The sequence below is a fragment of the Macaca nemestrina genome, chromosome 15 (assembly GCF_043159975.1).
Source record: "Macaca nemestrina isolate mMacNem1 chromosome 15, mMacNem.hap1, whole genome shotgun sequence".
Classification (NCBI taxonomy): domain Eukaryota; kingdom Metazoa; phylum Chordata; class Mammalia; order Primates; family Cercopithecidae; genus Macaca; species Macaca nemestrina.
This window is the reverse complement of record NC_092139.1, coordinates 44,510,779-44,799,136: the sequence shown is the minus strand read 5'-3', so window position 1 is coordinate 44,799,136 and position 288,358 is coordinate 44,510,779. Positions and strand designations below refer to the sequence as shown.

Below are 288,358 nucleotides of genomic sequence, written 5' to 3'. Positions count from 1 at the left end.
AAATTTAAAAAGTTCAGCTGGGAGTGGTGGCTCATGCCTGTAATCCCAGCCCTTCGGGAGGCCAAGGCAGGAGAATCACTTGAGGTCAGGAGTTTGAGACCAGCCTGGCCAACATGATGAAACTCCATCTCTACTAAACACACAAAAAATTAGCTGGCATGGTGGCGCACTCCTGTAATCCCAGCTACTCAGGAGGCTGAGGCAGGAGAATCACTTGAACCCGAGAGGCAGATGTTGCAGTGAGCCGAGATCGCATCACTGTACTCTAGCCTGGGTGACAGAGCGACACTCGGTTTCCAAAACAAACAAACAAACAAAAAACAGAAATTTTAAAAACTCAATATGGTAAGAACACAGAGCTCATGAATCTAGGAAAATCCTGTCTTCTTAGCTCACAAGTTCCCATTGCATTCTATCTCTCATCTACTCAACTTATATATGTATCTTATGAGTTCCTGGAGGACAGGACTCTAATCACACAAGCATATCCCCTGGTCTACCAGCATCTCATACATACTTCTGATTGAATGAATTTCTTCCAGATCTAGCCTATTGTATGTGAGAAAACTGAAGTTCAGGGAATTAAGGGGGACAGTCTAAGATCACACACTATTTAGTGGCTGAACCAAATAATAAAACAGGATCTGGGGAGCCATGGTTTGCCTACACAGCAGCCTCCATGCAAGTCCTGAGTTAAAGGAGTCTTTGCAGCTTCCGGTGAATGTATCCATATAATGTTAAGAATGGAAAGCTTGTTTGAATCCTAATTTCCTAAAGTAGGTATTGGCTGCTGGGATTATAAATTAATCATAGAGAATGAGTCTGAACCAATGACTCAGTAATTCAGGATTATTATAATAACAACTAAACTCATTTGTAAAACTGTTCACTTTTTCCTAGTATACAAAAAAGTAATACTTTAAAAAATTGTAACTTTACATTTTATAAGTATAATTAAATACATAATTAAAGCAGATTATAATGGGAAAAAATGGATCTTCACCCATCCTTGAAGTAATGAATTATTACCCATTGAGTTCTAAGAATTTATCAAAGACAGAAAAAGAAAGGGATTCAAAATCTTGGGTAAATATTCTTATAAAACCATGAAGACAGAATCAATAATGTCCTACCAACCCTCAAATCTAACACCCAGATATTAATGATATATTTCTCTCAGATCCATATTGTCATAGAAACAACACTTTTCAAGAAATACCATCTGCCAAAGAGGGAAGCTGGTAGTAATTTTCAATCAGTGCTTAAAATTTTCAGTGTTGAGGCTTAGTACTTTTTCCTCTCTGTTCTGCATCTGGTATGCATAGCTCTATTATTTACAACTGACCTCTTCCCCAGTTTTTTTTTTTAATTGGTTTATAACAAAACCTTTCATCATGATCATTTGCCTGGACTCCATTGCTGGACCAACCCCTGTGGCCTTGCCCTGGTTACTCAAAGTCTAACACAATTCATGTGAACAGGCACTTCGTGAGTGCTGGCTATACCCCCAGCTCTTAGCTTATTCTGGAACTGTGGGGGATGCTCAATGAGCTCTTCAGAGCACCTAGTATCTATGAATGTAAAGGAATGAAAGGGCAGTACAGAGGTGCAAAGTAGGAACCTGTGTGCAGAGGGACGATGAAGGCTGACAAGGAGTAGAGGTCAGTTGCGGAGGAGTTGTTATTAATATTTATCTGGTCCTTGAATATTCAGTAGGATTTCAAGTAGAGTGCCTTGAATGCTCCACACATGTGTTTGGATTGTTTCTATAAGCCATGGGGAACCATTAATAATAACTAAGCAGAATTATTTAAGGGAACAGCTCTGGCAGCAGAGCTGATGGAGGAGTGAGGGTGAAAGGCAGAGAGAAACATTAAGAGGTTCCGTAGGAGATACAGCTGCAGCTGCTGCATCACCTGGGAGTTTGTTAAAAATACAGAATTTCAGGCCCCATCCCAGACCTACTAACCTAGAATCTCCTGTTTCAGTCAAATCCCTGAAAGAGTAAAGTATGAAAGACACTGGTCTAACAGAAAATGTTGCATATTCCCATCTTGGCAAGGTTATGGACCATAACTCTGAGCAACGCTGGATTTCAGAGAGCTAGACCTGTCCCAAAACTTTGAGTGAAGAGCAAAGGAAATGTGAAATTATTAATAATATGCAGGATGGGGGCACACTCTGGAAGTGGGGGATAATGCAAAGGCTGAAGGACCTCAAGTATAGGTGGGAAATAAGAATTTGCTAAGAAATGAAAGGGCCATGAAAGTGAGTAGAAGGGATAAAGTTATGGCTGGAGTTAGGGCATCTGAAGAAACTGCAGAAGGCAGCTGAGAGGGCAAAGGAATCTCATATGGAACAGCTGCCAAGAGGCTTTGAGTAAGAGGTGGATCCATGTGGGAGCAGGAGGTGGGGATAAAGGACACTGGTTTGCACTAGATGCCAAGTAGTTTCAACTTGGTGGACAAAAAGGAGGCAATTTCAGAGTCACAACAGAGGGATGGTCTATAAGTTTGAGTGGCAAATTGTATGCACAGAGGGAGGAAGAAGGAGATTCTGAAAATGACACCTATTTTTCCAACCTGGCTAATTGCAGAGAGGCAATGCCATCTACATATGAAATTAAATGCATGGAACACAGAAAATCTTATATCACTGATAAGCAAAACTCTAGAATATTTTGTTCAGAAAGTACACACAATCTACACCTGGTGACTTTAGTGTCACTGAAGTGTCACACCTTTAAGAACAAGTAAAAATATCTAATTTGTATTGAGTATTGGTAAAGAACGTGATTTAAAATGCTTAAAATGCCCATTATAAACCTCATAACTCCATGAAGCAGGCTCGGTTATTACACTCATTTTACAGGTAAGGAAACTGAGGCATAGAAGGGCTACTTAACTTGCCAAAGGCAAAAATTAGTGTTAACATCAATATTTGGACTTGGTTAGTGGTATCACAGCCAATAATCATCATCACTATGCTAGGCGGCGTCCCCTTCCTCCCTGACATCTTCATCCTATTAGTTAACCTACAGGCCATTTCTAAGGTCAAACAGGTACCAAGTTTTATATACCAAAAAAATCTGGATATAAAGATTGTGGAGTTCCTCGGAAGATGGTGTGTCTCTAAATCCCAGAAATTACTTTTCTGAATGGAAAAACATTAAAGGGAAATATGTCTTAGCAAGAGTAAGATGGCTGTGTAAATTAGGATAGAATCAGTTCCTGATTATCTGCATTTATTGATGATAGTGTTGGCAGAAACCACTGAAATCCCCTAATATCCCTCAAACTTTAACAGCCATGTCAATGACTGATTTCTCCATACTCTCTAATCTAGATCCCAGGTATTTTCAGAGTAGCCTCATGAAAAGGGGAAAAAGTAAAGTATGTTGAGAAACTAAGGCTAGATTAACAAAAATGTTGGGTAACTACCAGGCACGTTACTTGGATGCAACCTTCCTGAAGTTCAGATCCATCTTCATTTTCCCTACATTCCAACCATATATCAATGGCAAACCACTTATAGCTTATCCGTCAGTTCTCCTATCTGCAAATTGGGGTCAGTAACAGCATTTACTTGTAAGTATTGTTGGAGGGAACTAAATGTCATAATTAATGAGGGGCACATAGTAAACACCCAATAATACGATAATCATCAGGTCAGTCATCAAGACCAATACATAAAAATTAAATTGAAAATGACTACTCCTCTTTTACAAACTGTCCGCCAGACTGCAGCATATCTGTCTCAGTCTCAATCTCTCTTAATTGTGGGTTGAAAGATGAAGCCCAGGTTGGCAGGAAAAAACTCCTTTCATTTTTCTTTAAATGAGCTCCAGAGGTCTTTTTTCCTTGGCCACTGTTATTTACTCTGGCACTCAAAGTTAGCAGCAAGAACTATTAGCAAAAACCCCCAAATCACATGGATATCAATAGAATAAAACCTTCCAAGATTCCATATCCTGCTTATGCCTCAAATCCAGAAACATCACTGACCTCCTTTTAGCACTGACTGATGACAATGCAGATATTTCAGGCTGCAGTTCCTTGCACACTACGGCCTGTCTGAGTTTGTTTTGCCCCTGGACTATTTTTGCTCACATGGTTGCTCTCAGCCGCAGACACTCAAATGGAAACCAGAGTGATCCAAATGTTTGGGAGGAACCTATAAACAAATGTAGGAAGAAGCATCTCGTCTGACCACGGCGCCCACAGCAGTTTCTGTAGACAGAATATAAGGAGCTGGAAATCCAGCCCCTTCTAGTTAAGAACTTGCCTTAAATCTTTCTTAGATATTTTGATATTTCACACTAGGATGGAAGGATGGAAACTGAGAGGAGCAGGTTGGGAAGAGCTTATTAACAGGGTGTGTGTGTGTGTGTGTGTGTGTGTACCTAAAGTTTTTTTTTTTTTTTGGCGGGAAAAAGGTGGCCTGGAAGGGCTAGGTGCCTGCCATTCTCTGCTTGGACAGAAAATACAGGACCAGGCATAGTGGCTCACACCTGTAATCCTAGTGCTTAGGGAGGCTGAAGTGGGATGACTGCTTGAGGCCAGGAATTAGAGACCAGCCTGGGCACCAGAGTGAGATCCTATCTCTACAAAAAATGAAAAAATTATGCTAGCATGGCCGCACATGCCTAAAGTCACAGCAACTCAGGAGGCTGAGGTGGGAAGGTTGCTTGAGCCCAAGAGTTCCAGTTTGCAGTGAGCTATGATCATGCCACTGAAAACAGAACAAAACAAAACAAAGGAAGAAAATACAAATAGGGTATTTTTTAAAACTAAAAGGCAACCCCTTCCCCCACAAAAAAGAAAAACATAAACAGGTCTTTAGGTTTAGAAACTTCCAGAAAAACCTCAGACTAAATTCAGGTGTCTTGCTTAAAATAGATTCTAAACATTATGTGAGTGGTATTTATTCAGAGATCATTAAGGACCCCCAAAGCCACCTTGCAAATATCCAGACACCATTAACTTAAACAGAATGCCTTAATTCTGTAGAGCTCAGAAATGTGGGAATAGACATGATGCAAGGCCTTGGAAACTTCTATCGTTTCTCTCAAAGTACCTGGCTCTTTCTTCTCTCCTCCCTGCTCCACTTCTTATTGGACCATAGTCAGTCAAGAAAGTGGTGCAAAATAAGGAAAGGAGGTGGCCCCAACCATGAGGCTGCTCTGGCAAAGTCCTCTAATTGGAGCATAAACCGAACCTACCAGTAGCTTCATTCATCCAGTCTTGGTTCATATCAACTCATTGGCATATTGTCACCGTTGAAGGATTTCCAACCACAAACCTCCAACGCTTGCACCCTAGAGAGAAATAGAACAGACAGTGTTATCTGGGACCCTGCTATCCTTGATCAGAATGTTAGGCCACTGGATCTAAACAGATAAAAATAAAAAGGCAAAAAAAAATCCCACACAAAAACAGTAAAAAAACTAGAAGGAATCCTTGCTTTCACAAATGGCCAAATCTTTAAACGTGTGTCTATTAAATACATCTTTTAAGACTAAAAAATGACGTGCAGCCTGCCAAAATAAAATCAGGTTATAGAACATTTTCACCTTCCAACAAATTGCTTGTTTTCCCATCCGAACAATAACCTTATTGTTTGCACTAAAGTACAGTACATGACTAGTCATGTTAGGAAGTGAATGAATTGTTGTGCTGTCAACACGATTTTTTTTTCCCACATACCTATTATATCTAGGAATTCCTTCCAAAGTTAGAAACTTTGAAGAAAATGCACACTGCTTTCATCTGCTTATATTATTTAGAGTTATATTGACATTTAGATTAGAGCTGCTTAGTAATGTGAATTTTATTACTATTATTATTATTACCATTATTTGCACAGGTTTCTGAATATACACTCTTGAACCCTTGTCAAAGTCTGATGAGAATTTAGGTTTATAGTACCTTGCATGTTTTATTTAAGCCTGGGCTGTAACCTTCTGTAAAACTTCAATTTACTTACTGGTACAGGAGTATATGAAGACATCATAAAGGCTTACACCTGAAATGAGGCACTCCTTTCCATCCCTTTCCTTTCTTATTGAACTTAGTAACTCAGGAGTCTACTGACAAAGAAGAGGAGGTATAAGACATCCAGCTGGGTCTGATCTGGATGATCCTAGCTTTTCAATTAACCTGGAAGAAATGGAAACAAATCAAATATTTTAATTGTAAATCAGGACGAAAAGTTCTGTTGCTAACATGTAGAGCTCAGATATTAATTCAACATTCTGCCAAGCATGGCAAACAAAAACATTCATATCTTCCTACTCTGTTTGTTGATGGCTGTAAATAACAAGTCAGAGAGTCATAGAAACTTGGACATGCAGTTAGGTGAAATAAGTTCCATTCAGCATTCATTTCCAAACTCAGCCAATCTCATGACCACACTAATGAACACCTAAACACCCTCACATGTCCCACTTAAGATGCCCATGAAACTCTTACCATATGGACCAACCAGCTTTCAGCATGCACCCTTCATTTTAATCTGCTTTTTATTCTATATTCCTCCTTGTCTTTCTTTAAGTTTCAAAGGGATAATGCAGTATGAAAAATAAATTTACCCTTAGGTTCTTGGTATGCTCAGAGTTCTAAGGCCAGATCAGATTTGCATTAAGACTGCAACATACATGCATCAATATGCTTTCTTGAACCCCTGCCGAAATCTACACACAACAAATGAGTAATGAGTCTTGGAGAAAAGTGAAATCTGTCAATCTGATTATTTTCTCTCTTGGGTGAGAGACAGGAATGCATAAAACCTAAATATTGCTCCTCACCTCACTCTCCCATCCCTCCAACAGGCCAGTCCTGGCATGTTCTCCTAGCAAAGGCAGAAGCACATAGTTAAAAGCAGAAACATAGAAGTGAAGTTGGTTTTCAAGCCTCTGCATGTGTTCCATCTGCTAATATCTCATTGGCCAAAACTAGTCACATGGCCACAGTCAGAATCAAGGGGTAGGCAAATAGGCTCCACCATCCTTTTTTGTCAGAGTTGTGAACGCAGGAAGGGGAAAATAATTGGAGTCCTTAGTGCAATGAATCCACCACAGTCATTGATGTATTCACAATCACAGGTAATAGAAGGACCCAGGGATAGTTTGAGTCAGAGACAAAACTAGCACTCAGATCTCCAGAATTCTGGTTTGCTCCTCGTTTCCTGACATCCCACTGCCTTTTTTGATTAAAGAACAATGAAATGACTCATAAAAATGTCCCATAATCAATTTCAATATTATCAAATATGACTCATACTCTCTAAAATAGTGCCTAAGAATACTGTGTCTATTAAGTAAATGTAGAGAGCTTTGAACCAAACTTAAAAATCTCTATTCTTAGTAAGATTTTATATCATTAGAGGTCATCATGCAAGCCGGGCAAGTATTAGACAATGAAAAGCCTAAACTCTGATGGCTGGAGACATTTACAATCTATTTAGAGTTGCCAGATTAAGCAAATAAAAATACAAGGTGCCCAGTTAAATCTGAATTTCATACACAAAGAATATTTTTGTCCTGCATATTTCTAGGGATACACTTATACTAAAAAACCCTTATTTATCTGAAATTTAATTGTAACTGGTCATCCTCTATTTTATCTGACAACCCTAAATCTACCACAAACCATCAATAACAAGGAGTTATATTCTTGAAGATTTTTTCAAGGAGAATTACTGTAAGTATTCAGAATAAAGACACTAATTTATAATGAAAAGTATTGTTGAATTTGGCATATAAGTTAATGTTTTCCAAAACAAACTTTTCCATAAAGCTATATTAATAAAGAACAGTAGGATTTCATATTTCATATGCATATATGACAATTAATTTCACCATAGGGAGTGAATGAATAGAAATTGAACCTTATAAGTGTTCATGTAGTCATTAATGTTCTGGGGCTACTCTGTGCCTTTGATGGACTTGACAGTGAAAACAGAGCAGGAACCCTTGATTCCACAAGCCACTGTGGAAAAGTCTATCCCGCAGAGTAGATGTGATAAGAGGATATAGATTTTATAGCCCTAACAATTTATTCTCAATGTCTTTCCAAGTGTTCACTGGCAAGAAAACAGTACTTGTGGATTCAATTCTGTACACCCACCTCCTAAGAACCCCAGCCACAATGCCCATGACCACCATATCGGAGCTCATTGTTTGAAGGTAAGAAGCAAATGGATGTCTGGGAGAATCCAAAATTGTAAAAACAATTAATAAATAAATTAAAATTTAAAATAAAAAATTAAGTAGATGCAAGAGATGTGTGTTGCTATGAGTTGATAGACAAGATGAAGAGTTAATATTTGTCTGCTTTTGTAACAGTTGTCAGTGGGAAGGAATTTAAAAAAAAAATCATCAACAAAAAAACCTCCTCCTCAATCTGGCCAAGCTATCTGTTAAACCTGGTTTCCATTAAATGTTTGTTAATTCAATTTATAAAAGCCAAAGCCCAATGGCCACTGTCTGTGCACACAATAGAGGCTGTATGTGTACAGGCTGGCATTCTGCCAGTATATAGTGTCCTATGGACTGGTATCTTGCATGTAAACATCGTTCAAATCTCTAATAATCAAAAATTAAAAAAAAAATAGTTTTATGGCTCCAATAGTCTTATAATGCAAAACAAATATTGAATTTCCTGTGCTCAGTTCCTGTGTTCGGGCTGTGGACCTTCTTGTTGGCAACTGAATGTAAGTGGGGGTTTGTTTTACCATTTCATTAGGTCAAAGTTTTCACTTCCGCTAGGAAGGCAAAGGAAGTTGCCTTTGCGGGAGAATCAACTCCATGTTATAAGTTTTATTGTCACTGGACTAGAGCATTACATTTAGTAAAATTTCTCATATTACAGGATCTGACTTTGAAGTTAAATGTTGAATATGTATAACTTTTACACATAAGTATCTAATGGATATGTCGTGTATTATTTATAAATGTGCTATAATTGTACATAAAGAAATGTAAAAATAGTGGTAAATAATAACTGGTATAATTTACATAATAAACCATATTCCAATACAAACATTGATTATTATAATTATTAATATATGCTCTAAGAAAAAACATAGAAGGGAGAGGTAAAAGTGAAAATATTCACTTTTTTCCTGACTTCCATTTACTCCATACATATTTGCTACACAACCTTTCTCCCTTCCCACTTCACCAGTATCAGACAATGAAAGTAGTTGACATTGGTTCTCTCACTCTGCCAGTCAGGAAGTCTAATTGAACATCTTCTAGGTGCTAGATATGTTAGATAGTGTTAGATAGTGTGGATGATATAGAGCAAGTGTCAGACATGTCTCTGGTCTCCAGATGATTACTACCCACTTATAATGTCCCCACAATGGCTCTGCCCTGGGATTTTGTCACTTATATAAAGCCTTTTCCTCATCAGCATAGTGACCCATGGTCAATGTGCATCTCACTGGGTGGCTATGGTGAGAATGGCTAAGACAGAGGGCAATCTCACTGATCTTTCTTCTTCAATAATTATTTATCAAGTATTCACCATGCCCCATTGCATATGTCAATATTTGTTCTCGAGTGTGTATGGGGGCGGGGGGTGTGTGTGTACATGTATAAGAAAGACAGAGAGACTGAGACTGACTGTATTTGTCAGTTTAACTTAAATTTCTCCAACCTGAAAGGATCAATGCAGCACTTCAAATGGTCCACAACTGAGTACTTTCTCCATCAAATAAAGGAGGCAATTAAGATATTTAAAATCAGAATAAATGTTTGAGATAACGTGGAACAAACAATACGTTAATTGACTGTTGCTGTTGATTGTTTTGTTTGGTTTTGCTTCCCAGTGTTAACTGTTTCCAGTGTTAACTGTTCTCATGATATTCGGTGGATGTCATTTAATTCCTAGTCCAGGACGTCACTAAGGCATGGGGATAATGCAGTTTGTTGGTGAAAAATTATCTGTATGCAATACTCATGTGGACTTTATTCCTATTAAAATAATATGCTTTGTTTAGCCAATGAATTGAAATTTTTAGAAAATTCCTTTGTGCTAAAGTCATCCCTGTATTTTATTTCAAGACAAACCCAAATACCTTATAACCAAACAGAAGCATTCAGTTAGCACTTTGTCAAACTCTGGCATGTTGATTTCTTAAAACAAACGTGTTTTCTTTTGCTTTCTTACACATACCTTTTACTTAGTTATTATTCATCTAACCACTTTGCCTTTTGAACAAATGGCAAAGTCAAGAGGCTGTAACAAATGAGACAATTCAGGCATACTATACGGAGTTGTGCTCTAGGAGGATAATTGTGGATTTGGGATCTAAAGACCAAGTTTCAATGTCAGTTCTGTGTCTTCCTTGATTGACATTGGGCAGGTCATTCAATGTCTTCTGGGCCTCAATCCTCAGCCTTTAAGGTAAAGATGATGCTTATAGTGCTTTGGGGAAGGTTGAATAAGAGAAGGTATGCAAAAATACTTCACAGGATATGTAAAGGCAGAGGAATACAGTGATACGGTTTCTGGGACTCTGCGTAAAGGAGCAGAGCTACCCAGAAGTCCTCAGAAAAATAATCTTTGTTCTCTTTTGACCTCTACATCACCTTGCCTTATAGCAGCTCCAAGTTTTACATGCTGAACCCTCAAGAAGAACCTCCTGAATCAACCACAGTAATATTGAAGAGTATTCAATATTTTCTTAAATAGTAAGAAGATATCAATGGATGAGATAATTTAAGTCAATAATCAAAAAACATTAATAACTTATCCTCTATCAACTTAAAGCTATAATACTGTAATGTGCCTTATTTTTAAAATCATGATTCCCGGGCAAGATGGCCAAAAAGGAACAGCTCCAGTCTGCAGCTCCCAGAAAGACCAATGCAGAGGGTGATTTCTGCATTTCCAATTGAGGTACAGCTCATCTCATTGGGACTGGTTAGACAATGGGTACCGCCCATGGAGGGCGAGCAGAAGCAGGGCAGAGCATTGACTCACCCCAGAAGTGCAAGAAGTCAGCTAACTCCCTCCCTTAGCCAAAGGAAGCCATGAGGGACTGTGCCTTGAGGAATGGAGCATTCCAGCCCAGATACTACTCTTTTCCCATAGTCTTCACAACCCACAGGCCAGGAGATTCCCTTAGGTGTCTACACCACCAGGGCCCTAGGTTTCAAGCACAAAACTGGGAAGCCATTTGGCCAGACACTGAGCTACCTGCAGAAGTTTATTTTGTACACCAATGGCACTTGGAATGCCAGCAAGACAGAACTGTTCACTCCCCTGGAAAGGTGGCTGAAGCCAGGGAGCCAAGTGGTCTTGCTCAGCAGATCCCACCCCCATGGAGCCTAGCAAGCTAAGATCCACTGGCTTGAAATTCTCACTGCCAGTACAGCAGTCTGAAGTCAACCTGGGATGCTCGAACTTTGTAGGGGAAGGGGCATCCACCATTACTGAGGCTTGAGTAGGCGGTTTTCCCCTCACAGTGTAAACAAAGCTACCTGGAAGCTTGGACTGGGCGGAGCCCACCACAGCACTGCAAAGTCATTGTAGTCAGACCACCTCTCTAGATTCCTCCTCTCTGAGCACAGCATCTCTGAAAGAAAGGTGACAACTCCAGTAAGGGGTTTATAGATAAAACTCCCATCTCTCTGGGACAGAACACTTCGGAGAAGAGGCAGCTCTGGGCACAGCTTCAGCAGACTGAAACTTTCCTGCTCTGAAGAGAGCAACTAATCTCCCGGCACAGCACGCGAGCTCTACTAAGGGACAGATTGCATCCTCAAGTGGGTCCCTGACCCCCATATCTCCTGACTGGGAGACATCTCCCAGCAGGGGTCAACAGATACCTCATACAGGAGAGCTCTGGCTGGCATCTGGTGGGTGCCCCTCTGGGAAGAAGCTTCCAGAGGAAGGAGCAGGCAGCAATCTTTACTGTTCTGCAGCCTCCGCTGGTGATACCCAGGCAAACAGGATCTGGAGTGGACCTCCAGCAAACTCCAACAGACCTGCAGAAGAGGGGCCTGACTGTTAGAAGGAAAACTAACAAACAGAAAGCAATAGCATCAAAATTAACAAAAAGGATGGCCATGCAAAAACTGCATCCAAAGGTCACCAACAGCAAAGACCAAAAGTAGATAAATCCACGAAGATGAGGAAAAAGCAGTGCAAAAAGGCTACAAATTCCAAAAACCAGAATGTGTCTTCTCCAAAGGATCACAACTCTTTGCCAGCAAGGGAACAAAACTGGATGGAGAGTGAGTTTGACAAATTGACAAAAGTAGTCTTCAGAAGGTGAGTAATAACAAACTCCTCCGAGCTAAAGGAGCATATTCTAACCAAATGCAAGGTAGCTAAGAACCTTGATAAAAGGTTAGAGGAATTGCTAACTAGAATAACCAATTTAGAGAAGAACATAAATGATCTGATGGAACTGAAAAACACAGCATGAGAACTTCGTGAAGCATATACAAGTATCAACAGCCAAATTGATCAAGTAGAAGAAAGGATATCAGAGAGTGAAGATCAACTTAATGAAATAAAGCATGAAGACAAGATTAGAGAAAAAAGAATGAAAAAGAAGGAACAAAGCCTCCAAGAAATATGGGAATATGTGAAAAGACCAAACCTACATTTGATTGGTGTACCTGAAAGTGACGGGGAGAATGGAACCAAGCTGGAAAACACACTTCAGGATATTACACAGGAGAACTTCCCCAATCTAGCAAGACAGGCCAACATTCAAATTCAGGAAATACAGAGAACACCACAAAGATATTCCACGAGAAGAGTAACCCCAAGACACATAATTGATAGATTCACCAAGGTTGACATGAAGGAAAAAATGTTAAGGGCAGTCAGAGATAAAAATAGGGTTACCCACAAAGGGAAGCTCATCAGACTAACAGCAGATCTCTCTGCAGAAACCCTACAAGCCAGAAGAGAGTGGGGGTCAATATTCAACACTCTTAAAGAAAAGAATTTTCAACCCAGAATTTCATATCCAGCCAAACTAAGCTTCATAAGTGAAGGAGAAATAAAATCCTTTGCAGACAAGCAAATGCTGAGGGATTTTGCTAACACCAGGCCTGCCTTACAGGAGCTCTTGAAGGAAGCACTAAATATGGAAAGGAAAAACCTATACCAGCCACTGCAAAAACAAACCAAAAAGTAAAGACTATCGACACTATGAAGAAACTGCACCAACTAATGGGCAAAATAAGCAGCAGCATCATAATGATGGGATCAAATTCACATGTAACAATATTAACCTTAAATGTAAATGGGCTAAATGCCCCAATTAAAAGTCAGAGACTGACAAATTGAATAGAGAGTCAAGATCTATCAGTGTGCTGTATTCAGGAGGCCCATCTCACGTGCAAAGACACATATGGGCTCAAAATAAAGAGATGGAGGAAAATTTACCAAGCAAATGGAAAGCAAAAGAAAAAAAAAAAAGGCAGGGATTGCAATCCTAATCTCTGACAAAACAGACTTTAAACCAACAAAGATCAAAAAACACAAAGAAGGGCATTACATAACTGTAAACGGATCAATACAACAAGAAGAGCTAACTATCCTCAACATATATGCATCCAATACAGGAGCACCCAGATTCATACAGCAAGTTCTTACAGACTTACAAAGAGACTTAGACTCCCATGCAATAATAGTGGGAGACTTTAACACCCCACTGTCAATATCAGACAGATCAACAAGACAGAAAATTAACAAGGATATTTAGGACTTGAACTCAGCTCTAGGCCAAGCAGACCTAATAGACATCTACAGAACTCTCCACCCCAAATCAACAGAATACACATTCTTCTCAACACCATATAGCACTTATTCTAAAATCGACCACATAAGTGGAAGTGAAACACTCCTCAGCAAATGCAAAAGAATGGAAATCTTAACAAAGAGTCTCTCAGACCACAGTGCAATCAAATTAGAACTCAGGATTAAGAAACTCACTCAAAACCACACACCTACATGGAAACTGAACAACCTGCTCCTGAATGACCACTAGGTAAATAGGGAAAAGAAGGCAGAAATAAATAAGTTCTTTGAAACCAATTAGAACAAAAACAGCACATACCAGAATCTCTGGGACACAGCTAAAACAGTGTTTAGAGCAAAATTTATAGCACTAAATGCCCACAGGAGAAAGCGGGAAAGAGCTAAAATCAACACCCTAGCATCACAATTAAAAGAACTAGAGAAGCAAGAGTGAACAAATTCAAAAGCTAACAGAAGACAAGAAATAACTAAGATCAGAGAGTAGATAGAGACATGAAAAATCCTTCAAAAAATCAGTATATCCAGGAGCTGTTTTTTTAAAGATGAACAAAATAGATAGACTGTTAGCCAGATTAATAAAGAAGAAAAGAGAGAAGAATCAAATAAACACAATAAAAATGATAAAGTGGAGATCACCACAGATCCCACAGAAATACAATCTATCATCAGAGAATACTATAAACACCTCTATGCAAATAAACTAGAAAATCTAAAAGAAATGGATAAATTCCTGGACATATACACATCTTAAGATAAACTAGGAGGAAGAAGTCAAATCCCAGAATAGACCAATAACAAGATATGAAATTGAGATAGTAATTAATAGCCTACCAACCAGAAAAAGTCCAGTACTAGACAGAATCACAGCCAAATTCTACCGAAGAAGTTGGTGCCATTCCTTCTGAAACCATTCCAAAAAATAGAAAAAGAGGGACTCCTCCCTAACTCATTTTATGAGACCAGCATCATTCTGATATCAAAGCCTGGCAGAGCACAACATAAAAGGAAAATTTCAGGCCAATATCTCTGAGGAACCTCAATGTGAAAATCCCCAATAAAATACTGGCAGACCAAACCCAGCAGCACATTATAAAGCTTATCCACCACGACCAAGTCATTTTCATCCCTGGGATGAAAGTCCGGTTCAACATACTCAAATCAATAAACGTAATCCATCACATAAACAGCACCAATGACAAAAACCACATGATTATCTCAATAGATGCAGAGAAGGTCTTCAATAGAGTTCAGCACACCTTCATGCTAAAAACTCTCAATAAACTGGGTATTGATGGAACATATTTCAAAATATTAAGGCTTATTTATGGCAAACCCACAGCCAATATCATACTGAATGGGCAAAAGCTGGAAGCATTCCCTTTGAAAACCGGCACAAGACAAGGATGTCCTCTCTCACCACTCCTATTCAACATAGTATTGGAAGTTCTGGCCAGGGAAATCAGGCAAGAGAAAGAAATAAGGCGTATTCAAATAGGGAGAGAGAAGGTCAAATTGCCTCTGTTTGCAGATGATACGATTGTATATTTAGAAAACCCCATTGTCTCAGCCCAAAAACTCCTTAAGCTGATAAGCAACTTCAGCAAAGTCTCAGGATACAAAATCAGTGTTGAAAAATCACAAGCATTCCTATATACCAATAATAGACAGACAGACAAATCAAGGGCAAACTCCCATTCACAATTGCTACAAAGAGAATAAAATACTTAGGAATACGATTTACAAAGGATGTGAAGGACATCTTCAAGGAGAACTACAAACCACGGCTCAAGGAAACAAGACAGGACACAAATAAATGGGAAAACATTCCATGTCATGAATAGAAAGAATCAATATCGTGAAAATGGCCATACTGCCCAAGGTAATTTGTAGATTCAATGCTATTCCCATCAAGCTACCATTGACCTTCTTCAAGAATTAGAAAAAATTACTTTAAGTTTCATATGGAATCAAAAAAGATCCTATATAGTCAAGACAGTCCTAAGCAAAAAGAACAAAGCTAGAGGCATCATGCTACCTGACTTCAAACTATACTACAAGGCTACAGTAACCAAAACAGCATGATACTGTTATCAAAACAGATATATAGACCAATGGAACAGAATAGAGGCCTCAGAAATAATGCCACAGATCTACAGCCCTCAGATCTTTGACAAACCTGACAAAAATAAGCAATGGGGAAAGGTTTTCCTATTTAATAAGTGATGTTGGGAAAACTGGCTTGCCATATGCAGAAAACAGAAACTGGACCCCTTCCTTACACCTTATACAAAAATTAACTCAAGACAGATTAAAGACTTAAACATAAGACCTAAAACCATAACAACTCTAGAAGAAAACCTAGGCAATACCATTCAGGACATAGGCATGGATGAAGACTTCATGACTAAAACACCAAACGCAATGGCGACAAAAGCCAACATTGACAAAAGGGATCTAATTAAATGAAAGAGCTTCTGCACAGCAAAAGAAACTGTCATCAGAGTGAACAGGCAACCTACAGAATGGGAGAAAATTTTTGCAATCTATCCACCTGACAAAAGGCTAATATCCAGAATCTACAAGGAACTTAAACAAATTTACAAGAAAAAAACAAACAACACTTCAAAAAGTGGGCAAAAGATATGAACAGACACTTTTCAAAAGAAGACATTTATGCAGCCAACAAACATATGAAAAAAAGTTCATCATCACTGGCCATTAGACAGATTCAAATCAAAACCGTAATGAGATACCACGTCATGCCAGTTGGAATGGCGATCATTAAAAATTCAGGAAACAGCAGATACTGGAGAGGATGTGGAGAACTAGGAACACTTCTACACTGTTGGTGGGAGTGACAATTAGTTCAACTATTGTGGAAGACAGTGTGGTGATTCCTCAAGGATCTAGAACTAGAAATACCATTTGACTCAGAAATCCCATTATTGGGTTTATACCCAAAGGATTATAAATCATTCTACTATAAAGACACATGCACATGTATGTTTATTGCAGCACTATTCACAATAGCAAAGACTTGGAACCAACCCAAATGCTCATCAATATTGGACTGGATAAAGAAAATGTGGCACACATACACCATGGAATACTATGCAGCCATAAAAAGGATGAGTTCATGTCCTTTGCAGGGACATGGATGGAGCTGGAAACCATCATTCTCAGCAAACTAACACAGGAACAGAAAACCAAACACCACATGTTCTCACATATGAACAATGAGAACATGTTGAACAATGAGAACATGTGGGCACAGGGTGGGGAACATCACACACCAAGGCCTGTTGTGTGTTGCAGGGCAAGGGGAGGGATAGCATTAGCAGAATTACCTAATGTAGATGACGGGTTGATGAGTGCAGCAAACCACCATGGTACTTGTATACCTACATAACAAACATGCACATTGTGCACATGTATCCTAGAACTTAAAGTATAATTTTTAAAAATCACATATAGAGTAAGATAACCAGAAAAGTTGAAATTAAATGTATATAGAAAAGTTGGAAATGTTTTACAAATATATTAAACAACTAGACCAATAAACATTACCTTAATTAAGCATTTAATTTTGCTCTGAATTTCTAACCAATCAAGTTGACATTTTTAAAAAGAAAATGATGTAATTCTTATTATAAAGTATCTCAATATAAAAATATTAATATCAGAAAGTCTTTATTTCTAAAGAACCTTGTAAGGCGAATGTACTCATTCTTTATTTCTGGGTCCCTAATCAGGATACAGTCCTATATTTCTCAAGCTGTGGAGAAAATATCGCCAGAGTATGGGGATATGCCAGGGTGTGCCTAAAGCCACAGATGACTTAGAGTTTCAACTTAACAATTTTGGGTAAAATTTACATAAGCTTATGTGTTTGTAGTAATGCCAATGAGTTTCTTAAGAAAAAAGGAGCAAAATGTGCATTTACTTTTACCATAAGACATGTCAAGTGATGATCTGTCGTAGTGATCTCATACTCCAAACCACAGGATCAAGGTTATATTTCACTGCCAAGAGGATCCCTTTACAGAAGTTTCTCAAGCCTGGCATAATGACAGTATCTTTAATAACATTTCCAGAGAAAATGCTAACGCCTTCTCCTTCATTCATATATAGTCTCCATAAAAATCCAGAGTAGAACATTAAAGCATGACTCACAAAGGTGCCTGTTCAGAAAGCCAAAACAAAGAGGCCCAATTGCTTGTTCTATAACTGAGGAAACAGAACTTAATTTCAAAATGTGGTCCTTACAACACCTGCATCAGAAAATCCTGGAAACGCTTAAATAAATGAAGATTCTCAGGATATACCCAAGACTCAAAGAATAATCATTTCTGGGGCAGAAGCCAGGAATCTTCATGGGAAATTATTAGAGAATCAATTCATAGGCACACAGAGGTTCGCAAACAATTTAAGATGCTTGGAGGCATTTAAATTCCCTTGGTCTAGTTTTCCTGTCTGACACTTTCCTAAGCTGGCCTTTTGACAGGGCATGGTGGCACCTAAACCCTGAACAATTTTTAGAGTTGATTAGAAGGCACACCATACATTCTCAATACCAAAACTCTAGGTGGAAAGTTTATTATTCTACTGGGGATATTGAGAGCTGGACTTAGAATCTTGCTTATTTAGAGAAGCAGTAACACTCACCTGAGAAAGGTTACAAGGGTCACCACAAAGAGAGTCAAACATTTTCTAAAATTCCCCTTCAATCTCTTTAAGTGCCCGAACATATATTCCCATGAATAGAGCACATCAGATTATCCTTTCCTTTCACAAAATCAAATTCCATAGGTTGTTGGGAGACAGTATATTAAAATAGTTCTTGGTCTATCAATTTTGACCGCACACTTTATCAGTGCAAATCTTCTCAGAGTCTTTAATATGTTAATTTGCAGAATTCTAGAGAGAAAGATAAAAATGTGATTTTTTTTGAACTTATGAGACTAGAGAATCTTTGTATTGGACAGAATCTTGCATGACCAACATTCTATATCCCTCTGTTACTCGCCACTCGAAGCAGGATTCAGGGATAAACATAGATCAGCATCAGTATCCTCTGGGAGCTTATCAAAAATGCATCTCAAGCCCCACACGAGAACTACTGAAACAAAGTCTGCAGTTTAACAAAATCCCCAGGTGATTTGTACACATGTTAAAATCTGAGAAGCAACGCTGTAAAACACATTTTGAAAACCAGTTCCAAGGACAATGAGAGAGATGATTTTAACCTGGAAAATTTCAAGAACCAGTCTTACATTTCATTCACCTTGGCCCCTTAAAAACTTCAATGTTGTTTCCACGGAACATCTGCTCCAGGACAGGGATTTTTCACCAGAAAAATTATATGTGAAAACTGTATACAAAACAGCTCTTTGTGCAGTTGAGAAAAGCACAGATCTGTGCTATGATTTGTACCTTTCTTGGCCTTTAAACAATTTTGATTTGTGCCAAACCTTCTCCACAAAGACAGGGATGTTGGAAGAGTTAGAATTTTGTCTATCATTTGAATTTACTCCCCTGCAGAGAAATAGCCCATTTCCCAGCTGCAGCTGAGAACACATCATTCTACTTTAACTGACAAATAATCAAATATCTTTCCGAATTACTATTCCCAAGCCACTCTGGGTTCCAAGCACAGATTTTGAATCAGGTGTGTGTGAAATACAAACAGGGCTTTAGCTGGGAAGAAAAAGATGAAGTTCCAGCCTTAACAAGCAAAATGCACATGTTAATAAAAGCCACGCACAGCCTCAAGTCCATGTAAGTTATGGCTCAACCAGCAAAAGCAAGGTTCCCATCGGAATCTTCCCAGCGTACAGTCGTGACTCATGCCCACAGCCATCTTGTCCCTGCAAGAAAAGCATAAATCATCATCCATTTTTTAAAATGATGCCAAAACTGCATTTTATTCAAATGCATTCCTTAAAATAATTGCTGAGAAAATAATACTAGAGTATTCAACTGACAACTGACTCTTCAGTTTTTACATCTGGAGAGAAAAAATGTGTCATTGAGTGGTTAAACAGATTCTAGAGATGCTGGAAATTCCTAAACACACAAAAGTCCAAGAACATCAGGACTTCTTTTATGCTTTTGAAGAGGAAACTTTTGTGCCTCTATCTTATCTAGAAAGAGGTTTCCTAAGTTTTATAATGCAAATTGTATTATTTTTTCTTTTCTTTTTTCTCCTTTTATATTTTAACCAACAGCATCAGAAAAAAAAAAACATATTTGTGCATATGAATTCCTATAAGATCTCTCCCCTATCTCTCTTATATTCCTTCCACCCTCCGTCAAATAAGCTTAGCACACTTTCTTCATTATAATAAGCCATTTTTGACCCTGTTTCTCTTCCTGATACCCCTTTTCAGCTGTTCTCACTAAGTTTATACTTACTGGTCTAACTCTTTTCTTCTATATGATTTTGGTTTCCCAGAAGCAGCCACTGAGGCAAGGATTCAAGAGTGAGTAATTTATTTGGTAGGTGATTCCCAGAAACACTGGTAGGGGAGTAGAGGAGAATATCAGAGAAAGACAGGACAGCAAGTTCTTGAAGATTAGTATCAAACCAGTCGATCCCTCTGGGGAACTCTGAGAGACAGTGTGAAACATTCTTCAGCATTATTCCAACTGAGGGTCAGTGGATTGGAATAGTTTTCAAATCTCTGTTTGTCATTGTTTGAGAGCTGTCTGAGGACATAAACTCTTTGTCATTCTGACTTGCTCTGTGCTTAGGCTAAGGGTACTCTTCAGCCATAAAATAATGAAAATAAATAAAAGCCCTAAGCAAGGAGTTACAGGTGTACATAATAAGCAGTCCTTGGAATATGCAAGTGACTTTCAGAGGGATGTGGACAGAACACCAATATCATCCTCTACACCTTCCATCTGTTCCTCCACTCAAGCCCCTGCAAGAGGTCTTGCTAAGAGCCAAATGGCTACAACAGCCAGAATATTTTTTAAACTTAAACTGCTTCCATGGTTTACAGATTACCAGCCATGATTTCCTTCTTGAAGCTCCTTTTATTCCCTTGGTTTCCATGACAACACATCGTTCTGGGTGTTCTCTTTTTCCCCCTGTCACTCATCATTCTTGCTGGGCCATCTTCCTCCAGTCAAACCTGAAAGGCTAGAATTCCTCAACTGTGCACAGTCTTCTCTTTACTCATTCTACCATCTTTTGACAGGTGATCTCAATTGCTCCTATGGCTTCAGTTACCATCTGTATCCCAATGACAGACAAATTTACATCTCCAGTGGCTCAGACATCCTGACCAATGAGGCTGAGGTCCTGCAGGACATCAGACCTCTCACAATTGCTTCAAAGGCATGATTAGGCACTCAACTTTTTCTTCTCTCCCTCCTTCCCCCAAGAAGAAAAAAAAAAAAAATGACCTCATCTAATCTTTCCTATCTCAGTGAACCTTCTACCTTCCACTCAGTTGGCCAAGCTAGAAAATGAGCAGTCAACTTGAACACATGCCTCCCTTTCTCCAGACTGTATGACATTTATTTAATAGTTGGACCTTATCAACTAGATCCCATCAATGGACTACTTCTTAAATCCATCCACTGCTGGCCCACTGTTACTTCTTACCGTAGCCTCGTAAGTGGTTTCCTCAGCTCTATTCTTCACAGTGCAGCCAGAGGCACATTTTAACTCTGGTCTGCAACTCTGATTATGTCACTGCCCACAGGACTTGACTCTATTTACTTCTATTCCATCTGCACAACTTTTTACGTCGCCTTTTCTGCTCCACTTATACTTTCCTCTTTTGAGTTCTGGAAAGTGGCATAATGCTTTTGGCTTTGGAATCTTCATATTTTCTGTCCCCTTGACCTCAGAGCTACTTCTCCCAACATCTCTTTTTATTAACTAATTTTTACTCATTCTTCAAATATAAGTTAAAACATGACTGCCTCACAGAAACCTTTCTGGCTTTTCCTGATTTTTTCAAGAAGAAGGCTGGCTCCTCTAGCATCCTACTTTTTAGGACATTCTGCTACTACTCTTCACTCTTACTGTAATTAATTATATGTGTAATTAGTTGCCTGCCTCAGTGTAAGCTCCCTGAGAACAGGCACTGTGTCAGTTTACTTCACACCTAAATATGCAGCAGTTCCTGGCATGTAAGATTCCTGCATTGTGTAAATACGATTCCTGGCATGTAAGATTATGACAATTACATAATGAATTTTTACTAAGCCCATTCACAGTTCCAGAAATCTTACTATGCTTAGCTTGAGTCACATTTGCTTTTTAGTTTGATGTTCTACTCCTTGCTTTCCAGGTGTAGGATGTTGCACATCATGCTAAGAATAATGGAAAGGTATCTGTATTGGTTTGCTATTACAAAGCCCAACAAAATGGGCAGCTTGAACAACAGAAATTAATTGTCTCACAGTTCTGGAGGCTAGAAGTGTGAAATCAAGGTGCCTGCAGGGTTGGCTCCTTCTAAGCACTGTGGGGGAAGAATCCGTTCCTGGCTCTCTCCTTGGCTTGTAGATGGCCATGTTTATGTTCACATGGTGTTCTTCATATATGTATGTTTGTGTCCAACTTTTTTTTTTTTTTTTAAAAGGACTCTGGCCATATTGAATTAGGGCCTACTCTAACAGCCTCAACTAATTATATCTGCAAGAACCTGATTTTTAAATAAGATCATATTCTGAAGAGCTGGGGGTTAGGACTTCAACAAATAAATGTTGGGGGATACAGTTCACCTTTTAACAGTACCCACGGATTTTAAGCAGAAAGATAAATGAATAGATTCACAATGCAGGTAGAACATGTTGACTACAGGGTAAAGGAAAGATTAGAAGGCCTGGTGAAAGCTAGGGCCCTTTATAGCAATACTCAGAGCAATGCTTATGAGTGCAGTTTCCTAGTTAGCATTGCCCAGAGTCAAAGTTCTGTTTCACTATATTTAGCCAATAGTATAAATTTCACTATACAGGGATCAGTTTTCTTATCTGTAAAATGGCTATACTTTTAGCATCACATAGTGTATGTGCTGGAGAAAAGAACTGAAACTAGATTTAGCTATGACCTGACTTACAAACAAGTAGTTCCCCCCGATATCTCAGCATAACACTCAAGGTAAAAAAGAAAAGAAAAAAGCTGAAGTTTCTAAGGCAAAATCAACCACTGAGATAACTTGTGACTTATTTTTGTTTACATAAATATATTTTATGCCAAAAAAGAATAATGGTAAAGTTCAAACATTTCTGTTTTCCGCTTGTGTGTAGGCATCTTAAAGGGCTAGTTCATAGACAAAATGCATCCTGGATTTTTGTAAAGATGAGAAGTATGGTTTCGAGTGGAAGCCAGAGTCATCACACTTCAAAACTCTCTTCTCTACCTCTGTTCCACTCCAATCCATTCCTTTCCTTTCTTTTCCTTTCACTTACGTGCCCTAATCCCCACACACATTTTTATCACTACTAACGATGTAACTCTGAGACTTGTCCCAAGAGCAGAGTTGTCCAACTTATTTTTTTTTTTTTTCCTTCCCAGCCCTTGGCAAGTCTGTTGGGTGACCCACTCAGACACCTCAGAGGGTGGTGCCTCCCACCCCCTCAAGCCACAAGCAACAAAGCCTTAGTCACTTCATGCTCTTGGCTTTGTCATCATTTTGCTCTCTTGAACATTACTTTGTCATGAACTCATTTCACTTATGTAAGGAGAAAAAGCCAGGGATAGTGAAAGAGGGCCTCTTGTTGTTCAGGAACAAACAAACAAGAAAATGATAGCACTGCTATTGCCCAATGTCCAGAAAAGTATCTTGCCAAGATAGAATTCTGAATCACAGGAAAATGTAATTAATTTATTATATAAATTATTTTATACAGCAAGCCAAATCAGGCTATTGTTTTGGGCAGCATTTTAACAATTATAAGGGTCAACCATCATTCTAACTTCCAGAAGACAAAGGGAAATGTATTGTTTTACATAGGAAGGAAGTATATCTGAAGTTATTGGGGTGACACACATAGGCTAACATTAAGTGTTAATTACCATAATATCATTTTTATATTCTACAAAGCTAATTAATATCCCATGTCTCCCACAGAGGTGTATAGGTTATAAAATATAAAAAATGAACTATGTTTATGTGGTATAATTTTTGCAAATAAGAGTTAATTTATATTTTCCTCATTTAATAGATTTTGAAGGGCAGAGTGATAAATAGCAAAGCTCTATCACAGGTACCTTCTTCATTAACAGGAAAGTAAATATAATCTTATAATTTGATCAGAAGGTGGAAAAAGATTGATCCAGCAGTCTGAAGAACAGAAGAGACTAGCATTTGAAGGGAATGAGAATGAGGATACCCATGAAAACCCTTCCAAAGCTTTCATATGTTTCAAGTTAAAAAAAAAAAAAACGGGATTTTATGTGTGCAAAGGTAATATTATATAGACAGAAGAGCTGTCAAGAGCAAGCCAAGGGAAGAATGTTGATGGGAAGAATTAGCTCCTAGTCTGCAAAACCGGCAGAGCTAGATTAAACAGTCATAGGTATAATTTCAATTAAGGTTTTTACTGCTGTTGTCATTGTTCTCCTGCTTGTCTTATTACACTTTGACATGGCCAGACTTACAGACTCAAAACAAATCTGGACAATGTCTTCTGTAAATCCCCTACCTTCCACCCAGGCACCATCACTGAGTTGAAATGATGGAAAATATCAATTAGGAGACCCAATAAATGTTAAACAAAATATTCAAATCGCAAACCACTGTAAAGACCCAATGTTTGGAGAAACTAAAATACATTCAAGTCTAGCTAATTGTTCTTCTACAATAGTCATTCTTGCTTGGTTCTCATCAGCATCTTATTTTATACTGTCTTTACTTGCAGATAATGTTGTTGGATTTTTTAAGAGCCCAGGTTTGTATGTGATTGCTTTCTCTTTCCAAGTCATGTTGTACTTATGAGACTTGTACCTGTTCTCCAGTTATGAAAACCTTCAGTACGTTGCAATGAAAGGCTTTTATTCCCATCAGTGAATCATTGAAGGGAATTGACCAAATTCAGTGTGGGTGGATGGAGAAGCCTAGCTATAGAGAATAGTATAGTTATTTTTTTAAAAGCGAACCTGCTTTTCCGATTTTTGAGAAGGCCATAAACTACTACGATAGGTGTACATTGACCCTCCACAGCAAAGGACTTGAACTAGACATACGGCAGCCAAGAATTATACTAAGTTTAGCTACCATTTATTGAGCCCCATAGTGGATGCTTCTGGTATCCCAGCCAACGCCTTTTACCAGACTGGTACCTCTGCCCCAGGTGCTGCAAGCGGAGGCTGCTATGGCTCATAACTGCCCCCTTCTCCAGAGAAGTCCTCTTGGCCATTTGCCCAGGAGGTTACCTTACCACCCCCAGCCCAGGGGCAGCCTCCTACCTGCAAGGGCTGACTGACATGAAGAATACAAAAGACCAGGCAACCACGTCAAGGCAGGAACAACTCCATGTGTGTAATTCACACTCCAGAGCTCTCTGTGGGATTAGGGTAAATCCAGACTCCAGAAGAGACCATATCCTAAGCTCAGCTCCTCCACCTGCTCCATCTGCTTCCTTCACTCCCCTTCCTTCTGAGATGTTTACGGCCCAAAATGACATGCACCTGAATCTGTTTTTCAGGCCCTACTTCTATTATAGAGAATGAGACTTAAGCTGTAGTTCTATGTGTATTATAGAGATACCTTGTGTTCATACATTTATTTTATTTAGCCCACAGAGCTACTGTATTTGAGAATACTATATAGTTGAGAATTATGAACCAGGGTTGAACCCAAGTTTTTTCCTGAATCCTAAAAAGATTCTATTTATTATACCAAACTGCAGCCTTAGACATTTGCATAAAACTTCCATCCCATCTCACCAATAAAAAAAAAATATTAAAGTTACACAATTTAGAAAGTAAAGAAATGTGTCCTCTCCACATTGACAGGCTCAACGATGAGTAGATGTTGCTCAGTGTTTCCTTGACATAAAGTGATATTTTTCTATGAAGAATAAAGGGGAAGGAGAGAGGAGAAAGAAGAAGAGAGCAGGAGAAAAAATATATGATAAAGAAAGAAATGAAATAAAGAAGAAAGTAGGGATGAAGGTAGGAAAAGAAGGAGGGAGGGAAGGAGGGAAAGTCAGAAAGAAAAGGCCACAGCAGATACTTGTTTTAATAGACTTTAGCCTTTTAGGTGACCTCTGGTCTCACACCTTGGCTGGAAAAGCACTGCTGATCATTTCTCTTTTCTTTCTTTTCAGCATGGAACAGTTGGAAATGCTTTAATCATGGGATGAGCTTCAGTGCAGGCCTTGGCTGAAAATCACTTTTCTACTAAGAACGATGAGGAGTTTCCAGGGAGGGCTTGTAAACTAGTTATCTCTGTTGATGACCACATCTGTGTGCACATCTGTGGTACAGAAACACGCCATGCAATAAAGTGTATCTTGTGTTACATGACTTCCCACCATGTGGGCTGCCTTCCCACCACATTCAAGACGCCCTTTTCTTATTAAAAAGAATTAAAATATAGAAGAGCAACACTCCACCCATAGGGTGAGAAGGCAGATTTTCTGTTTTTCATTTTGTGTCCAAGCAAGGCAAACATCATAGAATTCATTTTGAGATTTCTTAAAACTTCTAAAGTAAGCCTGCCCCAAAGGCATCAAGGCTGCCGAAGGCCCACTAGGCACCAGACACTGCATTGAATGTTTTGCATTGCTTCAGTGGACTCTCATGGCCACCACTGAACTAGGCATCCTGGTTCCCAATGCACAGAGGGGCAAAATGAAGAGTCAAAAGGGTCCAACAGTTTGTCCAAAATCAGGCTTAGGAAATGGAGAAACTCAGCTTCAGAGTCATGTCTAAAGGACACCTGAGCTCAAGGTCAGTTTTAGCAGAAACAGTAAGTGACCTCTCAGGGGCAGTGCTAGCTGAATAAGGGGACATAAGGGGACACTCTTCACCTTGAAAAAGTGTTGCTCACAATACTCACTTGCCTTTGAAAGACCCACTGTGCCCAGTTTGCTGAATTCCAGAGAAAGCCATCAGGCTTCCACAGAATATGAAAAGATTCAGTATGTGATAGAGAACACTCCAAATATAAGGCTGAGGAGAGGTGGGATTTTATATTTCAAACAATTTTATATATTTCAAAAAAAGTAAAACTAGCAGAAAAGGCAGCAAGAAAAATGACCTGCTACAACAAGAGTACTAAGGATAACTACAAGCAAAAGTGTAATGCCTCAGAAGAAGGTTTTTGTTTGAGCTCATGGTTCTAAAGCAACAGGACATGAACGTGGTTGCTTCAAAGGAATTTAGACCTCCAAAGCTAAATTCCTAAACTTGGTCTTCCTAGGAATCTGATATCCACAGGCATCTGCCCAGAACAGTGACCCTTGACTTCATTACTGCTTTTAGCAAATATGGGTAGAAGATAATTTAAAGGAGCTTGTAAAGAAACTTTAGTTTTAAAAAAGAGCAGAAAGCATGTCAGTCAACTAAAAAAGTATCTGGTTTGAAATTTCATCATCAAATGGGTGGTAGAACTAAATGATTCCCAAGTTTACATCTAACATTTCAGGATTTTAGGATTTTAGAACATATAAGTTAGAAAATGTACCTGATAGATGGTAATAGATTATGTGGGGTTATAAATATTTGCAAAAAAAAAATCTTGATGGCCTTCTGAACCTAGAGTATTGGCAAGTGCTATTTCAGTTATTTTTGGACAGAAATTATTTTTACATTCCTTAATATAAATCATATTTTAAACAACATGACTTTCTCCCTTCCAGTTCCAAAAATAAGTGATATGATTCATGGGCTAAAGTGTCCTAGTTAATAGGCTAATGGAAAGAAAGAGTAGCGAACAAAGTTTTAAAGTTAGCATGGTCATTGTTGCAAAGATGACAAATGGCCACTTTGACATATGCTTGCTTAAAAGCTTTCAGTGTTTACAATTACTGGTGCAGGTAGACTATACTTAAGAGATGTGCCCCTGGTATATTCTAGAAAAAGATGAATGTTCTGTCATTGGAACGTTAATATTCCATGCTTTTTAAACGAAAAGAATTAGGTGCAATTGCAGCATCTGGTGAATCTTTGCTTCATCACTCTGGATCTAATTTTAAGTAAGTGGTGAAACAGAATCCAGACATTTGAAATTGCTAAAACCTTCTGTCCATCAATAAGGATGGCATATATGACAACAGTGAAACCTTTACCAGCTACTTGTGAGCTGTAGGTCAATTGATGACTGATGTCCATGAACGATCAGCAGTACCACCCGGTTTTAACTAGGAGGCCAGTGTGGGACTAGAAGCATTGGAACAATAAAAGACATGTTCCAGGGAAATGTCTAAGAAAGGTTTCCCCGACTTTGTCCCAGAAGTATCCTAGAAACTCCATGCATATTTCTGGACTTCCACAGCTAAAGGGGTTCATATACATGCAGGGCTGCACAATTAAGCCTCACAACAATTTTTCTGGTTAGATACTAGTATTTTCTTTATATTGTAGATAGGAAATTGAGGCACAGAAAGATTAAAGGACTTATCTATAGTTGCATAACAGTGAAGCAGTAGAAGGATTTGAACCAGTCAATCTGACTTCATGGCCCACACTCTTTACCTCTTTCCCCACCACTGCTTAGAATGTATAGACTTGGAAAGTTCCCAGACACTTCACAAGACTTACATGGAATGTCAAGCATGAATTCTCTCCACATTGAATGACAGCATTTGCCCATAAAGGAAATAGATACATTATCATCTATAACAAATGGGCATCTTTAGGATTATAGGAAAACATCTAAGTCGAATTGAAACAGACAAATAAATCATTATGCAAAGGGAAATATGAAGCTATGTGCTTTTCCAGCAGGTTCAGGAGCATTGTGGGAACCATGTCTCAGAAAGATGATAAATACTGAAGAAATTTTGGATCTCCTTAAAAACTATGCGTTTGTCAGAACCCTGGCATTCCTCAGCAATTCAGAGAAACATGCTCACAATTCCTTTCAAAGATGTCTAACTGTACCTTTGGATTAAATCATAATTACCAAAATGTCCTAAGAATATTTTATCCAGCCCCTTACTTCAGATCTCACTTGCAGCTGTTGAGGGGAGAAAACATAGGTAAATTTCCCACTCTGGGTCCTCATTGGCACTGTTACCAGCTTAGCAAAGACTGTGAAGGTCAACTGCGGTGTGGTTTTCATATTAATAAAAAGACAAAGATAAGGCTGCCAGTTACAGGATGCCACATTGATGGTAGAGGTGAAAACTTTGAGAATATGAGAAATGAAGCCCAGGTATAAAGTTTCTGTAATGAGAGTTTCTATTTTTCTCTGGGAAAACTGAGCATTGTCAAAGAATTCTGGAATGAATCCCATGGATCTTTCCCTTAGAAAGTCAACATACATTCATTTATTTGGTTAGTTAAACAAGGTAGCATAATTTTCAAGGAAGCTTATAGGGGTATTGTCCTAATACTCTTTGCTTCTCACACCTGCTACTATATAGAGAGTTGCAATCCTAAATGAAAAGGAACCAATCAAATCAAAATCAGAGTTCTGAAGGTGATGATACAGACATTAAAAGATAAAATAATTACATCCTGTTGCTTTAATTTTTCTTGCCTCCTCTCTTTCTTTTCCTTTCTCTCTCTCTCTTTTTTTCCTTTTCTTTTTGAGTCAATATGCTTCTCTGACACACAAAGGAATGCCACGTTCTTTCCCTCCCATGCCCAACTGGCTTATGTGTAGGTAAAGAGCATTTTTTTAGAGGACAACTCCATGATTCTCAAGCCATTCCTGGTTTTGTTCCACCTCTTCAAAGGTTCGAGGGGTGTCTCTGTTCCCATAATATTGGTTTCCCAAAAGTTAGCCCATTCTCTAAGTGTCTGAATTAGTGGAACTTTTTTGCCTTGTCTTCCAAACACTTGAGTGTAGACAACACAGAACCAGATAAATCTTCACTCATTAGAAACCTATCACCAAAGGAATAGTGTTCCTTAGGTTATTCCTTATCCTTCATTGCTTGTTGTCCAGACCAGAATTAAATGAGTTAAACCATGATGTTGCTACTACATATTTAAAATAATTAGTAATAATTTCTGTATCATGAAATCTTTTCTTACCACTTGATGTTTAGCTTATGTTTTCATTTGTTCCATTTTGTAAATGGCTCTTAAATTTTGTGCAGCACCAGGAGAAGCAGACAATAATCTACTCCTGATCATTGCCCACTTCACTCTGAGGTGTAGACACCCTGCCTTTTACATCCAGTCCAATCACATTAAAAAATTGTCTCTTTATCATTACAACACATCCACCTCCAGGTCCCCTCAAATCACTATTTTCATCTACCAATAGTTGTCTCAGTTTTCATTCTTGGCAAAATCTTGCAAAAGCTGTGAAATAACATAAGCAAAGGATTTAATTATTTCAGTTATAGTGGGACTGTGCCTCGGGTTTCCTGCAGATACATAAACACTGCCAACAGCATGAGATTCATTTCCATGTGTTCATCTATTGAACCAAGCCCTCGATATTACTTGATAATCTTGTCTCCAATTATGGGACAAACTCATGATGCTTTATGCCTGGGAGAAAACACAGAGAATTTTGCAAAGTTTTGGTGACTCTTTTCCTCTAGCCTGTGAATTTCAAATGACACATGTAAAATATTCCTTCTACATATCCTGACTCACATTTCTCCCTGTATCTTTAGATAGGGAAAGTTGGGAGTAGGGTGGGGAATGAAATAAAACATTTACTTTTTTAAAGTCAGGAAGAAATTACTTGTGCACTGCACAAGAAAAGAAAACAAAGCTCCAATTGCATGTGAAGAAAGCCCTCACAGTGTTACTGAATACCATTTCCTGCAATGAAGACCAATATAGAAAGAAAACAGAAATAAATTCCTTAGTTATCAGCCATAGAATTGCAGGATAAAATGAGCAAACACCGAAAGACAGGCCTGATCCCCCACGTGGAAAGTATATACATAAGCAATTTTTGCTATCTGCTGACTCAATTAGGAATCAGTGTTTTCACTTTAAATAAGCTAGAATGAGTTGGGTAGTTGGCACACAGATGGGAGAACCTTAAATAAAACTAGGAGCTTCCGAAAGCAGGATGAATGGCGTAGCAGGTGAGTGCTGCTCTGTAGGGCGTCTGAGAGTCATCATTTCCACTCAGAATCCAGGTAGAGAATATTAAATACAAACAGTTTGTTTTTGTCTGTTTGTTTGTTTGGGACACAATTTCACTCTTGTCATTCAGGCTGGACTGCAGTGACATGATCTTGGCTCACTAAAACCTCTGCCCCCGGGTTCAAGCAATTCTTGTACCTCAGCCTCCCGAGTAGCAGGGATTACAGGCACCCGCAACCGCGCTCGGTGATTTTTTGTATTTTTAGTAGAGACAAGGTTTCACCATGTTGGCCACACTGGTCTTGAGCTCCTGACCTCAGGTGATCCGCCAACCTTGGCCTCCCCAAACTGCTGGGATTATAGCCGTGAGCTGGTGGGTCAGGACTTTGGGGACTCACATTCTGATACATGGTTAAAAGATAAAAATAAGAATCTTTTTAAACATCTTTTCCCTAGATTCTAACTCACACAAACTTGTCAGTTTTCTTTCTTTAATTCAAGACATCACCCTCTCATTACTCTTCCTCCCGCTTATTGCTAGTGATAGGAAGCATTTGTTACATGTGGAAAGACCATTTTCCAGCTACGTGTCTTTGGTAAAACATGTAACTTCTGAATCTGTTGTCCTGACTATAAAATGAGAATTATCATTTGGGAATTAAAGGAAATAAAGTGTGAAATTAATTGGAAACTGTTATAGAAATTATTATTGCTGCTCTATGTATTGTCATTATTTGTTAAGTAGAAAATGATAACCTTGCTTTTTTGAGGGGGGAAGAAACTACTCACTGACAGAACAGAGTTTACTGTTCTGTGTGGAGAACAGTGTGGAGGTGAGGATGTGAGTCTCTCCAAAGCTTCAGAAGGAATTATTTTTATTTTTCCTTCATTTGAAGGTTGTTACAAACCTCCCTCCTCCTTCCAAACCCCTGACCTTAGTGAAAAGATAGAGCTGAATGTCTTCAAAGCTAACATACCGAGGACAGGTCAGCAAAGAGCCTGCTGCCTTGGCAGACTGCAAAAGGGAGCTTGTTCCAGACACAGAGGCCCGAAGAAAGATGGGAGTGAAGAAATAGAACAAAGGAAGCAGTTAGGGACAAGCCTGGACCCACCAAAGGAAAGAGGAGGAAAAAGGGGAGAGTGTGTTAAGGAAACAGGCCCAGGGGTTCCTCATTCCATCTGAGGACACAGTGAATGAAGCAGCGCCATCATCTTTTATGCAGCTTCTCTTGGTAAAGTGCTGTCTATAGGGAGGGTCCCTTCCTGCAATGAGAGTTTCCCACGATAATGATAGGTTCCATGTCAACACATGTGGTTTCATGCTTCTCCTGGTCCCCTGACAGCCTGGAGAGTATTTAGGGACCATTCTTCCATAGTAGACTTTAATATCTTGACCAAAAATGAATTTATTCATGTCCTACACAGTTGTTTTTCAAAAAGTGAAACATCTTCCAGCTGTCTGTTTTGGGAACAGAGATGGGGAAAAAACAAAACAAAACAAAAAACAACAACAAAAAACACCCCAAGCTCCAGGAGCAAGGAGTCTGGAAGAGAACAAAGGAGTAGAGAAAAGGCTGCCTTTCCAAGTGCAGCTGAAATTCTCAAGACCCACAGATGGGCCTTCCACACTTCAATGCAGAGCTGCATAGCCACTGTAGATCGAACCAGCATGACTTCCAAACATATTTCCACACTCAGACTGGATAATGCCCTTATGGAACCTACCACTGATTTACTTGCAGTCACATTATCCAAATTATCCACTTACACAAAGTCTAGAGGGTGAAAGGAGGCAAAACGCAATCTGTGATTAGCCTCCGTCTCTCCCAAGGTATCTCATTACTAGAAGCTGTGCTCACCACCCCCCAACTTTTTCTTCCCTTATCAGGGGGAAGAAGGATGCAATTTCCTGATGGGCAAAGGCAGGCAAATGGGTCTTACTTCCACATTGTCTCAGGAAACACAATAATAGTCACTTGGCTCTCACCATATCCCCTTGGAAATCCCCAGGTATGACTTTTGCACAACTAAAAATAAATAAAGGAAATAAAAGTGGTTTTATTTCAAAATAGATAATAGGTCATTATTATGCTTGGTCCTCACAGGTGATGCCAAACTATATCTCTGTCCACAGACATGACTCACCTCCACAATAAACCACCTGTGAACAGTCATCTCAGTTTCAAACAATGATTAACTTCTGGTAAGTAGGCCCTGTCAAGGGTTTCTGGGGCTGCCATGGTCTCAAAGCTATCAGGTTTGTGTTCAATGACAACAGTCATATAAACAGACTTTGAGTCTTTCCCCAAAGATATTTTTATTCCTGTTTTTTTTTTTTTTTTTTTCAACCAGGGTTTGTTCATATTTTTTTATTTGGACCTGTGTCTCAGTATAAGACTTTAGTGGACATGAGTTACCTTATTCTGCCAAGTGTATTTTCTCCTTTCTTATGGTGACAGGATCCTATCTCAACCCTATTCCTATTCCAAGAGTCTTGAAGATGGCAGATGACCTGTATCTGACCAATTAGCATCTTCCACACATAACTATTATTATTGGTTCAGGGAAAACATGTGACTCAAGTCAGTTTAATCAAAGTTAGTTTCACTACTCTTGCTGCAAAAACCTCTAAGAAGCACTCTTTCTTCTACTAAGATTACCAAAGAGATGAGATGTATGCATGGAGGTATGCTGGAAGCCATTTTGCCACAGTGGAGGGAGAGTGTGTGTGAGAATGATACCAACACAAAAGAAAGCAGAGGTGAGGCTGGGTGCAGTGACTCATGCCTGCAATTCCAGCAGTTTGGGAAGCCATGGCAGGTGGATCACCTGAGGTCAGGAGTTCAAGACCAGCCTGGCCAACATGGCGAAACCTCATTTCTACTTAATAATAATAATAATAATAATAATAATACAAAATTAGCTGAGCATGGTGGTGGATACCTGTAATCCCAGCCACTCAGGAGGCTGAGGCAGGAGAATCGCTTGAGCCCAGGAGATGGAGGTTGCAGTGAACTGAGATCACACCACTGCACTCCAGCCTGGGTGACAGAGTAAGACTCCATCTCAAAAAAGAAAAAAACAAAAAACAGAAAAGAAAGCGGAGGTGATAGTGGGAGACCTAGTACTAATGGCATCGTGTCAGTCTAGATCCAACCATGCCTGAAGCCAAAATACCTCAGATATTTCAAGTTCTACATCACAGCTTCTTCTTCTACCTCAGATCTTTTAAGTTCTATGTCATAGCTGCTGCTGCTGCTTCTTCTTCTTCTTCTTCTTCTTCTTCTTCTTCTTCTTCTTCTTCTTCTTCTTCTGCTTCTTGATGGAGATTTTTGCTCTTGTCACACAGGCTGGAGTGCAATGCCGTGATCTCGGCTCACTGCAACCTCTGCCTCCTGGGCTCAAGCAATTCTCCTGCCTCAGCCTCCCAAGTAGCTGAGATTACAGGTGCCCACCACCATGCCCGGCCAGTTTTTATATTTTTAGTACAGACAGTGTTTCACTGTGTTGGTCAGGCTGGTCTCAAACTCCTGACCTCAGGTGATCCACCCACCTCAGCCTCCCAAAGTGCTGGGATTACAGGTGTGAGCCACCATGCCCAGCCAGCTTCTTCTTTTTGGTTTAATTCTGAGTTAGGTTTTCAGGCAGTCTATGCTAGATTTTCTGCCACTTGCCACAAAATAGGTGCTGTTTTAAAATCTTCCCTTCTGTGCCAGTGCATCACACCCTCTGAGACTTAATCGTCAATGTTCTCACTTTGTCACTTAAAACTATGCCTGGAAATCAGGTGATAGTAATGAAAATGACCCACAAGCTAAGAGATTTATCACTAACTGAACTTTAGCTTCCAATAAATAGAAAAAGTTGGATCATAATGAAAGCACAATGAAAATCATTTCCAATGTGAATAATCTTTGGGACAACTCCATTTCCCTTCACTCCAGAGACAGACAAGAGTCTCTTCTCATTTACTATGATAGGTTAGCCAAAAACACAACAGAATGAGACTATGAAGTGGAGACTACAATAGAAAATAATTCCAATAAATAAGAACAGAACGAGAAAATGAGTATTAGCAGAATCTTTGTAAATCACCACTTGAGTGTTTATTAAGTGTTGGAGTTAAGTTTGATTACAATGGGTGAAGAATTTCCATGTGGTGAAAGTAAGACTAGGATAGCCAAGAAGTAATTGGAAGTCACACAAATCTGTTCTTGGCTTTCCAATGGGTGTGGAAAGGGTAGACAGAACTGAAAACACAACTTGAACTCTGGCATGGTTCCTGAATATTAGCATGGAGGGCTGTGCTTTCTATGTAGAGGGGTGTCATCAAGTAACCAAAGAAGAAATACTTGGGGAGAAGACAGTGGAGGAAGTAGTCCCTCTCACTGTGGTTCTTCTCCAGTGTCAAGGAGACTGGCTGGGGATCAACAAATATCCTCTAAGAATGCTTCCATTTCTTGGTTTTGGGCCAGTTATCCTCAGCAGATGTGAAACGTTTGCTGCGATTAGGAAATATTTTACATGTGAGAATGTGGATGCTACAATTCTCAACTTGGCCGAGAAGACTTAATAAATGGTGAAATTTTACATCTTTAGGAGGAGCAACATATTTTTTTAAGTGTTGGTTAAAATAAACACCAAATTCCCAAGGAAAGACCAAGTTCTGATGATGTGCAGCACTGATCTTTTTATTACTGTGGAAAAATGTACTCAGACAGTGCAACTCACTTCATCCTTTTGTTAATGTTCTCATTCTCCCATTATCAATGGCATATGAATACTCACTCCCGATTATCAAGTTTCCTTTTGTTATTGGATGAATCAAAAGTGGGCTAACAAAATATGTCCTTGTTAGTAAAAAGTAATTGAAGATGAATTTGCTGTCACAAAAATGACAAGTCTTTTGTTTTACAAATAAAACCAAGTGTAAATAGGTTAGATTGTTTAAATTATAATTATTTAAAAAATTATGACATATTAGGGAATGTACTTGCATTCTGGTTCTCCATTATAGCTAGCTGTCTCACTTTCAATAGTACCTATTTTTCTTGCCTTCAGTTTCCTGTTGTGTCAAAGGAGCGAGTTGGGCTAGATTGGCATTTCTCAGAGTGTTATATTGTAGAAATTAGTTCTGTGAGATATAAATTATCAAAGCAAAAGTAGAGATTCACTGATTAAATAGGACAAAGAAAGGGATTCAAGATGGAGGAAATAATGTATGTGAAAGTATGGAGATATGAAAAAAGCTTTTCACTACTTTGTTCACTAAATATTAATGAACACTTACTATGTGCCAGGTATTGACTGTGCTAAGAGTTGTGGGTTCGGTGGTAAGTAAGAATAACATGAAACTTGCCTTCAAAGAGTTTACATTCTTTTGGCATGGGTATATAACTAAACATGCAATTTAAATAAAATCAAGTATTCTCAATATTATGACAGAAAAAAAAATAGCAGAGGCTTCTGCAGAGTATGTGGATAAGAAGTAAGAGAAGGGCCAGGCACAGTGGCTCATGCGTGTAATCCTAGCACTTTGGGAGGCCGAGGCAGGAGGATTGCCTGAGCTCAGGAGTTTGAGACCAGCCTGGGCAACACGGTGAAATCCCATCTCTACTTAAAAACAAAAAATTAGCCAGACGTGGCAGCATGCATCTGTAGTCCCAGCTACTTAGGAGGCTGAGGGAAGAGAACTGGTTGAACCTGGGAGGTGGAGGTTGCAGTGAGCCAAGATCGCACCACTGCATTCCAGCCTGGGAGACAGAGCAAGATGCCTTCTCCAAAAAATAATAATAATAAGGGAATAATAATAATAATAATAAATACAAAAGAAATAAGAGAAGGCTTTTTGGAAGAAGTTTTATTTAAACCCAGGCCCAAAAGAAATATAGGAGTGATACATACAAAGAGAATATAAGATGAACATTCCAGGCAAAAGGAATATTATATGCAACAGCATGAGCTCTAAAAAGATGTGAGTTAGAAGAACTTGACCTTGAACTCCAGGATGGTAGAATTTAGTGTGAGATGGTGAAAGTGGAAGGAAATGAGCTTTAGGATATAAATGGGGGGAAATAATGAAGTATGTTAGACACAACACACACTGGTTTGGATGTTATCATGTAGAATATAGGGAATGCTCAAGGTTTTAAGCAGCTGAGCAAAATGACCATATTTGTGCCTTAGAATAGTAGCAGTAGCAGCAGTGAGATTTTAATGGAGATGGTCAAGACTAGAACAAAAAATCATACTAGCTGGAGACTCTTGACTCTTGGTGGTGGCAGTGGAAATGAAGAAAAGAGAAAAAATATAAAAATCATTTAAGAGGTACAGTGGAAAGTTTTGTGCCTGATTCAATGTTGGCAGTGAAATAGAAAGAAGAACCTTTGCTGACACCCGTGTTTGGGTTACAAGGTGGATGATGATACCAGGAATCACAACAGGGATTATAGGACAAGACAGGGGAAGAGAAAGAGGAATTTGAGAAATGAAGTTGAGTTTTGTTTGGGGCATGTTCACCTTTTTTATTCCACTGCACTTTTAACTAGAAGCATTTGCCTACACAAGTATAGAACATAAGAGAGTTCACTAAAGTCTGAATATAATTTGGATGTCATTAGTTCGTGGATGGCCATCGAACCTTGGAGTGGCTAAGATCACTCAAAGAGTATGTGAGGAATATAAAGAAAAGAAAAATAAGGCTGAAACCAACATTGAGGGAGAAAGCAGCAAAATTATATCTATAGATCTGAGAGGTAGAGTTGCTCATTTTAATCTATTAGTGAGTGATGTTGAAGAAACATTCAAATAAAGTAGACAAAATTTAATTTTCTTGAAAATTGTTTATGATGTCTATGCAACTGTTCTGGCATTAAGGAAAAAAGTTATCTAAATTTCAACTCTGGAATAAAGCCCCCATATTTATTACCTTTTAGGATTTTTCTAAGATACAGGTTATCTCAAATAATGAATTATTTTGGAAACTATTTTGTTTACAATTCTCAATATAGTGACAGACATACAGTATAATTCTATCTTTATGATCTATACATCATAATTCCATCTTTATGGCCCAAGTAGGTAAAATATGTACATTGTCTCTTAAAATTCCCATGAACCATTGTACAGAGATGCCTTGCAACTGACAAAAACACAATCACGTATAGAAATAGACTCCTCATTTTATACCATATCGCAGCTTCCTCCCACTTATTACTAGTTTTATGAACAACCTGGAAGCTGTCTGAACAACTAAGTATAGGGATCATAGTTAATACAAGGAACAAATAAATACATCCAGAAATGAAAAATAAATACACCCCAGAACCAAAAGCCTAAGCTCCCCCTCCCCACCCGATCAAGTATTGAACATAGTCTTCCTAAGGTCACAACAGTGAGTTTCCAGACTGTGGAACCCATTGTCCCCTTGTGCCCTGAGCTCATCTGATTTTGTGACTGAGCCATAGTCTTCTGGAGTTGATTTCATCAGCGGCTGGTGAAGCATGACTCTGTTTTTTTTTTATAAGCTTTCTTCTTAAAACAACATTTTGATGAGCTAAGCATAAATTAATCAGAAACATATGGATTAAATTGACTTCAAAATACATATGGGTTTAAAAAATAAGAAAAGTACTTGGGGCAAAAACACACTTAGGGTTTTATAAGCCCAATATGTTAGAAAATCATAGCAAGAGGATTCCAAACAGTGACCTCCCCTTATCTCTCTCGTGGTCAGCAAAGTCCTTGCTATCTTCTCACAGAAAAAGGAAGTCAAGAAACAGATGAGCACCGTGAGATTGCTGGGTCCACATTCTAAGGCCAGACATTGTGGTTTCATTCCGTCTGGCTGCTGACTCTGTGAGGGAAAGTGGCATACTCCAAAAGACATCTCTTAGCTTCTGGGACCCTGGTGTCTATCACCACACTTCTAAGTTTATCCTCTTCTTTGAAGATAAAACTTCCTTATTTTCCACTTCTTCCAGGGCCATTCTGCTCTTGTATAATTTGTTATTACCTCAAAATCAACATATAAATACAACAAATTCATTCTCTCTCCTTCTCATTTTTCCACCTCCCAGTCTCCCAGGCACAAAATCTTGGAGCCATCTTCGAAGTATTTTTCCTCTTAATCTCTTATACCCTGTCAGTCATCAAGTTCTGACAATCTGCCCTTTGAAATCCATCCCCTCTCCATCCTGACTGCTTCCCCCCACCCTACCCCTGCCAACCCCCGACTATCGCTTCATCACCTCACACCTGGATTACAGAGCAGCCTCCAGGCTGACCTCACTGATCTCAGCATTCCTCCTGCCCTCTAGGCTACCCTACATACTACTGTCAGCTTAACTTTCTTTAACCTGTGCTTTCCTCATCTCATCCTTCCTCTTTACCCTTTTTACGTTGACTCTACGGCAATTTTAAACTCTTCCACCTGCCTCCCAAGTTTCTTCAAAACATGAATAGATTCTACCTCCCAAGCATGTTTTCCACGGTGCTCAGTGCTGGTCTGTCCCCTCCCAAAGCTTGGCATCAGCCCTGTGCTTGTGCAGTTTTGTCCCAATTCATGTCCCTGAAAAGCATTCCATAACTACTACTTCTTCACTTTTGTCTTTCTTTTACAATTCTAGGGCAGAGTATCGATATCTCACATTGCAGGAGACATCACTATTATGGTATTTAAGTGAATACCTGAAAGATTTAAAGGACTGAACTCACAGTAAAGAATGAAAGGTGGTATAGCTTGTATACAGACCCTGTGATAGCTTATGGGTGGAGAAAGGGGAGGAATAATTTTGTATATTTAAGAAATTGTAAAGAAAAAATTTGTATAAAGAAATTGTGTTTAAGAAAACAGAAAAGGCCACTGTAGCTGACATGTAGCTTAAAAGGAGCAAATGTTTTCCAGATGAGGTTGGACTATAGGTAGGGCCTTGGCTGCCATGCCAAGAGGTGTATTTTATCTGAATTCAGCCCACTGTAAAGTTATTTACATTAAAGAGAAGGAGTTTGTTTACTAGAAGATAGCTCTTGCTGTGAAGAACGAATGGAGGTAACAACATCAGTGTGAAGGTTATTTCTATGAAACAGAAGAGAAAGAAAGGTGGCTCAGAGTTGGTGGTAGCAAAGAGGACAGAAATTCTCAAAAAACATTTTGGAAGTAGAACTCACAGGACGTACATATGAGTTGGATGTGAGATGTGTGAGGAAGTGACAAATCAAGGATGATTCCTATATTTTAGACTTGAGAAATTGAAGACATTTTCTAAAATAGAGAAGACCATGGGTAAAAAAGGTACATTGAACCAAATTTTTAGTTATGGGTTTAGCTCCGGGAAAAAAGGTAGATTAAGTAGTCCTGGCCTTTTCCCACCCCCTTGAAAACAACAAGAAGAGATGCAGAAAATGATTTTAAATCTATTTAAAGGCACTGGAGTGCTATCAAGGCAGTGAGGATTTGTAGAGTAATAAGTTTTTAAAAAGGAAAATTTTAAAAATGATCCTGGCATTTGATTTCCACTTTTCCTCCAGGGCTTTTCCCCGCTTTGAATGTGGAAACCAAGAGTATGAGAAACTGATTAGAGATTTTGCTAGATTCATACTGCTAGAAGTACAAAGATTGGAGTGTGTTGCATGCGAAGGAAGATCTTTGGTAAACACCCTGGTCTTTTGGTTGGTACCTTTAAGACCACACCTAAGAAAGAAAATTGAGCTGGAAGTAGCCCAGACCTCAAAGAGACTGGACCCCGATTCAAATCACTTCAATCCCCAACTGGATTAAGGTGATATGGGATTGTTAGTAACTAGTTTAGCTGCCTACCGAAAACAATAATAAATCCTCTCTGAAGAAAGATAAACATCAACTGAGGCTTCAAAATGTCTCTAGAAATTATCAAACACAATTGTCTAGTATTCCACAAAAAATAAACAGAATACTAAAAATAAGATGACCAAAACAAATGACCAAAAAGCAGGAGGAAATATAATAAAAACAGATACACAGGATATCCTGAATATGAAGATCTCAAGCATAAAAATAATGCTGAGTAATATGTTCAAGAAATTTTAAACAGAGATGAGAAGAAGAATTTTGGAATAAAATAGAAACTTATTTTTAAAAATTAAATGAATATTATCAAGCTAAAAATACAGTAACAGATATTAATATCTCAATGAATGATTTTAATAACATAAAAAACTGAAGAGAAAATTGATGAAATGAAAAAACAGATCAGGAAAAAATGTATGTATTGAAATTTGAAAAATAATATGTAAAGTGCAGAAAATAATATAAAAATCATATGGGAGACACTGAAAGGTTCTAACATACCTTAATTTTAACTCCAAAAGGAAAGGAGAGAGAGAATGTGACAGGAAAAAATATTTGAAAGATAGTTTGATATCTAGAGATTTTCCAAAATGATAAAAGTCGTCAAGCCACAAAACCAAGAGGCAGAAATTACTAGCAAACAAATCCAGAGATACATAAAAACAGACAATTTATCAGGAACAACAATGAAAAGTTTCATTTAACATTTGAGAAATCAACATATAGGACAACATATATTACACCTGCAATCCCAGCACTTTGGGCGGCCAGGGAGGGAGGATGACTTGAACCCAGGAGTTTGAAGCTGCAATGAGCTATGATTGCACCACTGCACTCCAGACTGGGCTACAGGCTTTAAAAAAAATAAACAAATAAAATAAAATAATTAATGTATATACTTCAGCACCTTAATAAAATAAAGAATAAAATAACACAGCATTTCAATAGATGTAGGTAGAATTTGATAGAAATGGCAGCAGTTCATGATGAAAACTTAGTTAGCAAGCAGACCAAAAAATGAGAAAGTAGAGAGCAGACATATACAAAATTATGAGCAAGCCTAACTTCTGTATTAAACCACAGAAATCACATCTTTAAAAAATATTTACAGAACATTTCCAAAATGAACATATGTTGGGTTATGTTGAAAATCTCACCAAATTTCAAAGAATTGAAATAATACAAATGTTATTCTGTAACCACAGTAGAAGTCATAACAACAACAACAAAAAAAAACTAGAAAATCTATTTTTAAATTAAGCAGTACATCTCTAAGCAGCCCATTGTTCAAAGAAGAAACAAAGAAAATTAAATAACATTTTAAACTGAATTACAATGAAAATAGTACTTATCAAACTTACGGGGCTTCACTGAAATCTTGCTCAAAGGGAAATTCATAGTCATAAATCCATACATTAGAAAAGAATGGCTGAAAGTCAGTAATCTAAGGTCTATATCAAGAAATTACAAAAAGAACAGCATAGTGAATCCAAAGAAAATAGAAAAATGAATATAAATATAAAAACAAAATTTAATAAAATAAATGGAACTATAAAGTCGAATTGCAGTTCTTAAAAAAGATTAATAGAGTTCATGACCAGCCTGGCCAACATGGTGAAACCCCATCTCTACTAAAAATACAAAAATTAGTTGGGTGTGGTGGTGGGCGCCTATAATCCCAGCTTTTTGGAAGACTGAGGCAGGAGAATCGCTTGAACCCCGGAGTCAGAGGTTGCAGTGAGCTGAGATTGCACCACTGCACACCAGCCTGGGTGACAGAACAAGACTCTGTATCAGAAAAAAATAATAATAATAGAAAAAAACCCTGGCAAGACTGATGAGAGAGAGAGGGAGAGAGAGGTGGAGAGAGAGAGAGAGAGAGAAAGTGAGAGAGAGAGAGAGAGAACACAGATAATCATGTCATGAAAAAGAGGACACCACTAAAGAGCCTACTGACATTAACAAAAAACAAGAGTATATAATCAACTTTGTGTCAATATATTAAAATTGAGATAAAATGAATATATATCCAGGAGTATATACTTACTAAAACTAGCACAAGATATAACAGAAAATGTGTTTGTAAATGAATTATTTGGTTTATAAGAATTTTTCCCAGTTTTCCATAAAACTCAGCTTCATCTCCTCATCACTCACAAACAGAATAACAAACCCTTCTATGCACTGCAAACTTTGAGTGATTCCACCTGGCTCTTCCCCTTTATGTTCCAGAAACATCTGTATGATCACAAGCAGGAAAATTTGCTTGCTCTGTTTTCTCCAAATTGACTCGTTCTTACTCACAGGTGAAAAGACTTTGAAACCATGACCCTTAAGCCTCATGAAAAGAATTGAATGCTAAATTGAATAGCAAATGTCAATACTGGATTCCTAGATCATTCCAGGGAACCTCACCAAATTCTCAAAGTGTGAGATGGACCTATGTATGCCAAGACCTCAGAGTTCTCTCCATGAATGTAATAGTGAAGTCATTAGAATGTCCCCCACAAAGAACCTCAGAAGTCAAATTACAATTATTATAATAAGTAATGTCTCAACTCTACAGTGCCTAGAATTCCAGTCGATTTTGAGCTATATGTATATCCTCAACCTCTAGCAAAATGCCTAGCACATAGTAGTCCCCCATTAATTCCTTATTGGATCAATATCACATATCAGTGTGAAGGAAATGTAAGATAAGCAGTTTTGAAGACAGCTCATGTGGATTCAAAACTGTAAATTCAAAATCAAGTTATTTTTCAAATTGTAATGTCATTATATAGTTTATTATGCTTTGAACAAAATACAACTAGTCATATTTTCACTGCCAGAGGTAATAAGTCTGTTTCCCCACAAAATGCTAACTTGTCTTCAAGTTCATGTTCTGCTAATGCACGAGATTTATGTTAGCACAGCTTCACTTAAACTACTGACTATACACAGCTGAGCTCAGTATTCATTCAAATCCCTTTTTTTTCAGACTCCAGAATACATTTCAAACTCAAGACTGTCATCATTTCTTTCTCCACCCAGACTCATGAGCCAATTCTTTCCATAGTAACCAAAAAGAGGTATGAAAAGAAGTGAAATAGTCCATGGAAGTTAGCACAATTAGACATGTGGGCATGTAGAAAAATGGCAGGAGAGTGATTAGCATGAATTTTAATACCGCATCTTTTGGAAGACTTGCACTACTTTATCCCAACCTCACCACTTGTGAACAATGTAGTCATGCTGGTCTATGGCAATGAATAAGCTTCATAGCACCCAAATGCCATCAGAGATTCTATATTTACCTTACTTCTGCCAACAACCCATGTTCTCGCATTTTCCTTATGAAAGAGCTCTATGTGGGCCAGATTTAATTTAATGCAGAAATACTCTATGTCGCTTCCAATAAAAGCAAAAAGGAAAGGGAGATTCACACACTAACTTATCAAGGATGGCAGCTCATGCTGGTGTTTGGAATAGTTTGGAGGTATTGTTTTGTTTACAGAGCCTTCAAGTTCAAAGGAAGGTACGTGAGACTGATTAGAATGGCCTCCGCAGATCTGTTTTCCAAATAGAAAACATATGCCCTGATAGGGTGAGCTCTTCATTCCCAGCTACAAGTGAATTTGAAAACAGTTTGACTCTGGGGAAGAAGAATGCAATATCCCTTACATAATACCTTTCTGAGGCAGGTCCAGGGCAAACTCCTGATGGTCAAGGTAAAATTCATACTAAGTGTCACCAAAGGCTTTGACCCAGTGCTCATGCCAAGGGGAGCATTCATACTCAGTTCCCTGCAGATTCTTCCAGGTGAAGATACTGATGCCTATAAAAATTATGTGATTAGACCTAAAACCACACAGCAAATCCATGGCCAAGTTGAAACCCTAACGCTGGTCTCTTGATTTATGACTCAATATTACATCATGCTGGACGTTAGAATACATTTTTTTTCTTTTTTTGAGAGAAGACATTGGGGAAAAATAAACTCTCACACTCGGTAACAAGACTGAAAAGGTATAGAGATAAGTCATTTTTTATTTAATAGAGAGGAAATCCTCATATATGAGTCAAGTTAATATTTTTCCATGATTCACAGAAGATTCCAGATGCAAGTAAGATGAATTGTCTCTTGTTTTCCAGTAGAATATTTTCATTCTTTTCCATGTAAACATGAGTAATATTCAAAATTAACTGAACTGTTTTGTTCTGGCTAAATGCAGGAATGTAATTCTGTAAAAATATGTACTATGAAAAGTAAAGATATTAATGATTAAATAGACCAGTGATGAGCTCTTGTCTGTATACAATAAACTGAAAATACAGTGTGAAAATACAGTGCTTTCTAAGTATGTGATTTTTTGAATGAAAAAATAATGATTTTGAGTCATTTAAAAGCACTAATTTTGAAAGGAATGAACTTTTCATGGCAGTTTTGGGCATCAGAAAAATAAGTTCATGGTTTACATCCCATCCTTTTGTAAGGCACCTTCTGGCCCATCTTTTTAAGAGGTGTTTGAGGGATCTGAATCTCTGTTTGGATCTGTAGTACATTATAGTCTGCTGATAAGCATCCTATAATTTTTTACTGCATCATTACAAAAAAAAATGGGGACAAAGTAGACATTTAAAATAAAATTTTGTTACTAGAAAACAGACAGTCTCCATCCTCATTCTGAGTAATGTCTGCCTCTATTCAGTTCAACAGCCCACAAAGAGAGCAATAGACAAAGACATGCCAGACGAAAAAAATCACACTCTAAAACCATATCTAGTGGAGAAGCCCAGAAACTACTTTACTGAACAATGTACTTCTGAAAATATGTTGAAAGATGGAGTACTATTTTATTTCATTGCTTTTTCCCCCCATTCAAAATTTGTATACCAAGTTCCCTTATTTAATAAAGACCTCATGGCCTTCAAAAATTGATTTGTTTGGTTTTGGCCATGGAGACACTCTGGGCTTTTCCCAGTTCAGATCCTGAAGAGATTCATGTTGACTCAAAAGCCAACTTTCTTTGGCAGATCCCTTACTGGACTCAGCCTTTGTCCTTGCCAGTACCCCCTGGCCCACACTGATGATATCACTCTGAGTCACACACAGGCTTCACATACATGGCTCAGACACAACAATGATGCTGCTGATGACAACACCACTGTTAATAATCTGTTCACATGGTGATATGAAGCATTACCTGGCTCTAAGTGTTAACAATTAAAACTTGTTTGGTTTTTCTTAAGCATAGACCATCTAGGATTAGACTATGCATGCTGTTGCTTTCTCTCTTATCTCTATCTTTGTCGTGCATCCTTGGCCAACATATAGGACAAATCTTTTTGGACATCTTATAGCCTTTGATTGACCTCTTCTGACTAAATTAACATGTCTAGGACAAACACAGGTTATGTTTGACACCATTTCTCCTTGAGGCATGAAGATGTACCCCGATGATGAAAGATAAATATAAACTAACCTTCACACGCCTTCTCTTGAAGATGTACTAAATTGTTGTGGAGTTTCTGTTTAATTGTGCCTGATAATTATATTGCTAAACTGCTTGGTGAGAAGTTTCAAAAGAAGAACTGTGCTCTACAGACTTTGTGTCAACTTTTTTTGTATTTCCATGTATGTTTGAACTAAGAACAGCACTGGTATTTTCCAAAACTCCATACCAGTATTCACTGGCATGGAGTTACACAGTGACTATTATAGTGTTTGCAAGGTTTTAATGCAAATTATTGCACTTAAGAAATGCAAACACCCTGGCCAACATGATGAAACCCTGTCTCTACTAAAAATACAAAAATTGGCTGGGTGTGGTGACGCATGCCTATAATCTCAGCTACTCGGGAGGCTGAGGCAGAAGAGTCGCTTGAACCGAGGAGGTGGAAGTTGCAGTGAGCTGAGATCACTCCACTGCACTCCAGTCTGGGCAACAGAGTGAAACTCCATAAAAAAAGAAGGGAGGAAGGAAGGAAGGAAGGAAGGAAGGAAGGAAGGAAGGAAGGAAGGAAGGAAGGAAGGAAGGAAGGAAGGAAGGAAGGAAGGAAAAGGGGAAGGGGAAGGAAAAGGGGAAGGGGAAGAGAAAGGAGAAGGGAAGGGAAGGGAAGGGAAGGGAGGAAAGGGGATGGGAGGGGAAGGGAGGGGAGGGGAGGGAAATCTTAGGCCAATGTTTTAGTACAGACATCAACTGAAAGCTTGATAGAAAAATGAAGTACTCTGATAGTACTCTGATGGATTCTATAGTAAATCTCAAGTCCTGGGCCACTGGTCATGATGATGAAGCTAAGAGGTTAGTTAGCTGAGTTGTTCAGAGTCAGGGGCTAACACAGGGTGAGTCAGGCTCCATTCCTTTGAGAGTCAACTGGTTCTGTGTAGTCAAATCCCTGTTAGTTGGCTTCATGGTCCTTTCTACTGAGCAGAGCTAAATAGTAATCTACCAGGTGTAATTTCAAACCGATTAATAATGTCTACAGTTGTTAAACGAATAAACTTCAGCATACACATATTATTTAGAACTACAGAATTTCAAAAGCAGAAGAAACTATTCAAAGGCTTGAAAATGGCAATGTGACTAGGGAATGAAAAACTGGTGTTTTTCTTTATTTACCATTTTAAATGTTTTCATCTGTGTACATATATAGCTCTAATAAAAATATGAATTATAAAAAATAAATAATATGTTAAACACACACATATGCTTGGTTGGTATTGCTAATGGAAGGGAATAAATGGGACAATGTAAAGCATTTAGTATAATATAACAATTCCTCAGCATAATTAGAGGAGAGAAAACATTCATTCTTTCATGCATTCAGTAAACAATTAAGAAGTAATTACTATGTACCATGTATAGGCTAGATGCTGTGAGAATATGCAGATGAGTTTGTCATAGTTTCTTTGCTCAAAGAGCTCATAATTGAGTAGGAAGACAAAGAAAGATAAATAGCAAACTACAATATAAGAAATTCAAGTTTTATAATGAAAAATTGCAAATAAGTACAGAGAATAGAGAAATGACCTATTGATATTCACAGGAAAAACTGACACAAACTTCACAGACAAAATAAGCATTTGAATTCAGCCTTTAGTAATTATAGCAATGATATCTAATACATCATCATGTTTCCTATGTGACAGGAACTAGAGAGTTTAGAGGAGAGGAAGGGGAAGCACTTCAAATTGGGAGAATACCATGAGAAAAGTCAAGGATGTATCCAAGCTCCTAATACTGTGTGTCTGGAGGGTTGGGAAAAGATAAGGCAAAAATTTTAGAAAGGGAGCCAATGGGAGAAGGTTTACAATGCCACACAATGACACTTATTTTTTTATTCTTAATGTCTTGGGGAAAGAAAAATTAGACTTGGCAAGGTTAACTCCAGTAACCCTTTGAAGGAAGGATTAGAGAGTTAGAACCTAGAGGTATCAGTGAGAAAGCTGCTTCACTAGCAACAGGGAGCACGAGGACATGAACCAGGACATTGGCAGTGGGAACGGAAGAAAAGGAATACGTTAATTGGCAGTGTGTGGCAGTGGAAACATCAATTAAATGGAGCAGCCAATTAAATGTAGGAGACAAAAATAACCAGGGATCAAATATGGGAGGTTTTCGGTTTGGACAGTTGAATTAATAGTAGTGTCAGTAACTGGGACAGAAAATGTAGGAAGAGAAATAGGATCATGGAGAAACTGTAATTAATTCCATTCTGGACATCTGGGCTTCAAATACTACCAAAACAAGCAGTGTGAAGGCTGCCATTGACAAGTGGCAAATATCCTTGATGACATACAACAAAAACTTGAATCATAGACATTTATTAAACTCCTAGTATGTGCAAAGGATTGGAAAAGGTCCTGCGGCGTGGGCAAAGCACCTTAGGGTATAATTCCTGACCATAGGGGCTTAATAATGTAGGTAAGAGTATAACATGAATGTATGAAAATGTGACTAAGAATGGTTCAGAGAAAATGTCGTGGGAGAGATGGGAAAGAACCTAGGCCTTGAAAGACAGATGGGGTGGAGCAAAGAAGGGAAGGGAAAGAAGTTCTCAGTGAAAGGCTTAGAGGGGTTGCTAAGAAGTGTGCTTTGGTGAGACCAGAAATAGCTGGACTGGGGTTAACATGTGAAAAAAGGAGAGAAAATAAATATGGGCTGAAAAATTGATGTTAACTTTTGAGCCTTTTTAAGTTAATATGCAATAGATGTACATATTTATGTACATATTTGGGGGCACACGTAATATGTTGATGCATTCATTTAATACACAAGTATTAAATCAGGATAATCAGGGTACACTCACGTCAAATATTTTTTCATTGCACTAGAAGCATTCAAAATATTTTCTTCTAGCTATTTTGACATGTACAATAGATTATTCTTAACTGTAGTCATCATAATGATCTATCAAATAGTAGGTCTTATTTCTTCTATCTAACTGTATATACGTACCCATTGATCAACCTCAGCTTTTGAACAATTTTATTTTTATCTTTGTTGTATTTTAGAGACAGGTTTCTCTCTGTTGCCCATGCTGGAGCACAGTGGCATGTTTATAACTCACTACAGCCTCAAACTCTAAAGCTCAAGCAGTCCTCCCACCTCAGCCTTCCACATAGCTGGCATCACAGGAATACATCACCATGCCCAGCCAATTTTTTTTTTTTTTTTTTTTTTTTTGGAAATGGGATCTCAGTATGTTGCCTAGGCTGGTTTCAAGGTCCTGGGCTCAAGTGATCCTCCTGCCTGGGCCTCACAAAGTGCTGGGTTTATAGGTGTGAGCCACTGAGCCTGGCCTCTTTGAGCATTTTTTAATGTCAAGCACAGTTGTCTGAATTGGACTGAGGCAACAGATAAGAACCTTTGGAAAAATCCTAACCAGTGAATAAAATGAACACAGTATGGAGGGCCTGCTCTTCTGAAATATACTCAAATTGCTTAGTCTTCTCTCCATTCATTAAACATTAAACAAATGTTTACTTAGTAACTACTAAGAACCAGGTGCTATAAATGAGTATGAAATTGGATAAGAACTGAACCCCTCTTTCAGCATTTGGACAAGACATAATGTGGTGTCACGGCAACAGAGATGGGTTTGGAATAAGAGAATTTGTCATCACATTCCAGCTTTGTCACTGAACAACTGCATGATGTTGGACAGGTCACCCATTTGTGCTCAGTGTTTTTCCTGTTATTTTATTTATTTGTTTGTTTTTATGTTAGGCAGTCTTCTTAACTGTTTTCTATTCTCTTTGTCTTTTCTCTTCTCTCTCTCCTGCTTACATATCATGAAGTTAAAGTTTTTATTATTGTTTTACCAAAGTTAGATCATACTGACAGATTCTGTATGTCTTGCTATTCTCCATGGGAAAATAATTGTTGAAAATTTTCCTAGTGTATAACTAATTCATAGTGTTTGCTACTGATATTGAATAGATACATTCAACAATTCTGTTTTTCCTTTATCTGTTTTCGCCTTTATAACAAAGCTAGAATAAACACCCTTGTCCATATTTATTTATTTCCTAGTTCTTTCTGTGAAGAAAATCCTTAGAATAAGAAATGCTGGATATACTAATTCTTATTTTTATAACTATTTTTTTTTTTTTTTGAGACAGAGTCTTGCTCTGTCGTCCAGACTGGAGTTATTTATTTATTTCCTAGTTCTTTCTGTGAAGGAAATCCTCAGAATAAGAAATGTGGGATATACTAATTCTTATTTTTATAACTTTTTTTTTTTTTTTGAGACAGTCTCGCTCTGTCATCCAGACTAGAGTGCAGTGGCAGAATCTCGACTCACTGCAACCTCCGCCTCCCAGGTTCAAGTGATTCTCCTGCCTCAGCCTCCCGAGTAGCTGAGATTACTGGCACCCGTCATCATGCCCAGCTAATTTTTATATTTTTGTAAAGACAGGGTTTCACCATGTTAACCAGGCTGGTCTCAAACTCCTGACCTCGTGATCCTCCTGCCTCGGCCTCCCAAAGTGCTGGGATTATGGGCATGAGCCACCGCACCCAGCCTCTTATAACATTTAAAAATGCATTAGGTTTTGTCAATTTGCTTTCCAAAAGGCCTGAAGTAATCTATAGGCCTATACGACAGCAGTGGTTCTCAAAGTTTTGTGTATGTTGGAATCATCTGGACAGTTTGTTAAAACACAGTTTCCTGAATTTCACCTCTGGAGATTTTTTGTGTGAATACCTGTCTTCAGTGATAATGTTACTTTATTATTGACAGTGCACAGGATATAAAGTAATATCTTATTGTACTTGCATTGACTAAGTGTGAAAAATTTCAAGCATTTGTTGGTCATTTGGATTCATTTTTCTGTATGTTGTTTCTCACACCCTTTGTCTATTTGTTTTCTGTTAAATTTCTTTTTCCTGAAATTATCTTTGGCAGAGCATCAGCCATTTCCCTGGTCTCTTCATGTGCTCAAACATTTGAAGGGGCTTAATTGTCTCTCTTTCTTCCTGCTAATGCAAGTGATGATGAAAATGTAGATGCATAATGAACATGCTTCATTTCAAACTGGAAATTTGACCTTCTTAATTAAACATTGTAGCTGAAGTATCTTTCCCCATGTGTCTTGTTTTAGTGTTTCACTAAACAAACAAAGAAACAAAGAAACAAAAACATTAATCCAAGATCTATATGTAGATCTTCCATCTCAGATGTAAAATAAAGTAATGCAATAAGTCATTTTCCTACTGATTACATGCAGTTGAAATATTTAAGACAGGAAAACACCTATTATTGGTTCTCAAGTCATTCTGGGAAAAATTCTTTCATTGGGGCTCGCAATTTGAAGAGTGACTACTGTTGATTATGGTGGCCTGAAAGCACTTTGAAAGGAGGAACATTTTCTCGTGTGTATTTCCAGTCATTAAAGCATCTAGAGCAGAATTCTGGACTTAGTGCATGCTCAACTAAGGGATACATGCAGCATTATAAATCTATGTCTATAGCTTTAAGGGTTACAGAGGTTAGAGAAGTTAGAGGTCTGTAACATAGAGGTTACAACAGAACCTATAGTATGCCAAGTCTATGTTTTATAAAATGGGGTTTATTATATTTGTATTTTATAATTTGACAGCCTTTCCTTCATACCACACTGTTCATGAAAGGTGGTTAGTCAGCTCTCCAGACTAAAAGAAATTTCCCCCAAATGATCATTTCAAACTAAGGGTATTCTGGGAAAAAGTCAATGCAGGGAGTCTGGAAACTGAACTCTAAACCTCAAAAAAAGGGATTCAGATTACGTTCGTCTTCAGGGACATACAGGGACAGAGTTGAAGGCTTACATTGGCTCAGTGAGGATTCCCATCTCCAGTGTTGACCATCACTAAGCAGCGGATCCATATTATGACAAGGGCATAACCCAAGTTCAGAAGCTGCCAATAGTTTGTGGCACAAATGTCTGGTCACTAAGGGCAGAAATCCCCAAACATCTGGGGACTTGTGGTTTAATGGGATATGTACTTGTCAGTACTGTTCTAAAATGATTCTATTTTAAAGCAACTTGCTGAGCACTATGAATATGCTCCTGGTATAGAAAAGAGTGTCCATTTTGCTTGTTTTGCTTGTGATTTTCCTTGTTTTTAGACCGGGAATAAATTGAAGGCCATGTAATCCACAGTTTGCAAGATGAAATGCTTGCAAACAGGTTGCAGCGATTGTAAAAATAGCCAAAATACTTTGCAGCTTTTCTCTTCAAGAGACGGAGTCTTTTCCTCCACTGCTTGAATCTGAGTTTATCCCTGTCACTTGCTTTGAATAATAGAATACAACAGAAATGACGCTGGATCAGTGCCAAGCCTAGGACCCAAAGGCCTTGCAACTTGTGTTCCTGTGCCCTTGCAACCCAGAAGCAGCCATGTGAAGTTCAAGTTAGCTTGCTGAATGATTTGGCTCAGAAATATCTACTGTCCCAGGGGGACAGGCAATCAATACCCACAAGCAGAGCCATCTTACTAAATGGCAGTTGATCCAAGATGAGTAAATGAGACCAGGCAAGACCAACAGAATTGCCTAACTAAACCCATCAAATTACTAACCCTAGAATGTTGAGCTAAGTAAATAGCTGTGCTGTAGCCATTAAGCCTAGCTTAATCCGTATAAATGTAAGACACTATGTTTTGCAGTTATGTGTTACATGGAAAAAGCCAACATACACAAGTGCATGCATACATTCATATAAACAAGGCAATAAGGAGTGGTGAGGGCTGTGGCAAACTGAAAAACACATGCCTATTTAAAATAATTTAAATATAGTTTTTGTTTGTTTTGAGAAGGAGTCTTGCTCTGTTGCTCAGGCTGGGGTGCAGTGGCATGATCTCAGCTCACTGCAACCTCCACCTCTTGGGTTCAAGCGATTTTCCTGCCTCAGCCCCCAGAGTAGCTGTGACTACAGGCACACACCACCATACCTGGCTAATTTTCGTATTTTTAGTAGGGATGGGGTTTCACCATATTGGTCAGGTTGGTCTCAAACTCCTGACCTCAGGTGATCCACCCGCCTCGGCTTCCCAAAGTGTTGGAATTCCAGGCATGAGCCACCATGCCCAGCCTTAAATATAGATTTTAAAGAAACTCAACTTGCATAAGAAACACATCTGGAAGCTGCCTGCCAGCCAAGAGTGCTTGTCTTCTGACCTAGTCAATTCCCTCAACCTTACAAACGAGGAAATTGGTCCAGAAAGTGACTTACATTGCCATGGCTAGCTCATGCCAGAGCAAAAGGAGAATGAAGGTCTGCTGATATCCTGCACAGGCCCTTTTTCCTCAGCAAGGGGCTGGCTGTTCTGTCTGAAACAAGCGTAGCCTGAAGATAAGAAAAGGACACCATGAAACTAAAATCGTTCAACTTTTCATTAGCAGGGGGTCTCAAATTTATTTTAGGAAAATTGTTTCAGAATGAGGGAAAGAATCCTGTGATTTAATTTTGAGGAAAAAGAATTCTTAGAAATGTTTTATAAACTTAAAACATTCTGTCCACTGAACATATTACCTTTGCTCATTAATTATTATTATTATTATTTTTTATGTTCTGGAACCCAGAGAGAGTAACATAGTTCTTGAAGTCTTAAAATGAATGGAAAATGATCCTGTTATGTAACTCTTTGATAAACTAACTCCTGTCCAGTTACGTAAAAGAATAACAAAACCCATATTATATATCCTCTGAACACATAATGCCACCTTTTGTAATTGTACAAATTACTACCTTTAAAATAAGTTTCACCACTGGTGATATAAGTCATATCGTAAAGGATAAACAGATGTTTTGACAGGTATCAGCCATTTGGCTACAAAAGAAAGACAAGTTGTAGAGTCAATTTTCCTTCAATTCTGTTTCTTTGAAGTGGACAGAAACCCAACGATGTCTCACACCACACCACGTGTTTATTTGACATATTTTCCATGGAGGTTGACTCTTTTACCCATGCTACAAGCTACTCTTGCACTGAGCCACTAAATAGGGGTTGGCAAATGGAGGGGTTTAATTTAAACTGTCTCTTTTCTCATCTGGGTTTTGCCCATCCTAACAAGGTGATGTTGATTTGTTCAATATATCCCAAGACTAAAATAAATTTAAATAAATTTAAATAAAAAGAAACAACGTGGTGTTGGCATCCTTCTGTGTGGTTAACATCTGTGTATTGTGAAGATATTTAGAAATGCCTTTTGGAATATGGATGCAAGCAAGCACACCTAAGTATATGCCAGAGACATGGGAAGCACTGTGAAGGAGAATGGGGTGGCAGGCATGAAGCAGAGAACAAGAGCACAACCCAATTCCCATTACTTAATAGAACACATTGTGAGGCCAGAGCCTCGTGGGAGCCAATCACCAGCTGACAAAATTAGATTCTGAATCATGCTTTGTAATTCTTTCTAATGCCAGCCAGGGATGAGAGCCTGCTCTGGGAACTAGTCCCTCCCAGAACCTACCCCCCACCCAGTGTTCCTTATCAGCCCCCAGCCAGCTGTCAGCTTGTAAGGTTGCTGGACAGAGCATTTAATTCTGAAGGTTATGCATTAATATTCAAATTCTTTCTTATCCATAGACTGTGACTTAAGCATGAACTTTTTTTTTCCATCTCCACCCTCTTTCCTGCATGAATTTCCTTCCATAGATTTTACCCCGAAAGCTTTGAATTGAATGGCCATAGAAAGGAGAGCCATTTACAAAATGTGTCCTGAGCCAGTTCTTCTGCAACATAGGCATATCCCCAGAGCAATGCTCTTTATTTTCCAATTACAAAAACAAATCTTATTAAATATTATTTAAAATGCATCTCCACCCCTAAATCCTCTTTTCCCCTCCAGCTGATGTCTGAAGTTGTTGGCAAGTAAATTGGAATTAGTTACGGTGGAAAATAAAGCTATCAGAATGTAGCCAGATATCTCATATTGCTTAGGATGGCCCTGGGTTTCACACGGATGCCTTGGAGAATACGAAGATTAGGACATTTACTAGGCAAAACTTAAGTGATCTCAACAACAAAAATATACCTGCATGTTTATTAGGAACCATACAACTAAAAGATATGCATTATGAGAGATCTAAAAGCAATCCGTGCTATTTCATGTCAGAATGCATTTTGACCTCAACTATCAGACTAATTTAAAGAAAACTTGATGGGGTTTTGGTTTCGTGTTAGTTAATGCTAGTGTTCATTATCTGTGCAAAGCACCATGATGTTTAACTCACTTTCCATTCGTGGGATAACTCACAGTCCAATGTAGGGAAGTCCTGTTCACTCAATTGAGTTAACAGTTATCAGTGGCAATCTGCACCCAAGGACCTTTAAAGGATACAGAGATACGAGGATGATGCATGATGCCTGCTCTCATAGATTTTTTATTATAAGAAGGCAGGTAGATCTTTTGCGAGTTTCCATCTAGACTCTCCACTAGCTTTAGGGCTTTGAATAACTTATTTAAACGTTCTAGCCAGGAGGATCACTTGAGGCCAGGAGTTCAAGACCGATGTCAGCAACATAGTGAGACCTCCTTTTCTACAAAAATTAAAATTAGCCAGGTGTGGTGTTGCACTTGTAGTCCTAGTTACTCAGGAGGCTGAGGCAGGAGGATCCCTTCAACTCAGGAGTCTGAGGCTACAGTGAGTGTGATCATGCTTCTGCTCTCCAGCCTCGATAACAGAGCAAGACCCTGTCTCTATAAATAAATATATAAATAAATAAATAAATAAATAAATAAAGCTCTGAACTTTAGTTTCCTCATGTATAAAGCAATAACCTCAATGTTTTTTCTTAGGCTTAAAGAAACCAAAACATAGACATTAGCCTTCACACACTGCTCAAAACACAGTAAGCCAAAAATAAGTATTATACGATTATTAGCTATTCTGATAGAAAAGGTAAACTTACTTTTCAAAAAACTAACAATTTTAGATAAGATGCTGGAGCTTAGAGCCAGGTTTTAGAAACATTATAAAGCACGTGGGGAGTGTCTTCAGTTCATCTTCAAGTGTCCTTTAAACATAACCCTTTTCTTGTTTGAGAGATGCAACCCAGGTAACCATGCCCTTGGGGTTATGGGAACGGACCTAGACATGGCCTACTGCAGAGGCAAGCTCATTCTTGACTTCCTACCTTTGATCAATACTCACCGGACATGTGTGCCGTAGACTAAGGGCTCCACTTTCTTTTGTACTAATCTAATAAAACAAACCAAATAAGAATGATGACTGGGATCTACGGGTTCCTCCAGGTGTCATCTTAAATGTCTTCCATGAGGCTGTGCCTCAATTCTAAAAACAAAATGATGGTGGGAAATTTAAGCACCTGGATGATTGCTTAGAGTAAAGGAAGAACTGCATGCCCCTAAAACTCCCCTGGAGGCCAGACATCCATCCATCAATTCCACTTGTATAAAGTTGAACTGACATCTCATTTTAAAAATAGAAACTAACATAAAAACCTAATGGAAAACCAGAATAGATAGTCTTTTCCTAAGCATAATCTTTCTCTAATTTAGAAATACAGCTAAAGATTCCAGTATAACTAATATAGAATCGAAGCAAAAATAAAAGTAATAAATTTTCCTTTTTTATCATTATATAATAAAATGTGCCTTAATATAGTCTTTTGGTTTCTTAATTGTATTAGCATATAAAATGCTAATTAAATTTAATAAATTAATCTTAAAATAAAGGCTATATTTCATATTGAAGTTTATGGTTTAATAATTACCTTTGGGAATAGTATTAGAAACAGAACAAATTTGTTTCTTGTCACTCAAGTATAACCACAAGGGGACATTTGATCTCTAAAGTTCTCCAACTTGCTGGCTAAACTGCAATCTTCATTAAATCCAATTATCAGTCTACTCCCATGCCCTCACCTACACAACTGGATGTGGCTGGAGAAAACTACAAGCCTATGCTGACTGTTCTTACTTTAATGATGAATAACCTTATGGGGTGTGTCAGAGCTGCCCCAAACCACATTGCATTTTCCTGGTTCATTGAATCTCTCACTCTTAGGAGGACTGTCTGATCCCTCCTCCATTCTCCTCAAATATCTGGCACTTCCTGCCATCTTCCCGGTTAGCTGATAACCTTGCTCCTGCTTCATGGAGATGACAGAAGCAATCAGATCAGACCTCACAAGTTGTCATCACATTATATACTGTTCTATCTGCCCATGAGCCCATATAATCTATCTTCTCTCCTGGTGCTACAATGAGCTGCCAGGTATCTATCGAGGGTGAACTCTTCCATTCTCACTTACTACAGGATATTGCTCCAGCAATTCATCCCTTTCTTCTGTATCATCAGTGGTTCCTTTGTTCTTTTTGAACTATTTCTATCATGATATTTTCAGACTCTTAATACCTCTCATCATCATAAAACAAAGCTGTCTATTAATACTACTTTCACTTCCCAGAAAATACCCCATTTTTTCCTTCCTTCTCACAGCAAATCTTCTAGAAAGAGATATCTATATACCTACTGTCCATTTTTAAATTTCTATCCTTAACCTACTCCATTCAGGTTTTTGTTCCTACTACTCTACTCAGAGTGAAGGTTATTAGTGACCTCAATTTTGATAAACAAAATAGTTAATTCTTGCCTAATTCAGTCAGCAGCACTAAATTATTTTCTTTTTATATAATTTTAATTTTAGATTCATAGGGCTACATGTGCAGGTTTGTTACCTGGGTATACTGAGTGATGCTGAGGTTTGGGTTACAATTGATTCCATCAACCAGGTACTGAGCATAGTACTCATTAGTTAGTTTTTCAACTCTTTCCCTCTTCTAGTATTCCCTAGTTTCTATTGCTGCCATCTTTATATCCATAAGTAACCCATGTTTAGCTCCCACTTATATGTGAGAACATGCAATTTTTCTTTAACCTTTTAAATTTTTGTTTGTTTATTTTTAAGGAGTCTCACTCTGTCATCCAGACTGGAGTGCAGTGGTGCGATCTTGGCTCACTGCAACCCCTGCCTTCCAGGTTCAAGCAATTCTCTTGTCTCAGTCTCCCGAGTGGCTGGGACTACAGATGCATGCCACCACAGCTGGCTAATTTTTTGTATTTTTAGTAGAGATGGGGTTTCGCCACATTGGCCAGGCTGGTCTTGAACTCATGACCTCAAGTGATACGCCTGCCTCTGCCTCCCAAATTGCTGGGATTACAGGAGTGAGCCACTGCACCACACCTGGCCAATTTCCTTTTTTTTTTAATGGCTAATGGCTGCATAGTATTTCATGGTGTGTGTATGTATATGTGTGTGTGTGTGTATATATATATACACACGCACTACATTTTCTTTATCCAATCCACCTTTGATGGGCACCTAGGTTGATTCCATGTCTTTGTTTTTGTGAATAGTAATACAATTAACCTGTGAGTGCATGTGTCTTTCTTGTAGTACAACTTATTATCTTTTGGAAATATACCCAGTAATGAAATTGCTGGGTCAAATGGTAGTTCTGTCTTAAGTTTTTTGAAACATTTTCACACTGCTTTCCACAGTGGCTGAACTAATTTACATTCCCACCAACAGCATATAAGTGTTCATTTTTCTTTTTTTTTTTTTTTTTTTTTTTTTTTTTTGAGACGGAGTCTCGCGCTGTTGCCCAGGCTGGAGTGCAGTGGCCGGATCTCAGCTCACTGCAAGCTCTGCCTCCCGGGTTTACGCCATTCTCCTGCCTCAGCCTCCCGAGTAACTGGGATTACAGGCGCCCGCCAACTCACCCGGCTAGTTTTTTGTATTTTTTTAGTAGAGACGGGGTTTCACCGTGTTCGCCAGGATGGTCTCGATCTCCTGACCTCGTGATCCACCCGCCTCGGCCTCCCAAAGTGCTGGGATTACAGGCTTGAGCCACCGCGCCCGGCAAGTGTTCATTTTTCTGCTCAGTCTCACCAGTATCTGTTATTTTTTTACTTTTTAATAGCAGCCATTCTGACTCATGTGAGATAGTGTATCATTGTGGTTTTGATCTATATTTCTCTGATAATTAGTGATGTTGAACATTTTTTCATATGTTTGTTGGCTACCTGTATGTCTTCTTGTGAGAAGCGTCTGTTCGTGTTTTGCCCATTTTTTAGTGGAGTTACTTGTTTTTTGCTTTTTCAATTCTTTTTTTTTTTTTTTGTGATGGAGTCTCACTCTGTCACCCAGGCTGGATTGCAGTGGCACGATCTCGTCTCACTGCAACCTCCGCCTCCTGGGTTCAAGCAATTCTCCTGCCTCAGCATCCAGAGTAGCTGGGATTACAGATGTACACCACCATGCCTGGCTAATTTTTGTATTTTTTTAGTAGAGACGGGGTTTTGCCATGTTGGCCAAGCTGGTCTCCAACTCCTGACCTCAGGTGATCCACCCACCTCGGCCTCCCAAAGTGCTGGGATTACAGGCATGAGCCACCGCGCTCAGCCTTGCTTGTTCAATTGTTTAATTTCCTCATAGATTCTGGATATTAGACCATAGTTGGATGTATGAATACTTTCTCCCATTCTATATGTTGTCTGTTTATTCTGTTGATAGTTTCTTTTGCTGTTCAGTAGCTCTTTAGTTAAATTAGGTCCTACTTGTCAACGTTTGCTTTTGTTGCAATTGCTTTTGAAAGCTTAGTCATAAATTATTTCTCAAGACAGATGTCCAGTACTGTGTTTTCTAGGTTTTCTTCCAGGATTCAAAGCTTCAGGCTACAAAACCAATATTTAAAAATCAGTAGCATTTCTATACACCAATAACGTTCAAGCTGAGAGCCCAATCAAGAATGCAACCCATTTACAGTAGCCACAAAAAATTACTTAGGAATATATCTAAACAAGGAGTTGAAAGATCTCTACGAGGAGAATTACAAAATACTGCTGAAATAAATTACAGATGACACAAACAAATGGAAAAACATTACATGCTCACAGATTGGAAGAATCAGTATCATTAAAATGGTCATACTGCCCAAAACAATCTATAGAAGCAACACTATTCCTATCAAACTACCAATGTCATTTTTCACAGAACTAGAAAAACTTCTATACTTTATATAAAACCAAAAAAAAAAAAAAAAAGAGCCCAAATAACCAAAGCAATCCTAAGCAAAAAGAACAAAGCTGGAAGCATCACATTACCAGACTTCAAACTATACTGTAAGGCTATAGTGACCAAAACAGCATGGTACTGAAACAACAGCAGGCACATAGACTAATGGAACAGAATAGAGAACCCATAAATAAAGCTGCAAACTTACAATAGTCTGATCTTCAACAAAGTCAACAAAAACAGGCAAGGGGGAAAGGACTCTCTATTCAATAAGTGGTGCTGGGATAGCAAGTTAGATATGTGCACAGAAGAATAAAACCGGACCAGTATCTTTCACCATATACAAAATTAACTCAAAATGGATTAAAAGATTTAAATATTTTCCTTTTTGAAACACCTTCTACAGTTGACTTGCAGGACATCAAATTCACCTGGTTTTCTTTCACCCCATTGTTTCTTCAGTCAGATTTCCCGGTTCCTCCTAGTCTTCTTAAACTCTATTGCAGTGTTTGGGCTCAGCATTTAGGGTTTTTCTCTATTACACTCACTTTTTTGATGATCTCTTTAAGTCTCATAGCTTTAAGTATTTATAAGTCTGGACCTCTCCCAAGAACTCTAGGCTCATACATCCAACATCCTACTAAACTTCTCCACTGGGTGCCAAATAGGCATTATAATTTAATATATCCTAAAATTAAACATCTATATTTTGCTCCACCCAAACTTTCCTTTTTCACATTCTTCTCCATTTTCAGTAAATGTCCAGTACACCTTTTCAGTTGTTCAGATTAAAAACACAACAACAAAAACAAAAAAAAACCTGCAGTCATTCTTGACTTCTCTGTTTCTACATCCTTCTCTTCATACTCCATATTTAACCTATTGGCCAATTATATCTGCTCTTCCTTCAGATTAAGAGAAACTGGGCTGAGTGTGGTAGCTCATGCCTGTAATCCTAGCACTTTGCGGGGCTGAAGAGGGTGGATGGCTTGAGTCCAGCATTTCGAGTTCAGCCTGGGCAACATGGTGAAATCCTGTCTCTACAGAAAAAAAAAAAAAAAAAAAAAAGCCAGGTGTGATGGTACGTGCCTGTATTTACCTGTAGTGCGAGCTACTTGGGAGGCTGAGGTAGCAGGATCGCCTGAGCCTGGGAGGTTGAGGCTACAGTGAGCCATGATAGTCCACCTCACTCCAGTCTAGGCCAGCCCCTGTTTTGAGAGAGAGAGAGAGAAAGAGAGTGAGAGAAAAACGGAATAGTTACCGTCATGTCTATAGCTGCCACAGATTCAGATATCTTCCACTAGTCCTCCACCCTTCCTCATGGTGATCTCCAAATCCACTCCCTTCCTGACTATCTTTCAGTTAGGTTCAACCATGAGAAGCTCTCCCATTAAGGGAATGGAGAGAGTTAAATCAGAGGAGTTATATTCCTTGCTCCCATCACATAGTCCCCACAGTCCCCTTTATACTGGCATGTCTCTGTTGAAACTTCCTAGTCCTCTCAAGTCAGCCTGCTTAATGCAACTTCCTTCTTCTGGATTCTAGGAAATATGACTCACTGTCCCTCTGGCCTAGAGGTGATTAGAAATCCCTTATAGTTCCTCTGTACTTGATCTACATCTTTGTAAATAGTCATTTTGTACATAAAGCTTGTTTAAATTATGCTGATTTGAATATGATACTTGTTTCCTGATTGAGAACACGAATGAGAGAAATTGCTACTGAAAGTAACCTCAAGAACCTGACTCTCCAAGTGAAATGCTATGATTGGGTTGCACATATATCAAACAGAGAAATGGGACAAGAGATATCTCAAGCACACAGTGGCAACATGATTACTCCGCTCAGCACAGGATACAGGGCAAGTACAAGCAAGGCACTGGGACATCAAGTGACTGTGCTACTATGTAATCATGGCAACATTAGCGATTGTAAGGACTGTGAAGTCACCTTTCTTATTATTATGACCCTAGAAAATAAACACAAGGAAAATAAAAATTTTAAATTATGTACATAAAATTAAGGAAACATCGAGAATCAGAAGATCTTTACAGCAGATTTGAAAGAGTCCCTTATCTTCTGTAGTCACAAAACAGATATGGTTTAGGATTTAAAGTTTTTTTGCAGTGCTTTTCAAATATTCAGCCCAATCAGGCATCCTATGCTAAAGTAAGAGCAATATTGGAAGAGAATTGAAACCCTGAGATAGGATATGGGGATATTCGAGTAGATATAGATAAGGCTAAGACTCTTGAAATTCTAAATTCCACTGGATTTTCTTTCCAATAAAGGCAAAATAATAGGCCAAAATATTTAGCATATTTCTGAACAAATTATAGAAGTATGTCCCCATTAGCCTGGGCATGTTGGCTCACACCTGTAATCCCAGCATTTTGTGAGGACAAGGCAGGCAGATCACTTATGACCAGGAATTCGAGACCAGCCTGGCCAACACAGTGGGTGTCTCTACTAAAAATCCAAAAAAAAAAAAAAAAAAAGTAGCTGGGCATGGTGGCACGCACCTGTAATCCCAGTTACTTTGGAGGCTGAGACATGAGAATTGCTTGAACCTGGGGAAAGGAGGTTGCAATGAGCCAAGATCCTGCCACTGCACTCTAGCCTGGGTGACAAAGGGAAACTGTCCCAGGAAATAGTAAGTATGCCCCCACTAAAGCTTTGAGAAATACAAGAATAATCATTTATGGTACATATTTTTTAATTTACTCCTTTTTGTCATGTGAAAACAATAATAACAAAAGTTGACTCATGCAGAATGACAGTAGATTACCAGAAACTTAATTCTAAGGTATACAGTTAAAGAATAGTCAGTCTCCACTACATAAAGTCAACACAAACTCTATCACCTGGTGTGCAGCTATTGACCTGATAAATATTTCCTTCCCTTTACAATTAAGAAAGAAAACCTTTTTCTCAGGGACAAGTCAACCCTACTGTTGTCTATCATAATAGGGAACATAATCAACTTGAAATTCCATAGAACATAATGTTAGTCTAATTCATTGATGACAATGGACTTGGTAAGTATGAAATATAATGTTCCTTAGATACCTTAGTAAGCTATATGCATTCCAGATTGTGAGAGAGAGACTGTGCAGAAGTTCAACAGCCAGCCACACTGGGGCTTATGGGGACCCAGCAGTGTGGGTTATGCCAGGCTACTCCTTCTAAAATGAGAGTCCCACTGGAAAGTTGGGTCTTCAATCTGAAGGCTCCTGTGCATACACATTAAATAAATTTGCATGTTTTTTCTCCTGTTAAAAAATAAAGAACAAAGTGAGTTTGATTTATGCAACTTACACCACTCATCTCAAAGAGACTCAAATTTGGGAGATCTCTTCGGGTTTTGGAAACAATACATAACACATTTGGGTGTGTTGCTCTGTACCATATATTTGATAACCCTAAGACTGCCAGTTTTGAATGGGACTCAGAGTACAAAAGATATTCTATAGTAGTAGAGGTTTTGGTATAAGCTTCTGTGTCTATGACACAGAAGAATCAATAATGATTGATTTCTCTGTGGTAGGCAGGACTGCTGAATGGCTTGTCTGGCATACCCCAAGTAGAAAATCATCTACAGATGTCTAGGATTTGGCAGGATATACTCTCCTTTGCTGATAATTATTTTCTATTTGGAATGCTGCATTTAGATTGCTAGTAGGTCCATATACAAATTGGATATGGAGGCTGTGAATCAACAGCATAGTTTTTCTCTCATCAAGGCTGACCTGGCTACTACTATTGCTGTATGCAGCCAACAACAGAAGCAAATGCTGATAATCCCAGATTGTACAATTTCCTGCCAACCCCGGTCAGCCATCTGGTGGCAGTTGACTACATTGAGGAAAGAGATAACAGCCTCAAAATATACTATACTCATATAGACATATATTCAGGATACTGGTTTTACTTTCCTGCCCACAGTGCTTTCCCCTGTGTATATTTTTGTCGACTTTTCTGTAGCAGTATTCAAAATAGCAAAGTCATGGAATCTAAGTGTCTACCAACAGAGGAGTGGATAAAGAAAATGTGATATATATATATTTGTGTGGAATATTACTCAGTCATAAAAATAAATGAAATCATGTCTTTTGCAGCAACATAGATGGAGCTGGAGGCCATTATCCTAAGGGAAATGAATCAGAAGCAGAAAGTCAAATACCTCATACTCTCGCTTATAAGTGGAAGCTAAACAATGGGTACACGTGGACTTAGAAAAGGGAATAATGGATACTGGAGACTAAAAAATGTGAGAGGTAAGAGTTGAAAAATTACCTGTAGGGTACAATGTTCACTATTTGAGTGATGAGTACACTAAAAACCCAGACTTCCCTGCGATGCTATATATCCATGTAAAAAAACACTGCACTTGTATCCCCTACATCTTTAAAAATAAATAAATCACATATAACATAACACAACACAACATCAATGTGATCACAACACTTGCTTATTAAAACTCTTCCAAAAGCTAAAGGCTTCCTAATATACTCAGATTAAAGACCAAGTCCTTTCTGATCATGTAGGCCCATAAGGCCCTATGTGATCCCCCTCCCTGCCTCCTACTCTTCTCACCTTCTTTCACTCTGCCCAGATTGTGGGAGTTCTTGCATATGCCAGCTGCTTTCACATGAAAATCTTGTCCCAGAAATCTGCATGGCCTCTCCCTCACTTCTTCATGCCCTGACTCAAATACCTGGTTCACTCTTCTCTCTGTGACCTTTCTTGACCACAGTATCTAAAATTGCAATACTTCTCTAATGTGATCTATCCTCTCTTCACATTTTCTCCTAATCTATTCTTTTATGGCATTTATTTATTCTATTTATCTGTTTTCCTCTTTCCTTCTAGGATGTAAACATGGAACATGCAAAGATTTTGTACAGAACATTTTTGTGCTCAACATCTAGAAGTGTGCCTGTCACATATTAGGCACTCAACCAGTATTGGTTGAATTCATTCATTCATTCATTCCCAGTTCACTCAGAGTAAAAGCCAACTTTTTTTGCTCAACTATTGATTGAACACCTAATCAATCTAAATTAGTTTGTGAAGCACCCAAGTTGTGAGCCATGGAAGAAACACACAGGCACTTACCTCTTTTTTAAAGAAAATTAGCCTTACTCAATTTGATAACCTACATTAGGGACCAGACTTCACATTCAATCATCTATCTATTTTTCAAAGGTCAAATCTGCCTCCCAGAAGATGATTTGTGTCAAGTTTAGGCTGAGACAAATAATCACGTTTAGGCTGAGATAAATAATCACACCTGAGACAAAATATGATTTCATAAAAGAAGCCAAGATTGTTTTAAGCAATGGCGACATCCTCTACTTTTATGTAAAGTCCCTATACCATCAACTTTGAATGATAACACAAGTTTATAAGTGAAATGAAAAAATAAGACTCATTATTCTACTATAAAGTGTTTTAAATACCAAAATCTTATAAGATAATTTGAAGTATATGTCTTTAATCTATTCTTGAATTAAACTTGAAGTATTTGGAGAGAGATGAAGACTTGTACTGTCATGAAGACTTCCCTTGTTCTATTAAAGAAAAACTGCAAAAAATTCTCACAAAAATAAATTGATTTTCAGAAATGTGTAGATAGCAAATATCCAAAACTGAAAGGTTTAATTTAAAAACACCATTTTATAGTCTATTCCTGTTATTAAAAGGCTTATCATTAGTAAAATATAATTCTGTAAAACTTGTGCTTACTAATAATGGCAGCAAAGGTTTATGACATCAAGGTTGTTGAATATTTCATGTTTGCATAAGACTAGCTGCAGAAAGAAAAATATGCTTTTGCAAGAACTAGATAGTTGGGTTACTGACCATGACTTTATGAAAACAACACATCTATAAAGTGAAGGTTGTAATTTTACCCACAACTTTCTCCCTCTTTGACTGAATTCACATCATTGGGAACTTTTTGTTAAAAAAGGAATAACTTATCTTTATACTCAGAAGAAAACCACGAAGTAAATATATCAGTCCATCAAACACTTCCTGAAAGTGTAATACATTAGAAATAGAGCGCATTTTAAATACTGAACTCATGACATTTACTCTATTATGTGGGCCATATCCTTTTGCTGTTTAGTGTTTTCCTAGCATTATGAGAGAGTTATGTGTATTTTCAATGGCCTTTTTCAACTAAATGGTTTTATTTACAAGGTGACCTTTAGAATAGGGAAATGACCATACCACAGATTGAACTATTCACATGTCACAGATACTCAGTGAGCCTGGGAGAGTTGACAGTTCCAGAGGACTTTAAGAAAGGATTTCAGTCTAACAAATAGAAATATATTCTTTGCTAAAAACACATCACAGCACATATCAGGAATTTTGTCAGTGTAATATGGAAAGTGCTAATGTCTGAGATGTTATATTCAATTCGGTTATAATTCATAGCAAATTGTCAGTTTAAAAAGGTAGCAGTCATCCATGAAACGTTTGTTAAAAATGGATAAACTTTTGACTTTGTGATTCAGAAATGATAAGAGAATTTTATATAGAGTGGGTTGTATAAGTCCCTGAACCATTAATCAATGCTTTTCAACACAACGTCATTGTACTTAAGGCATAGATTTCTAAGACCCCTACAAAGAGGACATAGACATCTAACAGTGCTTTGTTGTTGAAGGCACATTGGATTTTCAATTTGATGTAACAATATGATTATCCTAGACTTTATAGCTGGTGACACAGTGCCAAATGTAATACAGTGTAAAGATGGGCCAAGTACTAAACATTCTTTCAATTGCCATTAAAGCACTCTACCAGTTAAGTCACATGTCAGTACTCATTATTAGAGCCACTATAATGAGAAAGTTTATTGGCAAGCACTTTGGAAATCTATAGTACTTTAGAAAAATAAGATACTTCACAGGTTTTTAAAAATCCTTTGCCTTAATAATACTGTACATTCACAGTTCTGGATTTTCCTTTTCAGGCACTTTCCAATACTCAACCCAAACCCTTTATAGCTGTCTCTTGGTGGTAGGTTAGGCTTTGGGATAAGAGGCCCTGGAGGTGTGGGGAGGAGAGGGAGGAGAGATGACTTCCCAGAAGATCCTATGGTGGCATTTGTCCAAAAAAAGGTGGAGAAGAAAAAGAAATGCTTCCTTTGAAAACTAAAGATAAGAAACTTAATGTTGTGACTGAGCAGAGCTTTATTTTAAAATATCTACTGTCGATACCTTGTACAAAGATGAAACAATGCTTAGGCGTTCTCAGGAAGTTGGATAAAGGGGTTTTCCCAACTCCTCCCCCATGACTCTGCCCCATATTTAGATATTAACAGTACCTTTGTTTCCCAAATCCAAACTACAGACCTTAATATTTATGCTTTATTTACTATCAATCTCTGGTTCAAAGGTCTTTTTAACTTTCTCACACACATAAAAAAAATTCTCAAAGGATTTCATAACTGTTAAATTGATCTTTAAAATGGCAATTTTCAGTTTAGTGTAAAGAAATCAGAAGCAGATGGATTAATTTTGCCTTCAAATATATATGGTTTAAAATACTCTAGGAAAAAATAACCTATTTGTTCAAATAGGTTTACGTTTTGCTAAAAGATGTATATTTGATAAATATTTGAAAACCCGATGTCTTTCCATACCAGATAATTACCCCCTCCTTCCACCATGGAAAATAATTTTTAAAAGAAACTACAGAAAATGCTAATATTTTACAGCTTTTTATGTTTTAAAATTAAAAATATAAGTTTTAATCAAATATATTATATCTACATTGTACAGTAAAAACTGGTAGACATCCATGTTGAACCCAGGTTTAAGAGACATAAATCAAGAGATAAGCACCACACTACTCACTGTATATCAATATGGCTAGAACTCAAATCCTACCTTTGAGGCAATTTTAATTTCACAGATTTAAAAAATACAGTCCATGTCTAAATCGTATCCATCTCTCAACCCCTAATTGTCAGAAGCATTTATACACCAATTACTCCAAAATGTTGATCTGATTATGATTGTTAATTATTTCAAATTAGAAAAGTCATTAGAATTACTCAAGGCAGCTATTGTCATAGGAAAATAAAGAATTGATGCTCTCTCTGGATAATTCAGTCTAAGAACCACTTTTTAAAAAATATATATTCAAGAACTGAGGCAAATATGGTCGTCTCTGTGTAAGTAGGTCTGGGGCTCAGTAAGACTTCACTGCTCCAACTACATTCAAGTATTCACAATAGCAAAAAAAAAAAAAAAAGAAAGAAAAAAAATGAAAATCTGAAAGCACCTAGAGCAGTGGTTCTCCAACTTCCATGAGTAACAGAATTACCTCAAGAGCTAATACAGAAGACAGAGAACCAGGGTCTCTGAAATGAGATGAAGCCTAGGTCTTTAAGAATCACTGACCTAGGCCGGGCGCGGTGGCTCAAGCCTGTAATCCCAGCACTTTGGGAGGCCGAGACAGGAGGATCACGAGGTCAGGAGATCGAGACCATCCTGGCTAACCCGGTGAAACCCCGTCTCTACTAAAAAAAATACAAAAAACTAGCCGGGCGAGGTGGAGGGCACCTGTAGTCCCAGCTACTCGGGAGGCTGAGGCAGGAGAATGGCGTGAACCCGGGAGGCGGAACTTGCAGTGAGCTGAAATCCGGCCACTGCACTCCAGCCTGGGTGACAGAGCAAGACTCCGTCTCAAAAAAACAAAACAAAAAAAAGAATCACTGACCTAGAGTTGAAATTTATCCCCAGGTTTAAATCAGGTTCAAATATTTTATACATATTACCTGTAATGATATCCATATAAGAATTGAATATAAGGAATGAAAAATTGTATCTATACTGGTATCCACATAAGAACTGAATAATTGAAATAATTAATTTAGAAACAACCTGGGGATTTAACTGATCACAAACTTAGCAGGAGGTAATACTGCAGCATCTCTGCTCAGGAGAAGACAAAAATAATGGAGTTGTCTACCACAGTAAAAGACATCCAATGTATGTAAGAACTTAAAATCTGATACAGGAAATGGCTCATAACATTGAGTAAGGGATAGAATAGTCAATAAACAATCTTGAGGAAACTAGCTTTTAGTGGAAGAATATATCACTTTAGAGCCACACTTTCCAGTGTTGCATAAAATAAACTCCAGATGTATTTTTTTAAATATATAAAAGAAATAAAGAAAAAAAGTCAAAGGAATAGAAATACGGAAATACATGTGAATAAGATTGCAATGAAAAATAACCGCAAAAACTCAAAAGACATGACGTTGAAAGAATTAAAACTTCAGTGAATTTTTTTAAAAACACCATTAGAAAAATTAAAGACCATCAATAAATAAAATAGGTGATGGGTTCCTATGCTTCCTTAATACCACCCCCTCCCCAAACTATCATTTTGTACTTTTTTTATTCTGACAAACTTTCTGAAAGGGCAAGCTACTCTTTTTGACCTTACTTCTTTCAAACCCAAGCCTCAGAAAAGCCTTCTTTCTTCTTAGTCACACTCAAGAAGTGGTTCTTAAATATTAGCTTGCATAACAATCTCCAGGAGGGTTTCTACGACAGATCTTGGGCCCCAATTCCTGAATTTCTGACACGGTAAGTCTGCAATGGGCTTAAGATTCTGCATTTTTAACGGGCTTCTGGACGATGTTGACGTGTGTCACACTTTGAAAATCACTGTCTTACAGAATATTCTATCACTATTGTAACAGAGCTTTAGTCACTGATAAATCCTGTGGTCCAATTCCAATTTTCATTGTATTTATTCTCTCAGCATAATTTGTCATACTTTTCTACCCCCTCCTTTTTGAAACTCTCTCCTCCCTGGGTTTCCATGGCACTGATTTTGAATTGTGTTGTATACACCTCAAAACTCTCACTTATATACCTGGTATAGAATTCCTTCTGGGATCTAAGCCCTGATTATTACATAGCCTTAGCTTTTATCACTTTCAATTCCCAATCTTTATGCTATACCCACACTAGCTTTCCTCCAAAATTTGACAATTGATATGGTATTATATCTCTGTTCCTTTGGATAGCTTATTTTTCCCCCTTCTCTGCCTAATACATTTTTTATTTACCCTTCAAACTCTGCTTACATGACAGTCCCATTGAGAGGGATCCTGCCAGATGAAGTTTGGTTTCTCTAACTTTTCCCAGCACTTTATAGATAACTTACAATAACATTCAATGCATTTAAGTCTAATTTTTTGTTGTTGATCAATCCCCTTAAAATATGAACTCATCCCAGCACTATTTCATATACAAGAGCCTAGCACAGGGTTGACTCAAGGACATGCCAATGTTTATGGAATAAATCAATGGGCCAAAAGCACCAAGGCAGTAGTGGTAAGAATACATTGCTTAGATCCAATGTTTAGGGCAGAACTGTTTTCAGACTTACCCTGTTGCTGTGCTACAAAACACATTTTTGTAAACTGATTGTAGGATCTGATCATCAGGCCGTGACTGATTAAGTCATTTTGCAACGTACCTGGCACAGCAATGCCCATAAGAAGGTATTTAATGAATTCATATGAGATGAGAATGAGACAATCTTTTCCTCTTAATTTGTTACCATATTCACACTATTAAATTCACATCAATATTAATTTCTAACAGGCCAAAATGAGAAAGTAGGAGGGTAAAGTTAAGAGATACTTATAACTCAGATACATTACACATTTTGGAAAAGAAATTAATCTGATACAATTTTCTAGAAGAGCAATTCTATTTAATTTTACAAAATGTTCAAAAAGTTGTTTCAAACATCCTAACCTTGAAGGAATTGAAACATATTTAATGGTTCCACAGAAGTATATAAAATAATAATAATTTTAAAATCTCAAATTTCTTCATAACTGATCTGTCTAACTTTTAAAAAACTTTCTGGAAGTGTCAGTTTAAAATACATGACACTTATTAATAAGAGAAGTTAATTAAAACTATTATATTGAAAAAAATGACAAAGTTTCTGGGAAAACAGTAAAACAACATTTGAAGTTTTACTGCAGATATAGAAATGAATGATTGTCTTTTAAAATGCAGACAAAAGCTGTTTCCAAAATTTGGTTAGAGGAGTATTCTTGTAAACTATCACTTTTTTCCAAATATTTTTGAGTTTATTGTGTTTTTTTAAAAAAAACTTTATTATTAGACAAAAATGTTGATTCAAAAGCTCACATTTAAAGCTATTTTCATTTCGGTTAGGATTCAATTTGTAGCATTTGTTCTTTGGCATTCATTATTTACAAGATTTCAGAAAGATATCAGCATAGATAAGTGAGAAAATATTTTCATACCAACATGTTTAGAAGAAGTTAATTTAGTTGGGAAATTTTGGGCTACTTCTATTATCAGGGAAACACATTCCTAATTTCAAAATAAGGATTTGAAAAGAACCCATCAGACAACCAGCAAAGGATAGTTATACTCTGACAAATGACATATGGTCATAGCTACTCACTTTTTAAAATATGGTGACATCTTCAATTTTTAATTCAAATGTTTTGGGTAGGGAGTTCCACACTGACTTCTCACACTGTACAAAATATCTTGCTGTGGTTACCTAGATATAGATGGAGAATACTGCTGTTCCTGTTCTTAATACTTGCTTCTATTTTCACAAGCTTAATGAACTTATTGAACAAAACTGACTTTTCTTAGTTCTATTCCAGCGTGCAGTAACTGAAGTTTATTTCCTGATTGTTTTTACATTTTTGTGGATCCATGAATCATTTAGATGCCATAACCCTAATTTTATGTTTGCTTTTAAATTTTTTTATTTATATTTTAAGTTCTGGGATACATGTGAAGAACGTGCAGGTTTGTTACATAGGTATATACGTGCCGTGGTAGTTTGCTGCACCCATCAACCCATCATCTACATTAGTTATTTCTCCTAATGCTATCCCTCTCCTATCCCCTCACCCACAAACAGGCCCCAGTGTGTGATGTTCCTCTCCCTGTGTCCATGTATTCTCATTGTTCAACTCCCAGTTATGAATGAGAACATGTGGTGTTTGGTTTTCTGTTCCTGTGTTAGTTTGCTGAGAATGATGGTTTCCAGCATCATCCTTATCCCTGCAAAGGACATGAACTCAGCCTTTTTATGGCTGCATAGTATTCCATGGTGTATATGTGCCACATTTTCTTTATCCAGTCTATCATTGATGGGCATTTGGGTTGGTTCCAAGTCTTTGCTATTGTGAATAGTGCTGCAATAAACATACGTGTGTATGTGTCTTTATAGCAGAATGATTTATAATCCTTTTGATATATACCTAGTGATGGGATGGCAGGGTCAAATGGTATTTCTAGTTCTAGATCCTTGAGGAATTACCACACTGTCTTTCACAATGGTTGGACTAATTTATACTCCCACCAACAGTGTAAAAGCGTACCTATTTCTCCACATCCTCTCCAGCATTTGTTGTTTTCTGACTCTTTAATGATCGCCATTCTAACTGGCATGAGATGGTATCTCATTGTGGTTTTGATTTGCATTTCTCTAATGATCAGTGATGATGAGCTTTTATTCATATGTTCATTGGCCGCATAAATGTCTTCCTCTGAGAAGTGTCTGTTCTTATCATTCACCCACTTTTTGATGGGGCTGTTTTCTTCTTGTAAATTTGTTAAAGTTCCTTGTAGATTCTGGATATTAGCCCTTTGTCAGATGGATAGATTGCAAAAATTTTCTCCCATTCTGTAGGTTGCCTGTTCATTCTGATGATAGTTTCTTTTGCTGTGCAGAAGCTCTTTCGTTTAATTAGAATCCATTTGTCAATTTTGGCTTTTGTTGCCATTGCTTTAGTCATGAAGTCTTCACCCATGCCTATGTCCTGAATGGTATTGCCTAGGTTTTCTTCTAGGGTTTTTATGGTTTTAGGTCTTAGGTTTAAATCTTTAACCCATTTTGAGTTAATTTTTGTAAAAGGTGTAAGGAAGGGGTTCAGTTTCAGTTTTCTGCATACAGCTAGCCAGTTTTCCCAAAACCATTTATTAAATAGGGAATCCTTTCCCCTTTGCTTGTTTTTGTCAGGTTTGTCAAAGATCTTATGGTTGTAGATGTGTGGCATTATTTCTGAGGCCTCTGTTCTGTTCCATTGGTCTATACAGCTGTTTAAATTTTTTTAGTGTTGTCTTTCTCTCCATTGTATTTTTTTCTTCAGTTCTGTTTATTGATTATCTTTTCTTAATGGTCCTAGTTGTTTTTACTGACTGCACCCACTGTCTATCCCAGACTCACCCACCTCTGCATGTTTATTTGGCTAGACTCTCAAAAAGACCAAATAAGCAAGCAAGAAAACTGAATTCTCTCACTTTCACTTCTTTGAGGGATTGCCATAGTTTGGATGTTTGTTCCCCTAAACCTCACGTTTAAATTTGATCTCCATTGTTGGAAGTGAGGCTTACATGAGGCGGGGGAGGATTTGGGTCATGGGGGAGGATGCCTCATGAATGGCTTGTTGCTGTCCTCTGGATATTGAGTGAGTTCTCACTCTATTTGTTCCTAAGAGAGTTGGTTGTAAACAAGAGCCTGGCATCTCCCCCTTTCTCTTGCTTTCTCTTTTGTCATGTTATCTCTGCACACACATGGGCTCCCCTTTATCTTCTGCCATGAGTGCAAGCAGCTTGAGGTTCTCATCAGATGTGAGTGCGGGTTGCCATGCTTTTTGCATAGTTTGCAGAACCATGAGCCAAATAATCTTCTTTTCTGAATAAACTTCCCAGCTTCAGGTACCCCTTTATAGCAACACCAATGAACTAAGACAATCAGTATCTCTTAAGACATTCACCTATAGAAAACCAAGTCTTTCCGTGGGCTTCTTGTTTCCCAAGCAAGAAATTGAATAAGAGTTCCGTTGATTCTGTGAGGAACTTTGTTCTCTGTTAACTCTCTTATGACTCTACAGACCTCAGGATCCCCTTTCTATCCATGTTAGCTGGGAAACACTAGAGATTTGTGTTTGCTCCTTGCCCCCATCACACCCATATTTTATTGATCTATGGCAGCTAAACCAGAAAAAGGGATTGCCAGAGGGGAAGGCCTGGAGGCTGTGTTCAATCTAGTGATTTTCAATAACTGCTAATTTGTCAAAAATTACCCCCACCTCCCTTTATCTGGCATTGGCTACACACATATTGCCCTGTCTACACTCCAAGACCATCTGCACTGACTTTGATCATTAAGTCACTCTTTAGCCTTGTCTCTTGTCATTCTTAGCAACTGTTCCATGGTAAATTGATAAACAAATATGTCTCATTATTGTCTGTTTAATGATATGAGTGTAAATATCAGCCAGCATTATTTTATTTCCTCCAAGAAAATTTTAAATGGCCAGACTTTTAGTGCTTAACAAATTTCTTTCATCTCATTATTTAAATCCTTGCTGCAGCATCAGCTTGTGCTGGTCTCTTGTGCTAACCCAGTAATAGTGCCTACATCTTTTTTTTTTTTTTTTTCTGGAAGCCCTTTTAAAATTGTATTTCCCAAAGTGATTTTTTGCTGATTCCAGTATGTCTTCCTGGCTTCAAATATTTGGCAATGTATTCCCTTTCTCCTGTGGCCTTAGCAGCGCTTCTCAAACTATGCTCCAAATCAACACATATTTAAGGTGCTAATTTAAAATGCATTAGACCATGACGTGGCCCACTGCTGTGAGCTGGATTGAGAATCTCTAAAGACAAAGAAAAAGGATCTTTCTTGTAGTAAACGGGACCAGTAAATCTCATATACTTCAATGCCAGTTAAAAACTACCTTTAGGGAATCAATAGGCAGCATACCTGGAATTGTCTTTCTTGAGCAGTTGCTGTTCTCTTGCTTGCTGATTCTTCCATCCTTTCTCCTTTCCCTATCAACTCACAGGAAATAAACTCACAATGGTTTTCCAAAAATAGTAAATAATAAATAAAGTTGCATCTTTGCTCATTTTCTTCCATGCACTATTCATCCATTTCTACTTCTTACCTTAGAGTTTTCAATTTTTCTCTTCTTTTATTACTCTGTTACATACATACTCTGTGAATTTCTCTCTGATCTCCCAGGTTCACATGGCCACAGGGTTTACAATAAGGTCCATGGCAGCCGGTGAGGATTACCTCATTTCACAGCCAGAGAAAATGGATTCAGATAGATAAATTGCTGAAAAATCAGCCAATTGGCTTTTTTCAAAAGAAAATCTTAACTGCACGAACATCTCATTTTGTTTATTTTATATCCTATAAACCTCTGAATCAGGAATATCACCATCACCTGGGAGCTTGTTATAAATGCAGAATCTCTGGCCTCACTCCAGACCCACTGAATTAGACCTAGATTTTAATAAGACTCCCCATGAGAACAATAATTGTGCACATATCAAAGTTTGAGAAGGATTTATAATACATAGCACCATCAAGGTTAACAGAATTAAATCATCTGTTTGTGGACAAATTAACAAAATTTAAACAAAGACAAGGTTGTTTTTATTTGTATTGGATTCCAATAATTGAATAAGGATGCAATTATCTTTGACATGCTGTAGCTGAAGCTGCTATGTTTCAATTCAGCAGATTGAACCATCTTTTTAATTATGTTGAAATATATAGAGAAAATATTTTCATTTTAAAGTGATATTAATCATTTTGATGAGTGCTTTTCCCAGGTCTAACTCCCGAATTGACTGAATCTATAATGAAAGGCATTTATGGTAATTTGGAGTTAGGATATTAATTATTAAACTTAATAATAAAAGGATCTTAACAGTCGTACAAATCCAGATTCCTCTTTTTTTTTTTTTTTTTTTTTTGAGATAGAGTCTCACTCTGTCACCCAGCCTGGAGTGCAGTGGCACGATCTCAGCTCACTGTAACCTCTGCCTCCTGGGTTCAAGTGATTCTCGTGCCTCAGCCTCCCAAGTAGCTGGGATTACAGGTGCCCGCTACCACTCCCAGCTAATTTTTGTATTTTTAGTAGAGACAGCGTTTCACCATGTTGGGTAGTCTGGTTTTGAATTCCTGGTCTTAGGTGATCCACCTGCCTTGGCCTCCCAAAGTGTTGGAATTGCAGGCATGAGCCAGCCCAGATTCCTCATTTTTTTAATGTGGGAACTCTTTATTGGATTCCTGATACCTCTATTCAACCCTCTAGTAGCAATATGTTCCTAGATAGCCTCTGACAGGTCACACCAAACCTCTTACCCTGAGCTCATCATACGGTCCCACCTCGCCTTTCTTCTGCCCTTTGGTGCCATTATAAACCAGGTCACTCAAGTCAAAATAGGAGGCTCATCCTTCAGTTTCACCCTCTAGCAACCAAATCAGCTTCCAGCTCCATTATACTGCAGCCCATACATATCTGTAGATTTTGTCCCTTTGATACATTTCCACTGTTCACGTGGATTATCACAACCTCTTCCTAAGAGGTCTGCCAGTCTCCAGCCTATTATTCCTCCAAAACACCATTATCACACTACTGTCCAAACCTTTCACCTTTCCTCTCCTCCTCCTCCTTCTTCTTTTCTTCCTCTTCCTCTTCCCCTTCCCTTTCTCCTCCTCCTCCTCCTCCTCCTCCTCCTCCTCCTCCTCCTTCTTCTCCTCCTCCTCCTCCTCCCTCTTCTTCCTCTTTAGAGAAAAGTCTTGCTCTGTCACTGGCTGGAGTGAAGTCATGCCATTATGTCTCACTGCAACCTTGAATTCCTGTGCTCAAGTTATCCTCCCATCTAAGCCTCCTTCATAGCTGAGACTACAGGCATGAGTCACCATGCCTGGCTAACTTTTAAATTTTTTGCACAGACGGGAGTCTCATTATGTTGCCCAGGCTGGCCTTGAACTCCTCAGCTCAAGTTGTCCTCCTGCCTTGGCCTCCCAAAGTGCTAAGTTTACAAGATAGCTTGGGTCTGCTGGGACCGGGTGCAGTGGGTCACACCTCAACCTACCATATGTCTCTTCTAAGATACCTCCTTCACTTAGAATACTGATGAAGCTCATAGTTGATGCTATTGATGCTCCACCCCACATCCATCTGATCCATCTCTGTTTTTATCTGAGTGTGGGAGAGTACCCACAACAAGCTGACACCTCTTCTCTCTGCAGGCACTGTGTCCTCTACTTGCTGCCTGAAGGCTTTCCCCAAGTCTCTCTTTCCACTGGGTAGAGGAATCTTGAAAAGCCTCACGCAGCAGAAGCTTGGAAAAGCCAGGGATTACCCAGTGATTAAATTCTTCATGGGCAAACCAAGAAGGGAAGTGAGTCAGTGCAAAGTAACCCAACGGTTTACTAGCGCTTAGTGAGCAATTCTGGGATGCATTCTACATGGTTCTTTCAATAGTCTCCAATAGGATCAAGCACTTCTTGCCCACTGTGCCCACACTCTTTGTGGGCATTTCCCTCTTCCCTGTCTCACTTCCTCACTCTCTCATATGTCCTTCCTGAAATCACCTCTCAAAGTATAAAAAAAAAAGTATATGTGTGTATGTGTAGACCTGTCTATGTATATGTGTATGTGTTTGTTTATAAATTATATAAAAATACTAGTATATCATACATATGTATCACATAGTCTTCTTGATCATTTCTAATTTTCTGCTTTTTTGGACCTACTTCTTGCCATACTTATTAATTTCATTGTTTATAACATCATGATATGATTAATGAAGAAATTACCCTAAGAGTAGGATTAAAGTCAGTGTACTGGCACTGCTGTTTTCTCATCATTGCTTCATTGGTATTCTCTTCATGATCATGGTTCTTTGCAGAAATCCTTTTCAAAGCATTTGTCCAATTTGTGAGAAGAAGTTCAATGAAACATAATAATTAAATCAAAGTTTCCACCTAACCAAGTGCACTTAACCAACAACACATCAAAATAGGCTCTGTGGGTGAATATGGAGGGTGTTTCTCGTGGCCACGTCACCCTGGGATTCTCCCACCCTTTCCACAAGCTCCCTGTTAGTCATATGTGGCACCTAATTCTGGGGTGCCTCAACTGAAGAAAAGTGCTGTAGTTCAGCCATATATTACATAGTTGTCAGACTCAGTTTCTTTCCTTTTAAGATCAAAAATAGATATTTAAGAAATTCCGCTTAGGATAACATTGACTTAGACTCTGAGTTCCAGAAAAATAAAACTTAAACTCCATAGAATGACTCTGAGGCTATTCACGATTTGTCTTCTGCTTATGATATACACCTTTGTCTGGACTCGCCAGTTTACCCATCCTGTGCTCCAACATCGGAGACTTGCTTAAATATATAAAGTCACCCTTGCTCTTTCATGTCATTGAGACTTTGTAAATGCTCTTCTCTGTGTCCATTTCAATCTTTTGCCTACCAACAGACACAGGATTCACCACCCTCTACAGCAAATGCTTCTGGTGCTTCTGCCCCTGCCCATGGCTCAACGCCCAGGGCAGCTGAATATGCATTGGAGATTTCCCAGTGAATTCAGACCTACCTATTCCCCATGTGGTCCAATCTCAAGCATGCAAGCATGTGTCTTTTATCTCTCTGCCCCAGGATATTCCCTACTGCTGGCTTTCAGGTGTATGCACAGCCCCTAGAGGAAACTCTCCAACAATGGGGATGGCAGTCAGTGGAAAGCACTCCAGTTTTCTGTCTTTCATGTGAACAGTTCTGGAAGGAATTATGTCCATTTCTCAGGAAGTCCTGGTGGAATCAAGTCTCACTGCCTACAGAGGAAACCTAGACAAGACACATTTACATTGTCTTTTTCTCTTCCCTGTCTTACCTGCAGTCATTAATATTTGAGACCTACTGCCAAATAAATCAACTTGCACTCAAATCCTTTCCTTGGTTCTGCTTTCAGTAGAAAACAAACTGAGAAATTGAATTGCCTTTTTCTGTAAAACTATCCCTGGGACCTTCAAATTCCCTCCTTCCATCCCCGCAAATAGACTGAGGTATTTTTGGGGGATTTTTTGCTACCATCCCAACTTTGTGTATGTCTTAACTTAATCAGTCACTACAAACAGACACAAGTGTTGGTTATCACATGCATTCTCAGGCCTCTTATCCAGCCCCCTACAAAGCTGACCATGTAGAATATCACACATGCTTGCCCATTTCTGTTCCCCTTGGCTCCTCTGCCACTCATCCGATGTGGTATGGTGGGGACCTTGATGTCATTGTGTGTCCTGGGCACTGTGGGTTCCGCTGACACTGACATTGACCCAAGTCTACCCCTACAGGCACAGCTGCACTGCCAGGCTTAGTGCTCTTTCACATTGCTTGCCAGGCAGAGCAGTCCTGGCTGGTACCCATGCCTGGTCCCCAAAGCATCTTCCTCACTCAATGGACCTACAGGATGCCACAGCACCAAGACAGGGGATTGCTTAAGCCCCATAAGTTCTTCCCATTTGGCAAAACAGTTGCTCAGCTTTAATTTCTCTAACACATTCTCATTTGTTCTAAGAGTTAGACAAGGGCTGTGTTTGTTCAATAGCTACTCTTCTCTGTTTACAATCACTACTCTCCTTAATGTCCTTAAATGACATACTTTCTCACAAAGACAAATTCACCCCACCCCACCTTCACCCCCAATAACCTGTGTGGCTCAGTCAAGTCACTTAACTTCTCCAAACCTTGGGATTCATTTGTAAAATGAGAATAGTTACCTGCTTACTAGAAGACAATGGACACAATTAGATTGTCTCTTGAATTTTCTTAGAACTCTTGGCTAAGGTATATGATTATCATCACTTAACTGTATAGCTTCAAGCTATTATTCTAGTGTTATATCACACACATGCAATCTTCTATTGACTAATTCAAGAGAAGATAGACTTCCCTTGTCTAATTCCCATTCTTAACTAGTGCTGCCATTCTTTGAAGGATATTTCGGCTAAATGCCTAAGATAGATGCATGAATATAATTGCTGACATCGATTTATTCCCCAAAAAAACCTATCACAATGGTGCAAGTACATAGCTCCTAATAAAGGATGTGACAATTACGGATATAAATTCAGGCCTTGGCAGGCATGCCAGAGTTAGAGCATCCTCATATTTAGACATCAAACAAGACTTCCCCGTTGTACAAAGCAAAGGAAGAGGAAAACATAGACCACTCAGCATGACTGCACCGGCTCCAGCGGGTCAGGAGGCTGCTTCTTCAGAGGATGAAAATACTCTGTGCTTCCTGTGTTTCAGGAAGAACCTGGATCCATCTTGGCAGCATAAAGCTCTGTGGTGCTTAAAAACAAGCATGTCTCATATCCACATCATCAGTTCTGAGACTGGGGAAAAGACAAAATCCTTGGATTCGAATAGGAAAAAGAGATATCAAGAAAATTAAATCCTAACTATTAAAACATTAAAAGTTAGGGAGCAGGAATTAAGGTGTTTCATTTATTGATCCTGGTTTATTTACTCTTCCTAGTTCATTTACTCATCTGGGTTTATTTACTCTTCCTCGTTCATTTACTCATTCATGTTTTGGGATCCTTTTGCTCTCAAATCATGGGGAAAAGAAAGCCTTATTCTAACCTTGAATTCAGGGCTAAAACATTGGTTTAACAGAATGGCTTTGTGTTCAGTTTACTTTGAAGGAGATCGTCAGCATATAACAATAAAGCACAAAAGAAATTCTAAAAAAAATAAAGATAGGGATTTGATAGGGTAGAATAATAATTATTTACTTACACATTTTTACTGCAAACATTTCAAATATACCAAATAAATGTAAAATGAACCACCATGCTCTATGTCTTCACAGCCTCAACAATTACCAGCCCAGTGTGAATTGTAGATAGTTAGGCCATACATAGCTTAGCCAAGCCTGACAGAAACGTGTTTGGTATTTTTTAGCTTATGACATTTTTTCCTGCTCTTTGTAGCCACTATAAATGCACTAAAGGGAAAACTGGGCCAAAGTTATGTGAGTGTGTGGGTGTTTTCCCATGCACTCTATTTGTTTATTCACATAGTCCGGTCCCCAGGGAAATTAAAAAAAAAAAAAAGTTAGTTTCACTGTAGAAGATCCAAAGAACTCAACATTTTACAAGCTTTGGGTTGTTAATCCTTATAGCTATTTCCCTATTATGTCAATAAGTGGGAAGTGTTATTATCCCCATTTCACAGATGAAGAAACTGAGGACTTTCATAATTATATGTCTCATTCAGAGCCAAACTGTGCTGGCAAGAAAATCAAGGACTTCCAATAAAGTCCATTTATTTCACCTTTAGAACCAGCACTGTCCAATACAAATATGACATTAACAACATATGTGATTTTCCAGTAGATATATAATAATAATAATAAACAGGTGAATGCTTATTAATATGCCTGAAAACCAATATATCAGAAAGATTATTGCAATGAGTAAGAATTTTTAAAAATTATTCATTATTGAGATAGTCTATTTTTTTTTTCATACCAAATCTTCAAAATCAGTGCATATTTGACACTTATAGCATATCTCAATTTGGACTTGCCACAGTTCAAGTGTCCTATAGCCAGGTGTGGCTAGTGGCTCCCATCATGGGCAGCACAGCCATAGATTATATGTTCTCTTCTCATAAGGCCATACTTCCTCCCACTAGACAGTGTCACCAAGACATGCCTCTGCCTTTTGCTACCTGTTTGAGATGCCTCTGATTTTGCTTTAATATTACTTTGATTTGGGCTAATGAAACAAGCCCAAATTACAGATATGGATTAAAGTCATTGGAAAGTAACGTAAAGTCCAACTCTAGGAAAAAAAGGACAAAACAATCGAACAAATGGAAACAACTCACACATATACAAAAAGAATATAAGGCAAATTGAATTCAACTTTCTCCAGTTGAAAGAGTTTTGTAAAACTGGGAATGAACCTCTGATTAGCAAGCAAATAAACTTATTCTTGTATGAAAGTTGTGAAGATGTGATTTTTGACATCAGTTAATAGGCTAATATTAAAAAACCTTTTTCTGTTGACAGTTCAATAAATTACACAAGTTATAAAAGAGACATAGTCATAGAACAACATGATAGGGGGAGTGTAACTTACATTTGTCTCAGTCCTTAATGTCTATACAAATAGGGAGATATTTGCCTTTTATGTAATTAGAGCATACTTGAATTCCTCCATGAACGGTGGAGAGTTGACTTTTATGTACCACAGAAAACCAAAATCAGATTCATCTGAATCTCTAATTTATGTCACTGGAAGGTCCTAAATTTGCTGGTGCCATCAAACAAAAGATTTAAAGTCTCAAAGTATTTCACCAAACCCCAAATCCATGACAATCTAAATAAGGCTGAACATCCAGGTTAGAGGTGGATAGCGCCACATTTCCACAATAAAAAAATGTGAGTACAGCCTGCATTCTACAAGTGTGAGGAACCATGGCTTGAAGTGAGACAAGTCAAGTTTGCAATAATCAAAAACATATGACTTATTAGTGAGTGAATTTAGGGTTAAGGAAACCATTACACAACAAGAAATTAAAGGCTTACAAAGTAAAGTCAACCACACGTTTAGAACTATGTGTGATGGCAAACCATCAAAGTAACTAAATATTAGGACATACATTAAAATCTTCAATTATTTCAGAGACCTTTCTGATAGGAGAAAGAGTCTGAACCAAAGACATGTGATTGATATTTGCTATGGTTTAAATATTTGTCCCCTCTGAAGCTCATGTTGAAACTTAATCCCCAATGTGGCAGTACTGAGAAGTGTGCCCTTTAAGGGGGGATTGCATCATGAGGCCTCTGCTTTATAGAATGGGTTAATCCATTCATGAATTAATGGGTTAATGGATTAATGGGATATCCCAGGGGTAGGACAGGTAGCTTTGTAAGAAGACAAAGAGAGACCTGAGCTAACACACTCCATCGCCTTACCATGTGATGCCCTGTACCACTTCAGACTTCTGCAGCAAGTCCCCACCAGCAAGAAGGACCTAATCAAATGCAGTCCCTCAGTTTCAGACTTCTCAGCCTCCATAACTGTAAGAAATAAATTCCTCTTTAAAACTACATTATCCAGTTTAAGATATTATGTTATAAACAAGAGAAAATGAACTAAGATAATATGATATGTGAAAGGGGTGGCCAATTTAGAAGCATTGCTCCTATAAATGTATTATAATAAAACTCAACAAAGGTATTTCACTATATTTATGTATCTATCTATCTATCCATCCATTTTATCTACCTATGAATGTTTATTCCCAAAGAAATAAATCATAAAAATAAACTAGAAGGCAAATGAATAGTAAAGGAAAAATAATAATATATGTTAGTAAAAACAAAAAAAAAGTCCCATTTGTTGAATAAAGGCCCATATGAGAGACAAATATTCAAAAGAGCCTTATTTGGGAGAAGACTATTTTTTAAATTGATCATATACTCCTTTTATTAAAAACGCTTTTGGAAAAATAGCTCCAGAAATTTAAAGATCTATGTGAAAGTTCTGGTAGTGAATTATATAACTACACACTTACTTGAAAGTTCCCATCAAAGGCTGAAGCAAGGATTTTACAATTTTGTTTCCAGGATTCAATCACATATCATCGCTTTGGTTCTAATTCCTCAGACTGCTCCCAAAAACCTTCTTCCTAAGTGAAGACCTTCTTGTTCCAAACAAATTTTTTGGAATTTACAAGAATTCTGGCATGCAGTGGAATACATATACATACCCAAAAGAAGCATGAAAAACATGCATTTGCCCACACTGTCCATGAACCTGAATAGATCATTAAGCCAAGTAGTGAATGCCAATGAAAACACAAACTCTCCTAGGAGAGCATCAGCCAGTGAGACAAAGAATAAATGATTTTTACCTATGTCATTCTTGCTTTCCTTTCAGAAAATTAGATCATCCAAGCTTTAAAACGGTCTCTGTGGGAGTTTCTCTGACTCTCATTTGGACAAACTCTGGCACCTCAGTGACTACCTTAGAAAGCACTTGATAAATAACTTCACAGTTAAAGATTGCTCCTTTCCAGATTAACACACTAGGAAGAGTAATAAATTACCATATCATCAGGTTATGCATTTAACATTTAACAGGTTATGTTTGATTGTGCCTTGTTAAAAAAAAAAAAAAGGAAAACATGTAATATTTATTTAGCATTTTGTCATTGTAAACCAATTCATTGTTTTCTTTGGGCACGGATGTAAGTATAAGGGTTTGCACATTTTAAAGCGTTCTGTACTTACCAGGTATATGGAATCTGACAATGACAAACTAAAGATTTCTAAATGGTAAAGAAATTTTCCACCAATGAAAATTTTGCTTCCGTAGGAGCTTCCTTTTTTTTCAAAGACATTTCATAATCTGAGGATGAGAAGTAAAGGGGTCATTTGATGAGGTCAGGATATCAAACAGACAGGCTTTCTAACCCTTAGGCAGTTTACTTGGTGGCCCAAGATCACATCTGGGATGCAAATCTCCCTCCAGCATAACCCATATTCGGGCCACCAGGTTTACACAAAGAGACCGCCCAGCTGCTAGCTGGTAAAAGGCTCCCAGGGTCTCACATAGCCCCCGAGAGCTGCGTAATTCAGTACAGAACCCGTCTATGCAATTACATGTCCCTGTAGATTACACTGTAATTACACTGAGGAGACAGAAAAATAATTGCTTGTAACTTACACTGTGGTTGAGAAGGCATAAATAATCACGTATGCACGATGTAATGATGTGTGATCACTTAGCCACTACTGTGTCACAGCTACCACATGTTTAGAAAACCAGCAGTGACCATAGAAGAAAAAAGCACTAGTGGGTTATTTGCAAACTGAAATGTAAAGGCAGCTACACCTTGCTTTTCCAGAGGACTGCCTTGGGAAAAATTTTATAAGACTCCCAGCCTGCATTCTCATCAGGAATAAAAAGTGAGTACTGTGTGAAGTGTTGCTTGATTTGCACATTTTAATTTGGCTTGTGTCATCTGACCCTTATTTCCCACTCCCTGATATTCGATCTCTAGAAAGACATAGATAAAACTATGCAAGCTGTTAAAAATTCAACCTGATGCAGAATTGATATCTGAGAGATTATTCTTAATTTTTAAACCATTTACATGCTTAATTCATAGTGTCCTAGATATTATTTGCCATGATCAAATCTTAATTCATGGCAGCAGCAATTCCTTAGACTCATTTATTTGTTTAAATAAAGAAAAGAAATATTCTATGTCCAAACAACAACATATAGTTTTAAGGTACCTTGTTATATATATATGGATATTATGCATAATTCACAAACAACTACAAATTAATTTATGTAAGAATAAAGTAAAAAAAAAAAGTACATCTTCGTATATTTTCTTCCAGATTTAAGAGTAATCTCTTTGCATCAGCAAATCTTGACCAATAATTGATGACGTTTGGGAATAATTCCAGCATTAAATTAGGAAAAGCTTTAGAATTTTAAAGTACATTTTGAAAAAATATTAAATTTATTTTTTAAAAAATAATGACTTTTCCTTTCCATTGGAGAAAACAACTTTTTTTTTTTTTTTTTTTTTTTTTTTTGAGACAGCGTCTCACTCTGTGGCAGGGCTAGAATGCAGTGGTGTGATTATAGCTCACTGCAGCCTCAGTCTCCCAGGTTCTAGAGATCCTCTTGCCTCAGCTTTGTTAGCAGCTGGGACTACAAGCACATGCTACCATGCCTAGCAAATTGTTTTGATTTTTAATAGAGAGAAGGTCTCATATATTGCCCAGGCTAGTCTTGAACTCCTAAGCTCAGGCTATTCTCCCAACTCAGCCTTCCAAAGCACTGGGATTACAGGCATAAGCCACCATGCCTGGACAAAAACAACATTCTATTATTTTAGAAGTGGTAATAAAAATGTCTACAAAAAAATAAGCTCTCTTTCTAATGGAGGCTGCTAGAGAAAACCAATGTCAATGAGAATAATAGCTTGAATTAAGAAGAAAACACTGTCAAAACTAGTTTCAAAGGTGCATAGTTGGAAAGAATTTTTTTAAATAGCCATAAACAAAAGTCAAACATCTTAAGGTATTATTTAGTGTAGAAATCTGTGTCCTTTTTTATGCCGTAAGTCTTTTGGCAAACTGTTGAAGCCTAAGACCCTTCACGAAAATAATATTTTCTCAAGCATAAGATAAAATACATAGGAATTCTAAGAAGGTCCATTCTTTAAATGCAATTTTGAAAAACATATTTGTGTGATGTAGTAAAAAGAATATCTTATATTGGTAAATGAATGAGTACCTAATAAGTTTAAGTGAATCTGTTGACTACCATGCTATCGCAACAACTGTCATTCAATATGGAGACATCTCTGTCCTGGTACTGCGGTTTGTGCTCACTTTCATTACTGAAAGAAACGTTCTGTTTGGGATGAACATTGTGAAATAAAATTTATAAGAGGGCATTGGTTTGGACGGAGCTGCTAAGCACACCAGACCAAACCAAAATGGAGCTACTATGCTAAAGTTCCACCCCACCCAACCAAAACAATGTTGTTTATCTGTCCTTACAAAAAAATCAGGAGAAAGAAAGATCACTGCCAAGTCCCCCAATAGGCCAGCTTTAGCAGGCATAATAATGAAGTCCTGTCTGCTTTAACCTGCACAAGGAATGTAATTTTGAAATGACCAATCCACTTTTTGTTCTCTGTTTCTGCTTTCCTGTACAAAGCCAGCCTCCTCTGTTTAACTCATAGAAATACTCCTTGTATTTTATAGGAAAAGGTGTTGCTTGATTCTAGAATCAGAAATAGAAAACAATTGAAATCTTTAAACTAAATTCGTTGTAATTTTGTCTTTTGGCAGAATAAAAGTGTAATTTTTTCCCATCTTAATCCACAGATCCCCTGAATTCTATTCATAGATTCTGGGAAGGTGGGCACTGGGAAGCAGGGTTGGGAGAGTGAGGCAGTTGTTGCTAGGTTAAAGGCCCCTGATTTCATACTGGCTTCTAAAAGATATTAAATGCATAATTGTTTATGGTGTCATTTCATTCTTACCATCCCTGGGATTGAAAGAAAGGGCAAAACTACTTATTTGTTTAAGAAAGATATTAAGCATGAAAAAAAACACGACTAAATGATCAATCAATAGAACCCTTCTGTGATTCAAAGAAAGGTGTTATCTGACATAGAAAGCCTATTTTTCACTATTATAAATTGTAGATTAGGTGACAAAATAGTACAAGTAATGACTTACTTTTTTCATCACACTTCCATTCTCCTGTCTACAAAACAAGGAAGTTGGGCTAGATGACCCTTATTTGATAAACTAATCTTAAATCTATGCTAATTTGAAACTAAGACTACCATGAAATCATTCCCCAATTCCTACCTTCCCTGTACCATCAGTCTGTTTCTTTAAACACATTTGTGTTTTTTTTCTACCTTCCAACAATTTATAAAACAGTTACAGATATTCCTAATCTAAGTTTCATCATTGCAGGCATACAACTGCAATGCCAACATTTGAACTTTCCACACCTGCTGAAAGATATAAAATACTGTCTGCTCATGTAGCCAAGTTTGTTGGCAGGTAAGGGAAAATTCCTATTCTCATGTATAAATACCCCCTCCCAGGGGATATTTTCTCCTGAAACTTCTAAGTGTCCATCTCTCAATTATGATGCTATTATTATTTATTGAGCTGTGAGAAGTGGTTTTCAGTACACACAGCAAAGAGGAACAAGCTTGCAACTTTAATAAGGTCCACAAGATAATTAAGACCTACAATTTTTTCTTCTAATGCTAGGCCAGGAGGGCTTTTCAGCCTGTAATATGAATGACTAAATGCTTTCATGTTCGAATTTATATGTGACTATAAAATATATTTTGACTTTTTATTAACTCAGCCCTTTCATTTGTCTTTATTTCTTCAGGCACATGAATGAAACATCTCGCATCATGTTCCATTAAAAAATTGGGAAGTTCAAGCTGGCTGCAGCTTCATCTATTTCTTTTTTCAAATGTGCCCTGAACACTATGTGCCTAGTCATTCATCTGCTCAGGAAAAAATAAAACTAAATGGCATCCCAGAATAGCTCCATAAATTTATGTAATCCTGCCTCCAAATAAGGCATACCCATGTCCCTGTGAGGTAAGCAAGGGTAAGAATAACTAATGTCGTTTTATAGCTTCAGTCTTGTAGTCAACATAATTTTGGAGATCCTACAATGATGGGCTCACTGAGAAACCTATAATCTTGATAGAAACCCCCTTTTCTCAAGGCAGATGCATCCAGTTTGGGACCTAACACTCACATAGAAATGAATGCGATGCGAGTGGCTCTGTTAAAAAGGAACTGATCTTACTTTTTTTTTTTTTTTTTTTTTTTGAGACGGAGTCTCGCTCTGTCGCCCAGGCTGGAGTGCAGTGGCCAGATCTCAGCTCACTGCAAGCTCCGCCTCCCGGGTTAACGCCACTCTCCTGCCTCAGCCTCCGGAGCAGCTGGGACTACAGGCGCCCGCCACCTCGCCCGGCTAGATTTTTTTTGTATTTTTAGTAGAGACGGGGTTTCACCATGTTAGCCAGGAAGGTCTCAATCTCCTGACCTCATGATCCGCCCGTCTCGGCCTCCCAAAGTGCTGGGATTACAGGCTTGAGCCACCGCGCCCGCCCTTTTTTTTTCTTTTTTGACAGTGTCTCACACTCTGTCGCCCAGGCTGGAGTGCAGTGGCGCGATCTCGGCTCACTGCAACCTCCGCCTCCCGGGTTCACGCCATTCTCCTGCCTCAGACTCCCAAGTAGCTGGGACTACAGTCTCATGCCACCAAGCCCGGCTAATTTTTTGTATTTTTAGTAGAGACGGGGTTTCACCGTGTTGACCAGGATGGTCTCGATCTCCTGAACTCGTGATCTGCCCGCCTCGGCCTCCCAAAATGCTGGGATTACAGGCATGAGCGACCACGCCCGGTGGAACTGATCTTTTATTTTTTTTTTTAATTTATTTATTATTATTATACTTTAAGTTGTAGGGTACATGTGCATAACGTGCAGGTTTGTTACATATGTATACTTGTGCCATGTTGGTGTGCTGCACCCATCAACTCATCATTTACATCAGGTATAGCTCCCAATGCAATCCCTCCCCCCTCCCTACTCCCCATGATAGGCCCCGGTGTGTGATGTTCCCCTTCCTGAGTCCAAGTGATGTCATTGTTCAGTTCCCACCTATGAGTGAGAACATGCGGTGTTTGGTTTTCTGTTCTTGTGATAGTTTGCTAAGAATGATGGTTTCCAGCTGCATCCATGTCCCTACAAAGGACACAAACTCATCCTTTTTTATGGCTGCATAGTATTCCATGGTGTATATGTGCCACATTTTCTTAATCCAGTCTGTCACTGATGGACATTTGGGTTGATTCCAAGTCTTTGCTATGGTGAATGGTGCTGCAATAAACATATGTGTGCATGTGTCTTTATAGCAGCATAATTTATAATCCTTTGGGTATATACCCAGTAATGGGATGGCTGGGTCATATGGTACATCTAGTTCTAGATCCTTGAGGAATCGCCATACTGTTTTCCATAATGGTTGAACTAGTTTACAATCCCACCAACAGTGTAAAAGCGTTCCTATTTCTCCACATCCTCTCTAGCACCTGTTTTTTCCTGACTTTTTAATGATCGCCATTCTAACTGGTGTGAGATGGTATCTCATTGTGGTTTTGATTTGCATTTCTCTGATGGCCAGTGATGATGAGCATTTTTTCATGTGTCTGTTGGCTGTATGAATGTCTTCTTTTGAGAAATGTCTGTTCATATCCTTTGCCCACTTTTTGATGGGGTTGTTTGTTTTTTTTCTTGTAAATTTGTTTAAGTTCTTTGTAGGTTCTGGATATTAGCCCTTTGTCAGATGAGTAGATTGCAAAAATTTTCTCCCATTCTGTAGGTTGCCTGTTCACTCTGATGGTAGTTTAACTTTAAACTCTTTAAATGCACATTGCCTCTTCCCCTCTCCAATCTGGCTTATGCAACTCCCCCTTCTTGAAATGCCCATTCCCAGTACCTGCCTCATGAAGTTCTCCTTATTTTCAAAGACTTCTTCAAGTTTAATGATCTCCATGGAGTGTTTTTATGCCTCAAAACAGAAGTTGTATCTCCCTTCTCATGCTTCCTCCTAGCACTTTTTAAGATCAGTTCCTTAAGCTGATAAGTTTAAAGTTACATAGTTAAGTTTAGCCTTATTATTCACTAGGCGCATTTGCTTAGATCATGGAGGAACTTAAGTACTAGAATTAGGAGTTTAAAGTTTAGTCGTAAGGTCTTAGAGAGTCATTGAATATCTTAGAGCCAGAGAAAGTTGTGCCTTGGTGGGTTTCAGCGAGACTTCTGCAAGCAGGGAAGTCTGTTGGGAGCTGACCTAACTCTAGCTCTAAAGAGGAGATGAGGACTTGAACAAAGTGGTATTGGGAGTGGAAAGGAATGAATACTCCCAAAATACACAAAAGACATAAAAAAGGAGTCCAAAAGATGTTAAAGGAAATGGGTAAGATTACATAGCTGTGATTGACCCAGGAATTACACTTAGAGACCTTGAACCAGTGATTTTCATTGACCCTTTTAGTGGGCCATTTCCCTGCATATGGAATCAAGATAACTAAATAATAATCAAAATGTAGATCTCATTTAGAAGCTGCATTATCAACTGATGCAAATTAACACTCATAGCAAACTTAGAACTGTTGTAAACCTTAGAGTGGAAGAAAGGACTGGTAGCACAAAAGGCAAAAAAAAAAAAAGTTTCTCAAGAGTATCCGTTACAGCAACTACCTGAGGAAATGTAAAATATAATTTTGAAAAATAAAAGTGTCTAGTGTTATCATAATCAATATACAAATTTATAATACTAACCACAGAGACAGTTAGTTTGTACCAGAATAAATGGCCTCAGTGGAGTCACAGTGTGCATCTTCCATGGATAAAATAGGTTTTAATTTTAGTCTTCAAGAAGATTGGGTGATAGGGTGTATAATTCTCTCAATGAGAAAAATCAAAGGCAAGTAATAACTACAGGAGAAAAAGAAAATATTTATCTAAACAGGAAAGCAAACCAAATGTTTTTCATGGGACGGCATAGGCTACAGCCCTCAATTTAGAATTAAAAGGGAAATTGTATTTGCTCTTGGCACTAGACACTTTCTCCAAATAGCAATTCCAAATGAGTTTAAGACCTTGTACCAGTAGAAAACAACTGTAATTATAACTCACTACTTGACTCTACAATGAACAATAATTACATTATAATCATGTGTTATTAGTTTTCACCTGTGAGACTCAACTTACAGAAAGGGCAGGAAAGATTTGACTATAGTAAGAGAACAGAATATAAATGTTATCAAAGTTGACAACTATCACCCAGGAGATAGACAGTAGAAATGAGGAAAAGAGGTGTCAGAAAGAGTAAGGACGAAAGGTAACATAATATACATAGAGAGAATCAAAGAAATAGTCAAATGATTAAAAGAAAGAACTTTAAAAATATAAATTAAAGATATATGCAGTAATTCAATAGAATAAAATAAAAATTAAAAATCTATTAAAATTGGGAATAAGTGGGGTGGCAAGAGTCAGGTGTTATATAGGAGTTATCCCTCATCTTTCATACAAAAAAGTAGTATGACAATATTATTTAAAATTATGGAGGTAACCACCAGAAACCCTTGAACAGAAATCTTAAAAGAGATAGTCTGTAAGGGAATGGAACTAGTAGAGCTCATTGTGGGGGTGGGAGCCATTTATTTTCATGATGAAGTCTCCTACTTGCTTATCACTATGAAATATGTTAAAATTAATTATAAATTAATTCTAATAACAGTTTTAAATTAAGGAATGAGGAAGGATGAAGGAAAGAACTCCAAAGAGAGAAAAATAACCATTCAGCTAGAGGCACAAGGGATTATGTGGGAAGAGAGTGAAGGAAAGATATATAAGAAGATGTGATAATTTTTTGTCAACAGAATGACCTTTTCTGCCAAGGGAAAAAAATTAAAGTGAGGCCAAGGAATGAGGTGATGGAAGGGAAAAATATAATGAGAATTACCTAAATATGAATCTGAGAGAAAGCACTGGAAATTACAAGGTTTGTAAATCTAAAATTATTTGGTTAAAGATAGAAATATATTCCCGATGATAGCATAGGATTTAAAAACTCAAAACATGATGCTTAGAGGGGTCTCAAAAGGTTGGCATATTACTACATAGACATCCTAATAAGCATTAATCGTGTTCTTTTAAGTCTTCAGATTGTATTTCCTCATATAAATAGAGTGCAAGAATTAAAGTAGGAATCTTTTTCCGATTTTTTTTTTTTTTTTTGACAGAGTCTAGCTCTGTTGCCCAGCCTGGAGTGCAGTGGTGCGATCTCGGTTCACTGCAAGCTCCACCTCCCAGGTTCATGTCATTCTCCTGCCTCAGCCTCCAGAGTAGCTGGGACTACAGGCGCCCGCCACCTCGCCCGGCTAATTTTTGTATTTTTTTGGTAGAGATGCAGTTTCACCGTGTTAGCCAGGATGGTCTCGATCTCCTGACCTCATGATCCGCCCACCTCGGCCTCCCAAAGTGCTGGGATTAGATGCGTGAGCCACCGCACTCGGCCCTCTTTCCGATTTTTTTTTTTTAATCATTTATTAGATCAACAAAATTGGGTGGTGGCAGAGGAGCCAAAGGCTTCTTAAGAGAAGTTAATCTCAGTTCCAAGCCTCAACTTGAAATGTACCAAACTGTCAGGTAGTAGATTTATTTGATAGAAAGCAAAAATATATATTGAAAAAATGATTCCAAATAAAATAAAAATAATTTCCAGCAAAGATTAATATTATTGCTCTTAGAACTTAAGGTACAGGAAATTTTTTAAAAAACAGATTTCATACTCAGAAATATTCTCATAGCAAGAAAGTTTTCTAGAATCATATTAGAAAATTTCCTGAATATTATAGTAGTGAGTAACTTCATTTTCTTTTTTTTTTTTTTTTTACTATTATACTTTAAGTTCTAGGGTACATGTGCATAATGTGCAGGTTTGTTACATATGTATGCTTGTGCCATGTTGGTGTACTGCACCCATCAACTTGTCAGCACCCATCAACTCATCATTTACATCAGGTATAACTCCCGATGCAATCCCTCCCCCCTCCCTACTCCCCATAATAGGCCCTGGTGTGTGATGTTCCCCTTCCCGAGTCCAAGTGATCTCATTGTTCAGTTCCCACCTATGAGTGAGAACATGCGGTATTTGGTTTTCTGTTCTTGCGATAGTTTGCTGAGAATGATGGTTTCCAGCTGCACCCATGTCCCTACAAAGGACACAAACTCATCCTTTTTTATGGCTGCATAGTATTCCATGGTGTATATGTGCCACATTTTCTTAATCCAGTCTGTCACTGATAGACATTTGGGTTGATTCCAAGTCTTTGCTATTGTGAATAGTGCTGCAATAAACATATGTGTGCATGTGTCTTTATAGCAGCATGATTTATAATCCTTTGGGTATATACCCAGTAATGGGATGGCTGGATCATATGGTACTTCTAGTTCTAGATCCTTGAGGAATCGCCATACTGTTTTCCATAATGGTTGAACTAGTTTACAATCCCACCAACAGAGTAAAATTGTTCCTATTTCTCCACATCCTCTCTAGCACCTGTTGTTTCCTGACTTTTTATGATTGCCATTCTAACTGGTGTGAGATGGTATCTCATTGTGGTTTTGATTTGCATTTCTCTGATGGCCAGTGATGACGAGCATTTTTTCATGTATCTGTTGGCTGTATGCATGTCTTCTTTTAAGAAATGTCTGTTCATATCCCTTGCCCACTTTTTGATGGGGTTGTTTGTTTTTTTCTTGTAAATTTGTTTGAGTTCCTTGTAGGTTCTGGATATTAGCCCTTTGTCAGATGAGTAGATTGCAAAAATTTTCTCCCATTCTGTAGGTTGCCTGTTCACTCTGATGGTAGTTTCTTTTGCTGTGCAGAAGCTCTTTAGTTAGGAGCAAGATGGCCTCTTTCCGATTTTTAACCCAAACATCATTGAAGCCTGTAGGGAAAAGAGAATCTCTACCCAGAAGTGGATTTCTTGGGTTAAGGAGAACCAGCATTTGTAATTTGGATATCTATTGCCAAATGTATCTCCATACAACAACTTACAATTCCTCTTTCAAGGCAAAAAAATAAATAAATAAAAATGGTGCTTATCAGTTTTATCAATACACATTTTGATTTTTGGAGACTATTCATTTCCACATTGTAATTTAGAAATGTTGGAGGCATTCTAAATGTTCACTAATATGAAAATGGTAAAAATGGTAATATATCATATAATGGAATGATATATAACTATAAAAAAGAATGACGAATATTTATATCTACTGAGGTGGAATGTTCTTGAGGCTATATTGCTAATGAGAAAGCAAGGTGCAGGAAATTTGCATACTCTTCTATCTGTCGTGTAAAAGGGAGAATCTTTATTCATATTTGTCTGTACACGTGTGTACACATGGGAAGGTTATACAAAAACTGAAAGCAGTGGTACCTGTGAAAAGGCCAAGAGTGAGCTCTGAAAAGACAGGGGAGAGGAGGAAATGAGACTTTCATTATGTATCTTTAATTTTTTAAATTTTTGAATCTTATCAATGTACTAAAAATAATACAAAAAAAGAAAAGGAAAGAAGCAACAATATTTTATAAAGCTACATTATTTTTATATAGTAAATAATATAGTTGATGTTTCTGTTGATAAAATATTCACTCAAAAAAATGATTTTGCTACAACTTAATAAAAGTGTAATCCAAAATGACTTGGTACAGATTTTGTCAAGCACAGGCAAGTTTTCAAAAGTCAAATACTGTGAGTTAATATTATATATAATTACATTCCAACTTTTAAAAAGAAGTCACTAATTTTAATAAATGTATAATGAATATAATTCACCATACTAATAGTTCTAAAAATAAAAAATACCACATTAAAAATCAACACAACTTAAAATCTCTTCTGATAAATGCATTCAACAAGATAGCAATAGGTTGATACTTTTCTAACCTAATAAAATATATTATCTCAGCATTATGCTTAATACAGTATCACTGGGGACATTCCCAAAAATGCCAGAAAAAAATACAGTGATGTCTGCTATTACCACTAGAGTTAACATTCTACTAGAGGTACTAGTCAATATAATTAGACAAGAGAAAAATGAGCAGTATAAAAATTCAGAGAAAAGGGAGAGAAAGTTATCACAATTATCAAATATTGTGACATTTGAAAGATTCCCCAACGATTCAACAGAAAATTTAATTGAGTAAGACAATTACTTGTTATTTGGAACATGATACTTCCATATTCATAAATAACAACCATATAGGAAATACAATGGAAAAATCCTATGGAAAACAACAATAGAAATGCAAGTTACTTAGGGAAAAAATTTAAGAAATTTAAGAAACATGGTTTTAAAAAATTATGAAGAATTTATTTTTATATTCTTTTTTATAATTTTTAAGATTCTATTATTTGTTTTATTTACAAATCAGAACCAATCATACGCATATGAGTTTGGCAAATAAAATCAATACACAGATGAGAGTTATTATTTGGCATAAAGGGTACCTCTGATATTACAGGAACAAAAAAATTAAATTTTGATGGAATGACCTTATTTAAGAAAGTAAAAATTATTTAAAACCAATAGGGAGAGCTGAGAAATATTCTTGAAATTTGAACGGAAGGGATGGAAATTGGAAAGAACATAATTGTTCTTATCCATGAAGTTTCAAGCTTTTTTAATGCAACTTTGTCTTATCTGTCTTATGAACACATAAGAGTTTATGTTTAACTAGATGAAATTGATAAATAGCAATAATAGCATCTACTATCAACTATTAGGCAATGTCATGTACCAAGACCAAGTGTTCCTAAAGATACTATGTACATTTTCTCATAAGATATTTACAATACCCAATGTAAATACCACAAACCATTATTTCCGCTTTGCAGATGAACTCTAAGAAAGAGACTCTGACAGGTAAATCAATCTCTTGCTAAAACCGTAAACCTGATACAAGGCACAGTCTGTTTCCCAATCCCAGTCTCAGCCTTAGAGAGGACACTTGTGTTCCTTCCACATTAGTATGGTGCTTTCCATTTTAAGCAACATCTAATCACTCCTTCACACATCCACTTTTTTTTTTTTTTTAACCCAGATAGATGTTTCGAAGTAAAGGGAGTCAGTTTAAGGTTTTCTCATAGCCTTCTAGGAAATGTTGTTAACGAGTGTAAGACCCTGCAAACATATGAAAGGCCTGGAAACTCTGTAACCACGAGAGTAATTCCCACTGACAGTAATAGTAATAATATTTCCTACATCTTTTCACATTAACAATAAAAATGAAGGAAATCACACACACATTGATTGCTTTCATCTTACAAAAAAATTGGGGAACCCTTTGTAGCCTGTTGGTTCCATGAACTAGGTACATCTTTGTTGGCAATAATATTTTTTGCATAATTACTTGTTCTTGGGAAATGTTATTTACGTTGAAATAACTCATCTTTATCCTAAATAGAAAAAGTGATCTAAAAATCACTTTATTTTTCTTTTGTGAAAGAAAGAATCCCCATCATATCAATAGCATGACAGGCGTATCTTAAACCAAAGGAAGCCTTTTGGATGAAAGCCAAATATACCTTTCCAAGAAAACTTCTTTGATCATTAGGAAATGAAAATTTGCGCTTTAATATTTTTCTTATATAAAATTGTACTGGATTGAGCTGAACTCTGTAAAGCATTTACTGACTATGTTTATAGGTAGTGTGTTTAATACGCAATAATATTTGATTTGCTTTTTATCCTCCTCAGCCCCTTTAACCTCTAGACTATAATGACTTCCATATGACTAGCCAAGTCTATTTTTAGACTGTTAATTATATGTCCCTATTTTTAGCCTTCTTCTGCCTTTGGGTTGCGGATTATTGTAAGGCCTAAAGTGCCTTCTCAAATTTTAATGATGTTGTTGTTCTGTCAGATTGGAGACCAATTCTGTCATTGAATACTAGACTTTCTCTCCTGATACCAATCTCTTCCACTTTTCTTTTTCTCCCAGCAAATCAGCTGGGACAATAAGATTCAATGTATTTGTCAAAGAGCTCTAAGTCATATAATATGTTAGATAAATATCAAGCATGATACCCATCTTCAAAAGGATTTCAGCCATGTGGCTACCATTAAGTTGAAGAATAGTAAATTTGCCTGTTAAAATACTTTTGAAATTTCAATTGAAAAATTAAGTTTTGCACATGTAAAGCAACTTGTTTAGAACTTCCATTCCTTGCCCTAGACAGATTTTTCTTATTTTAGCATACAAATGTGTAATAAGAGATGCATTTAATATCAAAAAGATGCTCCAATTTCAGTCTTTAGAGACCTTGGCTCTTTCCTTTGAAAATTCCCAAGTATAATAACATCACAAATTGGCTAGCTTTAATCTGTTCTTCATCATAAGAAATTGTCAGGTTTTTTTTTTTTCCCTTTCTTGCTGCGCTTGTGTGTTTATATATTTGTGTATGTATTTAAAGAACAATGTAGACTAAAACACTTAGAAATTTTTGCAAATAGTTAAAGTTAAAATCCAGCATTTCTTCTTTTGTGTGCCTACTACATATAGGAAATTAAAAGAGAGCAAAATTTTAAGAGTTATGTCATAGCTTAATCAATTAGATTTTTGTGTTTGTTTGTTTTTTAGAAATTAGTCTATATTCAAACAGGAAAATGGCAAGGAAATAGATCCCGCCCTAAACCCATGCTACATTACATTGCAACCTTAAATTTCTCTCGTCAAACCTAACTCCAAATGTCTAGAAGTGACATTCTCTCTGTTGGAAAGGATGAAGGAAGGGTTGGAGGACATTACGGAAACAACTGTGAAAGTGGGGAATTAGGCATCACTGTGGTTTATGTGAAACACTTGTGTTGACTTTTTTGGTTATTGCATTTTATGTTTTTAAGCTAAATATCATATTCCCTAAAATGTGAAAGTAATTCACCAAACACCTTAACAAAGGTCAAGTGAATGAAAATGCTTCATAAACTCTAAAACAACTCACAAATAGAAGGAGTTACTTTTTGTCCCTTCAGTGTTATAAGAATTAGAAATTACAGTACATTGACAAAGAGTATTTAAACATAAAGACATACTGATGGCCAAATTTTGAAATAAGAATGTGTTTGTTCCTGAAGTTGTCTAATTCATTCTTGGACTCTTGGAGGAATATGTTTCAATGGACCAAAATAATCATGAGGCTCTGTGTCCTTTTTATAAAATATTCATCCCAAGAGAGGATGTCCCTTCAAGAAAGGTACTCAGTGATTACATGGTCGTACATGCCTATGAGGCACAATTCAGGTTGCATGGACTACAATATAAATTTTGTGTTTCTTTTAAAAACATTCTCCAAATAAGTCTTCATATGAAAAATCATATAACACACATCAAGATCACAACTTGCATGTCTCCTGGCAAAACGGTGTTTCCAAGCCTGGTCTATGTTAAAGCCTGACAAGGCATTAATGCAAAAAAAGAAGAAAAAAAAGGTTATGGAATTCTGTCTTTGTTGTTTGACATTGATATGGGAGACAGAGTCCTTATTTTGTAAATTTAAGATTTCTCGTAAGAAATATTTTAGAATAAAAAATTTTATTACAATATATTATACAAAGGAAAAGTTAAATCTGCCTCTCAACAAAATCCCTAAGAGGTGATTCAGATTTAAAACAGGAAAGTTTATTACTGGATTCCCACCCTATATGTCTGTTAAAAAGTAATTAACATAAGAAACATTGCATTTGGGTCTAAAACAAAATGCAGAGATGAGTCTATTTTCTCTTTTAATTTCTCTGTCTATACAACAAGGATAAAATATACTGATTTTTATTTTCATGGCACAGAATATGATCTCACTGTCAGTTATATCTTCTTTGGTGTCTCACTGTCTGACATCCCCAGTTAGAAGACTATTAACTCATGCATTTATTTATTTAGCAAATTCATACAATTTCAGAAGAAGATTAAGGAAGATTTCAGAGCAATATTCTGTTACTAATAAGAAGTGGAGGAGTACTGTAGAGTAACAATAATTATACCAGCAACTATTTCTTGAACAGTTTCCCTGTCCTTGACATTTTATCATTATCTTTGATGTGTACAATAACTCTGTAAGATATATATTATTATTCAGTTTTTATAGTAGTAACACTGATGTACAGAATTTAGTAAGCCCAATAAAGTACAGTGACAGGAATTTAAATTTGGGACTGACTGTCCCTAAGTTTGTGCCTTTGCCGTCACACAACACTATTCCTCTAAAAATAAATGTGTTCTGTTTTCTCAGTCACAGGCTCTGTGTTAGACATTCTACTAAGTGCTTTAGTTATTTCATCTTGTCTAATTCTTCCAACAACTCTGTGAGTTAGGTGCCATTATCACCATGCCTATAATTGTTAAGTGATGAAACAGAAGCATGGAGACGTTAAGAAACCAAGGTCGTAAGGAAGCAAGGAAATTAAGATTTAAACACAGGCATCAGTCTACAAAATCCCCCTTTACGCTGCTTTTTCAACAATGGACATGATAAATCTAACAGTGCTATGAAAATGCCAGTATAAACTTGGAAGAGTGATTTTGGCTTGCTAAATTCTCTTACAAGAAATAGGGGTTTCTCTGTGCCTTCTCCTGGAGTGACATAGTAGCATCTAATTGCTTGACATGTCAAACCCAAATGCATCTATGTAGTATGTGAAGTTCTCCCCCATTCCCATGCCCCATCCCCAGTCCTTGCTAAATTTTGCAGGACTGCTTGTTGTCTTCCAGAATTTTCTAAAATCCACTTTCTAGAATACCAATGTGCCTCAAGATGATTGAACAACATCCCAATGCAAAAGATGTCATAGTCACAATAGTTTTGAAAATGCTCACTTCCAAAGACTTAGTTTTCCGGGGATTTATTTTTTTCATGGCAGTACTTCTCAGGGATATTTAATGTGGCAATGTGTGCTGAGAATCTCTGAATTCTGAATGTAATATGCAACTTTTCTCAAATTTATTTTATTCCAAAAGTTTATTTTTTGTGGAACAATTATCCTTTGTCAACCATTCATAGGATGCCACTTTCTGTAGGACCTGAGTCAGGGAAGAGTGTCTCTATACATCCGTACTTAGGTATCCACAGTCTAGAACTGAAAGCCTTCTCTCTCCCCATTCTCTGTCCATGCAATGCCTTTCTCTTTTTCCTCTGTCAGTCCAGGCCTTTTGCTTCATGTTAAATCTCATTCAAAACATCTGGAGAAACCCTGCCCTGGTGGGCTTTAACTTTTGGCTTCCTTTTTGAGACCCGCAGCACCAAATTGCTTTCTATAAAAGGTTATTTATAGTGTCCTGTGACAAACACAGGTATAACATCTTTAACTGAAGGAATTATATGTGAATTTAAGATATATCATTTGGCTGCTTTTGAAAACAATTTGTTGAGCTTCTATAATGAAATATCCAAAGAGGATAAACACTAGACAGCAGTGGCTTCTTCTCTTCCAACATTGTATCCCTCGGTCCCAGCAGAGAGTGCCATAAAGCAGTGGCTGACCATATTTGTCCCCAACGTTAAGAACCAAACTTTTTTCTTAGGAAAGATAAATCTATACTTCATTACCATAATATGAGGCAGCAAATCACATTAGAAGGAAGATCACTTAGGGTTTCATTTTTCTTCATTTTGTTTTAGATCAAGTTCTCCTGGAAAGCAGAGTCTGAGACTAGAGCTTTGGGCAAATTGTGCATTGAGGAAATGATACCAAGAATAGGAACAGAAGACTGGGAAATCCTGATTTACAGTGCATTTAGACCACAACTCTGACCAACTGGACTCAACACCATTGGGAAATGTTGAAAAGTCCTATAGAATAAGCTCTAGAATCATCTGCCCAAATGATGCTCTAACTCTTGCCTGCCACTGGTTAAGCATTGTTCTGGTGATTCTAACCCTTTGGCATTTCCACGCTATGCATATTTTAAATGCCCTGAGATTATTGCCCAAAGGCAGGAAGCAAGAATTACAGATTACAGCTGAGGTTAGCACCATCAGATTAAACCTGTACAAAGCCAGACGCTTCAGAAATGAACAGTGAAAAAAGTGAACAGAGGATGAGACAGAGCCCAAGAGGTGGCTGGACTTACTTCAAGTTCATTTTCACTCAACAAGGTGTTGTTGCCTTTTTGAAAGCCCTCCCTTCCATATGGCCCAGGTAGCAGGAAGAGTCAAGAGGTAGAAGAGCATTGAATGCCAAACCTCTGAGAAAGAGAAACAGGATTTCAGGGTGACATTTGGCAAACAATTTCAGCAAAGTGATTGGCAGAGGCAAAGACTTATGTATCATTGATTCCACTTTGTGTAACAGCCAATCTATTTTTGAAAAAGTACATGATCACATGGAGATCTTTTGTGGTCAAGAAAAATCCTAAAAGCAAATACAGCCCTCATGGCTATTTGCACAAAATTACACATCATTTAATTTAAAAATAAGGTTTTCTACCAAAGGACCCGAGCAAATAGAGAAATTACCATGAACTTGATTGCATAATGTAGATGCTAGTAAGTTACCTAACAAGGAAAGAAATGGCAGAGACTCCTGAATTTAGACTCTCTCTGCATATCAGAAAATATATAGTACTATTGTAAAAGTCTCAGTCTGAATACCGTTTTGCTCTCTATATTTTGTCCCCTATTTCATATCTCCAAGTGGGGAAACGGTGAAAAAAACACAAACAATTTCCATATAAAAGGCCAAAGAGAACGAAAGTGAGAAATATACAAGAAGAAGAGAAACACTAGAGAAATAGATGCAAGTAAAGGTCTCAAAAGTGAGAGAGAAAAAAAAAAGAAAACTTGCTGCTTATCCTTAATCACAAGTGACTTATTTAAATAGACAAAATGACAGGCTGACCTCCATCTATTTTAACTGCCAAATCCTATCAGCGGGGTGTGATTACCGCCCAAGACCACCTTGCGGGGAGGGGGTTGATTTTCAACCTGCCCTGAGAATCCCTGACATTCTTTCCTCCATCCAGAAATCCGGAATTCTTCTAAGGAAACATTTGTGGCCATTAAACCAATTGGAGTTGAACTCATGTCCTAGAGGTTGACAGGACAATTTATGAATGTGCTCTATAACCAAGTCTGGATTAAAAAAGAAAATCATGCGCAATTTTTTTCTTCTTTCTTCTCTTTTTAAAGTTTTACAAGTTAATATCCTTAGATCTATATCTGAGGAAAACTAGCAGTTTCTGGCCTAGAATTTCCTGTTCCTAATTTAAATAAATTAATCTTTTATATCAAAAACAAAAGTGAGAAAGACTTAAGCCTCAGGAAAAGTTAACTAAAATTGTGTGTCATGAGTTAAAAAGAGAGCTAGAAACAATCTAAAATATTAGACATATTTTCTGCAGCTATATAACCAAAAAGAGATAAATAAAACAATTCCTTCAAATTAAAAAAATAAGGACACGAAAGGCCACAATCTTATGTGCCAGCCATTTAGGAACAGATATGTAAATAAACTTTTGAGTGTGTTTGTTTCCTTGCTTACTTAATGGAATATGTTTCCAGGTAAAATGAACTAACGTGTGTGTGTGTGTGTGTGTGTGTGTGTATTTTCTTACCTGGAAGAATGAAGTTTAATGTAATTCACTTTTACTTTTTTCCAAAAATTAGATTGGGATGACAAACATAAATATCTACGGAGAATTAAAATTAAATAAAACTAATACTCATTAAATACATAAAATTTTGTTCTATGCATTCAGCCTCAGCAACTTCCACTGCAAAATTCAAACCAAGACAAATAATTTTATATATTAATGCATATTTATAGAGACATATGGATCTCAGAGGCATTTTGAGTTAAATTTCCAAAATGTTTGCTCTGAAAATCAGAAATTCATTTTCTTAACATCAAACCTTAGTGCCTAAATTTCTCTGTAAATGCAATGCTAGTATTCCCAGGCATTAACTGGATAATTGAAATCTCTTAAGTCAGTGACTTAAGCTACCTTTATGTTTACAGCTGTTCTCCAGAGGGGAAAATCTCTTAGACTATGATAGAATGCCACTCTGTTGCTTTAGTCCCACCTAAAATATATTACCCATGGACCATCATGATTTTTCCCTTAAGTACACACTTTAGCATTCCAAGCATTAATCTCTGTTGGATTAACAAAGAAAACAATCCATGTTAAAGCAATGAAAAGTTGTTTTTGTTAAAAATGATGAAAAGGAAATTTTTCAATATTTTAACTTTTCATGTCTCTGGTTGGAAAAGAAAACATCCAGGATAAAATGACATTTCAATTATCATAAGTAAAAAAAGAAGAAGGGAACACACACACACACACACAAACACACGGGAAACCACAATATATTCTATGCAGATCTGATGGTGTTTTCTTTGTTCTTTTTAGTTCAAGATGAAACAGCTGTTCATTGTTTAAAATAGCATCTCACATTTAGATCTTTTTCGCGTCAAAAGGAAGCCATCTTATCCTTCCAGTTTGCTAACATTAGAGAGGGGTAAACACTCATTTCCTACTTATATTATTTATAATGCAGACTCGTGAACTTTCACATCCAGTGTCAGACTGACCCCTCTCCTACGAGGTTTTGAACCTTCCTTCCCCTGACCCCATCAACAGACCAGAGTAACCTGAAGGTCATATTTTCCTTTAATTCATCTTTTAAACACACATTTCCTTATTACAATCCAGCAGCTCTGGCTAATCCAAGGGTTGCTCTTATAAAAGGTGGGGATGGCAGTTATTTTATGACATTTTATCAGTGGGCTGATACCAGCGTCTCGAAAGAAACTTCTTAATGGTGGTAAGATCTTTATAAGAGTCTCGTGTTTCCACTCCTTCGCTCAGAGCCATGGTTCTGTAAGTATCTGCCAATTTGATTTGAAAACCACATCTTAGTTCTTGACCAAAAAAAAAAAAAAAAAAAAAACTTTTATAACTAGGAGTTCTCAAGCTGTTTAATCTAAGTAGCTTGAAGCATGCCTGCAGGCCCATAAGGCAGAAAAGCAGAAAGATATATCTCTTTCAAAGGAGTCCTTTAAAATAAATCCTCTGCCTTTAATTTAGGGGACATTTTGGAACCTGTCACACTAAAACTGACTGGTCCACTCAGGTTCAATGCCAGGTCCATCCTGCCCAATTCCTTTCCTGATAAAAAAGTAAGCTGCCATTACATTAAAATGTTAAAAACTCTAGAAACTCTAAATATAGTTAGCAGCTAATGAGAAACCCAGGAATTTTTCTTCTTACACATACTTAGATAGTATTGCCAAAAGATTATAATGGGACTATTTTACATATAATTTTTAGAAATACAAATAGTTCCAAGACCTGCATTCAAATTATAAAACCCCTTTACTGAAATGTTGAAGGTGGAAAACGTTACATAATTCAAGGAACAAAATTTGGAAATCAAATAGTCACACACCATTAATTTGTAGATAAGGAAACTGAGGTCCCAAGAGACTAAAGGTCTGGTTTATTGTAGATTAATAAGATTTTGTTTGTATTCATCAAATGAAGTGCATGATTACTCTATCACTCTCTTGCATAAGAGAGAGCCTGGGACACTGGCAATAAGCCTGCCCATCACAAATGTCAATTCAAATATTAAAAAAGTAACACTGAGACTGAACTGGTCATTTATCCTAACCTAGTTAAAACCATAACTGCTAGATGATAAGTTTTTTATTTGTTTTTCAATTAGTTATTTTGAATTCTTGTAGGAGGTCCTCAAACTTCATGCAATTCTCCACAGTATTAAAGAAATGCTTGTCCATTATTCAACGTTTATTGCCCGCCTTTGAGTATTTATTCATTCAAATGTAGCTTTCATGTCCTCTAAGCTCCTCTAAAAAGCCATTTCTTTTTATAACAAATGATCTGAATTTTATCTCCAGACGGTTTTGGAGCTTATGAAACATGAATATGACAATAGTCAAAAGAGAATGGGAAATTCATTTCACAAATGATTTGTAACCTTTCCCTCTTTCTCATCTGTAAATACCACTGTTCTCTTCTTGCTACTGGTGCCGAGTATTTATTCTCTATTTCTCATTTTGCCCACTAAGAAAATGGTGAAGAATCTGAAAGAATGGGCCACGTCTGAGATCCGGCTGGTTCCCACCCTATCGAGACCTTGTCTCGCCCACGCAAGTGGCACTCCATAACCTTATTTCCACTGACATTTTTTTTTTTTGCATCTTAGAAAAACTGGGCACTAGGAAGTATGTACACCCCCAGGATCTTGAATTTACCCAATCAGACCTTACTCAGCAGCTCAGCGTCTTAATGACTCTGGCAAAATGACATGGGTCATATTTTCACATGGATGAACTATTCCTGAACAATTTCTCCAGTGTGTAAGGCACAAATAGGCTTTTCTTCAACATCAGGCATGCATGTCTTCCCCGCCTCTTGCTTTTTAACAAACATATGTATTGTGGACAGTGCAAGAGAAATTCTATTCCCCATTAATGTTTGAGTTTCTCTCCTACCCACCCGCTTTTTCTGTGCCTTTCAGATGTTTCTCTCTTTCTTGACATTTCAAGATATTTAAAAGGTGGAGGACCTCTATCATTTTTTTTTTTTTTTTTTTTGCCTGTGGAGATAGATAAAATTGTGTGGCCAATGTATCTCCCACTTTACTCTTTCTACATAGGAATCTGGGGCAAAGAGTATCAATTATCATAGTCATCTTGACACTCCAGAATCTCTGCTTTCCTCCTCCCTGGAAATGGTATTCATTCATTCTATTTCATGAGATGCCAAGTTTGGGACTGGAAGTGGGAACCATTGCAAATTAAAGCCCTGGATGTAACTGTCAGTTCATTTGTGCTGCTATAACAAGATACCTAACACTCGGTGATTTTTGACTAATAGAACTTTATTTCTCACAATTCTAGGGGCTGTAAAGTTCAAGATAAAGGTAACATCAGGCTCAGTGTCTTGTGAGGGCTCTGGTCTCCAATTCCAAGATGCTGCCTTGTTGCTACCTCCTCCAGAGGGGCACACACTGTGTCCTCACATGGCTAAAGGCAGAAGAGCAAAAGGGGCAGAAGAGGTAAATAGCTCCCTTACACTTCTTTCATAAAAGCACGATTTCATTCATAAGGGCTCTGCCCTCATGACTTAATCACCTTCCAAAGGCCCTATCTTTTATTATTGTCACATTGGCAATTATGTTTCAATATATGAATCTGGGGGATACATTCAGACCATAGCAATAACTATACCACAATTGTTGCTAGTTCTACTTCCACAACAGAATGGAATCATCATACAACGTCTGCATCCACTACTTGTTATCTAAGTAAGATACTATCCTATGTTGCACTTTAACATAGTAGGCAATTGATAAATATTGTTGAATGAATGAATAAATGAACGAAGAATCAGAGTAGAAGGAATTTCATTTTTCTTATTTTTTTACAATCATACCCTCTGATTATTCCTCATAAAATCAAACGACTATAAAGCAGTGGTTTCAGGGGGGGAAAAAAGTGCTTCTTTATAGAAAAAGATAGTGCAAAGTATTTCCCAAGGAATCAGGTTGTTTACTCCTAAAAGCAATAAAAATGAAAATTTTCCCATGATGTCACACAACGTGTTGCAAAACATCATCAATCAGGCACTGACCGAGTGCACATTCTTGATGTTATGACTTGGCTGTAATTCAGTAGCTCTGTTCACAAACTTTTCTCCCATCTTTAAAGTCCTTCTAATGTCAACATGATCAATAGTAAGAAATGGGTCTACAGAATCATTCATCTGAATGAAAAGGAAAAGACCATTGTCAACTATATGAAATAAGTTATCAATTCCTTCTCCAAAGTCACTTCTATGAAAGATTGAAGGATAACACAGGGTCATCTCTCAAAAGAAATAACCAAAGTGCAAAATTCAAGTGATGATATCAGGAAAACAATTTTAAGAAATATGCGTTCTCTCTTTTGAGGTTATACTACACTTATCGGTGTGTCCTGTGTGAACTGTGTCTGGGGTTTATCTTCCGAATACAGACATATGCCTCTGTTTTAAAATAATTCCCAGTTTGGTTTCCCAGCATCACTTTAATGACAGAAATTGTATGACTCTCTGGGGACTTGGAATATTGGGTGGTGCTTTAATATAAGTTATGAAAAAAGAAGAAAATATCACATTTTTGTTGGCTTAAAACAAACCAAAAAAATGCCTTAATGGGACATCCTTTTTTCTCAATACCAGCCCTACCAATGAGAGACTTTCTGACTTCTCCAGAATGAGTGTAAGCACAATCTAATTCTTTCTTAATGATAAAAACAAAATAATTGTTGGAAGACAAGATAGTGACTGGACCACTCAAAAAGCCAACAAGTTATTTACCACACTTTTCACAGCAAAGGGGTACAGTCTATATGGGGAACCGTGTAAAAGAATCTAAGAAGAACATTTCAGGTGTCTGTCCTGAAATATACAGATCAGAGAAAAGTTAACTTCAATATTCATTTTAGTTCTAATTGTTGGTTAGATGCTTTCTTTTATTAATAACGTGAATTTGGGGCTTGACTTCACTCAACCAGACAGTTATAGATTGCCATAGGAGTTAGAGGTTTTGTGATTGTAATAACTGCATGATTATATCTCTGAACTAGACATCTCATAACCAAGTTGGTCAGAACATTGACGTTGAATCAATGAAAGCAGGCAGCAGTAGTTTTTATAAGAGCAGCTAAAGTCATAAAGAAAGGTACCACAGGTGCTTTGTGTCACTGCCTTTCTCCATTAACCTCAAAATGTCCCCAGAGGACTGCTTGCCATGTGAAAGGGAAACTGCTCACTGCCTGAGATCACTGCTCTCCAATTCTCCAACACAGTCACACAGGCCATCGTGTAGTGGCTTTCTATAGTTTTGCGCATTGTTGGCGAAATTGCCAACAATGACTTCTCATGGCAAGGCAGAGTAAACAGGTGCTTGGGCCTGTTTTCCATAATGTCTGCAGTAAGCACTCACTGGGATGCCAGAATAACACAGAAGCATCTCTTGAGAAAGTCACTCTGCAGTCCTATCTCCTGATCTGTAAGATGATGTCCTGATGTAAAATAATGTAAAATGATGCCAGGTTATAAATGCAGAGTAGCTTTTGTGTAGCATCACCAGCAGCAGGAATTTATGTACTATATAGTTTTATTTCCTCTAAAAAGTCACAAGTGAGTATATATCAAGCAAGTCTGGAAAATAATCTGGCTGGCGTCTTAAAAACATTGACAACCTTAAATATTTTAGCAAGAGATTTATTTAAAGGCATCACTCTGAGAGATTACAACATATTATGTCTGTTAATACAAAAACTTGAGAAATTCCTGTTCAGGTACTGGGACACTTTCTTCTATATTCTGTGTATTAGTCAGTCTGTGAGTATGGATTTGGCTTTTGGAAGTGACCAGTCATCATTAAGTATCAATTGTATAAATGAGATGGGCGATGAAAGTGGGCAGTGTGAATTTAGATCAAAAATGAAGTGTGACTATAAATATAACAAAACTGATTTTCCTCTACCAGTCACAAGCCATGCCTGAGGGCAATTCCAAGGCTGAAGCTATGGATGAGAGGGTGATGTGACAGGGACAGCTGTCATCAGTCATCCTGTTGACCTTCGAGGTTAATTCACCTGATCTGGCTGGCTGACTGAGGGTCATCTCCATCCGCCCTCACCACCTCATGGGCATAGCTTTTGAAACTCTTTGAATGATAATAAAAATAAGGAGAAGAGAGACCTTCTTTTACCAGGAATGGCTATCCATTCTTTCAAAAAGTGTTTATTGAGCTTCTTTTAAATATCGAACATTGTCTAGGATATGCTGGAAAACAAGACAGATCAGACTCCTATGCTCAGAGTTAGGACATACAGAATTTTTAAGATTAAATCAATGATAATTGTAAGTGCTGATAAATATAATGAAGAAAAAAATGGGGCCATCAGACGAAGAAAGCCATTACATCAGGAGGTTGGAGCAAGTCTCACTCTGAGAAGGTACTGTTTCTGCTGAGACCTGAATGATGAAAAGTTGCCAGCCATGAGGAAATCATGGGGAGAATTTGCAGGCTGAGGGAGGAGCAAGCCTAAGAGTTCTACTACAGGATGAGCCAGGTGGTTTATAGCACTTGGTGGAGTCAAGTGCCCTGTTCTTGAGTATAATATGAGCAAGGTCCATTATATATTCAAGCGGTTGTATTCTATTCTACCACAAGCGTCAAATTTAGGAGTTCCTAAAATGTTTTGGACAAAGCAGCATCCAAGCAGCAATAGGTATGGACTTTCCCATGGTGACATTGGAAAAGGACAACATTGGAAAGGGACAACACTCCCATGGTCACAAACGTTCTCAGGTGTTAGAATGAAAATGAGGTATTTCTTAAGAGTTATATCAATGGAAATTTCACACATTTTTAAAGATGATTTTGGCCAGTATTTAATTTGGGATTTTTTTTTCTAGGTCTAAACATTTGCTTCCTGCTCAGGCAAGCTTGAGGAGACAGGATCAAGGGAGTTTTGTGGTCCAGTGAGCAAAGGATGGGAAAATCAGAAAGATTTTGAGTTATAATCCCAGTTGAGCTACCAGGTGACCTTTAGGCAAGTCATTCGACCTCCTTGTGCCTCATGCTCCCAGCTGGAAAATTGGATAAGACCAGCAGGATATCAGTGAAAACCAGATGCTACACCGAACTCAAGCTTTCCCAGCTCAATAAATTACCACCAAAGGGGCGGGGGTGGGGAGGGGCAATCTATCAGCCCATGTGAAATGCCCAATTAATGACATTAGGTTACTCTTTATATTTAAAAGTTATTAATTTCTCCCATATTCATCAAAACAAACTAATAAAATGAGTAATTCAAACATGAGTACTATTTCCTGAGATATTTAGAAGTGTCACTCTGGCTTGCCTTGACTTTACCATAGCGTATTTGTAGGTTAATAATTGTTACAATCCCAGTCTTGCCTCATTACACCTTCCCATGGCAAGTCACGCCAGTGTCAATGACACACAGCTAGAACAACAAAGAGAAGGTCAAAACAGGAGTTTATTTCCCCATGTTTCAAACAAAATAAACTTGCAGTTTCTGTATGAAACAGGACAATAATGTTTTGTGATAGATATTAACATGATATTTAGATGGAGAGTAAAAATTCCATCACTCATTAGAATGTTTTGTCTCTGTCAATAATAAACAACTTCTTGCCTACAAAGACTAATTCAGAAAACAAAAAAGAAAAATGAAACCGCAGTTTTTCTTTAGTTTAAATTAAAATATCTTTATCAGCCTCATGGAAAAAAGTATATTAATTCAAGTTAAATAATCTACCTGACCAACTAGAAGGATGTTCATGATGAAACTGACATTGCTTTTCCCCATGATAGAGTTAACCTGTGAGTATATTTGAGAAGTAGCAGCTTTCTAATTTTTTATTAATTAATTTTTAATTTACAAATAATTATTTATATCTATTTGGTACAATGTGATGTTTTGATCTATGTATACATTATAGAAAGATTCATTAAAGCTAATTAACATATCCATCACATCACCAACATACTTTTTTGTGGTGAGGACATTGGAAATCTCTTCTTTTAGCAATTTTGAAATATATGATACAATGTTATTAGCTGTGGTCCCCATGCAGCGCTATCCATCACTACAACTTATTCCTCCAGTCTGACAGAAACTTTGTACCCTTTGATCAATATCTCCCCTTACCCCTTCTCTTCCTCTTTCCCCAGCCTCTACTACCTTTACTACTCTCTGCTTCTATGAGATGAACTTATTTACATTCCACATATGAGATCATACTTAAAATTGAGTCACAGATAGTATCACAAGACTACAAACACAATTGATGGGTAGATGGGCTCCAAATAGGTTTAAGTCCATCTATGTGTACTAAATATCTGGATATTCAGCAATATCCTGGTGTCTGGCTTAGTGGAACATTTTTAACGTTATATTAGTGTTTATTAGTAGATATTGATGTGCAACATGTATTTTCAACATATGTTGAAAGAAAATTAATTGAGCAAGCCAAAGACATTAAAATATTACTGTGGGTGCCAGTCTATGCCTAACATTACTCCAAAGGATTATGCACAGAGAATGCATGTGGCATGAAAATTCACTTATGAAAATTTCCTTAAGTGCTCTCTTCTCTACTCACAAATGTAACACACAACAGTTTCTTTCCTCTGAGCGACTTGGGTGGAAGCATGGATGCCTTCTTGTAGTGCAATACCTGTGAATAAGTCAGCTTTTGTGTGGCCGATTTTCTTTTTAGCTCAGTGAAGTGATGCTCCAGGCAGATATGATGGTTGTTTTTTGTTGGTTTTTTAATTAGATGTTGCCAGCTATTTTTTTGGCCTTAACTCTGATAAAAGTATTTCTGCCTAAGCGAAAGTTTTTATTTTCTTAAAGATTCATTGACAGTATAGATAGGGAATGGGTGGCTGACGTATATGTAATTGAGTGATCTTGGTAACAGCTATGTAACTAATGACTCAGGAACTCACTCTCACTCATCTGTAAAATAGAGAAGGTAATAATACCTATCTTGAAAAGCTATGATAGGCCAGGTGCGGTGGCCCACGCCTGTAATCCCAGCACTTTGGGAGGTCGAGGCGGGTGCATCATGAGGTCAGGAGATCAAGACCATCCTGGCTAACACAGTGAAGCCCCATCTCTACTGAAAATACAAAAAATCAGCCAGGCGTGGTAGCGGGTGCCTGTAGTCCCAGCTACTCGGGAGGCTGAGGCAGGAGAATGGCGTGAACCCAGGAGGAAGAGCTTGCAGTGAGCCAAGATCGCGCCACCGCACTCCAGCCTGGGCAACAAAGAGAGACACAGTCTCCAAAAAAAAAAAAAAAAAAAGAATGACTATGATAATGATCAACAAAATAAAGATGTTTTGTGAATTACATGATGCTATAGGAATGTAACTTATGGTTCGAGACAGTTGGTTATCCTCATGAGTGTGTCTTAGGGAGTTACCCATCCAGGTAGCCTTCATCCCTTTCTATGGATAACCAAGTAGTTACCTCACTGGACCTGAATCAGTTACTCCAGGTGAGCCATTTCCTAAGATGCCCCAGTCTTGGACAGCCAACTGAGGGACCACAGGGACCACATGGAGTCACAGCAGCCTGTGCATGTGTTAGCCACATCCCCTCTCTCCTCAATCTGTAATTATCAATTCCCTAAGTGGGAATCATCCTCCTTTCAGGAAACATAGCAATAAGTAATTGGTATTATTTACCACGTGCAAAAACAAGTTGTGCCACTTTTCCCTTACTTCTTTTCAGCTGAGTATCATCTGTTTGGTTCTCAAGCATGGATAAAGATTTGGAACAAATCCGTGCCCCTCCCCGCCAAAAAATGATGATAATAAGGGAGAAGGAGACAAAGAGACGTTGAGAGAGTGTGGTAATTTTTGGAAGAAGAAAGTGTAGGGAAAGAGAAAAGCTCACCTCAGCAAAATCATGAACATGTACGCAAAGGGCACATTTGGAAGCATAAATGGAAATACATAAATCAATATTAATCATCTTCAGAAATCAAAGACACTGTCACCATTGTCATTGTCTATTAATGGTGCTTTAGGATAGAGAAGCATTGCAATGTAACCAACACTCTTTATAGAAAAATAAGTTTTTTAAAGATCTTTTGAATGGAGGCTATAAAGGAAAAAGTACATGTTGCACATCAATATCTACTAATAAACACTAATATACGTTTTTAACAACCAGAAATTTAGTTAAGGCCCCAAAGGAAAAAAACATGTGTATGTTGTACTTAATCATTAAGTTACATGATCTTTTACGTCATTTTTCTTCTTTTATATTAAGGTTTTTTAAAAATTTTTTATAGTTTATTCTCTTGGGGCTAAACTCATTATTATCATGCAGTTGTGTATGTTAGCCAGGCTTAGAGCTATGGTAAATAATGCTAAACACATAACTTACTTTTAATGGATGATTGTTAAAGTAAGGGGACTATGGGAATGTCATTATAATGGAAATTTCTGTATAACACATGGATTTTAAAATCTCAGTCTGGCAACATTTAATAGATTATAGCTTCAGTAGAGTGAAGAGATGTGGATATTTCTTTGAAACATGTCACTGTGGATACTGGTGTGCAACATGTATTTTTTTCAGGTATTATGTTCATATGCTGCTTAAATAACTGGCTTAAAACTTCATTAAACCAGGTATTTAACATCACTTAAAGGATTAAATCAATCTTTTCTTTCTCTTTTATAACGAATAATTCTTAAAACTAGTTTGCACATATGGACAGCCCTAGTCATAGGGTTACCCATAAAAAGATATGATAGAATTTGGAAAATTGCAATCGCACTTTGTTCAGTTAGGTTCAAAAGCCCTTAAGGGGTTCTCCCATCCCCCACTCACTCCCATGGGGTGGTGATAAAGAATAATATTTTCCAGTTGGCATGTCTACAAACTTCTGGCATTTAGCTGAGAGTACATCACATTTTTTTACTATATAAAACAATTTTGATGAGACAGTACGAAGTATTTCAATGTTGCTCATAACAGCTTCTTAGGTTAATAATACACATTTAAGGCCTTCCAAAACAATAGTTGACATTTTATGCAATAGACAATAATGGCTGTAAAAGCCTGCACCGATTGAATTAATATGAAGGATATTTGCAAAACAAAAGCAACTGATTTTCTTTAGTAAAAATTTGTATTAGCTGGTTTATGTCTAATACATCCTTAATTATTAATGTAAGCCTACAATGCCAAGTTGATCACTCATTAATTCAAAATAAGTATTCAAATAAGTCAAATAAAGTCATAAATGCAAGGCACCTAGAATTAAAATGTGTGATGAAGATAAATGGAAAGAAACACAGCTTTAGCCTGTAAAACTTGGGCAGGTTTAATGGCAAAACTTCTAAAACTACTTTATTTCACAAGCAGACTACTAACTAGGTAACCAGAATCAGCAGTATATATTAGCTGATATCATGATACTCAAAACACAGCCTCCAATTTTGCCTATGATATAGTACAGCATCTTGCATTTTCTAAAGCAATTTGTTTAATATTTGGGTGCTTGCCAAGTTCTCTGAACTTTACTTAGTAGTTAAATGTGGCTTTTAACCATGACTTACATTCCTTAATACAATTTCAAAATTTACTTTTTTGGCTTCTGCTCTCTCTGGTAATAACTGCTCATTTGTGCTGACTCATATTAAATATTTGGTGCATAGTGGCTAATATTATTTTCTTACTTAAAAGAAGACCAATTATTCGTCATGGTATATTTGTCTGCTTGTTTATTAAAATGTTTCCCTAATTTCTAAAATTCTTTAAGGTAATACGTTTTTCTAGATTTTCATCTTCACTTCATTTCTGGTCCCATTTGCCAAAAAGAGGAAATCTGCCCTTTTTTGCCCACCACATCCCCTGGCTCCCCTATGCACAACTTCTGACAAAAGCAACTAGAGAGCTTTCTATTTGTGGTGAAAGGGAATTGGCCTGGATTCTGCCATTACCAAGAGATTCATTATATATTTCAAGCTTATGATACCATTAATTTCAGCCATTCAGGGCAGCAATGAAAAAGGCAGTCCACTGTGCAATCCATATTCCCAATCTCGTCTCCAGACCCAGTTATTTAACAACCTGGACGTCTCCACTGGATGTCCCAATGGAACTTCAAACTCAAACATCTGAAACTGATCCTTCACATCCACAGTAAATTTGCCCACTTGCTATTTGCTGCTCCTCAGCAAAAGACACCACCAGCTACTGGTTGTATCAGATGGTGTAAAGTTTTATAGTCACAACTTCACTTTCCAAATCTGAAACTTTGGGATCAGTTGCATGATAGAAGAAATAGGCAGGAGCCTCTACTACATTATTTAAAGGAGTCTGTCAAAGTTTCCACCTGTTGACAAATGTCCAAGTGCTAATTATCTTGTGTTTGTCCCTAGAGACTTAGATTCCACCCTTCTCCATGCTGTGATACGTATAGTCCTTTGTCCACCAACTTTCATCTGGGTTCACCCAGTGGGAACCCCAAGAGGAAAGGGAAAGGAAGAGGGAACACAAGACAAGGTATTTTGTCTTCAGGCTGCCTCCCTGCAAAGTCACCTGAGGTAGGCTGTTTCTTTAAGATGAAGATTTATGCCCCTATCAAGACAGCCTCTTCTATATGGTCCACTCCTTGTGGGATCGTCTGATAATGACTCTTTTTCCCAATTCCTTCAAGTCTAAGGGTAGCTATGATGTAATAACTGATCACTAACCCCAGGTTACTTCACTTTACCTGGTAGTTATCCTCCACCCATCCACAGCTTTGTAAATGTCCCTCTGTAAATACAACTTCTTCAAACTCTTGTTCATTTGATTAAGTGTTCTGTCTTCTGTTTCCCACTGGGAGTCTGAGTGATGGACCATCCTTCTTCTTAGTCTTTAAATGGTTCTTTATTTTATTAATGACATCATATGAATTATGCTTCTAGATTAAGGCAATAATGCTAAGGGGAAGAAGGCAAAATGTGAGGGGCGGGGGTGTGTATTAACTCACTAGGATCCACTGATTGTATTAATAGATGTGCTATATTTCCTGGGAAAAATCTGATTATTTACAATGAAGAAGGAAGCATACAGATTGCTCCTGCCTTAGGTAGAAGGTACTAGGGAATTGAGTGGCTGCAGAGGGGTACTGGGAATTTAGGATGGAAGAGGATTATAGAAGAAGCAGACAAATCAAAAGTTGTGTGTATGTGGGTGTATTGAGCAGTTACCAACCTGTGTCTGAGTTGACTCTACTGCGTACATACTATGTAAGCTTTCCCCACCCCAAGTCTGCAACTGGTGCAGCCATTTCTGTGTCCCTGGTGTTCTGCACACTCAGTGAGTCTCTTTGAGACCTCAGATAGTTTATCTACCCTCAAAGGGACAGCCCTGGCCTGGGGTGAAAGGTAGAGTTTTCCAGATTGTAGAAGCTTCAGTTTGCTTTGGCCGGACAGAGCAGTTTAAGTGTGAACTTCTATCTCTGTCCTACTTTCAGGAATAAAATCTGATCTGATCTCACTCTAGACTTGATTGGAAGCTCCTTGTGGCAAGAATCAGACTGTGTATAGCATCATGTTTCCAACAAAACACCTTCGGGCTGATCCTCAAGAACATTTAGCCAAATGAATTATGATCTAAATGGTTTAATTGCTTAAAATTTTGCTTTTTGTCTAAGAAAATTGTCCTTATTTTTAATTGAGGAAGAAAGGAAAGAAGGGAAAGAGAGTGGTTGCAGGAGGGAAGGAAGAATGCTTAATAGGAGGATTTTAAAAACTGAATTCTAGACCTAATTCTATTTATTATTTGATATTAGTCAAATGTACTTAAACTCTTCTTTTGTAAAATAAAATAATAACTCCCTTATAGGAGTTGTTTTATTAAATGTTGATATCTTCCTTTCTATTTTAAGCATTCTTCTAACTCTAAAATTCAAAGTACCCTTTTTAAGAAAGGTTATTTCTCATTGTTTCTTCAGTATTAGATGTCTGCTTATACAGAAACCTGCAGTTTTATTTGCTCCACTTCACCCCCAATATGTGATAATCTATAAAAACCAAAGCATTATATGGTTGTGTAAAATTCAGCTCTGTGTATAGTCTACTGGTAGAAATAAGCAGAGGAGTTGCTTTATAAAGCATCTTTGGTTTAATGGAGCCTTTCTGACAAATGACACTGTGGAAGTGATCATTTTCATTTCTTCTGAGCAGAAACCTTAGTCATCCAAATAGCATGTTTTCTTCTCTAAGCTTCACAAGAAATACCAGAGTAGAAAATGATCATTCAGTCATTCAACATTAAGTTGCTCTCTGAAGATACTGCCAACAAGGGAATAAATTGTACTGGTGGTTTTTGTGAATTGGACTCTGGTCAACTGAGCTCTTGATTTAAACCACCAACTCATTTCACATAAATCACTGCACAGCCCTCTGTGCAGCCCCCACAACACCATTTTTCCAGGACTTACCTCTTAGGTATAGGCAGGAATTGAATCAGTGCCCTCAGGGCAATAGGCTTCAAAGTACATCATTATTAACTTCTACATTCCATTTACGCTAGATAAGGCCTCATGGGCTAGGGAAAAATTCACAGGTTCTAGCTATCTGGGTTGGCACCGTCATTCAGCCAAGCTTAGGCTAGCCAGTTCAATTCATCCCAAGCCACAAGTTTACCTTTGGGAGAAATTTTTGGAAGGGGAAGTTTTACATATAAGAAAGTCACAAGTATCCTGGAAAAGACAAAAGTGAATACAGCAAGAACTTCTAGAAGAATCTTTCATTGTTTTAATAGTTGGGGTCCATTGGGTCTATGAAATCATCTCTATAATGAATTTATTAGACTATTACTTATTTATTCAAAAGCAATACAACAATTGATCAGATCATTTTTCTTCTTTTAATGTATGGATGATTTTAGAGGAATAAGATCACAGTACACATTTGAGCATGTTAAATGCATTTTATTGATAGTATATAAGAATTAATCCAGCAACATCAAAGGTCTGCTACTATTGACAAAAGAGGAAGTCATTATTATTTTTGACAGTATCAAGTCCTTCAGCAATTCCCAGTGCTCTGAAACACAAAAAAAATCAATCTTGAAGGACAAAATCTTGTTTATTATTAAATATTTTATATGTTTGATTTAAGTTAATGAGTTTTCTTTTTGCATTTTGAACACTGACAGTAGTCAATACTTAAGCTAGTTTTGGGTGTTTCCTTGATGAATCTTTGGTCTGTCCTCAACTTGGATTTAATTTCACATGCAGCTCTACTATAAACAAGTACAGATAGCCAAACAGCTTTTATGAGTCTCTTTTTAAAAAACTGTCATCAAAAAAATACAAAACTACAATTAAAACAGATTTTGTTATGTTTCGATGATTGAAGTATCTTCTCAGTAACTGTCCATGGGTTAAGGCAATCCATGACTCATTTTTTCTAAGTCATCCTGAATTTTTCCTGAAAAAAAGTAATAAGAGAAAAATCTTGCTTTTAAATTAGCTCATATTAAGTAAAAATGAGAACTTCAAAAAAGTGACCAAAAATAAAAAGAATTTTATTAAAAACACTTATTTTAATAATATTTTCAACAGTCTGTTCTGTTAACTTCGTTTTCTCCTTGGCTTTGAAGACATCAATTATTTACCATCCACAGCTCGCTTGATTTTCAAAGCTGGTATTTTTGCCTTGTTAATTCAAATCTTGAATAAACTGTCTGTGTTTTCTACTCCTAGAATATTCGACTGGTAATATTCCTACAAAATGTTCCATTGCTAAGAAAAAAAGAAACATGCTTGATTCTATCCCCCTTGCCTACTATATGAATTTTGACTTATAAATTTTAATGCACTTAAAATTATTAACTAACTTTATGATACTGGACTATGGTATTTTTAGTTACATAATGAAATGCTCAACTCGAAACTCGTCATTAGATTAATCAAACTGTGATGCCTTAAGATTAAGTTAGGAAAATGTCAGCACATATTAATTTATTTAATTTGAAAATTACATATCAGAGACCAAAGCAATTTTCGGGGTTAAATTATCTCTCGGCTTATCAGATTCATGATCTTCTGGGTTCACAGATTAAGTTCCCTTCTTCTCATGTGCCATGTGAAAACCGCCAAACACTGTTTAGCTTACACAATGTGTTATACACAGCAAGGCCTGCTCCTTCAGTGGGTACAAAGAAGGTAATTCAATCTTAAAGTTCTACTGCTGTCATAAGTGTTTATGACATCACCAAGACCTAGCAGCTGAATTGTAGCTTTGTCTTCCTTCTCCTAACATGCATTATTAGAGATAGACTGTCAACGTCTAAGCAGTCATTTTAACCCCTCCTTTACAAAAATCGCTGCTTATAAAAATTCCCTGAATTGTCAGGATAGTAGAAAAAATAACTGCTAGTCTTCTAGTAACTCTATCAACAGAGAAAGGGACAATCCTTACTGTTGATTCTCTGAGTTCACGTACAATCATGCTTTTCATTTGTAGACTTCAAAAACTCTTACAAGTTAGTGAACATTTTACGATCACCTCCCTTTGCCCAACCCTGAAGGTCCGGCACAAGTCTCACTTCCTGGATGAAGACAGTGTAGGCATAAAGGAAAGAATGTGGGTGGAGTTGGAGATAAAATGGTCAAAGGCTATTTTCACCACCTACTAGACAAGGTGGATATTAATGGTCTTTTTTCCTTTCCTCTGCTACTGAGTGGGAGCTAAGGGTTCTAGATGGGAATGACCTAGGTAATATACTTGATCATTTAAAATAGTCAGTATAGCCAGTATAGCCTGGTTTGGTTGTGTTTGCCTTTTGGCTAGTTGGGATTCTGAGGTGGGAGGATACTTTGAGTCCAGAAGTTCGAGACCAGACTGTGCAACATAGGACAACCTCATCTTTAAAACAAAAACAAAAACTAATCAGTATAAAGTCATTGCCATCCTATTGTTTAAAGGTGAACACAACCAAGGCCTAAGCCAATTAGAGTATGGTTTTCTACAGCCACAGCAATCGATGCAGAAGTGGACACGTGACCTAAGTTTGCTTGGTCTTAGTGAAGCTGAAGTCTTTTATACATTATTTTTAAAATTCTAAATGATATGTACAGTTCAGAAGCTTGGACCTGCTGCAGCTACCACAGACTAAGCTGCTAGAATACAAAACCAAAACAATGAGAAAGACTAAGCTAAAACAATCTCAGAACAAATGATTGGAAGCCCTGATCAAACCATAACTGAAGCTCTGCCTAATTCACCTTTTTGCAATTACATGAACTGGTCTCTTATATTATTTAAGACAGTTGGAGTTGCTCTTTCTGTTATTTGTGATCAAAGTACCCAAACTGACTGACTAGCTGGTAATCTTTAGCTTTAATGTGCTTATCTATAAATGAAGATAACAGCAATCACCTTGTAAAGCAGTTTTGAGGATTAAATGAAATGGCACACATGAAATATCTGGCACAGGGTCCTCATAAATTACACCTCTTTTTCTACCGGTGGCCCAAGAGAGGTACGTCTAAATCCTTAAAGCACTTGTCCACATTCTACATATCTATCATTCTGCATTCACACTTGGAATTTTTCTGTTTATCTTTTAGGGCTTCTTGACCTGGGATAAGAGTTGGCTTTTGGTAATCGTAATCCCTTGGAGAACCAAAAGAGAGCTACAAGCTCTCTCCACCAGGAAAACAAAAATACAAATATGCCACCCATCTATTAATGAAGAAAACAGCTGACATCATACACAGGAAGGCATTTCCTATAGTCAGAGAGAAGCTTAAAAGACCAGACAAATTGATGCAACTCTTTCATTTGATATTCATTCCAAACAAATGTTATAGCCCTTTTAAGCAGGTTATCATCTCCTTTTACATAGCACTGAAATTTACTAAATTAATGCTATGGTCTCTGCTCTCCTGTTCAGTGCTACAAGTTTTCTGTTACCTATGTGACCCAGGTCCCCCTCCTTGTGAATCACAAAACTTTCCCTCCTTTCCTGACAAAAATAATTTTCATGAAAAATTTTAGTTGATTACATGTATTTTTAAAAAGCCTTTGATTTTGAGATGTTAAGTTGTCAAAGGAGTTAATGCTGTCTAATTTCAGGCACTGTACACTCACGGTCTCTTCTTCCTATATCCAGTTTTTAGTAAACCACTAAGTCTTATGTTAACTTTCACCAGTTCAGGTTAAGAATACGTGGATTAATTTTATTTCATCTGTATCAGTTAGGCTTTGCTACCTTATGAACTATGCAGAATTTAGTGACTTAAAACAATATCTATTTAGCTCATGGTTCTATTGGTCAGCAATTTGGGCTACACCCAACTGGTTGGTTCTTCGAGTTTCAAGTAGGCTCCTTCATGTACCCATGTTAGCTGTTGGATTGATTTGGGTTGCAAATGTAGAATGGCCTCAGCTGGGACTTAGGTCTCCTCCATGTTGGTCTCTCATCTTTCAGGAGTCTAGCTTGAGCTAGTTCTCAAAACAGCAGTGAGTTTCCAAGAGAGAACCTAGACGTGGATGAAGTTTCTTGAAGCCTGGTCCAAGAACTGGCACAGTGTTACTTCTGCCACATGTTACTGATATAGCCAGCCCAGATTCAAGGATTGGGAAATAATTTTAACCTTTTCATGGAAGAAGTATCAGAATCACATTGCAAAGAAGTATGGATACAAGGAGGTAAATAACTGTGGCCATTTTTTCAATTAATCTACCACACCCTCCTTTTTTCCTACACTTCATATCCTCAAGTACTCTGTCATGTTACTTGTAGCCAGTTACAGATAGTGTTTACCACTATACTTTCTAGCAGTATTCTTCATACACACTTTACTCCAAGTCCCCTACAGGACTTGGTGATGTTAACTTTAACTGACATGTTCCTTTACAACAAATCTGGTCAGCCAGAAGATCTATTCATTCATGTAGAAATAGAACCGCAGCCATTGTAAATGGTTAGGTTAATTGGTTACAAAACAGTATTTATCTCAGTCATCGCACAACCCTGGCTGTACCATAAAATCAATTGCAGTGCTTTGAAAAGTACAAATGCCCACCCAGGACAATCAAATCAGAATATCTGAGGTTGGGGGGCCTGTACGTATTTAACAGTTTCCCAGGTGATTTTACTACACAGCTATATTTGAGAATGACTGATTTAACTATCAAGCCATCTATCCACTTTATATTGAGTAGTGATTCTCAGGATTGAGTGGGCATCAGAATCACTTGAAAAGCTTGTTAAATAGATTTCTGGGCTCCAAACCCAAGTCACTGATTCAGTAGGTCTGTCTGGCATGAGGCCCATGTATGATGAAGATGCTAGTTCAGGTATCACACTTTGAGAACCACGATCCTGAAGAAATACGGCCCACTGGCATTTTTAAAAAGGCATCACCTCAGAGATGTATTTGTCCCTAATACTGCCAATAAGGCAGAAGTTCCTTTATTATAGACCTGTGGTAATTCCAGGAGAAGAAAATGATGGTTTCCTTTACACCTACCAATGTTTGTGTCCCACACCCAGAGTTTCTGATTAAATCGGTCTGCATTGAGGTGCAGGCATTACAGCCATTAAAAGATTCCTCCGATGAGTCCAGTGAGCTGTCAGGATTGAGAGCCATCCGGTGGTTTTCAAAGCATGGTCCCAGAATCAGCAGCATCAGTATCACTTAAGAACATGTTAAAAATGCAAATGTTTAGACTCCTTTCGATACCTACTGTATCAAAAATTATGGGACTGGGGCCCAAAAATGTTTAACAAACTTTCCAGGTGATTCCAGTCAACATTGAGCTTGAGAAGCTCTGCACTTACGTATACTAACAATACAAGGAGGCAATTAGTTTCTGCCAAGAGAGTGAGACAGATTCCAACCACAGGTGTTCTAAGAAAGTTGTGAGCTAGAGATTTCAGACCACAGAGAAGGGGTAAAATCGAAGAGGAGATGAACCTCCAATTCACCTAGCCCAAAGAAGCATGCAGTCAAGTACACGTGGGGTCAGAATCCACCAGTGTCCCTGGGACAGTGAGTTAACCAAACTGAAGACTGCAGGAGGTTTGTGTAGTGAAGTAGAGGGTAATCATCGTTCAATATCAGATCACAGTCTGTTCTATAATCTAAGAATTTCAAGAAGAGCTGGAAGGATGCATGATGAGATTTTTCCAAATTCTAGGTGAGGCAGCAAATGACCTTCAGAACCCCAGTTTTACCTCCAGGGAGTTAGAAATAAAAGGATCATTGGTGGACAGGTGAATTCTCCTGCCATAATAAAAAGGAGAAAGAAATGGCTCCTTGTAAGAATATGATATTTTCCCCTTTCCAATAAAACAGATGATGCCAGGGTCACTATCTCCTTTCCTCATCCAACAAGCCTTACTGAGTGCTTCCCATGTACTAAGAATCATGTTAGTCACTGGGAGTACATCTGTGAACAAAACATAATCCCTGCCCCGAAGGAACTAGTCTAGTCAGGGAGGAAGAGTCAAAGCCATCTACAAAGCCTGCATTGCTTTAAGGTGTTTCATCATATTCAGGAAACCACATGTTTACTAGCAGTGTCTTTAGAAGAAGGATTCTGCTCAAGTTGCGGCACCTAAAGCCTGTTCCTCATCTCTCCTCCTCTCTGAGGTTTCCCCAGGGAGCAACACACGTGGACAATTACTAAAATGGGTAAAAGTGCTATGAGCATACAGCCAGTGCTGCCCGATGCACAGTTCTCTGCTGGGAAAATGAATTGAAGGGTCTGGATTCTTGGCCAATATGAGTGTTCCTATTCCATTTCCTTAAATCCAGAAATGATTATTTTTTCAAAGGAAACACCAAGACAGTTAGCCAACCAGCTGTGGGACAAAAGGAGCTGAACGCCTGCACCACCCAGGGTGGAATGCTGGAAAATGAAACATCACCAGACTGGTCTAGACCACCCTTCTGAAGGTTAAGTCACTCTCTGTAGGCCAGGCTGCCACATGGGAAAAGAACATAGAGGAAGTAGAAAAATGGCCTGTCAAGTACAAGGAGTAAGACCATTTTTCTAAATCCACTGTTTGGAAGAGTAGTGGTGGAAGAGAGGATTGAACTATGAGTGCATGCCTTTGAAAGCACAGTGACTCTGCCCTATAGTGACAAGTATTCCAATGAATATCTGGGGATATGAAAAATCACCTTTACTCCTCCTCCTCCTTAGAAAGGAGGTAGTAAAAGTATCAAGGGAGCTGGATCTTACTCAAGGTATGAGGGTGGTGATGGTTCTCATTTTAAATGACTGAGCCCAGTGATATAAAGCTATATCAAGCCATACATAGATTATTAGCCCAGAGCTCTTATCAAGAACTGGTAAACATCTTTATTTAATTACTTCATTGTTTAATTAATTATATCCAATCTCTTGGTTTTAGTTGCTATTTTCACATTGCTGACTCACAAATGTTTGTTTCCAGCCCATAGCTCTACCCTAAACAACCTTCTATGACAAATTGCCTCTTCAATGCTTCAGTTGAATGTGTAATAGGCACCTTAAACCTATGCAGTCTAGTTGTGAGCTTGGGATTCCTTCACCCGGAGCCTGCTCCCTGATAAATACTAGTTCTGATCATCCCGTTGGCCTAGTGACTTCCCATGACATTTACCAAAGAATCCTAGGAGGTTCCACATGAGTGAATCCCATGACCTGGTGGATCTTAACCTCTAATGGTCTTCTCCTTTCCGAATCCCTCCCAGCCACAGTAAAGTCTTTCCTGTTTCTGGAACATGTCAACATACCCACCTTAGATCTTTGGTTCTTCCTTTTCCTCTTCTCCCACAGATGCACATCATTTCCTCCATCACTACATTAAGTCTCAGCTCAAATGTCACCTCATTAGAAAAAGCCTTTCCTGAACATCCTATCTAAAATATCTCTTCCCTCAGTCTTCAGCCCTTCATTCTGATTTAGTTTATTCTTTATACTCATCAGCATATGAGACATTGCGTGTACTTCTAAAATCGACTTATAGAGTGTTTCACTCAACCAGAAGATAAACTCCATGACAAGGGAGCTTTTCTGCTTTGTTCTTGTATCCCCAAGTGCCTCGAAGAGTGGTTACTATTTAACAGATATTCAGTAAATACTTGCTAAGTAATGTGGTGATTGGTATACCCATTACTTTGAAAACTGCATCTGTGGCATCTGAGAATGAGTCTTGAATGGAAGCCGGTCTCCTGTATGCACACATCCTCCAGCTTCACATAGCAGGGAACACATAACGATTGAAGAGCCCTTTGGCTCTAGGGCTTTTACAAATTTTCAGCTCAGCCTATCATTATCATTTGCTCCATTTTTCACTACACACTCACCTTCTTCCTGCCTCCCCAGTCTAAGAATGGTACCCATGTCTTTCAGTCTCCTGCCCCCTAATGAGACATGTGGTCTGGGAAATTACTGCCCTGTTACTTCCAGATGTGAGGCTCAGACTCTTCCACACATGGGAGACAGCATGAATGAGAAAATATTAGATTATCTGGGACATTTTTATGGTCAGTGGGAAAACCATAACACAATAGTTAAATTTGGAACTGCCGAGGGAATACAGGTTGAATAATCATCATGACTCTAAGAAATAAATGTTTATTTCTACTGAAAGAGAATTGAATAAACTGTTTTAAAACAACACTGCTAAAGACAGCTAATAAACTTGAGAAATCATGGATTTAAATAAAAATTTCTAACAATGGTTGACTGAAGGATATACAATTTTGGTCCATATGGCTGCTTATTTAGGGCCTATTTTAGCTTCTCATTGGAAAAGTTGACTGATCTAATCAAACTTCTTCAGAATTTCAGGGGATCTGCAATGTATTCAACTTTGATTTGACAATTCAGGTTTCTATTTATACTGGAAAAGTGTTTGCAAACTACTGGAAATAGGTTTATAGGCTGCCCATGGGAATGAACCTCTCCAGGAATAAACAAAAATAGTAAATTCAAAAGCACTTTCTTTTTGCCATACCCTCTCAATGCTTATCTTGTCACCCTCCCTGAGGTGACTCCAGCCTCACTTTTAAGACTGTACCCTTCATGCACTTCTGTCATTTGCTCAGTCTTCCATGCATAAAGAATGAGTACCAATGACACTAATCTCTGTAAGAAAGAAAAAATAATCCTATAGGCCTTCATTAGGGCCCCCTTTCCTTCAGATTGTCAAATCTAATCACCTCTCCCCTTCATTACTGCCTGTCAGAACAGTAAGTGATAACAAGTTTGATTTTCACCAAATACATTTAAATTTCACTCTCTGACATTTTTAGTAGCAAGGGTCTGGGCAAAGGCCAATTTTATCTACTAACACTTCCATCAAAGCATGAAGGCTTATCTCCAGTAAGAACTGAAGACATACATGCTTTACTGCCTTTTCCCTGATATAAAGACACCTGTTTTCTCACCTGAATTGTTTTTAGCAGGTCACAGACAGGAAAAAGTCAATCTTTACCTGAGCTCTACGTGGAAGTTTCGTGAAGTCTTTTCCATGTCATTCTTTGCTTCCAACTCCAAAACCTAAAAACTTTTTCGGGGATATTTTTTTCCACCAAAATAATTTCTACTTTTCCAGCACATTATGTCACGATCTACTGGAGCCTTTGAATTTATAGACTCTATGAACATCACAAAAGTCCCAAAAGTATGACCAGAAATCTAGGAGGTCAATTATCTGTGTCCTCCAATTAATGACCAACCAAGCAATATTTATTGAGCATCTACTATGCACAAGGTTCTAGTAAAAGCAATAGTGGATGTTAGACACTGTGGAGAATTGTAAAACAGAAAGCCAGTGTTTCTTATTTCATTATAGCCACAACCTCAGACTGGCAATAAGCAAAGGTGTCATTTAGAAGGTGTGATATGAGCTTTGGGGAAAAAACACTCTGCAAAACTGCCTTCCATATCCATGTGGCAGAGGTTCAGAAATGCCAGGTGATCAGCTAGAGCTTCCACTTGGCTCTTCTATAAATCTCACTTAAAACACCAGTGTCCCTGTGTGAAGGAGGAGATGGAGCTAAATGACTCTAAAGTCCTTGTCAATCACAGACTTACATTTCCCTAATGAGAGAGATGACCTTGAAAGTTCTGAGACTTTGGAAACAGCATGGGAGCCAATCCCTTCCTCTCCTCGCCTTTCAAGGGTAAGAAAGTAAAGACAGTCACTATCTTGAGAACTGAAGCTATCCAAATGGCGCCTCATTTATATCAAATTGATACTTCTACACTATAGCTACCTCCCAGAGCCACATGTTACAAACATCCAGTCCAGGCTGAATTCTGAGAGTTGTCCTTCCCTCCCTTCCTTCTTTCCCCTCCTTCCTTCCTTCCTTCCTTCCTTCCTTCCTTCCTTCCTTCCTTCCTTCCTTTCTTCCTTCCTTCCTTCCTTCCTTCCCTCCTTCTTTGCTTCTTTCCTTCCTTTCTCTCTTCCTTTCTCCTTCTTTTTTCTTTCTCTTTCTCTATCTCTCTTCCTCCCTCCCTCCTTCTCTTAACCCATTTTGAAAACAAACGAGATAACAGCTGTTTCAAACAGCACACTCTCTCTAGCCACCTTCTACAGAGACACACTATTGTTTTTAATCATTGTAAAGCCTGGTTCTCAGTTGACTCCTTTGTATCTTGATTTTCACAAACTTTTGATGTTTTTTCTTATCTTAAGAATAGCTCCATCTTTTCCTGGTTCACACAAGCCTATTGAGGTCACCCAACTTCAAAGTTCTTCTCTGTGGTTCAAATGGTGAAGTTCTGTGTGTGAGTGTCTTGAGGACACCTATGGAAGGAGGAATAATACTCTTCTGTAAGGCAATCTGGACCAACGACAATGCTGCACTCTTTTTCTCATGAATACTAGAGGTGATCTCGGCATCAGAGAGAGCCCGATAATGTCTCTAAAAAGCATCAGTGTTCTCTCAGTTGTTTCCCAGGTATCCTGTTGCAAGATCTAAAAGATCTCCAAACTGAATGCAGTTGCTCAGTTTGGCATAGGTTGTGCCAGAAATGCTAATCAATTTCAGATACATTCCCTGGATAGCAATGGAAAGTTTCTGTTTCAAATCTATTCAGCCAAAAGTTAGATGCAGAAATTCATGTCTGTTTTGCACCAACTTTCCCTTCTCTTCCCTTCGCCTGGTTGAGAACACAATATGTAACTTCCTGACATTGCCTCCTTAATGTATGCACGCCCATTTGTGTGTACACACAAATCAGCTTGCATACAGCCATCTTGAACTCAGGATTTCAGCAATAACTACTTTCTCTTGGATTTAGCCAACAGGCATCTCTAAAGTGATTCAAGAAACTGACTTCTCCGATACTCTTCCAAACTGGGCAAGTCTACCCGTACAAAGCATGAAGGAAAAAAGAAAGAAAAGGTTCATAGAAACAAGCTGTACGTCTTTAAGAGAAGGATGAGCACAGTAAAATCAGTCAGCCAAAAAGGCACTGCCTTTGAGCAGAAAGGAGAGTCATCGGGGCTGCCTGCAGGCCTAGAGTTGTGATAATGTCAGACAAAAATGATCTTCACAAGCTATCTTAAAGTTGAGACAGAGGGCATCTCCTTTTCATTTCTCTAAAGTGTTTTTAGCTAAAAGGCCAAGAGACCTTCTTCCATTTATATGATCAAAGCTTCACTTGCAGTTAGCATTGTTTGCTCATTTTATCATGGTTTATCACCCACCCCAGACGATGGCCTGGTGTAGAGGCTAAGTCAATTCAAATCCCAAATTCATTTCTTGCCAGCTGTGTGACCTTGGGAAAGTCACTTAACTTCTCTGTGCCTCAGTTTCTCATCTATAAAACAAGAATAATAAGATGAGTACCTACCTCATGCCATGGTTTGACTGCTAAATGTGATTATCTGGGAAAAGCATTTTGCAGAGTGCCTGGCAGATGATAAATGCTCAATACATTTTAGTTGCTAAAATTATTCCCAAGGGAAGGACAGAAATAGTCAAAGCATGGAAGAGGCAAATCATCTTAGGCACTATTAATACACACAGGTGCTTGCCTTGGTCTAGAGTGCTTTGGTCTGTCTCCTCAAGACGGTGGAGGAGGCTCCATCCGTGGCAGAGGACGCCCTCAAGAAGGCTTGAGAACAGCATGTGTTTGCATTGGCAGGCTGCTGACTAGCCCAGGCCTCTGGAAGGTCATGACACCCACTTTTCAAAGTCACTGCTGTCTATATTATTGAAAACATCTCAGAATTATAATAAATAAAATGAATTTTGCTCCCATAGTTTGAACTTGTAATCTCATTGGCCAGGAGACTGTCGGAGACAGAAGATTAGTGAGTGACACAGCATTCGCTTAACGAAGTTGGGCTATTGAAAGAAGAGTTTCAGCAAGAAGTTCATTTGTTAACAATAAAACACTTTTAATTGGGACAAACAGTCACTTCCCAAAAGTCCTAAGTCCTGGCAGGGCACACTTACCACAGTTTGGTACCAGGAATGTTTTCCAGCATCACCCACATACTAAAGAGACACCACAGGTCTCCGTCTGTTCTGTGGCTATGGTAGATGGATCGAAAAGGGTGGAAATTCTCTGACCTGCCAACAGGGAAGACAAGCACAAACACGAAACGATGGGAAGCCTGACAAGTCCCTGGAATTCATGCTAGCTGTGGTGCCAAGCTGTGGGGCCATGGCCTTCTGAACTGGTAAAGAAAGTAGGATGCCAGAAAGGAGTGGGCTCTTCTCACGCCAGCAACATAGCCCACGGTGGGGAGGCGCAGCCCCAGAAACTCTGTTTTGAAAGTGGTGGAGGAAATTAGTCATGTGGCTTAACTGGGTGGAATTTATCACTGACCTAGAGATCAGTGCCTCAGGCAGCCAAGGAGGCAAAAGTTTCAAGAACAAAATAGAGCAACTAAATATGAGGACTGAGAGGCAAAGACCTCGAGTCATAAGGCAAGGTTTCCCGTGTGCTAATATACAGAGAAGGCTCATGACAGACACATTGGACTCTCCACAGCTTCACAGCCTCAAGCTGGCACATCAGAGAGATGATGGAAGGTCCAGAAAAGGATTGTATTTGCACAGTTAATCAATCATCTCACCACAGGAATCCATGCATCAAAGAGACAGAGAAGCAGACACATGTCTATAGTGGGATTTGAGTCCATCATGACCTACGAGTGTGAGTTCACTAACATGCAAAAAATTATTCAACCAACAATGTCTTTGAAGGAAGGAAACTTGAATGGAGAGGGTGGCAATAGGCCACAGAAGTAAAAGGACCATATAGGAATTTGGATTTGAATCTCAGATTATATCAATTTTTAAGACTGTGCAGGGAAAGGATATCATCTGTTAACCCAGTGTCAACTGAAGCCCCTCTGATTATATAAAATCTGTCCTGAGAACAGACATTCTTCATCTTTCATTTTCAGATTCTTAGGGTAGAAGATTTACCATGTGTTCCAATTTCTCTGCTCCCTATGGACATTGTCATATTGATTTGCCAAGTTCACTTTTTCTACCCCCTCCATCACCTCCTCGACCACCACTACCTCCATCTTCACTGTCACCACGTCCACAACCACCACCTCCACTATCTCTACCACCTCTGTCTTCACCACCACAACCACCACCAACCACTACCTTCACCCCCACCACCACTGCCATCACCTCCGCCACCTTTACTTCCACCTCTATTATTATCAAGAGTCACTCTAGCACCTCCTCCACCACTATTCCCACCATAATCTCTACCTCCATTTTACTTCCACCATCATCTCTACCACTGTCATCACCACCTCCACCATCACCACCTCCATCTCCCCTTTATGTCAACCAGTACCACTTACCACCATCTCCACTTCCACGAGGTCCACCATTATAGTCACTTCTTTCACTTCCATCATTTTCTCCAAAACCAATTTCACTACCACCACCAGTACCTCTACCACCATCATCACCACCTCCCTATTATCTCTATCATCACCTCCACCAACTCCAGCAACACTTTCACTTCTGCTACCAATACCACTACCTCCACCACTACTTCCTGTACCCCCTCCTCATCATCACTCCTACTAGTAACCCAACCATTCACCAGCATCGGAAACACATTCATGTCTCTTATCACCTCCTCCACTATTGTCGCCAGCTCTGGCATTATCACCTCCATCACTACATCACTGCTGCTACCACTTGAGTGTATCTATAAGCCAAAAGCTAAGTTAAATACTGTATAATCATTACCTTTATTTAATTCTCACAGAAACTCTATGAGGTGGATATTTTTACTCCCATTTTACAGATGAAAGTCAGAGAAGTCATACCACTTGCTCCAAATCACAAAGATAAGAAAAAGTAAAGCAATATCTCTATGTCAAAAGTTTCCAATTTCATTCTCTTATGTTCTACTGAAGAGTAAAGTACTTATAAATGACGTAGTATGCCTTCTCCTCAAGTCTGTAAGGGCACAATGGAATGTAACCAGTGTTAAGAGAAGAGATAGAAATATGTGACTCCTGGGTGGCCATTCACTTCCTGTGCCAGTACACACTCAGACTGTGTCTAAGGTAGCCTTATCAATACAAGCTGGCCTTGGAGATCAGAAAAATCTGTCACCCAGGGGTTTGGAACTATCAAAAATCTCTAGTTGTGTAATAGTTATTTTAAGTCTCTTCTTTTCTTTAAGTTAAAGCTTGATTATTATAGTTAAACTAATAGACACTTTGAAATGGAAAGCATATTTCAGAAATCAAACAAAAAACATCAAAATACATATGTTGACTGTTGAAATATATCTGTAATCCATATACTGGATTTTGAAAATTAATAGCTCATTTCCTTACTATGTTGTTGTCTTAGTTAATATCACTTTAGAATATCTTTTTACATTACAAGAAAGGGAAGCATCACCAGTGTTTGCTTATCCCACCCATATTACTGAACCAATTTTAGGAATTACAAAACAAAAGGTATTATATATCTTTAGCTATGGTGACAGTATATCTTTCCAATGATAAACCATTCCCATGGTCTATATGCTAACACCCAGATAGAGTCACCACAAGAAGTAGTGGAAATAATCTAAACTTTGAAATCAAGCAGAATTGAATTCTTGTCAAAGTTTACTACTTATTAGATTTGTTATTCTAGGCAGTTTATTTAACCCAGTTTCCCAGCCGGCGAGCTGAGGCCCACTGTGCCATATATCAGTTCCAGGTGTGCCAATACACTGATGCCCCCAGCCATAAGAACAAATTGATGGGTCTTGGGACCCACAGCCTCAGGCCAGTGGTAGCCTCCGTCAGGACAACTAGGATCATGTTCCATGTGTATGTCGACCTGGAAAACCCTCAGAAGTACTGATAACCTCTAAACCTAGGGCCCTCTGTCTGTGAGTCTGTGAGGTGGGGTAAAGGAACCCAACTCAGAGGACTACTGTTAGGATTCATGAGGTATCACAGGAAAACTGTATAGCTCAGAAACCCACATGTAGTTGATGTTCAAAAAAAAGTGTTTTTTCCAATATTAACCTCTGCTCCTGGTTGACTTTTACCATAATTTCTGATATTACTATCAGCTCATCAAGAAATAAAACAGCCTCGGGCCGGGCGCGGTGGCTCAAGCCTGTAATCCCAGCACTTTGGGAGGCCGAGACGGGCGGATCACGAGGTCAGGAGATCGAGACCATCCTGGCTAACACGGTGAAACCCCGTCTCTACTAAAAAATACAAAAAACTAGCCGGGCAAGGTGGCGGGCGCCTGTAGTCCCAGCTACTTGGGAGGCTGAGGCAGGAGAATGGTCTAAACCCGGGAGGCGGAGCTTGCAGTGAGCTGAGATCCGGCCACTGCACCCCAGCCTGGGTGACAGAGCAAGACTCTGTCTCAAAAAAATAAATAAATAAATAAATAAATAAAACAGCCTCACCCTGGGTGTTGAAGATGGTAAATAGACTGCACAGTTTTTGCTACTGGCTAGAAAATGATTGGTTTTGCATCTGCTGCATACAAAGCACAGTTTGACTAAGGGTATAGGAGATGTCACCATATGCACTCTCTTGCCTGCAAGTTCTTACCAATATGTGAATGACTTCAAAATTTACAGCTCTATTCTTTATTTCATGACTGAGCTCTACACCTAAATTTCAAATTTCTTTCTAGACACAGCCACATAGATGACCAGTTAATATCACAACTCTTCCACGGGCCACCAATCCCCACCAAGCCTGCTTTCTTTAGATCCCTCATCCTGACTAACGGAACCACCATCCCACTGGTTTCCCAGGAGTACAACTTCTATCTTCACCCTTCACCACACCATATACCCTTTAAAAATGCCACCAGAGCCACATCCTGGGGTTCTCCTTTTAAAATACCTCAAGTTCCTTTATACCCCAACTGCTGTGTTTCATTCTCACATTATTTTTCTCTGGCCTATTATATCAGCCTTTTCAATGGTCATCCTGTCTCAACTGTGACTTGATTCTAATCAATCTTATAGTCTTTAATCTCACTTGATCCCAATTAATTTTATAGTCTGTTCCGCATTTAATGGTTTGTAACAAAGGAATCATCCTAAAGCACAAAACTAATTGTGTGTTGTGTTTGAACACAGTCTTTTGCTGTTCCTTATGTCCACATCCTTTAAATTATGACTTTGCAGCCCCTCCATTAAGAGAGAAAGTCTCTTTTGCCATCCATTGAATATTCACTGGCCTTGTGACTTGCTTTGGCCAAAAAAATAAGTGTGGTAAAAATGTCAGTGAGTGGGTTCTAACTCTGGACATTAAAAGACCTTGCTCACTTCCACTCTCTTTTGAAATCCTTAAATCTCCAAGTGAATAACCCATACTACCCTACTGAAAAGCACAAAACTACAGAACATAGAGAAAAGTTTTGCTAGCTGATGCCATTTTAGACCACCCTCCCTCCAGCCAATCTAGCAGCTGACCCCAGATAGATGAACAAACTGAGTCAAAACCAGAAGACCAGAAAAGCCACCCAGCAGAGCCCAGTCCAAATGGTTAGCCCTCAGAATCAGAAGCCTGATAATTGATTCTTGTTTTAAGCCACACATTTATTTTGGGCTATTTGTTGAGCAGCAAAAAACTAACTGATACATTTATTCTCTTCGGTCTTGAGCTTGTGAGATCTCTCCACTGAGATGAAAACAGACTAAAATCAGTCTGATTTTCAAAGTACCCCACCTCAACCCAAAGTATATCCAAATTTATTTTTCGAGATTTATCTCCTGCTATGATTTCGATATGGTTTGTTTGTCCCCACCAAAACTCATGTTGAAATTTGATCTCCAATGTGGTGGTATTGAGAGATGGGGCCCAAGAGGAGGTGTTTGGGTCATAAGGTGACTTTGCCCTCATAGGTGGCTTGGCACCATTCTTATGATAATAAGTGAGGTTTTGCTCTTATAAGACTGGATTAACTCTCTCAAGAATGTTTCTGCAAGAATGGGTGGTTATAAAGTTAGAAGGCCCCATGGGTTTTACCTCTTCACACATGTTTTTCCCCCTTTGGCCTTCTCTGCCATGTTTTGACCTCTGTGTGTTGCCAAGCAAGACTCTCATCGGAAGCCAAGCAGATGCCACCACCATGCTTTTCATACTTCCCAACCTGCAGAACTGTGAGCTAAATAAAACTTTTTTCTTTATAAATTACCCGAACTCAGGTATTTCATTATAGCAACACTAAACAGACATCTTCTGTTTTTCCATTCCTTCTCCTACACAGCCATTATTAAACTAATTGCCAAATTTCAATCTTTTTCCCCATAACCTTCTCAATTTTTTTCATATTTGTTTATCCCTATTATTACAGGTTGAGCATCCCTCATCTAAAAATTCAAAATTCAAAATGCTTCAAAGTCTGTAACTTTTTGAGCACCAACATGCCACCATAAGTGGAAAATTCCACAATAGCCTCAAGTGGAAAATTCCACACTGACCTCATGTGATGGGTCACAGCCAAAACTTTGTTTGATGCACAAATGTATTTAAAATATTGTATAAAATTTCCTTCAGGCACTGGGAATAAGTTGTATATGAAACATAAACAAATGTTGTATTTAGACTTGAATCTCATCCCCAACATATCTCATTATGTATTTGCAAATACTACAAAATTTGAAAAAATTCAAAATCTGGAACATTTCTAGTCCCAAAGATTTCAGATAGTCAACCTGTATTAATTTAACATTTTTTTATTGATTCTCATTACTTCTTTTTTTTTTTTTTCCGCTGGAGGGGGAAGGGAGAAGAGAGATTCCATATTACTTCTTACTTAAGCTTTTCTCTATACCATGCTCTCTAAACAACCATAACTTTGATAGGCTAGTCACATTTTTGAACATATTAAAAAATTCTTAACTATAAAAATAAAAATATAAACATTAAATTTAAAAAAAGATGCCTATTCATGTCTTAGCCAGTACATTCTCCAGAACATAACAAGCATTCTGCATTCTCTTGGAATTTTTAAAAATGTGTTTAGTTCCCCATTTAGATTGTGACCCAGTGTGTGACAGAGATCATTTATAATTTTGTGCCCAATCAGTTATTAAATGTCTCTGAACTTCAGGTGGAGCCATAGTTTTAAGAACTTTGAAATAAAAATCAAGAAATTTGACTCCTGTGGGAACTTTTGCATCATGGATGTAACAGAGTAAATGTTAGGACAGACTACAAACAAAGAGAGCAATTAGGAAAAATGTCATTAGTCTAGGAAAGAGACTAAAATGAGTGGTAAATGAGAATTAAAAAAAAAAAAAAAAGGAAAAGTACCCTGTTTTGAACTGAACTAGGCACAGGAAGAAAAAGTGACTATTGATTGTTCTGAAAACAGGTCAGGGAAGGAAATTATGTGTGAAAGACAGTACAGGTAGTTCTAGATATTGTTGAGTTAAAGGAAAGAAAATCGTGTAGGAGCTCAAGAACAATCCAAAATTTTGGTTGTGACAAATACATTAGTGAAGTGAAAAGGACAACAGATTGAGTAGACACTAAGGTGTTAAAGAGGTCAACTATGGTGAAGAGCTGAGTTTTATTTTAGATGTAATGTTTATTTCAGGATTTAATCCTAGTATTTAACCTGCAAGAAGATGAAGAAAGTGATTTTTGAGGAGCATTGTCAGGGCAACTCCAAGAAGATATATTTTACCAGGATAGGATACCAAGTGATCCTGGTCTGATTTTGGTTTTCTTGTGAAATTATTTTGCATTTCTTCTTCAGCATCTTCAGCTTTTCATTGAAAGACCAGTTTTGTTTCTTGCTTCATTTTTGTTTATATTTAATCCATGTCAGATCTATAAGCAAGAAATACATATGTTAGTGATGTTTGTTCATGGAAGCCACTGAGAATCTAGGGTTGCCTGTGACACTGTATTATTGTAGCAAAATCAGATTAATACACTACCTCTAGGAAGAGGAAGAAAATAACAGTTGCTTGAGTATGAGTATAAGAAAAAGGAGAAAGAGCCGGCCGCGGTGGCTCACGCCTGTAATCCCAGCACTTTGGGAGGCTGAGGCGGGCAGATCACCTGAGGTCAGGAGTTCGAAACTAGCCTGACCAATATGGTGAAACCCAATCTCTACTAAAAATACAAAAATTAGCTGGGCGTGGTGGCAGGTACCTGTAATCCCATCTGCTTGAGAGGCTGAGACAGGAGAATTGCTTGAACCTGGGAGGCAGAGGTTGCAGTGAACAGAGATCATGGACTGCACTCCAGCCTGGGCAACAGAGCAAGACTCAGTCAAAAAAAAAAAAAAGAAAAAAAGAAAAAGAAAAAAAGGAAAAAAAGAAGGAAAGAAAGGAAAAAGGAGGAGGAAGTCAAAATTTATTCTGAAATATAAAACTAGGTGACTGAGAATGAAAATGTCACTTCCATTGTATACTTATGTGCTGTCATGTTTAAAGATATGAAAGAAAGGATTCATATCTTTTTTTAATTTTCTATGTATAGTTTTTTTATTTTTATGCATTTATAATAGTAAATAGCAGTACAGTTTTTGGAGGTTTCTGAATATATTGTGGGTCACATACCCTGCAGAGACTAAGATGAAAACCGTATATGTTTTCTGTGGGAAAAAAGAGCAACAAATTACCTTTTATAAATCATCTCCTCACAAACCTAATCTGAAAGGAGAGTTAAAAAGGACATAAAGAGGGAAGGCTTGTGTCAATATTCTCCCTACTGAATGTTGGAACTTTCTTTACCTTTCCACATGTCCTCTGTCGGTAGCATTTATATTGTGATCAGAGAAGAGTAGGTCTCCTTCTGTATTCTGAACAGGGCTATAAAAAGTGTCTTCATTACAGTTTGAAAAATGCCAACCAAGATCACTGTTTGAGAGACGAGTTAAGATATATAAAGCATTGTGTCTAAAGTGAGTAGTGTGTGTATAAAATGGCACTCATTAATTTTCAAAGCATTGTATCTAAAGTGAATGGTGTTTATAAAATGGCACACATTAATTTTCAATCTATTCATTAAAAAGTATATCAGAGGAAAAAGAAAAATTAAATTAAATTAACTTACTTTCCTCAAAATTGGAATACAGGAAAATATTATTTAATGGAAAAAAATGTGTTTGATATAAACTTGCAGAAGTATGTCTATTCCAGGTTAGCAATTTTCTCTCCAAGACTACTCATGAAAGGGGCCAACTGTAGCCAGTATTAAAGGTATGATGATTTGTCTCCTTCAACTAATAAGACCCTAGGGTCTCCCACAGGACTCCTTGCAGCCTTCTCCCTCAAAGCCTTCCAGAAGACAGAGTATAATATTAGGCACACCTGAAAGGCACAAAAAAAAAAAAAATTGAGCCAAAGCAAGATAAGGGGAATATTTATACAAATATCTCAACAGTTTCCAGGTTGACCCCATACAACAAGTTTCCACTTGTTCTTTTGACCCTGGGAATCTACTTATAATAATTTTTACTTGAAAGGTGGGAGTTACATTTGAAGCAATATGAGAAAATTCTCAAAGCAGCAAAAATAAAATTGTTCTTTGCCTTGGCCTGCCATAATTACTTCATTGCTATGACATATGACATCATAGTTAGTCCTCAGGCTCGGGGGTGTTTCTAATGAGCTGGAGTTGGAAGGGTCCCAGTGGAATGCAGTGAACCAAAAGGCCCACTGTTCTTCCAAATTCCAACATGATATCAGGAGGGAAAAACAAAGGGCTCTTCAAGATTCAGAGGTCAACCTGTTCGGCGTTGTATCAAAAGGTGGCAATAAGGCAAAACAAGGTTTCAGGGCATAGGAAAAGGCCACTGTCACCTATTTCTATGTCTAATTCAAACAACAATGGTACTGAATATGAATATTTTCAGTAATTTATGAGACCAAATTTGAATATTTTGAAAATATTCTGTTAACTTGATATGTTATCACATTGGATCCTTGCCCCAGGACTGTGTCCAAGGGAAAATTATTGGTTGCCAGTGCATACATACTATTATAAATAAATGACTTTGTAATAAAAAATTTAAAACTATACATAGGGAAATAATGAAAACAATGACAAATATGTTTACCCAGCACAGGAGCGAGGTCCTTTTCTGCTCCCTTAGCGCAAAGGACCTTCAGAGGTGCTGCCACCTTCCCTGGGGCCCATGTGAGCCATTCACCATGTACTCCCTTCTGGGAATATGTCTAATGGTTTAGCCAATTTATCAGCAAGACAGCCCAGTGGCTAACACTAGCATCAACTCAACAGAGGTCACAGAAGCTAACAGAAGCCTCTTCAATAGGGCAAAAGTCTTTGAAATGGACATGAGTATCTCTTTCCTAGTCCTATCACTGACCCCCAATGCCCAGCTGGCTTAGGGTACTTAGACAAACTTCTTGCCTTAGATATCTCCAAACAAAAATGACCAATAGTATTCAGTTTTTAAAAACACCAACAAATTTCAAGACAGACTGATTCAACACACGCCCTGTTACAAGAAGTTTGGAACAAAGAGGAGATATATATTACCTCTGGACTTCTCAGGCATGCTATAAATGTTTTTTGGTAAATCCCAAGATGAGATCACAATTATTGTGGAAGAGTTTAGTACAATTACCTAAAAAATTAAAATTTAAAAAAAAACAGTAGAAAAACATAACTAGAAATATAACAGATTTGAATAAATAGCAGCTTTGACATAATATATCTGAATAAACACTTTTATAGCCAATAAACATAGACTATATACCATTTTATTGTTATATAGTGAAAAATTTTCAAACACATGAAAGTATAGAGTACAGGATACTGAAATTTCAATGTGCCCATTAAGTGGCTTCAACCATTATTAATATCATGTAATCCTAATTTTCTTCATTTCTCACCAGTTACTTCTATCCTCCTCATGTTTCTCTCTCTCTTTGTCTTTTGATCTTATGGAGTAATGGTATACATATTTTTTAAACCCTTGCAGTCAAATGGTTGCAAAATACAGCTCCAATTCTTCACACACCTACACATATCCTTGCTCTTTTCCATGTCACTTTTCCGTGCTGTCTCAACATGGGCAGCATAACCTTCTGACTCCTTGACTCTGAGCAGAGACATACAACTTATTTTAACCAAAGCAATATTAGCAAGAGTATCAGAGAACTGAAATATGCTTCTGCCTTTTCTTGGTCTCTGCAATCCCATGAGGAAATGCCTAATCTACCTCACTGGAAGTTGTATGTCCTTGTTATCCCAGCTGAGGCCAGTTTAGATCAGCCAACAGCCACCCAACTGCCAGACCATCAAATGATACTAGCCAAAGCAGTAGAAATTTCCAACCAACCATCCCTGGACTGTGAGTACTAGGTGCTTATTGTTACATGCAGCTGAGAATTTGTGGTCGTTTCATAGCATTGCATAATGTTAGATACCTGACACAGAACCTAAGAATTCAATATAAGTATTATTTATTTCTTGTCAAAACATAAAAGGAAGCACGCAAAAACCCCACCCCCATACATACACAAAAATATTGGGTAGAAGATAGATAGATAATATTTTAATTACTTAAAAGAAAAATCACCTAACAAAGTAGGTGTTAATATTAAAACAGAAAGTAAGTGAAAGCAGAGAGAACAAAGAGGTGGTAGTGTCGCCTTTTGAGCTTTGGGCCGGACAGAGGTGCTGGTAGCCTAAATTCAGCTCCTGCAGGAAAATGTGGCCCTTTGCACAACCAGAGACAAGAGCTGGGGCCACTGTATGAGTCGGGGTTATATTCAAGGCCACTGGAGAAGAAACATTGACTGAGAAAAACAGCCACCACCCCACATACATATATATGGTCAACTGATTTTCAGTAAAGGTGCCAAGACAATTCAATAGGGGAAAGGAGTAGTCTTTTCCAAACAAATGGTGGTGAGGCTACTAGATACCCACCTCAACAATAATGAAATTGGACTCCTGCCACATACCATATACAAAAATTTATTCAAAACAAAAATCAAAAACAAAATTTTTTAGATCAAAAATCTAAATGTAAGATCTAAAACTATAACACTCTCAGAAGGAAACATTTGTGCAAGTCTTTATGACCTTGCATTAGACAATGATTTCTTGGATATGACACCAAAAGCATAAGCAACCAAAGCAAAATAAATAAATTGGACTTCATCAAAATTAAAAACATTTGTGCTTCAAAAGACATCATTTACAAAGTGAAAAGAAAACTCACAGAACGGCAGAAAATGTTTCAAATTTTATATCTGATAAAAGTCCGGTGTCCAGATAAAAATATCCAGCGTAAAGTACGGTTTAGTTATTATTTCAAATCAACAATAAAAGACAACCCTATTTTAAATGGGCAAAAGACTTGAATAGGTATTTCTCCAATGAATATATAAAATAAGCACATGAAAAAATTCTCAAAATCATTAGTCATTAGGGGAATGCAAATCAAAACCACAATATGATACATGTTTATACCTACTAGGATAGCTATAATGAAAGATACAGAAAATAACCAGAATTATCTAGGCTGTAGAAAAATTGAAATCCTTATCCATTGTTGGTGGGAATGTAAAATAGGCCACTTTGGAAAAATCTTAAAAAGTTAAACATAAATTTTTAGCCAGGTGCAGTGGTTCAAGTAAATAATCCCAGCATTTTGGGAGGCTGAGGCAGGTGAATCACCTGAGGTCAGGAGTTTGAGACCCACCTGGCCAACATGGTGAAACCCTGTCTCTACTAAAAATACAAAAATTAGTCGGGTGTGGTAGCACACACCAGTAGTCCCAGCTACTCAGGAGTCTGAGGCAGGAGAATAGTTTGAACCAGGGAGGCAGAGGTTGCAGTGAGCTGAGATCATGACACTGCACTCCAGCCTGGGTGACAAAGTGAGACTCTGTCTCAAAAGTAAATAAATAAATAAATAAATAAATAAATAAATAAATAAAAATAAGTAAAATAAAATGAGTTAAACATAAGTTTTCCATACAATCCAACAATTCTACTCCTAAGTATGTACTCAAGAGAATTGAAATCATATGTTCACCCAAAAATTATAAGTGAATGTTCATGGAAGCATTATTTATAACAGCCAAAAAGTGTAAACAACTCAAATGTTCATCAACTGATGAACAAATAAACAAGTGTGGTATATCCATACAATAGAATATTATTCAACCATAAAAAGTAATGAATTATTGATTTATGCTACAACATGGATGGACCTTGAAAACATAATGCTAAGTAAAAGATGCTATACACAAAATGTCACATATTGTATGATTTCACGTATATGAATTGTCTGTAATAGACAAATTCATAGATGTAGAAAGTAAATTAATGGTTTCCAGGGGTTCGGGAAGTGGGGAATGAGATGATATGGCTAATGGGTACAAGGTTTTCTTCCAGGTGATGAAAATGTTCTGGAATTAGACAATGATGGTGGTTGGACAACCTTGGGAATATACGAAAAACAATTGAATTAAACCACTGTAGAAAAACACTTCAGTAGGATGTGTTTTATGTTATGTTAATTATATTTCAATAATAATAATAATAAAGATACATAGGAGATAGATTGAGTAGCTTCATCAGTATCTAATAGGAGTTCCAGAAGGAGCCTAGAGAGGAAAAAGCAGAGTCAATATTCAAACAGGTAATCAGTGAGAAATTTCCAGACTGAAGAATTACATGAAACCTCACATTAACATAGCATAATAGTCCAGGTGTGGTGGCTCATGCCTGTAATCCCAGCACTTTTGGAGGACGAGGCAGGCGGATCACTTGAGGTCAGGAGTTCAAGACCAACCTGGTCAACATGGTGAAAACCTGTCTCTACAAAAAAATACAAAACTTAGTCGGGCATGGTGGCACATGCCTGTAGTCCCAGCTACTCAGGAGGCTGAGGTGGGAGAATCACTTGAACCTGGAAGGTGGAGGTTGCAGTGAGCCGAGATTGTGCCCACTGCATTCCAGCCTGGGTGACAGAGGGAGACCTTGTCTCAAAAATAAACAATAGCATAATAAGTGTTGAACAGGATTAATAAAATGAAATAAATCCATATATGGACATAGTTTGATGAAATTGCAAAAAAAAAAAAAAAAAAAAAGAGTAATCTTAAAGTTCCCAAAGGAACTTTAAAAGAATGACAAAGACACTAATTTCAACTTCTTAACAGCTCAAATAGCTGCTTAGAAAATAATGGAGCATTGTCATTAAATTATTCAGGAAAAATCATTTTCAGTAAGATTTCTATATCTAGCTGAGGCAAGACTCAAGACTGAGATTAAAAAATGGTGTTTGTATATTTCAAATAAAAATTAGTAAACTCCTAAAAGTTAAAATTCATGCAGAACATATTATTTGGCTACTATAATAAAATTATAGATTTATGATAAACATAAGCTTTTTCAAGGAAACTACTTTAAAATTGGTTTTAAATCAGCCTTCTAATTAAAGAGGTTATCAGAACTGAAATTATGTATTATTCATCATGAAAGAAAAGATGTATAAGTGACCAAAAATGGTACTTTCTATTACTTGTTATTCTTCTAAATATTCCCCACGTAAGTCAAGATAATTATATTTACATTTAATTGTTTCTATTTCACATCTATGTTACCTTTTTTTTTTAATTTCAGTAGCTTTAGGAGTGCAAGTTGTTTTTGTTTACATGGATGAATTGTACAGTGGTGAAGTCTGGGGTTTTAGTGCACCCATCACCTGACTGGTGTACATTGTACCCAAATGGTAATTTTTCATACCTCGTCCTCCATCCATCCTCCTACCTTCTGAGTCTCCAATGTCCATTATACCACTCTGTATGCCTATGCATGCCCATAGCTTAGTTCTCACTTATAAATTAGAAAATGTAATATTTGGTTTTCCATTTCTGATTTTAGTTACTTCACTTAGAATAATTGGATTCCAGTTCCATTCATGTTGCTGCAAAAGACACTATTTCATTTTTCTATGCCTGAGTAGTATTCCATGGTATATATACACCATATTTTTTTATCCACTCATGAGTTGATGGGCACTCAGGTTTATTTCATATCTTTGCAATTGTAAATTGTGCTGCAATAAACATAGGTGTCCTTTTGATATACTGACTTTTTTCCTTTTGGTAGTGGGTACTAAATTGAATGGTAGATCCACTTTTCATTCTCTGAGAAATCTCCATACTGTTTTCCATGGAAGTTGCACCAGCAATGCATAAGCTTTTCGTTTTCACCATATCCATCTCAACATCTATTGTTTTTTCACTTTTTAATAATGGCCATTCTAGCTTGGATAAGTTAGTATCTCATTATGGTTTTAAACTGCATTTCCATGTTGATTAGAGATGTTAAACAATCTTTCATATGTTTGTTGGCCATTTTTACATCTTTTTTTGAGAAATGTCTGTTCATGTCATTTGCCAACTTTTTAATGAAATTACTTGTTTTTTTTTCTTGCTGATTTGAGTTCTTTGTAGATTCTAAATGTCAGTCCTTTGTTGGATGTATAGCTTACAAATTATTTTCTCCCTTTCTGTAGGTTGTTCGCTCTATTATATATATAAAATATATATTTTTTTGCTGTGCAGAAATTCTTTAATTAGGTCTCATTTATTTATTTTTAGTTTTGTTGCATTTGCTTTTGGGTCTTAGTCACAAATTATTTCCCTATGTCTAGGTTTGCTTCTAGAATTTTTATTGTTTCAGGTCTTAATTCATCTTCAGTTAATATTTGTATGCGGTGAGGGATAGGGATCAAGCTTCATTCTTCTACATGCAGCTATCCAATTTTCCCAGCATCATTTGATGAATAGGATGTCATTTCTGCCAGTGTATGTTTTCATCTGCTTTGCTGAAGATTAGTTAGTTGTAAGTATTTGGCTTTATTTCTAGATTCTCTCTTCTGTTCTATTGGTCTATGAATTACTTTTATACCAGTACTATGCTGTTTTGGTTACTACAGCCTTGTTTAATTTAATGTTGGGTAAGGCAACACCTCCAGAATTTTCTGTTTCATTTTGTTTTGTTTGCTTAAGATTGTCTTAGTTATCCAGGCTATTTTATTGATTCTGTATGAATTTTAGGATTGTTTATTCTAATTCTGTGGGAAAAAATGACATTGGTATTTTAATAAAAATTGCATTGACTCTGTAGCATGCTCTGAACAATACGGTCATTTTCCACAATATCGAGTCTTCTAATTCATGAACATGGGATGCTTTTTCAATTATGTCAGGTATAATTTATTTTATCAGTGGTTTATAATTCTCCTTTTAGAGATCTTTCTTCTTTTTGGTTAAGTTTATTCCTATGTATGCTATTTTTTGCAAATGGGATTGCAAAAACTCCCATTTTGTAAATGGGATTGAGTTCTTAATTTGATTCTCAGCTTGGTCATTATTGGTGTACAGCAGTGCTACTGATTTGTGTACATTGATTTTGTAACCTGAGACTTTACTCAATTCATTTATTAAATCGTGTCATCTTTTAGAGGAGACGTCAGGGTTTTCTAGGTATAAGATCGAATCATCAGCAAACAGGGATAGCTTGACTTCCTCTTTCCCAGTCTGGATGCCCCTTCTTTCTTTCTTTTTCTTGATTGCTCTGGCCAGGACTTACAGTACTATGTTGAATAGAAGTGTTGAAAGTGAGCGTACTTGTCATGTTCCAGTTCTTAGCAGGAATGCAGTCAACTTTTCCCCATCAGTATGATACTGGCTGTGAGTTTGCCATATATGACTTTTATTATTTTGAGGTATGTTCTTTCTATGCCTAGTTTGTTGAGGATTTTTTTTTAATCACGAAATGATTGTGGATTTTATCAAACATTTTTTCTGCATCTATTGAGATTACCATATGGTTTTTGTTTTTAATTCTGTTTATGTGGTGAATCATTTTTTTTTTTTGACAGAGTCTCATTCTGTCGCCCAGGCTGGAGTGCAGTGGTGTGATCTTGGCTCACTGCAAGCTCCGTATCCTGGGTTCACACCATTCTCCTGCCTCAGCCTCCCGAGTAACTAGGACTACAGGCACCCACCACCATGCCCAGCTAATTTTTTGTATTTTTTTAGTAGAGACAGGGTTTCACCGTGTTAGCCAGGATGGTCTTGATCTCCTGACCTCGTGATCCACCCACCTTGGCCTCCCAAAGTGCCGGGATTACAGGCGTGAGCCACCACGCCTGGCCAAATCACATTTATTGACTTATGCATGTTGAATCATCCTTGCATCCCTGAGATGAAGTCCGCTTGATCATGGTGAATTTTCTTTTTGATGTGCCATTAGATTCAGTTTGCTAATATTTTATTGAGGATTTTTGCATCTATGTTCCTCAGAGATATTAGTATGTAACTTTCTGGGTTTTTTTTCTTCTATTTATTTCTGTTTTTATTCTATATTTCTATTCCTACTCAATGTTTTTCCTATTCTTTCATTTCTTTTTATGTCGACTTTCTAATCTATATTTCTATTTCTAGCCTATCATCTATTTCTCTTCTTTATTCCTATTTCTACTCTATATTTCTAACTGCATTCTAAATCTTTTCTATTTCTTTATGCATTACCTTTACATACCACATATAATGCTGAGATATAAAGAAGGAGGATTTAGTTAATTTGCATTATCTTTTTATCACCTCTTATTCTCCTCCAAGTAGTTGATATCCATGTTCCTGCTGCTGTTGAACCCTCTTTTGATTTCCCTAAATGTATCTTCCCCTACCCTCCATCCTACTGCGGTTCTCTCTTGTCTCTCAGCCCATTCTCAGGCTTGTCACATTTCCACTCCTGCCCCTGCCGAGGTTGCTGCCAGTTTGTTCTGCTCTGGTCACCCATTTCCCCTCTTTTTGGGATGCCCCTCATAGTCAGGCCTCTGTGCACATTCCTACATCCAACTCTCAGGCTATTGCTTCTGCTCTGGGCTATTGCTCAAAGCTCCTACTGGGCTGCCAGTGCTGGGGCTGTCATTGCCACTGCCCTTGTGAAGCTACTAGTGTTCACCTCTTTCAGCTGCACCTGGTGCTCTCATCCCCCAGAGGTGTCTTTAAATGTTTATGATTGTTTTCCTCAACACTCTCCTTCACTGTCATGCATACCTGTATCGGGCTGGTTACCATACTGCTTCGGTGACTGAACACCTCCCTATCCTCAGATTCCATTAAGGAGCCTGGCTAATTTTGTCACAAGAGAGGAAGAAATATCTCTGCTGGAAGACTAAGGCAAGGTCCTGGAACAAGTGGCTTCTAATTATTTTCAAAACGTAAATGGTTACAAAATAGTTGCTGTCGTGACTGAGCGTTCAATTTATGGAAATTTATCAGGCTCTACACTTAAAAATTTATGTACTTTTCTGTGTCTATAATATCATCAAGTAAACTAACAATTGTTTTAATCAATAGTTTTAAAGTTATTTTTAAAATTTTAAAATAATAAATACAATAGAATTCAAAGTTCAAAAAAATAAAACAGTTAACATTCATAGACAAAAAAAAGAAAAGAAAAGAAAAGAAAGAAAACAGTATTTCTGTTGAGGCCAGGCAGATTTTGTTTCTCTCTAGTTATTTTTCTTCTTTCTATTTTTCAAAGTTTTCTACATTTTCTCTAATGAGCAGGCTTTGCTTTCTGTTTGTGGGTGTGTGTGTGTGTGTGTGTGTGTGTGTGTGTGTGTGTGCCTCCTAAGTGAGTCCTTGTAACCTCCATCTCCTCTCTAAACTGCATTTTTCAGCAGAATACTTGGGTATAATCACATGGGGAGAAATAAGAAGAACCTTGTGCACAAAACCCATGGGTATACTTTACTTATGCTTCCTACTTATCTTGTACTCATTCTTTTCTCCTCTTCTTCATCTGTATCTTTCTTTCTATCTTCACCACCCTTTATTTCACGATTTCACTGAAATGAACTTTTTAACCCTATCTCCTGAATTGTTTCAACAATTCCTGATTTTAGGCACTCAGTACATCTTCAATATAAGAGATATCTGGAAATATGCGTTTACAAAATTTCCATAACAACTAAATGAAGCTATTAAATAAAAGATGTGTTCAGCTTTACCATGATAATGAATTAAGACCATTTGAACAGGGAGAAGTCTCAAAACATTTTTTATTTTGATTCAGCCTTAATATTTTGCTTTTATCAGATATCAACTTGGAGATAAACCTTTTAGAAGTTCGTCCATTGCTTATAACAAACGCAGCACAGTTTTAAACAATTCCCCTTTATCTGATGGAGTGAAGATTGTCAGAGATGGGCCCCAGCTGGGGCCCAAATTAGAGTAATTAAGAAGCAAAAAGCCAGAGTACATTCCTATAACTTGTTTATTTTATTAGATGATGAAACAGTATTACTGGTGCAGAATTTGTCATACTTCTAGAAAAAGAAAGAGAGGATCATTGTTAAAGGGCCATGTGTAACAGATATGAATGTCAGAGCCCCACAAACTAAGAGTAGACCATCAGACCATAAGAGACATGCTTAAAAAGACACGTAATTTTACTTCTATGATGAGACTGAAACCATTACCAAATAAGGAAATGGTTTATTAAAACTATCACAAAATATTTCTCTGTGGTCAAGAGAAACGAAGAGAAATGAAGACAATTTACAATCAACACCAATTTACCTGAGGTTTCTTGAGAAACACTTATAGACTCCGACTATTCTTGGAAAAAAGAGATACGTTTATGCAATAATGAACTAAAATGTTCTGGGGACTTAATACATTTCCTTGTCTTTTTTGGAGACATCAAGTCACGCGTATAAAAATCAATTAAAATTAAATTTAGAGAAAAATCTCATAACATTCTATACTGTAACGTCAGTATCTCCTGACTCGATATGAAGGCAATATTTAATTAATAAATATTTGGGTACCAAATTTTGCAGTCACATCTCTGGATTCATTTCAAATGTTTTACACAGAGACAGTCAATTGTCAATGTATTGAGCCCCTTCAGGGCCAAAGCTCTCTCTTTTCTTGAAGCATTCCTCAGACCTCCACAGTCTCTTATAAAGAGTAGAAACCTTGTAAAAAGTCTACCAAATAACTTTTAAATAAACTATCTTTTCTGCACCAATGGTGAATGTAATTGATGACATTACTTTTAGTCGATTTTACTTTGTTGATGACATGTTGTATGGATTAAGCAAAACCAATTTGTCCCAGCCATTCACATGCTGACTAACATTAGAAAGAGAAATTGATTCCAAAGTAGTTAGTGTCCAGGAAAGCAATTCACATTATTATTTTACATGAGAGTATTAAAAACTCTCACTTAATAAAAGTTGAACTGCACTCCAAAAATTAGAAAACACCTTGAGATATTTATTAACTCATTGAATTATAACATCCCTTACAGATAACTATTATTACTCTTTTTTTAAGTGTCTATCTTAGATTACACAGTCTTGGCAGCAAAGTAATGCTTATAATGAGAATAAATATACCATTAGAGAAATTATCCAATCTCCCTTTCATATCTCACCTACCATTCCCCAAGGGTATATCTTCATTTTAAATTCTGATTCTTCTAAAGATCCCCCACATAACTATCTAAAAATTATGCTTATTCTATTTCTTTATGCCATCAATTAACTCTCTAATTTAAACAGGATACTTCAGGTCATTAACAATGCCTCCTATCTCTCCCTCTCCTTTTAATGTTTGATATTTATGTGGTTATTAATGCAGCTGCTACTATTGTTCATCTTATTTAGTTTCTCTTTGAGGTAACTCTAGTATAACAGAAGGGAAGAAGGAGATGATGTAGGCAGATGAAGAAAGAATGGATTGATGTCAGGGGAGATGAAGAAATTCTTATCTTAAAATTTTCATATTCTCTTTAAATTAGTATACCAGCATCGTTGTTTGGGGTAAATACCTGAAGTTTGTCGTCCCATGCCAGGGAAATCGAGGATGTGGGCACACAAGAAGTGACTTTAAGAGCAGAGGTTTCATAGGCAAAAGAAAGAGAAAAAGGAATAGCTCTCTCACCTGCAGAGAAAGAGGGACTCCCGAGTGGATCTTCTGATCTCGTGGTGAAATGCATGGGGTTTTATAGATGAGCTTGAGGAGGCAGTGTCTGATTTACACAGGGCCCAAAGATTGTTTGAACCAGGTGTGCCATTTACATAGCGCCTGAAGAAGCTGGCAGCCCCACCCTAATATTTTATAATGTAGATGGGTTCTCTACCTGGCTGGCACCACATTGCTGTTCCTTTACTCTACACGTGGTTGACAAAGAAAAGGGAAAATGGAGCCTCTATGTTGAACCTGCCTAGTCCCCAGGTAGTTACTGGCACAGCTGCCGGTATTCACCTGTGCAAGGTTCCAGCTTGCTTATCTATATCTGTAGCTCGATTTTACAGGCAGCTCTTTGTTAGAAAAGAAATAATTTGGGGGCTGCTTTTTGTTAAGAGGGAAATCTTACCAAGAACTCTCTTACCCTCACTAGCTTCCTAATTTATTTCTATCTCCTGTATCATTAGGAGATTAAAGTAAGAATAAAGAGATGTGGTATGGTCAGAAGCTTGAGAAGTGTTCAGCACACATTTATTGAGTTCCTCCTCGGGCCAGGTATACTGATAGACACTCCCAGCCTTGACTGGGGATATGGGAGGGACTTCATGGAGGAAATTACTCTTGAGTTGACTCTTCAAAAATAGAGATGACTTAGGCAAGTGAAGGGAGAGAAAAAAGAAAAAGAAAAAGAAAAAAAGGCTTTCCTACCAAAAGAAGAGTTTGCACAAGGGCTTCAAGGGTGAGGAAGGAAGGAGTGAGGAGGCTTTGGAGAGCATATGGTTAATGCTGCTGGAAAGGCGGTCAGGGCCAGGCCAGGGGAACCCTTTTAGAGTGTGCTATGCATCTGCAATTTTAGATGTCTATGAGGTGAAGCCACTGAACAATGATAAGTGGGAGACATGCCCACTTTTTACTTTTTAGATACTTTACTCTGGCAAGAAGTGATATAACAGAAAGGGGAAATGGAGGCAGAAAGATCAGCTTGATGGCTTTTGTTACGCTACTGGTGAGAAATGGTGTGGAATGGAGTAGACGGGGCAGGTTCAAGTAGTATTTGAAGACAGACTAGTGAGGACTAGGAGACTGATTTGACAAGATGTGATGGGATCGATATGATAAGAAGGAGAAAGATTTACAAGTAGAACCTTGGTATTTGGTTTCTGTAACTGGATAAACAGTGATACCATTAACTAAGGAAGAGATTACCAAAAGAAATGAAGGTCTGTAATGGTTTGGGGAAGACAGATTATTGAAGGATGTGTTGAGTGTTCAAGAGGAAATATCAAATAATTATTACCATATATAAACCCAAAGTACAAAAGAGGGGTCAGTTATTATTTTGAGGTGGTGGTTGATCCATGACAGTGAGTTCTACTAGGGAAAGAGGATGAAGACCAGAACTTTTGAGAGTATCAACTAATAAGGGTCTAGTGCAGATAATAAGCCCATACTAAAATCTGAGAGAAGAACGAGGTGTTGCAAATGCCAGGGAGACCTAGAAATTAAAGAGTTACGAAGATGGAATGTTCCATAATGTCAAGTGCTACAGAAAGATGAAGGGGGCCATACAGAAACTGGGGATAACCTTTATTATGATAGATTTAGCAGCAGCGGAGAGGCAGAGTCAAGACAGACCTTGGGATAGGCAGTGGTGAGAAGTGCCCACAAGATGAGGAAGAAGGAATTGGGGCTCTTTAGCAAGTAGTTTTTCTGGGAAGGAAAAGAAATGATCATACAGCCAGATAAACAAAGAGCCTTATTTGTCCAAGGAAGGGGAAATATACACTAATCTTTTGCTAAGAGTCGGGAAGATGCCTAATATCACTCTATTTTGGTAAGAGAATATGAGGTGAGGTCACCTACTGGGAGTGAGAAGGGGTGGGTTGGGTAAAGAAGAGAGTAAGTAGTAAAGTCTTTGAATTTACTCACTGGAAATTGAGAGATACTCTAACTAGGCAGAATTGTTATGAGGGCCCTGCTGAGGTTAAAGGAACGATTAAAAATTTGACCTTTTGTTCTTTTTCCTATTCTCCTTCTCCCTTCAGCATTTCTAGCTCCACTTTCTAACTGACCTACTTCCCAATTAGATGAATGAAAACAGTGATGGTACTGTCAATTTCAAAGTGGCAAACAAGACATTGCACACCTTCAATATCACTAGACATAGATGTGGGAGGAAACCAAGACTTAGATAAGCCTGCTACAATGTGTAGATCTGGGCATTACTTGACAATAGTGCATCTCTAATTTCCCCTGTGAAAAACAGAAATAATATTGCTGAACTCAGAAGACTGTATGAATTAATAGAGATAATATATGGAAAAGCCTATAGCACAAGATAGTCCACTTGACTTATAGTGGACTATCAACAAATTTCATTTTCTTACATAGGAGGAAAAAAATAATGATCAATGTATTGAAATGGGTGGAAGAGAAGGGAATCATATTCAGTGATGAAATAACACGAAATAGGACAAAGGAGTAGAAAGGGGGGCTTTCTAAGGAGATTCCCATAGCAAAGAAAAACACATGAGAAACCAAGACATAGATGCAGATGAATGTTTCTAAAGAAAGATGCGCATAGTACAAAAGTGTGGAGAAGGGCAAGGGAAATACTCAAATATCATTAATCACAATTCTTGATGTCAATCCCTCCGGGGTTCAGAGGAAAGAAACAGGCAGAAAAAGCATGTGTAGTCCTGTATATCATTCAAAAAAGCAGCTGCTCCTCAAATCTGGAAAGTCAAGACTCTTTAAAAAAAAAAAAAAAAAAAGGTACTGGAGCCAAACAAGATCCCAGAAATAGCATACTTGTAGAAAACCACTCACTACTTCTGGGAAAATGATTTAGGGTTGAATTGAGGATAACATTGCACAATGAAGACTTGAAGAAAAAGGAAGCAGAACTGATTGAATTTATCTGGAAGGTTCCTGTCATTTGATTCATTCTTCAAATAACTAGTGAATACCTACTGTGTGCCAAATGCTGTGTCCTCTATAGAAAAACAATTTCTCTTTGAAGCATTTTTAAGTTTATCAAAACAGTTGTTTGTTTTATTGGTCTAGAAAACCGCACAATTTTTAGAATTAAAAAAAAAAAACAGTCTAATGTGAAATAACATTGAACTGGAAATCCTGGTGAGGCAAGAAAGTCATTACATCTCTGCCACTGATTAGTTGCATACCCATAGTTAAAATTCTATGTACCTATATCTTTGAGCCACAGCCTTCTTCTTGTATCATAAATGCAAATGAATGTCTATTAACGTCTGTGACATCTGTTGCAAATATATAAACAGGCTTCTCTTTGGCCAACATTATTAATAATGTATAAGATTTTTTCTAAATAAGATGTATTCTGAGGAGAGTAAAAGAACCCTTAAAATAGGGGAGATATTTGGTCATTGATTAAATTTTGTATTTCCTTTGGGATACTAAATAATGAATAAAAGATCATGAATGTCATTTAAGGAGAAAGAGGGTTTCTACGAGATCAAAAGTTTGCCCAACCCCATGCATTATTTAGTATTATGTCTCCTAATGAGATTTCATATCAACTTACTCAGAATCAAAGCCTTACGTTCTAATCATGTTTTTAAAAGAACATAGAACCAAGTTGGTAAATTTACTGATGGCTCTCATTTATTATCTAGACAGTGAGTGAAAAGAAGATGGAGAGGAATTCAGATAGATTTAGATACATCAGGGGATTAAAAGTGCAGTGATTCATGAAGTTTGACTTGCTGGAACATTATGTTCACTAGGCATTTAAAGAGTGAGGGTATGGTGAGAAAATGGGGATGACCAATACAGATTATTGGTAGAAGAAGGAGTGAATGAGAAAAGTAGCTAGAGAAGAAGGATGAAAAGTCACAGGAAGGATTTGTCAATATAGAACCAGAAGACGGATAAACTGAAATTCATCCTCTAGTTCATTGGATGTTTTACATCTTGGCTAATAAAGTCCTCTCTGGCATCTTTTAATGGATTAGAGTTCTCTAATATAATTCTCTTTGTTGACAGTTCACAGAAAAGAGATGTTGAATGTGACTACTGGCAGTGTCCTGGCTGGCCAGTGCAGGTAGGATTATAGGAGAATGACAGCACTGGGTTATCTAGTGAGACTGAAGCTAGAGATAAAATGAGAGTTATTGGAAGGCATATCTTGTTGAAAGCCTGCTTCTTCCTTGCATATATTTCCTGCTAAACCTATCAACTCTCCCAGTGTCTCTACTTATTAAAGTCTAATCATCCTCTGACAGTTAGATCTGGCCAATGGCCAAGGTGGAGTCCCTCAACCAGAGACCTGAAAGAAGAGGGTAGTGAGGTTGAGGCATTTATTCTTCCAGTTGTTTCCCTGGGGGACCACCTTGGGCTGGCTGCAACCCTTGACCAGAGGTCACTGCTTCTCTCAGGTGAACCTGTCTCCACAGCCTTGTGCTTCTAAGGTCTAGGAGTGATAGCAGCCTAGTTACTAGAAGCTCCAGGATACTGTACCACCCCTTGTCGGTATTGTCAGCCCTTTATATAATCCCTTTATTAAACCTTTTGTTTAGTTATCTATCACAGCATAATAACTCATCCTGAAATATAGTGGCTTAAAATAATAATTATGTGTTAATTCTCTCTGTTCCTGATGATCAAGAATTTAGGAAATACTTGGCTGGGAAATTTTTGGTTAGGGTCTCTCATGTGGTTGCAGGTATATGTTGGCTGGGGCTTCAGTCATTTGGATGTAGAATGCACTTCCATGGCAGTTCACTCACTCACACGGGCAAGTAGGAGCTGGCTATTCATTGTGGCTTCAGTTTCTCTCCATAGGAATCTCTCTGTGGGGTTTTTTGAGTGTGATATCTGGCTTTCCCCAGAGCAATCATGTATACCAAAAGAGAGAGACAGAGGGGGAGAGAGAGGGAGAGAGAGAGAGAAATGTCACACTGCCTTTTATGGCATCACCTCTGAATTGATGGAGCTTAACTTCTGCATTCTATTCATCAAGGCAGTTAATTCACCCAGGTTCATGGGAGAGAATACAGAACCTACCTCTTGATGGGGAAATGCAAACCACATCATAATGGGAGCACAGGATGTTGATATAAACATAGTGTGGCTGTCTTTGCTAAATACAATCTGCCACCTGCTTCTTGAATTCTCCTGATTTGACTCTGCCATCTCTTTTCTGCTGGTATTCTGCAAGATGCAGTCAAGATCATTACAGGGTCCCTCCAGATCTAGAATTGTAGCAATCTTCTGAATAATTGAACAATTGCCTAACCACCACCCAGATGAAATGGTTAGTTGATCCAGGTGTGGCATGCTGAGCAGAGACCAGGTTCCTGGGGAGCTGCTCTGCTTGCTGGTGAAGAAATATTGTTCAGGGAGAGGTACATTTTAGGTCATATTGGCCATTTATGCAAACGACTAGTATCAGGCAAGTCTGTGAAGTCAATTAAGGTATGCAGAAGAGCGGGAATGAAGAAGATAGGCTCTTGAGTCAAAAAGAACTAGATTTTAATTCTAGTTCCATCACTTGTTTGTTGTAAGATCCTGAGCAAGTTGCTAAGCTTCATCAAAACTCAGTTTTGTTACCCTTTCATAAAGATATGGTCAACATACCAGCTTGTGTCAGGCAGAGTCTAAGCAAGAAAACAGAAATCACTTTATATATTTACAACAAGGGAATTTCTTACAGAACTTTTGTCAACAGGTGGTGGAGAAGCCAACAGAAGACATTGAGGAAACTCAGAAATTATCAACTACTGAAAACTGGGGAGAAAGGAGAGGTGCCCTCAGGAAAGCCGTGGGCCTGTCTGCCACAGCAAGATTTTCAAGAGAAAAACAGTCATGTGTCAACCTTAAATTCACTCTCTCTTCTCCTTTATCCTTGCCTTACAAACAGTAATATCCATGAAATCATGAGCTTAAAGCATATCATTTTTTCTAGTCTAATTAAAATAAATTTATAACTTTTTAAAATAAAAACATTTCTAATGCATATTAAAACAACTACAGAACCTTTAACATGAAAATGTTTGTCTCAACTTTGGAAAGAATTGTGACATTAAAAGTGCTTAGTATTAGGTACCTGAAGTAAGCATTCATTCATTAATAGGTGGCTGCTATTATTATTATTAATTATTGTGAATAATAATAATAGTAGCACTCGGGCAATTGTGAAGCCCAAGAGTGCAGAATCAGGCCCTGACTGTGGCTCTGGGATAGCAGCCTGGCATACTAAACACTGGTTCTAAGCATTTGTGAAGACAAGGACTCAAGTATAAGTGGGCCTGAGAGAGAAACCCATGGAAAATGGAACAAAGATTTAGTCTGGGTCTCAAAAACAATAGAGAAGCTCACTTTCTAGAAATGAGCAATATGGTTGCGTTAGCACCACTTCTTCCACGGTCCTAAACCCCTAAGAACAAGACTAGTTCTGGCTCTTGAGTGGAACTTAACCTGCCTATGGGCGCGGGGGACCATCCACAGAGAAGGGAGAAATCTAGCCAGAAAATCCAGTCAGTCAAGACATTCACCACCTCGGTGGGAAATAATTACAAACATTTTGACTGTGACTGTTTGTAATCAAGTAATATACACTTTGAGAGATGGACGAAACCAGATGGAACAGAATTAGCATGTGGGCCTCACACTGCAGAACTGGGTCCTCCAGACTGGGCTATCTCGCTGAGCCTCATCTGCCTGTGTTGAACACATGTGCACAGGAATGTTTGGAGCAAGGCTAATAGTCGTGGGACTTGTTCTTGGCATATGTGTTTAACAGGTAAGAGGAAGAATCTGAGGGCCAACGAATAACCATTACCAAGTCCACTTTTCTTTCTGCTGTCTATAGATCATACGTCCAATAAAGTGGGTGCTTTAAAATAACTGAAATTTTTGGATTAGTTCCTCTCATCTGAAACAAGCTTATGCTGCTGAAGAGTCTCCATCACTTTAAATGCAGCATGAAATAGCATCTAACTATACCTAAATACTAAAGAGAAGATGATGTCTTAGAAGGGATTAAAACTAACAAGGCATAAAAATGGGCATACTGGCTGGGGGTGGTGGCTCATGCCTGTAATCCCAGCACTCTGGGAGGCTGAGGCGGGTGGATCACAAGGTCAGGAGATTAAGACCATCCTGGCTAACACGGTTAAACCCCATCTCTGCGGTTAAACCCCATCTCTACTAAAAATACAAAAATTTAGCCAGACCTGGTGGTGGGCACCTGTGGTCCCAGCTACTTGGGAGGCTGAGGCAGGAGAATGGCGTGAACCTGGAAGGTAGAGCTTGCAGTGAGCCGAGATCGCACCACTGCACTCCAGCCTGGGTGACAGAGCGAGACTCCATTTCAAAAAAAAAAAAAAGAGTATACCATTCTGAGACAGGGACACATCAGTTGGTAAAAAGGACTTTAAGGCTGTATTCATTAGAAAGGAAAAAAGGTCAGCATCACATGGAATGAAAAGTGCCCTTTCCAGGGAAATGCCTGAACCTAATTTATCTTGCTTCACTCAGACAGGAAATGCACTACAATATTCAGGATGGGGGGAAATGACAATTTAATGATTACAGAACATCTTTCACATTCTGTGGTAATTGAACAATCTCAACATCAAAGGCAGGGCTGGTAGCCTTTCAGAAAATGGAACGTCGTTTTGCTTTCCTTTTCACTTTTTACTGCATCAATGAACTTTAGCCTCTTCTCTGGCTTTATTTTTCCATTTTCATTTAGCATTGACACAAAACAGACCTGGCTTTAAGTGTACCATGTAAAGTAGTAATTTATGTTGGAAACTTTAAATGGATGAGACAGAACCACTTTCATATCTGTTACATTTTAATGACGTTAAATATATCCAGCTGAACAAAGTTCAGACCTTCGCTGTTGCAGGTGAGGGTAGTTTGACATAATAGACACCCTATTTCCCCACCCACCTCATAAAGGGGAACATACAAACTGTCATCTCTAAGGCATGTCATCCTCCCAACTCACCAATTTTCTACCTATAATGCTATCAGCACCACTGAATTTTGGAGCTTCCTTTATATCAACAGTTCTTTATATCTTCCCCAAGTATGATTTGCTAATTTTACGGGGTAGTGAGACCATAATACTGGACTCAGGGAAGATATTCATTTAAGACAACGGTAAATTCCCAATATCTTTGCTCTTCTAGTATTGAACAAAAAATATCTTATTTAAGGAAAAATTCTCACACAATGGAATTTTAGGGATAACAAGCATTTCTGTTTGGCTATAACTTGATACCCATGATCTTGATAAGAAGAGTGCCTGCAGAAAACTGGTATTGATTAAGTAATGGTGATCAACAGGTGAAATTGGGAGAGGAGGTGTACAGGGGTTTTATGTTTGTTTGATTTTTGTGGGTTTTGTTTTGGTTTGTTTCTACCATAATTAACCACAACCCAACACAGATTTTGCAAATATTTGCATTGCAGACGATGACATTTTGCCTAAGGATGAAACTGAGGTGCAGTCAATATTATGGAATTCATGAGGGAAGTTTGGTAGTTGCCTATCTTACTGAAGTTCAAGTCCAGGATTTGAGCCCTCAATTCTTCCTACCTGCCCTCCACCTCCTTTCGAAAGGGGCTTGAAATCAGCATCTAGCAGAAAAATAGAACAAGGAAAGACAAATGTTTCCCCAGATTCCAGGAAAAAGATGGCTGACTTCCTCCCCTCCCTTTGTCCCTAGATATTGTGAAATTGTGGTTCACTCTTAAGTGAGAGAAGAGGCTGCTTGTTTTGTTTATTTTCCTTTTTGGAGTTATAAGCCATTTGATGTTGGGAACCACTTAGAATATCATGATTTGGCATGTTCCTTAGGACTAGAGTGCCTTCAGTGTAGAAAACCCTTTTGACTAATTTTCTAAAAGCAGTATGAAAAAGCAAATGAGGAGCTGACTGCTTAACTGGTGGTCTAGGATTTTAGGGAAAGGAAAGCAATGAACACTCTGAGGTTTCCTTCTGCACTGCTCAATACAGCTTGCCAGAATAGAAAAGTTGATAGAAAGGGATTCATATATGATGTATCAGTCAGCTTTTGCTGTGTTAATGCTACCTAACAAAAAAACAAAAATCACAGTGGCTTACAACAGGCATTTAATTCATGCTCATCGATCTGCAGGTAAGCTTGCTTCAGAAGGACTTAGTTGGGCTTCTCTGGGTCAGACTAGACTTCCCAATTTGGGTCAGGTATAAGTTTTGTTTCCAGGATCCAGGCAGAAGGAACAATGACTACTGGAGGCAAGATCTGGTAGTTCATGGTAGAGAACAGAGCTCCAAGAGGATTGATGGAAACCTGCAAAGCCATTTCAGGCCCTAGCTGCTAACTGGCATACTATCACTTCTGCTTACATTCATTCTTCTGACCAATGCAAGTCATATTGCCAAACCTAAACTCAGCATGGGGAAAGAACATTCTACCTATAGGAAATCCATGATAAGGGCTAGAGGAAAGACGGCATTATGAACAAGTAATACAGTTTAGTGGGCCTGTGGTTTGTCCTCTATTTCTCCTCCTCATGGCATTTTATTTCTGCTATTTACAGATGGATTCCAGATGATTATAGGAACCTGCAGAAATAATTCATGGAATTTGTGCATTCACATAATTTTTTATTCTTCCAAACATCCTTCCTCAAAAGGAAACAAGAACTTCGACTTCAGACACAACTATCTTTAAGGGTGAATGTCTGTAGAAGGCTGAAAAATTCCCGCTCCCAAGATATCAGGTCCTAACCTATGGAGCCCATGAATCTTACCTTATTTGGAAAAAGGGTCTTTGCAGATGTGATTAAATTAAGGATTTGGGCACAGAGAGGTTATCCTGGATTTTCCAGGTAGCACCTAAATACGAGTACAAGTGCTCTTATAAGAGAAAGGCAGAGGTGAATTTATACTACATACAGAAGAGGGAAAAATGTGAAGACAGAGGCACATCTTAGTGGGATGCGGCCACAATCCAAGAAATGCCAGCAGCCACCAGAAGTTGGAAAAGGCAGGGAATGGCTTCTCTCCTAGAGTCTCCGGAGTGAACACAGCCCTGTACATACCTTGACTTTAAGCCCAAGAAGCTGATTTTGGACTTCTGGTCTCCAGAATTGTGGCAGAATACATTTCTGTTGTTTTACCATGGAATACAATGCAGTCATAAAAAAGAATAAAATCATGTCCTTTGCAGGAACATGAATGGAGTTAGAAGCCATCATCCTTAGCAAACTAATGCAGGAAAAGAAAACCAAATATGCACGTTCTCACTTATAAGTGGGAGCTAAATGATGAGAACACATAAATGCAAAGTGGGGAACAATAGATACTGGGGCCTGCTTGAGGATGGAGGGTGAGAAGAGGGAAAGGATCAGGAAAAATAACTAATGGGTATCAGGTTTAGTACCTGAGTGACAAGCTAATATATACAACAAACACCCATGACACAAGTTTACCTATGTAACAAACCTGCATGTGCACTCCCAAACCTAAAAGTTTAAAAAAATAAATAAATAGTTTTTTAAAAGAAAATTAAATTAAAAATGGAATTTCTGTTGTTTTAAGTCATGTGTATGTGGTAATTTGTTACAGCAGCCATAGGAAACTAACACAATGCCTTCCTTTAATGGTTACCTTCTTTAAAGAAATTTGAATATTGAAAAAGAAAATGTTCAGGCAGATTAAATTTCCAAAAAAGAGGGAAAGCAGAAGCAATGTCCTCAAGTTCCCAGTGTGATCACAGGCCAATAGTTAATGAGCTGTGCGCATGACCTAGTGATCTCTGTCAATTTCATACCGGAAGATTTTATACATCTCTACATTACATTCTAAGCTGATTGGCCCCCTTTTTAGAATTACCAGCAAGGAAACCCACAAGAAGATAGGAGGTTTTTTTAAATTAACCATCTCTCAATGAGATGACACCTAAACTTACTTAAGTGGCTAAAATTAAAGACTTACAGTCTGTGTGTGCTGGCAAACAGGTGGAACAACTAAAACCCTCATAGATTTTCGGTGAACAACAACTCTGGAAAACAACTGGCAGTTGCCTACAAAGTTAAACATAGCTAAGCAATTTCACCCTCAGGCATTTGCTCAAAAGAAATTAAAACATATGTCCATAAAGAGATTTATACATAAATGTTCATAGAAGCCTAATTTATAAAAGCCAAAAAACTGAAAACAACCCAAATATCTGTCAAAGAAAATTGGATATATTCATATAATAGAATACTACAGAGTAATGTAAAGAGCAAAATACTGATATATGCAACACAGCAGGTGAATTGCCTCTTTGTCCTGAAGGAATTTCAAAGGTCCTATGGTTTCCAGTGGGTACTAGGCTTAGTCCGTGGGGTGACAAAATAATCTGTACGACAAACCTCCATGACACAAGTTTACCTACATAGTAAACCTGCACATGTACCTTGGAACTTCAAAGTTAATTAAAAAAGAAAAGAAAATGTTAGCCTGGGGCGTAAGTTTGGATATTTACACTATGTTGAGTGAAGGAAGTCAACATAAACATAAAAGTATATACTGTATGATTCCACTTGTATGAAGTTCCAGGACAAGGAGGGTTAATCTACAGCGATAGAAATCAAATCACTGGCTGCATAGGGCAGGGATAGGGGGCTGGCTACAAAGGGACATCCGGGAAGTTTCTGGCTGATAAAAATATCATATATTATGATATAGGGCATGGTGGCTCACACCTGTAATCTCAGTACTTTGGGAGGCTGAGGTGGGATTGAGCCTAGGAGTTTGAAGTTACAAGGAGCTGTGGTCACACCACTGTACTCCAGTCTGGGTGACAGAGTGAGAACCTGTATCTAAATAATAATAATAGTAATTAATGTTATATATTTTAATTGGTGAGACAGTTGTATACATCCATCAAACTCCTCAAACTCTACATTTAACATCTAATATTTTATTGTGTATAAATTATATTTTAATGAGGTGACTTTTAAATCTCATAATTAAATGTGTAGTCATCAAAGCTTTCCAGAAATTTAGCATGGAAATGAACAATGGGTGATTTGTTGCTCCATGACTTCTCCTTCCCGCACTAAGTTAGACATCAACTGAGGTTTCAGGAAGTGAGCCATTCCATTCTCTATTTACCCTGCAATGGACAAACTGTGGAATACCTATCTCGACTTGTTGGTATAGTAGTGGTAAGAAAGCCTTCTTCTGAATTCTATGCTTTCCAGCCATAACCAGAATTTTGTGTTATCATATATTCAGCAGAGGTCCATAATGAAGAATGCCTTGGGAGAAATTTCCAGCAAAAAACAGGAGGAAAGGAAAGAAAAACAAAATACTATTTTGAAGCCACCAGGCAAAAGAATACATCAAAAATGGCAGCTAGTAACTTTATTCAGAGAAATCAAGAGAGAGAGAGAGAGCCTGGTCTAGGAGGCATTCAGTTTAGAAACTTAAGATTAGAGACTTAATCATTTCTCAAATATATACAAGGTGAGGGGATAAACATTCAATATATTTAACAGTAGCTCTTTTATCAGTCTTCTGCTGGGAAAAAGAGAGCCCAGGCTTAAGGAAGTTGCAGCTAATATTTTACATGGGTTTATTTTATACCTGTTGTCTTACTTCAGTACAAGTTACCACCACTGAAAAAGAGAAGAAAATGATGAAAAAAAAGAAGAAGAAAAACCCAGAGATACTTCTTCCAAAATTTACAGTCTTACTATTTGAGACTGGCAAAAGCAATCTTTGATTTGAGAGAAGTTGATCCCAAACTGTAGCCTGTTTGAGAATTACCTGGAAGGCTTGTTAAAACCTGTTAAAAGCCCAGCCCCAGAATTTGTGGTTCAGTAGGTGTGCTTCTCTAAGAGGTCCTCAAGTGATGCTTATGTTGCTGGTCCAGGGACCACACTTTGCAAACCACTGTGGTAGGTTAATGGGCACTGGTTTCCCTAACACTAACTCCTCCATTTCTCCTCTTTTGCCATCAGAGATGGTAATAGGCCCTTCTTTGTAATAAAGATTAGGCAATAACTCCCTGATTTGGAGACACAAAAGGAATTGCTGAATATAGGAAGGGGGCCTGCCATCGTTGGAGACTTCTAGTTCTACAAGAAACAAGTTTAGCCTCTGAAGACAGACTGCAGATTTGTGAAGAGTATTCCTGCAGAAACCACCCTCCTCCCAACCACAATCCACCAAGAGGATGCCTTCTAATCTCCACACCCTTGAATGATGTAAAGAATACCAAAACAGGGGAAGGGAGAAGGTCCCACTGCCGTGGAATTCTGAATATTGCTGAGAAAATTGTGAAAGTAGATGGAGATTATCTGGGGAACTCACAGATGAAATTCTGAGTGGCTCCATGCCAGAAAAAATAACCCACTACAATTAAAAACAAGTTAAATCAAACTGTCTGGGCTTAATTGAGCCTACTCTGAAAGTTTCTCTTCAACAAACATGGTGCTTTCAGTAGGTGAGAATGAAATTGTCCAGTCCCTTGAAACTAATTTAGACTCCCACCTCTTCCACCCTTCAGGCAAGCGATGCAAGGATTTTTCTGAGTGAGCGGATGTTGCAAAGTGAAGAGGACAATTCCAGGGATTCAAAATGTCACCCCACTCATACACAAGGCAATACCTATTTGTAGTCAACCAATATCGGACGTTTTTGTAATTGCTAGGCTAGTTCCATGGAGATGCTACAGAACTAGCAGCACATATGTGATTGCAAAACCTAGTGCTGACATTTTACTAACACACATACACACACACCTCTAGAGTAATGCCTGAAAACTAACTTGGGACAATTGGGAAAATGGTTTCCAAAAAAATCTCAAGAGACCTGAAACATCTATGCAGATAATCAACACCTACCACTTAAAGACTCATCTTATCCTTCTTGTTCACGTCTTATTTCTCTTTAGTGTTTTCAAGTCCTCCTTTATATTAATGCAATGACATCTGTGCAAAGGAGTCAGAGGAGTCATAGGGAGTGAAAGGTGGCCAGGAAGAAGGCAACACTCAAAGGCCACTTGGACTCAGCTTGAGCCCACATCTCCCCTGAGGCCTCTATTCGCACACATACTCCTCAGATTCTGAGCACATGCATGAACAGGCAGACAAATGCTAAAGGCCATAAATAAGCTAAGATCAATAAATTTTTTTAGAGGAAATGGAGAGGAGTGAGAGAAAGCTACATGTCTTCAAAATCAGAGAAGCAAATAAACAGAACTGTTCTGCCAATGTTTGCTTTCCCCTCTGGCTGTCAGAGGTTGCAGCCCAGGCCTGAACTTGCCGGGACTAGGGTGGCTCTTGGTGGCTCAGCCTGTGTCCAGAGGATTTGTCGATTAGTCACAAACTTGTGTGTCTGAGAAAGAGCCATGACTCATCTTGACAACTGTCAGTATATTACCTCAAATGGGCACAGGGAGAGATGAGCAACCTGGTGCAGGAAAAGAACACAAAAGGGCTGATGCCACTTCCTGCAGCATTTCAAGGTTTGGGCTAGAAGAGTTTATGTGGCAAGAATGCTAAGCTGGGAGCAGCCCCGCAGAAAATGGCCGCATCAGCACACTCAACATCCTGCCATTCAGACGTAAGAACGGGCGATGTTAGCTCAGAGGACATGAAATTTATTGCCATAAATAAAAATGTTATGTTTCTTCACATTATTCACCTTCCCCAAAGATAACTTCACACTTCAAAAAATTAGCTTTTGGTTTTAGAATTCAGTCAAGTCTGCATACTCGACTCTAATACTGTGACTTTTAAAAATGTACATCTATGACCCAGCAATTCCACACTTAGGCATATTCCCAAGAGAACTGTGTATATGTGTTCATTGGAAGATATGCATTAGAATGGCTCTAGCAGCATTATTCATAATAGCTCTAAATTGGAAATTGTCCAATTGCACATCAACAGTGGAATGGATAAATGATTAGTGTATATTCATGCCATTGAACTACTACACAGCAATGGGAATCTATAACCACATACAATGATATTGATGAATCCCTTAAACACAGCTTTCAGAAAAAGAAGCCAGACACTAGAGATTCACCTCGTATAAAAATAAAATTAAGCAAAACTAACCTATTCTGCTAGAAGTCAGGAGAGAGATTATACTTGGTCAAGGCGGAAGGAGAGTTTCAGGAAGAAGGGGCTGAAAAAGAGCTGTTTCTAGATCTCAATGTTGGTTACATATATGTTCAGTTTGTAAAAGCCATCAGGCCATTTGCTTACGACAATGTCACTTCTCTGCATATGTGTCATACTTCAATACAAAATAAGCACATTCATGTAAAACTCCTATTCGGTTGTCTTTGTCAAGATTTGTAAACTAAAATGTGAATGTAGTAAGCAGTGCATATAAATGCTAGGAAAATTTGCCACATAAACTATCCTGCTCCAATTGTCATATCAGTAAAATAGAGCAAAAGGATACGTAGCACAAGGGGTTAGTTCCCTGCACAAATCATTGTCCTTTTAAGCATCTCACACCAGTGAAGGGGCATCTTCTAACACAAGCTTCGGGAAGTGATGTATCATTTTGCCATCCACGAAAAGAGGAAAGGACTGTATGGTAGAGTATGTCTTCCTCCCAAGCTTTCCTGGGGAAAAAAAAAAAAAGCTACATTTATCATGAATGTCTCTTTCTTCCATCCTGAGATCCCACTCCAAAGATTAAATGTAATCAAGGGAGACATCCAATCAATAGAAAACTCATTTTGCCTAGATAAATAACGAGTGGGTCAACTGAAGCCCGTAAATCATTGCTTAAGCCTTAGCCAAAATTGATCAGAGACATCTTTTCCCAAAAAGGAAAGCTTTCTTCTCTTTAAAGGGCAGCATGCTCTGGATAACAATACAACCCTTGACTAAACCTTCACATGGGGATGTGTTTCTGTAGAGATAGCCTAATGGAGTTGCTAAAAGGCCTACTATCCTTTGATAAGAAGTTCAAGGACTAGTGAATCACATGAATTATTTCAAGCCTCTCTAATAAAAAACTCCAAATAACTGAAGCATACCATTTTAAGCATAAAAATTTTCACTTTAAACATGTTAAATGGAAATACCTCTAAATTATTTCAGGATTGATATTCATTTGCAAATACCACCTGGATATGAACCCCAAGGCATTAAGGACTTTTTGAGTTCAAAGCCTTAAAGGTGGCTAATCAAGCCAGGGTAGGAGGCAATCCTAAGGTTCTTTAGCCTATTTTAGCTCTTGAAATAAAATAAGTGAAAATTGTAGATACAGTGGCCATGTCTTCCAATGCTGCCCAATTATTGCATAATAAGTAGCTATAAAGAAACATAAGAAGTTGTCAACTCCAACATTCTCCTTCTATAGGTGAAACAGGGGCTAATTCGTGAGCTATCCAAGATCATTCAGTAAAAGGTGGCAGAGCAAGAATTAGAGCAAGGTTTCCTAACCTCCAAATTAGCCTCCATTCTGCCATAGGACATGGTCTTTCCCATGAGTCTATCAATGATTTTCCTGGACCCCAGAGTGCAGGACAGGTGTTCCTCTCAGCCTACATTGTGGGGAAAACAGAGAACGATGCTGGCAGAAGTGGACAGGGGGAGAACCACTATATCCCCAGACAGAAAACCAATGCGATTCCCAGATGCATAGACCTCTTCATTGACTGAAAATGGATATTTCATGAACTGAGCAAATAACTAGTTTTAAAAATCAAACAGAGTTTAATTTTAAAATTTTTTATGTCTCAGCCTTGGGATTCTGATGTGTAAAAATCCAAGTATCTTCAAAGATAGAAAACATATACAGATATCATTTAAATGGCAGAACTCAGAACATAGAATCATGGAGCAGTGATCTCCACCAGCCCCCCAGCTAACTGCAGCAGCTGCAAGCATGATTCTCATGCTCTCTTTTACCTAGTGTTCAACTAGTAACCCAGCTTCCTCACTCATGGGGAAGGGCCATCAGCAAAAGGCACTCAGGCATGGGGGCCTGAAAAAAGATCCCACACACTCAAAGTCATGTTGGAGACATTTCAGGAAAGGATTAGGTGGTTTACCCCTGGCTTCCTCCCCCAGCATTTATCGAGACTAATAATAAAGTAAATGCATTGTAAGCCACACATACAAGGTTGTGGAGTGAAGGAAACAGAGCGACTTTTTTGTGTGTCCTGTTTTATAGGTTTTAATTAAATTATTTGTGGCCTTGGATTGGGAGCGGGACTTTGTGATTATTTTTTAACAGAATGAAAATTTATGTTGGGGCCTCTTTGTCAAAAATCACTCCTGCTGATAAATAACATGCCACACAATAATAAACTCAACATGTTCCTTTAAATTTCTACCTAGACAACTTATTGGTACTTAGAAACCTCTCTGTCTTGGTTTGAACCAGGTTAATTCAATATTACACTAATTATACTACAATAAAATAGCAGAGGCTACCTGTTGCAATAAAGTATAATTTGTGTTCAGAAACTGTATTTTTAGTTAGCATTGTCCTCACAAGGCTAATTGTTCAGAAGGAGTCTCCTGACTCATCCCATAACATGTATTAAAGTTTTACTCTAAATTATTTTAAAGTTTCTTAAATCTTATTTTACCTGTTAGTTAGCGGTATGTCCCAAACCATCCCAAAATGCAGTGTCTTTAAACAACTATTTATCTAGCTTACAATTCTGTAGATCAGCTATTTAGGCTGGACTCAGCTGGATGTTTCTTCTCGTCTTGGCTGGGCACTATTATGTGTCTGTCGTCCCTGTGGTAGTCTAGGCAATGGTGAGTCTGGAAGTTGACTAGCTATTGGCTGAGGCAATGGAGGTGATTGGGCCATGGGTCTCTCATCCTCCAGTGGGCTAACCAAGAGGGAACAGAATCTTGCAAGACTTCTTGAGGCCTAGACTTAGAACAGGCACATCATCACTTCTCCCACATTCTGTGGTTAAAGAGAATCAAAAGACCAGTCCAGAGTCAAGACTAGGGAATTAGATTCTATCTCTTCAAACGAGCAGCCACCAAGTCTCAATTACCAAGAGTGTAGATACAGAGACGGTTATCAATAGGGACCAAAAATGCAATCAATATTTCACATTTTAGTCTCAGACAATATTATTTTTTCCACTAATTATATAGTTACTTAAATAGTATTAAAAATAAGATATCAGCAGGACCAGGTGGGCATATAACCATAACCAAGTTACAATTTTACATTGAAATCAAAACCATTTCTCCTAGAAGCATTACCTCAGCAGACCTGAGACTAATAAGAGAGCAAAAGGATTGTCTTCACAGCATCTGCTAGAGAGCACTTAGTAGTCATTCCATAAATGTTGATTAGTTTTTTTTACATAAGTGGAAAACTCCTCTACAGGAAGGAACTCACCTCTCTTCATATCCTATTTTCCACCAGTATCTTCCTAACATGTCTTCTTCTCTAAATGCATGTATTAGTAGCTTATCTTTTAATAGCATGTATTAAAAGCTAATCTGTTTTGTTCATTCATATAGTAAATACATCATATTACACAAGGACATTATACATACCCAAATCTTATGTCTTCTTGGTCTTTTTTGTGCTATCAAACATTTTGTTCTGACACTAACTTCTTGCATGGCACTCTTCCATCAGGCCTACATATCTCCTCTATAGCCTTAAGTTCAGGGAGTCTTAAATCTGGGCTGCAAACTGATATCACCTGAGGTGACTTAAAAATCAATTGACCAGGCGTGGCGGCTCACGCCTATAATCCCAGCACTTTGGGAAGCCGAGGAGGGCGGATCACGAGGTCAGGAGATTGAGACCATCCTGGCCAACATGGTGAAACTCTGTCTATACTAAAAACACAAAAATTAGCTGGGCATGGTGGCAGGCACCTGTAGTCCCAGCTACTGGGGAGGCTGAGGCAAGATAATTGCTTGAACCTGGGAGGCAGAGGTTACAGTGAGCCGAGATTGCAGCACTGCACTCCAGCCTGGTGACAGAGTGAGACTCCATCTCAAAAAAATAAAAATTAAAAAATAAAATACTGTTTCCTGGGCCCCAACCCCAACTCTCTGGTTTGATTGGTCTGGGATGTAGCCTAAAGGTTTTTAGGCCTCCCCAGGAGACTGCAATGTGCAGCCAAAGTTCAGAACCATCAACTTTTTCTTATACGTCATCACTCACTTATGAAAGACTGACATCACCACCCCCACCTCTTACCCACTTCTTGTCATGTGCTCTGGTATCACACTTCTTTTCTTTCTGGAAATTATCAAATGTGATAGCTGGGATCTTGTGTTTATTTATGTCTTTATTTGGCTGTTTATTTCCCAAGGAATACTTTACCCTTTGTTCTGCATGGTAACACCTACAAGCACAATGGTAGCTAGCACAGAGGAGTCATCCAAAAATCACCTGTTCACTGCATTATTCTAATGCACCTTAAGAACCCAATTTATGAATTATAGCTTAAATTTAAGGAGCTAGGGCAGGTGTTTTCAAACTTTATCCTGAGTAAGAATAATCTGAAACAGCCACCCCCAACCTTTTTGGCACCAGGGGCCAGTTTCACAGAAGACAATTTTTTCATGGACGAGGTTAGGGGAAGGGGGAGATGGTTTCAGGATGAAATTGTTGCAGCTCAGATCATCAGGCATTAGATGCTCACAAGGAGCACACAACCTAGATCCCCTGTGTGTGCAGTTCACAATATGGTTCTTGCTCCCGTGAGAATCTAATGGCATGCCACCACTGATCTGACAGGAGGCAGAGCTCAGGCAGTAATGCTCACCTGCCCTCACCTCCTGCTGTGCAGCCTGGTTCCTAACAGGCCACAGACTGGTACTGGTTCTTGGCCTGGGGGTTGAGGGGGACCCCTGATCTAAAAAGTCTGTTGACACATAGCTTGCTGGGCCCCATCCCCAGAGCTTCTGACTCAGTAATTTGGGGAGTAGCCCCAAGAATTTGAATTTCTAAGAAGTTCCCAGTTGACGCTGATGCTGTTGGTCCCAGGGTCACAGTCCATGGACTTTGTCAAGAGGCAACAAAACACATGTCAAAATGTATGGCCTGTAGCACCAGACTGCCTGGTTCAACTCCCAGCTGTGCTGCTATGTGGCATTGAAAAAGATGCCCAGTCTTCTGAGTGCTACATTAACTATGTGACCATGGGAATATGCTTGATCCATGAGTGCCTCCATTTCTCCACCTATAAAATGGAAACAATACCAGAACTTACCTCCTCAATTCGTTATAAGGATTAAATAAGTTAATATTTACAAAATGCTTAAAAGAGTGCTTGACAGGTAGGCAGCACTACATAAATATATTAATGTTTAATGCTTCTAATGGATACATCTTGATAACACCCCTGAAAAATGACTTTAAAATTTTAATCCTACATGTTAAATTAAAAACAACTCCCACACACAGAGAGAATCACGATGGCATCCGAATCTCAAAGTATAATACATCAAATTCATAATCATCATAATAAATACCTCTAATTGACCACCTAGTCTGTGCTGGCACTTAACCAAGCGTATCTTATTTTAAATTTCCAAAAACAAAGTAGTTGTTTTCAATTAAAATCTGAAGAAACTAGGGCTCAGAGAGGTAGTGACATTTGAGTAGCTGAGCTTGAAAATTCTAGAATTGGAGTATTAAGACATTCTCTGGAAGTGTGCAACAAGGAAGAGAGTTAGATCATGTATAATTCAGAATTCTTTCAGTCACAAGTAATAAAAAACCCAATCAAATTGATTTAAGCAGAGAATTACTGGCTCATGTGTCTAAAAATTCCAGGGCTTCCTGCATGCTTCAAGTACAGCTGGATCCAGTGACTCAAATCTGGATTTCATGCTCTCTCTCATCCTCCCCTGCCCCCATTCTTTTCCTCCCTCTCTCCCTCCATTTCCTTCTCTCTTGGGCTCTCCTCTCCTTGTGCTAACTTCACTCTCAACTAAGCACCTCCACATGGTGACCCCCAACAGATCAAAGTTCACACCATCTTTATGGCTAATGATCACACAGAGTCTTCACCACAATTCAAGCAAAAGTTCTGGAATTGAGTCTCACTGAGCCAAGCTGGATTTCAGGCCTTTGACAAACTCATTGGCTGTAGTCGAGGGTATCAGACATGCTAATTCAGCTAGCCCGGGTTGTGAGTCTACCCTTAAGGCTGGGGAAGTAACCCTCTGGGGGACCAGGAGGACTTATTGTTGAGCAAGCATGACTTCCCGAAAGAAAACCAAAGAACTGTTAACCACAGAAGGAAAATGGGTGCTGATTTCTGACATTGAGTCCTGTGACACAATGTGTGTTCCTCACAATGTCTCCTGCTCTTCTGGAAGGACACTGAGCTGGAAGTCAGACAATCTGGGTCTGGTTATGTTGACATTGTCAAGCCTGTCATTTTCTCTTGGCTTTATTTTCCTCATCTATTCAATGAAGGAGTTGGCTTGGAATTCTAGGCTTCCTCTTATCAGCAAAGTTCAAAGATTTCTATGTGCATATGTCTTCTTGGCCCAACCTGAATGTAAACAAACATAATTTTTTTTTATTCTGATTGAATGAAAGAAACTAATGAGCCTGGGAATCACAAGAAGTGAGCAAAGTAGAAAGATGTGGAGGTGAATTAGTCAGAGGAATAATGCTAGTAGCAGTAGTAGTAGGTTCCTATGCAGTAGATGAGTGTTAAGGCAAAAACAGGGACATTTGGCTTGCAGTATAAAGGCTGGAGGAGATGGAGGAGAGATGCATCAGCAGAGAAAAAGCTTCTAAGAGAAAGTGATGCTTGAGGTGATTCTTGAAGGAATAGTGGAAATTGCCTTGTGAATGGAAATGGATGGGGCATTTCTAGCAAAGGGAACGTGAGACATGGTGGTGTACAGCATTGCCAGGGATTAGAGCCTGTGCAGTAGGGAGCTTGGTGAGAGACCTAGCTGGAAAGTAGGCTAAGGGCAGACCATGGAAGGCCCAGCATGCCATGTTGGGAAGTGTGGACTGTATTCTGCAACAGAGGATGTGAAAACAGGAGGGAGGGAGGCAAGCAAGGGTGCCACGTGAAACACTGGGCATAGATTATCCATATAATCCTTACCACAGTCCATTAATCAAATGGATATTTATTATCCCTATTTTACAGATGAGGAAACTGAGGCTTAGACAGAGTTAAATAATATTCCCAACTGCTGGAATGCTGGAAGCATGTTGATGGAATTGGAGCTCTTACCCAGATCATCTGATGAGTTCAATGCTAGTATTTCTTCCATTATGCCTTTGACATCTCACCTGTCTCCCGTTTCAGAGGATTCCTGCAGGGACTAGATTTAGATCTCAACAAGTAAGGATTTGGACGTGATTGGCTGAAAACATCAGCATTTATCTTAGTGTCACCCATAACACTCTCAATATTTTCAGCAGTTAGCATTCTTCTTCAATCAGCTCAAAAGAAATTATTTTTAACTCATGACAATATAGTGTTTGTGAAACTTGGTTAGTAACTAAGAGAGACACCCTTGGCAATTTCACAAAGTGTCTAACTGGTTACTTCTGCAAACAAGTCACTGAACAAAATTTCTGGAAAGAGGGCAGGCAGTCTTGGAGAACAACTACAACTCCAAATATAGAAATAGCTTTAAATCAAGTAACTTTTGTAATTGAACCAATGGACATAGGCCACCATGTGAGCTTGCCACAAACCATTGTTAGGGTAAAAATTTCCCAATTCTTGTTAAGTTCACAAATGTTTGGGCTGCCTAAGAATTAGGAGATTTAAATTCAGATTTAGAAATTAAAGATGACAATCCTCTCGTATCCATGGGCATGAAACCAATTAGCTACCAGGTTTGGAAAGCTTAACAGACTAATTTTCTCTTTTCCTTTTATCAAAAATTAAATTTTTAAAGAAAAGTTAATTCAATTTTTCTCACTTAATACCATCTTGTCACCTACATTTGCACTGCCAGGATGTGGACATGGAGGTCTGTTTCACCCATTTCAAAAACACAGTGAACGGCAGCCTGCCTCAAACCATTCTTTAAAAAGAGAGCATTCTACTTAAAGTATTGATTCCGTATCTCTCAAAAGAATCAAAACGATTACTGCAGTAAAACTTAATGTCCCAGCTCCAAGTATGTCATTTACAAATTGCTCCTTAATTTGAGATGCTTTATAACAGAGCAGCAAGATTTTCAATACAGTGAAAGTATAAGAACCTATAAAGAATTATGTAATCACTATGTCCTGTACACGAAGTGTTGGTTTTGGATTGCTAACAAATGTTCAAACTCCCTTGGAAAAAAAAAAAAAGAAAGAAAAAGAAAAACAACAAATTGTGAGGCCAAGAGGATGAGTGGATCGAGTGTCAGCGTTTATGTTCAAGCAGCATGGATTGGCTCCAGCCTGAGGTTAACTTAGAATTAAAATGGAACTGGTGGTCTTGCCTTGGCAGACAAGAGGTTATAACAAATCTATGACCACATACATACAGACACCACGGTCGCCAGCTAAACCACACACATGTGGCACACTCAAAGAGCTTCAGTGAGGCAGTTACCAACACAACCGGGATCCTTTTTCTTCCCTTTCTAGGAGACAGAGCAAACCGTAACCTCTCACACAGCAATTAAAGGAACCTACCTCATAGTTAACACCCAGAATTTAAATTAACATTAGTAATGGCTAGAGAAAGTTTACCCTCAGTAGAAAGCACCCTATGTATTATCATCCAATCATTTACCTGCCTAAAAAAGTGATAGTGAGTTTCCAAAAATGCACTATCTTCCAGGCTGTTTACATAAAGACTTCTTTGCTTTTCTTGAATCTAATGAGTAAGCATGTTTCACACTCTCTGGGTATCTATTTTGGAAAGTCAAACTCATTGACCACTCCTGAAGCAATCAAGATTCAAGACACCACTAATTAAAGCTTCACAGAGGGAAACCACATGCAGACACGGCTGTGTTACTGAATACTCTTTACAAGGCAGGAGAGGTGGAAGGAAGCCCCACCATGAATGGGAGGCCAAGGTAAGTGGCAGGGACAAGATCCATCATGGTGGGCTGCCAACATGTTCACCTGATGGGTCCCAGGTTATGCTGGGCCCTGACAATTAATTCTTGTATTCACCGAACAAACATCCATAATAATAATAAGAAAGTGGGCTCTAAGTTCTTGATAAAGCTGAATAGGGTATCACACTCTACCAAGACAAGAACAGAGGAATTATGAAATATTCGGAGGGTGGTCTCACCTGTGCTGTTCTATCAGAATCCTGTAAAGTTTAACTGGTTTTTCCTTGAATCATGCAATGTATCAGCTATCCCTTGCTATATAACAAAGTACCCCAAACTTATTCCCCTAAAACGACAACCAAAATTATTACTTACAAGATTGTATGTTATCCAGGCAGTCTTGCTCATCTGAGTCAAGCTCACTTGATCTTGGCCATGCTCATCCATGGCAGATCAGCAGGAGACTGGAATGGCCTCACTCTAGGTGTGATGGCTGGGTACCTATTGGCTTGGACAATGGAGGTGACTAGGCCATGTAAGTTAGTCTTAACTAGGATTCATGATGTTATTAGCACCCCAGGAGAGTCAGCAGAGGCGTACAAAACCCCCTGAGGACCAGACTTCACTTATTCTGCATTTGATCGGTGAAAGCAAGTCGCAAAGTCAAGCCAGATTCTGGGGACAGGGACATAGACTCTTCTTTCTGAGAGTTGCTGCAAGGTCACATTATAAGGAATGGGTTACAAAAAAGTAAGATTTGGTGCCATTTTTACATTCAACCTACCACATCCATCTAATCAGTGGTAAAGTTAGGAGAGAATATTTCTATTTCAAATTTTCAGACTCTTTCTACTACCCCACACGAAGTTACAAAAACTCCAACCCATATTTGATCCAATAGGCATCAAGACATATAGAGTATGCTGGCTTTAGGGTTAGATTCCCTGGCTTGTTACATGCTTTCAGCATTTCATCAGTGTATGACTTTGTGTAAATTACTTAACTCACTTGTGGTCTTCTAAAATTGATTTAATAATAAAGCCCAGCTCTCAAGTCTACTATAAGGACTACCATAAGGACTAAGTAATATACATGATGTTTTGAAAGAGTGACTGTCACTTAAAGTGCTTGAAATACACATATCCTCATCATCATCATTAATATTGACAAAATGAACTTCCGCTCCATTTTCTTTTCTCCATTCATGTCTCTCCCTCCATTACAAGGCCTGGAACACAGATCTTTCTCACCCAACATCGAGCTAACCCTTTTATTTTGCCCTGTACAACATATCCCCTAATTTTAATACATAAACACAAGCAGAAAAGAGAGCAGCCTTCCCCTACCCCGACAATTTTCTGGACAGTTTGTGCACTTAAATTCGCAAGTCAACCTTCAGGCCTGGGGGTTGCCTGCCAGGAGCTTCTTGCCACTTCCCGTAGCCTGAACTCTAAGGGCCTGGGGTTTGCCTTATTTAACTGTGGTATCGTCTGGGATTCCTCAGGCCTGGGAGCTACACTTGGGCCAAGACATTTGTGGCCTCTACTGGCTCAGAAATCTGTTCTTCCTTGCTTTCACTCAGAAACTCTGTGTGTGTGTCTCTGTGTATGTCTCTGTGTGTGTGTGTGTGCGTGTGTGTGTGTGTATCTGTTAACAACCCCTTCAGAGTGGTTGTATCTGGCAAATGTACTAACACAAACTTCGTGATTTGGGGAAAAAAATACTACACTCATTCTGCCATAGGGGAGACAATAATCAGAAAGCCAATTTCTATATAGATTTGTTCTAGAATAGCCTTGTCTTAAAATCATAAACACAAACTCAAATAGAATAGATACAAAAATACTTTTGTCTTTTGCACCTCAGTGTAAAAACGTCCCACTGATTCGGATGCACGTTAACGTTTGAAAAGCACTAGAGTAGGCCAATTCTTCCCCAACATCTGAACGCTGCATAATCACCTGGAGGGCTTGCTAAAATACAGACTTCTAGGCCCTGTCCCTAGAGATTCTGATTCCACAGATCTGGAAAGAGGCCCTGGATTCTGCGCTTCTAACAAGCTCCTTGATACTGCCAATGCTACTTTTCCAGGAACCACACTTTGAATTGTGAGGACCAATACCTTCCTTTCACATTTGGGAAAATGAGACCTGGGAAAAATGAATAGGTATAGGTGCTAACTAAAGAGCCAGTGTCTTAACAGTTATACAGAAATTGAGACAGAACTCCAGGTTCAGTTCAGTTTTTTTTGTTTTTTGTTTTTCCCAAAGCATTTTCTGATGACTGATACAGCTTTCAGCTGGATTTGCATCTTTTTTCCTCCTGTTACATGACTTTGATATTTTCACCTTTGCCATTTGACCTGTGAAATTCTTTTCAGTTTCTGACTATTCTGTTTTATTTCCTCACTTTAAACTTACATTTTATTTTATTCTCTGATTATTTTTAATCTTGGCAGAGAATTGAAATACTTTGCTCAAATAATGTTTATTGAATGGAACCATCTTCTATTTCTTTCCTCTTTCTTAAGTCCCCTATTTTAGCCTCCTTAGTCCTTCACACTTCAGACAGGTATTTATCTTCCTCAGAATCATCACTACTGATCATCTAAATCCTCTGTATCATCATCATCTACATCTACAACATCTATATTTTCTACATTATCTACATCTACATCATCTATATCTGTATCATCTATATAACCTATACCTACATCATCTACATTATCTATATCTACATCATCTATATCTACATCATCTACATCTATATTATCTACTGCTACATTATCTACATTATCTATATCTGCATCATCTATATAATCTATATCTACATCATCTACATTATCTATATCTACATCATCAATAGCATCTACACCTACATCATCTATATCTATATTATCTACATCTACATTATCTACATCTACATTATCTATATCTACATCATCTATATTATCTATATCTACATCATCTACATTGTCTACATTTACATTATCTATATCTACTACATCTATATCTTCTACATCTACATCGCCTACATCATCTACATCTACATCATCCTTGTCTTCTACATCTATATCATCTACATGTACATCATCCTTGTCTTCTACATCTATATCATCTACATCTACATCATGGACAGCAGCCACAGCAACAGCTGTTTTTAACTGTACTTTCAAGATACTCACTCCCTCAGTGGACACAAATTGGTGAGTTGAAAGAAGAAGAAATTTAAAACTTGACTTTGAGGAAACAGTTTAGAAGTCTGAGGGAAACAAACAGAAGTGACAGCTGAGGCACTAAATCACTTTCCATTTCAACCTACACTGTCCACTGAACACTGAAACTCATGGTTCAGAATAAAAAAAATTAAAAAGTCAAAATTGAAGAAAGTCACACCTGTAAGACTATTTGTCCAGTAATAACTCTTTGGAAATAGTTTAATTAGAAGATATAGTTTAAGACATTATTAGAGCAAGATTCAAAATCCTTTAGTGTATGTTAGATGGGGCTTCAAAACTTAGAGGTTCTAATTGATTAAGTAAGTGTCCCCATTCTCCCTCAGGGCTTGGTGTTGCCACTCTTGAAAAGGTTTGTGTCCTCAAAGAGGGGGGATAAAAACCTTATAGATAAGTTTACCAGATTTGGCAAATAAAAATACAGAACTCCCAGTTACATTTGAACTTCACATAAAATAAACGATTTTTGCCAAAAGATGTCTCATACAATATTTTAGATATAATCATACTAAAAATCATTTTTTGTTTAGCTAAAATTCAAATGTAATGGATAGTCCTGTACTTTTCTGGTAACTCTAAGAAAAGCCATGACAATTTTACCAAGATGAAAAAAAGTCATGGAGTCGGAGAAGGAATTTAAAATTAATATATTTGGCAAAAGATGGATTTTCAGTATACATAAAAAAATGCTTACAAATCACTAAGAAAAAGATAACACAGTTTTTAAAAAATGGACAAAAAATAGGAATGTGCACTTCTTAAAAGAAGATAAATTAAATGGCAAAGTCAAAAGGTGCTCAGCTTTACTGTTCATCATGAAAATGCGAATTCAAACTCCAATGAAATCCCACGTATGCCACCAGAACAAGCAGACTATGCCAAGTATTGGTTAGAAATAAAAGCAAATAGAGGCTTCATCCGCTGCTGATGAGACTGTAAATCTGTGCAACCACCCTGGAAAACTGGCAGTATTGATTAAAACTGAACACATGCCTATCCTGTGACCCAACCACTTTACTCTTAGATACATAACTAGCAGATATATGCACACTTGCTCACCAAAGACATATTCAAAAATGTCCATGGAGCATTAACCATAATAGCCAGACCTGGGAACAACCCAAACACCTACAATGGATAAAACATTGTGGAATGGAATAAACAATCTGTGGTGTATTCCTGTAATAAAATGGACCATCCAGCAATGAGAATGACTAATCTACATTAAAATGCTACAAAATGGATGAATTACATATGTGCACGCATGCATGCACACGCATACACACACACACAGCAAAAGAAGCCAGACACAAAAGAGCACATACATTACGATTTGTAACTAGTCTTAAGTGCTAGGAGTCAGAATAGCGGCTCTGGTAATCTGAGCTTGCGAACTTTGGAGCTGGCCACATTCTGTTTCTTAACCACAAGTTTGCTCTCACTTTGTGAAAGTCATGGTGCTGCACACTTAGGATCTGTATCCTTTGCTGAATTTGTTATACTTCAATCCCATTTACCTTAATACCTCTAAAAGACATGATCAAGGGAAAGACTGGTACCTTCTGACCTTAATCAGGATTGTGTAACAGAATCAATATCATTTTCATCATAGCAATCATCACCATAATCATAATACCTCATTATATGAGAATTACCGCAGGCTGAGCTTGGTTTTAGATATTTTGTTTACACCATTTCACCTGATGTTATTAATCCTCACATAGCATTTGCCATTATTCTCCCACTTTTATAGATGAAGACATGAAGACATGGAATCTGAAAGAGGATACATGGCTTATCCAGGAAAATGCAATTTTTATGTGTCAGAGACAAGTTTTAAAATCAGGAGCTGATTCAGGAGCGGAAAAAGCAGGTGCTCTTTTCTCTATAGGAGGCCACAAGTCATCTACAAAATGGGGAAACATTTAAACTTCCTCTCTCTCATTGTACTTTCTGAGTCCAGAGATGGTGTAAAACCTCAACAGTCAGTCTTTTATGCTGAGAAACATACATATGACTTCTGGACTTAATCCAATTACCTAGAATTAACTGACAATTCCTACAATCAATTCCCAACTGAACAAAGGAGAAAAGTAAATTCCCCCTCCATTATTTCAGCTATCTTCATAGCCAAGTATCTAAGGAAAAAAATAACAGAATTTAACACTCAAGCAACAAGACCTCCTATATAGTTTCAACAAATGCACACCCACTTTACGAGCTTGCGTTCATGCATCCATAATACAAGATCTTTTTGCCAATGATTCTCAAACTTTAGGATAAGCAAGAAATAATGAGAGCTTCTTTAGACAGATTTCTGGGCTCCAGCCCCAGGAGATTCTGATTCAGTAGGTCTGAAGTTAGTCCTGAGAATCTACATTCCTAACAAGTCTCCAAGCGATACTGATGCCGCTGGTGCTTGGACCACACTTGGAGCAGTACTGCTTTATGCCAACACAAACAATGTGGAAAAGATGCTCACATTGTTTTTTTTAGAGACTGAATCTTCTCTCTTGCCACTGACATCTATGGCTACTACTTCAGGCGAGGTCCACATGACTGAGAGGCAACTGACCTCCCCTCCCCTACTCCAAGCTCTGTTTTCATCATCATTAGTGTCAAGGCCACCACTGTGTCCGTCACAATGGGATGATTGGCCACATGGCTTCCCCAGGGCCTGAGTTCTGCTTTCCCTTTGTTCTACTCTAAACTGCAAGACCTCTAGGATCCAAATTTCTTCACAGCATGTACATATTTATTGCATTTTGGCTTGTTTTATGCCAAAGGGGAAAAAATCTAAATCTGTAAGAATTAAATCCATGTCTTAGGATTTCTTATAGTTTGTCAAGTTTGCTTCCTGTTTAATCCCCACATCTGGGCATTTTGAGAAGAGAACAAACACCTATGTGGAAGGTGAAGGACCCCACCTCCGCCACTTCCATGGTGTCCTAAAGCAATTCTGAGCTCCTCCTTTGCTTTCTACTCATCTTCAAAATTCCCCAAGGCAGGTTCTTTTTTCCTCTACAGATTATGAGCTCCATCAACTCTCTCCCCAAGAGTTTTGAGTAATTCTTGGTAGAAAATCATCTCTGTTGAAGGATGTGAAGAATAAGCTTCCTATGTCAAGAAGTAGCTAATTATATCACAACCTAAAAAGTATCTAGGTTAGGAAGCAAGACTTTGCCTCTGTCTCCCTGCACCATAACTGGTTAAAAACACAGGATATCATATGTGGAGCGAGAGATCACCAGATCGTCATTCTTTCTTTTAGCTGGCTGTGTCATTCTAAGGGGGAACCACTTCAACCACATTCCTCTTCAGCTGTAAAATACAGTATTGTTTTAAGTGATCCCCAAGATCTTTAATCTCCAAGAGTCTGCAAACCCATGAACCTACAGAAAAAACCCAAAGGAAACGCCCTCCTTTCCAACCTACTCTTGGCACAAGTGGTGGTTTTTCTGTAGGAAAATGAAGCCTCGTGATGTGTGAGTCACAGAGAGATGATGAGCCAATAAAAGGTCAGGGAAAAGAAATAGAGGATGGAAAGGGAAGATACAATGTGCCATCAAAGGAGAAAGTGTTTGGGCTTCTTTTCTCCCTATGAAGTCCACAGAGAAAAAAGCAACAAAATCCACCACTGGGTTAGCCAAAAATAATATCAATCAGGAATCACTTAGTCCATTTTCATATTTCATTTCTACAGTAGCAAAAGAAAGTAGCCAGCTTCTTTGCAGGAGTACATGGGTAGGTAGCATCCATTAGCTCACAGAGACACACTCACCCTTCAAACTCAATTTGGCTAAAATGACTTTTTTTTATAAGGACTCATGAGAAAATGGTTGACTTCCAGCCCTTATGTTATCAGAATTGTTTGACGTTGAATTACATGGGCCTGGACTATAAATCTTGACTTTAGCCTCAAATGCAAGGCATTTGATGTGTCTGGGAACCTGCTGTAAGAAAGAAATTAGCTGTAAAACAAAGTAAAATGCCTGTTCCCATGGGAAGAACCGGCAGGACTGCTAATAGATCATGTGCTCGTTTGGAAGACACTTGTTCCTTTGGTCAAACAGCAACTAATATTTTCACTTTCCACTGCCTTGAACAGGAAATGTGGTACTAAGGACCAATAGACAGGGCAAGGTATCATATTAATTACATGGTCAGTAAACATTTGCTCACCCGTGTTTCCTAACGTCTGAACGCTTCCTGGTTGGAGCTCAGCGATGCTACTGGCCTCTGTTAACTCATTTTACTCTTGTATAAATGTCTGGGAAGATAAAGTGCATTTTCAGAAAGCCCCAGATGAAGAGGAGGATGGGGCTGCAGGGAAAAACAGGCCGTCTTCCAGCTAAAAATGTTGAGAGCAGCCCTTGTTTGCAGCCTGTTCTGCAGCTGCCATTGCCTACGGCCCCCATAAGGATAGGGCGTCTGTGAACCTGAAGGGGGATAGCCTTTAGAATTTCTCTTTCTACTTTTTGGGGAGTATATGTCAAACAGAGGTTTCAGGTTCATTCTAAAGAAAGGAAAAAGAAAAGCAAGACATCTTAGGAAAGATAGGTAAGTGGCAATCACATTGGAACACCTGACATTGAAACTGCTCTACCTGGAATTCTCTTCTTTGGGGTAATGGCAAAGGATGGACAAAGGCCACACCCACCTCCAGCTGCTCCTTAGAGCGATAGTTCTCAAAGTACAGTTCCCTGGGCTAGCAGCATGGGCATCCTCCTAGGAACATGTTAGAAAGGTACAATCTGAGGCCCTACCCTGGCTCACTAGGTTAGAAACCTTTGGGGTAGGGCCAGCAATCTGAGCTGTAACAAGTTCTCCAAGTGATTCCAGTACCCACTAAAGTCTGAGAATTCCTACTATGTTGAAATGTTTATATACCTGCTGTACGCATGCTATCCAGGCCTGAGATCAAGCTCTGTGCTATGATCTACAAGGCCTTCATGACCTGGCTGCAACATACAAGCTCCAGTCACAAATGTCACCTTCACCTAACTCTGCTAGGCCCAGTTTATGCCCTCCTTGAGGACTTTTCCTGGAACCTACTCATGCTTTGCTCTTTAGCTTGTTCGGTTTTTTGTTCAGATGTCAAACCATTTGTAAAATAGCTTCCACCACAGACACCCTTTAAATATCTGCCAATAGATACTGTCTAGGATTGTTCTTACAGCAGCTTTCCAAGATGAGCGATAATATTTCTCACGAGTTTGTTTGTACATTTACGGCCCATACTCCTCATATAAAGCTCTAGTAGAATAGGCACCAAGTGTTTTATACCTACTCTTCCAATATATGCACCTCCCATGTCCAAAACGTTCAGCGTAGGCCGGGCACGGTGGCTCATGCCTGTAATCCCAGCACTCTGAGAGGCCGAGGCGGGTGGGTTGCTTGAGTCCAGTAGTTCAAGACCAGCCTGGGCAAAATAGAAAACCCCATCTCTACTAAAAACACAAAAAGTTAGCTGGGCATGGTGGCATGTGCCTGTAATCCCTGCTACTCAGGAGGCTGAGGTGGTAGGACCACCTGAGACTGGGAGGTCAAGGCTGTAGTGAGGCAAGATTGCACCACTGCACTCCAGCTTGGACAACCAGATTAAGACCCTGTCTCAAAAAAAAAAAATGTTCAGCATACATACTTTCTTCTCCCACCCCTTCTCAGAACCTAGTCTCACTCACATTGTTATAAATAAATGCAAATGTAGAGAAGAGAAAATATTTACATTAGGAATTTTTTAAATTCAAATTTCAGGCATCTTTCAATAAGTGCTATCTAGCCTTATAAATGTTTGGCAAGGTCAAGTGGGGCCCCTAAAATACTATCCCTCAGGCATCTCACAAGGGGCCTATAATGTTTTCCAATAGAGGAGCTCTGATTTAGTCATAGAGCAAATTTGTTCTTATAGAACAAATGTTTCCATTACCACAAGCAGAAGATTGCCTTTGCTCTAAGCAACTGTGTCTGTTAAGAGCTAGGTAGGCAAGTCATAATCAAAATTCAGAACCTATACTAACTACATATCTAATTATGGAACATGTATTTGTACTTTCTCCATTTTATCTTCATATGTGTTTCTTAAAGCTCAACTTCGAGACAGAAATGTGAATTCAAAGAGGTGTGACTGAGGATTCTGGGGCTCAGCCACAATACGGCAGGTTATTTTATTGGTCTTTCAACAAAATATGCTTGAATGGCGTTAATTTTGCTTCCGTAATGGCTTAAATGCATCCAAGAGGCATTAGAGTCACTCACTCTTAGCAAAGATGGAAGAATAACACAGATGACAGTGCGTTTAGAAAGAGGCAGACAGTGCCCATGCTGGCTCCAGTCCTCTGTCATCAGAGATATGAGCTCTAGGTTGGCCGCTGAGCATTAGCCCATGTAGCCTGAGATGAGTTCATGGGGCTGGAATTCAAAACACTAACCAGCTGTGGGAACCCAGTGAGAAGCCTGTCACACTGAATGGTATCCAGATTAGAGCTGTGAGAATTTGGGAAAACCCTTCTCGCTAAATAAGTGTACTTCTTCATCTTCTTTCTTTCTTTCCTTTTTAAGTTTGCACTGTTTGACACAACCCTGAACCTATAGCCATGCATATTAACAATGGAGAAAAGGCAACTCTAAAAATGTTTGTTGAAGCAATGAGGGGACACCGTAAGACCGAGTGGATGTTGGATGACCTTGTAATTGTAATTTTTAGGTGTGATAATAGCATTAGGTTTATGCAGCAAAATGTCCATAACCCTTTAGAGATGTGTAATGTGGAATGTAGGGGTGAAATAAAAAATGTTACTTGGAATTTGCTTTTAAATAATTCAGAAAAATATAGAGAGGAAAAGGAATAGATTAAGCAAGCGTTGCAAGCCCTCAGTAATTGTTGAATCTGAAGTGGTTTGTGGGGGATTAAAAGAATATTCTCTCTCCTTGTAAAAGTAGGTTTCAAAATAAACACAATAAAATTTATTATAAAAAAGGAAAGATAAATAATGCTAGACCAAAGGAAAAGTTATTTTCTCAGGAATGTAAAAATGCCTTTTCAGCTAAGGATTTTTCTCAAGGCCAGCCACTGTCAAATAAATAATCCACAAATTCAAAAAATGATGAACTTGTGTTCTTGGGTTTTGGAGTCTTAAGGACTCCCTTCCATGATTTATGCATTGATAGTCGTAGGCAGAAAAACTTCAATAAATGAACCAGAAAGTGGAAATGGCACATTACTTTATTTGCTACTAGATTGTCAAATGCTGATTACAGCATTGGTTGTAATGGGAATAGCACAAGATAGAGATTTGGGGTCCCATGTCTGCTTCTGTAATTTTTCCCATGAGTCGCTGTCTGACTTCCGTGAACATCTTTACACTTTAGTTTCCACAGCTGTAAAATCACAAGTTTCTACAACGTTAGAGCTAAGATTTCTTTCAGGCCTGAAAGTACAAATTCCAGATTATATTAGTAAATCTGCTTCAGTAACATGGAAGATAAAAAAAGGTCAAGTTCTAGATATGAACTGGCAAATCAGGAGACAGCAAATTTATTCAGCCCTATTGAATTCTCAACACAGGAAACCCAAGTGTAACGACCTTTGCTCTTAAGAAAGTTTGGCTGGCAAAATAAATAATATGGAAAATAAACAGGTTTCAAAAGAGATCCTAGCCTCAGCATAATTCTATTAAGAAAAAAAAATATATTGCCAACTAAAATATTTTGTGCCTTTCTAACACTGAGAATAATGGATATAAATGGTCATTATTTATGTTTCCAAAAAGTTCAAAAATAATTTTTATTTCCTTCCCAGTGATTGAAAACCACATGAAAACATGTACTTCTAGTGATATTAAACTGTTTGAGATAGGAGAGATGGGAGGGAAGAATGAGATTTCCAAGACCAACCAAATCATTTTCTATTAGTCTCTGAAAATGTTAGCAGATGTTGGCTCTGGAAATACATGACTACTTTCACAAAGATGCCCCACGTGGGAGCAGCATTTGGTGTACAAAGCTATGGCCCATTTTATTCTGGGGTCTTGCTTTCTGTCACGTGGTGCCTTCCATAGTTTGCCACTTCTGGCTCTGGGTTTGAAATTTGAGGTTAATAAGCCACACTTGACCAAGCATGCAGGACTACCATCGCTGTTCAGAGACACTGGGACTGTCCCCTGGGGAGAGTTCATTAGGCAAATTTTTTAAGAAAACACACAAAACATTGATTATGTTACAAAAAGATTTATGTCAAACAATTCATAAGTGCCCTAGATCTCATATTTCCAAAAATACATGTCTCTTAAATTTACCTCTTCACTTAGAATCTGGTCTGTCTTTTTTCATTCAGATCCACCCTATTTCTTTCTAAGAGCAGCCATGCAACACTGGGGAATGGTGCCCGAGCAAGGGGGAAAAATGCTTGTTATTTCAAGGTTATGAGAAACCTTGCAAGGCGGAAAGAGAATTTTTCCCATCTCAGTGTGCTCTAGTACCTTAACTGTCATGTATTGCAGAACATAAAAACACAAAATGATGCCGTCTATAATGTGACTTACAGCAAGTATTTTCTGGTCCCAGAAAATGATCACTTTTCTTCTTAGAAGGTTCTTAAGAAATTTTCTTAATTGCTAAATTCTAAATTGCTACTTTCTAATCTCCTGAGACCAGTTCTTTTACCTAGTTAGAAATGTTTCTCCAATTTGTAAATGAATGTTACTGAAGGTAGTAAGATGCAGTATACACACATGCATTCATTCTAAAGTAACCCTGTGACAATGAGCACAGTTCCATGTGGTTGGTCATAATTGTATTCAAGTCCATCTCAGTTCTGTATTAGCGACATTTCATAAAAGTTTCAAGCTCCAGAATAAGTATTTTCTGCCGCCTGATAGAAGCTATTTCTTGAGTCTCTATAGTTTTACCGTCAAGTCTACAATAAGGAAACACAGTCTGTTTTCTGAGTTATCTAAGTCAGAAGTTCTCAGTCTTGAGCCTGCATCAGAATCACCTGGAGGATTTGTTAAAATACAGATTCCATAAAAAAATTTAAAAATAAAAATACAGATTCCTGGTGCCCCCCTCCAGAGTTTCTGATTCAAAAGTTGTGGGTTGAGCCAGATGTGGTGGCTCACGCCTGTAATCCCAGTGCTTTGGGAGGCTAAGGTGGGCAGATCACCTGAGGTCAGGAGTTAGAGACCAGCCTGGTCAACATGACGAAACCCCATCTCTACTAAAAATACAAAAATTAGCCACGTGTGGTGGCGCACTTCTGTAATCCCAGCTATTTGGGAGGCTGAGGCATGAGAATCGCTTGAACCCAGGAGGTGGAGGTTGCAGTAAGCTGAGATAGAGCCACTGCACTCTAGCCTGGGTGACAGAGTGACTCCATCTCAAAAAATAAATGAATAAATAAAAGTTGTGGGTTGGAACCTTAGACATTGTATTTCAAATGGGTTTCCAGGTGAACACTGATACTGATGTTGCTGGTCTGGATAGCACACCTTAAGAACCACTCATCTAAATATATGTGGAATAGATGTTTCAGTAACAGAAAAGGACAATTACTCCATCCACAGCAATATAAACATTTGGAGCAGCCCAGTAGGTAGGAAAGGAGCCTTCCCTACCCATTTTGGAAGCCAAATCTTGAACAAGCCTTGGTATAAAGAGAATCACTTCAGGTTTGAGCTCAGCAATCGCAGAGTGCAATCAACTCAAAATTAGGGGAGATCTTGCTTAATATTCAGTCTAAAAAATCTTATTTGGTCATCAGGTAATTCTGGTTTACATAGGTGAACAAAGCATCAAGAATTTATGGGGAGAATGGGGAAGAGTGCTGTAGTTTTCACACCCCACACACACCCACCCATCAAGACTGTCATTAGCAACATGACAAAGTGCCTAAAACTCTCTGAAGTTTCCGGGTTGATGTGAAGTCCCATTGATGTGGCCCTGGAAAGTGAGGTTCATCACCTCGGCTGTGACCGCTGACCTCTGTGGATAATCAGTTTCATCTCTATTACCTCTGGGTCCTTGGACATCCTCGCTGGTCCAGGCCTCCTCTTTCGTCACTGGGCCCTCTGGTTGTCCCTCATACTAAGGTGATGATGACACCAAGAATAAAGGAGTCTTTCAATAGTGATTTCCTGTATCTCGCTTATCCCAGCTCAGAAAAATCTTGCCATTCAAATGAACTGGCGTCATGGATGGAGTGGAAGAAGGGAGGGAGGGGAGAGGGGAGACGGGGCAGGGGGAGGGGAATCCCTTTCAAAGCTCTCCCTGTGAGCAGAGGAGGCTGGAGCAGGAAGAGGAGGAGCCCAAGGCTGGCTATTTTTAAGTTGTAATGGGAGCCTTTGGTCCCCTCTCCTCTTTCTCTCAAGCCCTTGAACAACTTGCCAAAGGCATAAATCGCCCAGGCAATTCATTCTGGCTGCACTTCCTCCCTACTCAAATTGGCAAGCAAGTGCATGCAAAGCCATGCACAGGGCAATTTGAGCCTTTCCCTCAAAATCTGCAACCTGCTTTCACAAAGTTGTCTTCCATCAGGATCAAAGCATTGCATCCCAAATTATGTTGCTCAAGGAGGGATGTTGGGGAAAGAAAACACCACAGCTTGGGGTGGAAGCTAAGTCTTCAAACACAAGAGACCAACACAGCTCCTACTCTACCCATGACCACAGGAGAAGGGACCGAGTAGCCACTGTGGCTCCAGTGATGAAGTAGCAAGTTCATTAAGCACACAGATGGGCATGTTGGCACCTCTCCTGGTCTCACTCTGGAAGTCAAGGGAGGGAATCACAGCAATGATTATGCCAAGTCAATTGGAGGAAAGAGAAAATTAGTCCTGGCTTGACACAGAAAAGTCTCAGACAGGAGAAAAGCAACGCTCAATTTACCCTTCTGGGCTACTTACTCTTGGCGTTAAAAGGGACGTTATCTGTTCCAGGAAAGACAACTAATGCCTGAGTTAACACTTGTTGCCTCTGTATTATTTTTAGGGTCTTCCATCAGACAAAGGAGAGCAGGGCCTGTCACACTTCAGGCTTCAGACCGCACTCAGTTTTCTCAGGTTCCCCTGCACACAAAGGCCCTAAATAACTTTCCGTAGAGACCTGGCAAGGCCATGTAGCCAGATCTCAGGGTGGCCACTGAACCTGGGCATGTGAGCTGAGTTATCTATCCCCAGCAGGATCTGTATTATTACCCCATTTGATTTTCCCATCCAGTTGGTGGTCTATTCCTGCTGAAGCAATACTTAACCGTAAGAAAACATATATATATATAATCAGCATGGTGTGGCCAATCTAAGAAAAAATGAATAGTTCCAAGGCCCAATCATTGTCTCTGGTAAAAAATGTCAGTGCATTAGCTGGATATCAGCATTAAGAGGCCAGCACTGGGGACTTCCTGGGATATATTCACCTGTGTCTTCTTAATTTTTGTAGAGAAAATGCAGTTGTCACCTGCGACACCTGGGAAGTCTGAAAAGGCCCTTGGCAATCAGTCTGATCTACTCCAAGAAGAGGCTTCCAGTTGTGCTTGTCAAGGGCAAGGCCATCAGACTGCCCAGAATTATAGGAAGGTGATGCACCCAAAGACACTTGAGCCCACTCCTGCCCCAACAGCCTCCCCTCCCCTGCCAGTTCCAGACCACCTCCAGGATTGTTTGCCATAGCTGTACTCTTTAATATTCCTTCACATCAATTTCTTTTTGCTTAAATCAAGTCAACAAAAAAGAAAACAATAAATCTTCGTAGGTCAAAGTGGAAATCGAAATTTGGAAACTGAAGTATATGAGAAGCTCCAATAGAACATAACAGAAAATAATCAGAAACTCTTCCTGCCCTAGACTCCAAGGCTGAGGCCTGCTCTCTCCCTTTAAAACGGAGACTCACAAGAGTTAGGGAGGCAATGGAGACGCATTAGCAGCAAATGGAGATTGTCTGTCTAATCAGAAGAAAGGAAAGAGGTGGAAAAGGATCAAAAAGGCATCTCACAACTGGGATTCAATGTTATTTAGCTCTGCTCTGGGTCAGCATCCCAAATAAATCATTTCAAGAAATAACTAAGGTTATACTTTTCAAACTCTTTTTTAGCCATGACCCACTGAAAAAAATGGATTTTATTTTACAGATTACACACACACACACACACTTTACAAATTGTAATGCACTCTGATATTTCTTGTTCTATCCTATTTGTTTTTCTAAAAAACACTAGTTGTTACCCATATTAGTGTTATCAGCCACAGTTTTTAAAACACTGCCTTCAACCTTGAGAAACATTGGTTATACTCACATCCCTAACCCCCATTCAGTGTAAAAATCCCTTGACACCATTCTCAGTTATCCTATCATGGCTTGTTCAGCACACTCAATCCCCTTTATTCGGACGCTCTTCAGCTTCCTTTCTTTACCACTGAAATGTATTATCTTTCTCCCCTGAGCTAAATAGTGTCAATTCTTTTAGCTCATGAGAAAATCAGATGTCCCTTATATTTTATTGTGAAAAATGCAACATAAATGCAAAATTGACTAAATTTAATCTTGACAAAGCTGGGTATCTGGAAATTTAAATACCTTTTTCCTACTGCTTTGGTCCTCACAAATAAATAGGATACTGTAACCAAGCATATCTGTCACTGATGTCGGTGATGGGCACAAAAGAAGAAATAGTGATTTTTCCTTCCTTCTGATGGACTACCTCCAAGTGCGTACAAGTAAAACTTGTCCAACATGGAAATCGGTATGCCTCAAAAGTGAGGTACACAAAAGACACATTGGGCTGGATGAGCCATTTTTGTGCAGCCATACTCTGATCATGTAGCCACCCTGGGAGAAATAACACCATGCAACATTGCATCATCAGGCTTGCCAACAGCAGGACTGAAACTGAGGCGTATCCTGGAAAACAACAACTTTCTTCTGACATAAAATCCTGAAATAAGATCATATCCCAGGGTCTTGCAGTTTCATCACTTAGAGAACAATGTCAGAGACTTTCATCCATGGATTCTGGTTTTCTGTTTTGTAGAATAACAAATGTAGTTGGATCTTATTTTTAGATTCTTTTAATTGTATACCATTGTTCTCAATTAAAAACTCCAGGCATAAAATTATATCATATAAATGGCAAGACAATGAAATTGATTGTAATCCTGCATTTTATACCCAAAATAACTTCAATAACAATAGCTAACATTTCAAAATCGAATTATGTGCCATGGGCCTTCCTAAGTATTTTCTTGGCATTTAGCTCAATTAATCCTAACATTAACCCTATGAGGTAGTGCAATGGACTGAATGTTTTGCATCCTCCTCAAAATTCATATGCTGAAATTCCAGCTCCCAAGGTAGAACCTTTGGGAGGTGATGAGGTCATGAGGGCTGAGTCCTCATGAATGAGATCAGTGGCGTTATAAAAGAAACCTGAGAGAGAGAACTAACTCATCCCTTCCACCATGTGAAGACACAGCAAGCAGGTGCTGGCTATGAGAAAGTGGACCCTTGCCACACACAGAATCTGCTGGCACCTTGATCTTGGACTTCCCAGCCTCCAAAACTGTGAGAAATAAATTTGTGTTTGTAAACCACCCCATTTAAGGTATTTTGGTTAGAGCAGCATAAATAGATTAAGATAGGTATTCCTGTTATTGCCAAGTTACAAAAGAGGAAACTGAGGCCTAGAGATATGAGATGAATTTCCCAAGGTCATGCAACTCATTGACAATTTCCCAAGGTCATGCAACTCATTGACAGAACCACCGCCAAACTTAAAACCAATATTCTTAACCACCTTTCTGTATTGTTGAATTCTCTCACAAGTAATTCAACAAAGACTCTAGTATGAGGATGGAAGAATAAAAAGGCTTTCAGAGGAGGACTCAAACAGGTGGTAACATTATTTAATAAGCACAACAGTGTAACGATTAAGTGGATGAAAGAGCTTTGACAAAAATCTCTATTTTCTGTAGGTTCCCAGAGGACACCTCCATCAGATTCTGTCCCTCATCCTCCTTCCCCACTAACAGACATGGACACGGCTGTTTTCAAGTGTTTTAGGAAAGTGGTACTCAAAGTGTGTCCCCAAGATGAGCAGCATCAGCATCACCTAGGAACATGTTAGAAATGCAAACTCTTATATCTCACTTGTTTTAATACAGGTTTTATTGTTGTTTTGGTAAGGTGGGGCCAGCAGATCAGGAGACCACTGCCACTGAAAAGACAGTATATTCTGCACAGTTTCCAAGAGAAGGGGCCACTCCACACCATGGGCAGGGCCACATGGGAAAGATCTGGGTGACTCAGAAGGCAGAGGGAAATGGGAGAAATGTGGACGAGAGCCTTCTCTGTGGTTCCCATGGGAAGGAACTGCCAGGAAGGGTACGCAGGCTTAGGACTGAATAATTCCCGCAGAATTTGGGGTAGAAGAGTTATCCCTAATTGTTTGGACCCTGACCCTGGGATAGTGGCCTGGAGCGTGAGAACCAGACAAAGGAAGTAGGCGGGATGGGGGCTCTGAATTGATTGGTTTGCATTTGAAAGGCGTGCAACAGGTAAGTTGTTCACTGTGCCTTGGAATTGACAAACCCTTGGAAGGGTAATGACCCCAGGATCAGCAAGGCCCCAAATGTCAAAGCATCAGAACCCCAAAAATAAAAGATGCGGCTAGTACATCACTCTAGATTGCTAATTACAGCTTGTGATCCACAGTTTTAAAATTTACTTTCCCACATGTAACATAGCACAAGGAGCTACATGTATTTTGTACATACCTGAATTTTTCCTTTCCTCAAGAATTAACAACTTTAAAGAAGCTTTCTTTAAAGACATTAAATACACATGAAGACTTCGAATAATACTATGTATTTCTTTATGTCCCCCAGACTGCTGTGTATCTAAATGAGAATTAAAACAGCCAACTTTTTCAATAATAAATAGTACACAGAGACATTCCAGTATACCCTTCAAAACCTGATGCTTAGCACTATTCACAATAGCAAAGACATGGAATCAATCCAGGGACCCATCAAGAGTGCACTGGTTAATGAAAATGTGGTACATGTACGCCATGGAATACTACACAACCATAAAAAAGAAAATCATGTCCTTTGCAGCAATATGTATGCAGCTGGAGGCTATTATCCTAAGCAAATAAACACAGAAACAGAAAACCAAATACCATATATTCTCACTTATAAGGGGGAGTTAAATATGGCGTACTCGTGGACATCAAGATGGCAACAGTAGACATTAGGGACTACTAAAGAAGGGAGGCAGGCAGGAAGAAAGGGTTGAAAAACTAACTCCTGAGTATCACGCTGAGTGCCTGGGTAACAATCAGTCGTATCCCAAATCTCAGCATCACACAATATATCCAGGTAACAAACCTGTACATGTACTCCTGAATCCAAAATAAGAGTTGAAATTATTTTTTTCAAAAAGAGGAAAATAACATCACGTAAAACCTAAGGCAATATGAAGAAGCTATGCATTTTAATTAATAAGAATGTATCAATATAGTTCACTAATTGTAACAAATATACCACACTAATGTAATATCGCAATAGAGGAGGAAACTGGGTGAAGAGGTATATGGGAACTCTTTGTACTATATTTTAAATTTTCCTGTAATTCTAAAACTTTTTTAAAAAGTCTATTTGAAAAAATTATTTTTAAAAACTTAATGCTTAGTTGTCAGAATGATCAGAAAGCTTTGGGGCCAAGGGCACTAGATAGCCTTTTTGGAGTTTGACCTCAGAAAACTTCATTCCATTTGTTTTTCTGGAATTTTCCATTAATTTCTGAAGGACCTGCTTCTAAGCTTGGTCAACAACAAGAACTGCTGTTTCATGTATATTGGGAAAATTATAGAACTTAACTTTTTATGACCAAAATTTTTATTTTGAATCCATGATTTGAAAATAGATTGATGTTAAAGATGGAAAAAGATGACAGATTTGGAACCCAGTCCTAGTTGTGCCTTAATTAGTTGTATGATCTTGGGCAAGTGAATAAGTCCCTATAGGATTTGAGTTCTCTCTGTGTGGTGCCATGGTGTTGGATAAGAAGATATCTCAAAGCAAATGTGCCTCATCTATATCTAAAGGCTTCTCACTGAAAAATTTCTTGAAGAGGACAATGCTTTTACTATAGTCAAATACAAATGAATTTTTCTACCCGCTTTAAGTTCCAAAATCCTAAGTGCAATTGTTACTTAAGACACCCTGGTCTACATGTCTGTGTATCACAGGAGTTCTCAATCTTGGCTGTGCATCGGAACTGTCTGGGGAAGTTTTTAAAATGTCAGTATCTGGAATTGATTCCCAGAGATTGTTCTTGGATTCATCTCAGGCATAGGAATTTTTTAAAGCTCCCTGGGTGACTCTAATGTGCATTTGGCACTGAGATGCACTGACCTGTAGTAAGTGCTGGAGCATTCTTTAAATCAGGAGAGAACGCAGGTTTGGTTAGTTCTATAGGTATTGGAATACACGGTGGGTGAGTGGGGAGGATACTATGAGTTTGGCCTCACCCATGAAAAGAGAGGAGTTGATGAGCAGATAATGATTCATACATTATTCTATGAGATGAGGAGTAGGACACAGTGGGAGTAAGATCAATATTCTCCCCTCTTCCAGTAGGAAACAGAAAGGGTATTTAGCTTCTAAAGTCCTGGCAAAAGCACATCTGCCAGACATTAATGTTTTCATGAAAGGTAGCAGAGGGAGCTCAGGAAAGTTCCTATCTATATGAGAGTTTGCAGGCAGCAGAGAGCCTGGAAGGGATGCCACAGCAGGGGAAACACCCAGGATTGTGAGCACGTGTGAGACACCAAATGGAACCCTTGGTTCTTCCAGAAATGCTTGCCAGAGGAAGAGGGGGATGAGATTTAGGTAGGCTGAATTTTTGGATTAGGCAGTTGAAGTGTTCATGGCCTGAATTCCTCACCTTTCCTCTATCCACAATCTTTACTGTGTAACCTTGCAGTGTTTGCCCACTCTGTCTCTGAACCATGTGAGGTAGTTTGGCAAATGGGATGTTATCAGATGGGATGCAAGCAGAGAGCTGAAAAATCACTTCTCCCTTTCTCCTCTCACTCTTGCCATCTCTATGTTTGCATGTGAACATGCTTTCCTACACATGCAGTCAGTTCACTGATCTCAAGACGTGTAAGCAAGCCCAGCTGAAGCAGATAGACCCAAAGGTGACTCCCAGTGATTCCTACTTCCTGGTGTTCATCAGTTTGTGCAATTTCCTCCTCTTGAATGTTGGTGAGACCTGTGACTTGTTTCTAATCACCAGAATATGGCAAAGGTGACAGGATGTCACTCAAGTGGTTAGATTATTTATACAAGACCATCTCACTAGAGTGGTTCTTATGCTCCAGCTAGCCTCAAAGAAAGAAGAAGCCACATATGAAATGTGGAGAGGCCCATGTGGCAGAAGGAAAAACAATGTGGAAGGTTTTAGGAACTTAGAGCCTCAGGTCTACAGCTGTAGGAAACTGAATTCTGCCAACAACCAGAGTGAGTTTGAAGCAGACCTTTCCCCAGTTGAAACTCCAGGTAAAAGCACAGCCTAGTCAGTACTGATTGGAGCCTGCTAAGACACAGAAGCACAAAACCCAGCTGTTACCCAGATTCCTAACTCACAGAAAGTGTGAGATATAAATGTGTATTGTTTTAAGGCACTAAGTTTGTGTAATTTGCTATGCAGCAATAGATGATTAATACACCAGCCAAGATCAGAAGAACCACCCAGCTGACCCACAGCTTTATGAAGTAAATAAATGCTTATTGTTGTATGCCACTGAGTTTTAGGGTGGCGCCAAGTTGCTCCCAATTATGTCAGCTATGGCCATCCTAGATGAGCCAACCTCCAGATATATGAGCAATCCAGCCAAGAGCATCAGAGTGACTTACCTAAGCCAAATATGACCACAGACACGTAAGTCCAGCCAAAATCTGCCAAGTCCAGCAGAGATCAGCCGAACCCCATAAACTCATAGCCTAACTGTAAATGCTCATTTCTGTATGTGACTGAGGTTTTGTGAATGTTGCACAGCATAATTGTAGCAATAGACAGCTGATACAGTGACAGTGAAATTCAGTTGTTTTTCCCTTAGTACCCAAAAGACACATGAGGATTCTGGAAATTGGAAACTTATTGTAATATAACATGATAAAAATAGCATTAATTGTAACTTATGTCAGTGGAGAATTCTTGAACGCTTTCGTCAGTCATACCTAAGACAAATATCCTTGTCCTGGGACAACCTGAATACCATTTTCTTCATTATTTTTTAATTTGTTCGTTCTGTTTCTCCCACACCTGTCCCACTAGAGTGATCAATGTCTTGTATCCAGTTCTTAATACTAATTACAGAGAAATAGCTACTTCTAATTCTCAAAGTAAATTCTTTATGTATATACATATACTCACACAAACACACACACACCACTGATTGAGCATCCAGGGTTCTTGCTACTGCTCCTTGTAAACAATCAATGCCGTAATTTGGAGATTTTGCTTTTTCAGTACTCACAGTAAATTTTGATCTACTAGCACTAAGTATCAGGAAATGTCAGATACTACAAGGTTACAGACTCTGTTTTGTGACCTCTGTAGTCTCTGGATCTTTCTCTCTCTCAAATGCATGTGCACATTCTTCATTATGGCAGTTGAAGAGAGTGATACTCTCTGAACTCAGTGGATGAAGAAGAATTTCCAGGTTGAGTCTGCCCTGAAAAAGAACTTTATGATATGGAGCAATGACAAACCTAGACTGCTTCCTGTAGTGAAATGTTTAATCTTTACCCTGATGCAGCTGCCCTGTGAGTCATTTTAAATTGTTTTAAGTCATTTATAGATATGGACTAAACTATCCATCCTGTGGTGATTACTCCCATAAGAGAACAGTTTCCTTAATATAAAATGAAACATCAGTACTGGGGCAAGGGGACTTCTGTGCTGATTTTAATGGTATTTTTGGTTTGCCTTACCCACCAAAATGGCTACAATAAAACCCCAGTCAATATTAAGTTTGGACAAGAATGTGGAGGAAACTGAAACTCTGATTTACAGCTGCTTGGCACGTAAATGGTACGACCACTTTGGAAAGCCGTTTGGCAGCATCCAGTAAAGATAAAAATGTATGTACAACTTAAAACGCAGCAGTTACACTCCAACAAAATGTATGGATATATTCACCACAGACTTGTGCAGAAATGCTCACAGCAGCACTATTTCTAATAACCAAAACTAAGTATAACAAAAATGGCCATGACACTCTAATGGGTAAATAAATGTGGTTTATTGATACAATGAATTACTATCAAGCTATTACAATGAATGGATTGCAACCAATACAAAATGACATGAATGTACTTTACAAACATGCTAAATGCATGAAGCCAGACACTGAAAATAACATTCTATGCCATTTAATTTATGTCAGATTAAAAAACATAGGCAAAATTAGTTTATGGTACTAGAAGTCAGAACAGTGGTTACCTATGGGGGAAAGGGGTAGTAGTGACTGGAGGACAGCATACTGAGGGGTGGGGTCCTGGTGATGATATTGTTTCTTGGTCTGAGTGTTGGTTGCATGAGTGCGTTGAGTTTTGAAAATTCATCAAGCTATATACTTAGGTTGTGTGTGTCTTTTCTCTGAGTTACATTTTAATACAAATTTTATATTTTTTAAATTGTGTATTACTACCAGAATGCATCTGATTCAGTATAATCTGCTATAATTCTCCTTTGCTAACTTCAAATTCATCTAGTAAGCTACTAACAAAGATCCTACAAAGAAATAGAAAAAAATGTAATTATACTTCTTTTACCTAAATCTGCTTCTGTACCAAAATCAAGACTTCTGCCCTTGATGGAGATTTTGATAGCTCACCCGTCATGCATGTCAACCAACATGATGAAATCAACAGCCTTAATACAGCTTCAAAGGATAAAGGGAGATGTCCCTATGACATGATAATACCTTACCTTGTAAAGATCCCCAGGGAAGGAGATTTTCCATTCTACGTTGCACAGCATCTGTCACTGCCTCCAAAATGGAGACAGCAACATCTCAGTCCAGAGTAACACAGCAGAAAAAGAAGACAAACCTGAACCTAATGAGAAGCAACCAATGAATCCATCATAATTTACATATTTAGCAGCCTTGAACCTCCCAGCAACTCCATGTGTCTGGGAAATGGTCATTTTTCCCATTTCACAATTGAGGTAACAAAATCCTAGGTTTTGCCAAAAAGTCACAAGCTGAAGAGTGGCATAACTCAGTGCAAAGCCAGCAACCAATGATCCACTTCTCCTTCTCTTGCCAGGGCTTCTCATATAAGCCAAAACAGAAATCATATTCACACTGTTGGGATTACTCTTGAGCACCAGAGATCTTTACAATACTGATGTGATAAATTTAGTGTACCTGTCCAAGCCACACTCTCATGTTTCTATTTTAGAACTCAGAAGTTGGGAACATGGAAGCATTTCCTCTCTGTTTACCTAGGCCATGGCCTACATGAGAACAGAACCATTCATTGAAAGGGTCCCACAAATATTTTGGAATATAAACTTCCTGCATAAGAAATGCACAAAATCCCACGGATTTACCATATTAGATTCTATTAAAATGTTCTGTAATAACTATATTCTGTAAGAAGAGAGACAACCCAACACAGGAAAATAGAGGCCCAAGGGAGGAAATATTCAACAATATTATTGAAACGTTAAAGAAGTGGTTCCTCCTGAACCAGCAGTATCAGCATTTGTTCAAATAGGAGGTTATTGGACCACATCCCACAGACTAGAAACAGAATCGGAAGCTCTGGAGGTGGGGCTCAGTCATATGTGTTTTAACAAGCTGCCCAGGTAATTCTGATGCAGTTAAAACTTGAAAATAACTATGACAAAATAAATAAAGCATCAGGTAAAACATTAGAAGTGCTTAACAAATAGTACAACATGTCATCCCAAGTCGAAAAAATAAAAGAGAGCTTACCATTCCATCAGAAGAAAAACACAACGAAACAAAAATAATACATGTAAGCAATAATTTATAAGTAAGAAGAAACAAATTCCAGAACAATAAAGGCAAGTTTCGGAGGTGTTTTAAAAACAGATTTTTACTCACATTTTTATAATTTCTGGTTGTACACACTTCATAAAGTCCTTTACAGGGACGAAATTATTTGGCAGGAGGTGCCTTAAACAGTAACTTCAGTGGACATTGGTAGCTATACACTACTTCTCATTACATTTCATTCCAGTCTTTTTCATTTTCACATCTTTTAATCCTCTTCCTCTTACTTACTCTTTCCTTTTTCCTCTCCTTAGTGAGGACTTTTGCCTACCAATAGCAAGCTTAGCGTAGTTGACTGCCTTCTGGAGGTCCTTGGGTTAAACATGTTGACATTCTGCATCGTCCCTCAGATCCCCTAAGTAGAAAACTAATATCTACCCACCTCAACTGCAAGTGTAGCCATTAGGAAAAGCCCATCTGACTTTATTACAGTATTTTAAGTAATAATTTTCAACTCAACAGAGCATTGCAAAGTGTAGGCTGCTTTCACATATAGATTCTCTTTAAGAAGTTGCAATCATGTCAAAGACAAGAATGCTGTCTTTATATTTCTAATAGGAGACCTAGTACATAGGTGAACTCAATAAATAAATTCTTACTCAATTAATATAGATGATTTCTCCAACTACCCTACAAGGGAAGCAAAGCAAGTATGCTAATTTTAAAGATGAGAAACAGGGTCAGAGAGGATACAGACCTTACCTTATGCACCAAAGGAATACTAAATCCAAGCATCTATGACTCAGGCCTATGCTCATTACACCACCAGTTATAGCTACAAAAATAAAATCGTTTACAACAGCATTGAAGGAAATGCAAAGCAATTGGCTTCAAATGCCCGAAATGGCTTCCCAAGGCCATGAGCAGCATGCTATGCAGTCCAGCTGGGAAGTCTATCTCACTGACCTCTTGCACCAAGGAATTCCTCTGGTTTCTATTTCTAACTTTTTGAATTGTGCAACTCTGTTCCTGGGATGGGAGATCTGTTAAAATGCTTGAGAATGTGTTGCCCTTCTCTTGAGTTAAACCATCAATCTTTGGAAAACAGACATTTCTCATCAGTAGTCTAAGTCCTGGGCAGAACCTTTGGGCGGATATTAAACAGGCCAATAGACTAGAACTTCATAAGAACAGGATCTCCCATCATTTAAAGAGAGAAAAGAAACAAAGCTTGCTCAGAGAGTGATTGTCCCAATTTTAAATAGAAAAAAAAATTATAAACACAAATCTCGGTAACATAGAAATAAGCAAACCAGTGGACCCCATAATAAGGAAAATGCATTCAGGAGACCTGATGTGATGCCCAGAAATTGGCATGTTGAACTACCAGCACAACTGTTTCTAATGCAGGACTCCATGACTACCCTTGAGAAAAACCGAGGAACTGAGGTGTATTAATAGTCTACATCTAGGTCCAGACTAAAAACCAAGCCAAAATCCTTAACATGCATGGCAAACATGAAGAGGACCTTTGATACTCAAATTCTTCAATGTCACCTACTTAGTTGACCATAATAGTTTTCCTTCTTCCTCTCCGCACTGTGACCATCACTTCATTGTTCTCATGACCTTCTTGGCCCCATCTCCTAATCTGCTCTGCACACCATGGAGGTGGGGCCTGCAGCCTCTGTTCTCCAGGCTCCTGTACCAGCTGACTTCCACCCAGGTTCACCCAGTGAGAGATGCTGGCAGGAGGTTAAAAAGCAGAAAGAAAAGAGAGTCCAGGGCATATCCCCCATCCTTCTCTGTCATAGGCAATGTCTCAGGTAGCAACTGTGCCTTCTCCATAGCTCTGGTTCCCGTCAGAGAGGCTGGTAAGGCTCCTGCTCTTACTAGATGGGCTTAGCTCCCAGCTTCAGAGACACTACCTCCTTCTTTGTGCATCTAACCTCAGGAAAGATAATGGCATCCTGCTTTTGCAAATCTTCGCGTTTCTTTTGCAGCTTCTATTTGGCGTCGCAGATGTTCCAGCAACTATGTGTTCAACTCTCTGTTTTAAATTTTTCTGGTTTCAGATAAGATCAGTTTCTGTTCTCCTAAATGACTCCTAACTGATACCTAGAGGAGCTTTATTTCAGCCAACTTAGGCATCAACCTTGGACTGCCCACCACAGCATTCCACAAAGATGTGATGGAACTCTCATTCTAACATTCATCACCTACTATTCACCAGTTGAATCTGGCAATGTGGTTGGCCAGGTAGGTTATCTCCTTCTCTTAGCATCCCATTCTTATCTCTCCTAAAGCTCTGAAATCAGAGACAAAACACACCACTGAGTTTCAGCCTGTCTTCTTTGACTGATTCTTCCTGCGCCTCATATCCCAGAATCCGATGTCTAGGAATCAATTGCTAAATTCAAAGTGTATAATGACTGACACTTTTGCATTTTACTAGGGGCCTTCACCATTAATTTCACAATGTAGTTAAAAAGAAAATTTCAACAAGGACAAAAGGATAAATATTTTAGTACAAGAGACATCTTTCTGAGGCATCTCAAATTACACTTTGTGGGGAGCTACCTGTTATAGTTAGCAAAGAAAGGGATAAACCTAGCCTGGGTTGGGAGAAGGAAGAGTGGTTGGTGGGAGGAGGAAAGAGAGAAACTGTCCAGCCACTAAACATCAGCTGACCTTAATCGAGTACTTGCCGTGTTCAAGACACTGTCTTAAGTGCTGTAGGTATATTATCTCATTTAATTCTGACATCACCATGAGGTATGTATTAATACTTTTTCAGCAAATAGGGGAATACAGCATAAAAAGTTAGTTATTTGCTCAAGATAGTATCCTTGGTAAACAGAAGAGCCAGGTTTCAAGATAAAACCACAGGGCCTGCACACTACATCACCTCCCGAAAGTGAGTCAAACCAAGAAGAAATAAAGTTAGAAGTAATAAAAGCTATCATGTTATTACTAGTAGAACATAAAACACACCTCCCTTTTCTCTTTCCTTTTTTTTCTGAGGTTTTCCTGATTGTCTACATGTATAGCACATGTTGTGGTGTGTTTGTTTCAGGAAAAGCCAATCACTCAGTGATGAGGACACTACAGAGGTGAGTGGCTTCAGCAGGGAGAAAGCATAATTCGCAGCATGGGAGGGATCTGTTCTGTTATCACAGCCTGGTGGTGATGTTTTCAGTCTTGATGACTTTGCAAGGCTGGAGACATGCTTCCTCAGGAAGAGGGAGAGTGACAGAAACATTTCCTCTCTCTGGAGACAGGATTCAGCCAAAGCATGGTAATGAGGGAGGGACTTCACTGATGCACAATTTAACCCCTGGCTCTAACAATTATAAATTAATAACCTAAAGTATAACAGGCGTGTTCTATTCACAGAAAAAAAATAATGATTAATTGGGTAATTTATGCAGCATTTACTTTATAGGAAAATACCAAGGAAGACACCAAGAAAATTAGTATTTGATAGTAAAAACAAAGAAAGATATACTAGAAAACACTGCTATATTTCTAATTTATGCTCTTCTCTAAAATACAGATGTGGGTGTGCGTTTGAGGGAGATGCATTTGTCTAAACCCTTCTGGCAAATTAACAGCAAACCCAATTCAACAGGCATTTAAAAAAGTGGCAGGCAGTGGGGGGACTTTTATTGTCTCAACAGCCAATATCTTGTTTCAGGAACCAGTACCTCCAGAAACTCAGATGATGTCTTCAGAACATCTTGGAATCATGGACTTTCTTGGTGAACTCCTTTCAAAAAGTACCTCAGCACCACAACTCAAGGTGAAAAGATGACACACCACAGCCCCAGACCCATTTCTTCTCCTTTTAGCAATGCTAGTGGACAGACAAGACCTCTTATACCACCTTCATCCTTGACTTTCTTCCATACTTCCTACACTGCCAGCAAAAGTACTGAGATTCACTGTAATTGGACAGGTGTGGGTCACATGTTCATCTAGTGAGCCTGGGCCACTACATAACCACCCTGAAACATGGGGGCAGGTCAGCTGTAATCAAATCACATGACCTGATTGTGAAGGAAGAAAGGTCTTCAAGAAACAATATTTTTAATAGAAGAGAGAAGAGATTCTGGACAGAAAGCAACAGCAAATGTCCAGTCCACCAAATGGGCAAAGGTTAACAAAATATTTTTTAAATGGGTGGGAGAAGAAGCTATAGTAGTTGACAATTATTTTTGAAGGGAGGAACACAGAAAGAAAGATGGGAAAAGAGATTTAATGGCAAAGAAATCAAGTAGTAATTAATTTATTCATTTATTTACTAATGTGATAATCATTTGAGTCTCTAGCAAGACCTAACTCCTTCTATGCATAAATTGTTTTTACCTTTTCAACTAATTCCAGGGGATGCTTCCAACACAAGGTTTACACATAATAAAATAAACAATTTCAAGTTAAAACGTTTAATAACATGTTAAAAAGGAATGTTCTGGTGAAATATTAAGTGATTTCAGTTCTCCTCAAATGCCCTGCTCATTCCTTCTGCATTTCCTTCCCATACTTAATAGTATTTAAAAATAGTATTTAATAGTATTTAACAATAGTATTTAATGGTGTTTTTTTCAAGAACCATCCACAAAATTAAGTTGAATTAGTTTTCTGGCAAGAACTAAAATTCTAAATTTGTAGAATTGTTTAAGCATTTTTGTGAGAATTACTGAAACGTCTAAATCTTCTCAATGTTTTTAAATTATTCAGACATGAAGGTATATATTTCATGCATGTTTTCTTCATTGAGTCAAAGAGTGTGGAGTAAACAGAAAAAGAAAGGGGACACAGGGGAAATACACCTCCTCCATTCTGCATTTGTTCTACATTTCTCTTTTGTACAATATCATTTGCGTCTGTAAACCCCAAGCAACTTAGGGCAGTACTGTGTCTGTTTGTTTTGGCACTGCCAGAGTTATTGTATGAGCCACTTTTGTTTGCTGAGTTCAAGGAACAATAAATAATAATAATGAGAAAGGGCAGTCTGATGGCATGACTCCGTGGAAGTGGGGAGGTCGTGTGGCAGTTTCCCTCCAACTGTAAAACTCAGGTTTCACACCAGTTACAGGACTGCAGGTAGATTAGGCAAGAAGGGAGTAGACTCCACTTTCTTCTTTTCAATAACACAATAATGTTGTGATGTCTTGAAAGATAAATTGATGTCCACGAACACGGTGTTCAAGTATTTCTCTGCCTGGCCACAGCATGGGAGTGGCAGCGCAGCAAAGTGAGGGTAATAGCGCCCACATAGACGTCAATTTCTGTTGGCAGAAAATTTTGCAGCCAGGATCAATCATAGAGAATCATGTTCACTGAAAGTATTTCCCCTGTCATATTACCTTAACATTCTTCTGATTCACAGACAGCTAATTTTACCAGCAATACAGAATTTGGAATGACTCTTGTCTGATTAAAAAACTCTCTATCCTGACCTAGATTTATTAATTTCTTAAGCTGCTCTCATGGTACAATCTTATGCAACATCCAGTAACAACCTCACGCCGTCAAAACGAAGCATCAAGAGTAACCAGGATTTTTTTAATAACCCCTTTCAGACTGGCAGGATGCTTCCACCCTCTCTTCAATAGATTTCTTTAATGAGGATCTCTAATGACCAGTGAAAATGTTCATTGTACAAACTGCCAAGGATTTGGGGATCTTTCAATATGTGATACAGGTGATCAGTGTATCTTCGTTATGTGGATGGTGGGGGTAGACCTGAAGAAGACACACATTCAGAGTGCACTCCTCTTCTGGCTAAAGAGGAATAATTCACTCCTCTTTGCAATAAGCCTTTAAAAATTATCACTTTAAAACTTCATTTTGTACCCACCACACGGTGGGATACAAAGTGCTTTGACTTTGGCATTTTGTCCTGGTAGAAATGGGGCAAGAGAGAAGCTTCGCTTCCATAAGCCCTCTATATATTCTTTCTATTGGTTCTGCAAGTCCATCTTAGATATGTTTCTGATTTCCTCGGCTCTTCCAGAATATTTTATATGAGCTCGGGATTGAAAGGTGTCTAATGACTCTTTCTTGAAGATGTGGGTACTATGCTTAGGTAAAGGAACAGTTTGATTTAGTCATTCATTAGAGTGGAAAATTCTTAGAGATAGTTTGATCAAAGGGAGAAGGCTATTGGGGAATTAGAAAGGTTATTGCAAAGCTAACTAGAGTTAGTCAGGAAGCCTTCTTTCTATAAATTAGGCTGAGGCTTAGCGTCACAAATGTCCCCGCTACACCTGATGCAGTCAACACAGCACATTAATTAGTCTCCTCTCAGCCAAGCACTTGGCTTCATGTGCCATATGATAACCTCTTAAAATCAAAACTGACAGAAACTGCTATGTTTCAACAAAACCATTTCCTCTACCTCCTGGGCATACAGATAAACTATATTTCCCAGCCTCCCTTGCAGTAAGAATAGCCACGTGACTGAGTCTAGCCAATGGAATAGAAGCACAGGCACTATTTGCCATTTCCAGCCCGGCCATAAGAATCTCCCAAGCAGTTCTCCAAATTCCTTCTTTACTCTTCTGCCATCCAAATGTGGAGAGTCCGGCAAGGTCCTAGGAGCCGGGGAGCCACAATATAATAAGCCTGGGTCTTTGAATGACCATGTCAAAGATCTCCCCTGGTAGGGAACATTTACATTATACTTTCCATGAACAACAACAACAACAACAACAACAAAACTTTTATTGTTTTAAGCTACTGAGACTAGGGTATTGGTAGTATTTGTTATAGCAAGCTAGTGTTACTTACTCCAACAATCCTCCCACCAAAAAAAGAAAAAAGATTTAGAAAATAGAGCAAAAAAGAGGTCTATACAAAGATATTTGTAAGTGGCAGTAAACCAAACTAGCCTGTGGACACAACAATTAATCTATTTCAAAGTGTTTTAAGGAAGTGTTTGCAAAATTATAGGGTGCTAAACAAATGTTAGTAATTGCTACTATTATATCTAGCAGCCAATTAAAGTTAAAACCACTTCCTAAATTATAAAGATATGGTATAGCCTGATAGAATTGTCTTAATAATTCCTCTGAGTTCATAGTTTCTCCCAAAGCAACCCTGGTTTCATCTAGTAATTAGAGTCTAGCATTAGGACTACATAAAATAGAATCTATGGGTTCACAGCTGACAATAGGAATTTACCAACTCTAGTTTACGCTCCTGAAAAATTCATGCTCATCATTAAGAGACAAGATTAGAGATCTAGTCAATCACCATTTGACCATCACCATACTAATAACTGTTAGAATCAAGAATCATCAGTGGATGCTAAAAATAATGAGTGAAAATTTTTTGAGAAACAGTATTATCAGGCAAAATCACCATTAATCAATGACCACAGTAATAATTGTTGCAGGTAATATCCATCAATAGATGCTATAATTGATGGTGAAAGTTTCAGGAGAAATAATATATTTGCATAGTCTCAAAGTATCTCCCCTAGGATATTGATCAGTTCCAAAAGGAGAAAATAGTGACTTTATAATGGAGAAACCCAGCAGACACTACTCAGTAAAATGAGCAAGGTTAACATCACCAGCAATAAGCTATATGAGCATGATGTTTCCCCAGTATCACACACTGAGAACACAATGCCACTTCTGTGGCATTCCTGCCACAAATGCATAACCTCAATCTAATCAAGAGAATACAGAATACAAACCCTAATTGAGAGAAAGTCTACACAACAAATAACCCACACTCATTAAAGGTTTCATCATCATGAAAGACAAGAAATGACAGGGATAACAGTCACAGGTTGGAGGAGACTAAGAAGACACAACCATAAAAAAAGCAATCTGGGATCCTGGAATAGAAAAAAGTACTAGGGGGAAAACTGATGAAATTGCAGTAAGGTCTGTAGTTTTGTTAAAAGTATTATACCAATGTTAATTTTCTCATTTTGATCATCGCACTTTGTTTTTATGAATTGCTAACGTAGGGGAAGCTAGATACAAGGTATATTGAAACTTGGTATGACTTTCACAACTTTTCTGTTAAGTCTAAAATTATTTCAAAAACAAGTGAGGGGAGATATTTATCTACTCTCAACATATCTCCTATGAGATATTTAACTACAAAGAGGAAAATAGTACCTTTACAATGGAGAAGCCCAGCAATCACTACTTAAGCAAATGACCAAAGATAATATCACCACTAATGGGACAAATGGAAATCAAATGTCTCCTGATATGACACCCTGAGACAAATTTAACATCACTTCTGTGATATGCTTGCCAAAAAATAAATGTATAACTTGAATATAATCACGAGGTAGCACAGACTAATCCAAATTGAATGACATTCTACAAAATGCCTGGCATGTACTCTCTAAAAATGTCAAGATGTGCAAGGCAAGAAAAACTGAGGACTCTTTCCAGATTAAACAAGACATAAGCGATATGGCAACTAAATGCATCAAGTGACCTGGATTGGATCCTGGACATGATTTCTTACTCTTTTGTTATAAGGGAAATGAGTGGGACAATTGGGGAAATTGCAATAACATCTGTAATGTAACTCTTAAAGTTCTTCAGTCTTAAGATTATTATTTTCATTATTGCATAATACTATGGTTATGTAAGAGAAAGTCCTTTTATTCAGTGAAATATTTAGGAATGAGATATTGTGTCTGCAACTTGCAAACAGATCAGATATCTTAACCATCCACAATCACACACATTTATATATAAGGGAAAGAAGTAGAGCACGAAGCTCCCGGGTGAGAACAACACCCTGGGAGAGAAGTAATGAGAATGCCCATGTAAGTTCTCTAGACAAAAAACGGGTCAGGTTAACTAGATTCACCCTGTGTTTAGAGAAGTTGGAGATAACATTTGTCTTATATTATGGAAGATAACATTTCCAAAGTCATTCGGATGAATTTATGAAGAATCTCAGCTTCTAGATTTCTTTAACCATAGGAAATAAGGAATCAATGAAAGTATTTTTGAGTTGATATGCAATGCACCAATTACACTATAGCTAATACACCTGTTGAAGATTGGATTCAAGTGGGGAAGAGTCTGAAGGTAAAACAAACTATAGGCATATTTCCACTATTATAAGGCAGTGATGGAGACAATAGATTCCTGGACATGGAAAAGTACATGGAATTAGCATATGTAAGGTACCTAATAACCTACGGAAATGTGTGACCAGCAGAGCTATTTACATCCTGTCATCAACATACAAAATTAAGTGTTTAATTACCTTTATTTTCACAATGTTCTTAATTATTTTTCAAATCGTGGAAAAGACAGACCTGGAGTTATAAGCACACATTCATTTGGAGCTCACTTCCTGGAACTGCCAAAACATTCAGATGTATTTTACACCATTAAAATAAATACTATTTGTCCTTGGGAAATAATTAAAGACTTTAACAGAAGGAGGGATAAACAACAACAAAGAAATCATTTGACATGTTCATTGACATTGACTGATGGCTAAGAGTAATGTCTGATAATTGAAACTATGAAGAGTTCATGGTGTTCAGTGAGGTACGCCACAGTGGAAAACAACCAAAGGCAAGGTGATGGGTGTTCTCCACTGGGGATAACGCTGTGGGAATGGGGAAAAGGGCAAGGCATTGCTGTAAGATTAAGGATAAAGCACACATTCTGAGAATTGGACTCATATGGTTCTAGTCAAAACTATGGGAAAAAGAATGAGTTTTGTGAAGAAGGAAGTGTACACAAAGGAACAGATTTTAGGAAGTTTCTTAGGGGATGTTCTTGTTTAGAAAAGAGAAACAGCCTAAAAGGCCACAGGCGCCATGCATAGAAGCCAGGAAAAGTTCAATATTTCAAAGAGAAGCCGATCAAACTTAATTCATCTCTAGAATAGGAAAACTATACTCACAACCTTGAAGATGCTAACGAGAAAATAGCTAATAACAAAATATGTTTAAGTGTCCTATATAGTGCTACACAAAAAGCAATTTGGTTCAACTTATGTGCATCTCATATTCAGTTACCTTTTTTCCTTTGAACTTTTTGGAACTATTTAAGTGTTCATAGATAAGAAGGCCAGAAAATCTATTTATGATTTTAAAAATTATTTCTGAGGACACGTAATTTTTCCTGAAATGTTTGAGTACCTTTTTTTCAATATTTAATTTTCATTAATATATTTTAAACAGAGCATCTCTTTCAGACTCTGGAAGATCTCTTGTCATATGAGATGTGATGAACATAAATATATTGATCACAGTTCTTCAAATTGCAAAACATGTCATCATGATCTAAGTAAACAATGTCAGGATTTTCATATTGTGGGTCAAGGTACTGAGTCTCTAGACCAAAAACTAGATCTGTAACTAAAACCAGGAATCTTCTAATCATGGTCATCCTTCTCTGAAACAAATCTAATCTACAGGCGTGTTTTGTTGGGCCTGTGCATTGTTCTTCATAAACTAAGTTTAAACATTTAAAAAATATAAGAGATTTTCTACATCATTAGAAAAAAATGGGAAATGCATAAAGGCTATGCTGTTAGGGTAGAATACAAATTTTCCATCTGAGAATAGTCTCCACCATTTGTTAGTCTTGTTCCAGCCTTTTCACTCAGTTGTTTTACTGGCCTAGCCCCTGAAAACAGTTAAATTTGCAGCTCCTGTGTAGACTCTGCCAAGGAGGGTGGGGGAAATTACCACTCCTAGGTATTTAGAAAACAGTAAAAATTGTTGGCATTTCCCTTGGTAAATAAAACCAAATTACATCTTCCCACATTTGTTTTTTCGTCAAGAAAGATGTAAAAGAATTATCTTCCTTTATCCCTCTAACCCCTGGTGTTATACCAGAGATCAAAAACTGTCCAGGGATGATTTTAAAGCAGAATGCTTGAGTAGCTTCCCAGATCATTTTACCACCACCAACTGCCTTCCCCAACTAGAAGAAGAAAAAAAAAGACAACAGACTGGCTTACTATCTAAAATCCCAACCTAGGCCATAATAATTAAAGTTTGAGGTACAGTTTCATAACAACGATAGTCTTTTTTAAAATATTTATCTTTTTATCATCAAACACTGATGATTTATGTTAAAGTTTTCTAATTATCCAGGATGTTTCACAACTGCCACACAAGTTTCTAGCTGTTCTGCATTTGATCATTATTTTGGTCATCCTGCAATAAATATCATCTGTGAAATATGTGGTTCTATATAAGACACATCAAAGACATTTTTAAAGCCTTCATCTCTAGAAGTTCACTCCAAATCACAGCAGCAGAAATGGAAAGTCTCCACAGGAAGCACTCAACAAAACCAGAAGGGACTCCAGATACAAATTTAGCCTTAAACATTTACAAAACCACAAGAAAAATTATCTCTTGGTTCCTCATGCTATGAGCACTCAAAAACAACAAATTCAAATGATTTGTGCTTTTCAAGTTTTCTGCTCCTGTTTGCCTGACAATAAATATTCCTGCTCTACATGGAACTGAGAGAGGTTAACATAAGAAGAGCATTCCGTAGAGTCTTGCTACTCAAAGTGAGGTCCATGGACTGGCAGCATCAGCATCACCAGGGAGTTTAACAGAATTCAGATTCTCAGGCCCCACCCAGACTTCCTGAATAGAATGTTCATTGTAAGATTCCCAGTTGATTCTTCATGCATATTAGAGTTTATATGGTTCTCTAAGATGCAAAGATCCTTTCTCTTGTAGAGTATTTATGCACTTGAATAAGACATACACATAGACCTCAAAGGGCCCAAGAGAAGATATATTCACCTTCCTCATTTTACCAGTGACAAAATGGAGGCTCCCAAAAGGATGGTGCCTTGGCCACATTCACCCATTAAATGGTTGGCAGAGCTCTGGCAAGAAGTCAGGTTTCTTGACTCTCTTCTTCATATTCTTTATACTCTGCAACTCCTTTGCATCTGCAAAGAAATCTCAGAAGTAAACATCCGGAACTAGTGGCTTAAGAATCAAAATATCTCCTCTGTTTGCAAGTTTCACTCCATTATTCGGCAGTTGATGTGCCAGGAATTCTTGTAGTCAGAGCCAGGCCAGCTTGGGGTTTCCCTGCTGACTATTCCAGGTGGAATGTGTTAGCTAACAAGTCAACACTCGTGTTAAGCAGGTAAAGGCCCACATTTGGTGGATCAAGGACTTGCAGTCATTCATTAAGTAATTTGTTTCCTTTGTACCAGGACCAAATCTCAGGCTACAGCCCAGCTCTACTTGTCAGGTCCTTGCTTTGCAAAGACCCTCATTATTGGTAAGGTCACATCACTAAGCAGCTGAGCCCAACCCAGTGTAAGTTCTATGACAGGCATTGATGAGCAGAGAGAGTCTGACACAAACCTTTCATGTGGCCCCTATTCTACAGGTAGAGTATGAAAAGTACTGGTCAGGAAGTTTCTTTCTCTGCTAAGATGCCCTTGGGGTAGAGGGAATGGAGGAGTAGAAATTTGGTTGAGCACAAAAGGGTAAATAGAGGGTATCCCAGTACTTCTTAAGAGTTTTCGCCTCTAATGGGGTGCTAGGCCTGCTTAGTCCTAAGAATAAACTACCTGCAAATGAGGAATTCTAAAGCCACCCACTTTTTGGACTAAAAGATAAAAATTAATCTACCTTTCACAGTAACTCAAGGATAATTAAAAGTTTGTGAACATAAGATGACTTTAAAAATAATATGGGCCACTGTGTTTTCAAAGCTACATCAGTTTTCTTTAGACCAACCCAAATCTTACTGGCTTAAAACAACAACCATTTATTTTGCTTATTATTCTGCGGGTCGTCTGGGCAGATCAGGTCTGGGAAAGCCTGAATGATGTACTGGTCTCTCGGGTGCCTGTGCCTGTGCCTGTGGTCAACTGGTGATTGGTTTATTTGAGATAACTTCACTCACATGTTTGGTGATTGGGCCAAGTGTCTCATCCTCTAGCAGACAAGCTCAGGCTCCTTCACTTGGTGGTCTCAAGGTGCAAAGAGCAGTAAGAAAGACCCAGCCCCAATGCTGAAACACATTTCAAGTCTCTGCTTGAATCATACTTTCTATTGTTCTTTAGCCAGAGAAAGTCACTCAGCTTATTCAAGTCAGAGACAGTTCCAAAAGACTATTAACCCTGCCCAGACATCTTCCCTACTTCTTTGTTCTAGGATACTTGAGTGGTATGGGTTCTGCAGTGCTGTCAGCAAAGCAGTTACAACTTCCGATTGCATGATGGTAAAGCGACCATTCTGGGATGGAGGCAGAGACAGAGAGTCATACCTTACTTAGGTCTTTGATCCTTGGAAATTGAACCAATTCTCAAAAACACCCCTCCAAACCCATACTCTGAACAAGAATAGAAGTAATAGAACACATAGAAAAATCAAAAGCTTAAGCTCTTATTTAAGTAGTAAAAAGGTTTTAAAAACTTCAGTCAATTATGAACCCCACAATGAAGGAAGTCAGTTAGGATGTTAATGTAACTGCATTGTAAAAGTCATATGGCTTTTTCTAGTTCTGTGGCCTCCGTGTCTCCTGTTGACCTGTTTTTTAGGCATACATGTGATAGAGAACTGTTTAATACCACTGAAATAGCTTATAATAGTTTTCTACAATATTGCTCACATGTTTATTTTATCTTATTTTTTGCCCAGGTGACCAATAAAAAAGTTCTCTGAAAATTCTAAGGTAGTTCTAAGGAATAGAAAACTGGTGCCTATTTTCTTTTCCTGTATTTACTATTGGATCTTAAGTAGAATGCAACCTGCTGGATACAACTGTCGTTATCTCCTTTAAAAATCTCCACAATTCACTCCTTGTGTTAGGTGTGCATACAACACAGCTGGGGAGGTAAGCTATCCTCATTTCAACTCTAAGACGCAAGGTGTGTATTTTACCGGTTTTGTTTATATGCAGCACAATGCTGGTCATGTTAATTGGAAATGCTGTGGCTAATTTGCTTTGGGCTGATATGAAATGTAGCAGTAGCTGACAAGCTGCAAGAATATAGATAGTTTGCTGAAATCAGGGAACAACCTCATTACTTGAGCAATGGAAACTGAAATCATGGCAAACCAGAAATATGGGACAGCTCTCATGTTGACTTTGTCTCAACATTACATACCCTTGGGAGCTAAACTCCTGAAACTCACGTCAAGGGGAGGGGAAGTGGATTCAAGCTGCCTGCATCCTTAGCCCATTTCACCAAAAGAAAAGCCAGAGGAAGAATTTTCCCTCTTTTTCCTTATAAATCTAATAAAGTCAGTGGAGGACTCTTCTGCAGTGGATCTTCGAATGTTCGACGCAAACCTCCCACTTCTCTACCCTAAAGACAGTCCTCGTTTTCAACTCACTCCCTAGCATGAAGGTAAAGCCAAATCCCATGGATTAGGTACTAGGGTTTACACAATTGGGGCTGAATGTTGTCCCAGAGTAGATAGTTTTGTACAGAGTAGGAATTCAGCACTCTGGAAAGACTTCAGCTATGCCATAAGTCTTTTTAATACTCACAAGTGAACTAAGTATATCCACATGTAATAGATGTAATCATATTTGAAACCCATGTTTGTGATTCACAGAAACATGATTATGTAAGCATAATCCTGAGGCTAGAAGTTAAATATATGCATATACACATACCTGCACACACATATAATCACATATCACAGTGCTTGTAATGGACATTCTGGGCTCCCCGCTCTAGTTTTGTTTAACAGGCTACTCTGCCCATTCTCCAGCTGCTGTGGGTATTTTACAGTTGCCCCCTTATTTGGATAATGGCCCTTGGCCGAACCAGAGCCACTTTGCCTGAAAGGTTACACTTTCCTGTTCCTGATGGGGACTATGGAGAGATATCCAATAATTAACTGACAGTGAATTTAATAAATAAATATAAACCGTTTTCTGACCTCAAGGTAAGATCAACTGTAGAGCTCCCCATGAGATGAAGCTGAAACTCAACTCCAGCTAAGCCTATGCATCTGCTCAACATCTTTCCTGACCCATCCTACTTCCCTCACTCTCTTTCTCCTCGAAGGACTTCAATAAATCATGTGCACTAAATCATTGTCTCAAACTCTGCATCTAGGGAACCCAACATAAGACAACACTTCATTACTGATTCTAAAAATTTTCAGCAGCCAGTGCCTTAAAGTGGATGCTTTTTTTGGTCCGGACTCCACCTTGTAGCTTCTGAAGACACTTACCACTGAGCATTTTCACTTTGAAAGCATTTGCTATTGACTATACACTTGATGAGATTTCCTCTTCCTTCTCCACCTCAGCCTCTGTCACTCACATCATGTATGCAGCAAATCTTCACCTGGTTCCTGTTGCTTGAGCTGCCTGATTGCTATAGCAACCCGAATCCCATGTGCCCATTTTTACAACAATGTATAGATTAAATTACCTACCCCCTGCCATTTAAAAATGTCTTTTAAAATGATGCTTTGGAGACAGTAATCTCTCTTGAACTTGAAACTCCACAAACAACTGTCACAGGACTGGTTGTCCCTGGAAAATGTCCCCATAACAAGACTATTTTGTGAAACCAATGAAGCTGACCCAGACTTTGATAAGCTATCTCTGAAGGGCATAATATATCAAATATTTTCTTATCATCTTTCCCTGTATGCTTTCAGAGTGCATTTGATATTTTCTTCTTCTCCTTCACACAATTTATGTTCTGTCTTTGTCTAAAGGTATGCCCCTCTTCTACACACTGGGAATGGAAAAATTTTAAATAAAATAAATTGGAAAACCTGAGTAACCATGCCCCTTCTATATAACTACAGCTAAATGTCTATGCAGGAGGTCTGTCTCTTAGAACACAATAAATACCCCCAGTCTCCATGGCTCAATCTCATGCTAAACTTTTCCTCTCTTTTTATCAGATGCAGAAATAAATAACTTAGACATTATGGATGTTGACTTATTTTTTACCAGTGATCAAACTTACAGCAAATGTTTGCTGAACATGGACTGTCGGATTGCTTTGTATCTATTATCTAATGCAGGATACCTACCCAAGATTCCTCTACACATTACCACCCAGTAAAGAGCTGCCCCTTCGCCACTCCTCAGGCTAAAAAGTGCGTATGCCAGTAGTACAATTCACCCTCGGGAGGACAAACTGAGAGAAGAGTCCCGTGCGGGCCCTAAGAAGGACTAAGGGCAGTTTTAGCAGTGGATCCTGGTCAAGGTTACTCCAAGCATATTCTAAAAAGGAGAATGTGGGTTTTAGGTGGGTATGTTCCCTAGCCTTGTGGACTTCTTGCCCCATGAGGAGCAAGATGAATGGGGAGAAATACAGATCTAACAGGCATGGCCTGTTAGAGCACAGGGTACAGTGCAGAGGCCCCAGTGGTCTAACTCTGATCATGGAACTTGCTCCAGAGCCAGGAAATGATTGAGGCAGGGCTTGGCTCCAAATCCCTAGGAGTCCTAATTTTTTGACACCATCATTTCCCGTGGTTTATACCTTGCTTCAGTACAACAATGAATTACTGTTTTTCATGCTTTAGATTAGAATATCTGTGTTCCTTGGAGGATTACATGGGCAAATAAAGCTGGCCTTTCAAAAATTCGAAAGGGTAGTTGATCGATAGGCAATTCTTGGTGGAATTCTTTCCATGCTTAGAATGCTTCTCCCAAGAGTTCAAGGCCCAGGCAAATGATTAACAAGTGTACACATGCCTGCCCACCTGTAAGCAAAGAACAGAGAAGTGCAGGAAACAGAGCTTCAAGGCCTTTGCCTTCAGGTAAATTAAGAGGGTAGGAATAGTTATTGAGAGCTGGCACCTAGAATGTTAGGTACTTGGAGCATATTAGGTGCTCAGTGAATACTTCACAAAGAAATAAAATGATGCAGCATGAATTTGTGAGAAAAAATTTAGTATTTAACTCTTCTGTGGATGAGAATTTGTCTCTTCTTGAAAAGATAAACTTGACTTACCTTATCAATGAAACAAATGCCAACTTGGCTACTCTCTGTCCAACGGAACAAAAATCTCACATTTGTCTTAAAAGAGGTTTGGGTTTGGGGTAAAGCCCTACTACTCTCTGGAACGTTCGGATGCAGACTCTTCTACCTTCTAACTTCTTCAGCTATTTTAAGACTAGCTACCATTGTTACTATGTGAGATGCTACCAAAGTCCCCTTTACCCTCCCCATCACAACCCTCCTATTAGCAACTCAGATCCAGAGATCTGAAGATGCACTTTACTCTCTAAAATGCCAAATGTGAAATATGATGAGCAAAAAGCTGATTGCATGTTCTTAATTTCTATAAAAAACTCATGTTCAAAGCATGTATGTGTGTGTATGTGTGGGAGACAAGAGGGAGAGATTATGTAAACACATGGAAATAAAAACTATATTGATATCATTGATTTATCTTTTTGTTGTTGTTGTTGAGATGGAGTCTCGCTCTGTCACCCAGGCTGGAGTGCAGTGGCATGATCTCAGCTCACTGCAACCTCCGCCTCCCGGGTTCAAGCGATTCTCCTGCCTCAGCCTCCCGAGTAGCTCAGGCTACAAGCTCGTGCCATCATACCCAGCTAACACTTGTATTTTTAGTAGAGATAGGGTTTCACCTTGTTGGCCAGATGGTCTTGATCTCTTGACCTTGTGATCTGCCTGCCTCGGCCTCCCAAAGTGTGGGGATTACAGGCGTGAGCCACCGCGCCCGGCCTCATTGATTTATCGTTAAAACTCAGTAGAAAAACAAAGTTGGGGGAGTGGAATTCATACACACATATCCCTAACTGTTAACCCAAAAAGGCAACATTCATTAATTGATCATTTACACCCAATAACTATACGCCATTTAAGAACTATATGGTTATAGACATTATAAATGTATAAGATGATAATAGAAGCCAATTTATTTCCAGATATTTAGATGAGAAAATCCCACTGATATAAAGAGAAACAAACAAAACCCAACATTTTGAAAATCTGTGCATTGTTTCTGTATATCAGATCCAGAATACTTAAAATTTATTCAGTTGAAATCGCTATGTAGAAATTGGAAGAAAATGGAGAACACAAATAATTCATTAAAATGACAAAAAATGACTGAAATGAGGAGTTTCAAATATCCAAAAAGCTAAAACAAAACAAACACACTTGAATTTGATCTGTAAGTTCTAAAACTGTAGTTCTTAACTCTTCTTGTCTTTGTATTTCAATGAATAAAAAGGACTATAAAAATAAACATAGGAATCCACACACCAACAATTGCATTCAGAGATTTCACTGACTACCAAGAAGCTCAACTTTGGGGCTTTAAGTTACTTTACATTACTGATCCTAATTTATATTGAACAACTCTAGGTTAGAGACTGTGGGACACAACTCCAAGGGAATAACTTTCAGAGACTTTGTGAGGTCTTGGGTATAGGCTAGACCTGAGTTCTTACAAATTCTCCCTCATTCATCCCACTCTCTTCCTCCTGTCTTCTTCACCTGCCATCGACCCCATTGCAAAGGACTGTGTCAGAGATGTTATCCTTGCTCTATTCAGATCCCGTCTACACTTACCATTTCCATGACTGGTAATACAGCCAGCCAGCTCCTGAGATTCTTTGCCTGGAGACTCTGTCTCTGGCTGCTGGAGCCCACTCTGGCCATTTACATTGTAAGCTGGAAACACACACAAAAAATGGATGTCCAATACCAAAAGGAACACCTCCTCCCCAATGAATGTCAGGAGTTAACACCACAGTTCTTGCCTCATGGGCAGAATAACTCTGAGATACATGTTCTACTCTGCCTCACAGAGTCACCCAGAGAGATGAAGCTCCAATTTTCCACAATTACTTGCTTCATCACACATAATCATGAGCTTCATTCTTACTTTGGCAATCAGGTTACGAGCTCTGGCCTTTACAAATGAAGGCAGCAAAAGATTTGGGCTTCCCTAAGGCCAGTCCTGGTTACAACCTACTAATTAAAACATTCTTCAAAATAGACCGTTCCACCAACATAGAGTCAACCAGGAACCCCTCATTTGTTTTGCTCAGAGGCCAGAATATCTATGTTCTGGCAAGCTTTGAGACAGTTGCCCCCACACTCCAAAGGTCCCTCTGATGGTCCCCCTTGCAGAAACAAGCCCTTTAAAAAAGGCCAACTAAATTTTCCCTTAAGAGCACTGCCCAACCAAACAAAAGTTTGCAATATCCAAGTCCCAGATGATCCAATTCGGAGTCATCTGTGTTTATTCTGAGAAAGTGTGAATGGCATCACCTACCCCAAACAAAGCAACCTATTGTGCCCCTGGACAAAAGCCAACATCCTTCTCATGAATATTTAACTAAGAGCCACAGCTTATCAATATTTGGCACAACTGGATTGATCCTATCTTCCTGTGTTCTGGAATACATCTTGTGAAGAAGATGATCAGAATATTTTATGTTCCAATTTTCTTTGCCCTCATATCCCAAAACTTTCTACTAAGTAATTTCTACTAAATTCAGATGATTCTCCCCATGTCTCCTTCCCTGAGAATTAAATTCACAGTAGTCCTGCCTGTGAAGACTTTAGAGATTTATCTGACTTATGTTGTCCCAAAATTATTGGTGACAAAAATATCTAACTGGCATTCAGTACAAAGTGAAGCCTCTCATCTTACCTAGTATGTTGAAGCCTCTCATCTTCCCTAGTATGCTGAAGCCTCTCATCTTCCCTAGTATGTTGAAGCACAATGTTGATTTTGAGAAGGTTCCTTGAGAGTCAAAATAAAAGTGTAACACTGGTGAATACAGGGCACATTCAAAGTAGAGGAAGGAGGAGAATGAAGAGAAGGAGGAGAGGAAGAGAAGAAAGAAAGGAAGAAAGGAAAAGAGAGAGAGAAAAAGAAAGAGGAAAAGAGAAAGAGAGGGAGGGAGGGAAGGGAAGGGAAAGGCAGGGAAGGGAAGGGAAAGGAAGAGAAGGGAAGGGAATGGAAGGGAAGGGAAGGGAAGGGAAGGGAAGGGAAGGGAAGGGAAGGGAAGGGAAGGGAGGTGGCATTTAATTGAACCCTGGGTTGAAGACTGAGACAAAGTGGGGCAGGGAATCAGCAAATATGCATGCCTTTAAGGAATGTTCAAAGGCTTCTCTGTCCCAGAATGTTCATCTTCCAACCCATCAAAAGATGCCTGGAAGATCCACTTTCAATCACTTCCCTGGATTGATTTGTTTCAAAAAGAAGAAGAAAGGAAGGAAGGAAGAAAAAGAAAAAGCTCTGTTAACAAAGTTTGGTGGTTGGTAAGAGCTTGTGTCCCAGTTTGTGTGGATGGCCCTGGTGTCATAATTAATAATGTCCCTTTTCACTCTGAAAAATGTCGCAACTCAGGCAATGAACTATATGGTCACTCTAGGTATAAGTCACTCTAGGGATGGCTCTCCTCTTTTCTAGCTATGCAGATTATGTGAAACTTCCTCTCTCTGGGCTTTAGTTTGTCACCTGTAAAATTAAAATGATGGTAGCAGCTGCCTCTCCGGATTTCTGTGAAGATAAATTGTGATAATAAATTTAAAATGCTGGCTGTGCTACAGATTAAGCACATGATAAATTGAAGCTATTATTATAATATAATAATGCCATCTGGGTGGAAATTTGTCATGTGGGGTTGAACCATGGTCACCACAAATCATTCTGCCCATCTCAGGACACTTTAGGTAAAAAGCCAGTGACCATCCAAAGTGACTCCATCACAATCCCCCACAGTCCACCACGGGAACTACCCAGTGATTAACAAAGTATGTGCTGTTGTGCCCCTCAAAGCCTGGGCCACCAGGAACTCAAGAGATGGGGAAAACGTGCCTTGGGTCCTGTGGTATAGAATACAAGTCAATGGTAGCCCTCCACACAGGTTCAGATTATGTAAAGAATCAAAACTGGGGCAACTGGTCTTCCTTGTTTCTCTTCCACCCCATCTCTTGCAGCTGTGAGGAATCCAACCAAGCCTGATCAAGGGTCATCCCTGAACTGGGGCATTAACCACATGACAGGGGGTTCTAGTCTTGTCCTCAACACATCCTTCACCTTCTGAAGGATTTCCCCAGCTCCATATTTTGCAAGTAAAACCCCCCATTTCTCTCCAGTGGTGAAGAACAAGGCTCAAATGTGATTTCAATTATGGCAATAACAAATTCATGAGGGCCCAGCGCTTGCCATCTGTCAGAGGAATGTGTCAGGCCCTTCATTGGCCATGAGGAATACCATTTCACTGACCACCTAAACAAATGAGAGTACACCCATGGGTTTTCTAATAAGAGAGAAGATGGAAAAGAAGAATAGAGCTGTCTAAACCCCTAGCACTTTGGCAGTGGTAAAATTTATCAGTTTGCATTCGCATAATTCAGTGAGATTCCTGAGATTCCTCATTTAAAAGCTGATAAAGACAACTCGAAACAGTGTTGATCAGAAACTAGATTGCAGATTTCTAAATTTTAAATGATCTATCAGGAAGTTCCTAAAAAGTAACAATCTCTTCATATTGTGGGGACCTTGGTATTAGCTGGTGACCGTGTGTTTTGTGTGTATGTACATGTAAATAGAAGAGCTAATACGTATTAAAGACATCCCTTAGCCAGGAATTATGCCAGGCACTTTGTTACATTTAATTCTCACAACCACTTTATGAATTATATCCATTTTATATGTGGGGATTTGAGGCTCAGACTGGGGAAATAATTTGACAGTTGTTATATATCTAGGAAGCCCCCATTATACATTTTAAAACATGTGCCTGATTCATCTGGCTCCAGAATCTGTGATCTGACCACTACCCTACCATGGCCCCTTACACAAAAACATGCACAGTGACTTTCTATTTCCTGTCCTGATGAGAACTGGCTTGTGAGAAATCAACCCCAGAAGAGGCAATGGGCACAGAGAGAGAAGCCAGCAGAGTGTGGACTTGAAGGAAATCTGGGACAAACCAGAGTGAAATAAACAGAAAATCCACCAAAGAGTCAAGCCACTGGACCAGCCGAAAAGTTAAGCTCTGGGGCAGAAATGGGGTGGAAATGAAGAAACTAACCCATGAGATATTATAAATCTTCATAATAATAACACTTATTAAGTGCTTAAGGTATGGCAGAAATTATTCAAAGCAGTTCTGCATGAAATTGCTCATTTATTTCTCAACACTGTTTCTTATGCTCAGTTTACAGAGGAGGAAACTGAAACATGGAGATGTTAAGTGACTGTCCTACCCAAATTATAAGTAAATAAGTTGGTATTTGAATCCAAGAAGTCTATTTTAGGAACACAAACTTATCACCCTTCTCACAGTTATGCCCTATGTTCTCATTTTCCAGGGGAATATATATTTTTTGTTTGAAATTTTGATTGAAATCCAAAAGAAAAATCATCTTAGAATGCAGTCTATGAACTCTCTTGGTGAAAAAGCATTGTCTTTCTCTTTAGAATACAAAGCACTATCTACAACTTTGGGTAAGAACAAGCTGGCCCATAGTGGCCAATTCCCTATATCTGAGATTATGGAAGTCATATTGATTACTGCCAATACCCATGGCAATTAATCATATTCCCAGTCTACTTTCTACTTGACATCTGGAGTGCAAGTGCATTGAAGAGATGTGTGGTATCTCATGGTTATACAGCAACGTAACTCTTCTGAAAAACTGGAAACATTATCCAAAGCATAATAACCCTCATAAATAATCTACCAGCTTGAGGACATTAAATGTAAAGAAAGGGTGACCTCTGACCTTCCATTCCCTTTAATGGGGTTTCATTAGTCTCACAAATGGAGGCAAATTCATAACGGGGGGAATCAATTCTGCCACTTGGAAATAATTAAGACACATACATCAAACAACAGCTTTTTTTATTCTTTCTAATTAAGTGATCCATCCCAGAGGAGTGCTAAACTGGTCAGTAAAAATATAAATTACACTGAGCATGAGTGTTTTAAGATCAATGTGGAGGTCTTAATGCTTCCTCCATGCTCTTCCTATACTTCCCAGACATTAAACCACTTTCTGACTATGGTATCAAGAAACTAAAAACCTGGATTCTGTTGTCGACAAGACACTCAGAGTCCCCCACAAGTTGCCAATCTATCTGCCTGCCCTCTTGAAGAAGTAATAAATTTCTTAATTCTCTATCTGCAGCTCCACCCTTCCCTTGGACTTCAAAATATCAGCAGATGTAATTTCTGGCTTGGGCATCAGTGATTTAAATTTTGAAGGATGTGTCTTATACCTTTGGCCTGACCCTTCCTGAGATATCAGCCTTGATGTGAAGGGTTTATCAAAAAGCCCATAGATGGTTTTTTGCCATTATCTAAGACCTCAGTTATCAGAAGAATGGGACCTCTGGCTGCTATGAGACTAAATCTGGCTCTTCTTAAACTTTTGTCTAATTGCAAAATCAACTCAGGAATCACGTGCAATATTGACTGATCAAACTCACCATGTACCATGTTTTTCCCAGGAAACCAAATGGGCTGAAAAGCAAACTAAATGTATACAAGACTTTTTTTATGTAGCTTTGCTTATGGGATATAAAAGCTCATATTATTTTACTTTGATATAACTGGAAGATTCAAATAACATATACCTTCAAAACTCTGCAGGAAGGCATATAAGAGCACTTTACATCCACAGACAGAAAGCAGAGAAAAGAACAATGGATTTAGAAACAAGATACTCAATTCAAATCCTGGTTCTGTTACTTTTTAATCATGTGTTTTTATGTGCACAAAGGGAGGAACTTACACCATCCCTTTGCATCTCAGTGCTTAGGACAGCACTCTCATGTAAGTCTATCCGTGTACTCTCAGTGAGAGTATGTGGTATCTGGCTTGGGGCTCAGTGGCTTAAATTTTGAAGGATGTGTCTTACACCTTATACCATCCTCATTGAGAGTATATAGATATACTTATATGGGAGAAATGAGTCAATGAAAGTCTTGTTCTGTGGATATCATATCTCTGAACAAGCTTTGAAGACTAATGTCTCAGGTTGAGTTCTCCAGGAAAGATTTGAGGAGAAGGCATAAGTGATCCTATTAAGAAAGTTCCCCAAGCATTTGGTACACATGGACCTAACAATGAGAACAATAACACTAAGGACAATAGATTGAAGGGGGAGGGTGGAAGGAAGGTAAGGGCTGAATAAGTGCCTGTTGAGTACTAGGCTTACTACCTGGGTATCGGAAACATTCATACCCCAAATCTTAGGATCATGCAATATGCCCATGTAACAAACCTGTACCTGTGCACCCTAAGTCTAAAACAAAAGTTGAAATTATATTAAAAAATAAATAAATGAATAAATTGAGAAATAAAAATCTAAAAAAGAAGAAAATTCTCCAAAAAAAAACAAACAAACAAACAAAAAAAAAAAAAACTGACAAGCAAGTGGGAGAAACAGGCAGGGGAAAAGACACACCAAGCAAGGATATTATGTCAGGTGATATCCCAGCCTCAGCCAAATCCTTGGTGAGTTCAGGGACAGAAATCACACCTCAGAGTGTGTCCTTCTTTGGGAACAGGAGCTGAGCTTTCATACTCCTTTACCCATCAGTTATCAGAGAAGGCCTGCAATGAGGAGACATAAACTTCTAGTCATCTGTGGGAGCAAGACTCTAAAAAGAACAAGATGCAAAAGTCAAAGCCCAAAGAACCTGAGAATGAGCACACGGAACCATTAATAATGACACAAGGGGATCTGCTCGAGACCCTGGCAAAGTCTTCTACATATGATGTTGTGCTTCTCTGAGCCAATACCAAGTGAGATGACGCTGGGTGCTTTAACTGTGCTAAGGGATTTCTCTCCCATTTCAGCATTTGATTCTCAACACACCACTGTGTGAAAGCTGAAACATGAAGCGCTATTATCCATTTATAACAAATAAGGGATATTGGGTCCAGATGAGAAAAATGACTTGTTTCTGGTAAAACTAAATTAGCGGACATAATATTATCGATTAAAAGGCAGGAGCTAACAGAGAGCCAACTGTTTGTTCAATGTTATAGGCACTGGGAGAGGTTGGAGATTTTAAAGTTTGTTGTACATCTTAGAGAATGAGTATGATATGAATTTGAAGAATTTGTGGGAGATAGAGAAGACATCCTAAATGAGAGGGGCCAGAGGAAGGAAATGCATACGGTAACAACTGGGACTGCCAAGGAGGCTATGGTGGTGGGGGGGTTCTCATGTGATTGGGATGAGTCAGGCAATGGATCAATATGATGGAAGCCTCAAAAATGCGAGTTAGAGTAATAGAAAAAAAAATTACATGGGAGAAGCAAACAAATTGGTGAGAATGGAGTTCAAAAGTGGTGAAAATCTTCTGCAGTCTGAAGAGAGCAAGATGAATTGTCAATTTCTGTGAATGAGTTGATGATTTGTCCTCAGGCCATAGCAATGGAGAAGAAAATACAGACAAAAGCGATGGGGAAAAAACACCATTATAAGAGCCCAGTAGATGGATGTGAAAGATGAAGCAGAAGGAGGAGTTAAAGAACAAATCAAGATTTTTAACTGGGGGACAAAGTTTCTAGATTCATAAGTTGAATAGTGTCAGATTCACTTTCAAAAAGCCTATGATGTTTTCACTTCCTTTTCCAGCCAGATTAGCCTCAGACTCAGACTGGTTTGTCTAAACCCAAGGTGGCAGGTGACAGAGCACCACAGGGCCAGGGCCAGAATGAGACACAAGGTATTCTGACACTTGGTCCTGCAGGTGCCCCACTCCCTTCACCACAGACCTGGACATTAACTCATACATTGCCATGGATGAAGACACAGCTGACAGCAGCTATCGTGAACATTCTAAGTTCACATCAAACTCTCTGAGTTTGATGTCATTTCCTGGTAGCACACCTGGCACTTTAGAGTTTCAATAAGGAAATGAAATGGGAAAATGAAGGGGAACTTGCTTTATATATTGTAATAGAAAATGAACTTATTATTGTTTGTATTTTAGTAGTGATATTTTACACATACAACTTACAAAACACATTAAAATTACTTCTTTTTCCTCGTTTGTATAGTGATGAGTAAAAAAATTTAAAAAATAAAATTGTTTTTTTTTAATATGTTTGTTTTTGTAACCTCCTTTCAAAGGTTAATATTTCTTCTTGTACATCTCCCTGTATCATAAATGTCCTTTCAAATTTTGTGTTTATGCACTGTGTTAATATCCATTGTGTGGATATGTAATAATCCAACCATCCTCTTTCTGTAGGACAAATTCTCATATATTCTTATGAACAGTAATATCATAAAGTGTTTCTAGGCATGATTACTTAAAAACATGTTTATAAACATATTCTTATCTAATTTTTACAACCTACCAAGATAGACATCATTGTTATTTCCATTTAGTAAAAGTGTCACTGAGGCTTAGAGAAGTTCATCAGTTTGACCAAGGTCACATGGTCCTCTAACTCATGGTTTGATGCAGTTGCTCTCCCTGTCCTGAAGAAGTCTCCTTGGCTCTACCCTGATTGCCAATGTATGACTTCAGTTCAGCCTGCTCCTCAGTTTGGCAAGACCATTCCGTCGGTCACCAGGCCTCAAAGTGCACATTTCATAGACTCTACGATGCCACGGAAGGTAAGATGCACTATTATATGATGTTACACAAAGAAAAAAAGAAACTGCTGTCCATTAAACTATAACATAATTCTCTGTTCTCACGTAGAAACTACAGGTAGTGCTTATTAAAAGGACTCTTCTAGACCTATTTAGACATAAAAGTAACAACAGTATGAAGAGTAACCAAAATGAAGTTCAGGCACGCAATGACAATCCAATCGCATCTTACTGACATAGGACTGGCAACATTTTGGGATATGTCAAATTGTAAGACTCACTCCAATTCCAGTGATGGTATCATGTAAAATTATATGCATCCTAGAATCAAGGAAATGTGGTATCAACAAACTAAAACTGACTCCTTAATATAATCTGAAGGACTGAGAGATCATTGAAAGGGGAAACTATTGCACAATATGTTATTTATTGAGTTGTCTATGAATCACCTGCAGCCATTTCCCACAGCAGGGGTTCTTAGCCATATTTATTCAACTTTTATCCTCAATAAATGAAAAATAGTTATTGTTCTCATTAAGAAGACAAATCCTTCAAAGAGAAGCTATAGTTACAAGCCTAAACTGTTTCATATTTATATACAAAAGAGCTTATGATCATCTGGTCACACTATTTCACCCAGTCACATACATAAAGAATAGCTGTCATTGGATTTTCTGGTTGAAATATCACTCTTGACAGTCTCTAAGCCTAATCTAGTTGAAGAAAGTTGAGTCACCAAAAAACAGCGTGAGCTCTTCCTTCATTGCAAAGACTTGCCAGAATAATACAGGACAAGCTTAGTGTTATTCCCCTTAAAGAAATACCTATGTCTTTTTATCTTCAAATTCAGGTTCATCCTACCTAATCTTTTGTCGGAATATAATAATTGTTCAATTTTTTAAAAGAACTTTTGATTCCTACCCTGTTTGAAATTGAAACCATTGAATTCTAGGATAATTGGCACCCAGCCTCATTTCTCTTTCCTTTATGAAACACTCAGTGTCCTGTCTCAGGCTTATCCCCTTGACTTTGATCCTTTTGATCGACAAAACTGAGAAGTTACAATGGACCTAAGTGTCTCCTTTCAAGTCAAGTCTGTATAATACAAGGGGAAGGAGTCATTGCACTCTATTCCGAGTTCGAAAGAATTTCTGCCATTTTGAGATTAAAACTATAAATTAGTCTTAACTATATTTTAGCAGAGTAAATCTTTCTTACACTTTTAGAAGACAGTTTTTAAGTTAAAAATCAATAATAAATGATTACTTCCAATTACCTTTTCATATACAGTTCAGATCTGCAGAATGAAGGGAGGACTCAGATTAAGTTGCTGGATGAGGGGTGCTCCTAGAGTGTGTTGCACATCTCACTTCGCAATCAAAGGTAGAAAAGTGAGCCATTGCAGAAGAGCATCTCCTTTACTTACAGACTTGCAGTATTCTAAAGCATCCATGATTTAAATCTGCTGAGGACTGCATAGTGGATCCTGCAGGGAAATGATGGCACACACAAACTGAGTTTAGGGAAGGGACTATTTATAGTGGTTGGGAAGGGTTCCGAAAACCAACAGAAAATGGAAAGAGAGGGAACCTGTTTTTAAACCCTGAACCATGAAGGGGAAGAGTTGGGGGCAGTTACTGGAATGCTGAATGGTAGCTATAGGGGAGGGCTGGCCAAACAGAGCTATGGCATTCCACGGCAGGATCAGCCAATCCATGAATAGGGGGCAGAGAGGAAGCGAGAGAATAAGTGCCCCATCATTTCCTCCAGTACTTCCATCTCCTCATCCCACCTCCCCTTGGCCAACCAGAAGTCAGAGGAGATTTACCAGATCAGAGCAAGGCAGATAATAGTAGCAATGGACCCAAAGGGGCAGATAGAAGATACCCAGTATGCTGTGAAACGTCAGGTTCTGCCTAATGTGGAAGTGAAGTAAATGGTTCTTCTCTGATGCCTCCTAAACTTTTTGATGGTTATCTCTTTTTAGTCCATGGCCAATCCACTTATTGCCTCCATGACTGCCCACAGACCCCACATGGCCCTACACAGGCTTGTCTTCCTTGAGCCACAGCCCATATTTCAGATGGACACAGTCTACAGTTCCACTTTTCATCTTTCTACATCCTCATCCTTTGGTGAAATCTACTCCTTGGTAGGTAGCTAGCCAGCCAATCTAATAAATAATCCCATGCATTAATCTAATATCACTAATTGGATATAATTATAGATCCTGAAGCTAGAAGAACTCTCAGAAGTTTTTTCTGGTACTGTCAGAATATTTGACATACTAGCAAGAATATTTTATATAGGAGGCAACAAAGGCCTAATGAGATAAAATAACACACAAGTTTTACACACTATTCCACTAGGGGCAAAAGATATTATTCTCAATAAAGATCTTCAAGAAACCAAGGAAATACCAAGGTATAGGATTCACCTTAGTTAGGTGGCAATTACCCAGCATCAAGAACATCGAATCACAAGGTGAGAAAGTGATTCTGTTTTCACTTATCTCAACAATGAGTTACAGAAGAAAGATTTGATTTGGACTTAGGATATCTTAATCCCTCTTTAAACACTTGCTACATTTCCATTTTGACAAAGAAAAGCAATCACTGGGCACAGACTTCAAGTTCAGGCGATGGTGGATAGATTTAATTTAATAATGCTTCATTTTTCTTGAATTTATGTTTTGTGTTACCACCTGTTTCATAATGAATGATAATGGTTGTCAATTTATGTTAATGCCACTAAAGTTTCCTTCTTCATATTTTAAGTTTAAAAAGTAATCAACTTAAAGAAAATATATGTGAACAATGATATGGTTTTTTTCAAGGTTTTGTAAAAATAATGAAGATGTTAAGTGAAGCATTATAGTTTGGGGAACACTAGTTTATTTCAAAGAGTTTTTAATCTATAATTCTGTCATTTACATATACATACATTATATGTAATCTACACATGTGTGGGTCTGTGCATGTGTGTATGTGTATTTATAATGGCAGACAGTATTCTATAATTGCCTGTAATACTTCCTGCTGCACATGCTCTATATAATTCCTTCCCCTTGAGTGTCGCCAAAAACCTGAGGATACCATGGGACATCTCTCCCATAATTATGTTACATTACATAACAAAAGGGACTTTGAAGATAGAATTAAGGTTTCTATCAGTTGACTTTGAGTCAATCAAAAGGGAGATTATCTTGGATGGTCTGAGCCTAATCAGGTGAACTCACAGAAGAGACAAGCACCAGATGCTTTTGCAGGGCCTAGCAGAAGTGAAGAGCCATGGTGTGAGAGGAAGGGGCCGTGTAGCACACACGTAAGTGCAGTGTCTAGAAGCTGAGAGTAAGCTACAGTCAACAGCTAGCAAGAAAGCAGACTTCAGTCATTCAGCCACAAGGAAATAAATTTTGCCAGCAACCAATGAGCTTGGAAGAGGACCTTGAGTTTCACATGAGAGAGAAGCCCCCGCTGACATCTTCATTTCAGCCTGATGAGACCCTGACCAGAGGCCCTAGCTAACTCATATCCAGACTTCTAATCCATGGAAACTGTGAGATAATAAATGTATTTTGTTTTAAGCTGCTAGATTTATTATAATTTGCTACACAGTAGCAGGAGAACTATATATATACACACACATACACACACATTCAAACCCTTACACTGTAAGATAATTCGGGAGAATTAATTGAAGGAAAGGGTTATGGTACTCTTCAGATTATGGAAGGTGTAGAAGGCAGTGTAGAAACTATACTATCTACACTAGATAGCTAGTATTGCATAGCTGTTTAACTACCTACAGAGACTATTCATTCACATGCCAAGTAGAAATGACTGAACTTTCAAAGAACTATGACGGGTCTTCCAGGTTAGCATTTTTTATACTTCACTGTGCATACAAATCACTAGAATATTTTATGAAAACACAGACTCTGATTCAGCAGGTGTGATATGGGACCTAAGGCCCTGCATTTCCATGAAGCTCTCAGATAATGCCAATACTGCTACTGTGAGTAGTAATTGTCCAAATTCTTCCCCCTTTTCTAATAGAGCTTTATCTAAGCCGCAGCAAAAGGTTTTCTAATTGGCTTTGAAGAATTATCAAGGTGATACTGTCTCCATCTTATTGTCCAACTTTGCCAAATCTCACCTTCTATTTATGGTCTCCTCAAAAAGTTGAAGAGCATTGGGATTTTGCTATCTCAGAATTTAGTTAACCAAGACTGAATTTCACAGGCAACTCCTCTGACACAGGGTGGGTCACCATGTGACCGGAAGCTTTGTTGAAATGTACGCCCAAGATTTGCAGCCTAGTCTAACCTCTATTCAAACTTCTGAGACTGTGAAATTAGGCTGGAAGTCTCCACATTTATTATAAGATTTCTGGTATTTCCTGTTTCCAGTCAGGCTGGCAATATCACAAGCACAGCCTCTCTCACGGTTTTTCGGACTTCCACTTACCATCCTCACTAGAATCAAGAAAGGTAGAGTAACATGTAAAAGATGCAAAGTCCAAAACAGATGTTATGGAAGATTTCACTTTTGTTATCTCCAAGGAGGTGCACTGCAATAGTGGAAGACATTTAGGTATTTCTTCAGTTATATAAAATTATGTATCTGGTTTTCCTTCTCCTCTCTGTTCACCTTCCAATATATTTGATTTCATAATATTGAGTTGATTTCTAAATCCAGAGAACTAGAATTTGAAATTCTAGAGATTAGCTACCTGGTTCTTTTGGGGTAAACCAAGCACCATTGTATGCAAAGGCACTCATGGATTTGACTAGATTTTGGCATAAACTGATACTATCTCCAAAAGGAATGGATAGTCTTATTGAGTACTGAGAAAGAATCCTGGCCCACGCTGACTGAGGAGAAGTGGAAAAAAAGCTGGAAGAGAGGAGATCTGGGCAAAGTCACAAAAGAAGGAAATTGTGGTTAATGAAGAGATTGAAGATTTAGACTACAGAGATAATTGACTTCTCGGGCAGCCAGAAACAAACCCTTGAATCCGGGAGTGGAAATTTATCCAGACCAAAAGAGGGAAAAAAGGAAAAGTTATCTTCGGAGAAGAAAAAGACACACTACATCCTAAAGATTAACAAATCAAATATTTCATTGTCAAGGCCTAAATTATGTGCATTGTTTGTCAATGTCAGGAAAGTTTATCACAACACTTACAAAGACTGGCCTTATTGAACGTGTAGATTTTGTGGCAAAGAGAGAGCCAAGAGGTGAAAAGGAACTAATTTTGGAATCTGTTGATAGACACAGGATAGCATTCTCTTGCCACTCACTGACTGTGGATGGCAGTAGCCAGGGAATTAGATACCAGGGTCCTCCACCAGATTCAACTCTCCCAACCACATCTTCCAGATTTGGGATCAAAGTTTGGGTAGCCTCATGCCAAGATAGGGCTATTCCTTGACACTTCTTTCTGAAAGGTCTCCTTTAGTTCTAAAACACTATACACCAATTCCACTGTTAAGGTCTAGTTTCTAGGCATGGCTCAAGGCAGCAGACCCCAAAAGATCCTGTTGCTGAAGGATGTATGACAGAGAGGGTTTGGGATGAGTGTTCCCCTGAGGTACCCATACTGAGCTTTGTAATAATCCCACTTCTCGTGCAGGAGTAGAAATAAATACACAAAGACAAATTTATACATACACATACATACACTACAAAGAGTTACAGAAGTGTGTATAACACTTCAAAAATACAGTATATACCCTTAGGAGTGTATACTTCTGTGAGACACTTAGACATGGCTGAAGGCCTAGGCGGTACTCATGAGACAGCCAAATGCCTAGGTAGATAAATAGGGGTCTCCGGAGAATTTCCCACTAGCTCCACAAGTGTTTATATCACACGCTTTTGTGCAGATGAGAGAATCTGCCCAGGGCTTGCCTGGGCATGCCAACAGAGGACTGGAGCCCGATATGCGCACCAGGGGAATTGGGTGGAGCCACGGAGAATTTACACCTTACGCAGGAGTGGAGCTTGCGATCTTCAGCTCCTGTGGTGACCCCGGAATCAATCTGGGAGGTGGGGGTGGGTTAGCAGGAACTCTATCTGACTTTGCTGAGTTTTATTTTTCTTTTTTTCCTTTTCGCCCAATAAAGTCCTTCTCTACTCACCCTTCAATGTGTCTGAATGCCTAAATTTTCCTGGTCATGTGACAAGAAGCTGGGTTTTAGCTAAATTAAGGAGCAAAGTTCTACAACACTCAGAGGAAATGGTCTCGGTACTACGAAGAGCCAGACACTGAGACAGGAGACCCAGAGGATAGAGAAAGTGAGTAGGTGGCTCTAGAGGGCAGTTGGAGTAACAGGCGGAAAGTTAGACACTTGAGATTGGTAGTCCAAACTCTTAACTGTAAATTTCCCATGTGACAGTTATAATCATTTGCAGAAATAAAAGCTCTATTAACAATGCCTGCCTCAGAGTCCCCTGAGGAGGGTCTCTGCCTAATCCATCCATTTGCCAATATTCCTGACTGCAGTGTGACTTGCCTTTCTCCCTGGAGAAGATGCTCCTTCTGCCAACATCTCATTAGCCAGCACTAACCCAGCTCCCAACCTCCATGCCTGCCTCTGCCTCCACAACACAGGTGAAAAGAGAGAAGAAATAAAACCATTTAGAGAAGCCACAAGCTGAGCATCTACTTAGTTTTGGTTCTTTTTTATATGTGTGTGTGTGCGTGTGTGTGTGTGTGTGTGTGTGTGTGTACTTTAAGTCTGGGATACATGTGCAGAATGTGGATGTTTGCTACATAGGTATACATGTGACATGGTGGTTTGCTGCACCCATCAACTCATCATCTACATTAGGTATTTCTCCTAATTCTATCCCTCACCTTGATCCCCACCCCTTGGCAGGCCCCAGTGTGTGATGTTCCCCTCCCTATGTCCATGTTTGTCATTGTTCAACTCCCACTTATGAATGAGAACATGCTGTGCTTGGTTTTCTGTTCCTGTGTTAGTTTGCTGAGAAAGATGATTTCCAGCGTCATCCATGTCCCTGCAAAAGACACGAACTCATCCTTTTTTATGGCTGCAGAGTATTCCATGGTGTATATGCGCTACATTTTCTTTATCCAGTCTATCATTGATGAGTATTTGGGTTGGTTCCAAGTCTTTGCTATTGTGAACAGTGCTGCAATAAACATATGTGTACATGTGTCTTTACACTAGAATGATTCATAATCATTTGGATATATACCCAGTAATGGAATTGCTGGGTCAAATGGTATTTCTAGTTCTAGATCCTTGAGGAATTGCCACACTCTTTTCCACAATGGTTGAACTAATTTACACTCCCACAAACAGTGTAAAAGTGTTCCTATTTCTCCACATCCTCTCCAGCATCTGTTGTTTCCTGACTTTTTAATGATCGCCATTCTAACTGGCATGAGATTGTATCTCACTGTGGTAGAGAAATTTGCATTTCTCTAATGACCAATGATGATAAGCTTTTTTTCACATGTTTGTTGACCGCATAAATGTCTTCTTTTGAGAAGTGTCTGTTCATATCCTTTGCCCATTTTTTGATGGGATTGGGTTTTTTCTCGTAAATTTAAGTTCCTTGTACATCCTGGATATTAGCCCTTTGTTAGATGGATAGATTGCAAAAATTTTCTCCCATTCTGTAGGTTGTCTGTTCACTCTGACGATAGTTTATTTTGCTCTGCAGAAGCTCTTTAGTTAATTAGATCCCATTTGTCAATTCTGGCTTTTGTTGCAATTGCTTTTGGTGTTTTAGTGATGAAATCTTTGCCCATGCCTATGTCCTGAATGGTATTGCCTAGGCTTTCTTCTAGGGTTTTATGGTTTTTAGATCTTATGTTTAAGTCTTTAATTTATCTCAAGTTAATTTTTGTATAAGGTGTAAGGAAGGAGTTCAGTTTCAGTTTTCTGCATATGACTAGCCATTGTTCCCAACACCATTTATTAAATAGGGAATCCTTTCCCCATTGCTTGTTTTTGTCAGGTTCATCAAAGATCAGATGGTTGTAGATGTGTGGTGTTATTTCTGAAGTCTCTGTTCTGTTCCATTAGTCTATATATCTGTTTTGGTACCAGTACCATGCTGTTTTGATTACTGGAGTCTTGTAGTATAGTTTGAAGTTAGGCAGCATGATGCTTCCAGCTTTGTTCTTTTTGCTTAGGATTGTCTTGGATACACGGGCTCTTTCTTGATTCCATATGAACTTTAAAATCGCTTTTCTAATTCTGTGAAGAAAGTCGTGGTAGCTTGATGGGAATTGCATTGCATCTATAAATTACTTTGGGCAGTATGGTCATTTTCATGATATTGATTCTTCCTATCCATAAGCATGGAATGTTTTTCCATTTGTTTGTGTCTTCTCTTATTTCCTTGAGCAGTGGTTTGTAGTTCTCCTTAAAGAGGTCCTTCACATCTCTTGTAAGTTGTATTCCTAGGTATTTTATCCTCTTTGTAGCAATTGTGAATAGGAGTTCACTCATGATTTGGCTCTCTATTATTGGTGTATAGGAAAGCTTGTGATTTTTGCACATTTTTTTTGTATCCTAAGACTTTGCTTAAGCTGCTTATCTGCTTAAGGAGTTTTTGGGCTGAGATGATGGGGTTTTCTAAATATACAAGCATGTCATCTGCAAACAGAGACAATTTGACTTCCTCTCTTCCTATTTGAATACTCTTTATTTCTTTCTCTTCCCTGATTGCCCTCTCCAGGACTTAGAAGTGGTGAGAGAGGGCATCCTTGTCTTGTGCCAGTTTTCAAAGGGAATGCTTCCAGCTTTTGCTTATTCCATATGATAATGGCTGTGGGTTTGTCATAAATAGCTCTAATTATTTTGAGAGATGTTCCATCAGTACCTAGTTTATTGAGTGTTTTTAGTATGAGGGGGTGTTGAATTTTATCGAAGGCCTTTTCTGCATCTGTTGAGATAATCACATGGTTTTTGTCACTGGTTCTGTTTATGTAAAGAATTACGTTTCTTGATTTATGTATGTTGAACTAGCCTTGCATTTCAGGGATAAGCCTAACTTGATCGTGGTGGATAAGCTTTTTGATGTGCTGCTGGATTCGGTTTGCCAGTATTTTATTGAGGACTTTCACATAGATGTTCATCAGGAATATTGGAAAAAGAAATTTTCTTTTTGTGTTGTGTCTTTGCCAAGTTTTGGTATCAGGATGATGCTGACCTCATAAAATGAGTTAGGGAGAAGTGCCTCACTTCTGTTGTTTGGAATAGTTTCAGAAGGAATGGAACCAGCTCCTTTTTGTACCTTTGGTAGAATTCGACTGTGAAGCTATCTGGTCCTGGGCTTTTTTTTTTTTTTTTTCCTTGGTTTGTAGGCTATTAATTACTGTCTCTATTTCAGAACTTGCTATTGGTCTATTCAGGAATTCATCTTCTTCCTGTTTTAGTCTTGGGAGGGTGTATGTATCCAGGAATTTATTCATTTCTTCTAGGTTTTCTAGTTTATTTGCATACAGGTGTTTATCCTATTCTTTTATGGTAGTTTGTATTTCTGTGGCATCAGTGGTGATATCCCCTTTATCACTTTTTATTGTGTTTATTTTATTCTTCTCTCTTTTCTTCTTTATTAGTCTGGCTAGCAGTCTATCTATTTTGTTAATCTTTTCAAAATACCAACTCCTGGATTTATTGATTTTTGAAGGGTTTTTCGTGTCTCTATCTCCTTCAGTTCTGCTCTGATCTTAGTTATTTCTTGCTTTCTGCTACCTTTTGAATGTGTTTGCTCTTGCTTCTTTAGTTCTTTTAATTGTGATGTTAGGGTGTAATTTTAGATCTTTCCCACTTTCTCGTGTGGGCACTTAGTGCCATAAATTTCCCTCTAAACCCTGCTTTACCTGTGTCCCAGAGATTCTGGTATGTTGTATATTTGTTCTCATGGGTTTCAAAGAACTTATTTATTTCTGCCTTAGTTTCGTTATTTAACCAGTAGTCATTCAGGAGCAGGTTGTTCAGTTTCCATGTAGTTGTGCAGTTTTGAGTGAGTTTCTTAATCTTGAATTCTAATTGGATTGCACTGTAGTCTGCGAGACTGTTATAATTTCTGCTCCTTTGCATTTGCTGAGGAGTGTTTTACTTCTGATTATGTGGTCAATTTTACAGTAAGTGCAATGTGGTAATGAGAAGAATGTATATTCTGTTGATTTGGGGTGGAGAGTTCTGTAGACGTCTACTAGGTCCACTTGGTCCAGAGTTGAGTTCAAGTCCTGAATATCCTCGCTAATTATCTGTCTTATTGATCTGTCTAATATTGACAGTGTTGTCTTAAAGTGTACCACTCTTATTGTGTGAGAGTCTAAGTCTCTTTGTAGGTCTCTAAGAACTTGCTTTATGAATCTGGGTGCTCCCGTATTGGGTGCATATATATTTAGGATAGTTAGCTCTTCTTGTTGCATTGATCCCTTTACCATTATGTAATGACCTTCTTTGTCTTTTTTTGATCTTTGTTGTTTTAAAGTCTGTATTATCAGAGACTAGGTGGAAAGTCCTAAGATATACAATATTTGACTGTTTTCTCAGAGTTCTACCTCTTACACCCAGAATGTTTCCATGTGAAATATGGGATACCTTCCAGGACATTGCAGAGCCCTGAAAGCCAAAGATGACACTGAGCGTGTAATTAAGTCTCCAAGAAGAAGGAGTGAGAGTAGATACCCCAGAGCTGGAGGCCAACTTCTAGAACCCAGATGGCTCCCATGAAGAGTCCAGTTCATCTATACAAGACAATAACTTTGCTCCTCAAAAGACCATCGGGGAGGTATATAGTCTGCTGTCCCCTAGAATTAGGCCCTCAAGGGCTGGCTCAATTTTCCGTACTACTTAGAATTACACAGTACTTTGCATCTTCAAAGAACTATGCAGACTTGAACCAATTATTCTGTTCTTGGCCCAATGCCGGGTTCCACTATCAAGATTTGACAAACTCTTTGTACTCTCTGTAGTTCTGTAGGAGCATAGGTTTGTCTATTTCAATCAAAATTGAAGCCTAGCTGGGACCTTCAGCCCAAGGAAGCCTTGACGATATAATATTTAATACAAACATCCTGTTCTCATAAACCAATGCTCTTTAACAGAAAAAAAAAAGTCATTAGAACACAGCTGAGCAAAAAGCGAAAAGGTTATAAACTTTGAAAAGAACAAAATAGTTAATGTTTGGAGATTTAAAGTGTTTTCAACAGATAGTTGTGCAGATGTGGTAACTTGGGAGGTTGTGGAGTAGATTTCACTTCATCTGCTTTCATCTGCCTATGGGTGCCTATTATTAAAGGTTTACATTTTGTTTATGCTGTCTGTGATATGCAGATATTTTCTTTCCTTTTGAATTTCCTCTTTCTTTTCCTCTGTGACTTCCTTGCCTTTCAAGCACTGAGCTAATGAAGAGCAAGAGAGAAATTAGTCCTACAAAATAAGGCTGTCTGCTTAAAACAAGATACAGCACCATATAGGAAGCTGCAGCCCAAATCGCCCCACCCTGCCCTTTCCCTAGCCTAATCGCTGACCCAAGGGGACCTTTCTCTCATTTGAGCTTTTCCTTATGGCCTCCTCTGTGAGTCATGCTTCAAACGGAGCCCTTCATGATGGAAATCAAGGCAACTGGCTACAAATGCCAGAATTTCACTGTGGCAAAAATATCTCCACTTTTCTTCAGACTTCTGAGCATTAGACAACTGGAGAAGAATCAAGACCCACCAAATACTGTTTGCCATCTGGTTTTGATTTAAAAGCCACATGGCATTTGCACTTCTCTTTGAGTGACAAGTTCGATCACAACCCAGCCCTGGCTTTCCCATCCCACTTGTCCATAGGACTTTATATAATTTAGTAATTTTGGCATTGAATGTGCTCATAAATATCCTACCAGGGAATGGAGCTATATGATCAGCCCTAAAATATAAGGGGTCAACCCTAATAAAATTATGCCACAATCAAAGATAGAAAAAAATGAAAACAACTTGGGTTTCACATAGCATTAGCAGTCAACAAATCATTGTTTCTTGGTGGGCACTTGGTAATTAAAGTTTCCACTAGATACTTCAGCACTGTTAATGGCTGACATTTAGTAAAGCATAAAAAAAACAGAGGTTTGTAGGAATCCTAGAAAAATTCCCTCCCACAGATTCCCATGCCCAGAATTCCATTTAACAATGTATTGAAATCATATTCTCACTTAAAGGCTTGACTCCAGCGACCCCAATGTTTTTAGCGTTTTCTTGTTTCTTAAATCCCTGTATTATCTGTTATATATGGTGTGTATACACATGTATCTGTCTTTCATGTCATACTGTCTCATAATATTATATTACCATATTATTCATGATTTTATCTGTAAGTATATGTTCTGTCTTTTTTGTCTTAGCTGTGGGAAAGCAGAACCTGAAACAAGATGTGGACTTACTTGGCTTTTTGGGGAAAAGGCCTTGGAACTGGGAGTCAGAGAACAGAGAGAATGAGATAGGGAGGGAGGAAAAGCTAACACAAGAAACATTATCAAGGTTGCTGCTATAGACACCAAGGCTCAGTTCTATGAGGTACACTAAGAAGCAGGCAAATATCTCCCAGAATTGTCGGAGTAAAAGGTAGGCAGCTGGGGCATCTACTCACTGGATCTCATCCCTCACTGGTTGAGCATCACCTCTACGGGTATTGATTCCACAGGTCTTCTGAGTGGCACTTATAAGCCAAACGAGCTCAAGTTCCCATGGTTTGGCAGAAAGCCCTGGGACAGAAAAGAGAAAGCCACATAGCATACCCTTGAAATGAGAAGCTGACATTTGGAGTTAAGCCTTTAGTTCATGGAACTGTCCCCCTCATGTGGGCTGAAATCGGAGGTGAGCTGTGAGTCTGTGATGCCAATACTAGAGTCATTTGCCCTGTGTCTTTTCACATCAACTTAGACAGCAAGTTTCTCAGGACAAAGGCTGGTTTCCACAACTCGTGCCAGTCAACAAACCTACCACAGTGCCAGACATTTGGAAAGAGCTGAGATAAATATTTCTTGATAGGAGCAAGTTTAGAATAAATTGATCACATGTCATGTATCCCCAATGCCTCTTTTCTCTTTTTCCTTCTTATTCCGAATTTCACTTGCCATACTTCTCTCTCTCTCTCTCTCTCTCTCTCTCTCTCTCTCTGTGTGTGTGTGTGTGTGTGTGTGTGTGTGTGTGTGTGTGTGTGTAACAATGAAAAAGGAGAGTTGAGCTAGTATGGAAAGAGCATTGGAATGTAAAATGTACAAGTCTGGGTTTGAGTCTTAGATTGACCTTAAACTGCCATTGGGCAGCTGAAAAACCTCTCTGAGATTTGATTTCCAAATCTATAAGACACTTTCCTCATGAGATTGATATAAAAATGGGCATATACCTGTGTGAAACACTTAGAAGCCATGGAAGTGAGTGCATACTTAAGGGACATTTCTTCCCCTCATCCCCATGGACAGCTGCTTTCTAAGTATCTACTCTTCCAGTCAAAAAGTCATGAGCAGTCCTACCTGCTGGGGAGTCACAAAGCACGGGGAAGTAATATAGTCTTGTAAGGATCCTCTGCTTGCAGATAAACCCTGAGTCATTTCACAACTTCTGGTCAAAATTCTTCTTCCCAGAAGAATAGATCTGATCAGTACCTTTTAGTAAGAAAACACCATTATGCAAAGAAGCCCAAATCAGCCACTTCATTCTTGGAATCTTCATTTATTTCCCAAAGTAAACTTTCTTTTATATTACATCCTTGGTGCTTGGTGTCAGTTACCTACTACCAAAAATAATTCTTGCATAACAAATCATCCCCAAATTTAGTAGCTTAAAACAATAATCACCATGAAAAAAGGAAATGGATTGATGGATGAATAGAAGGATGGGTGGTGGATGGATGGATATGTGATTTTAAAAAAAAACAGTAAAATATTAGGTATATGGTTGTTCAGTCGACAATTCTTTTAATTTTTCTGTATGTTTGAAATTTCTCATTAAGAAATGTTGAAAGAAAAAGCAAGAATTTATTTCATTCACAAATATATGGGTTTCTCTGTTCTTGGATGGCCTGAACTGATATTCACAGGGCTTGTTCACGTATCTGCCCCATTGCAGGATAGACCTACTGGGGCCTTGGTAGTCTATGAAGGACTTAACTGGGATGGCTATTCTCCATGATTCATCTTCCTGCAGGAAGTTTACATGATGGTCACGGGAGTCCCAGAGAACAAGTGGAAGTGTTCAAGGCTTCTTGTATCCTTGGCTCAGACGTGTCACACTGTCACTTTCACTAGACGTCATTGGCCAAAGCACCTCGTAAGGTCAGCTCAGATTCAAGAGATAGGAGAACAAACAGGAAGGGTGAAAAATTTGGACCATTTTTGCAATCTTCCACATTCACTCTGCTGGTTGCTAATCATTGTTTCTATGAAGCCAATGGGGCCTCTACAGTCAGATTTACCGACTTCCTACATTTTTATCACTCACCAGCAGTCATATGCTTAGGACCCACAGAGTCTAGAAGTACTCAGATGGTGCTTTAAGATCTATATATTGGTCAGGTAGGACTTCAGACCAGATAAAGTTAGTAATTGCCCTCCCAAAACAATAACCAGGAAGTGAAGATACTACTATTCATACTCAGGTTTGGGGTCCTATTATCCCCAGCCATCTCTATTATTCAATCCTATGGCTTGCCCTGAACCTATATGTCTCCCTCTGCCATCCCTTGAAGAATACACCATCTCCCTATTTCCCTTCATCTACTGCTGTGGGCTACCTTTATAAACTAAGATGAGGTAACTGACTCATGTTTCCCAGGGCATGGGTCTTCTTTCTTCCCCACAGAGGTTTCAGTGTCCATCAAGCCAGCCATCTGCTCTCTCTCCTGGACCTCTTTATGTTCAAGGAAATTAGGCCAACATGAGCAGTGCAGTCTTAGGTTAGAGAATAAACCGTCTTCTTGTATAGAATCCTACACACATGCCTGGGGTGAAGTCTCCAATATCATTAGCATCATACTCATAGACAACTGGCTCTGACAGCTGACAGTGAGTTATAGCAAATACAAGACTGAAAACTGAGGAACTTAGTAAGCATGGCCCTGTTCAAAGCTGAGCCATGTGAAGGTTCTTTCAACAACTTTACAAGTCTCAGTAAAGAAAAGCAGACAGTGAGAGCTACTTCCTAATAAGGACCATTGAGTTCTTAGTAAGCAAGCTGTGGAATCCACCCTTTCTTGTTAGCCAAACTCAAAAGACTGTGAGATTTATGAGTTTTTAATTAGCCTTTTCATTGCATCATTAGTACCTTCTCCACTACTGCAAAGCAGAAAGGTATAATTTTATAGTGTTTACTGATCATGTTATTTGATTGAGGATGACAGCTAGCCTGCCTAGCATTCTTAAGAGCTGAGGAAAGGATCCTGAGAGCTCAGAGTCAAGAGGGGTGAGAAGGGAGACATCAGGGAAAAGCAAACACTTTTAGCTCAACATGCATGAAATCACTGACTCCTAGCCCATTCTGTTTGGAATAAAAGATATTAGCATGGCCTGTCATAGGACTGCCTTAGTTTATTTAAATAAATAAATAAATAAATAAATAAATAAATAAATAAATAAGGGGGTGGAGAAAGAGCAGGGAAGTGAAATATTTGCAACAATGATTAATTTTGTATCAAATCATAGATCAGATGTTGCCAGAGACTCAAGTCACACTCACCATAAATACAAACCAGACACCTCTGTCCACTGGACCGCTATTTAGACTCAAAGAGCAGGCACAGTTGTCAAGTCTTACTGAGCCCGTACACACACCTTGCTTTCTTTAGCTGTGAAATGAGGGGTTAAAACTGGGTCCTTCCTCAGATGTTTTCCATCACTAATCACTAACATTCTGGGATCCCAACGTCAGTATCCAATACTTGTCTTCTCCATGCCAGTGCTTGTGCCAGGAGCTCTTACCAGTGCCGTGAGTCCCAATAATCCTGGAAGATTGGTATCATTCTAAACCCTGTTTTATTAAAGAAGAAACTGAGACTTACATGGGTTAGGAGCCTTGCCAGATTCTCTGCTTCTCACAGCCAGTGCAGGATGAGCAGGGTGGGCAGCCTCAGGCCCCACCCACACCCACTGAATCAGAATCTGCATTTAACAAACCCCCCAGGTGATATGTACCCATGTTAATGTCTAAGAAGCGGTGCCCAGGTCACAAAGCCACTGAATGTCAAAAATGTCAAAGTCAGAAGGCACATTCGAATCCTCTGATGCTGCATTTTTACTTTTTCTACCCATACCACTTCCATGATTTCTCCTTCCAGAAGAAACTTACCCATTTAGCTCTTCTTATCAACCCTGGTCAGGATGTCATGCAAATCTCAGGATACCCTCTGTAGTCTTTCTCTTGGTATTATTTAAATCCATCAGGCACTACCAGAATAATTCCCTGAATGACTTGCATTCTGCTACCACTCCCGCATAATTAAATTAAACTTTAAAAAAAATAGATTTAGGGGGCACAAATGCAATTTTGTTACATGGCTATATTACAGAGTGCTGAAATCTGGGCTTTCAATATAACCCTCACTTAATCATGGAATACTACTCAGCCATAAACTAATCATTAATCAAAAATAATAGCATTGCCAGTGGCCTTGGAAATAATAGACAACCCAAATTTTCAAAGACATCAAGAATAAGGCCTAAAGATACAACCTAAAAGAGAAGCAACGATTGTTTTATATCTCTTTTGCTGATGATAAAGCAGCAAAGAACCACTATGAGTACCAGGAGGATCTTTAGTGAGACTTGTCTTTGGCTTCTCTCTTGATGTTTTGGCTTAAGAGACATCAGAGGGGACCTCCACTGTTAACAGTGATGGTCTCGAGATCCCCAGGCAGACCAGCCCCCCATTAGTTGGGTTACTCTGGAGTTGTAAACACGGTGCTCTCCCAATCTGTTTTCCAAGATGAACTGTATATAAAGCATGTGTGTGGCAGGAGATGATAGCACACTTGAGGCTTTCAGCAATCGATGTTTACAGACTATAATGGAAACCACAAGTTTCTTCTTTAACTCAAGTCAGTATACATTCCTTCAAGCCGCAGGCAAATTGGAGCAGGGAAGGGGGTTGGGAGGGGTTCACAGTGAGTCATCATTTCACATTTTTTAACAGCTTAATGAACATCTAGAAATGCCGCATTAGCCAGCAAAAATACAGTCCTTTTTTCTCCCACCAAATTCAGCGATGATCCTTGAGCATCTATCTACTTTAAGTGACTTCTCTTACAGAAGGTAAGTGACTAAATGTCTACTCTGCCACACAGTTACAAGCAAAAGCATATAAAGAGCCCCAGAACTAAGTTAATAACCTGCCTTCAGGTTAATAACCTGCCCTTGTTTTGCCCCAAGTTTGGGAGCGGGGGAACATTACTTCTCCTAGGTTCCATTAATCCCCTGAAAAACCCAGCCCAGGGTGCTTGGAAAAGAAGACAGAGTTCTCAGATCTGCAGAGCAGCTCTCCCAGCCAAGATTCATGGTGCTAACAGACAGATGGTAAATAAAGCTGGGTTCTAAGGCTACAGCTGTGTGCCTCTGCATCTCTCAGATCTATGTGTGTGATCATTAAAAATTTTTAGATCATCTAAAATAGCAGTCTCTGTGTGATCTTGGCAACTTTGCTATTTCTGACCTTTTTTTATATATATTTTACCTACAGAGGTCACATGCATAATATGGGTAAAATAATGAAAAAGTGTGTGTTTGTGCATAGATATTTTAATGCTATATTATATAAGTCATTAGTCTTTTAATATCTGTTTGAATTAAGAGGGTAGAAACTGAGTTTTTTCCAAGTTTTGTCCTGAGGCTCAAATAAATTGTCTTTTGTCTTTTCATGCTTTTTTCTCCATTTCTCCTTAATACTATAGGCCATATGCTAGCACTCGAGCCAACTACAAGACCTGAAGGATTCTACTTGTCCCATGAATCATAATTTGCATTTTTAGATCACCTGTGCGAATTTTGCATGAGCCTAAAAGAAGTTTTGAATCACTCAGTCTCATAAGAACTTTGTAAGATTTTCTTGAATTTATAAAAAATAAACTGCAAGCATACTATTTCTAGAATGATGGTGGGATATATAACCTTGAGATTTCATGGACACTTCCTCATATCCCTACAGAATGTCTTTTCAACTACCTGCTGTTTCAGGGTAGTAAGTCATTAAAAGATTGAATTGTAACTCCTGTAATATTTGTGACAATGGAGGAAAACATTCCTGTTACATAATTTTATATGAATTAAATTGAAGTCCTGCTGAAAAGAATCTGAAATTATTTTGATAGGTGCTGATAGAATTAGAGATTTTAAAAGTAAACACATTTTTAGTCTGCTTTTACTTTGTAAATTACTCTAAATAAAGCTGATTCAACCTTTGTTAATTCACCTAAAAAAAAGGTTGTCGTTGTATATTTATCACTCAGTCTTGTTAGAACACGTTATTAGTTAGCATAGTTTTCCGTGGACACCTTCAAAATAATTTCATAACTTTTAGCTCAGTTTTCACATTTTTTTCTTTTTTACTTGAACAAGAAGAAAAGAATCAAGTCATAAGTCCTATGAATTATGAGGTCCAAAAGGGAGGTTTTAAATATACGCAAGTGATATGTAATAAAATATTAAATGTCTGTGTAGAAAATTGAAGATATATGGACTTTGTTTGGATTCTGATTGGAAAGCCAACTGTAAAAGACATTTTTGAGACAATCAAGGAAAACTGAACACCAACTGCATATTTGATGATGCTAAAGAGTTAATATTAATTGTGTTACATCATAGCGGTTTTGCGTTGATGCTAAAAAAGAACATATAAATAATGTTCGCCAGCTTCATCCATACTGTTGCAAATGGCAGGATATTCTTTCTTAAGATCTAATAATATTCCATTGCATATACATTCCAAAATTTCTTTGTCATTGAGGACTATAGTTAATAATATTGTATTATACACTGAAAACTTGCTAAGTGGGTAGATTTTATAGTAGATTTTATGTTGTTACTGCAAAAATTAAAAGGTAACTGTGAGGTAATGGATTTGTTAATTCGCTTCACTGATGCTCGAGCATCCTTCCTGCTTCCTGACACCTCTCCTTCCCTCTCCAGCATCCTATGCCTTTTAGGAAACAAACTGGACTCTTGGGTTAATAGTCACGCTGATGTTCTTTCCTGTCCACCCACCTTTCCAAAGAGAATGAAATGAAATGAAATGAAACACACCATGACATAGAAAGACAGAAAGAACTGAAAACCAGCTGGCTCATTATTTCCCTCCACAAACTAGGGAAGGGCACAAATAAATAAACACAATATTGCTGATGAGAAGCCAGTGTAGGCTGGGCCTGGTTTTCTCCAAGAGGTGACCTCCTCTAGCAAATTAAATGCCCAGAGCCTCCCAATCTCATCTGGTCCTGATTTTCAATCAACGGTAAACTGATATCTTTTTTTTCACTTTCATTATAGCTTGTTTTCATCTAGTTTATATTTCCAAACGTACTGGTTTTCAAGCCTGAACTGTCATATTAAACACACACACGCACACACACACACGCACACACACACACTCAAGAAAAGTGAAGGCTGGGTGACCCAATGGCACCAGGGAGGGGGTCCAGCCCTTGGCTTGTGGGAACTCCTTGGAAGGAGCTAATCTCTGAGCTAATCTCACTGGGAGCCACCAAGTTGTTGAATAGGATGGAATAGGATGGAAACTGAACATTAAGGAGTCCGAACTCCCTTTCTCACCCCTGTGTGGGGTGGCATGCTGAGAAGAGAGAGAAGAGAATGGAAGAATCCCTAGAGATTTCTGCACACTGCGCACCCAGGCCCATTCTAGCAAGGGCACCAAGGAACTTTGAGGGAGTGGAAGGTTGGACAGAGGGGTGGCCAGTCTGACAGCAGAGATTCGTAAACTTTCCTGATGATGGAGAAAAGGGCTGACTCTCCCAACTAGTGAGAGCGGAGGCTCATGTTTTGTGCACAGAAGGGAACAGCCAAAACCCTTCCCTCTGACTAAGTCTCAAAATAATTAGTCAGCAAATGGAATGAACACAATCGGGAATGAGTTATGAACATTCTCAGCACCCACCCGAGGTGCTTGGACAACACACCCTTCAGCAGGACAAAAGCCCTTGATGGTGACCCTCATGGACCTCTTCCAGGCCTCCAGCTGCACCATTATCAGAGGATCTGAGCTCATTCCCTTGGGCAGGTGCCTCCCTCCTCTGAGCTCTCTGCAACTGGGTCAAGGCAGTCTTTCCTCCCCGCTGCAAGGGGTATGACATTAGACATGGGTTGTGGGGAGTGGTAGGCACAGGGGCCCAGGCAGCCCTCAAGTCTGGAAGAAGATGTGGTGAATTTGGATTCATCATCACGCAGCCTCCATTTGCTTTAGCTCCTATGTACAGTTCCAAGATGGCTTTTTCCTTTGCAGAAATGATTCAGAACATGCTTTTCTTCCAAGTTTAACTTTTCATGTAGCAGCATAAAAACATAAATCTTTGAAGTGTTGGCCTTCACGGTGTTTCTCTGAATTTTCTTTCCTCCTGGTTGATTCCAAGGCTCATTCTTTCTTCTTCTCTCCATCTCTTTTGCCAAGGTTCTTTCCATCCCTGGATGGCAGCCCTCTCCCTTCTAAGGATGCTTCATATCTTTGCTTCCTGGTCTCTTCTTGAAGCTTCCATTTCCATCTGCTGTCAAGTTCAGAGGTCACAAAATTTTCTCCAGTTGCCATCTTGTAGTAAACACCTTTGGTAATCTGACCATTCTCTCTTGCTCTGTTTTCTGCATTTTCATACATGCACGCGCGCGCACACACACACACACACACACACACACTCTTCCCTTTACCAATCTGTCTGTCTACATCCTTCCCTCCCCCTTGATGTTCAGAAACACAGGGCAGTACATGCCATGCAGAGTAGACCTAAATATCATGTAAGAGAAATTTGTCTCATCATGAAATAGTGAAAAAAAAATACCAAACATCAAGAATATGAGTTCTTTATAATAAGTAGTAAAACTAAGTTTTCAGCCTCTGTTGGATATTGTGCTTTAGAGGAATTATCTCATCTGTTTCTCAAGTAATTCTGTGGGCAAGAAACCATATCATGTCCATTTGGGGATTCAGAGAGGTTAAGCAATTAGGCTGAAGTCACATGGATAGCAGGTGATGCACTCAGAATTCCAATCCCAGCAGCTAAACTCCAGGGTTCTTACTTTAAAGACACGTTATGTTAACACATGTTATGTTAACTCCTCCTCCCTCTCAAAAGTTTGGGAAAGGAGCTGGTAAACTTTCTTCTGGAACTGAGCATAAGTTGCCTACTACCACAGTTTGGCTTAGTGCTTGTGATCTGAGAAACATTTAGAGTTCTGCTGCACAGAGGTACCCTGTTCTGTCAGGAATCCAGACATCTGTCTCCTAATAGAGAAGCCATTCTTAGCTGCATTTGGGCATGGGGCTCTTGAGAATCCCAATGCCCAGTTCACGCCCCAGTTAGATTACACAAGAATGCCTGGGGTTGGGAGAGGCAGAACTTACGCATCAGTATTTTTAAAATATTCTCTGGTGATTCCAATGTGCTGCCAAGATTGAGAATCACTAACTTAGTAAAACATCAGGCAACATCAAGCAAATTAAGAAGCTTCTTTTTATGAGTGGCAGAGCTATCCCCCAATCTCTAAAGTCATAGTATTAAGTAATCAAATTCATGATCTTCCTCTATAACAAGTAAGCTAGGGAGAAACCTGCCTCACAGTATCCAAAATTGTACATGGCTGTAAAAAAATATAATTTTGATCTTGAAATCCAGAAGACATGGGTTTGGGTTCTGTCTTGCTCTGTTTAGGCTACTGCGAGGAAATAACATAAACTGGGTAGCTTATAAACAACAGAGATGGATTTCTCAGACTTCTGAAGACTGGGAAGCCCAAGATCAAGGCGCCAGCAGATTTCGAGCCTGATGAGGGCCCACTTTCTGACTCATAGATGGTGCTTTCTTGCTGTGTCCTCACACAGTGGAAGGGACAAAAAGGGCATTAATCCCATTTATGAGGGCTCTGCCCTCATGACCTAACCACTTCCAAAAAGCCCCACCTCCAAATACTATCACATTGGTGATTGGTTTACACATTTAGTTTTGGAGGGACGCAAACAATCAGACCATAGCAGGTTCCATCACTCTGTCATGTGCTAGCTGTGTGACTTTAAAATTACAGCAAAATACACATAACCCAAAATTTACCATCTTAACTATTTTAAATGTACAGTTCAGTGGTATTAATTACATTCACATTTTTGTGCAACCATCACCACCTTCCATCTCTAGAACTCTTTTTATCTACAAAATTGAAACTCTATATCTATTAAACAACCCCCTATTTTCCTCTCTCCAGCCCCTTACAACCATTATTCTACTTTCTGTCTCCAGGAGTTTGACTACTATAGGTTTCTCATATAAGGAGAATCATGCAGTATTTGACCTTTTGTGACTGGCTTATTTCACTTAGCATGATGTCTTCAAGTTTTATCTATGTTGTAGCATATGTCATAATTTTCTTCCTTTTTAAGGCTGCATAATATTCCATTATTTTCATACACTGTATTTTGTTAATCTATTCATCTATTGATGGGCATTTAAGTTGCTTCCACATTTTGACTGTCGTGAATAATGCTGCTATGAACATGAGTGTACAAATACCTCCCTGAGACCCTATTCTTAATTATTTTATATATATGTATTCAGAAGTAGAATTATTGGGTCATGAGCTGTGTGATTTTAGGCTATTCATTTAAATCTCTCTGAGCATCTATTTCCTCATCTGTAAAATGTATGTTTATTAAACGTGGTTCTAGGTAATAGGAATACCACAATGAACAAGACAGGCAAGTTTCCTGTCTGGAAGAAACAATTTCTACTTCCAGGTACCATAACATGAATGAGATGATTGAGGTTTTCTGACTTTCACTGAAGATTTGACCCAGAAAGGTTTGATCTTCTCACTAGGGGTTAAGGACTTTTGTATCAAGAAACAAAAAGTAGTTCAACTGGGAGTTTAAGAGTAATGAGGCCAGGTGTGGTGGCTCATGCCTGTAATCCCAGCACTTTCAGAGGCTAAGGCAGGTGGATCACCTGAGTTGCCTGAATTCAGGGGTTTGAGACTAGCCTGGCCACCCCGGTCAACACGGTGAAACCCCATCTCTACTAAAAATATAAAAAAGTTCACCAGGCGTGGTGGTGGGCACCTGCAATCCCAGCTACTTAAGAGGCTGAGACAGGAGAATTGCTTGATCCTGGGAGGCAGAGGTTGCAGTGAGCCAAGATTGCACCATTGTACTCTCTAGCCTGTGCAACAAGAGTGAAACTCCATCTCAAAAAGAAAAAAAAAAAAAAACAAAAAAACAAGTGATGAATGCAAAAGGAAGAAGAAGGGCCACTGTTTCATCTTTGAAGAAGGAAAACCTGGGTCCTGGAGTTGTAGCTGGATGAGGAAACTGCCTATCCCAACCATGTTTTCCCATGGGTTTGGCATTAGCAAGAATTCATTCCAGAACTTAATTAGACATTTCAAAAACTCTTTCTTAAGAAGAAAGAGAAAAAAAGAATATCCCAAGCGTCACACACACACAAATATCCTTCACTCTTAGATGCATTTTGGAAAACCTTCTGAGATAGCTTACAACAATATAAATCTATGAACTCTGCAAGCCAAAAATCACTATATAACCAAAAACGAGTGGGCTCCAAATGATTTTTTTAAGTCGCTCTTTCAAGCAATCTCATACATCCAAATTCAAGATGATTATTTTCTAAAGCAATAAAAAAGGAGGGTGGAATATGAGGGTAAGAGATAAACCTGTCAGTAAACTCCAGGCAGCACGTTTTAAGGGAAAAATTAATTCTTTTAAAAATACAGAAAAATACTAGGATAATACAACAAACATCCATGATCCAATCACTCTCATTGTTGGTTTTTCATTCACCTAATTGCAGTGCAAATTACATACAATAAAATGCACGTTTTAAATTTTTGATAAGTATGCACACCTGTGTAACAGCCTACCTCAATCAAGATACAAAATATTTCTATCATTCCAGAAAGTTATCTCATTTTCCTTTGTGGTCAGCCTACTCCTGGCTCCAGGAAAAAACAGATCTGACTTCAATCACTGTAGATTAATTTTGCATACACTGGAATTTCAATTAAATGGAGTCTACAGCACATACTGTTTTCTGTATGGTTTCCTTCACTCGTATAATGCCTGACTGATCCATCTGTGTTACTGCATGTATCAGAAGTTCCTCTTTTTATTTCTGAGTTGTATTCCCTCATCCCGAGGAAATTGCTATATGCATTAATTTAGTTTGTTTTCAGTGCTTGACTATTACAAATAAAGCCACCATAAATTTAAACAAATTTTTTTCATTTGTATACATTTATGGAGTACACGCGTAATTTTTTGTTTTTGTTTTTGTTTTTTTTTTAAGATGGAGTCTCACTCTGTTTCCCAGGCTAGAGAGTGCAGTGGCGCAATCTCAGCTCACTGCAGCCTCCGCCTCCCGGGTTCAAGCAATTCTCCTGCCTCAGCCTCCTGAGTAGCTGGGGCTACAGGCATGCGTCACCATCCCCAACTAAATTTTTTTGTATTTTTAGTAGAGACGGGTTTTCACCATGTTAGCCAGGATGGTCTCCATCTCTTGACCTTGTGATCCACCCGCCTCAGCCTCCCAAAGTGCTGGGATTACAGGTGTAAGCCACCATGCCCAGCCCGGCAATTTTTAACATACACAGATTACATAGTAGTCAAGTCAGGGCATTTAGAGTATTCATCGCCCAGATAACATACATTACACCTACTAAGTAATTTCTCATTTTCCAATCCCCTACCACCTCCTCACCCTTCCAAGTCTCCACTGTCTATCATTCCACTCTCTGTGTCTGCCTTTACACATTGTTTAGCTCCCACTTATGAATGGATGGGATATTTATCTTTGTCTGACTTGTTTCACCTAAGGTAATGGTCTCCAGTTTCATCCATGTTGCTGCAAAAGACATGATTTCATTCGTTTTATGACTGAATAGTATTCCATTGTGGGTATACAAGTCTTTTCTGTGAACATAAGCTTTCATTTATCTTGGGGGAATATCCAGGAGAAGAATTGCTAGATCATGGGTTAAATGGATAATTTAAATTTATAATAAACCGTTAAACTGTTTTCCTAAAGAGTTGCACCATTTTACACTCATACCAACAATATATGAGACATCCAGTTGCTCCAGATCCATGTTGAAGCTTGGTATTGTCAATTTTTTTTTTTTTTTTTTTTTTTTTTTGAGACAGAGTCTCACTCTGTCGCCCAGGCTGGAGTGCAGTGGCCGGATCTCAGCTCACTGGAAGCTCCGCCTCCCGGGTTCACGCCATTCTCCTGCCTCAGCCTCCGGAGTAGCTGGGACTACAGGCGCCCGCCACCTCGCCCGGCTAATTTTTTGTATTTTTTTTTTTTTTTAGTAGAGACGGGGTTTCACCGTGTTAGCCAGGATGGTCTCGATCTCCTGACCTCGTGATCTGCCCGTCTTGGCCTCCCAAAGTGCTGGGATTACAGGCTTGAGCCACCGCGCCCGACCGGTATTGTCAATTTTTTTTAATTTGCTATTCTGATGTTTATATATTGATATCTCATTATGTTTTTAATTTGCGTTTCCTTCATGACTAATAACACTGACCATCTTTTCATGGGCTTATTGGCTAAATTAATCAGCTTGGGCAGCCATAAGAGAATACCATAGGCTGGATGGCTCAAACAACAGAATTTTATTTTACGTTTTTACAGTTCTGAAGGCTGAATGTCTGGATCAGGGTACTAGCATGGTTGAGATCTGGTGAAGTTTTCTTCCTCGTGTGCAGTTAGCCACTCTCTTGCTGTGTCTTCACATACGAGAGAGAGAGAGAAAAAAGAGTGCTCTCTAATGCCTCCTGTTATAAGGGTTTGTCCCATCAAACCAAGGCCCTACTCTCATGACCTTGCCTAATCCTAATTACCTCCTAAGAGCTCCATCTCCAAATACAGTCACACTGAGGGTTAGGGCTTCGACATATACATTTTTGAAGGACATAGATATTTAGTCCATTACGTTAACCACTCCTATAACCTCTTTTTTGAAGTGTCTATTTTTGTATTGAGTTGTCTGTCATTTTATTATTGAATTTAAGGGTTATTTATATATTTCGATAAAAGTCCTTCATCAGACATATTATTGCAAATATTTTCTCTTAAGATGTGTATACGATGCATTTTCTTAATAATATATTTTGAAAAGCAGAGGTTTTAGTTTTGATCACATACATGTAATCATTTTTTTCTTTTAAAATTAGTGTTTTTGAGTTATGTCTAAGAAATCTTTGCCCATCCCAATGTTGTGAAGACTTTCTCCCATAGCTCCTTGCAGAAGTTTTATATTTTTAGCTTATATGTTTAGTTTTACATTTTTAGCTTTTGTGTTTAGGTCTAGAATCCAATTTGAGTTAGTTGTTATATATGTCGTGAGATGAGATTTTTTCTTTGAAGATATTCAGTTGTTCCAGAAGACTTTGTTGTAAGATTTATTCTTTCTCCACTAAATTATGTAATCACTTTGTCAAAAATCAATTGACCGTATATGCATGGGCCCATTTCTAGACTCTCTCTTCTGTTCAATTGATTGGCATGCCTGCCTTTGCAACAATACTACAATGTCACTTATTGTAACTTCAGCATAAATTTTGAAATCAATAGGGAAAGTTCTACAATTTTGTTCCTTGTCAAGATTCTATTGGCTATTCTAGGTCTTTTGCTTTTCCATCCAAATCTTAGTTTTTAAATTTCTAGGAAAGAGCCTGGTGGTATTCTGATTAAAACAGAACAATTTGGGGAATGTATAATAGATATTTTACATTATTGAGTCTTCTAAAACCATAAATGTGGTAATATTACCATTTGTTCAGATCTTTCTTAATTTCTCTCAGCAATGTTTTGTAGATGTTACCTGGAAATACAGTCATCTAAAGATTTGGCTGGGAGCTGGAGAATTTACTTACAGGTAACTTGCTGCATTGTTGGCATGTTAGTGCTGGGGCTGGCAGGAGTCCTTAGATCCTTACCATACGGGCCTTTCCACAGGACTGCTTGAGCATCCTCTTGACATGGCAGCTGGCTTCTACAGCATGAACAAACCAAGAGGCTACAATGCTTCCTCAGAAGCCACATGTTGTTGCCTCTACAGTATTCTATTGATCACTCAGGCCAGCCTTGTACTGTAAGAAAGGATTGTACAATGATTGGAGTATCAGGAGATTAGGACCACTGAAGACCATCTTGGAGACTGGCTACCATATCAGTCATTATACCCACCCAAAAGCTCCTGTATCTAGCTGGAAGATATAGCTTATCCCAATTTGATGGTGGCAATGTAGAGTTTTCATAGTTAAATCTTGGACTTTGAATTGAGATGAACCTGGGTTTAAATCCTGACCCTGTCCTTTGGGAAATGTAACCTTCCTGAGCCTGTTTTCTTGTTGGCAAAACCCAGATAAGAATGCCTATATCATAGGGTTGCTGTAAGAATTAATTAAATCAATGCATTTGACATAGGGTAAGCACTCAATAAATGATAAATTCTATAATTATTACTTCTCTTAGAAATTAAGGAAATTAAAGGTTATAGTTACCTAGTTATTCCAAAACACTAGGAAGAGTTACATGAAGGAAAGGAAAAAAAATGAAAAAATATTGGCTGCTTATCAAAAATAAGGGCTTTGGCCTTGGCCAGGAGCCTGCCTTAACTGTCAGAGAAGGTGGTTGTATGTGACGTCTCCTGATTCCTACCAAAACTCACATGGCCAAGAGAGCCTGCAAAGAGTTCCTGTTCAGATTGACCATTTCTCTCTGTCTTACTATGTCCAAGGCTGGTCTCAGGCTGTGGGAGGATACTCTATCAACCCAAGTCAGGTTGAAAAGTCTCAGTTAGAAGGTTAACAACTCAGGAGCAGCCCTCTACACAAGAAGGACCAGAGTTGGTGGCTAAATGCCTGAGCTGCTCTATCCCACAATGGATAATTTTCAGTTGTGTTTTACACAGTGGCCCAGAAGGGTCCAGCAGGACTGAGCCCTAAGGAGTCAGTGTGTTTCTTTGCAACCCTTTATTGGCTTTCTCTATTTACTCTCTCACTTTTCCCACTCCCTCAATATGCTTCCTGGGATCCACTTCTAAATAATCTTCTTACACCAAATTATTATCAGGATCTGTGTTTGTGGCAACCCACACTAAAACACAGGCTGGCCTCAAAAATGCAATGTTTTAGACACATATGAGTGCCCTGAGTGAAAGGTGACTCTCTCCAGAGAAGGAAGTAAAGAAAGGAGAGAGGTGCAATTTATCCCAAACCAAGAACCCAGGTTAGAAATAAAGTTGAGAAATAGTCACTCAAGGTAGTTTTGATGCCCGACCTCTCCACAGTATCACACCCATAGGGTTCAAAAGTATTTGTTCTGGAAATTTCTCAGCCAATGTTCCAAAGCCCTTGGCAAAAACACCTTGCTCAAGGTAGAAGTCACATGAAATAGCAGAGTAATTGCTTTTTCTATGAGAAGCAAGCCACAAGCCACAGCAGAGAGGCCACCATCCCAAACACAATAATTTGGCAATACAGAGGGTTTTCTTTGAAAGGACTGTACAAATACATTTCTCTCACTGGGAACTTCAATAGAAGATAATTATTCTTTTCTGCCTCATAATATATATTAAAAATGTTCACATGTGGCTTTCCAGGGAATTCTGCCAAATATTTTCAGGCACCACATCCAACTTTACTAATTTTATATGGCCTGCTTAGTCTACTATGGAATACCCTTTCATGCAGTATGAATTTGCTAAAGAGGCTAAAATATATTCCCTTATATTAAACACCTAGTTTTTTAAAAGTTTTCAAGACTGGGAACTTACGTTCCTTGTACTTATCTCACGATGAGATAACCACAGAAAATAAATTAAGGCCCTTCTGAAAAATTGTATGTTTTTCTAGACTTTTACTACCATCAAGAAACAAAATAAAATAAGACTATCACCTTCAGGAAATGCAATGCACGCTGACAAGAAGGTTGTTTTCTGATAAACAGTGTATTTCATTACCACCAGGGCATGCAATATCTCAACCACTACGCTTCACAGCCTTTTTCTGTTTTTATGAGTTCATGCCAACAACAAGCAATGAGCACAAAGGCTGTGCGAAATGCCGCATTTGTTGGAGTGTTTGTGTTGGCTTCCTTCAAATCGGCTGATTTCCAAATCTCCTTCTCCACCCCACCTTAGTTATATTTATACTGTTGTGCAGAACAAACTTGGATCCATATTTAAATATGAAATGCTTTGTGGCCATTCGTGCAAATCTCTTTATCGGGGTCTCGCACATTAACGCCCTTCACAATTGACCCACAGGCCAATTGTTTAACATAACGTTTCCACAGGGCTGCTTCCACGGAGACACAGCCTTGTTTTTACTTTTCTTAGCTTTCCTGGACAATCAAAAGGAAGTGGAACAGAGCCGGCTTGCTGAAAGCTGGAGCTGCCCCAGTGTCTCCTCCTACCTTCTGTCTCGGGTTTTGTTTTTCTGCTTCTTTTTCTTTTTCCCATCATTTTTCATGGTAAAGAAGCCGGAGCCAGACTATGTAGCTAGCGTCTCTCAGTCCTTGTGTCTGCTGCTTTCTCCCTCCCTGCTCAAAGTTAATGTGAAGGCTGACTATCACCAGTCTCAGGAAACTAAATTGTGCCACCTCAATTTTAGCAAAATTGGGTCCTCTGTTGATTAGCAGTGTTAAAGTAATACAAAGGGGTGTGTGTATATATGTTGGAGGTGGGAAGTGGGGAGACAGAGCTCTCAATGGGAACTCTCAGCTTAGGAAATGTAAAATTCTTCATTCCTCTTTAACTTAGGGGTTGCTTTAACCTAGAGAAGTCACACTACTTTCTCCCTTTTCCATTTGTTTTCTTTAGAAGAGAAGGGATGCAATGTGTGCAAACTGAAATGGAAAGACTTATGATACCCAAAGCACTTTTTTTAAAAGAACGTTCCCACAGGTGCTATGGTCAGTAATTTAGTCTCTAAATTGCAGCTTTCTCTTCTGTAAGCTGGAGATTGATTTATATTTATGGAGTGCTTACTGTAACTACTAGATACACTAGGCATACATATAACAGACAGTAATGTGCCATCACATATGATGATTGTGAAGACTTTTAATAAGCTATCTCACATACAGCATAGAGCACAGAGCAGTAGTGAGTGAGTATGCAGAAATGTCAATCATCACTCATAATTATCAGCATGAATCATAGTGAGACTTAAGAGATTTAAGGACTGAGACTTCATGTCTCTATTATAGCTAATAAAGTGATTGAGAGCCCAAGTTTTGGAGCCTAGTACACTCTCACTCCAATCTCCATTCCATTTCCACAGATGTAACTTTTAGTAAGTTATTTAAGCTCTTTAAGCCTCAGTGTCCTCATCCGTAAAATGGAGTTAATAAAGCATTCACCTCAAAGCATTGCTATGAGGGTTGTGCTTATATATGTGTACTTAGCACAGTGTTTTACATATCAATATATGCTGTACAGATCACTATATGGTATTATTAATTATTAATGTTACTTGCTTATTTAATGTATTTTTATTATAAAGACATAAAATTGGCCCAAAGCACAAATGTATACCTACTCCTTCACATACCTTAAAGATACAAATTATTTTCATAATCAGTTGGTTTGATAATAAACATATTCTTCAGTCCTTGGAAATCTACCAAAGTGTCACCAAGTTATATAGGAATTGAACATGAAGAGAGCCAATCAAGCAGAGAAACTAAGCCTGGGAGAATATTGCATCGTGCGTTAATCAAGGACAGCAATCCTTGCGGTTTTAACAAACAGCCCCACATCATAGTGGCTTAACACAAAGTAGAGTGACTTACTGCCCATGTTATAGTTCAATGCATGTCTGCAGGAAGGACCTGCCTCCACTCATGCAGGTACCTGAGATCACCTGTCCATTGGCTATACTGCCTTTTAGGGCCTCCAAATCCCAAGCTGAATTATTCCCATCCATCCAGTAGAAAAGGAAAAAAGAATGTGGAAGGATCATGCAGAATGTTTCAGGGGTCAGTCCTGGATGTAAAATATGTGACATTGGCTAGAATGCTGTTACACATTGCCACCTATTTCAAGGGATGCTGAGGTTTGGAGTCTTCTTGGGTCCCCAGAGATCTGAGTATCACCTAGCACTGTTTCTGCTTCAGGTGAGTAGAAGGAGCTCACTTTACATCTATCAACCTGATTTAAATAACTAAACAAACAGCTACAAGCTTCAGTGAAAATGCCTTACCCAGACTGAATATTTCATCCTTGCAAAAGGTGCTCCCATAATATATGGTCCAACCTAGAACAGTTTTAAGAGAGAAACAAGGTGTTAAGAGTGGTAATAAATCTAAATGATATTTTGAAATTTTAAACAATTAATTAATGTATTGATTTTTATTTGTTAGTGGAACTATAAAATAGTTCTGGTCAAAACTATTTTTGAAAAATAATATTTTTTAATCAACATAGAATATATCCACCTATATTAAAATTACTTTAAATACAATGTTCATTATATGAACATTAAAAAAAAACATAAGCAAAACAGTTTTTCTTGGTATATATTTATATATGTTAATTGGGGTTTTTTTAGCCACATGGGTCTCATACCACATTACTGGTATTTTAATATGTCTTCAATATTATTTTATTATTTTTCTTATTTTTATAAAATACCTGAGATCTTTTCAAAATCACATGATTAAAGTATGTGAATTTCTCTATTTTTTTAAAGAAAAAGTATCCCTTGACGTTGGCTGTGATACCTACCAAGTTCACAGTAAGTTTTGCTAAATGAATATTGTACAAGTCTGCCCAACCTTGTATAACAAAATACCACAGATTGGGTATTGTTTCTTATAATTCTAGAGACAAGATCAAGGTGCTAGTGGATTCAGTTTCTCATGAAGCCTCTCTTTCTGGTTTATAGACAGCCGCTTCTTGCTGTGTCTAAAGGGAGAGAGGAAGTGAAAGCTTCCTTGCTTTGGGTCAGAGCTCCACTCTTTTGACCTCATTTAGCTTTCATTACCTCCGAAAAGTTCTGTCTCTAAATAGAGTGACACTGTGGGGTAGAGCTTCAAAATATAAATCTGGGGAACACACAACTCAATCCATAGCAATGCTATTATTCTTTACTAAAATATAAAAATGTTTCAGCCCAAAAATACTTTTTCATGTTCTGACTTTTTGCCTGTCCGCAGAATGCTTATATTGGGCAAATATTTTACAAGCAAAACTTATCAAAAAATTATTTATGATACTTTTGAATGTTTCGCTAAACATAAACATCACAGAATCACAGACCTTCTCAATTTTATTTTATTTCAGTATATGGAAGGCAATTTTATTCAGTTAAAAATAGGAGCTCTATCAACAGTTTCTTACCACAAGTTGAGTTTTTCCATAGCATAATTATAGACTTTCAAATGGAAATTGTGCACGCCATTTGAGCTTTCACTGTTTAATATGTATAGTGTGTAGACATAAATTTGAATATCTTCCTGTCTGAAGCTTTGTTGTCAACAATCGCAGGTCCCTAAAAGTTTCAACTGCTGACTTCTTGACACTTCATCCATTGAATACTTTGATTTAAATATTCCCAACTGATTTTGAGCAAGAAACTCGTTTATAAAAATATAGTTTATCTTTGTCAGAATGAACTTCTAAAACCTTTACTTAACTTCCATGAACTAGGTGAGAAAAAAACCATTCAATCCATTAATGGAGCCACCTTAACTAATCTCTTTGAAGCATGCCTTGCGAGCATCATACAGCCTGCCTCGGGACCACGGCATAACTGGCTGGAAACTGAAGGTCCGATAGAGCCAGAGCCTTGAGTTCCTCTCCCACCCCCATATCCAGAAAAAGTTACCCAACAGTAGCTACTCCTGCCTGACTATACTATGCATGCTGCCCTTGAAAGGGCTATGTTGATTTTGATGCATCTGGAAAGAGTTAGGAAGAGAAAAATGGGTCATCTCTGTTTCTTTTCAGATCTGGCCACTTGTTGAAATGAAAACTCTGTTTATTCCATGTGCATCTCACTCACTTTTAGGCAAGGTCATGAGAGACGTGTAAGCACAATGCAGAGGTCTTCCAAGTCTATCCCAGATTATTTTAACACAAATACTGATAATAATTTTTCACTTAAGGGAAAATATCTTGGACAAATGCTAATCTGGATAGATAACAGGACAAAAGATGTAGACCTGAATGTCCCAGACAAACTAGTACATCCAGTTGATATGTTCACTCTACCTTTGTGCCCCTTCCCAGTTAATGCCTTAGAGGTTTCCCCATGAAAGTCAAGTAGTGTGTGTATCTATCATCTGGGTATTCCAAATGGGGTCTTTTTTGCACACAGCATCTGCTATGTCCTGATGAAAACTCAGTTGCTTCACAAGGGCCTTTGCTAATCATTCTCTGTCCTCTCCCTGTGATCTTTTAGATTCCAAGTGGATAGCAGAGGACATTGCTCAAACTGGACAAACTGGCTAAAATTACCCAGAGCCCTCTACTGTGGAAAAAGGGTGAAAAATTCACTTTTGATACTCAAAAAGCAAGGGGGCGCTGGATGCGATGGCAAGAGTGTGGGTGGGGGCCATGGGGGCCCTGAGTGTAGTATCTCAGTTATGCTGCTTTAATCCCCAACTATATTCCTAGTGCACTTTGGGATCCCACTGGCAAAGCCACCATTGATCTGTACACCAAATCTCAGCTTTAAAGACAAGGAGATACACTCCCTGTATGTAATCCCCAAAGCTCAAAACAGCTAGTTTTAGAACAAATTAATAAAATTCAGCTTTCCACCCCAGATGGCAAACCCCACTATTATTTATTTCAAGAGTTAGTTGAGACTGAAAAGATAAACAGGCTGAAGAAAGAGAAATAAAGCAAACAGGCAGTTTTGTTATAGTTTACATCTGCAATTCTATCCCTGAAATATCTCTTCTAGCAGCTTTCCAAGATAGATTATTGTCTGCACTTAATTAAGACATTTCTTTTTTTAAAAGCTGTCACCAGGAAACTAAGACATTACACCAAATCATTCATTTACCTATTCATTCACTCTCAAATGTTCGTTCGACACACATTTGTCAAACACCTTTGGAGACAAATGCTACCTCAGGTTCCATAAAGCCACAGTATTTCCCAGAAGAAAAAAAAATCTGTTAAGGTTGGGGGGTGTTCCTTAGATACAGCCGTGGGGATATTCACAATATTTAACAATCATTGCAGCATGGGCTCCAGTCAATCAGAATGACAGTCCTGTCACACAACCAATAAGGAAGGATAAAGCTTATGGATACAATGTGGCCACTGAAAAGACCCTGGAGCAAACCTAATTGCTGAGAATGGTAAAGACAGATCTTAGTGACTAATGCTTCTAAATGCTGTGAAAGCAAAAGTAGGTTGAGCCTTAGTGTAAAAGTTATCCTGCCTTATTTTCAGAAAAACTGTCTAGAACAGACCCATCTCCCTTCATTTCCTTGTGTCAATTCAAGGTGAAAACTTGAGAAGTTAGTGGATGCCACTTATATATAAACATGGTATGTGTCCCTTCCTTTTATAATCTCACGACTTTGTCAGTAAATATTACTTTACCCGCCAAGGAGATGAGAAAGTAGCCCTAAGAGTTTCTGTGTTTTGCTGAGGTCTCACATCTAGATAATGATGGTGGGTTTCAAAACCAGATCTACCTACCTCACTCAGAACATCTCCCCCTTCATTCTAATTTCCTTTTGGGATCTAATTTCTCCCACATTTAGCTCACTCTTAGGAGGAGTATGAAACTGGTCAGCCCGCCCCTACTCAAGGAGTAAACCTATGATCCAAGCAAGGTTTGATGAATTGCAAAAATGGCCACCATTCTTCTCCACCACAACCCCACATCTATTCCATTTTGCAATATGAATCTGGCAGCTCCTCTCATCAAGAGGTGGGGTTCCCACTCTTTAAATCTGGGCTGGCCTTGTATTTTGCTTTTGCCGAAAGAATATAGCAGAAGTAACATTGTGAAGGTTCTGAGCATGGGCCTCATGAGACCTTGCACACTTCTACACCTCTCTTGGATCCCTGCCCACTTGTTGTGTGAACAAGCCCTTGCTCACCTCATGGAAGCTGAGAGACCACATGGAGCAAAAACAAACCATCCAGATGGGCCATTTTAGACGGACCAGCCGTCACTGACCTGGCAGGGGATGGTAGATGCATGAGTGAGCCTGGTTTGGTGTGGCCCAGAACTGTAGAAAACTTCAGCTAAGTCCAGCCCAAATTTTCAACCTACAAAACGATGAGCTATGAAAAGGTAGTGGTATTAAGCCACAAAGTTTTTTTTTACATAGCAATATTTAACCAAAAGTTAAGAATAGAAAATACTTATGATAAATCTCAGAGGCAGCCCATGACAAGATTTTTAAGTACCTCTTCTTTCCTGGATTTCTGGATCTTCCCTAATTCTTGCCCTCTCTGAGCCTGGTTCTCTAACAGCATCTTTCATACCATAGGCCACCTGTGTCCTCACAACAAATTCCTTTGTCTTGAGTTTGTCAGAATTTCTGTCAACCCAAAAAACTCTAACTAATCTTAAAGACTTTGGTGTAAACTCTACATTTTGCTGCTGAAAAACTGACTAGACAACCTCACATAGAGAACAGGATCACCATCATCAAACAAGGCCATCACCCTAGTCATGACATAAACCAATCCAGTATTAATAAAGTAAGACTAGCTGCTATGAAAAGCAATCCCTAAATCTCAGGGGCTTAACATGATAATGCTTTAATTACCATGCCTGTCACTGGCTAGTAATGGACTTTTCTGGTGGAGTAGGCTTCCATGTGATCATCCAGGGTCTTGGGCACCTTCCGATTGTGAGTCTGTCCTCTCCTAGGTCTTAAGGGCCCTCATGATTCAGCCAGACGGGAAAGGAGATGGCACATGAGAGGGTTTTATAAGCCAGTCCTAGAAGTACCACCCATCACTTTTGCACACCTTGCATTGCACAGACCTCAGGCACATTACCACATCAAGCTATCAGAGAAATATTGTTGTCTAGTAATATAAACCCAAGGATGAAGTAAGAGCAAAAATAGGGTCAGATCTTTCCCACAGAGTCTTAACTGATTTTATTATACAGAATCATATTATTGCGATTAAGCCTTTTCTCCTCCTTCAAAAATCACTCCATTTTACAAAGTAACCAATAAATGAACACATTTTGTCTACTGTGGGATAAAATAGAATGGAGAATGCTTTCTCTGCATTAGAATACCCAGAAACTGAAATTCTTACATTCACTGCAACTCACTAAAGGGAAAGCTCTGTTAGAGACAGGAAACCAGGCTCAGAGGACACCATTGTCCTGCCACAATATTCTTTACTATTTTCATTCCTTCCACAAAATAAGCCTGAGATTTGGGGGCAGGGATTCTACAAGTAATCATTTGCTTTCCTTTGTCTGACGAATAGCAACTACAGCAGTTTATTAACCACTAGATTACTCTTAAAATTTTGGCGTATCTTCAGAATCACGCAGACACAGTTAGGGAAAAAAATATTTCTTTCCTTCTCCCCTCCCCAGTGGATTTCTTTTCCCCTTCCAATTTCATAAGAAAGTCCCCAGGAAAAATATACTTATAACAGTATCAAATTAATGGATGGATTGAGCTTACATTTTTCTTTTCCCATGATGCATTCTAAATACCAAAAAAAGACTAGACAGACAGTGGGACCCATCCATCCACATTCCAAGACATGCTCCAGTTACCCAATCATTACAGAGCACTGCCAGGAGGCAGAGGCTATGATTTGACTAGAATTCAGCTATTTTCAATATATTCTAGTTACTTAGTTGATACTGAAGCCTATGATCAAACATTAAATAGCCAATGAGCTTTTCTAAAGAAACTGCACGGTGGCATCTGATGCGCTGTAAGTTGTACCAATTTGCACCACAGAGCGTGCCTCTGAACAGGTGAGATTACAAAACAAAGCCTTGGAATTCATATGCCTTCATTCACTGTTTTCACATTTCTCTGTTCCAAAACGTTTGGCTAGTGTTTCTTCCTCCCTCCACCCTCAGCTCTTTCTTAAGGACAGAGAAAAAAAATCTAATTCTCATGAAATGATTGGTTTTTAAAGTATGCTAAGTATTTGGAGATTTATTAGAAACAGTTTTAGTTCCTCATTACTCCAGAGCAAATTATTACTGATTTACAACAGACAGCTCATCTGATATCCTTCAGGCAGTCATAAAAAATAGTCTGAATATTAAAAATGGTTGATGTCTTTCTGGCAAAAGCAGCTAAACTCAGCCAATGACAGCCCCTTCCAACTTAATGAAAAATAGCCCATTCTCACTGTGTGTTCTGTTCCCTTTTGTATAAGTATTCCAAAGAACCTGAATTCATATGCATTTATTTTCATATTAAGCTCATTTATCAGAAAGACCTCTTCTAGATACCCCATTCACACCAGAGTGATTTTCAAAGTCAGAAAGAACATTTACTAGGATCACCATGTACTTAAAGCTGGGCATGTTTATTATAGAGCACTTAGAGTAAGGATTTTATTACCATGAAGCAACCCCACTGACAACAGGTCAAAGTTTTGCTGTGAACATGCTATCTAAGAGTATCAGCTCCTTAAAAAACTGCCAGGTTTATGTCCTGACTCCATCCCTGGACCAACTCTCCTACCTTAGCAAGCCTCAGTCTTCTCCCCTGCAAAATGGAGCTATCAAGAGCATCCATTTCAATGGTCATTGTGAGATTTAGGTGAGGGTTTTAATTTTATCACAGCACTGGACATATAGAAGATTCTCTATTAATATAAGCTACTGGCACACAACCAAGACTACTAATAGATGACTAGTAGCAGATTTGCCCACTACCTGCCCGCTAAGAGGATTATACTTTGCCAGCTTAGTTTCTTCTTCTCCTCTGGTTCCCCCAGAAGGGTCTGGACTAACCAGACTAGACCTTTGGGGCTTATGTATTGCAGAATAAACATAAATAAAGCAGAGGGAAAAACACAAAAAGAAGGGTACAGGCAAAGACAGATTTAGGAACTTTAAATAAGAGGTCCTGAGGAGAAAGGAGCTGGTCTGGAATGTGAGGAAATTTGTTGAAGTTTGTGGAAAGGAAAAAGGAGATTTGAAGTTATGTTCTCCTACTATTTTGTTGTTGTTGTTGTTGTTCTTCATGGAATTCAAGAAATGTTAAGTAAAGAACTGGATTATTTCCAGTTTTTTTGTTTTTTCAGCTTTATTGAGGTCCAACTGACAAATAAAAATTGTATACACGTACAGTGTATGACCTGATGTTTTGATATATGTATGCATTGTGAAATGATCACCACAAGCAAGCTAATTAACACATCCATCACTTCACATAGTTACCTTTGTTTGTGTGTGTGGTGGGAACAGTCAAGGTCTACTCTCTTAGTAAATTTCATGTATACAATATTGTATTGTTAACCATACTCACCATGCTTTACATTAGAGCCACAGAACTCATTCATTCTGCACAATTGAAACTGCACCTTTTAACCAGCAGCTCCTGATTCCCCACTCCCGCATCTTACCCCCACTGGAAACCACCATTCGACTCCGCTTCTATGACTTCAACTGTTTTCTATTAGATATACAGTCAGCCCTCCGTACCCATGAGTTCCACATCCATGGATTCAACCAACCAAAAATTGAAAATATTTGGAAAAAAGGATGGCTGTATCAGTACTATGTTCAGACTTTTTTGTCTTGTATTAGTCCCTGAACAATGCAGTAAAACAACTACTTACATAACATTTACATTCTATTAATTATTATAAGAAATCTAGTGATTACTTAAGGTATACGAGAGGATGTATAGGTTATGTGCAAATACTATACCATTTTTATATAAAGGACTTGAGCATCCATGGATTTTGGCATTTGCAGGACATTCTGGAACCAATCTTCCATTGATACTGAGGGACAATTATCTAAGTGAGATCACAGAGCATTTGTCTTTCTGTGCCTAATTTATTTACCTTAGCATAATGTCCTCCAGGTTCATCCATGTTGTGACAAATGACAAATCTCCTTTTTTAAAGACTGAGTACTATATATACACACAATGGAATGTTATTATAAATATCACATTTTCTTTATCCATTCATCTGTTGATGGACACTTAGGTGGATTCCATGTCTTGGCTGTTGTAAATAACCAAATTTCTTTTAGACACTGGAGTGTGTATGTTTGTGTGAGTGTGCATGCCCATGTATGCATATGCATGTGTGTGCATGTGCACGTGTGTGTGTGTGTGAGAGAGAGAGAGACTATCATCCTTATTGGACTGAACCAATTGGATTACGGAATTATGCATTATCACTACACTTCTACTGTTACTACTCTTACTTACAGTTATCAAATGTTCTGGTTTAAACTGGCTGCCCTGCCCTTCATCATGAGCAGCATCTACTTTCATTTTCAAAAATATCCCAATTTGTGCAAATGAATTTTATGATCACTCTCCTACTGTTGCTCCCGTCACTGCTGCTGTTACTGCTATGTTTTCATCCAAGAGAAATAATCAATGCAAATATTTAAATTTTACATCATTCTATGTACATTTGGAAAAATATTTCCCGTAGATCTTAGTAGCAAATACATTAATTCCTCAGCCAATTAAAGAACTTTTTAGCAACTTGCTCCATAAACACCAGCTTCTGGGTGAAAGTAAGATTTTTACCATCTGACCCTAACTTATTCAATAAACTCATCATAAACCCAAATAATATCTTCAAATTGTCTTTCCACTAAAGTGTGCTCTCCTCTTTAGATTTCCAGCATTAAGGACAAGGTAACAGACAAAGGGCAGGTTCAAGGGCAAGGGCAAGTAAGGCTATATCAGGTTTCTATTGTGTGCACTTTGTTCCTAAGAAGAGAGAAATCTAATTTAATATGACAAAACCATTATCACTTCCAGATCCTCAGATACAGCAAGCATTTTAGGAGCAGGAGCAGATATCTTTTCTAAGTTTAACCATCATCAACCTCATATTATTCACTTTAGTGCCTTATTCCTTAAGTATTCTTCAAAAATTATAATAGGCATATACTGGTCAGACTATTCCACTAAGGAAAAAAGGAAAAATAATATTTTAAGTCAGAAATAGCCCGGGCATGGTGGCTCACCAGCACTTTGTAATCCCAGCACTTTGGGAGGCCAAGGCTGGCAGATCACCTAAGGTCAGGTGTTCGAGATCAGTCTGCCCAACATGGTGAAATCCTGTCTCTACTAAAAATACAAAAATTAGCCAGGTGTGGTGGTGAGCACCTGCAGTCCCAACTATTCGGAACGCTGAGGCAGGGGAATCGCTTGAACCCAGGAGGCAGAGGTTTGCAGTGAACCGAGATCGCCACTGCACTCCAGCCTGTGCAACAAGTGTGAAACTCCGTCAAAAAAAAAAGAGGAAGGAAGGAAGGAAGGAAGGAAGGAAGGAAGGAAGGAAGGAAGGAAGGAAGGAAGGAAGGAAGGAAGGAAAGGATGAGAGAGAAGTTCTTGTGAACTTGATGTCAAAGATGTTAGTTTTTGCTTCCCAAAAAGATAACCTTTGAAAAAATTCAAATGGCTATATTTATCTTTTGTATTGAGCATCTTAAGATGCCAGTTAAAGATTGTTTATTTTCGGGCCCTTGAATTTAATGATTTTACGAAAATATATGTGAAGCACAGGAAGATGGCATTACAGAATTTAATTTTAAAGGTGAGAGAGAGGAAGAAAACACTATGAAACTCTGAAAGCAATTATAGTAAAATATTTATTTTTCTATACTTGGGAATTATTACAAGGACTTTCTGCAAAAATATTCCTTACAAAGGAAATGATTTAGGATATAATATGGACATGTTTCCAACCAAATGGGCATGTTTCTATCTTCAAGGAGAGGGAAATGAAATATGGAAACAAAAAAAAATTCTACTTTTGCTAAATAAGTTACTACCAAAGGTCAGGTCCATGGCAATGCATTTTGGCAGTTTTTTCTACTTCTCAGAGTCTCCTTCATTTTCTAGGGATATCTGAACCACATATCTCTCTCCATCTCTCTCTCTCAGCCCCTCTTTATTTAAGTTTCCAGAATGTTTCCTTGGTTAAGTCCTCTAACACCACTCAATAATGTGTTCAGTACCTTGGGAATATCTGTGGTCATGTAATTCCATAATCATATTCCTAGATGATATGTCACAATTTGTTTACATTGGACTTAGAACTCAACATGAGCTCACAAAGATGTCCATGAGAGGGGTCAATGATGACTTCATTATCTTGGGATGAACTCACCAGTTTTCAATGTCAGCACAGCCTGTCCCATTTCAATGACAAACAGAACCTTAAGGTATAAAGAAATCCTAAGAAATCAGGCACCTCTAAAATGTGAAAATAACTCATTGCATGAATGAGTATGGAGCAGGGAACTGGAAATGCTTCTTTGGCTGGCATTACCATGGAAAAACAAGAATCAAGACACCACTTTCTTCAAGTTACAATGAATTCCCAGGGCAACACAACAGAATGAAAGCAATGTGTGCAAAGCTGTGTGAAGGAGACTGATGAAAAGTTTCAACTTCTGATGTACATAATCTATCAAATATGATCAGATCTATTAAATACACAAATCTATCTGTATACATGTGTCCAGTTCTATGACCACTTTTATCATTACCTAAACTATACCTGACTTCTCTCTTCTTACATCATTTCCAGGTAAGTTTTGTTATTTTGTTGTCAGAGGCGATTACTATATTTTTTACTATGTGATTACTTTATTTTCTGCTATTTTTAATTTTAGACTAGTCATGACAATATTTGGAGGATGATTCTACTTTGCTAAGCTGCATTTTTCATTGCAAAATTTTTCTCTCTGTAATTTGTCTTCCAAAAGCTTTAAAATCATTCTTAGGCTATTGTAATAAAATCACATCATTTGCTTGACATTCTCTGACATTATTGTATTTCCTCCCGTTTATCTAAGAAGGACAACTGGGACACCCATGCCAAATCAAGCAAATATTGCAGAATCAAACTCTTAAGAACATCGTTCTGGAAAAGTATCTAGTAGCCTTCAGGCTACCTGTCAAAGGGAAATAACTAAACATTTGGTTCAGTTCTCTTTTGTGCTCCCTAAAAGCTCACCTGGCAAGATAAATATTATGGAAGGAAGATGGGGGAAAAGGGTAGGCAATAGAAAAACATTATCTAAGAGAAAGAGTACTAAGGCCATGTCAGAATATGGCAGCCTCAGATGGGAATTAGCATAAAATTCTAGCCTTGGGTTGGGGAGAGAAAAATAAAGTTTCAATAAGAAAAAAAATTGTTGTCAAAAGAAAAAAATGTGGTACCACAGGGAGTGGGGCATTAGGAAAATTGCTTGAGGGTGTAACCACAAATGGCAGATGGACAAAGTTAGGTGGAGCCCAGAAATAAAGTGAAGCCTTTATTAGCAAACTTGCTGATATATAGATCTCATTGTTATGTAAGACCCAAGGAATTTCTCCCATGCTCCACACCCTTCTTAACAATCAACCTGGTACCTGGTTAAGATGTAGGTCTTTTCAGGTTCTTTGAACTTACTATCGTGCCCATCGTAGACACAGCTGTGTTGGAAGCTTAGCCAATAACTCCTTGCTCCTGACACCCTCCCTACAGTGGAAATTAAAACAGAATAATAAATATTCTTTTCAGTCATTATGTTGATGGGGAAACCCGGCACTGCACGATGAAACTTTGCTGAGACTCCCAAACATGGGTCAGATGTAGAACCAACACCCTTTCCTCAATGAACTTTCTCTAAATGAAGCTTCTTCATTTAGAGAAATGGAAGTGGAACTCTGAAGCTAAATCGGAGGACTCCAGGCAAATGAAGTGACTGAAAGTAAACATGTTCCTACCTCATGGAGCTTTTAGGAAATCAGCAAGTCTTACGGTTTACCATTTGCTACTTTCCGTAATAACCCATGCAGCTGTTCTGTGATTTAAAATGTGTCATTTATGGAAAATCAAAAGGCAACTATTACAAAAATCCAAATTGCTTGTAGAACCAGGCAAATTATTCCATTCAATTATCTCTGTAATATAATAGAAACATATTTGGAAACAAAAAGAAGTAGAATCTGAATATCTTTGGGATCTGCGTAGCTGGCCTCAATTTGAGTTAAAATACCACCACATGCATTGTATTAAGACTGTCTGTTTCTTTGGAGTCTGGGGGTTTATTTTTGTTTTTTGTTTTTTAGTTTAAGGAGAATACTGTGAGGTTAGAGTAGTGCTATGTTCTCCTCCTTGTCTATGTCCCAAGGCTCCAGGAGGGCGGAGTCACATGGATTATAAAAAATACAAATCAAAGGCCTTGACTTTCCCAAGAAAATTCCAAAATGTAGCATTGCAATAGATATTTGTTCAGCAAAGAATAAGCAACAGAATTTCACAGAGGCACTTAGAACTTCAGAGAAAACAGGCAGGCGTGGCCCACAGCAGAGCAGTGAGGTAGTATAGAGCAGATCTTCTTCCTTCTGCTCTTTCTTTCAGCTTCCATTCCTAGAAAAGAATTGGCACTCACTGTTCTCCTTTAAAGATTTTAGGCAAGAATGGCTCATTGCCCTTGAGCTACACAGAAATGTGTAGGTGGGTGTATTGGGTGGGTTCCCTGGAAGCACAACCTCAGCTGGGGATTCTTGTGCAAAAGATACACGGAGGAAGAGCTCGAAGGAGTAACTTGCAATGAAGCAAGGTGAGCAAGCTGGAGCAGGAGAAAAGGTCAGGCAAAGGTATGCTTTCAGAAGTGTAGCCTCGGCCTCATACACAGGGAGTTCCAGAGAGTGAATGGTACCATGCAGTTGGCCCACCTTCTTGGAGGAGGGAGCTGCTGATAGCCTTCAGTAGACAGCACTTGCACTAGCCAAGGGATGAGTGCACCAGCCCAGTGGAGGGGATCTGAGTAGAGCACCTACAGCATCTGCTATAGTGGGTATGTGTACCCATTGTAGAAACATGGAACATCTTCCAAAACAATTAATTTTGCTCAATATTTGAGAAGTCATGGTTTGTTGATTTTTTTTGTATTGGCAAAAACTTGTTCTTTGTATTAGGGCAAAATGATATAGTTTTAAAGATAAAACAAGTTTTCCAGTACCAAATCAATCATGTCACATCTTTCATCAAAATTTTCCAAAGTTTCTTCTCCTAGACATATTTCTGATCTCACCAAAGTTTCACAGTGCAGTACCCAATTTCCATATCAAAATTATTACCAAAAGAATATTTATTCTCTTTAATTTCTACTGCAGGGAGGGTGTCAGGACCTGGGAGTAATTGACTAAGCTTCCAACACAGCTATCCAGTATCTCCTTGGGGAAATGCCCATGGAATTTAAGTGGAGCCCACTTCACCAGTTCCAAGGATGACCATATGACCTGTCAATCAAAGTTGACATTCCTTTGCCTTCAATGATTGGTTCAGATGAAGGAACATGATCCAAGCAGAGCCAATGATAATTCTCCCTGGGATTTTTATGCAGATGTTACAAAAAAATTTACCTTTTTTTTTTTAGCCTTAATTCTCCCTGGGATTTTTATGCAGATGTTACAAAAAAAAGTTACCTTTTTTTTTTTTTTTTGGAGGGATTGCCAGATATAAGCCTAGACTTCTAGTTGTGATATTTGTGTAAGAATGCAGCTGATCCAGAAGAATCAGTGTTAAGTTTAGAAACAACTCGATATAGCTATCTTTGAAGTCAGACACAATCCTGGACTTCCTAGGTGCCTATAAATGACTTTGCAATTACTTTCAGCTGAAAGAATACAGATCACTAGAGTTACTCATCAGCTGCAGGATAAAATCTAAACTCCTTTGTTAAAATAATATGGCCCTTCATTGACCCACAAAAATCCTGCACCTATCAATTCTTCCCATCCTAATTCATATCCTAAAAATACTGAAAAGCTCAGCATTCTTCAGTCTCACACGGTATCATTTCATGCCACAAGGCCTTTGAGATAGATCTCCCTGTTGTCCAGAATGTCCATCCCCTATTTTATCCATCCTTCAGACCTCTGCTAGATTACTCCCTCTTCTATGCAATCTTTTCTGAAGGTCTCAGCCTCCTTCAAGGCTCTTTTGCCCCATGCTCCCTCCCCTTGTTGGGTTTTATGGCAATGACTTGTCTGACCCTATTGTCTCCTCATCAGACTCTACATGACTTCTAGGAGGGACATGCTTTTCCTTTTTGTATCCTCTGCCTGAAGCAATATGCCACGTCCTCAGCAGGCGCTCAATAAATGTTTGAGAAACAAAGAAACAAAAGGACAGAGGGAAGGAGAGAAGAAAAGAAACAAGATTACAGACAATTCTAAAATACTCTTGGGCTCCAAGAAATGCATCTTCACAGAAGGAACTTCACATACTTATACTGAGCAATGAGAGAGAGATTTTAAGGTAGGGGTTTCTCTTTTTCCCCTCACACATCACATCCTTTAAATACTGGTTTTTTCTGTTTATAAATTAGACTATACCTCCCTACAAAATGCTTTTATATTAATTTTTATTTCTACTACATAAAAAAGCCTATGAGGCCAGAACCTAAAACTTGATATCACTCTCCCAAAAGCTCAGAATACATTGCATTCCACTGACGTTAACAAAATTGGCCAACATAAAGGAGAGTCATAAAGTACTTAGCTTGGACTCAAGTTCCTCACAGTCTGGCCTGGTACTAAAATTCTCTCATCTTTAGGGTTTTGTCTATGAAATGAAGAATGACATGACTTTCCTGTAATGTTGTTATGAAGGACTCGATGAGATGGTGACACATAGTAAGAACTTAATATTGTCATTATCTTCACTAGCATCTGTATATGTTGTTGGATGTTAGCTGGTGCATCCATCCCTGCATCCCCTACTTGCAGTGTCAATTCCAAGTCCTGCTCTTCTCCTTTCCTATCCTTCTACATAAACCAGTCTTACAACCCACCTCCTTGAGGCACCTTCATGACAATCAGCACGGCTTCAAATAAATCTCTTTTTCAATCATTAGAAATCTGAAAAAATAAGAGGACTTTGAGTTTTCGGTGCTCTGTCAATGGCAAAAAGGTAGGATATTTTAGTCATGCATTGGAAGTTAAAAGATTGCCTCCCATCTACACATGGTTATGTTCTTTTCTCAGGTCCTGCCTGCTAATGTTCCATGTGATTTTCACCACTGATATCTAATGCAATATGTTGGATCCTCTTTTATCCAAAAGCCAGTCCACCAAGAATTCAAAAAGCTAAATTTTCCCCCATGGCCTCTAATCATTAAAATGATTCCCACAGGTTTATAAAGGCCTTGGGAAAGGTCAGAAAACTTAGTTTTCTAAAATCACCTCAGTATATTCTAAGCCTTTAGCCTGGGAAAACCAGATACGGTAACAGGATGAGTCCTGGTTAACTGAATAGTTAACAATTTACCATCATGTCCCCTGTTCCTTAACTATTCTTAAATGGGATTTTCCTGTAAATCCTTACCTTTTCCCCAGGTTTAGTGAGAAAGTTATGGTGCTCAAGTCATTGTGTGACAAATCCCTTCCGTTCACACTGGCAATGTTAATTATCTGCCAGGTTTCTGTAATCCTTCTCCACACTCCTGGGAGAGAGGAATTGCAAAGTGACAAGTGACTATGAGGTGTGTCCCACACTAACCTCAGGAGAAAGGGGCCCCTTTTCACTCACATCGCTTCCTCTCACCCTTGGGGTAACAGGAGTGTCAGGGAGCTGTGGAAGAAATAGTCCAGACCCGAAGAGTTCAAGTCAAGGCCCACTGGGAGGAATTTGCTGAAGTCTTCCAACCCTTCTTGCTGTTGCTGAATTACTTTTCCCTGGAAATTATTGCATACCAAATTGAACATTCATATAGAAATGCCTTGTGCAATCCAAAGACTCTAAGTGAGACTTTGTAATCCTATGGATTGCTTTTGGGAGAGCAAAATGCTTGACTTATAAGTCAATTGGGTGGTCCTTCCAGCTCTGATCTGTGAACTTCTATTGGTTCTAAGACAATATTCACTGAGTTGACTCTCAAATTCCAAATAGCTGCTTTGTCCCCAAATACTACCAAATGGAAAGTAATAAAAAATATTTACAAACTATATTACTTCGGAATGCTTCTATTTGTACTACAAGATGCTGATAATTAAAATCATAATGATCACTTATTTTGCCTATTTATTGAATATTTATTATATGCTAGTCATTTTATGGAGAACTCTATAGGCATTTTCTCCTTTTTTTTCCCTGAAATATTATTTCACATGAAAACCTAAATGACCTTTGAAAAACACAATGCTGATGATGTCAACCCCTTCTAATATCTTTCACAGGCTCCTATTATTATTCATACACTTAAATTTGAAGCCGAGCATCATGGTGCCAGCTACTGGGGAGGCTGAGATGGGAGGATCACCTAAGTCCAGGAGTTTGAGGCTGCAGTGCTTTACAATCACACCTATGAAGAGCCACTGCACTCCAGCCTGGGCAACATAGAGAGACCCCTGTCTCTAAAAATAAATAAGCCAATTTAAAAAATATTAATAATAACAATAATAGAGCTAACACTTGGTGAGTACCTACCTACTATTTCTACCAGACACTATGCTACAAGATTAACATGTGTTAACTCATTTAATCCTTATTAAAATTATATAAGTTAAATGCTATAATTATTGAATCCCCATTTTATGATGAAGAAGCCAAGACTGAGAAGTTTAGCAATTTGCCTAAGGATGCATAATGCAAATAATAGTAAACCACTCACTTGACTCCAGAAAATCCGGGTCCAGAGTCATCATTCTTAACCACAAGGCTTTACGGTGAATCTCTGAATATAAATGCCTATGATATGGCCCGTAAGAGTGACTATATAGTTCCTAATCCAAATCAGAACACTTTCTGAGAATAAAAGGGGGTGCTACGAATAATTACAGCAGATCACACAGGTAGACCAGAAATCTCTCAGGCAAAGCAGGACTTATAGTTGCCCTACCTAGAAGGTTCGACTGCTATGGCTATCTGCCTGCTAGCCCCACCAAATACAGTTCTCCATTTGTTCTCTGGGCACCTCTTTCTGTCTCTTCAATGTGCCATATTGCCTTTGGATTCATTATTATTTCTGCACAAAATGAAAAGCTCTCCTCATCTACTCTCTTCCCTCTCCTCCGCCGTTTAGAATGTATTCATCCCACAGCCTCCCAGATCATGGTGGTCCCCTGAACTAAGTTAGGAAAACTTTTATATACTCTATGAGACAGCATTGCTGTGATTTTAGTTATTATTCTCTGAACATCCTGGTATGCTCCACATGGACAGTGTCTAGATCTATGTCCCCTCCCCTGATTACCTTTATACCTGGCATAGATTAAGTGCTTAACAAGTACTTGCCAAAAAATAAACAAATAAATAAAAGAGGAAGAGAAAGAGGAAAGAACATAAATGGCAAGACACTGATTTTTGTTCAGATAATATAGATATGAATTTATTCATTAATTTATGCAACAAATATATATCAAGTACCTTTTCTATTCCAGGTACCATTTTAGGCATTGAGAATATAGCTGGAAATAAAATGGGAAAGATTTCCGAGAGTGTCCATTCTGGATAACAATCATTAATCCATTAACAAATGAGCAAGATAGTTACAGATAATTCATAAAGCAACAAAAAGTAAAAGAGAATGATATGGTAGGTATGGCTTAATTGGGAGATATTTTTAAATTTGGTAGCTGCTTTGGTCTATATGTCCTTCCAAATTCATGTGTTGAAACTTAATCTCCATTGTAGTGGTTCTAAGAGATGGAGCCGGCTGGGCACTGTGGCTCATGCTTGTAATCCCAGCACTTTGGGAGGCTGAACCAGGCAGATGACCTGAGGTCAAGAGTTCGAGACCAACCTGGCTAACATGGTGAACCTCCTTCTCTACTAAAAATACAAAAATTAGCCAAGCATGGTGGCTTATACCTGTAATCCCAGTTACTTGGAGGCTGAGGCAGGAGAATCACTTGAACCCAGGAGGCGGAGGTTGCAGTAAGCCGTAATCATGCCACTGCACTCCAGCCTGGGCAACAGAGTGAGATTCAATCTCAAAAAAAAAAAAAAAAGATGGAGCCTCTTGGGAAGTGATTAAGTAATAAGAGCTCTACACTCATAGATGAATTAATGCCATACTAAATGGCTGGAGGAAACTCACATAGGCCCCTCCCATTTGCCTTTCTGTCCTTGTGCCATGTGAGCACACAGCATTCCTCCACCGTGGAGGATGCAGCAACAAGGTGCTGTCTTGGAAGCAGAGAGCAGCCCTCACCAGACACCAGATATGTCAGTGCCTTGATCTTGGACTTCCCTGCCTTCAGAATTGTGCAGAAATACATTTTTGTTCTTTGTAAATTACCTGGCTTCAGGTATTTTGTTATAACAGCACAACCAACTAAGATGGTAGCCAAGAAGAATTCTCTAGGTAGGTGACATTTGTAATAAATCTGATGACCAAAAGCCATGAGAAGTCCTGCCAAAGAACACCAAACAAAGAGAAAGCTGGTGCAGGCTGAAATAGATAAAGACCAGCTTGGCTAGAGAACAGATCAGGAAGAATGGTTGAGAGGAGTTGGGAAAATGAGCCACTTCATATGGGACTCTTAAGTGATGGCAAGTTCAGATTTTATTCATGTGCAGTGCAGAGCTTTGGGTTTTAAACAACATTGTAAATTGATTTCAGTAACTTTTTCTTTTTTTTTTTTTTTTAAAGACCACTCTGGTAACTGAATTGAAAATAGGCTAAAGGAGGACAAGAGCAGGAGGTAGGAAATAATTGCAATAATCCAGGCAAGAGATGGCAGTGAATAAAGAGGTATGTCATGGAGGGGCTTCTCCAAGTTTAATGTGCACAAGAATCACTGGGAAGCTTGCTAAAGAGCAGATTGTAATTCTGCAAGTCAGGGATGGGGCCTGAAATTCTGAATGTCTAACAAATTTTCAGGTGATGCTAATATTGCTGATTTGATGACCACAGTTGAGAAGGAAGGCTTCTTGAACTTGCTGACAGGTTGCATTTGGAAGGCATGAAAAGAAAAGAATCAAGTGTTGTCCCTGGGTTTTTTTTTTTTTATTTGAAAAACTACATAGATAGTTGCAGCATTTATTGAGATGAAGGTTCATCACATCCCTGCTTTCCAAGTTACCCCACTGCGGCCTGGTGAGGCTAGAAAACTTTTTAGGAAGACTGAATAAACACTGGCTTTGGAAAAATTGGCCAAATTTGGGATGATGACAGTGGAGCACGTTTCTGGCCTTAGTAGAAAAATGACACTCGAGCCAGGAAGATTCCAAGCTCTTAGCAGTAAAATGACCCGTTTTCTGATGAGCATGCATGCATTGCCAAGTACTTGGCTTAAATGAGTGGTTTATAGATCATTCTTTTCCCAAAGACATCAGGTGCCCTCAAAACCTGCTAAAAAACAGTTAGGTCATAGCACACCTGAAATAAATGGGACAAAGAAAATTATTCTTATACTTCTGCACACACTGTCCAGCGATTTTTCACGTGTCCCTAATGAGCCCACAGTCTTCATATTCTTAGTAGAACTTGTTCAACCCTGTCATCAACAATTTTTCATCTTTAGACTTTATTGTGCTTTTTAGAAAATGAAGGCCGGGTGCAGTGGCTCATGCCTGTAATTCCAGCACTTTGGGAGGCTGAAGCGGGTAAATCACCTGAGGTGAGGAATTCGAGACCAGCCCGGACAATGATGAAATCCCATCTCTACTAAAAATACAAAAATTAGCCAGGCATGGTGGCGGACAGCTGTAATCCCAGCTATTTGGGAGGCTGAGGCAAGAAAATCGCTTGAGCCTGGGAGGCAGAGATTGCAGTGAGCCGAGATCTCACCACTACACTCCAGCCTGGGCGACAGAGCAAAACTCCATAAAAAAAAAAAAAAAAGAGGTTCATGTGACTGTAATTGCAGGCAATTTGCACAGTCCTGCTTTTCTTCAGAATGAATATGAAGTGGAACTAGCTGAAAACGCTCCCCTACATACCCTGGTGATGGAGGTTAAAACTACAGATGAGGGTTCTGGTATTTATAGTCATGTTACTTACCATATTGTAAATGACTTTGGCAAAGACAGATTTTACATAAATGAGAGAGGACAGATATTTACTTTGGAAAAACTTGATCGAGAAACCCCAGCAGAGAAAGTGATCTCAGTTGGTTTAATGGCTAAGGATGCTGGAGGAAAAGTTGCTTTCCGCACCGTTAGTGTCATCCTCACAGATGACAATGATAATGCACCACAATTTCGAGTGACCAAATATGAAGGGAATATCAGATCCAGTGATGCTACAGGGACTTTAGTCATTAAAGTTCTTGCAAGTGATGCTGATGAGGGCTCCAATGCCTATGTCACCTATGCCATTGAAGCACATTCTGAAAATGTAAAAGAAAATTTACACCAAAAACAGAAAAGCAGACAGCCAAATCATGAGTGAACTCCTATTCTCAATTGCTAATAAGAGAATAAAATACCTAGGAATACAATTTACAGGGGATGTGAAGGACCTCTTCAAGGAGAGCTACAAACCACTGCTCAAGGAAATAAGAGAGGACACAAACAAATGGAAACACATTCCATGCTTATGGATAAGAAGAATCAATGTTGTGAAAATGGCCATACTGCCCAAAGTAATTTATATATCCAATGCTATCCCCATCAAGCTACCACTAACTTTCTTCACAGAATTGGAAAAAACTACTTTAAACTTCATATGGAACCAAAAAAGAGCCCACATAGTCAAGACAATCCTGGGCAAGAAGAACAAAGCTGGAGGCATCATGCTATCTGACTTCAAACTATACTACAAGTCTCCAGTAACCAAAACAGCATAGTACTGGTACCAAAAAAGAGATATAGACCAATGGAATAGAATGGAGGCCTCAGAAATAACACCACACATCTACCGCCATCTGATCTTTGACAAACCTGACACACACAAGCAATGGGGAAAAGATTCCCTATTTAATAAATGATGTTGGGAAAACTGGCTAGCCATATGCAGAAAACTGAAACTGAACCCCTTCTTGATACCTTATACAAAAATCAACTCAAGATGGATTAAAGACTTAAACATAATACCTAGGACCATAAAAATCCTAGAAGAAAACCTGGGCAATACCATTCAGGACATAGGCATGGGCAAAGACTTCATGCCTAAAACATCAAAAGCAATGGCAACAAAAGCCCAAAATTGAAAAATGGGATCTAATTAAACTAAAAAGCTTCTGCACAGCAAAATAAACTATCATCAGAGTGAAGAGGCAACCTACAGAACGGGAGAAAATTTTTGCAATCTATCCATCTGACAAAGAACTAATATCCAGAATCTACAAAGAACTTAAACAAATTTACAAGAAAAAAGCAAACAACCCCATCAAAAATGGGCAAAGGATATAAACAGACATTTCTCAAAAGAAGACATTTATGCAGCCAACAGACGTATGAAAAAATCCTTATCATCACTGGTCATTAGAGAAATGCAAATTAAAACCACAATGAGATACCATCTCATACCAGTTAGAATGGCGATCATTACAAAGTCAGGAAACAACAAATGCTGGAGAGGTTGTGGAAAAAATAGGAACGCTTTTACACTGTTGGTGGGAGTGTAAATTAGCTCAACCATTTTGGAAGACAGTGTGGTGATTCCTCAAGGATCTAGAACTAGAAATACCATCTGACCCAGCGATCCCATTACTGGGCGTGTGCCCAAAGGATTATAAATCATTCTACTAAAAAGACACATGCAAATGTATGTTTATTGCAGCACTGTTCACAACAGCAAAGACTTGGAACCAACCCAAATGCCCATCAATGATAGACTGGATAAAGAAAATGTGGTATATATATGCCATGGAATACTATGCAGCTATAAAAAAGAATGAGTTCATGTCCTTTGCAGGGACATGGATGCAGCTGGAAACCATCATTCTCAGCAAACCATCACAAGATCAGAAAACTAAACACCCCATGTTCTCACTCATAAGTGGGAATTGAACAACGAGAACACATGGACACAGGGAGGGGAACATCACACACCAGGGCCTGTAAACGGTGCCGGTCAAGGGAAGGGATAACATTAGCAGAAATACCTAATATAGGTGATGGGTTGATGGGTGCAGCAAACCACCATGACACGTGTATACCTATGTAACAAAACTGCACGTTCTGCACATGTAACCCAGACCTTGAAGTGTAATAAAATAAAAACATAATGAAGACTGGTAACTGAATAGTGCTGAGCAACAGTGAAGTGCACTCACAAATGAAGCCTTATGCTGTTTACAAATCTGAAAGCTGCCTTAGCATTCTCTGACTTGCTCAGAGATGCTGTACAAAGTTGATTGACAATCATTTGGCTTTCAATACACTTCATAAATTGAATCTGACTTTATACGTTGTGGAACTTCCCTGGTTGCTCCTCAGAAATGGAAAAACATGGCAGGTCCAAGAAGCCTTACACTATTCGGGTTCTCTTTGTGTCCCTTTTGCTATGTTTCTCCCACCTTTCAGGGGCTATTTATCTGCTACCTGCTGCACAGCTCACAACTAGGGTGGAACACACATACACAACTGCCTGAGTTTAAGACTGCCTCAAAGCACCATTTTCAATAGGCCAGAGTTTTTTCTGATTTTGAGGATCACTTTAAGCCTGAAAATATGAGTTTCTGTCTCAAAGGAAAATTTTTAAAGGCTTATAAAAATTATCATAAGACTCTTCAGACATCAGCTAGGTCTTCCCAAAGAACGTTGAGTAAATGAATCGGAAATACATGGATTTAAGTTCCCCCTAAATTAAACATGGGTTTCACAGAAGGGCGTGCGGGCAGGGGTCAATATGGGAAAGAATATGACAAAATGATTGTGAATCCTTGATAAATCAAAACTATTTGAAAAAATTCATTTTTAGAAAGAATAAAAATGCTGCTTATATTTCCAGTTCATCCTGGTTTGAGATGTTAAGTTTGCTTCGGTTTAGAGAGCTGTTCTCTGATCTTGATCTTCAATGATGACCTGATAGATCAGACCAAAAACACAGTTTTCCTGGGCCTCTTTTATACAGTTTCAATGGGTTTCATTCGCCAGCTTTGATGGAGGCTGATAGTCTGCAAGTATTATCCTCTTCAGGAATAAAGTCTGGGAAGCACTTTCCCTGATCTCGATCTAGTGCCATTTGCAATCATAGTACCTTCTCCAGTGCACTTGGAGAAGATTAAGGAAAACACATCATTACTTGAGAATGGAGAAACAGATAAGCATTTAAGACTTGTAGTCTCAGTACCCAGAGCAGAATGTTGAACAAAAAAGAGATGGTCTATACTTACTTCTTGACTCATTTTAATAGCAATTACAATACAAACAAAATCCCAATAAAATGACCTTGATAACTCTCCCTGTGTATAACCAAGGTCAAGTCCAACTTACGTTCTTTTCTAAAAATGCTGCTTTGTCACATTGCCAAGGACAAAGGAAGGTTGAGTCCAGCTATATATCTTTTAGAATCTTGGGAATGTTTTGACAAAGAGAAATTTTTCTCATAATTACCATACAAAATGTCTGAAATCAATGCCGGCTATGCTTCTGGAGTTTGAAAACAGTGAGATGTCCTTTAATCCTAAATTTTTCCTTGTTTATTTCATTAATCTGCTTAGCAAACCCTTGTTTTTAATAGACAGTGTTAAGGCAAACCTAAGTCAGGGTCTGACAAATTGCCATCTTCCCCATCTTAATGCAGATCCAAGAACTCATTTCTACAACTGGAATACGAAATGGCCCAACTTCTCACAATATTGGTCTCCTTTGTCCATTATGCCCACCTTTCCACTCTTTTCTTACAACTCTCCCAAGTGCACCACAGGCTTACCAGACCTCATTCTGTTCTTCAGATGCATTAAGCTTTGGCCCATCTTAGGGCTCTGACGATGGCCATTCCCTCTGCCAAAATGTTGCACACTCCCATCCTTGCACAGCTTTCTCCTTATCTCTGCTCAAGTGCCCATCACTGACCATTTAACCAGAAGTGCTTTCATTGGGGCTGCCCCTTGCCCCAGTCATTCCACAACCTATTGAACTGTTTATCTTTTCTCTAAGAAAATTATCAATCTCAAAAGTTACCTTGCTGCTATAGTTACCTACTGGTTTATTTCTGTCTTCTCCTACTAACTGTAAACTTCATGAAAATAAGGCCTTATTCAACTTATTCACCACTCTATCTGAGGAACTTGCACAGACTAGGGATTCAATAAACATTTGTTAAGTGGGTGAATGAATGAATAAAGCCATGTAACAATTACATGCTCTTAGTGCCCTTTCCAGATCTGTTCACCAGTTCCGTGCATCCTCAGCTGCTGTGTGGTCCATGCGCTCTGAACTCATGCCTGTGACATTCTCTGGAGGATTACTATTGAGCAACTGGAGCCACCTCACCTGCAAGGAGTTTACAATCCCCCTGAGTCATCCCATAGGCAATGAATGACTGGTGCAGGGAGGACAGCCTCTCAGTTCTCAGGTAGAACAAACTGGTGGTGCCATTCACACACCAGCACTCCTTGCAGGATCAGGCTGAAGCTACCCTTTACCCAAAATCTCATCTTTTTTATGCTTCTTCTCATTTCCTGCCCTGTTCCTCTCCTTCCCTCCCTTTCTCCTGAGAGCACTCCCTCAATAAATAACTTTTTCCCAAATCCCTGTCTCAGGCTTCTAGGGAACCCAACCTAAGACAAGCCATAAATAACAGTTCATAAAGTCAGCATTCATCCCACTGATAATTTTAGGCAGTGCCCAGTTAACATTCAATCTGTGTTATAAACAATTGCTACTGTGTATTCTTAATACCACTGGGGACGAAAGGTGCAGCTTTTACAACAGTGATCCAGGAGTCCTTGGAGAGTCCTTGGATTAACTGACAAGGACTCATGGATTGATTTGCACACAAAGCTTTGTCTGTAAACATATATTAATAATATGTTTCAAACAAATATATGCCCATAACAACAAATGCATATGGGCGTCATGCTACTAAAATACACTTTATTATAAAACATTCAATTCAGAGTAAGGCTTGATCATTTGATATTTATCAATTTTAATACTCTTGGGTATGAAAGATTGTTTTAATGTTAAAGAGAGATTCTCATACTCTGAAAAGGGAAGGGGGTGTATTATTGATTTAGAAAATACATTTCCAAAGTAAAATAAAGAAAACACTGTGTTTAGAGAATCAACCCAAGGTCTCAGGGTCACATTCCAAGAAAAAGTTGCTTTATCTGCCTCACAATCTTTTTGTATACTCTTTCCTAAACATTTTCACTCATTTTCTTATCAACTATAATCTCATAAGTTGAAAATTCAGTCAAGCTTATGTGAAGATTAGGGGGCCAGTAACCATTCCCACTTTGATAAGAAATTGCCAAGCCATTGATTCAATAAACATGTTTTGAGAATCCACTCTGTGAAAGGTATTAAGAAAGGACAGGTTCTCCTCTTAATAAACAAGTTTTTTTCTTATCATCTGGCTAAAGTAAACTAAGATAGAACAGTAAAAGAATAAAAGGTTGGGATTGAAGAAATTATATGAGGCTGGAAACAAGCAAGTTGGAGGCACGAAACACTTTGGGTTTGGGGAAGTGAGAACCCTGTACAAGTATGAGCCAGTGGTTGGGGGTGGGGTGGAAAAGGGTACCAGGAAATGAGGGTGATGACAAAACAAAATTTGCTCTGGTCAGAAATGTTACCTATGTCATACAACAAGGAACTTTCCTGACCTAAAATGGTGCTCCAACCACTCACAACAGTGACCTTTCTGGATAGCAAAGCTGTCTTTCAGACCTACTTATTAATATATAATATACATATATATCTGGACATATCTTTCAACCTATAGAGTACTAGGTCTTTGTTCACAGGTTTGTGATGATACTATTCATTGAAAATGAGCTATGATTTGGGAAATAGGCCAGCATTTTTCCATATGAAGTAACCTCTGTATTGGCTAATAAAAACTCCCCTGTTCAACACAGCAAGGCTTTGTTACACTATACCTCATTGGTTTTAGATCCTATCTGGAGGTTGGAGGAGAAAGTTAGACATTCATTCAGGAAGGCATGTATTGATCACCTATCAGGCACCAAGAGCAATGCTGTATACTGGGAACCTGAAGACATATTAATGAAACATCTCACTCCGAGAAAAATCTCAATTTGGGATCCTACAGAAGCAACAATTAATTCTGCCTAGTGGAGTAGGGAAGGCTTTGGAAGGAGCTGATTTTCTGACTGGTCCTTAAAAAATAAGGAGGTGGAAAAGGAGGTAAAGTCACCCCAGGTAGCTTCAAAAATCTGTGCAAAAATAGGAAAGTATGGCTTAATTGGGAGTAGTGAAGAGACTAGTAAAGCTGAAAAATATTGCCTGCACAACTTTTCATGCATTTAAGGATCATTGGCGTTCGGATGGGCTATTTTGTAAAGTACCTATTCAAGTCTCTGACTATTTCACTATTGAGCCATTTGCACTTTTCTTATTGATTAACAGAGCTCTCTCTATATTCAAGAAATGAATCCTTTCTCCAGATAATATGTACTGCAATTATCTTCTATGTGTTGGCTTTTCTCTCTCAACGATGTCTTTTGAAAGGGGAAGGATTTTAATTTAACATAGCCAATTTATCAACATTTTCCTTTGTACTTAGCACTTTTGGGGCCTTGTTTAGGAAAATTTTTCATAACCACACTATTTATCATTCCTAAAAGCTGGATGCAACCCAAATGTCCATCAAGAGTAGAATGGGGCCAGATGCAGTGGCTCATGGCTCATGCCTGTAATCCTAACTCTTTGGGAAGCCAAGGCAGGAGGATCATTTGAGCCCTGGAGTTTGAGACCAGCCTTGGAAACATAGTAAGACACCATATCTACAAAATATTTAAAAATTAGCTGGATAGGGTGTTGCATGCCTGTATTCCCAGCTACTCAGGGGGCTGAGGTGAGGGGAATGCTTAAACCTGGGAGGTTGAGGCTGCAGTGAGCCCTGATCATGCCACTATACTCCAACCTGAGCAACAGAGCAAGGCCCTGTGTAAAAAGAAAAAAACAACAACAACAGTAAAATGGGTAAATAAATATCCCTTCAATGGAACATTATACAGCAATGAGCATGAATCAGCTCCAAGTACAGGCACGATATGGATGAAACAAACATCATGCTGACTGACACAGTAGAATACCTACTGCATGGTTCCATCTATTTAAAGTTCCAAAAAGATAAAACTCATCCATGGGGTTAGAGGTCAAGACAAGGATTACCCCTGGGGGGATACTGACTAGGAGGGACATCAAGGGGCTTTTGGGGTGCTGGTTGTATTCTGTTTCATGATCTGGCTGCTAGTTTCATGCACATGCAAATTGTATAAGAATTCATCAACACACACATTTTTTTACACTTACGTTATACTTGTATAAAATATTTACATTTAAAAACGTAAGAAAAGACCACCTAAGGAAGAATGGTAGCCAAGTTTTGTTTCTTAACAAAAATTTCAGAATGTGAAGATCCCTATTAATAAGTTAGAGGTGTATTAGAAAGTTTTCACATTCTGGGCTTTGGAAAGACTAACTTGCTGTGAGGAGGGGCTGTGTGGATATGATGGGAGGTGAGGAGACCCATTTGGAAATGCTACAACTGTCCAAATGAGAGATGAGGAGGCCTGGTTAGGAGCAGAGCCCATGGCAATGTATAGAGATGACCTTGAGCTTTTTTTACTGAATGTTTCTTTAAAATACATGCATTGGTGTCATAAGACCAGAAGCACCTGCACAAAGTGTGGGGGGCAAAGGCCTACAAGTCTTCAACAGATGTTGAGTTTTCAAACAATGCTAGACCTTGATAAACAAACCTCTCTCCTAGATTTATTAAGTCCAAGCATTTTTGTCTGGCTCTTGTGTTAGACTGTAAGACATGAACGCTGGTACAAATCCACATATGGATTAGTGGAAAGTTATAGAACTGACATAATATTGTTTTGATACATTTTTCCTTTCCTCCTTTTCACCACCCTCCCCTGCACACTATTCAAGTACTCTTGCTGGGTGGTTTTCACTTGTCTCCTTAATTCCCTCCTCTGTCTGCACACTGGTTAGGAGAGTGATTCCTTTTCTGGGAAATGAGGAGAACTGGAAGGCAGCAACTGCATAGGGAACTCAGGTAGGCAGAATGATGTAAGATGGATCATGGCCAGGCCTCCAGGCTCACACAGTGCCACAAAGTCTCCCATAGGCCCAGTGTCAGGACCACATTGGTGCCACCTCCAAGAGACAGTAGGGATGGTACAAACTTCTTGCTGTCATCAGTGTTGCTCCATTATGTTCATTGGCAAGTATTTATTGGGTATTTCTGACTGAGCCACCCACTCAATTGCATGCTTCGTGGGAAAGGGCAGGAAGGAAACATGAAATCTATCCCCACTGCTTGAAGTGAAATCATGATCAAAAGAACCAGTGTGCACCCCACTCCATTCTGCCTCGGGCCCTGCAAGAGTAGGCTCTGCCTGCCCAGGGTTTTATTTTAAAAAGGAAAAAAAAAAAAAAAGTACATAAAAACTTAAACACAGTATCTCCAAGAGCAGAGCCATGAGCTGAGAAGACACAATGAATTGCATATCAAGCGGTGGGGCCTGGTTTCCTAATCTTTCCAAGGTCTCTCCTTGGACCTGATATTCTCATACCATCTTCTATATTTTACCATGAGATGGTCTCTCATTTCCAAACTCTCTTCTATGCATTGTATCTTGCCACCTTATGAAAAGGCTGCTCATAATATGGTTCAAAACCTACTCCAAACTACCTTCCTGAGTTTGCTGCATGGCCCTCTCCTGGGAAGCTGAGATGTCAGAATAAAAGTCGCTCTGCCCAGAAAAAAGCAGGACTTCTCTATCTGCCTTTTCTGAAGGAGCACCATCTCTGCAACCCACTGTTCAGCCCCGACGGCTGCCACTTCTGCTGGACAAAAGTGCCATGGTTTTCTGACATGAGAAGATACAGTCTCACTCACCGAGTTGCGATAATTCCTGAGTCCGAATCGTGTTTACACACTGACAGTTGTAGAGTGGCTGCAACATTAATAGTCATTTAGAATCATGAGAAGGAAGGTTTCTCCCAGGCCATCTTAAGCCTGAAAAGTCCCCGGGACTAAACAGCCTCCAATTTACTCATGAAACAACATAACTCTCTTATTTCCTGGACAACGAATCTTAAAGGCCACCATTTATTTCCTGGGCATCCACTCAATCACTTCTTAGAAGCAAGCTTTGAGTGGCCATGTACCAGATCTGTCCCCACATGAGATGTAGCAAATCTATGTCTCCCTGAGGTGACTTCTTCACTGTTCCAAAGAATATGGTGAGCTATATTTTAGCCGATTACGCAGTAGTCACCTAAACTTGGAATACTATTGGCATTTTCAGTCTCAGAATGAAAATGGCACTAGAAGTTTTCCCAGCTTTTCTTCCCTCCTGTTGTACATTTATTTTGAAGCCTTGCCTATGTTATCTTCTGAACTGGTGGACATCATACGTAGAAGTGTTTCTCAGACACTTCCACCAAAATTCTCCTTTTAGCATAAGAGAACATTTTACTAAACCAGAGATTTGAGGGGTGAACTCATAACAGTCCATCATAATTGCAATTTTTTCTCTGAAATCTCGTGTTTATCTTTAAAGTTCATGTACTATTTATTTACTCCTCTACATTATTGTGCCCTTTTAAATATAAAACTAGTATTACAAACTACATAACATCATTTTTAGTTGATGCTCAAGAAAACTGCACCCAGTTCTATTCTATAGATAATCTTGCATGGTTTTGAGAAGCAAAGGACAAATTTCATAAGATCTGTTAACAGATAGAAATAACTCATTTTAGTAAGTGTTAATTAGTATGTTAAATTGAGCATACTATTTAACTCATTTTAGTAAGTGTTAATTAGTATGTTAAATTGAGCATACTATTTAATGCTTATAAGATGTCACATATAGATTGAAGTAAAAGAAAAGAGAGAGTGGGAGAGAATGAAAGAAGGATGAGAGCTGATCCCTTGCTCCCTGGCCCCCTTTTTAGTAGAAAGAATACTCTGGGAAGATTCTGTATTGCACTCCTCCATGGAAACATCAGGATGGAATGGGACTTTGAATTTAAGTGGGTGGCTGGTTCTTCTGTACTTACAAGCCCAAGCCTACACCTCCACGTAATTTTTCTTTAATTTTTTAAATGTTTATAAATTAAGGGAGTGAAAGTGCAGTGGTGTTACTTGGATATATTGCACAGCGGTGAAATCTGGACTTTTCATGTACCCATCACCTGAATAGTGTGCATTGTACCCAATAGGTGGTATTTCATGCCTCACGCTCTCACCCTCCTGCCTTTTGGAGTCTCCAGTGTCTATTATTCCACTCTGCACAGCAATGTGTACCCATTTCTTAGCTTCCACTTATAAGTGAGAACATGTGGTTTTCCAATTTCTGTTTCTGAATCATTTCACTTCAGATAATGGCCTCCAGCTCCATCCACGTTACTGAGAAACATGATTTTATTCTTTTTATGGCACTATCAGATAATTTTATCTTCATCTCTTCCTGGAACAAAATTACAGGAATCCTGCCATGGATGACCTGCTCCGTGCTCCAGCCTGGCCAGTGCTTTGTAAGCATAAAATTTCATAGCTATCATCCTAATTCATCCCCAAAGTCCTGGGGACAGTCTTCTTTGATGAATGTGGAAGGAAGGCAGTTGTGATAACACAAAGGTGGATTTCCACATAGTCAAAAGATTTGACTATGGAATGGAATTTAGTATGGAGAGTGTCTTGGGTGTCTCGGGTGCTGGAAGACTCTAAGTCTAGTGGGTACTAAGTTTTGTAATGATCACATAGCTCATCAAAACCTACATGTGGGATTTGTATTTTACCACATGCTCAAACTAAGATAACACATGCCTATTTGACGCACAGACCTCAGTAGCACAGAGCTCACTATGGCTGACTCATATACAACATTGTCTAAGGCCTTGTTGTCATCTCAACTCCTACTGAACCCCTCCAGCCTTTTCCCCAAACAAAAACTTGAATGGAATCAAAACTATACCTACCGGTGACGTTTACCCTGACAGAAAGTCCAATTGCCATGTCTCAAAATCTCTGGAATTGTTCATTGTTCATTTCTCCTTCCTTTCTTTCTTCAGTCAGGGTCTAGAAGTAGAGCCCAAAGTGAGGATTCACTTGGAAGTAATTTACTGATAAACGAGAAAGGAAAAAAAAAGAGAAGCAAACTAAGGGTGTGGTCTCAGCTGGAGCCTAATCTCAATCTGATCCCACAGGGAGCACTGGAGCATGGATTGCACCACAGAGTTGCCTCCCCTTCTTTGAGGCAAAGGGTCCTTTCGTGCCCCTGCGTCTGTCAGTCATTGGCTGCTGGCCACTCCCAGGGGCAGAGGAGTTGCATAACTTCCCAGGCAATTCCAGGCTAGGCAACTCCCATCTGGCCAAGAGCAATTCTCCAAAGAAAGGGGCAGCTGTAAACCATTAAGAGCCAATGCTAACAGCACGTGGATATGGAAACACCAGTCTGGTCAAGGGGATCTGAGTGGGTCAACAATCGCATTCCCATGCTTACTATCTTACTTCATCTCAAAAGATATTCCTTTGGGCAGTATTTGGGTGCCTAACACTTCCTTTAAACAATTCCAGTGGAGCAGAATATAATAATATACCAATCCATAGTGTTTTATTAAGAATCTACTGTGTACCAGTCACTTTTCTAAATGTATCGTGTTTACACAATAATCTATAAGGCAGCCTTGATTATTACCCATATATTACATATGAGAAAATGGAGGAACAGAGTAACTAAAAAATTAATCAAGTTAGTAAGTAGCAGAGCCATAGTTAGGACCCATTTTCTTAATACTGCATTAAACTTCCTCTTGCTTGTAGCCAAAGAGTAGCAGCAAAAGAGGGAGAAAAATAATCGCAGAGCTAAAGTGGTAAATTTCAACTCTATGAGATAACCACACCCAACTAGGTGAGGAAAAAAGCCCTTTAGAATTATGGATATAAGAGCTTGAGGACGGTTAATACTCTTGTGTGTGTATGTGAATTTCAAAAACATCTTGCAGTTTTATCCACTTGGTTGATGTTCACCATTTGAACTTTCAACATTTAAATCCCATGAAAGTGCTGTTGCATAAGATGTGACTCTATGCCAAAGGAAATAATAGCTAACACTTGTTAAGCAGTTTCTGTGTGCCAGGCACTGTTCTAAGCCATTTACATGGATTATATCATGTAATCCTCAGAACCTTGCCATGAGGCAGCCTCATTTTTAGATAAGGAAACTGAGGCACAGAGGGCATAACTAATTTGTCTAAGGGTATATAGATAGAAAGCATCAGGGCCACATTTCCAAGTGAGCAGTTGGACTTTGGAGCTTATGTTTCTACTTTCACTACACTGCTGTCAGAAGAGTCATAAATGGTTGGAGCTAGGAATCATATTGGAGAGCCCAACTTTCCCAATTGAGAGATGGGAAACTGAGGCCCAGAAAGAGTTGGTGGTTTTCACAAGGTAACACAGACCCAAGATGCTTAATTTTCCTAACAGTACTATCTATATTTTGACAAGTTTTGTTAAAGAAAAAATATATAAACCAGAGACAGTGTCATTTAGTTGACTAGAATTCAGGAGTGACTTTTTAAATGTCTGAAGTCTCTTTTTTTCTTCTCTCCCAGG

At 38.5% G+C, this 288,358-nt stretch overlaps 2 long non-coding RNA genes across 3 annotated transcripts; both read right to left on the bottom strand.

The window, feature by feature from the left end:
* Positions 1-50,710: 50,710 nt before the first annotated feature.
* LOC105481515 (uncharacterized) lies at positions 50,711-61,767 on the bottom strand. 2 transcript variants are annotated; one of them, XR_011614349.1, is made up of 3 exons: positions 61,421-61,767; positions 53,505-53,618; positions 50,711-51,399 (listed from the first exon to the last, which is right to left on the bottom strand). It is a non-coding gene; the product is annotated as an uncharacterized lncRNA (long non-coding RNA). The 2 variants fall into 2 exon arrangements; XR_987003.2 differs by lacking the exon at positions 61,421-61,767 and adding an exon at positions 56,433-56,635.
* A 74,099-nt stretch (positions 61,768-135,866) lies between these two features.
* LOC139358505 (uncharacterized) lies at positions 135,867-286,982 on the bottom strand. Its single transcript, XR_011613503.1, has 5 exons — positions 286,720-286,982; positions 255,710-255,763; positions 164,891-165,056; positions 137,182-137,307; positions 135,867-136,270 (listed from the first exon to the last, which is right to left on the bottom strand). It is a non-coding gene; the product is annotated as an uncharacterized lncRNA (long non-coding RNA).
* Between the last annotated feature and the right edge of the window lie 1,376 nt (positions 286,983-288,358).